This window comes from Capricornis sumatraensis, chromosome 1 (genome assembly GCF_032405125.1).
Source record: "Capricornis sumatraensis isolate serow.1 chromosome 1, serow.2, whole genome shotgun sequence".
Taxonomy (NCBI): Eukaryota; Metazoa; Chordata; class Mammalia; order Artiodactyla; family Bovidae; genus Capricornis; species Capricornis sumatraensis.
This window is the reverse complement of record NC_091069.1, coordinates 159691174-159947907: the sequence shown is the minus strand read 5'-3', so window position 1 is coordinate 159947907 and position 256734 is coordinate 159691174. Positions and strand designations below refer to the sequence as shown.

The following is a 256734-nucleotide window of genomic DNA, read 5'->3' as shown; positions in this document are numbered from 1 at the left end:
TCAGGTTACTTACAGGTAGCACTGCGAAAACCATGCTATTCAAAAATGCAGCTAGGACTGTTGGAAGGACCATTTGTTAAGCAAACTCTCCAAAAGTGGGACATTTGCAGTCATTTAAAAATATTACATTGTCATTACAGTTGTTAGACAATAATGGAAAAAAAAGATATGACAGACTGTTAAGACATGACACATATAGAGATGACGATCAAGCAGGGAATGGAGAATACAATATATACTTGACTCTCCCACCACCAACGAACCTACCCAAATCTAACTTTATCCTCCATCAAGGTTACAAATTTTGGAGAAGTCTCCAATTTTTCGGATCACATACTTCTAAAGAAGCAAATCTGAAAATACAATGAAAATATATGGCTAGCAACTCATTTATGCTATTAATGCTATTGTAAGTACTACTATAAAATAAAAAGAGTAAGACTAAAATAAGTAAAAACAAAAGTTCTAATATTTGTTCCCACACTGTAATAGTCAGTTTCACATATCTAAGGTGTGCATACTCTACTTTGAACTCCCGTTTCAGAAAATGACTTCACATTTTAATTCAGAAAACAAATATATACCCCTTTCATGATCTTGATAATTTCTAGTTCCTAAAAGACTAGAAAATTTTAAATGAGATATGCAGAAGACACTGCTCTGCACAGAGGCTTTCAACAAATACTAGTTATAATTAAAAATGATTACTGCAACTTAACTTAAAAGTGTGCCATTTCATGTTTACTTATCTATAAAATTTGATTCAGAAACAATGGATAGCACTTTTAAAAAAATCAAAAGTTTTGGGGATATGAAATTAGATGTGAAAATGCGGGACAAAACATTTACCCAAATTATCCATTCCTTGTATTCTTAACTTAGAGTTGAAGTCTGTGAAATGTACATTAAATAAAATCAGGAACTGTTTGAAAAGTGAGAAAGTTAATTTTATGGTTTGGTAAGTCATTTACAGATTAGCTTAATCATATATGGTTGGGAAAGAAACCAGGAAGAAAAATAATTGTAAATGGAGAATAATTTTGGTTTATTTAGGTTTCCTGGCTTTGTGATAGAAGGTAAAAATGAGAGTTGACATTAACTGTACAGACCGTTTTCTGGCTCTGTATAAAGGCTAAAATCAATTTAATATCAGTACATATTTGAATTGTTTCAATTGTACTGGGGACATAGTTTCCAAATGACCTCATGTCTAGACCTCTGCCAATTTTCTACCATTGATTTCTTTGTCTTGTATCTTTGGAACCTGGGCCAATAGGATTTTTTTCTACCCGCTGTTTATGCCTATTGAATAATCTCTCAGTTTTAGACTTGGCCTCATGCTCTATCATGGAAGTCCCACAGAGTCACAACTTTTTTTTTTTCTTTTTCTAAATCCCTTGCTACATCCCCAGTGCCTAGTACCTGGCATACTTCAAGCATTCAATACTGATATAAAGAATAAAGAAACCGATCCTTCCTCATACTTCAAGTCCTCTGAATGCAGAAATAAAGAGTGAAACCTGTATACAGATAAAGACTTCCTTCTCTGTTGACCTCGAGTCCACCTTCACAAGTTGCAAGCACCCCAAATGCTACAGGTAACAGGAATCCCTACAGACAACCACAGGGTAAACATAGGTCCCCTGTCCTCTGGCAACTACTTCTCAGTGTTTTTGTTTGTTTTTCCACATCTCTCCAACCTCTAAATATTTTAGTTCTTTGGGGTTCAGTCTTTTCTATCCTACTCACCCCATGCCATTTAGTCTTGAGGCTTTACATTTTTATCTCTGGCCTTGACCACTCCCTTGACTACAAATAATATATTGAACAGCCCACTCAACAGCTTCCAGATGTCTAGTAGATACCTCACCATAACTGAGCTGGAGTTCTGGATATCTCCCCTTCCCTAGAAAACAGATGAAGTACCCACTCAGCCAAGTCAGGCCTTGATCAGACTAACTGCAGTCAACCCACAGACCAAAAAAGAAACTTTCACGGTTTCAACCACTGAGTTTTGAGGTGATTTGGTGTGCAGCAAATACTGATCAATACTTCACCCTAATTAAAATTGCAATTCTCCATCCTGACTCATATTTCCTATCTTCCTTCTCTTTCTTTTCCTATATAGCACTTATTACTGCTGCTGCTAAGTCGCTTCAGTCGTGTCCGACTCCGTGCAAACCCATAGACAGCAGCCCACCAGGCTCTACCGTCCCTGGGATTCTCCAGCAAGAGTGCTGGAGTGGGTTACCATTGCCTTCTCCAATGTATGAAAGTGAAAAGTGGAAGCAAAGTCGCTCAGTCGTGTCCGACTCTTAGCAACCCCATGGACTGCAGCCTACCAGGCTCCTCCATCCATGGGATTTTCCAGGCAAGAGTACTGGAGTGGGTTACTTATTACTAACAATCATATATTTTACTTATATCTCTTTTTTCTTTGCTATATCTCCCATTAAAATAAAAGCTCTACTTGGACAGACATTTTTATTTGACTCACTCCTCTATCCCCAGAACCTAGAAATGTACCTGCTACTCAAGCACTCATTAAATATATGATTAAATGAATTAACCATTAGCTCTGTATTCACACCTCCGATATAATTCCTTTATTACAATATTCAGTACTCTGCATTTTTGCCAAAAAATACAGTTCATATCTCTGTTCAATATGATTCATCTAATACAACTTAAACCCTGGTCATGACATTAAAAATTTCCATTTTACTATTTAGCTTTGAAGATAGGCTCTTTAAGTTTTTCCAAAAGATATAAAGGAGTTTCACAGCCCTTGAGTTGCAAGCTTCTAGGCAAGTTTTAACTCCCTTAAATGTGTTTCCTGATCTATAAATTAGGGAAAATATCTACATCAAATACAAAGAACAAACAGCAATACAAATTTATGGAGAGATTTCATGCCAATCCCTGATAAAGGAATTGGATACTTGGTATTTTGCCTTTAAAAATATCCTGTGTTCCTACAGCTTTCTATGTCTCTTGAAAAGCACTTTGAATTTGTCTATTCCGCAAAAGACTCTAAGCTCTTTCCAAAATAACTAGCATTCAGTAAATATTTGATAAATGAATGAATATTAGCATTTTAAAAATATTTACCTGATTAAAATAAACATTTTTTAAGTACAATGCAGACACTCACTTTAGCTAATGACTTAAAAATTTTCTGGAATGAATAATCTTTAATAAAAAATACAGTATTGGAAATATACTAAGCCTTCAACTTTACAAAATTAAAAAAAGAACAAATAAAAGAAAAATACATGTATATGGATGGAATTTTTAAAGAGAAAAGTAAAATTACTGATTCTGAAGGAGAAAAAACCAAGATTAATAAAATCAAGGTTGGTTCTTGAAAAACTGAATAAAACAGACAACCGCCTGGAAAGCCTAAGAAAACAGATAACGTATAATGAAAATGGAAATTTAAATCTACAAAGAATAGATTAAGAGAATTATTGAATACTGATGCAACTTTACATCAATATATTTTCAAATTTAGAGAAATAGTCGGTATGTTAAAATTTTTTATTTCCAAAGTTAACTCAAGAAAAGGTAGAAAAAATTATCAGATCAATAACCATATTATAAATTCAAATGTCTTCTGAAATCTACCACTAAATGAGCTATCGCACTTGATTTTATAGGTTAGTTGTACATAATCTACAAGAATCAGATGATTCCTATGTGACTCTCATTAATCTATAGCAAAGAAAAAAAGATGGAAAATTTCCAATTCGTTTTTCAAAAGAAACAACCCAAATTCCAAAAGAGGGAATAAAGAAAAAGCTATCTTAAATTCTCCCAAAAATAAATATAAAACCCTGAATAAAATTTCTGCAGCACAACAAATACAAGGTTCGCTACTACTACTTGTGTGATCTTATGCAAATTATTTCACCTCTCTCAAATTTTTCCATCTGATCGTAACAGAGATCATAACAGTACGTAAAGCATGATATTATAAAGGTCAATTAGCTAAGTTCTTAAAACAGTGGTTGGCATATGATAAATGTTCAATATGTGTTAGCTGTTACAATCAACTGCACTACCATTTTAAAGGGAAAAATAAGATATAAAAATATTTGATAACTTTTTAGCAGACATTCTTTAAATAACACTGGTATTGCCTAAACATTTTAAAGAATACTTATCTCTTGGCAACTGTTGCACAAATTATACAAAGCGTTAAAATACTGGTCATTCTCATTCAATGAAGTAACAATGTTCAGTATCATTATGATTATTCCATATTTTAGAAATTACACTGATGAAATAAAGCAAGACAACAAATATTGGAAGGGATTCAATTATTATTTTCAGGTGATACATAGCTAGAAAATTTAAGAGAGGAAGCAAAACTGAATCAATAAGGATATTTCAGTCACTAAACTGAGTAAAAGATATACCACAAATCAGTTTCTCTTTTACCAGTAGCAAAAACAAACTAAAAATTTTTAGGGGAAAAAGAGAACCCACTCACAGTAACAAAAATTATATAATATCCAGGAATAAATTTAATGAGAATGGTACAAGACATGATAAGCTATACAATATTTCACCGAACATAAAATACGTGAATACTTAAAATATTGACTACCTCAGCAGTTTCTATATCTTCTCTATCAGCCAGACTAGAAACTTGGAATCCCTTCTAGTTTCATCCCTCTCATTCGTCCATTTGAAATCATTCAGTGTCCTATTTCACTTCATATATATTTCTTAAATTTGTCACCTTTTTGCTAACTCCACTTCAATTATCTCAGCCATCCCTTGGAAAGACTCCAGTCAAATAAATATTCTCCCTACTTCTGGGCTTATCTTCCTCAGAGTGTCAGAGTAATCAATCTAAAACACAAACCTAACTTTCAGGACCCAGTTTGAAACCAGAGATCATCACTTAATTCAAGATAGAGTCCCAGCTCAAAGGCTAGTACAGCCTTCAGTCATCTGGACCCAGCTCCATTTCCTCCTCCTCCTTTTCCCCTTTTCGGGTCTTAAAAATATGGCTGTTTCTCATATTGGGATACACAAGTATCTCTGACAAAAGATGTCAGACCTTTTTACAGCTCAATTTTTAGTGAAGATTTTCTTAGAAAGATGTTATTTTACATTAAAATAAATATGGAGATGCAAAATGTGTGTGACTCCTCAAGTTAAAATGCAAGCTTTCAAAGGATAGCACTTTGGGCAAACAGCTTTGACCCTTTGCCTCAGATCTAAATGGGGACAATGGTGAGGCACTTATCATTATGAATGAAAAGTCTAATGCTCTCCAACTGTTATCACTGTATTGCCAAGGACCTAAGATGTAACTGACACTTGCTGAGAACATAATTATGCCAGACAACTGTTCCTCATTGGTTAGCTCATTTTATAATAACCTGACATGACTTCATCTCTACTACTCTCTCTCACCCTCGCTTTCTACTCCAGCCATAGCAAGGTCCTTGCTTGGCTTGATAATATAAGCTTCCTTATATTATCAGGCTCCATTTCAAAGCTTTTCCCGTTGCTATTCTATCTAGAAATGTTTCCCCTTAGAAAGCACAGGTCTTTTTCAATTCTTCAAGTATTTTTCAAATGATCCTTTCTCTATCCTGACCTCCCATTTCTCTTTTTTAAACCATTAATCTAGAAGAGTAATTCTCTTTTCCTCCATCTCCCTTTCTTTACTGTGCTTATTGTTTACTGTTTTTCCCCCCATCAGAATGTAATGGTAGGATTTTTGTTTCATAACAATAGGATTTTTATTTACCGAATCTAATGCTTAGACCAATGCCTAGCAGAATGTAGGCTCCAGGTATTTGTTGAATGAGCAATCTTATGAAATAGGTGCTACTGTTAGTCAGATTTTACTTCAAGATGAGATCGCAACAGTGAGAATGTGCCTACGGTCACATCGTAAAAGGTAGACCTAGGATTTGTAAGCAAACAGCCTAGCTCCACTCGTTACCATAATCGGATGATGCCTCTAATTGGTAAAATTTTGTATGTACTATTATCCAGTACATTTAATTCCTTCCCAGCAGGGTCCCTAACTAGCAGGATTAGGGTACTTTATACACTCGATAATTGTTTACAGAATGAATAAATGCATAAACACATTAATTACCCAATGATTTATGCCTCAAATTTTTTTTAACCTTTCAGAATGAAATTGCTTTTTAATATAAAAATAATTAGTCTTTAAAAATGTAGTGACGCAAAATAGGCTTTCTTTGAATTGACAAAACACAATTTCTGACAAATGGTTTAATAAAAAGGATGTATACCCAGTTCTTAGTTTTCTCCAAACTGGCTTTTAAAGCTTCATTCAACAATAGCATACATTAAGCAAAAAAGTTCGAGAACCAGTCTGACTCATTTCATGATATTCACATGCATAATACTATTTCTGAACAAAAACCGCAAACAGTGCCATTTCCTGAGACACCAAGATTTATAAAGCAATCAATCACGTCATATAAAAGCAGATACCTTCACTTACAAAACTGACGCTAATAAGAACAGCCTTCGGAGCAACACCTGGCACAGGAGTCACCTGGGCCAGCTTTCTCAAATAAATTGACAACGACTATCATAAGCGCATGACTAACTTGCCACCGAATCCGAACGGCCACAGGTTTACTCTCAGAAACAAACATTCCTCAGTAGAAGCGGTGGACAAACAAGCGATTTCAAAAACAGGCCTCTCCCAGGCCGCCTCAAAATCTAGAACCCAAGAGTCTCCTCCTCAGAGCTCCTCACCGTGTCTAGACTAGGGGAAAGCGACCATTTCTCAGGTAGAGGATGACGCACAAAGAAAAAACTGGCTACCCACGGTGAAGGCCAAGAAAGTAAACGCAAACAGGGCCCACAGACGAATAGGGACCCCCTGCTACCCAACCGCCCCCTACGCCAGTGGAGCCGCAATTGACTTCTCGCGAGACTTCTCAGCTTCACGGGATCTCGAACTAAAACCTCGCGGCTTTTCAGATCGGGGGTCTGAAAGGACAACTACTATCCCGCCTCACGGACTGACACTGGGCCTCGACATCCCCCACCTCCATCACTCCGTCCCAGCCCTCCCTTTCCTTCGTAGGGTGCCTTCCTCAAGTTGCCAAGGGACTTCCGGAGCTCAACCGGAATCGGAAGCTTCTGGGAGCGAGGGGGTGGAGAAGAAAAATCCAAAAAAGCGCGGTAAAAGCTGGAGGACAGTGGTGGTACCCGCTCCAAGCGCCCTACGGCGGGTCCGGATGGACTCCACCGCCTGCTTGAAGTCTTTGCTTCTGACCATCAGTCAGTATAAAGCCGTTAAATCCGAGGCGAACACCGCTCAGCTTTTGCGGCACTTGGAGGTAAGTAAGGGACTACGGGGGTGGCGGACGAGACGGACTTCCCTTGTAGCCTTCGTTCACTTGGTATCCGAGATGGTAGCGGTCTTAGCTTCGAAAACAAAGGGCAGCTCCTCGCTCCCTCCGCTGTCTTTTTGTATTGCTATAGAAAGCGAGTGATTGTCACCTTTGAATTCCCACCCAGCCCGAAACCTCTCCGCGTTCAGCTGACTGCAGTGAGGAAGGAGTACTGAAAGCCCTAGGAAGAGGGAGGGTGAGACAAAAGGTGGGGGATTTCAGCGTGTTTGGAGTTGGTAGAGGAAAGAGCTCCGAGCTCTATCTTTTCCTTTGCTTGTTATTTTCGTTTTTCCATTGTAACAGGCCTTTTCAGAGGTACAGCAATTCTCGGAGGTGGAGATGCTAGAGAATAAGGATTAAAATTTGATTTATGTCTTGTCCCTTAGGCAGTTTGCAATCTGAACCTGTTGCTTATTGCTTTTATTTGAACTCATGTTGATCTCGAGCTTGAAAATTATTATTTCAATTTACTCTTGATTGAGGACCAATCTTCTTTACTAGTAATCATAATCCTTTTTTCTTTACCAGAATGTATTGCTCACAGTTTTTCAGTCCTAAAATGCCGAATTGTTGTCACTTTTTCCGTTACTTCCTCTAGAGTGTGCTTATTTTGTGTTAAAAGATAAAATCACAGCTTTCTGTGATCCTGTTTGTTTTTAGACTCTTAAACTCTGGCTGTCATTTGTTATACTTTAATGGAAATCCAGTTAATATTGACATCAGTTTAATAAAAAGTAATTAAGCTCAGTTACTCTTAATTCTGTGTTGCAACTTCTCAACATAGAATTGAACATAATTTTAAAATATATCTTATTTGTTATATTAACCCTATGATAAAAGGCTAAATTTGCAAAGATTAGAAACTGCTACCAAGAAGGCTATTGTGAATGGCCCAGCAACATCAGCCTTTGTTCTAACTGGTCTACAACTCTCAAGGTTCTCTGGTGCTCCTCTTCTTACTACTTGACCTGTCTGTCTCCTAAGAATGCTTGTTTTCTTTAAGAATTAAGTTAAGAATTTTAGATTGTAATCTGAAACATTATTTATTTTTGAGAATAAACAGTTATGTTATGAATCTGAACAGAGTGTTATCAACAATTGAAAGAGACTTCAAAGAAATTTGAGGCTTAGAGATTGACTTCTATGTACTGTGTTCCCAGGCTTTTCAAGAGGTTTACCAAAAACTCTTCTACCATTTAATTGAAAGATAATACATGTGCATTGCATGAAGTGCGTTAATGTTAAATGAAGAGCTTGGTAGTTTTATTTATTTATTTTTAAACTAAAGTGTACTCTCAAGTAACTGCGACCTGTTATCATGAGATAGAACATTTCTAGCACTACATAAGTTGTCCCTTACATGGATTGTTCCGATGTCCCTTGTCCAGATAAGTGGATTCATATGTACTTTTTATAATATCCTATAGGATAGTGAACAGGCAAACCTAACCTAGTTAGTGGAAGAGAATTAGAGAAAGCTTAGTAGAGGAAACAAAACTGAGACTGGAACAATTACATTAGTTAGTGAGTGAAGGGATAGGTGATCTTCCATGTAGAGAGAACAGCATGTATGAATTTTCTAAATTGGAAAAGAGTGTGGCAGTACCACTTTGGAAGAACTGAGTTTTTATGTAAAATGGAGAAGTGAAAATTGCCATTTCTTAACTAACACATTTTAATAACTGTTTTCTAGGTAATTTCTGGACAGAAGCTCACTCGATTGTTTACATCAAATCAGATACTACCAAGTGAATGCTTAAGTTGCCTTGTAGAACTACTTGAAGACCCAAACATAAGTGCCCCACTGATCTTAAGTATCATCAATTTGCTATCTCAACTAGGTAATGTATTTAGTTTCTCTTTTATTTTTTAGAAGATTCATGAATTTAGTATTTTCTTAAAGGACAGGTTCCATTACAGAATCTTTTGGAGGATAATTCACATTTGAAAGATTTCTTAAAAAAAAAGATTTCTTAGCTGCAGGATCTCTTGGAACTGTCTTGTTGTGGCTCTCTTGTAAAGGGAATATTATAGGCATCCTTTTTTAAGATTATTGGAACAGAGAATCTGAAGCATATCAAGGGTTCAGTGGTCTACAGAAAAGAATGTACCTTGGGAAATGTGGGCCTATTTTCAAATTTAAAAAATACATGCACAAGTGTCAGTATGAACAGTATTAGAAAATCATAACTAGTGATCAAAATATCATCCTTTTTTTGATAGACTGTACTAAACCTAGAGCTAAAGGCTAAAAATGCAAGTGTTGCTTTTTTTGTTTTTCCCTACCTTGTCTTAGTTTTTAGATTTTAATTCACTGGTTACTTTTTTTCCTGATTTGTGTTTGGGGGTACAAGGGAGATATTTCTGTGTGTGGTTATAAACTTAATACATGCTTATTAAAAAAAAAAAACTGATACAGAAGTGGTAACAGGTTATTTTAAATAGATGATAAAAATGTTCTATATCTGTGTTGTCCAGTATAGTAGCCACCATTGTTGAAATTCTGAATTAGGAGGTATTTGTAAATAAAATAGCCACATCATATTTTATAGTTTTTATATAATGATAAATTTAATATGAAATAAGTTTTAAATTATTTGTCTTTTATCCATGAAGGCCATATATAAAGATGATCTACTTCGTGTCATTTTATTTTAATTTACAGCTGTAGACGATGAAACCAGAGACTGTCTTCAGAATACATACAACCTAAATAGTGTGCTGGCAGGAGTGGTTTGTCGGAGCAGTACTTGCCACAATGATTCAGTGTTTTTGCAGGTATACGCACCTACTTTCCACTTCATGCTTATTCTTCCTTATTTTCAAATCAGAATTAATAGTATCTATTATGAAGTGCTGACATACAGTGTACTACATGCTGGCATTAATACGGCATAGTTAGGCACAGTTCTCACCGTCAATAAATTTAAAAACTTGTTAGTCACATGTACTACCACTTAAGAGATTCTAAAGAAGAAAATTTACATCTAGCACTATGATTGAAGGAAAATTCACATAACTATTTGGACAGATTTATAAATATAGATGTCAGCATTTTGAGGTGTAAGCTGTTTGTATTAAAATTATAATTTAAAGTTAGCATCTAGTCTCATACTGTTGAGGAAACATTCCATAAAACTTGAAGCTATAGATTTAGTCTTCTTTAATATAGGCTGAAAGCTCTTATACCCATATTTCTTTGAACCTAAAATGCCATCAGTTGTAAGAAAGAAAAACATTGCAAATTAAACTGACATGCAGTTTTAAAGATGGTAAAATATGAATAATATATATCTTAGAATTGATAGAATATATTCTCAACTTGCATGTAAGTTTAAGATGATTAAGTAAGCCAGGTTGATGACACAATGCTATGTTTGAGATAGAATGTATAGAAATGTGTGAATCAGGAGGTGAACTTTTAAAGTCTCGTTAATTGTGTATATTTAAGTAAAATCTCGTTACTTGCATGTGAAAATAGAACCTTTCTAAGATATGGAAAGATTTTTACTCTAAATGCCTCCTAAAATGGTTACATGCTCATAAAATGTGTAGGAGTTCATTTTTGTGATCATGCAAATATATTTTTATGTGTTTATATTCATTGCTATTTTCTTACTCTCAGTGCATTCAGCTTCTGCAGAGGTTAACATACAACATCAAAATTTTGCATTCTGGTGCCAATATAGATGAATTAATTACATTCCTGATAGATCATATGTGAGTATGCAACCACACATGTAATCAAATAATCTACTGGTTTATGGTTTGTTTGTTTTGTTTTTTTTTAATGTAGAAAAGTAGTTGATTGCATTATAAGCACTTACACAATTAGTCATTGAGAGTAACAGGCGTGCTGGTGAAACAAGTCACCTAAAATAGAGGTGGTGTCAAACTAGTGGTCAAGGACTAACTCCTTTAAAAAAACAATAACAACTCTTATCCAGGATTAATTTAACTTTAAAAACAAATGCAAGCTATCAATTTTACTAAACAGTCTACCTATGGAATAACAGTCAGGTAAAAACATACATCTGTACAACTTGTAGTCCCAAGTTTTCTTTTTAAAACCATTTCACAGACAGGAAAAAAATAATATGAAACCATTCAAGAAATACACTGACAAGCAAAAATGTATAGGGAAATAGGAACACATTGAACACATTGGACTTCCCTGATAGCTCAGTTGGTAAAGAATCCACCTCAATGCAGGAGACCCATGCAGGAGACTCAGTGTTCGTTTCCTGGGCTGGGAAGATCCGCTGGAGAAGGGATAAGCTACCCACTCCAGTATTCTTGGATTTCCCTTGTGGCTCAGCTGGTAAAGAATCCACCTGCAATGTGGGAGACCTGGGTTCAATCCCTGAGTTGGAAAGATCCCCTGGAGAAGGCCACCCACTCCAGTATTCCTGGGCTGGAGAATTCCATAAGCTGTATAGTCCATGGGGTCACAAAGAGTTGGACAAGACTGAGCAACTTTCACTTTCAGGAACACATTGTGTTGACTTACTGGTTTATTTTTAACTAAAATATATAATAATTCAATTTTTCTTAAATAATTTTTTCCCCTAATTTTTAAACTGAGATAATGATTCCTGTTTACTCATTGGATGATTTCAAGGATCAAATAGTGTAAAACAGCTTCAATTTTTATAACAAACTTATGAAATGAATTAATTGAGACAGAAAAACTTACTGAAACTGAAAATTATGTTTATATTTAATCTTCTTGAAGGAATATACTGATGAGATTGACAGGTTATTTCTGTATTTTTATGCTGAATTGAGCAGGATCATTTACTTTCAAAACATGAAATAAATGATCAATACTATTCAAAACTTGCCAGTCTTCACATGTTAATCAGATTCTTCTTTTTGCTTATAAAAAGGAAGGAATTTAAATGTGTAAATGACTGTTTTTGAGTAATTTAGAAGGAACTTAATATATTTATCTTTTATTATTTTTCTTGAAACAGTCAGTCTTCTGAAGATGAATTGACAATGCCTTGTCTAGGATTATTGGCAAATCTTTGCCGGCACAATCTTTCTGTTCAAACGCATATAAAGACTTTGGTAAGAAGTTTATAAAATGTTTCTTTTGTTTTGTGGTAGGCTCACCTTTTTCTTTAAAAAGAAATTCAACAAGAATTTGTGTTGTCTAGCTGACTCATCAAAGTTAACAAAGCATCAGATTGATGTAAATAACTTGAAGTACTCTAGCCTTCATATATGTTTAATTAAGAAGAATTAATACAAATGTTAATTTATATACTAGAAGTTTTTCTTCTGTGGCATCTCATTATTTGTCTTGAAATCTTTGTCTCATATCTTGTTGAATAATATAAGAAATGCTGAGTTTTGTGCTAATAGAGGAGAGACATGCCATTGGCAGTTGCATTTACCTCAGTCTTGTATTTCCTCACAATCAATTACAACTTTCCCAAAAAGATTTATAAGTACCTAGCATCATTACCAGTACTTGTGAGAAGTGAAGGAACTCAAATGAGGTTATCTGAACCACTGTTAGAAATATATTAAATCAGGAAAGTTCATTGATTCTTTAAGTTGCTTTATGAACAGTTCCCTTGCTGTACAGTATTCAGTATTACTTGTTTAGTTTTAAATTTAACAGTATCTCATTTGTTCATGTGCTGGATTTTTCTGGCCTTGTCCTGTTTTGTTGGTGGAGGTTATTTTGAGCCATGGAACTATTTGAGAAAGGTAAACATTTGCTCATAAACTCGAACTACACACTGCTGTTTACTCAGATTGTACCTGTTCATACTACTGTAAGCAATTTGTGAAAGTACCACTTACACCTTGAATGATCTCTAAGTTGATAATAATATTTGATAAAAATTTACCTATTCTGTGCAAGATAAACTTTCTAAAACAAAATGTAAGACTCATAATTTTTTCATTCTAATCTATTTTTAAATTTTTCTCTTCCTACAGAATAATGTGAAATCTTTTTATCGAACTCTTATAAGCTTCTTGGCCCATAGTAGTTTAACTGTGGTTGTGTTTGCACTTTCAATATTATCCAGTTTGACATTAAACGAAGAGGTTGGGGAAAAGGTAAAAATTTTTTTGCAATTTATGAAACTAATTCTAAAGTTTATATTCTCTGATAATTTAAAAGTTATTGAGACTCTCTCTCTGAGTTTTAGTGTGGTGTCAACTTAAACTTCTTTTTTGTATAATATCCTTTTCCTGATTTGTTTTTAAGCTGTTCCATGCACGAAATATTCATCAGACATTTCAGCTAATATTTAATATTCTCATAAATGGGGATGGCACACTGACCAGAAAGTATTCAGTTGATCTACTGGTGGATCTTCTTAAGAATCCTAAAATTGCTGATTATCTTACCAGGTATGGCTATCTGACACATTTAGGACTTTTATAAACCAAAATGTATTTGTAATAAATAAAACTGCCTTTTTACACTTAGTAAACTTGGACTCTACTTATTTACAATAGACTAAAATCATAATGTTTTCATGTGCTTTATGTTCCCATTCTTTTTGTTTTTCTGACTTGAAATGTGAAAGTATAACAAGGGTATGTGTGTATTTTTTACTTTGTCTTAGGTAAATAAGGTTGTGGCATTCTCCAGAATATACATATCTTGATTAATCTGTGCAAAACCAGTTTTATATCTGAACAGTATGATTATATATAAATCCTTTTAATGTATCAATTTCATACATGTCATTTCATGTATGTTTTTATTTTAAACCTAGGTATGAGCACTTCTCTTCATGTCTTAATCAAGTATTAGGTCTTCTTAATGGAAAGGATCCTGATTCTTCTTCAAAGGTATATATAGTTTTTTGTTTTTAACGTTTTTAAAAACTACAATATGCAGAAAAATATAAGTGCACTGATCTCTGAATCTTTGCAAAATGAACACAGCCATGTAGCCAAGATCTCAAGCAAGAAACCAGAAATTACCAATATTTAGAAGCCTCCTTGAGTCCTCATAAACTGGCATAATTATTTTGGGAAACTGTTTTCATGGTGCCTGTCGAACAATGTAAACCCTGTGACACAGATTACACTCCCATCTACATAGTTGAGAGATATGTCAGTAAGCTCACAAAAGACATAGAAAGTGTTAAATGGACAATGAAAGTTTAAAACTGGTACTATTTACTGATTTTTTTTAATGCAGATGCCTAGGGTATAAACCCAACAAAACATGTACAAGGCCTCTACTCTGAGATTACAAAACATTAATAGAAAAAACCTAAATAAACACAGATATAGCAAGTTCATAGATTGGACGAGTTTACCATATTAGAGGTCAGTCAGAATTATAGCAAGCTTTAGGTTTTTTTTGTTTTTGGTGTATATGGAAATTGGGAAGCTGATTATAAACTCTATATGGATATCAAGGGTCTAAAAATAGGCATTCTGAAAAAAGTGAACAAAACTAGAGGGCTTATAGTACCAGATGTTAAAGTGTAATGCAAAGCTCCAGTAATTAAAATAGTGCAGTATTGTCATAAGGATAAACAGCTAGCTCAGTGGAACAGAGTACAATACAGAACAAACCCACAGAATATAGCCTCCTGATTGATAACAGTACACTCTTAAAAATAAGATCATTGCAGTAAATGATACTGGTCAATTGGATATCCATATGGGGAAAAGCTGAATTTTAACCCTTACCTCACACCAGATGCAAAAATCAGCCTTATAAAGACTGTAGCTCTCAATGTGGAAGGAAAATGGTGAACTTTAAAAGATTAAAAGAAACACCTAGCAGAATATCGGCATAGCCTTGGGATGAAGATTTTCTTAAACAGAAAACAAAAACATGAACTATGTAGGAAAAAATGTTGGTAAGTTAGATTACATTATAATTAAGAGCTTTTCGGTTCATGAGAGGCCACTTCATTTAAAGAGTGAAAAAGATGCTCAACTTTATTAATCTTCAGGGAAATGCCAATTTAAATGGTAATACAATACCATTACACACCCACAAAATGGTTAAAATTTAAAATATGGATACTATCAAACATAGATGATGTAAAGAATGTTGAAATACTCATGGGCTAAAAATTGGTAAAACCTTTTATGAAAATGGTATTATCTACTAACATAGGATACATGTATTATCTATGACCCAGCAATTCCACTCTTTTATTTACCTCAGAGTTGATTACGTGTATTCCCCATGTACAAAACGCAGCAGTGTTGTTAACAATAGCCAGGAATTGTAAACAACCTAAATGCCAACAACAGTGGAATGGGCAAATAAACTGTGGTATGTTTATACACTGAAATACTATACAACAACGAGAATGTGTGAGGTGAAGCTGCATGTGAAAATATAAATGAATCTCACTAACAATGCTAAGCTAAAACAGATATAAAAGTGTACACTGTAAGATTGTATTTGTATATAAAGTTCCATGTGAGTTTTTTATATAAAAGCGCAAGGTGATTGAAAATTTTATATGGAAATGCAAAGATCCAAGATAATGTCTGGTATCAAAAATCTGATGTCAAAGTAGTGATTGAGGCATTGTCTGGAAGGGGACTCAAGGGAATTCAGGAGTTTTGATGGAATTCTCGTGATCTAGTTGCTAATTCAGGTAATTCACTTAGGGGAAAACATTTAGCTTTGCATTAACTATTGATGTTTTTATTTCCCTCTATGTTACACTTACAGAGAAATTGTAAATGAGAGTATTTGCTTCTATGTGCAGTACATAATCTCTGGTAAGGTAAATAAAAAACTGGTGATAGTGTCTGTTGCTTCCAGGGAATGTTAGGTAAAGGTCAAGTCAGTACCTTTGACTTTGGAACCAAGTGAATGTATTATCTATTCAAAAACAAGTACTACAATTTGTATTTAAAAGAAAATAAGTCAAAGAGTTTATCATTTGTAACATAGTAAATGCTAATGAGTTGAATTCTATTAAAATCACTGTCAGGTTGATTAAAACACAAATCCCAATTGTATGTCATTTACAAGGAACAGATAAAGGTGGAAATAAGTACACAAAGAGATACCAATACTTTTTTTTAAAATAATAAATTGGTAGTATGTTAAATAAGGTAGAATAGCTAATAAACAAGTTGATGTGGAATGTTATGTAATGGCATAAGGCTCAGTTATGAAGCAGAAGTGTGGTAGACCAGGGAAGCAGGCTGAGGGGCATATTGCCAGCATTATGTAAACTGTGGAAATAGCCATCCTTAAAGTTTTAAAGTTTTGGGATGCCATTTTTAAATATTATCCTAAAGTACACTTTATAGCAGTTCATAAATCTTAGCATGAGACAACATGTTTGCGCTGAAGAAAAATTAAGTACTATGGAAGGTATTTAACATTAGTTGAAGTTGCCCTTCTTCAATTCCCATAGTCCTCTTAACTGAAGTAACTATCATTAACCAGTTTATTTGTAACCTCTGGAACCTGATGACATGTTTTGAGAAACAGTACTCAGAAAAATGGGAAGCAACTTTTAATTTTTATTTTATTTAAAAATAAATATCATTTCCAACTTCATCTTTTGGTTGCTTTGTGCATAGAAGTATAATGAAATAGACCTTAATAAAGACTTTATATTGCACAGGTTTTAGAATTACTTCTTGCCTTCTGTTCAGTGACTCAGCTGCGCCACGTGCTCACACAGATGATATTTGAGCAAACTCCATCTGGCAGCACCATTCTGGGAACCCGTTCTAAGTGTTTAGAACCTACTGTAGCTCTGCTTCGTTGGTCAAGCCAACCTTTGGATGGATCAGAAAACTGTTCTATTTTAGTGCTGGAGTTGTTCAAGGAAATATTTGAGGTACTAGAGTGACTAACAAATTGACTATTCCATTCTTATGATTCTCAGTAGACAGTTTTCTAAAATGTTTATTATATGTTTATAAAAAATTCTAATTGTTCATACCCTTTAGGAAAACTTAGCAATTACTGCACTCCCTGCCTCTAGTAGTAACTCCCTAGTTACTGAATTTCGTTTTTCTGGCCAAGTCCCAAAAATTAGTGAGACTTCTGTGTTTTCAGTAAATAACTTACATATACTCCTTTCAGTGTAATAAGTAAAGGTATGACTAAGATTTGTATGGTTTGTTGGTGTATGACTGTACTTGGCAATAGTTATATTCTGTCTCTCCATCTCAGTAGATACTGTCTGCTGTTTTTATTGAGTGGATATATAGGAACATTGAATTAAGTCAGTCAAATGGAGTAGAACATGTCAGGTATTTAAGGATATAAACAAAATTCCTTTACTGGGAATTCCCATATAGTATAGTGGGTTAGGGCTCTGCTCTTCTTCTGCAGGGGGCATGGGTTGAATCTGGGATCCAGAAACTGATCCCTCATACCATGCAGTGCAGGCTGAAAAACAGTCCTTTTCATAAAGGCCATTAAATTCTGATAGATTCTGTTACCCAGGTCATTGTGTTTTCTCTGTACTGTTCCCTGTTTTTGTACCCATTCTGTCTATACCAGCGTTTTCCTAGGATGTTTACCCTCTCGTGACTGCCATGACTAGATCCTGTGCACAAACCAAAATGTGTATGAGTGATTACATAATTTATTAAGGATTATCCACTAATTATTCTTTCTGTTTCATGTTGATCTTGACTTAACAATCAGTTTAGCTTTGAAAAAGGCCTGTGAGATTCCTGATGGGAATTATTTGTGGTTGTAAAGTGTTGATACCAGTGTCTCTTTGTTATTGTAATTGCATTTAGCATCTTCACGATATTTGTTTTCAGTACATACTTAGAATAATTTTTAAGTCACAGAGCCCACTTTTAAAAGTCTTGTTTGAGACTGGTCCATTTGATAAAAAAGTCATCATAGCCCTCAAGACTGGATGAAAGGGTAGATTTTAAATAGGCGACACAGGCCAAGAATGTCTGAAGTAATTACAATTGACCCTTGAACAGCATAGGTTTGAACTACTTGGGTCCACTTATATGTAGATTTTTTTTTCCAGTAGTGAATACTACAGTACTACACAATCTGCAAGGTTGAATCCATAGATACAGAATCACAGATACAGGAGGCCAGGGCCAACTAGATAATACTCAGATTTCAGCTACATGGTGAGGTTGGCACCCCTAGCCTTCACACTGTTAAGGATCATCTGTATAAGAAATTTAAAGAGAGTTGCAGTTCAGTGATGACTGTGCCTTCTGTATTCTCTCTCTTTTTTTTTTTTTTAATCTTTGGTGGTGGTGAATTCTCCAGGATGTCATAGATACTGCTAACTGTTCCTCAGCTGATCGTTTTGTGACTCTTCTGCTGCCTACAATCCTTGATCAGCTTCAGTTCACAGAACAAAATCTAGATGAAGCCTTAATAAGGAAAAAATGTGCAAGAATGGTCAAGGCCGTTGAAGTTTTGTTAAATATCCTTCAGTTTAACCATGGAAACTAACTGCTTATATTTTTTAGAATTTATTTTCTGCATTTTTACTGTCTTTATGTCTTTATTTATAATTTTATACCTCTCATGCTTGAATCTGTACAGAATTACTGAACTCAAGTTTAAATTAAAGAACTGATACTCACGGAAGAATCTCTTAGAAAAAGTTACCTAGTCTTTTTTCCCATTTTTTTCTGTGTAAAACTTTCAGACATTTTCAGAAATGCTTTTTAAGTTTTGGTTTGTACATTTTTTTTATCATAATTGGAGGTTAGTAGATAAATAACTCTCCTGATATTCTCTTTTGATGCTGATTGCTGCCCCTGGATAATGCATGTTGTGATGGACTATATCAGAGAAGAAAAATATATTGGTAGTTATTATTTTAGCTTAGTTTTTTAGCTTGTCAATAAAGATGACATCACAGTTACTTATAAAAAAGATAACCTTGTATTTCAGAGCAGCAAGAATGCAGCCAATTTTGTCCTGCCCTATAGCAAACTCAGCATCTTTTTAATTTCTTCTCTGAGCTGCTCCTTCTTAATTTTCTTCTTTGTTGATGGCAGTGATTCTCAATTCTGGCTATGTATGAAAATCATCTGGAGAACATTTAAAAATACTGATGGCGTGACTCCTACTTCCAGAGACTGATTCAGTTAAAATATATGTGGAACCTTGGGATGTGAAGGCATGTTTGTGACTGTTTAAACTATGCAGATGCTTCTAACATGCAGCCAGAGTTGAAAACCACTGCTGTAAAGGCAGGATTATTTTGCTTGACCTTGAGATACTCTAAAATATTTAGGCCTCTTCTCATTGAATAGTACAAAACTTAGCCCCTTTTTAATGATAGATATTCAGATTAACTTACAGAGAAATCGAGAAAAAAACAAATGAGAAAATAACTTCCTTTATTTCAACAAGTATTTATTGACCCATTGTGAAACCTGTTAATAAAAAACTAACATCCAGTGAAAAGCAGATCCTTTCTCTGTTTTACTTTTGAGTCAGAAACTTTGGTGGCAGTCCCATCTCTTGACACTTGTCAGTCATTTAAATGGCTCTGAGCTCCTAAATTCCTAATCTGTCATTGAGCTAATGTATCATTAGTTACACCAAATTTCAGTGACGAGAATAATTTCTTTGAAATCATCCTAAATACTGTAAAGTGCTATATAAATATAAGGAGTTTTTTTGAGAATTTTTTGTTTTTCTTAACAAAACTTAACCTCTGTGTGGAGATGATACTCTAAAAATGCATGTTGCAAAAATTCTTACTACTATCAAGTGTACCACTCTGATAGAACAACAGTTTACATATGGCAAGATTGATATGGGCTTTGGAACAAAGGTAGCAGATTCTGAATTATGGTGAGTATATGAAATACAAATGGCAAAATGGTAAGTCCAAACTTAGTAAAAATCAAAAGATGTAGTGATTCTCATTCATTTTAGAGGATCATCCTTGGGTGTATTCTATTAACTCAAGATACAGAAGAAAATTTTAAATATATTCATAATGAATTTTTTAAAAAATTTGTTTAAGTCATAGATATGTGCTTCTGAACAGAGATATTAATATCTGTGATTTGTTTTTCATTGTTTATGTTTGTTTGTCTTGTTTTAATTTACTGTGATTATCTACAAGTCTTTTATGCTTCAGTGCATTTTTTTTCTAGAGTTCCTTCCTGACTTTGACTCAGTAATTATTTTATATTTAATTTTATATTTTGGAATGACAAAGCATGAAAAAAACAGATCATTTTTATTTCGAAGAAACCAATCACTGCTGAAAGTTTCTAGTAATAAAGACAACTCCTCTTTAGCATGTTAAGGCTTGCAGTTAAATGTGGATTTTTACTGATAGTAATGAGATTATTTTATCCCTGTCCGCCCCTATGAATTAAGTTCATCTAACAAGTGTTTGTTGAGGACCCACTGAATGCTAAACAGTATAATTTGTTCCAATTTTCATAAATGTCATAATTGTCAGTAATTATACTCAAGAATAACAATGATCTCTTTTTACTTTTTTGTACTCCTTTTCAATTAAAAGGCTGTGTAAAACAGCTTAGTATAATTTGTTCAGTAAATGTTAGATACTCTACATTGCTGAAGGTTGCCCTGTTAGGGTTCCCAGGTGGCGCTAGTGATAAAGAACCCGCTTGCCAGTGCAGGAGATGTTAGAGGTGTCGGTTCAATCCCTGGGTCTGGAAGATCATCTGGAGGAGATCATGGCAACCCATTCCAGTATTCTTGCCTGGAGAATCCCATGGACAGAAGAGCCTCATGGACTACAGTCACAGGGTCACAAAGAGTTGGACACACTGAAACGACAACACCCACACGTGCAGAATTGCCCTCTACTGTTAATATTCTAGCGACAAAACTAAGAATTAAATGAGTCCTGTTGCTAGTACTACTAGTAATTTCAAGCAAAAGTTGAAACATGTTGGTATTTGAGATTAGAAAAAGAAACACTGTCTAAACTTGAACTTAATACCAGTTCTTTTTGGATCTTGGGTTATAAGGATGTTGGTCTCTGATATTTTTACTTCTCATGACAAACAGTGGTTAATCTTGAGGTTTAAGAGCAAAGGTTTTGGGTTTTTATTTTCTTTAGATTTATGGACAGAAATAAGCTGTAAGCAATTTTTGAGTTATCCAAGTTAAATATGGCTTATTTTTAAAGCAAACTTGCTGCTGATGTGATTTTGAAAACTCTTGATTTGATGAACAAACTTAAACAATTGGTTCCTGGTATGGAAGTAAGCTTCTACAAAATCCTTCAGGTGAGTTTAAACTCTTAAAATATTGAAGTTGATTTATATATAAATGTTTCCTAATAGATGTTTCTGTTTTAATATTCTTATAATCTTTAGAAGATTAGTGTTTTTCTTAGAACTGGCCATTGGAAAAAATTTGAAAATTGTTAATTAATATGATATTCTCACTACAGTTATTTTATAGAGTTTCACAAGGATTAAACCTAAGTGCTTCTGGTTCTGAAGTATGGGATATTCATGATAGCCGTGCTTCCACAGCTTTTTCCTTTCTTGTGTCATATTTCTGGTTTCTTCATTTGTTTCTGTTGGCTTTATGGTAGGGGGGAGTGGTATTTATTTTGGAGTGTTTGGTTTTTGTAGAGTATTAAGGCAGGAAGAAGACATCTGGAAGAAAAGAACTTGATTGTGAGTGATAATTTGATAGGTGTGCAGAAAATAGCTAACTCATCAACTTTATTGACCATAGTAACTAAACACGAGTTCTAGATGTTTTCCTTGATAACCACAAAATTTGGCTTATAACAGATATTTAACAAACGTGTGAATTAAGTTACTATAATAACACAAATGTCTCTAGTGCCCGTATAGACAGGGTAGAAGCCAAAACTGGAACGTACTTGTATACTTTGAGAGCACGGGGCTTAAAAGATGGGGTTCAGATTTTGACCCCACCATTTCTTAGTACAGACTTACTTCACCTCTGTGAGCTCGTTTTCTTGACTACAAAGTAGAAATAATGGTCGCCCTTCAAGGAGGAGATATGAAGGGTTACCATGAGGGTTTTGGAGGTAAAAGCCATCTCCTATGGTTCTGTGGCATTAGATTATATTTGAGTACCTAGAAAACACTTAGCATTTTAAAATGTTGATAATTATAAAGGATTTATATTGTAATATTTTTCTCTGTTAGCAACTTACTCAAATTTTAAATTGAGTCACAGTGATTTTATGTCAATAAAAATTTTTTCACAATAGATGATTTGAGGCTTAAAGTACTAATGGAAATATTTACTGATATGAAGGACTTATACTTTAAAGTATAATTGTTTCATTCACTAAATTAAAATATTTTATGAAATTAATTTGAATTTTATTTTTTTACTTTAATTTGCAAATGATTTACCATTTTTCTTCTAGCCAGTTTTTCTTTTAAATGCTAGCTAGAAAAAGAAAACAGTAACTCAAAACATCAATCAGTTGTAGATGATATTTTAAATAAATCAAAATATTTAAGATATGATTTTCTCAGGCACAGTAAAAGGATTCAAAACTTGTGCCAGATTTTTTTAAACTAACATTAGGTAAAGACTAATAAATACATTCAGACATCAGACAGAAATACTTTAGAATTTGCCTAGAATTTTTTATGGTTTAGGTCTGTTTATTCACCTTACTCTGAAAGACCTGACTTTTTGTTTTCTGGTTTCTGATTTGCATAGGATCCTCGCCTGATTACTCCCTTGGCTTTTGCTTTAACATCAGATAATAGAGAACAAGTGCAGTCTGGATTGGGAATATTATTGGAAGCTTCTCCACTGCCAGATTTTCCTGCATTAGTGTGAGTTATAATCATTTGCAGTGTACCTCTTGTGGTGGTAGAATATCCTACCAATTTCTTTAATAGTCTTCAGTATGGACAAGTTGGAAAATTAGTGAATTGAAGACTTCATTGTAATAGTCATTCCTCAAATAAAAAAAACTTTCGATTAAAAATGTTTTGATTTCAACAAACCAGAAGACCAGATGTATACTCATTTAGAAAATAGCTAGATCCATTCAGGTGATTAAATTTATTATTCAGATGCTATACCTGTCTCAACACCTCTGTTTAATGCAGTAGCTTCTGTACTAAGCTTGCATCCTACCAGTTTAGTTTCTCCATAGAAAGAGCTTTTCCTTCCCAGCTGTTTGAGTGTTAAATCTGAGTATTGCTTTCATTGACTAGATCTGGGTCATTTACCATGGAAAGGATTCCTAAAAAAAACTTCTGTCATTAAAGAAAGTAGGATAATGGCCAGACAGAATTATCTACTGTACTCATCAGTTTGAACCATTGAGATGGTATTTTCAGAAGCAGGGGGCAGAATGGTGGGCAGGTTGGTAAGAATAATATTGAGTGAGAAAAGGGAAGAGTGAAGGAAAACTAAAGGCCAGGTGTTATTGCCCATGGTTAGAAGGATGTTCTTACCAATAACAATAACTTTAATTTTTACAAATAATCCATACTCACAAACTAGTTCTAGAGGCTCCAAACCAGAGGTGGAGTTGTCATTGTAAAGGGCTGCAAATAGAAAAGTTTTCCTCTGGCAAGTTTTGGGTATTTCCCCAAATTCTGCCTCATCATATAGTCCAAGATTATTTCAGAAATATTTGAAGACTTAATTCCCAAAGGACCCATTCTAAATGAGTCCCTGATTCTGTACTAACTCTGCCTTTTGCTCTATTTTCATATAATTATTTCTCTTTTTTTACTTTGATTCCCACTCAGACTTGGAGAAAGTATAGCAGCAAACAATGCCTATAGACAACAGGAAACAGAACATATGCCTAGAAGAGTGCCTTTGCAGTCATTAAATCACAGTTTTCCAACATCGGTAAAATGTTTAACTCCTCCACTTTTGAAAGATAGAGTTCCTGGATTGAACATTGAGGAATTAATAGAGAAACTTCAATCTGGAGTTGTGGTGAGTGATAAATAGCCATGAAAAGTGGGATTCTGCCTGGTACATACCAGCTAAGGTGAAAGTGAAAGTCGCTCAGTCGTGTCCAACTCTTTGCGACCCCATGGACTAAGCCAGAATACTGGAGTGGGTAGCTTTTCCCTTCTCCAAGGGATCTTCCCAACCTAGGGATCAAACCCAGGTCTCCTGCATTGCAGGCAGATTCTTGACCAGCTGAGCCACAACATACCAACTAAATATCAACTCTTATTAAAACATTTACTTAAACAGCTTTAGATACAGATTTGATCATTGAAACATTATTTAATATGAAAAGTAGCAATATTCTGGAAAGTTTGGAAAGAGGAAAAACTCAGTCATAAAATTCCAACGTTTTAATACAGCTATCAATTTTCCCTTAGTTTTCCCATACGAGCCTACGTTCCTACCCCCGCCCCATCACCCACCCCCAGTTTAAATATACTTTAAATTCCCACAAACAGATCACCAAGATATTCTGCAATAGTCAAGTTAATGAAATGTTTGTGACCTGCCTCATATGACATCCTTTTTTTCCCTTTGTTATTGAGTTTCAATTATTTGGTTTCAGTAGGGTTTTTTTTTTTTTCAGTTGAGTTCTAATGATTTCTGATTTATTTTTACTTTATTAAAACCAGGTAAAGGATCAGATTAATGATGTGAGACTATCTGACATAATGGATGTGTATGAGATGAAACTATCCACATTAGCTGTGAGTACAACCTTATTTTAATTATGTGTATCAGTTAAACCCTAAGAGATATTTTCCAGCAATTGAAGAAGATATATGGTATGTTTTCTTACAGTCCAAAGAAAGCAGGCTACAGGATCTCTTAGAAGCAAAAGCTCTAGCCCTTGCACAGGCTGATAGACTGATTGCTCAGTATCGCTGTCAAAGAACTCAAGCTGAGACTGAGGTGTGTACAATATAAAGACATCTGCTGCTGCTGCTGCTGCTAAGTCACTTCAGTCATGTCCGACTCTGTGCGACCCCATAGACAGCAGCCCAGCTGGCTCCCCCATCCCGGGGATTCTCCAGGCAAGAACACTGGAGTGGGTTGCCATTTCCTTCTCCAGTGCATGAAAGTGAAAAGTGAAAGGGAAGTCGCTCAGTTGTGTCCGATTCTTGGCAACCCCATGGACTGCAGCCCACCAGGCTCCTCCGTCCACGGGATTTTCCAGGCAAGAGTACTGGAGTGCGGCGCCATCGCCTTCTCCAATAAAGGCATCTGATTAGTAGAAAAATAAATGAATAGAACATGTACAAAATATTAGTTTTACCTTCATTACTCTGATTGAAGTAAGTTATCCTTATTAGCATTTGGCACAACTACTTCCTCTGTCTTAAGACTATCTCCCCTTTAATTTTGGTTACACAGTTATCTTTTTTCTACCTTAATGTATATTCTTTTCCTAAATCTTTTTTTATCTACTACTCACCCTTTAAATGTTGAGTGGGATTATATTCTAAGCCCTTTTCCTTTATTTAGGTGATTCATGGTTTCTACTCACTACCAGAATGTTTATTCACCAAATTTTGTATGCTGAACCAGATCTTTTTCCTTAAGCACTGAGTATCTTCTGTGTAGTTCCATTTAAATAAACAGCAAATACTTCAGACTGAATAGAACCAGTAATGAACTCTTCACCCTCCCTTTTTAAAAAATGTATTCTTTCTTATGTACTCCCTGTACTGTTCTTAGAGTTCTCCAAACAAGAAATCTGGAAATCACAGTTTACCTTCTACAGTTAGTCATTCATCACATTCAGTTGATTCTACTTTCTACATAATACTTTTGTCTTGTCTCTGTTCTTCTGGCCATTTGTTACAGGCCAGGTCCTTTTTATTTTTTCACATGAATGACAGCAGAGTCTCTAATTAGTCTTCCTGCTTCAGTCTAGGGCCCTCCTCTCATCCACCCTCTACATACAGTAGAGGGCTGTGTTTGGGTCTACCCATCCTCTTTCCTCTTCCTTCACGGTCATACCTGAGGCAGTACTCTGATCCTGTTGCTCCTTTGCCGAATATCCTTCAGTGTCTCACCTTTGAGCTCAAAAGAGAATTTAAATTCCTAAGAACTTACTGCACAAGGATTTTAACTACTTCTCATTCCCCATCTCCTTGCACTACTTTGCATTCTTTCCAGGTAAATATATTAGATTGCTTTGCAGTTTCTGAAACTTGACATACTTCTATGTTTTCGTGCCCTTGCGCTTGCTCTTCTGTATCTCGAATACCTTTTCTTCTCTTCTGTCTTTTAATAATCCTTTAGATTACTAAATTTATCAAGTAAATTAAATCTATTAAAAGCTTCCTCCATTTCCCAGGAAGCTTTTCTCTGGTCTTCTGTTTCCCACACTTTTGGTGACCCTTCCTCCCCGTGCTGCCTTCTTTACAGTACTTCTCACACCGTGTGAGAATTGTATGACCCCACTGTCACCCTTGATGTTCAAGAGGAAAATTTTCCCTCTGTCACTCTAGACTGGCCTAATAATTGACAATAAGCAGATTGATTTCATTAATTTTTTAAATTATAGAAACTGAGCATATTATACAAATGATAGTAGAAAAGTATTCCATTTTCTTTTAGGCTCGGACACTTGCTAATATGTTGAGAGAAGTTGAAAGAAAAAACGAAGAGCTTGGTGTGTTGCTGAAGTCACAGCAGGTTGAATCGGAAAGAGCCCAGAGTGATATTGAGCATCTCTTTCAACATAATAGGAAGTTAGAGTCTGTGGCTGAAGAACACGAAGTTCTGACAAAATCCTACATGGAACTTCTTCAGAGGTAAATTAATAAAGTAAAAATTTCTGTGTAAAGTTAGAATTTAGAATGAAAATACAGCATTTCTCTTCTCTGTTCCTAAAGTTCTTTTCTGAACATTCATATGTTCTAATTATACTATTAATATAAGTAGTTAGCAAGAAACTTATAGTGAAATGAAGTATTGTTTACTCAAATTCAGTACCACAGCTGGAAACAGAATATAAGTGTCTCTTTCCAGTTTCATTTATTCAGTCATCAGTCGTCTGGGATGTTAGCACCACAAGAACAAGTTTCACCTGTTTTATTCCCTGACAGATCTCTAGAGCCTAGAATAGTGCCGGATACATGGTTAGGCACAGCGTAAGTAACTGTTGCATGACCTTAGTTGTCACAGTTCATACTAGGTTGAACCATATGAATTGGCCATTTCTGCAGATCAGAAGTGGTTGAATGTTAACAGTTGTCCTATCATCAGCCTAATAGCATAGAAATTTGGGTGTTAGTGTTGTACTCACCTTGGAATTTGTAGTCAGTATTTCTCTTTAAAGTCCTTGAATGTAGTTTACTTATATGTATGACTATATCTGCAAGATAAATTCTTACAGGTGAATTGCTGGTTTAAAGGCTATATGCTTTTAAATTTTTGATTGATTGTCCAGTTTACCTTCAGAAAGGCTATACCAATGCCAATTTATACACTCACTAACAAAGTATGAGATTGATTATTACCCCCTTGTCACTTTTTATCTTTTAAGCCAGTTTTAACTTACTAATTATAAGGAAGATCAATAATAGTTATTTACTTCTGCAAAACAAAAATTATACTGTGGTTAACTTGTTTTTCTTTATATATACTTTAAGATAGGTTAAGACTGGAAAAAGTGTCCTCCTTTCTCTGGTATTAATATAGAGATACAGAAAAATTTAACTTTACAGGTCCGTGTGCTTATTTTTTTAACTTCTTTTTTTTTTTAAGCAAGATAATGTTTCTTTTTATTTTTTATTTTGCCTCACTGTGCAGCATACAGGATCTAATTCCCTGACCAGGAATTGCCCCCTGCATTGAAAGCACAGGTTCTTTACCACCGTGCCACCTGAGAAGCCCTTATTTTATTTGCCCATCAATAAAAATGAAGAGTGGAAAATGTATAGCATCTACAAAATTTGTGAGGACACGGTGATTTTTAAATAGGATAGTCTCCCCCGGCAACTTTAAGTCTGATTGTTTGAGGCAGCCCTGATAATGTGGACTATTAGTGTTCAGTGACTAACCTAGATAGCATATTCAAAAGCAGAGACATTACTTTGCCGACTAAGGTCTGTCTAGTCAAGGCTATGGTTTTTCCAGTAGTCACGTATGGATGTGAGAGTTGGACTGTGAAGAAGGCTGAGTGCCGAAGAATTGATGCTTTTGAACTGTAGTGCTGGAGAAGACTCTTGAGGGTCCCGTGGACTGGAAGGAGATCAGCCCTGGGATTTCTTTGGAAGCAATGATGCTAAAGCTGAAACTCCAGTACTTTGGCCACCTCATGTGAAGAGTTGACTCATTGGAAAAGACTCTGATGCTGGGAGGGATTGGGGGCAGGAGGAGAAGGGGACGATAGAGAATGAGATGGCTGGATGGCATCACTGACTCGATGGACGTGAATCTGAGTGAACTCCAGGAGTTGGTGATGGACAGGGAGGCCTGGCGTGCTGCAATTCATGGGGTCGCAAAGAGTCGGACACGACTGACCGACTGAACTGAACTGAACTGAGGATGTAAAAGAAAGTAGGCAGTGCTCCAAGAGAAAATAGACTTTCTAGGATTTGCTTATGTTCCAGATAGTAAGTGAGGAGTGGGCCAGAAAGTGAAACTCCAGCGTTGAGGGGCCTGGTGGATAACAAATGAAGCTGGCTGGGAAAGTTTATTTGTAATGGTAGGGATATCTCAAGGCATTCAAATTCAGAAGTTTACAAACTCTCTGTGGGATCAATAAAACTTCTGCTGGCCACATTTGGCCAGTGCCACCATTTTGTTTATCCTCTGAAAGGACGTTTTATGCTTAAGATAGTTGGGTGTCAAAGTATCACTTTGGAAAGGAATTTTTATATGTTTACCTTACAGGTAAAATAAGCACAGGACTATATATATGATGCAGAACTATAAAGAGGCAAGAGAAACTTAAAATCTTCAACCACTTAATTCATTAATTTGATGTTTTTCCTTGAACATGTATTATGCCCAACAGGCTAGTGATGATAGGTGTAAGTTTAATTTTTTTTGTTTTTAATACCTTATCCTTTAAGAGAAACTGTTTCAGTTTCTGGACTTGACTGTACAGAAAAAGACATGTATTTTAATAGCAAATTTTATAATGCAGCAAAAACTTTTTATCAATAAATCTGAAGTTAATGTCCCACATGTTTCCATTTCACAGTATTTTTTTACCTCTTCAGTCAGCCAAAACATACCTTTATTGTCTTTTAGAGTTAACCTATTTATGTCTTGCTTGTTCACATAGCATTCCAACTCTTCCTGTAGTATATGCAGTTTAGTCAGAAGAGGTAGGAAAGAAGACACTCAGTTTCTTTTTCTCTGTGTTTTCCTCTACTAAAAATATCTTGTCTTTTCAGGAATGAAACTGCTGAGAAGAAGAACAAAGATTTACAGGTCACTTGTGATTCTCTACATAAACAAATTGAGACTGTGAAAAAGCTGAATGAGTCACTCAAGCAACAAAATGAAAAGTAAAATTTACAGTTTTTTACTTTAATTATTTGGATTTTTCAAAAAGAAAATGATTCTCTATATATAGAACATTATGTTTTATATATAATATTAACAGAATTATTATAAAGTACATATTTGGCAGAATTTAAGAGTAATTACTAGTCTTAGAAATTTCCTCTTAAAATACTTGTTGGAGAGAAAAAGAAATTATATGGTTCACTAATGTTTTCTTCTGTATTGTCTTATAACTTCAGAACTATTGCCCAATTGATAGAGAAAGAAGAACAGAGAAAAGAAGTACAGAACCAACTAGTAGACAGAGAATGTAAGCTAGCAAGTAAGTAGCTTGTTTAATCAGTTGCCTATATTTTAATAAATCTTATGTTGGAAGAAAAAGCATGAGTGGTTTTTAGTTTGCTGTTTCATTTTCTACTGTCATTTTTTTTTAATCCTTAAATCATATCTTAAAAGTTCTCCTTTTCTTGCCACAAAGCAGTTTAGTTAAACTAAAAAAGCAATACATTTTTTCTGAAATCAGGAGTTATAGGAAATGATTGCCCTTTTTAAAATAAAAATATTTTTAAAGAAAATAACAGCAGGTGGCAGTGCTAGGTAACTTATAGTTGCTAGCTTCTTAATGGTAGTAACTCTAAAGTGATCTACAAAAATGTTTGCTCTGACTCACTTGCCTTAAAGCACAGACATCTACCTATATAATTGTTCATAATTTTCTTTTACCCTTTCTTTTCTAACCCTTAAACTCTATAAGGATTATCCTTCCCCTCATTACTATATCTTGTATTTAGAACAGAGGAAGAGGGAAAGACAGGGACAATTTAGCATTTTCTATAGAATCCTGGGCTTCCCTTTTAGCTCAGTTGGTAAATAATCTGCCTGCAACACAGGAGACCTGGGTTCATTTCCTCGGTTGGGAAGATCCCATAAAGAAGGAAATGAAAACCCACTCCAGTATTGCCTGGAGAATCTCATGGACCAGAGGAGTCTGGCAGGCTACTGTGGGGTCACAAGAGTTGGACACAACTTAGCGACTAAACCACCACTGTAGAATCCTGGCATGGGAGGAAAGTTTCGTGATTTTTTTAAATTCATCAAATGCTATATAACTTATATGTAGCAAGATGTTTCTTTTTTCTTTGCAGTTGTCTTTTATAACATAATAGGTTCTAAACCTTTTCAGGGTTTGTCAGTATAGGACCTTTGAGTATAAAGCTGACTGTTTTAAGACCTTTGAGTATAAAGCTGACTGTTTGCTTTAAGACCTAGAACAAAAAATAAAAGTACAGGAAGAAAAGATTAAAGTCTTACAAAGAGAAAAAGAAGACAAAGAGGAAACCATTGGTGTCCTTAGAAAAGAATTAAATAGAACAGATCAGATAAGAAAAGAATTGAGCATTAAGGTAAGAATCTATTGCATTCTCATTTGCAATGAAATGATAAAATCTTATTTTGTGAAAAAGGTAAATCTGTATAAATTAGTGTTCTGTTTCTTCAGTAATTTTGCTTAGAAGATACCAGAAGCTCAAATTGATTTGACAGCTGTTTGTTATGAGGGCTCTCACAGTGTGAAAACTTGTATTTTCTAAAATTGTTACACATTGATTAAATGTATACTGTGTTCCAGCACTTGCTGCTTTCAAGAGGGCAAAGAATACAGAAAGAGATTCTCAGTTCATGATGTCACGTACAGATAGCTACCTGTATATATGTATATAACCGCATCTTTTTGCTTACAAGGATGGTGATAATAGAAGTTTGCATATATGTAAAATTTCATAATTTACAAAGGACTCTGAAATATTTTTCTTAATCTTCCTCACTTTAATAACTATACTAATACATAAGTATTTATAAATATTTTCACCCTACAAATGAAACTGAGTCTTAGGTTACTAGCTCAAGTTTGTCACGTAGCTATGTGAAATAGTAGGCATATATTCTAAATTCATTGCTCTTTCTGCATTATCATGATTGCTTCAGTGTGGGCTATTTAGGTGTCTCAGACAGGAAAGAATCTGCTTGCAATGCAGGAGACACAGGTTCAATCCCTGGATCGGGAAAATTCCCTGGAGAAGGGAGTAGCTACCCATGCCAGTATTCTTGCCTGAAAAATCCCATGGACAGAGGAGCCTGGCAGGCTACAGTCCATGGAGTCACAAAGAGTGACACACAACTGAGCAACTAACAATTTCACTGAGTGTGGTAGCTATGAATAATGCTTTCTGGACCATCTACTTCAAGGAAGATGAGAACAGACCAAGATTAAAAAGACCGAACAACTACAGAATATAAGTGACAGGAGAAGCATACAATTAGCTTTAATATGTTTATCTTAATATAATTCTAAATAGTAATATGTAGTATTTTCTGCAGAAGTACAGACTTAAAAAGACAAATTGAATCATGTCTTCCCAATTTGTTTATTATTGTTTAACAGTTACAGATCTTAAACTTACCATATAATTGTTAAATAAAGTATATTACATTAGTGTGCCTTGATATGGTTGTCTTACAAATAAAACATAAGGACAGGTTTCTTAAACCAGGTTTCTGTGAAGAGAAAACATGCTAAGTTGTTTTCTTCAATTTCTCTCTACCGCCCCCTTTTTTCAGGCTTCCTCCCTGGAAGTTCAAAAGGCTCAATTAGAAGGTCGTTTGGAAGAGAAAGAGTCCCTGGTAAAACTTCAGCAAGAGGAGTTAAACAAACATTCTCATATGATAGCAATGATCCATAGTCTAAGTGGTGGGAAAATAAATCCAGAAACTGTGAATCTCAGTATATAGACACTATGTGTTTTATCTACTGGCAGGGTGGGGTAGGAAAGCTAATCTGTGACTCCAAAACAAGAGCAAATTATTATCTAATTATTAATTTAGTAAAGAACCTGATCTGACACGTGTTTTTATCTGGTGTTAAATTTTTTACTTCCTCTTTCTGTATTTTACTGCTTAAAACTTTCTTTAGTTCTTCAGAATATTCTTCTTAACCTTCATTATTTTTTCTAAGGTTTTTTTTTTCCTCTTCGTTAGTTGCTTTCCACTGTCTTCTGCTTGTTTATTCTCATTTGTGATTAGGTTTTTAACATCAGGCATCAGTGAACTTTTCTTTCTCCTTTTATTGAAATATAGTTGACACATTTATAAATTATATATAGTTGACACATTGTATAAATTTAAGATATACAACATAATAATTTGCCTTATGAACTGATGACCATAATAGGTTTAGTGAACATCCATTATCTTATATAAAAACAACATTAAAGAAACAAAAAAGTTGTTTTTCCTTGTGAAGAGAACTCTTAGGATTTACTCTCTTAACAACTTTAATATGTAAGTTAAAGAAAGCAGTGTAAATTCTCTTTATCATGCTGTATGTTACATCTTCAGTACTTACTTACCTACAACTGGAAATGTATATCCTTTGATCACCTTCATCTGAGTCTCCCTTCACCCCTATTCAGTGAATTTAAAATAACTTTATTACTGCATTTAAAATGTAGTAAGATACATGATGTAAGTTCTAAATTTTTTTTAAAAATACAGTAAATATTTGTAGAAATAATTATAAATATTAAAAAATAGCTGTTGTATTGTCTATATTGTCACATAAAAACCTGTAGTAACTTACAGAATTATTTATGGATACCTTTAGTTTTATTCTTTAAAATGTTACATGTTCGCCCACCAGTATCATTTTCAGTCAGTTATGAATTTCTTATTAACATACAGATAACCTGGATTCTACCTTTGCCACATATTCAGAAATTTATTGTTAATTCTGATTTAAATTTCATTTAATATATCATCTTTTATTGAAATAGTTTTACATTAGGCCATTTAATTTTAAAGCATAACTTTATCCTTATTCATGTATTTCTTTTATACAAGGGAATTTTTTAGTACTTTATTTTGAATTGAATGTTTTAAATAGTCTTTAAGAAGAATTTGTATATTTGTATTTTGGTTGATTTTATTACTATGCTACTACAACCATTGATTTTACTTGGTGTATTCCTCATTATTTGTATCTCTATTTGACTTAGGTAAACTTAGATTTACTTCTGTTTTTTAACCATAGTATATCTGAATTTTTATTTAGAAAATACATTTTTTGTAGTTCACTAGTTACACTAAACAATATCAAACTAATAAGTTTCATATATTTGTATGCATTTTGTATAGTTCTGAAAATTTTTCAAAAAGCATCGTGTCATATATTACATTTTAAATTGCTATGCATTCCTTAAGGGGTATAGTCTATTCAAGATACTGAGCCTAGCCCAGTGCTACCCAGTAGAATTTTTTGTGATGATGGAAATGTTCTTTGTCTGCACTATACAGTACCATAGCCTTTAGCCATGTGTGGTTAATGAGCACTTAAAATGTGTCTAGTGCAGTGGAAGAATTGAATTCTTAATTTTATTTAATTTTAATTGATTGTAACTTTAATTTCCATCCAACTGCACAGTTCAGATATAGACTATTTTTGCAAGTATTTGTTTATTTAAGCCACTCAATTTGCCTATTCTTAAAAACCTGTGTAGGCAGAGACTTCATGTAGTTTTCAGCCTTTTTTTTAATAAAATAGTTTTAATCTGTTAATCTCTTTCTAAAGAAAAAAACCCATATTTCAGATTTAACAGTGAGTACTAATTGTCATCCATCTTCATTTCTGTTTTTTCCTAGTTTTTCTGTCTCTTGTAGCATGTTTCATATTCCTGTTGTTTGTCTTAACCTTAGTATGTTGGATACTTTTTTTTTTTTTTGCTTTTTGGTTCTGTATACACCTCAATCAAAAACCAAGTGTGTGTGTTTATGTTCTTTTGTAAAAAAGATTAATATTAATCTATCTTAAGCAAATTTGAATCTCTGCTATAGTCAGAGTTTTACAAATGATTCCTATTGTGTATGTTCATTTTCTGATGAAGAATACAAGTAAGTGAATAAATATATCATATTGGAGTTGTTCATATTCTTTAAGAATTTTGCTATGAAGTTTGAATTCAAGTATACATTAACACAATTCCTTGTAACCATTTACATTTGTTACTTGAACAAATAGAGTTTTCTTAAAATTTGGCTGGTTGGAGTTTATACTATACTGTCACCCATTTAATGTCAGGGCAAAAAATAAGTCATGAAAACCTAATGCTCTGTTTTAGAGAAACGTTGTCAGATTGGTATCCTTTTAGTTTCATTTATTGTGTATTGCAAAAACTAGTTGCCTGTGTTAAAAATATATTGAGGTTCTGTCTTGAGCTAGGACTGTTCATTAAATGAAAATATAACTGAATTTCAGCTTCTGCTTGAGGCTTATTCTTATATTTTTGTTACCTCTAATCAAGGTATATTCCCTAAAATACATAACCTTATTTTACTTTGATTTTTTCTTTTCCTCGTTTCAAATATTATTAGTTATGAATTGTATTTACCACTTTACTTTTGACTTGCCTCCTGTTAGATAAAACACATGTCCTGTTTATGACTTAGCAAACGTTTTCTGTAAAGGGGCAGGTAGTATATTTTAGACATTCTGAGACATGCAGCCTGGTCTCTTACATCCACTCAAATCTGCAAATGCAGCATGAAAGCAGCCATCCACAGTATGTAAATAAATGTGTGTGGTTCTGTTCTGATAAAATTTTATTTACAAAAACAGTCAAAACTTTGCTATTGAATGTTTTATCTTCTTGAATAATTTGACCCTTTTAGGATTAAGAAATGTATCATTATCTTTGGTGATCTCTGTCTTGATATTAATATAGCCTTTTTATCTATAAAATGCATGACTTGTAGACAGTATATAGTTGGGTCTTGCTTTTTTTTTTTTTCCTACCTATTTTGACAAATAAGTCCTTAACTGTCAAAGTCCACTTGGAGTTAATGTTGTACTACTTAATAGAAAATGTAGAAACCTTACAACTGTATGGATTCTTTTACTCATTTTAGTTGACACGTATATGTACATTATTGACCCCCAAACTTGTATTTTTTTGCTTTAATCAAGTATGTATACATACCCTGGCTTTCAGCATCATAATATATTTACCTCTTTGCACACGGTAATATACACAAGATAGTATCTTCAATGTAGCATTACTATTTGTCCCTCTGAAAATAATTTATTAAGTAATTTATGGGAAGACACTGCAAATACCTGTTTCTTCTAACTTTCATCTACTCGTTTTAGTGTCCATTGGGATTCCCTGGTGGCTCAAATAAGAATGCACCTGCAGGAGACATGGGTTCAATCCTTGATCCAAGAAAATCCCACATGCCACAGAGCAATTAAAGCCTGTGTGCCACAACAGGCTCTACAGCCTGGGAGCTGCAACTACTGAGCCCATGTGCTGCAACTACTAAAGCGCACATGGCCCTAGAGCCCGTGCTTTGCAACAAGAGAAGCCACTGCAGTGAGAAGCTCAGGCACTACAGTGAGCTTGTCCCTACTTGCTGCAGCTAGAAGAAAAGCCTGCGCAATGATGAAGACTCAGTACTGCCCCCCAGAAAATACACTGAGTCTCACTTCAGTCAGTTGTTACTCTGATGGCTGCTAAGTGGTTATTTTCTTTACTATTCTGCTTTTTAAACAGGATAATGAACATTTTGTCTCAGCCATTTGCCTTGGCACTCGCAGTGATCTCCAATAAATAATTGCATATTACCCATAATGATTTTTTTTAAAGTGTTTTGGATTAAGAAACTGATTGTATATTTTCAGCATTCACTGGGTTTATACTTGATTTTTTTTTTAACTGCATTATGTCTTTGTTGTAGTATGTGGATTTTAGTTGAGCACAGGCTTCTCTTGTTGGAGGGCACATCTAAAGCACACAGGCTTAGTAGTTGTACACAGGTGGCGTGTGAGATCTTAGTTCCCAGAAGGATCAAGCCTGCGTCATCTCTGCTGGAAGGTGGATTTTTAACCGCTAGACCATTTGGGAGATCTCAAGACAATAGATTTTTAAAAAACAACTAAGATGAACAGAAAATATGACTTATGCCTTTAAAAGCTAGTTGTTTTTTAGAAAGGCAAGTCATAGAACCAAAGAAAAGCTAGTTAATTTTATTATTATAATACATTATTGATAATGAGCCTGATAAGTACTTGAGTTGTGAGTCTCTGTAATCCATAAGTTGGGAAGAAACATAAAAATTAAATCATGGATTCCGTTGAATCTGCAATTTACTTTGAAATCTTTCACAGTCTTCTGCTTAGCATTTTGTAGCTAATTGGCTCTCTTCCTGTCATACAGAAAGGCCTGTTTTGTTTATGCTTGTTTTTATTTAAGCATTTCAAAAATAACATAGAAAAAACAATGATCATGAGTGAAGGAGTACCTCAATTCATAGAACATTGCTCTTTTGTACATCGAGCTTCAAATAACCCTTCATAAAGATACTAAATGTGAAGAGAGAATGTGAGTATCTTTCCTCCCAACTAAATGCACATTTTTTTCCTTAACTTCCTGTCCCTCCCCCACACCTTTCTCCCGGTAACCGTAAGTTCATTCTCTCAAGTCTATGAGTCTGTTTCTGTTTGGTAAATATATTTATGCCTTATTACTTTATATTCTGAATATAACTGATAGCTTATACTTCTCTGACTTCACTTGTTATGACAATCTCTAGGTCCATCCATGTTCCTGCAAATGGCATTATTTCATTCTGTTAATGCCTGAGTCATTTGAAAAGACCGTGATGCTGGGAAAGATTGAGGGCAGGAGGAGAAGGGGACGACAGGGTGAGATGGTTGGATGACATCACCGACTCGATGGACATGGATTTGGGTGGACTCTGGGAGTTGCTGATGGACAGGGAGGCCTGGTGTGCTGCAGTTCATGGGGTCGCAAAGAGTCGGACACGACTGAGCAACTGAACTGAACTGAATGGCTGAGTAGTAGTCCATTATGTGTGTGGGTGGTATAGGTGTGTGTGTGGGTGTATACCGCATCTTTTTCCATTCATCTGTCAAAGGACACTTGGGTTGCTTCCATGTCTTGGCTGTTATAAGTAGTGCTGCTATGAACATTTGCAGTATGTTCCATAATGCTGCATGTAGTAATATGTAAGTTGTGTTTAATATGGAGTAATATGTAAATAGTGTTGCATTTATCTTTTGAAATTAGAGTTTTCTCTGGATATATGCCCAGGAGTGGGATTGTTAGATCATAGGGTAACTCTGTTTTTAGTTTTTTAAGAAACCTCCATACTGGTTTTCATAGTGGCTGCACCAATTTACATTTCCCACCAGTAGTGTAGAGATTTTTCTTTTCTACACACCCTCTCCAACACTTGTTTGTAGACTTTTTTGATGATGGCAGTTCTGACTGGTGTGAAGTGATATCTCATTGTAGTTTTGATTTTAATTTCTTTAATAATCGATGTTGAGCATCTTTTCATGTGCCTATTGGCCATCTTTATGTCTTCCTTGGAGAAATTTCTGTTTAGGTCTTCTGCCCTTTTTTGATTGGATTGTTTGGTTTCTTGTTATTCAGTTGTATGAGCTGTTTATATAGTTTGGAAATTAAGCCCTTGTTGGTCACATCATTTACAAATATTCTTTCCCATTCTTTGAGTTGTCTGTTCTTTTTGTTTATGGTTCCTTTTGGACTTCCCTTGTGGTTCAGCTAGTAAAGAATCCATCTGCAATGCAGAACTGGGTTCGATCCCTGGGTTGGGGTGATCCCCTGAAGAAGGGAAAGCCTACCTATGCCAGTATTATGGCCTGGAGAATTCCCTAGACTGTAGTCCGTGGGGTCTCACAGAGTCGGACACAACTGAACAACTTTCACTTTCATTGGGATTCCCTGGTTCAGATAGTAAAGAGTCTGCACTGCGGGAAACCTGGGTTCAATCCCTGGGTCGGGAAGATCCCCTAGAGAAGGAAATGGCAGCCCACTCCAGTACTTTTGCCTGGAAAATTCCAAGGATGGAGGAGCCTGGTGGGCTACAGTCCATGGGGTCACAAAGAGCTGGACATGACTGAGCGACTTCACTTTTCACTTTACTGTGCAAAAGCTTATGAGTTTGACTAGGTCCCATTTATTTGTTTTTACTTTTTTTTTTTTTTTTGCCTTAGGAGACTGACCTAAGAAAACATTGCTACATTTTTGTCAGAGAATGTTTGGCCTGTGTTCTCTTCTATGAGTCCTATAGTGTCCTATCTTACATTTAACCTATTTTGAGTTCATTTCTGTTCATAATGTGAAGGGTGTGTTCTGACTTCATTGATTTACATGCAGCTGTCCAACTTTCCCAATACAAGTTAGTATACAGATTCCTTTCCCTCTTGTATATTCTGGCTTCTTTTGTTGAAGATTAACTGACCATAGGTGTGTGGGTTTATTTCTAAGCTCTGTATTCTGTTGCATTGATTCCTATGTCTGCTTATGCCAGTACCACACTGTTTTGATGACTAACTTTGTACTGTTGTCTGAAGTCTTGGAGTTATGCCTCCAGCTATTCTTTTTCCTCAGGTTTGCTTCAACAATTGTGGGTCTTTTGTGACTCCATATAAATTTTAGGGTTATTTGTTCTAGTTCTGTGGAAAATGTAGTGGATATTTTGATAAGGATTGCATTAAATCTGTAGTTTGCTTTGGGCAGCATGGCCATTTTAACAATATTAATTCTTCCAATCCAAGAATTGGGGATATCTTTCCATTTGTTTAAATGGAAAATTTGCCTTTAATTTTCTTTCAGTTTTCATTTTCAGTTTCCTTTAATCAATGATTTATACTTCGCAGCATATAAGTCTTTCAGATCGTTGGCTCAGTTTATTCCTAAGGGTTTTTGGTGGGGGGAGCAGGCAGGCAGTGATTCTAAATGAATTTATTTCTTACTTTCTGATGTCTCATTGTTACTATAAAGAAAGGCAACATATTTCTGGATGTTAATCATGTATTCTATTACCTTGTGAATTTATCAGTTTCAGTTTTTGTGTGGGGTCTGTCTTTAAAAGAGTTTCCTATGTATACAAAGGAAACTATAAGCAAGGTGAAAAGATAGCCTTCTGAATGGGAGACAATAATAGCAAATGAAGCGACTGACAAACAACTAACCTCAAAAATATACAAGCAACTTATGCAACTCAATTCCAGAAAAATAAACGACCCAGTCAAAAAATGGGCCAAAGAACTAAATAGATATTTCTCCAAAGAAGACATATAGATGGCTAACAAACACATGAAAAGATGCTCAACATCACTCATTATCAGAGAAATGCAAATCAAAACCACAATGAGGTACCATTTCACACCAGTCAGAATGGCTGTGATCCAAAAGTCTGCAAGCAATAAATGCTGGAGAGGATGTGGAGAAAAGGGAACCCTCTTACACTTTTGGTGGGAATGCAAACTTGTACAGCCACTATGGAGAACAGTGGAGATTCCTTAAAAAGTTGCAAATAGAACTGCCATATGACACAGCAATCCCACTGCTGGGCATACACACCGAGGAAACCAGAATTGAAAGAGACACATGTATCCCATTGTTCATCGCAGCACTGTTTATAATAGCCAGGACATGGAAACAACCTAGATGTCCATCAGCAGATGAATGGATAAGAAATCAGTGGTACATATACACAATGGAGTATTACTCAGCCATTAAAAAGAATACATTTGAATCAGTGCTAATGAGATGGATGAAACTGGAGCCAACTATACAGAGTGAAGTAAGCCAGAAAGAAAAACACCAATACAGTATACTAACACATATATATGGAATTTAGAAAGATGGTAATGATAACCCTGTATGCGAGACAGCAAAAGAGATAGATGTATAGAATGGACTTTTGGACTCTGAGGGAGAGGAAGAGGGTGGGATGATTTGGGAGAATGGCACTGAAACATGTATACTATCATGTAAGAAACGAATCACCAGTCTATGTTCGATACAGGATACAGGATGCTTGGGGCTGGTGCACGGGGAAGATCCACAGAGATGATATGGGGAGGGAGGGGGGTTCAGGATTGGGAACTCATGTACACTCATGGTGGATTCATGTCAATGTATGGCAAAACCAATACAGCATTGTAAAGTAAAATAAATAAAAATTTTTTTAAAAGTTTCCTATGTATAGTGTCCTCATCTGCATATAATGGCAGTTTTACCTCATCCCTTCCAATGTGGATACCACAAAGGGCTTTTTATATATAAAGTCTGGACAGTGCTGCCTAAGAGAATGACACTTCACAGTCAGTAGAGTAGGTTGAGGTATAGTTTCATTATGTTATTAAAAACTAATTTTTCACTAAGCAGCTAAGCATTTGGCAGGGATTTAGTAGTGAATGTGATTCTGCCTCTGTTACATTGTCTACATTCTTATTCTAAGAGTTATGTTTCATCTCACTTATCTCAGAAAGCCAAAAGATAACAATGTATTAGAGTAGCCTTATTCTTTTCTCAAACTTCAAATAAAAAGACTTATGATTAGCCTTTAGAAAACACAGCACTGTTCATGTTCATTTAGGCGGGGTTTTCCTTTACCCACAAATAAAGACTAGTATTAACTACTACAAACTAATTAGCTCACAGTTAATCAGCATGTTAGATCTCTGGATTCTTAAAGAACAGTGAGCCCAAACGCTATGAGTTTTACAAAAATGTTTAAGCTTTATATTGCATTTTCAGATAAGAAACCCTATGATTCAAACGCAAACTGATACGTAATTTAAAAACACTTATGGGCACTTTCACTTCTGGGAATTTATCTTAAGGAAATATAGATGTACAATAAGATTTAGATAAAGTAATATTCATTACAGAACTGTTTATTGTGGTACAAAATTGGAAATAATGTATACAGTTAAAGTACTGTCATTCAATAGAATAATGTATAGTCTTTTTTAAAAGATGTAGAAATATATGAGTACATGGACAGAGATTACTGTTGTGTTAACTGGAAAACTTAAGTTTTTCCACTTAAGTAGGTTAAGTGGAAAACCTACTGTGGGCAGGAATCCCTTAGAAGAAATGGAGTAGCCATCAACATAAGAGTCAACAAGAGAGTCCAAAATGCAGTACTTGGATGCAATCTCAAAAGCGACAGAATGATCTCTTCATTTCCAAGGCAAACCATTCAGTATCACAGTTATCCAAGTCTATGCCCCAATTAATAATGCTGAAGAAGCTGAAGTTGAACAGTTTTATGAAGACCTACAAGACCTTTTAGCACTAACACCCAAAAAGATGTCCTTTTCATTATAGGGGACTGGAATGCAAAAGTAGGAAGTCAAGAAACACCTGGAGTAACAGGGAAATTTGGCCTTGGAGTACAGAATGAAGCAGGGCAAAGGCTAATAGAGTTCTGCCAAGAGAACGCACTGGTCATAGCAAACACCCTTTTCCAACACAAGAGAAGACTACACATGGACATCATCAGATGGTCGACGCCGAAATTAGATTGATTATATTCTTTGCAGCCAAAGATGAGGAAGCTCTATACAATCAGCAAAAACAAGACCAGGAGCTGACTGTGGCTTGGATCATGAACTCCTTATTGCCAAATTCAGGCTGAAATTGAAGAAAGTGGGGAAAACCACTAGACTATTCAGATATGACCTAAATCAATTCCCGTATGATTATACAGTGAAAGTGAGAAATAGATTTAAGGGACTAGATCTGATAGAGTCCCTGATGAACTATGGAATGAGGTTCGTGACATTGTACAGGAGACAGGAATCAAGACCATCCCCAAGAAAAATGCAAAAAAAGCAAAATGGCTGTCTTAGGAGGCCTTACAAATAGCTGTGAAAAGAAGGGAGAAAAAAAGGAAAGCTTTACCCGTTTGAATGCAGAGTTCCAAAGAATAGCAAGGAGAGATAAGAAAGCCTTCCTCAGTGATCAATGCAAAGAAATAGAGGAAACAATAGAATGGGAAAGACTAGATATCTCTTCAAGAAAATTAGAGATAGCAAGAGGACATTTCATGCAAAGATGGGCTCAATAAAGGACAGAAATGGTATGGACCTAAAAGAAGCAGAAGATATTAAGAGGTGGCAAGAATACACAGAAGAACTGTACAAGAAAGATCTTCACAACCCAGATAATCACGATGATGTGATCACTCACCTAGAGCCAGACATCCTGGAATGTAAAGTCAAGTGGGCCTTAGGAAGCATCACTATGAACAAAGCTAGTGGAGGTGATGGAATGCCAGTTGAGCTATTTCAAATCCTGAAAGATGATGCTGTGAAAGTGCTGCACTCACTAGATGAGCAAATTTGGAAAACTCAGCGGTGGCCACAGGACTGGAAAAGGTCAGTTTTCATTCCAATCCCAAAGAAAAGCAATGTCAAAGGACGCTCAAACTACTGCACAATTGCACTCATCTCACACACTAGTACGGAGAAGGCAATGGCACCCCATTCCAGTACTCTTGCCTGGAAAATCCCATGGACAGAGGACCCTGGAAGGCTGCAGTCCATGGGGTCACTGAGGGTCAGACATGACTGAGCGACTTCACTTCCACTTTTCACTTTCATGCATTGGAGAAGGAAATGCAACCCACTCCAGTGTTCTTGCCTGGAGAATCCCAGGGACGGGGGAGCCTGGTGGGCTGCCGTCTGTGGGGTCGCAGAGTCGAACACGACTGAAGTGACTTAGCAGTAGTACACACTAGTAAAGTAATGCTCAAAATTCTCCATGCCAGGCTTCAGCAATATGTGAACAGTGAACTTCCAGATGTTCAAGCTGGTTTTAGAAAAGGCAGAGGAACCAGAGATCAAATTGCCAACATCCGCTGGATCATGGAAAAAGCAAGAGAGTTCCAGAAAAACATCTACTTCTGCTCTAGTGACTATGCCAAAGCCTTTGACTGTGTGGATCACAATAAAGTGTGGAAAATTCTGGAAGAGATGGAAATAGCAGACCACCTGACCTACCTCTTGAGAAACCTATATGCAGGTCAGGAAACAACAGTTAGAACTGGACATGGAACAACAGACTGGTTCCAAATGGGAAAAGGAGTATGTGAAGGCTGTATTTTGTCACCCTGCTTATTTAACTTATATGCAGAGTACATCATGAGAAATGCTGGGCTGGAGGAAGCACAAGCTGGAATCAACATTTCTGGGAGAAATATCAATAACCTCAGATATGCAGATGACAACACCCTTATGGCAGAAAGTGAAGAAGAACTAAAGAGCCTGTTGATGAAAGTGAAAGATGAGAGTGAAAAAGTTGGCTTAAAGCCCAACATTTAGAAAACTAAGATCATGGCACCTGGTTCCACCACTTCATGGCAAATAGATGGGGAAACAGTGGCTGACTTTTTCTGGGCTCCAAAGTCACTGCGGATGGTGATTGCAGCCATGAAATTAAAAGACGCTTAATCCTTGGAAGGAAAATTATGACCAACCTAGACAGCATATTAAAAAGCAGAGACATTACTTTGCCAACAAAGGTCTGTCTAGTCAAGGCTATGTTTTTCCATTGGTCATGTATGGATGTGAGCATTGGACTATAAGGAAAACTGAGCACCAAAGAATTGATGCTTTTGAACTGTGGTGTTGGAGAAGACTTGAGAGTCCCTTGGACTGCAAGGAGATCCAACCAGTCCATCTTAAAGGAGATCAGTCCTGGGTGTTCATTGGAAGTACTGATGTTGAAGCTGAGACTCCAGTACTTTGGCCACCTGATGCAAAGAGCTGACTCATTTGAAAAGACCTTGATGCTGGGAAAGATTGAGGGCAGGAGGAGGAGGAGACGACAGAGGATGAGATGGTTGGATGGTATCACCGACTCAATGGACATGAGTTTGGGTGGACTCCGGAAGTTGGTGAGGGACAGGGAGGCCTGGTGTGCTGCAGTTAATGGGATCGCAAAGAGTCCGACACAATTCAGCGACTGAACTGAAGCCAAGTGACGGAAGGTGAGGAAGGAGCTCCTCTATCAAATCTTGAGTTATTTTTCATTTTTCATGTCTTCACCTTTATGGCATCTGTTAGTCTTTCTCTGTGATACAGGTTTTTTTGTTTCTTTGGCCACATCTCAAGTCCACATCTTTTGGGAAGGAATATAGAGAAGAGTCCATCCTAACCAGTCCATCCTAATGGAAATCAGTCCTGAATATTCATGGAAGGACTGATGCTGAATCTGAAACTCTAATACTTTGGCCACCTGATGTGAATAACTGACTCATTTGAAAAGACCCTGATGCTGGAAAAAATTGAAGACGGGAGGAGAAGGGGACTACAGAGGATGAGATAGTTGGATGGTGTCACCAACTCAATGGACATGAGTTTGAGTGAACTCCAGGAGTTGGTGATGGGCAGGGAGGCCTGGTGTGCTGCAGTCCATGGGATCTCAAAGAGTCAGACACGACTGACTGACTGAACTGAACTGATAGAGAAGAGTAGGGAAGTGAGATGAGGACTGGGAAGCAGAATATCTAAAGACAATTCTTGATGCCAGCTTGTTGATTTAGGTAAATGGCCTGACTTCTCTGGGCAGGAGACATGATACCAGCCTGAGGCAGATCAGGCCCTGTGGAGTGTTCCGCCACATGTTCTCCCCAGTAAATTGGGCATAATGGTTGCTTCCCTTAACATTCCTTCCAACTGCGACTCACTTAACTGTTTTTATAAATAAAATGTCCTGTAATTGAGAAAACTAATATTACTACTTTGGTTTTATATCATTTGATATTTTCCAAGTATTTTTGCATGTTTCTTTGCACTTGAGACATTAAGTATTTCAGGCAGAGGTACAAAGTATAAAGTGGAACCAAATTGCATATATTCTCATTCCCACTTTGTTCCACACACACGTTTATTATTACCTTGACCCTATTAAAATCATGAGCTTTATTCCACTTATTCCATCCTTTATTTGTACAAGCAATCACTTCCACAAAAATACTTGTTATGGGTTTCTGTTCTGTGCAGTGTATCTGACTGCATGCTGCGTTGAGATACCAAAAGCTACCTGGGTAAGGGGAGTCTCTTGCACTTAATAAATGCTTGAAAGGATTAGAGGTGGGAAAGAAGAATTGGAGAGGAGAGAAAGCCTGGCTGCCTGATGTTCATGGGCTCCATTGCTGAATACAAGAGCTACTTGGCAAGTGCAGCTATGAGCGCTTGAAATGTGACTTGTCTGAATTGAGATGTGTTATAAGGGTAAAAAACACACCAAATTAGTGTGTGTGTCATTGTATTAAATTGTGAAATTTCTCATTCGTCATTTTTAGATTGCCTCCACATTTTGGGGATATGGATTTAAATAAAACATATCACCTGCTTAATTAGTAAAATTAATTTCACCTATTTTTCTTTACCTCTCCTAATGTAGCAACTAGAAAATTTTACATTATTCACATGGCTTGAGTTCCATTGCCATTAGACAGCAGTCCTCCTAGGCATTAATTCACCACCTTCCATTTTCTAAGTTGCTTCTTTCCTTCTCTGTGTCTTTGCACATAACATTTCTCCTGCTTAAATCCATGTCTCCTCCTTCATAACTTTGCTTATCAGAGAGTTTGACCTCATTCTATTAACCAGCTTACACTTAAAACCAAGCACCATCACAATACTAACATTCACACACCATATGAATTCTTCTGTTCCTTATATCTAAAAAGACCCAGTCTTCATGAAGTTTCAAAGATAATGCCATTTATTTACGTTGTTCCAGGATACCTTGTATAGCTCTAATAGTTCATCCAATGGGCTTGAATGCTGTCCTATAGATTTATCAAGTCATCAGCCTAAGAGACAGCACCACTGATCCTTCCCTGCAAATAAACTGCCAGGCACACTAGGTACCCTTAGTAACAAAATGTAAACTGAAAAAACGAAACCATCCCCTACCTCTATTTCCACTGCTATTCTTTTAGGCCAAAAATCTCATTTCCCTGTTGTATTACTACAGTTATCTCTCAAATCTTTGCCCCTTATTTCTCCATCAGTTCCATCCTGAATCTCTAGCCATTCAGTCTTCCCAAAATACCACTATTTTCATGTCAAATTTTGTTGAGAAGTCTTCAATGCTCTGACAGCCCAGAGCAATAATTCTCAAACTGTGCTTCACTGAACCGTATGATTTTACTCATTACATTAATATTTCTTACCGGAGCAGCAATTTCTCTATTATCACATTCAATCTTTCTATTGGTTTCTTGAACATATGGAATACATTACAACAGTTAAATGTTCTTATCTACTCATTTCATCATCCATATCATATCTAGGTCAGTTTTGATTGACTGATTTTTCTTCTCATTTTAAGCTGTATTTTCCTGCTTCTTTGAATGCCTGGTAATTTTTAACTGGATGCCAGAAATTTTAGTTTACTGGTTGCTGGACATATTTATATTGCTATAAATATTTTTGAACTTTGTTCTGGTATACAGTTATTTGGAAACTAATTCATTCATTTCTGAGTTGAAGCTTTGTAGGAAGAGCTAGGCCTAATTTTGTCTACTATGAGGCAAAAATTTTTGAGTGCTCTTCCTTATCTTCCATGAAGTAAGATTTTCCACTCTTGACTTGGGAAAACAGGAACTGTTTTCCTGTGGGCACTGAGGATTCCCCTCTAGTCCTTTTGGGTGGTTCTTTCTTCACAGACATGTACTGATCACTACTCAGCTGAGGACTTGAGGAAGGTACCCTTTAGGTGCCCAGAACTCTCTCTGAGCAGCTCTTTCCTTTCCAGTGCTTCGTTCTATGAACACTAGCCACCTTGGTCACCTCAGACTCCCAGATCCATCTTCTTAACTCAAGGGTATTGCTAGACTTAGTCTGAGAACTCCCCATGTTCTGGCCTGGCAACACTCCAAGCAGTTGCCTGGGACCATCATGAGGCTCACCTTCTCTGTTTTGTGTTTCAAGGATCATTGCCCTTTCTTGCTTGTTGAATGATGACTAGAAAACCACTGAATCACATTTTCTGTGAATATTTTCAGTTGTTTTAGGTGAGAGGGCAAATCTACTCCATCTCTCCATATTGCTGAAGGCGTAAGTTTGAGTCAAGATGCTTGCATTGTACTTTGTTTGAAAAATGTATTTGTCCCTTAAAAGAATATTTTTAAAATCTAGAGTAAAATCTAAACTCCTTAGCCAGAGTGCCAAAACCTTCCACAGTCTGCCCTCAGTCTGAATTTCAAGTGTGTTGTCCTGTTGCAGGCAGAATGACTAAATACAGCTGTGGGTCTCCACCTCTTTATTCACAGGGCTCCCAGGCTGTCAACACATCTCTGTCTTCCTGGCTGTCTTCCTCATGTCTGATCCTCTATTTTGGTCTAGTAATTTTAGTTGCATTTACCTCATCTTACCAATAAGATCATATGCTCTTTTAATATGGGAACTATGTCTGATATTTTTAGATTTTTCCAAAAGCTTAGCACCAAGACTGGGCAGTGAGTGGACATTCAGCATATGTTTGTAATTTGTCTAACTAAATGTTGAATAGCCTGACAGCAGGAACCTAGTTTTGTTCTTGCTAGTCTTAATTTGCAGCACACAAATTACTATATGACAGAATAAAAATAGGCTATGATGTAATTTCTGAGTAATCACGAGATGACATTATAAATGTAATCAGCCTACTTTTAAAAAATCCAGACAGATGGTGAAACATTCCGTCTGATTTTATTCTGTGTGCTCTGTCCAATCTAGCAACAGACAACTTCTCACTTCCCTTTTCTTAGACACCAAGGGTCATGGTGCTGAAATTTTCCACTCTCCTAAGTCTATTCTCTGTACCTGGTAGGACAGGTATGTGATGTCACCTCTAATTTTCACTGACCCCAAATCTACATGAATCCTAATTATTTACTGAGAGTAGTTGTCACTGGGACCAACCCAGAGACAAGGGACCAGAGGGTAAAGAGCATGGTGACTGGTGTCATCCTGCCTGATGCTTGAGTACTGGTTCTGCTGGATGTTAGCACCATGACCTTGTGCAGTCATTCCCTCCCCCAGGCTCAATTCCGCCCCTATATATAAAACAGGAGATCATACCCAGAGTAGAGAGTCTTGTAGGAACATAGATCTTCCTACCACACTCAGTGGGAGTTTAGTGCTTTTGAAATGAATTGAGACATATGCTCAACATCCTAAACTGGGTCATTGCTCTTTAAGGACAAAATTCCATACCATGTTCAAAACCCATGGTACTGAGTGGAGAAAGTCACAGCCATTATCCCCAATTTTAGTTTGTCTGTGAACTCAACCTCTTTTACCACAAAAACTATTACAAGAAGTTGAAGATCCAAAGAAACTCATTTTATGCCTGCCTTTAGTCTTGCCAGGATATGACCACTCTTAATTAGTGAGAAACAATGAATTCTACTCCTATATGCCCCAATGTAGTTATAGTTCTTTTACTAATATAATGATAATTGCCGCTTATTGAATACCTTCTCTTTTCCATGTACTATTCTGAGGACTTTATAGATAAAATTTTATTTAAAATAAAAACCCTAAGATGTAGGCATAATATGGGTGAGAATACTCAGGCACAGGGAGAATAAAGAACCTGCTCAGTGTCCCCTGGTGAGATAAGAGTGGAGTTGGCATTCATACTCAGGCAGTCTGACTTCAGAGCCCATCACTTAACCTATAGACTCTTCTGATAAATCAAGACAAGATTTTATGTAAGGTGAGGTATTTGTCAAACCTCAAATTGGCCTGACTAGTGTAGATACTGGGGAGTTTTAAGACATGGTCAACACAATATAGGAATGGTGAAAAATGCATTCCAGACATTACTTGGAGATTGGATGGTGATGATTTAAAAATGAAAATTAAAAGCTACCTAGAATAGCATAAATTCTCTCATAGAACATAGGCTATGCGGCTGAGAGGCCTTTGCAATGGGAGGTCAAGAAGGATGCTTCCAGGTAGACCTGTGTGGGGGCAGGGCACCCTGGGAGGAAGACTTTCCTCTCGGAGTATGTAGAAGTACTAGTGTGTACCAGTGTCTTAAATCACCACAGAGAGGTTAAGTGAGCCTGGTCTTTACAGCTGGTTGAGTAGGCCCTGGTAGGCTAGCAAAATCTCCCCACTTGCTTACTTTTGTAGGAAATTCCTTTAGCACAGTTCTCAGAGTGAGGTACCCAGACCAGCAGCATCAGTATCAACTGGAAGCTTCTTTGAATACAAATCCTCAGGCTCCATCTCAGATCTACTGAAGGAGAAATGGGTGATGGCACACAGTAATCTGATTTCTAACAAACCCTCTAGATCATTTTGATAGATACTTCTAGCAGGATACCTTTTGAACTCCCCAATTAAAAATGAGTATTAAGGTGTAAAACCATAGTTGAGAGCTCTTCAGGATGAATTAGTTACAGATAATGTAAATGAAGTTTAACTCACTGCCTGTGATCTGTTTGACTGAGACAAATATATCAGATAAGTCTAATCCGTACCTCTCTCCTCAATCACATACATGACTAATGTTCCTAACATCAAGGCTTAGGGTTTGTAGCATAGATCAGATAGGCTGGGATTTATGACCAGTGTCAACTAGATGCTTCCATTGGAGAAACCATGTGAGTGATAGCAAGTAATATGTATTTTAAAACCTGTTCTAATTTATATATATATATATATATATTTGTAATATCAAACATTTATATATCACTGATTCTCTGCATATTCTAATTTATATTTTTAAAAGAAAAATCTCTGGAAAACATAAGCACTACAAGTACTATTGTTCTGTTTAAAATAACTTGTAATGAGCCTTACCATAGGGCTGTGCAGTCTTGCTCTGGGGCCTGGGCTCCTGGCCTATTTACCAGTATTCGCCTCGTGACTGGCACATAACCCTATGCCCAATAGCCCAATAATCAGGGCATGATCTGGATTGACTGGAAATGAGTATAAAGATCAGAGAACATTACCCTCATAAGTGAGCGGACAGAGATAGGAAGAGGAAGCAGAACAGGGAAAATTTCAGACTTGACAACTTTGCCATCTTCACTTTACTATGAGGATCAATAGAACTGTATGCCTTACAGCTGCAAAATCAGGTAACTCTGATCTGCTTGATTTATAACTTTAACATGTTTGTTGGTGGCATGAATTGATTAATAATAAAGTGCTACTGGAGAGTTTATCAAAGCATCAGTTGCCTATATTGGCCCATTTCGTGCATTTGAGTTCAGTTTCAATCACAAGGGAAAAAGTCATACTGTTGAATAACAGATCCAGAAGATTTTAGAGACAGTGGAATTGTAAATGAGCAGCTCAGCACCGGATATTTATTTCTCCTTTTTTCTTTTATTACTATTGGACAGGATCAAAGGATAAAATAGACATATGTCTGCCTGTCATGTGGCTCTAATTCTAATTCCTGACCATATATTTAATAACACATATCTTTTAAAATTAGGGACTTGGTTTGTTCAAAAAGTCTGCATTATTTTCAATATGTAGCAAATGGTGGTGAGATATATTTTGGAATTTATCTCTTAGATTCAAAAGGCAGCCAGATAACAGACCCACATCACAAACCATGGCATCTGTATTGCCTCTATTTCTATTTCTTAAAGATAAAATTTATTACATTCTTTTGCAGTCTTATTAAAAAATAAACTAGACATGAAAGCATCTAAGCAGAAGTTACTCTTTTGAATCGAGCCAGTAGCCACTCATTTTTAAAAACCTGTAGCATTAACCCCCTCTAACTGGAAAATGTTTTTCCTCGCAGTGAATTCTTTCTTTAATCCTTTTTACCAGAGATCAAATTGCTAACATCTGTTGGATCATAGAAAAAGCAAGAGAATTCCAGAAAAACATCTATTTCTGCTTCATTGACTATGCTAAAGCCTTTGAAGTGTGGATCACAACAAACTGGAAAATTCTTAAAGAGATGGGAGTATCAGACCACCTTACCTGCCTCCCTGGTGGCTCAGAGGTTAAAGAGTCTTCCTGGAATGTGGGAGACCTGGGTTATCAGACCACCTTACCTGCCTCCCTGGTGGCTCAGAGGTTAAAGAGTCTTCCTGGAATGTGGGAGACCTGAGTTCGATCCCTGGGTTGAGAAGTCCCCTGGAGAAGGAAATGTCAACCCACTCCAGTACACTTGCCTGGAGAATCCCATGGAGGGAGGAGCCTGGTAGGCTACAGTCCATGGGGTCGCAAAGAGTCGGACATGACTGAGTGACTTTGCTTTCACTTACCTGCCTCCTGAGAAACCTGTATGTAAGTCAAGAAGCAGCAGAACTGGACATTGAACAATGGACTGGTTCCAAATTGGGAAAGGAGTACATCAAGGCTACATATTGTCATCCTGCTTATTTAACTTACATGCAGAGTACATCATGCAAAATGCCAGGCTGGATGAAGCACAAGCTGGAATCAAGATTGCTAGGAGAAATATCAATAACCTCAGATATGCAGATGGATGACACAACCCTTAATGGCAGACGGCAAAGAGGAACTAAAGAACCTCTTGATGAAAGTGAAAGAGGAAAGTGAAAAAGCTGGCTTAAAACTCAACATTCAGAAAACGAAGATCAGGGCATCTGATTCATCACTGGTCCCATCCCATCTGGTCCCATCACGTCATGGAAAATAGATGGGGAAACAATGGAAACAGTGATAGACTTTATATTCTTGTGCTCCAGAATCACTGCAGATGGTGACTTCAGCCATGAAACTGCTCCTAGGAAGAAAAGGTACGACAAACCTAGATAGCATATTAAAAAGCAGAGATATCACTTTGCCAACAAAGGTCTGTCTAGTCAAAGCTATGGTTTTCCCAGTAGTTGTGTATGGATGGGAGAGTTGGACCATAGAGAAGGCTGAGCACTGAAGAATTGATGCTTTAGAACTGTGGTGTTGGAGAATCCTCTTGAGAGTCCCTTGAACTGCAAAGAGATCAAACCAGTCAATCCTGCATGTTCATTGGAAGGACTGATGCTGAAGCTGAATCTCCAATACTTTGGCCGTCTGATGTGAAGAGCTGACATTAGAAAAGACCCTGATGCTGGGAAAAATTGAAGGCAGAGGACAATGGGACAACAGAGGTTGAGATAGCTGGATGGCATCACCGACTCAATGGACATGAGTTGGAGGAAGCTCCAAGAGATGGTAATGGACAGGGAAGCCTGGCATGCTGCAGTAATGGGGTTGCAAAGAGTCAGACCTGACTGAGTGACTGAACAACAACAACCAGACTCATGAAAGAAGTTTCCAGATTCTTGACAGCATTAGGCAATTGATGAATCTGAGCAATAGGTGATAAAAAAGTCTTTTTTATGTAGTGGTGCCTGCTCACTTTTGGTTGATAGCAATTTTCCAAATAAGTAGGCATCATCTGCAATAAAATGTCTATTCCCACTTGGCTAGAGGATAAGATTATTGGAGAGTGGCTATGTTGGAAGAGAGAAGTTCTGCAAAGTAAATGAGCTCTGGAAAAATATTAGAAGTGAATTCATGAATGTATTTACTCATCATTTATGTATCTATTTAGAGTAGTATAAAGTCTTTATAAAAGATATATTTTCCCCCAAATCTCTTAACTAATTGTTTTGAAACTGTTGTGGTGAGCGTTCCCCCATCTTCCAAAGTACTGAGACACCTAGTTTTTGGCTGAGCACGAGGCCACGTGAAGTAAAGAGTGTTTCATTGTCTCTCTTCACTCTCCTCTCTTTTTCTGAGAAAAAATCCTTAAAGGGCTTGGCCCTTCTTTTTTCCTTCTGTCTTCTGAACTGGAAATGGACAAAATGACTGTATCTCCAACAGAATCTTGAGACATGAGCTGATGTGGGGAATGGAAGCCATGCACAAAATATCATCAGGGAAAAGAAACTTGACCCCTTGCATTGGGATATACATGCAAGCTCTGGATGAACTCCTTAACTTCACTTTATGACAGAAATAAACTTCTATCTTATTTGTCATTATTGTGGAGTTTTCTGTTCCCAACTTGTTCATTTGCAAAGGGCAATTTTGTTATTGTTGTCATTCCCCATGGCAACTAATACCGAGACTACCAAGAAATACTGGCTAAATATAACCATTTATAATCCCCCTAAGCTAGACAAAAATATTGTTAGTTATAAAAAGAAAAGATAGGTATATCTAACTGTATCAAAATATAATACAACTGTTACCACAAACAAATTCAGGAGACAAATGATATGATAAATTATACTGATAATACAGATGGCAGACAAAGGATTAGGATAAAAAATGTACAAAGAACAACTGCAAACTGACAAAAACCAAGTACCCCCAAAATAAGCAAAATAAACAGGCAGAATAAACAACTCAAACAGGCATCAATTCAAATGGCTGATAAGCTTTTGAAAACATGTTCAAGTTATTTAACAGGGGAATGAAATTAAAGTTAAAAATGAGATATTACTTTATACTTGTTGGATTATCAGAAATTAAAAAGAATCTGAGTACTGTCAAGAGTACTTTCATGCATGCCTTGTGAAATTGTGAAGCATTACTGCCTTTTCAGAAAGCAATCTGGCCATATCTATTACAACTTTAGATGTATTTTCTCTGACTTAATATTCCCACTCCAGGGACACTTTCCCAAAGTAATAAAACTATGCATAAGGACACATGTACAAAGATGCCAATTACAGTATTTTTTATGGTTGCAAAAAAATCTAGAAACTTCAGTAGGCTAACTGCTGAATGGCTCAGAACCCTGGTGGCTCAGATGGTAAAGAATCCACCTGCAATGCAGGAGACCTGGGTTCAATCCCTGGGTTGGGAAGATCCCCCGAAGAAGAGAATGGCTACCCACTCCAGTACTCTTGCCTGGAGAATTCCATGGACAGAGGAACCTGGTGGGCTACAGTCCATGGGGTCATAAAGAATTGGAAACAACTGAGCAACTAACACTTTCACTACTTTCACACCATGGAATAACACAACCATTAAAATGAGGAATTAGAGTTCCTTTGATTAGTTTAACAGGTTTTCAATGACATTATTAAGTGAAGAAAGCATGACCTAGATACCTGTATATAACTGATCCCATTTTGTTAAACAACCAGGAACAATGTGTGATGTGTTTCCTTATCTACATGAGCATATCAGCATGGAGAAAACTCAAATTTTGAACTGTAAATTGTGAACCTGGGTCATTGTATGGGGCGAGAGGGAAAAGCAGGAAAAATGATGTGAGTGAAGTATAAGAAAATGCATGATACAGATTATGGCAAGAGGCCAAAGGCAAGCCAGAAAAAAAAAAAGGTGTATAATATGTTTGACTCATTTATATATTAGTTATATGTGTACATGCATATAGTATACATTATATATATGAATATAAAGACATAACCTAGTAACAACCCTAATTTACACCCAGAAATACTGACCAGCATCTTATTCTAATTTTTTATTATATAAAAGTATATGTTTATTATAGAATATTAGAAAATATAGGGATGTAAAATACATTTTTTGAAGAATCCATAATCTGACCTCACTGTTTTTAGATCCATTGAGTAATTTTTTAATATACTATGATACTTTTATAACTCATTCTCATTTAAATGCCACTTCTTTAATAATTATCCTCATAAACTTACAATCTTATTTTCTAACAAACATGAACATATCACTCTATTTCCACACCAAGTCCTCTGATAAATGTGCTCATTGTCAAATCACAGCGACAGAGTAGGGAAGGGAAAAGATGGCCACCCTGAAAAGGAGAGGACTTGATAATTTTGGGGTTTTTTTTCCTTCTTTTAAATTGCAGCAAACTCCTCTCCATCCTCTCTCCCTAACATACTCTAACATCTTTTATGATATTGACCCTTCTATTTAAGTTAAAAACAGACCAATTTGTTATAAATTGTGATCTCAAATGGTTTAGTAACATCTGTGTAGTCAGTGTTGCAAACATTTTGTCTTCAGCAATTATTATAGTAAGATTTGATATGTGACTTTTGGGTCTGTATATTAGAGTACTATGTTTTTGTTTTTCAGTCACTAAGTCATGTCCAACACTCTGTGACCCCAAGAAATGCAGCACACCAAGCTTTCCTGGAGTTCGCTTGATCAAGCTACATTTAGAGTATTTGATTAGCTGCATTTTAAGTAGAATGACTTCTTATCATCAATATACAACAAATCTTCAAAGAGGTTTCTCTGTTGGGAGTACATGGTTACTTTAATGTGATTGTCCAGTCAATTATGTGTGGGGTTTTACCATTTGAATATAGCAGCTGTTGACAGAATTTAACTCTCATCTGCTTTATTTTTTTAAGATACAACTTACTTTACAAGAAGGCTCTTGTTTTGATCCCCACTCTCTATTTGAGCCAGAGAATCAGCAACCCTGCCTTACTCTCCTGGAATTATCATAATGATATCAGAGCCACGTTTGAATATCCAGGGCTGGCCTGCCTATCTAACCCTGTAGACCAGTCAATTACCAAATGCCAACTGAGCCAAATCAGCAGCATCCTGATCCTGCCTTTTCTTGGGATTTTTTTCCCAATAGACTGGATCAGAATACTCCCCTCCTCTCAGCATATCCACCTTTGCTCCCCACTACCTGCGCTCAGAGTCTAGAGGAACTTGCCTCTCCTCCTGACTATTCACTGTTTGTTACTTTCACGGCTGTCTCTTATTTATTCCAGATTAGACCCTCCTGCAAATCCAATCTGGTTAGCTTCTTCTGCATGTGGATATTTTGAAACCTCAGAGCTCCTTAAAATGCACATTAAACTGTTTTGTCCATTTTATCTGGATTGATTCTTCTTTAAATTTCTAAACACAAGAACACACCCTTTTTCCCAAGGCCCAAACACACATGGTAAAGGGCTCCCAGTCTGCCAAAAGCCAAGTAAATACCTTCAATGTCCATGTGCTACAGACTGAAAGCCAGCCAAGGTGATATTTCTCTTACTCATCTCATATTGCCTGGGATTCTGTGAGGTTACTGCTGTAGTTTACCCATTCTAATTAAATTGCATTCCTGTAAGAAGTAACAAGGATCATCTCAATTAGGCTGCCACACTGGCTCACTTTAGCATAACTGACTAGCTATAATTATGTAGTAGTTGCTTCCGCATTTATTAGTAGTCCATTTCTGCCTGCAACACTGTGTAATAGGCCTCAGCAAAGGTGTCTCTCTACTCTCTTCTCTTTTTTTCCTCAGTGGGAAATGGTGAATTAACTGGTTTGGGGTAAGAGTTATGCAGAACTGGCCCATCAGTGCTGAGAACTAATTGCATGAGCTGTTTCCTATAACCTCAGAGAATTCCACTTCTTTACATTACTTCCCAAATTATTTTAAACATAGTTCAGAAAGTCCTTTGCTCCAGGGAGACATTTTCAGGTTTTATAAATGGCTTTCAAGTCCTGGAAGAGTGATTCAAAGCCAAGAGTTTTGTCTAGCTGTTTCCCCTTTATAGCAATCAGCTAGCTGTCTGCTTCACCTAGAGACTGAGAGAAAATGTCCTGGCAGTTGGAAGAAGAAGATAGCAATATATCTCCTTGGATAGAAAGGACACCCTGTAGAATTATATTTTGGGGGGGAAGATATTAAAGAACTTTATCAGAATTAAGAATGAATAATTGTATACCGTAATGATTGCGAGAATTGACTTTTGAAGCCGAACATTCTAGGTTCAAATCTTGTCTCCAAAAATTACTAGCTTATCACCTCTGCCTCTGGAGAAGGCAATGACACCCCACTCCAGTACTCTTGCCTGGAAAATCCCATGGATGGAGGAGCCTGGTTAAGCTGCAGTCCATGGGGTCGCGAAGAGTCGGACACGACTGAGCGACTTCACTTTCACTTTTCACTTTCATGCATTGGAGAAGGAAATGGCAACCCATTCCAGAGTTCTTGCCTGGAGAATCCCAGGGACGGGGGAGCCTGGTGGGCTGCTGTCTCTGGGGTCGCACAGAGTCGGACACAACTGAAGCGACGCAGCAGCAGCAGCAGCACCTGGGAATAATGAAAGTCCTACTTTTTAGTGTTGATCTGAGACTTAAATGAATTCATATATGCAGAGTACTTAGAACAGTGCTTAGAATATAGAAACTCATTAATATGTGTTCTTAGTATTCTTAGAGTGGCCTAAATAAATAGTAGAAAACTATTGCTTAACTGTTAACTTGGAAATGTGAAAAATGTTGAGACCCATAGCTTGATTGTTCAAAGTCACTGGGAGAAATAGCACTAACCCCAAGACTCCAAAATTGATGTCACAAGGGAGGGATATTGCTGCTTCTCTTATTAATATTGTCTAATCCTATTATGCAGCAAGCATTTAAAGAATGAGTTAAATTAGCCTGCGGATTTTGGTTATAGAAATGGAATAGTTTTCTGACATCCTACACCCACACCTCAGAGACATTTTGGGTGCCAAATCCAGATCCATGGGTTCAACTTCTCAAAAACCAGCAGACAAATTTAGAAACAATGGCAAAATTGTCTGAAGTTGTCACTGTTGACCTTTACAAAAGTGTATAAAGTCTTGATTCAGCACTGGCCTGCTCATTTCCTTTGCTCTTTTCAAGGTAGGTTTTTCTCTTCTTCCTTTCCCACTGGTATGCTGAATGATGAGTATGAAGACAATTTGCTATCTTTACTGCTCTTTTTACCTTGGGCGTTATTCATTATATGAACTGAAATATTTTGAGAAAAAAAAAATGTGTTTATTGAATAGAATCCTTCTGGGATTAGAATTTTAACAATTATATTTTCATTATAATCTCTTAGCAAATGTATATTCCTTATTGCATTTATGCTGGAAACAATTTGTTGACAAGTCTTGTCTCCTAGTAGATTTAAATCTTGAGAACAAAAGCCACGTATTAACTGTTCAGGTATCCCAAGTATTTTGCCAATTTTTGTCATGTACCATGTATTCAAAAAGTATTTGTTGAATTTATTGAACTAGAATACATAATACTCCAGTTTTATTTTAGAGAAGTATATCTTTGAGTATCATGTGAAGATGTTGATTATAATTGGATTATAATTATACATAGTTGAAATTCATATAATTATCCTGGGTTAAGGTCATATCATTTAGAAAAATACAAAATCAATGAGAATAATACAAATAACACCTTTGATTTATATTATACATCAACCTTTAGAGTTACTAAAATGTTTAATGCATATCATTTGGGTAATAATATCACTGGAAATTCTAAACTAGGTGTTAAGCTATTATGCCAATTATTGGTCACTGACCCCAAGGAATATTTTACTAGACTATGACAATGTTCTATTCTATCCATATTTTACTCTCTGAGTGTGGTTTTAACTAGTGTTTTATGGGAGAATATATTTGCCTTCAACTCTGAAGCACAAAGATACAACCCTTAATTTTCTTCAGTTCCTCTTCATAGATCTATCATGATTATTTTTTCTAAACTCTGCTCAGAACTGTCCACACTTTCAGCCTAGCCCCACCATCACTGGCTGGTGAATTTAGGCCAATTGTTTATTTTATTGGTCCCTTTCATGCTCACCTCTAAATTATGGAGCACTGAGTGAACTGATAATAACTTTTAGTTCTAAAATTCCATTGATTCAAAAATCTTGGAATATAGTTTTGACTTCTTAACAATTATTAATATTTTTCTTTAAAAAATAAGCTATTTATTTAAACCTCTATGGGGTTGCACAGAGTCAGACACGACTGAAGCGACTTAGCAGCAGCAGTAGCTGCAAGTTCAGTTTTTTTAATACAATCAACCAGTTGATTTTTATTCCAATTATACTCCTTTTATACCATAGACCTAGATTTTCATTTCTCATCCAAAGTAGAGAATGGGGTGGTGATACTTTTCTAACCAAGAACATGATGCCTCCTAAGCTGAAGCTCAGCAAGAATGCTGTATGGCATCATGCTTAGGAGCATGAGCTCAGGAGTCAGACTGATGGGTCTTATTTGCTTGTTGGTTCATTTCCTAAGCATTTATGAAGGCCCTAGTCTGTGCAGATGTCTGGCATCCTCTCTGAATGGAGCAGACCTACTCCCTGCCCTAAGATCACTTATATTTGGTCAGGAAGCTAGAATTTCAACAGATAATACAGAATGAAGATTACCATGATACATGTAGTAAAGGGATCTAAGAACATATCTAAGAGAGGCACAGCCTGGAGAATGCTTCCTGGAGAAACACTGCTTAATGGAGACCCAAAGAGTAATGAGGAACTAGCCAGAGGCAGAGGGGAAGGATTGAGTGCTCCAGCCAAAGGTCACCTCCTGTGTGAATGCCCAGAGATCAGAGAGTACTCCTTGGTGCTTCCTAGGAATACACCAACCAGGGCTTATCTGTCATGAGAGGATGGGAGACAGTTTGGGGAAGTCAGGCAGGACAAATGCTGGAGAGCTCTGCAAACCCTGTTAATATTTTGGACTTTATCTTAAAAAAAAAAAAAAAAGAGTGGAAAGGTTTTAAATAAGATAGTAGTATGATTGTGCCCCTGTACATGTGACCTCACTCTGGATTGGCTGCTGTCAAGAGACCAAACCAGAGAGTAAAGCAATAAGCCAAGAGAGAAATGATTATGGCCTTGATTGGGTGCTGGTGGAGAATGGGAAAATATAGATGGTTCTGATTGATACTTAGATAAAGAGTCAACAGAGCTTGCAAATGATTGGATATGAAGGTGAAGGGAGAGATAGAAATCAAGGATGACCTCTGTGTATCCAGATTCCCAACCAGAGACATCACTTACTACCTCTCCAAGTCTGTGTCTTTATAAAATGTGGGTTATTATAAATGTCTTCATAGAACTGCTATGAGATTAAAAGAGTTAATATATGTAAAGCACATAAGCCAGGGCCTGGTGTCCAATCAGTTCAGTTCAGTCACTCAGTCGTGTCCGACTCCTTGTGACCCCATGAAGCACAGCACGCCAGGCCTTGCTGTCCATCACCAACTCCCGGAGTCCACCCAAACCCATGTCCATTGTGTTAGTGATCCCATCCAACCGTCTCATCCTTGTCGTCCCCTTCTCCTCCTGCCCTCAATCTTTCCCAGCATCAGGGTCTTTTCAAATGAGTCAGCTCTTCGTATCAGGTGGCCAAAGTATTGGAGTTTCAGCTTCAACATCAGGCCCTCCAATGAACACCCAGGACTGATCTCCTTCAGAATGGACTGGTTGGATCTCTTTGCAGTCCAAAGGCTCTCAAGAGTCTTCTCCAACACCACAGTTCAAAAGCACCAATTCTTCGGCGCTCAGCTTTCTTTATATTCCAACTCTCACATCCATACATGACAGAATGTCATCCATTGGAGAAGGAATGGCAAACTACTTCAGTATTCTTGGCTTGAGAACCCCATGAACAGTATGAAAAAAAAATGGTGTCCAATAAATCCTCAGAAATGGTAGCTATTATTTGCTCTTATAAAATAGTGTTGCTACTGACTCCATGGGTACCATTTTAAGGCCATTTGAGATTCTTGCCTTTGGAAACTTTCATTTTTTAAATACAGTTAGAAGTGAGGGGCATGCTTCCATGGTCTGCATCACCCTGTGTACAGCTCTATCCTAGCATTTTTCATGGGGGATTATAAGAACTGGTACACAGCTCTGTAGCCCAGCCCTCAGTTGGGTGGGACCTTCTTAAGGTCTTATTACTCTTTTAACACATAGTGCCTAAGAGGGCATACTTGACAATGAATACATAACAGAATTTATTTAGAATTTTTTCCTTTGGGTAAATAGCAAATAGCTGAGTACAGAAAATCAGAATTTTGATCCAAGGTGGGGAGACAGGAAGAAATGAGACAAGGTGGCAAGGTGGTGTTGGACAGGATAGAAGGGGCCCCCAGAAGCTGGGAGGGGGCACCAGTGGAAGGGGGGTGCTCAAGAGGAATGTCACTGATAAAAAGCACCATGTTTGTTGGGGATGGGTCTTTGATTAGTTAATTAGCACAGGGGAAGAGAACAGAAAGAGGAAGGTATCCCAGAACCAGGGAGTAGGATTAGAGACCAAAAAGTACCATTAGGATCTGTTCTTTGAAAGAAGATCATTAGAAAGAACAGTTTCTGTGGCGTGATGGGAGGTGGTAGGCTGGAGAGAGACTCGGAGGAGGGAGAGCAGAATGGCAAGTGAGCTCTGGACCACCCAGAGATGTAGAGCTGGAATCGTTATCACTTCTTGGAGTGCTCCAAGTAGTAATTTGCACAACATGCTTGATTTATAATTCAATTCACCTCAATACTTTAACATTTCTCTCCTAAGACCCAGCTTTTTTAGAAAGCTAATCTGCATGTAAATAAATAAAATGTAGGTATTATAACTGGTTAAGGGGTGGTGGATTTATGCATAAAGACGAAGTCATCAGCAGTTTTGTACCAAGTAAACCTTGCTGAGTTGAGGCATGTAACAGGTTATCCCAGCAGCATGAATATTAGGAGATAGCGGCATCTTTGTTTGTCTCTCCAGTCATGCCCCTAATTAAGAGCATCTTGTAGCATTTACCCAGATTTGTGGTGTTCAGTGGGCCTTGTAAGTAAATGTATTTCACTTACTGCCTTGAGACACATGTTCCAGCTTGTTGGGAATCATTTAAGTGCTTGATAATTCTCCCCTTCCTCTGTTGACATCCGGATAAATCCATTCTCGTTTGCAGGCACTTTGTCTCCAATTTTAATAACGGAAGAGGCTTTGTTGAGAGATTCTTAGTGTTTGTTTACTCAGAGGAATATTAATATTTCTTCTTATTACTTGCATCACGGTTTCCCAGCAGTCGAAGCCTTTGAAAGTAAACACACATAATAACCTAACTTCATGAAGAACTCAAGTGAATTAATCAATTATGATGAAACCAACTTGAAAACTGTTGGGGTTGCTAACACTTTACCTCTTTTAACAAATTACTTAGTAGACATTGAGTTTCTGCTTACAGTGAGGGCAATAAAATGCCAAGGTGGTGAGGATTTCAAAGGAGACAATCTCTGTGTTCCCTCCCTCCAGACATGTATCATCTAATCCTGACTGAAAGAGGAAAGACTGCTGGAAAGACGACCTTCTGAGAGGACCTACTGAAAGTCCTCCATGAGAGGATTAGAGTCAGTGTGACCTAGTCAGTGTGACCAGACCACCACCCAAGTAAATGATCCCCTTGTCTCACCTGCATCCACCCAAATACAACTGCCACTTTGTGAATTTCTGTCCCCCCTCTCTCCTTCCCAAAGGTATTGTCCTTTATTATGGTTTCACACCTCTCAGATTCTCTAATCAATTTAGCATTGAAACCCAGAACAAATGCTTGTGAATAGTAATAAGAGGAGTTAACATACATTGAAATTTTACAATGCACCAGACACTGCGCTGACTTTTATTTGTATATAATCTTCACATCATTTTAGGAGATTAAGTAAGAATCTGTATTAGGACAAAGACTGGAACATCATGTCTTCATTAAGAATTTTTGATGGCAAAGCCAGAAACACACTTAAGATCATTTAAGGTTGAGTTTAAAGGAAAGAATTAGGGATTTTCTGGAAGGTTATTGAAAGACTTTTTGAAAACCAAAGACAGGGACTGAATCTAGGTCTCAAAATGTCTGTAACTGTGAAAGTTATTTGGCATATAAGCAAGCAGGCTCTCTTTCCCTTTTCTCAGTCCCTTATTGCTGCTTCTCCTCCTGTTTATGATCCCCTCTCTGTTGAAGCTTCTGCTGATTAGCATGCATGTGGCACCACATGCCCGCACCACAATGCCCACCTCAACCCCAGAGTCTGTACCACTCAGTTCAAACAAAGGACCCAGGATGAGAGTGGCATCTAGGTCCTGAATCTGTCTTCCAGGAACAGGCACTCTGCTTGGATCCGGTACTCAGACTTAGTGTATTTGCTGGGCCAGGACAACAGTGTCACCTGACAGACACAACAGCTTGTGTTTTTTTTGCCTGTGGATGATGGCAGGAGCTCCTCAGAGCAGTGTGTGGGCTCAGTGGGTATGCAAAATCATGTCTGCTAAAAGTAGCTCAAAGCTGAATAACTATAGAATCAATAGGACTTGAGGATCAATTGAATGTGGGCCCAAGAGAGAAGAGAAATTGTAAATGACTCACAGGGTTCATTTTGAAAGATGGGAACCCTTCTATTGAAGCAGCAGGCAGGGGATAACTGGGGAGGGATGGGACCTGTCCGAGAACAGTGTCAAGAACAGCATAACCCAGCCTGAGGTTTTAGCTGAGTGGGAGGCATGGCCACACAAACACCTCTTCCCCTGGCTTCCGCCATCTCCTGGGCTTCTGCTGCATAGCCAGCACTACTCCTTCCTGGGATGTGAAGATTTCCTCAGCAAATTTGACTAAGTGTAACCATAATTCAAGATGGAAGGAATACCCTCACCCAACCCTGCCTGACCTAGTTCCAATCTCTGACTCTAAGAGAGCTAAGAGTGTATTTATCCTGCTCAACCCTGCAGCGCCCAAACCTAGTGTGGGCAGTTACTGATGGGCAATATGAATACATTGAGTGGAGAATAAATGAATGTTTTCAAAAAGCTATTGACAAAATACCTAGAGAGAGACAGAACCACAGAAAATACCACGAGCAATCATAAAAATAGCTGATTTCCAAACTAGTGGTTTTATTCTTAAAATTACTGGATTACTCTAGACTTAAAAGGAGGGTAACCAACTTTTTCCAGCTTACATGGGACTTTCCTGGTTTGAGCACTAAAAGTCCCAAATCCTGGGAGATGCTTCAATCCCCAGCCACTCTGGAATGGCTGGTCACTCAAGCTGGTGTCACTTCTCACACAGCTGTTAACTTACCCTCCCTCTGCCAAGGGCAGCTAGGTTTTGACCAGCATGATCCTTTCCAGGCTAAGGTGAAAAGCTCACATGTCAACTCTCCCTTTCACTTAAGGCCTTCCCACTCCTTGTCTTCACTTGGTAACCAAGATGTTTAACTCAGGAAATTGTATCATGTGAATGTAAATGGGATCATGGTAGTTTGTATACTTATTTACTCTGTCCCTGAAAAAGTGAAGGCTAGAACAGAGCCGGAATAGTTGTTTGGCTGTACAACAAACATGTATGAGTATCTAAGGCCTCTCTCTGAGTCCAGCTTTCTGAGAGAAACATTGTCTACTGCTACTACTGCTGCTAAGTCGCTTCAGTCATGTCCAACTCTGTGCGACCCCATTGACGGCAGCCCACCAGGCTCCCCTGTCCCTGGGATTCTCCAGGCAAGAACTCTGGAATGGGTTGCCATTTCCTTCTCCAATGCATGAAAGTCAAAAGTGAAAGTGAAATTGCTCAGTCATGTCCGACTCTTCACGACCCCATGGGCTGCAGCCTACCAGGCTCCTCCGTCCATGGGATTTTCCAGGCAAGACTGCTGGAGTGGGGTGCAATTGCCTTCTCCCTTCTCTAAGTACTCTGTAAATGGGCTTCCCTGGTAGCTAAAACAGTAAAGAATCTGCCTGCAATGCAGGAGACTTGGGTTTGATCCCCAGGTCAGGAAGATCCCCTAGAGAAGGGAAAGCCAACCCACTCCAGTATTCTTTCCTAAAGAATTCCATAGACAGAGGGGACTGGCAGGCTACAGTCCATGGGGTCACAAAGAGTTGGATATGACTGAGTGACTAACACCCCCTGTAAATAATGGATATATATAATGTGGACTTTGTACTCACTTCAAAGGCACTCAGGTGGGTCATCCTCTTGGCCTTAGTTACTTACCTCCAAACAGTTATACTCCTAGCAATGCAGTTTCCTCCTGGATAGGGCTCCTTTCTACATCTTTAATTATGCTAAGTGGTCCAGACTAGGAAAACGATTTACACAGCTATGTGATCTGTATCTTGATGTGAGCTCTTTATCCTTGGTGTTATAATAAGAACTACTTTAAAAAATCTGTTAAATATGAAAGTACATGCACATTCCACAAATTGAAATAGACCAGAATGGTATGAAGTGTGGAGTAACTGTCTCCTCCTCCCACCTATATCCTGTCCCCACTCCCCAGATATCCGTTTCTTAGGTATCTTTCCAGGAAATACGTACATACACACACAAACACACACTCACACTCCAGGAAATTTATGGATTTCTTCCATTTAAAAGTATACTTCCTGAGCTCTACTGTCTATTGCATACAAGTCACCAGGAAATCACACATAAGTGAGAGGAGGATACGGTTCAGTTCTCTCACAGATACAGACTCACAACTCGTCTCCCTGACTACAGCTTCTCTCTTTTTCAATCCACCCTGAATGGGCTGCCAGAACCATTTTCCTAAAATACTGCTTCCCCTCATGCCCTTGCCCAGAGTTTATGATGTTTCCTAGAGTCTATTCCAAAACTTCTCTGCCTAACTTTCAGAGCTCTCCTTTATCTATTTTATCTATTCTATTTTATCTATTCAAGTGCTTAATATGTATTATTGTTACAAATCCTGAATCTGAACGCTTACCTGCAGAAAAGTCAATTTTGTCTTTTCCTCCTGGAAAATATCACCCCTGATCCTATCTCTGGGCTTTGGCTCATGGACTTCTGATGAGTACTTCTATCTTGGGAAATGTCCCTACAGATTATGACTAGTCCTTGCATTGTGTAGGGAAGGAAAGTAAACATAGAGAAATTGTGACTTTCTGTTACAGCATAAACTGTATGCTTATATTCTAGCAGAAATAAAACTAACTCTTGGGCTGGACCAGTAGACTTTGCTCTAAACCACATGCCAGAAATGCTGTCATGGATGCACCCAAGTCACCACAAAGCAGAAAATAGATTAAGTGCCATAAAATAAATGATTCAGTTCAGTTCAGTCACTCAGTCATGTCTGACTCTTTGCGACCCCATGAATTGCAGCACACCAGGCCTCCCTGTCCATCACCAACTCCTGGAGTTCACTCAAATTCATGTCCATCGAGTCGGTGATGCCATCCAGCCATCTCATCCTCTGTTGTCCCCTTCTCCTCCCACCTTCAATCTTTCCCAGCATCAGGGTCTTTTCCAATGAGTCAACTCTTCGCATGAGGTGGTCAAAGTATTGGAGTTTCAGCTTTAGCATCAGTCCTTCCAAAGAACACCCAGGATTGATCTCCTTTAGGATGGACTGGTTGGATCTCCTTGCAGTCCAGGGAACTCTCAAGAGTCTTCTCCAACACCACAGTTCAAAAGCATCAATTCTTTGGCGCTCAGCTTTCTTCACAGTCCAACTCTCACATCCATACATGACCACTGGAAAAACCATAGCCTTGACTAGACAGACCTTTGTTGGCAAAGTAATGTCTCTGCTTTTGAATATGCTGTCTAGGTTGGTCATAACTTTCCTTCCAAGGAGCAAGCGTCTTTTAATTTCGTGGCTGCAATCACCATCTGCAGTGATTTTGGAGCCCCCCAAAATAAAGTCTGACACTGTTTCCACTATTTCCCCATCTATTTCCCATGAAGTGATGGGACCAGATGCCATGATCTTCATTTTCTGAATGTTGAGCTTTAAGCCAACTTTTTCACTCTCCTCTTTCACTTTCATCAAGAGGCTTTTTAGTTCCTCTTCACTTTCTGCCATAAGAGTGGTGTCATCTGCATATCTGAGGTTATTGATACTTCTCTCGGCAATCTTGATTCCAGCTTGTGCTTCTTCCAGCCCAGCGTTTATCATGATGTACTCTGCATGTAAGTTAAATAAGCAGGGTGACAATATATGATTAGGTTTGTTAATCTTCATGCATGTGTGAAGTAGCAAGTGATTGCAGTTCATTCAGGAGGGAATAGACCATGGAGCTCTTCAGTCATGAGGTAAATCAGAGCTAAGCCACCTTGGAAAGTCCTCTACCTTCTCATCTATAAAACGGGGCTACTAAGACTTGCTCGTGCAAATGAGTGGAGAGGAAAAAACCTAAGAACTTTTTTGTCCAATTAGAATGACCTCTCATTTGGGACTGTGACAGCCTAGATTTTTTTCTTCTCATTTTCAAATGTGAAGTGTGCAGATTAAAGATAAAATAAGTAAAGTGTAGGGTATAGCGTGAACATGCAATGAATTTAGTCCTGATAATTTGCCCAGCAACCCAGTCCATCCAAGACTGGACACTGCCTTGCTCGAGCTGATGTACTCCTTACTCTGTTCACTCTGTTCACCACAAAGCCTGCTTCCCTCCTCTGGCATGTGCTGTCCTATCTGCTGCTGCTGCTGCTGCTAAGTCGCTTCAGTCATGTCCAACTCTGTGTGACCCCCATAGATGGCAGCCCACCAGGCTCCCCCATCCCTGGGATTCTCCAGGCAAGAACACTGGAGTGGGTTGCCATTTCCTTCTCCAATGCATGAAAGTGAAAAGTGAAAGTGAAGTCGCTCAGTCGTGTTCGACTCTTAGCGACCCCATGGACTGCAGCCCACCAGCTCCCTAAATGTCTACCAGCAGTTTCATGTACTGCCTGCTCCCAGACACTCACCTCTGCTGCAGTACTCACCTTTTTATTCCTTTATTCACTAATGCTGAGCTTGGTCTGAAAAACGTCCCTCTTTGCTGCCATGATCTGGCTACAATGCACTATCTTCCTGGGTGTACCTGGATACCTGCAAGCCTTTCCTCTACTCCTACAAGGGCCCTAGTGTCCATAACCCTCTGTTTCTCAGTCTCCTCCATCCCACCACCCACCAGGGTCAGAGCTCTGGGCTTCAGGGTTGCATGATGACTCTTATAGGCTGTGGGCATTTTTGTCTTTGTGGGTTCCTTCCTTCACAAAAAGTGCTAAAAATTGGATTTTACAACCGTGTTGGTTGATACAAAGACTGATTAATATAATCCAGGCTGGTTTCATCATTATATGTCATTAATATTATTTTCACATATTTCTTCTGCTGTTTTTTTTTAAACCATTTTAAAGTTTTTAATTTGTTATAATATTGTTTCCATTTTATGTTTCGGTTTTTTGGCCACAAAGCATGTGGGATCTTAGCTCCCTGACCAGAGGTCAAACCCACACCCCCTGCATTAGAAGGCAAAGTCTTAACCACTAGATCACCAGGGAAGTCCCTTTTTCTTCTGCTTTTAGAAGAAATTAAAATATTTTTGTGGCCCTCTAAAAGTATTGTGGACTCTAGGCATTGAACTTGCTGTGCCACCTGCATAAATGGATCCTGCTAGAGTAAGACTCTTTGTGTACAGCTTCATCATATACTTGAGACATGGCAGAAAGGTAGTTAAAAAGAAAACTCAACCCTTGATTGTCTGTCTATGGTGAATAATTTATCCCCTCAGTTCCTGATGCCTCCTTTCCCCTGGTTCCTTCCTTCTTCTGCAGAGTGAATCTTTTCGGCTCACTTTAAGGTCTCGGCCTGACTGGGAGGATCACTTTAAGAAGGATGGACCTGTCGGAGCTTGGCGAGGCCGCGGCCTTCCTCAGGATAAGCAAGGATGAGCTGCTTCTGCTTAAGGCCATGGCCTTCGATGGTAAGTCTTGCGGCAGCTGCTAGCTTCACTTTATTTTACTGCTTCTGGGTGGCAACTGAGATATCAGAGTGGAGGAGCTGTCATTTCTGGAGCCTAACTTATTTGCTTGGAGTGCAGTCTGTCTCTGTGAACCTCTGAGCAATTGAGGAGTTCAGGGTGTGGAGGGTAAAGATGGGGGTTTGTGAGGAAGAGCAGGAGGCCTGTGAGGCAGCCGAGACCCTGGTTCTGGTTGCTATGACAGGTTTTCTCTCTAAGGAAGCACTGTTACAACACAGTAGTAGATATAACAGTTACCTGAGTTAAATTCACCCATTCCAGTCCATTTTAGTTCACTGATTCCTAACATGTCGATGTTCACTCTTGCCATCCGTTTTACCACTTCAAATTTTGCCTTGATTCATGGACCTGAGATTCCAGGTTCCTATGCAATATTGCTCTTTATAGCATCTGGCTTTACTTCCATCACCAGTCACATCCACAACTGGGTGGTGTTTTTGCTTTGGCTCCTTCTCTTTGTTCTTTCTGGAGTTATTTATCCACTGATCTCCAGTAGCATGTTGGCCTCCTACCAACCTGGGGAGTTCATCTTTCAGTGTCCTATCTTTTTGCCTTTTCACGCTGTTCATGGGGTGCTCAAGGCAAGAATACTGAAGTGGTTTGCCATTCCCTTCTCCAGGGGACCATGTTTTGTCAGAACTCTCCACCATGACCCATCCATCTTGGGTGGCCCTTGGGCATGGCTCAGTTTCATTGAGTCAGACAAGTCTGTGGTCCATGTGATGAGTTTGGTTAGTTTTCTGTGACTGTGGTTTTCATTCTGTCTGCCCTCTGATGGCTAAGGATAAGAGGCTTATGGAAGTTTCCTGAAGGGAGAGACTGACTGTGGGGGAAACTGAATCTTGTTCTGATGGGAGGGGCTATGCTCAGTAAAACTTTAATCCAATTTTCTGTTGATGGCCAGGGCTGTGTTCCCTCATGTTGTTTGACCTAAGGCCAAAGTATGGTGGAGGTAATGGAGATAATAGAGACGGCCTTCAAAAGTTCCCATGCGTGCACTGCTGCACTCAGTGCCCCGACAGTGAAGCAGGCCACTGCCGACCCACACCTCTCTCCCAGAGACTCCTGGACACTCACGGGCAAGTCTGGGTCAGTCTCTTGTAGGGTCACTCCTCCTTTCTCCTGGATACTGGTGCACACACACAAAGTTTTGTTTGTGTCCTCCAAGAATCTGTTTCCCAAGTTGTGTGTAAGTTCTAAGCTCTATGGTGGGATTAATGGCAACCTCCTCCAAAAGGGCTTATGCCATACCCAGGTCTGCTACATCCAGAGCCCTTGCCACTGTGGCAGGCCACTGCTGATGCATACCTCTGCAGGAGACACTCAAAAACAGTGCTGGCTCAGTCTCTGTGGGGTCTCTGGGTCCTGTTGCACACAAGGTTTGTTTGATCCCTCTGAGCATCTCTGGCGGTTATGAGGTTTGATTCTAAATGTGATTTCCTCCCTCCTACCATCTTGCAGGGGCTTCTCATTTGCCCTTGGATGTAGGGTATCTTTTTTTTGGTAGGATCCAAAATTCTCCTGCCGATGGCTCTTCAGCAGCGAATTGTAATTTTGGAGTTCTCTCGGGAGAAGATGAGCGCACATCCTTCTACTCCACCATCTTATAGATGGGATGACAATTATATCTACTACTGTGGCAAGAATCCCTTAGAAGAAATGGAGTAGCCATCATAGTCAACAAGAGTCCAAAATGCAGTACTTGGATACAGTCTCAAAAACAACAAAATGATCTCTGTTCATTTCCAAGGCCAACTATTCAATATCACAGCAATCCAAGTCTATGGCCCAACCAGTAATGCTGAAGAAACTGAAGTTGAATGGTTCTATGAAGACCTACAAGACCTTCTAGAACTAACACCTGAAAAACATGTCCTTTTTATTATAGGGGACTGGCATGCAAAAGTAGAAAGTCAAGAGATACCTGGAGTAATAGGCAAATTTGGCTTTGGACTACAAAATGAAGCAGGTCAAAGGCTAATGGAGTTTTGCCAAAAGAACGCACTGGTCATAGCAAACACTCTCTTCCAACAACACAAAAGACTCTACACATGGACATCACCAGGTGATCAATACCGAAATCAGATTGATTATATTCTTTTCGGCCAAAGATGGAGAAGCTCTATACAGTCAGCAAAAACAAGACTGGGAACTGACTGTGGCTCAGATCATGAACTCCTTATTGCCAAATTCAGACTTAAATTGAACAAAGAATGGAAAACCACTAGACCATTCCGGCATGACCTAAATCAAATCCTTTATGATTATACAGTGAGAGTGACAAATAGATTCAAGGGGTAGTTTGATAGAGAGAGTGCCTGAAGAACTATGGACAGAGGTTCATGACATTGTACAGGAGGCAGTGATCAAGACCATCCTCAAAAAAAGAAATGTGAAAAGGCAAATTGTTCATCTGAAGAGGTCTTACAAATAGCTGAGAAAAGAAGAGAAGCTAAAGGCAAAGAAGAAAAGGAAAGATATACCCATTTGAATTCAAAGTTCCATAGAATAGCAAGGACAGATAAGAAAGCCATCCTCAGTGATCAGTGCAAAGAAACAGAGGAAAACAATAGAATGGGAAAGACTAGAGGTCTCTTCAAGAAAATTTGAAATATAAGGGAACATTTCATGCAATGATGGGCACAATAAAGGACAGAAATGGTATGGACCTAACAGAAGCAGAAGATATTAAGAAGAGGTGACAAGAATATACAGAAGAACTATACAAAAAAGATCTTCATGACCCAGATAACCACGATGGTGTGATCACTCACCTAGAGCCAGACATCCTGGAATGCAAAGTCAAGTGGGCCTTAGGAAACATCACTACGAACAAAGCTAGTGAAGGTGATGGCATTCCAGTTGAGCTATTTCAAATCCTAAAAGATGATGCTGTAAAAGTGCTGCACTCAATATGCCAGCAGATTTGGAAAACTCAGCAGAGGGCACAGGACTGGAAAAGGTCAGTTCTCATTCCAATCCCAAAAAAAGGCATTGCCAAAGAATGTTGAAACTACCACACAATTGTATTTATGTCAAACACTAGCAAAGCACTGCTCAAAATTCTCCAAGCCAGCTTCAACAGAACATGAACCATGAACTTCCAGATAGTCAAGTGGGATTTAGAAAAGGCAGAGGAACCAGAGATCAAATTGCCAACATCTGCTGAATCATCAAAAAAGCAAGAGAGTTCTAGAAAAACATCTACTTCTGCTTTATTGACTACACCAAAGCCTTTGACTGTATGGATGGATCACAACAAACTGTGGAAAATTCTGAAACAGATGGGAATACCAGACCACTTGACCTGCCTCCTGAGAAATCTATATGCAGGTCAATAAGCCAAAGTTAGAACTGGACATAGAACAACAGACTAGTTCCAAATTAGGAAAGGAGTACGTCAAGGCTATATATTGTAACCCTGCTTATTGAACTTATATGCAGAGTAAATTATGTGAAATACCAGGCTGGATGAAGACAAGCTGCAATCAAGCTTTGAAGGGAGAAATATCAGTAACCTCAGATATGCAGATGACACCACCCTTATGGCAGAAAGCAAAGAACTAAAAAGCCTCTTGATGAAAGTGAAAGAGGAGAGTTAAAAATTTGGCTTAAAACTCAACATTCAGAAAACTAAGATCATGGCATCTGGTCCCATCACTTCATGGCAAATAGATGGGGAAACAGTGGAAACAGTGTCAGACTTTATTTTGTGGGGCTCCAAAATCACTGCAGATGGTGATTGCAGCCATGAAATTAAAAGACGCTTACTCCTTGGAAAAAAAGCTATGACCAACCTAGACAGCATATTCAAAAGCAGAGACATTACTTTGCCAACAAAGGTCGGTCTAGTCAAAGCTAAGGTTTTTCCAGCGGTCATGTATGGATGTGAGAGTTGGACTATAAAGAAAGCTGAGCACCAAAGAATTGATGTTTTTGAACTGTGGTGTTGGAGGAGACACTTGAGAGTGCCTTGGACTAAGTAGAAATCAAACCAGTCGATCCTAAAGGAAATCAGACCTGGTTATTCATAGGAAGGACTGATGCTAAAGCTGAAGCTCCAATACTTTGACCACCTGATGTGAAGGACTGACTCATTGGAGAAGACCCTGATTCTGGGAAAGATTGAGGGTGGGAGGAGGAGGGGATGACAGAGGATGAGATGGTTGGATGGCATTACCGACTCGGCATGGACAGGGAAGCCTGGCATGCTGCAGTCCATGGGGTCACAAAGAATCAGACACGGCTAAGCTACTGAACTGAACTGATTACAACACAGATATGCCCAGGTGGGCCCTAGATAAAGCCTTTCTCAGAAGCCTCTTTGTGTGGTTAAATAGCAGGGTAAAGAGAGGGGCTGAGGTTAGACCTTAGGGGTTGGTGCACTGGGAAGAAGGATAAAGGAAGAGGCTCCAGGAAGGTGGGTGAGGCAGAAGTTGTCCTGGGCCCTCCTCAGGTTTTGCTGATGCTGGAACTTTGCCCCCTGGCTGTCTTCTAGATCAGGAGGGTCACTCAGCCAACACTAAACAGAAGATAATTGGGACACTTGCTCTCCCTGATGAATAATTTCTTGGTAGTTACAGCAAGAACAAAGGTTAATGAGGATTTGTCCATAAGATAAAGGCTGAGTACTACATTAAAATCTCTAAATGTTACATCCCCACCCCCCGCCGCCTTTCTTGACATGTCTGGGTTACATGGTCGTCTTCTGAATTTTGGTTATTTGGAGATTTAGAGTCAGATTCAGAGTGTGATCCAGCATCAAGACACTTATATATCTCAATTCAAAAAAAAAAGTGTTCATCAGTGCAGCATAAACCCTGACTGAGAGTCATTCTAGTACTCTGAATTAGTCAACATTAGAGTTTAATATAACCAATTATAATTCAAGCCAGTTAGGCAGGATATTCTATTTCCATCATAGACCAGTCCTGGATCAGTTCCCAGTTTCCAGTCATTGGGTTTCATTTCTGTGATTGGATTTACAGGAGCTAATTATAATCCATCAAATCATATACAATAACAGAACTACCCCTGAGGTCAGAAGTGGTCATGCAGAAGCTCATCACAGGTAGTTAGATAATGAGGGACAAGATCCTAGTAGTGCCAGGAGAAAATCAAAATGCCAAAGCATCTGAGATAACTGGATGATACAATTTAGAATCAGCACAGTAAAAATTACTTAAAATATCACAGTCCACACAATTTCTAACTAATTTTTTTTGGGGGGCAGGGGGGTCAAACAATCCTTTCTCATAGAAATGCACTGGAAGCACAAAGAGAGTCAGCAGAAGTTTTCCATCCCCTTGGACCAGTAGACAATGGAGTATGCTTTTTGAACTCAGGCCAAATGGAAGCAGTATGATAAGAGTATTTGCCAAGTAGGGCTTACCTGGTGACTCAGACAGTAAAGAATCTTCCTGCAATGCAGGAGACCTGGTACTCCACCCCTGGGTCAGGAAGATCCCTGGAGAAGGAAATGGCAACCCAGTCCAATATACTTGCCTGGAGAATTCTATGGACAGAGGAGCCTGGCAGGCTACAGTCTATGGGATCACAAAGAGTCAGACACAACTGAGCAACTAACACTTTCAATTTGCTTTCAATTCCCTGTCCTTGATTCTTTCTGGCAGTCTAATTAGAGCAAATCACTTTACCTTACTGAGCCTCAGTTTCCTCATCTTTAAAATGGGACCATCTGCTTTCTCTGCCTACCTTCCTCCATGAGGATCAAATAAAGACAATAATGTGAAAAACAAACACAACACATTATTATAATACCTGGGAAAGAAAGCCGGAATCACTGGCTATCAGGGAGGAAGTGTGCTTTCAGAAATAGAAACAAAACACCATTTCAAGGTAAAGGCAAGTGATTTTTATAGAAAAAATAAACTATTTAAATAACTTCAAAACTAAATATAGTGCTACTCCAATTTTAATCAGTATCATAGAAAACAGACTTGAAAAGAATGCTTCAGGTAGATAACAGTTGTTATCTCTGAGTTCCATTATGGATGATTCTTTAATTTCTTTTTCTTGATACAGTTCTCTACTTTTAAAGCTTTTTTGCAATACACATATGTTCCCTTTATCTTGGAAAAGGTATTTAATCATCTAAAAATATGAAATCATAGAGATAAAACTCCTGAGTGTTCAGATGAGAAAACTAACGCTCAAAGAGTTGAGACCATTGTCTTACATATTTTTAAGCCAGGCCTAAAATCCAGGCAGCCTGAATCAAAGCCATTGCCCTCTGTTTCCATCCTTGCAATTATTCATGAGAATGCAAAGAAAAGTTGACTGAGTTCATTTACTTCATCTTCAAAACCATCCCGCCCTGAGACTGGGTCTTGGGTAGTTAAGTGCTTCTGAAAATTCTTCTCTTCCACAGTTTCCAGGGCTGATAAAAGAAAGAACTAATCAAGAGGCTGATAAAAGAAAGAACTAATCATGAACCTTATTTTTGAGGGAAAAATTGGAGGGAAAAAAGCCCAGCATATAAGACAGAGGAAGAACGTTTTAGTGGAAAAGCTCTGACTTGGGAGGTAAATGATCTAATTTCTACAGTCGTTATTTTAATGACTGCCACTAATTATCTATGTGACTGTGGACAACTTCCTTAATCTCTTTTCCTAGGTTCTTTTTCTAATAAATAACAAAAGGAAAATCTGTGCCAGATGGTACCCCTGTTTCTTTCAAGTAATAACACTTGGTTTATAAACACAGGCGGGGCAGGCAGCTCAGGAGCACGGAGTGTGCATACTCTTGTGTTGCGAGCGCTCAAGCGAACGTGGCTCCTGGGAGCCCTGGCTCTGTGTCCTCTTCATTGCGCTTGCCCAATGTGAGTGGCACTAAGCTGGACATGGAGCCGCAGCAGAGGTCCCCATTGGTGGAAGTGAAGGGGAGCGTAGAGCTGAAGAGACCCCCGCCCAAGGCCACTTCCTGGCTGTCTCTCTTGGGAGGCAGGCTGAAGAGGAGGCCTGACCAGATGGAGGCGGCCTTGAAGCCTGAGAAGAAAATAATAGGAGGCCTGGGCACTGGAGTGGCCACAACCCACCCCAGAGCAGCAGCCCTCACCTCTGTGCCACAGACATAAGGCCAGACCGCAGTGCCCAAAGCTCCCAAGAAGCCAGGACCCTGATGTTCCACAGCTGTTGCCACAGTGCTGAAGACTCAGAAGCCAGGTCCTGTTGTTCTTGCCCAGAAGCCTAGAACAACAGCTGCCCCTCCCATGGTGGAAGGGAAGAAACCCAAATGTCTGGTCTGGGACTCAAATGGACAGTTATGTGACCTCAACACAGAGCTGAAATGCTATGGTGAGAGGAAGCAGATGTTGGACCAGGAGAACCAACAGCTGTGGGACCAGGTCAGAGAGGCCCAGCAACAGGCCTTGGCCCTGGAGGCAGAGTCCAGGACACTGGAGTTGACCGGGTGTGGGCCCAGGCTGAGCAGGCCAATGGGAGTTGGGGAACCTGAGTGCCTGGGTCCTGGAGCTGGAAAGGTGGCTGGGCACAAAGGAGGACTTAGTGCAAGGGCTCCAGAAGGAACATCTCAGATGGTCGGAGGAGTGGAGGTGACTGGCTGCCTGGCTGGAAGAGCGGAAGAGGAGCCTGCAGACCTCAGAAGCTTCCCTGTTGGACAGCCAAGTGGAGGTGGCATCTCTGTGCCGGAAGGCTGCAGTCTGGGAGGCCCCACTGGCTGAGCGGGAAAAATGTCTCCACGGGCTCAAGCCGGCGGTTACATAACCAACTGCAGGAACTCAAAGGCAACATCTGTGTGTTCTGCCGGGTCCGCCCCATCCTTCCAGGGGAGTCCACCCCAACCCCTGGCTTTCTCCAGTTTCCCTCTGGCCCCTGTGGGCCCTCTGACCCTCCAACCCGCCTCAGCCTCTCCTGGTCTGACGAGCAGTGTGGGACCCTGAATGGGGCACCAGCTGCCCCTACCCACCATGACTTCTCCTTTGACCAGGTTTTCCCACCAGGGAGTGGACAGGATGAAGTGTTTAAGGAAATTTCTATGCTTGTCCAGTCAGCCCTGGATGGCTTTCCAGTGTGCATCTTTGCCTATGGACAGACAGGCAGTGGTAAGACCTTCACCATGGGGGGTGGGCCTAGGGGAGACCCGCAGATGGAGGGGCTGATCCCTTGGGCCCTGTGGCACCTCTTTTCTGTGGCCCAGGAACTAAGTGGCCAGGGCTGGACCTACAGTTTTGTGGCAAGTTACTTAGATCTACAACGAGACTGTCTGAGACCTACTGGCCACTGGGACCCGGAAGGGCCAAGGAGGTGAATGTGTGATTCACCAGGCAGGGCCAGGCAGCGAGGAGCTTAATGTCACTGACATGTGCTATGTTCTGGTCTCCTGTGAGAGAGAGACTAGCCCACCAGAACTGGGCTGTTGCCCGTACAGTCCAGAAGGAGTGCTCCTCATGTATCACAGCGTGTTCCAGCTGCAGATCTCTGGGAAACATGCTGGCTGAGGCCTGCAGTGTGCAGCCCCCCTCAGCCTTGTGGACTTGGCTGGGAGTGAGCAGCTAGACCCTGGCTTATCCCTCAGCCCTGCGGAGCAGGAACACCTTTGGGAAATGCATGCCATTAACAGCAGCCTGTCCACGCTGGGGCTGGTCACCATGGCCTTGAGCAACAAGGAGTCCCATGGGCCTTACTGAAACAGCAAGCTCACCTACCTGCTTTAGAACTCTCTGGGCGGCAGTGCTAAGATGCTCATGTTTGTGAACATCTCTCCCCTAGAAGATAATGTCTCCAAGTCCCTCAACTCCCTACACTTTGCCTCCTAGGTGAACCAGTGTGTTATTGGTACTGCCCAGGTCAATAAGAAATGAAGATGGATCTAGATTTTGTGTGTGTGTGTGTGTATGTGTGAGACACATAGGGGGTGGGGTGGAGGGTGTTTTATTGGGAGAGAGCACTGAGACCTGGGTCTATCAAATAAAGAAGAGAATTTTAAAATACAGTACCTTTCCCTTAAATGCACACAATATATGCAAATGGTGCTTTTCAAAAACAAGCCTATTTTCATTAACACAGTTCAGTTCAGTTGCTCAGTCGTGTCCAACTCTTTGCGACCCCATGGACTGCAACATGCAAGGCCCCGTGTCCATCACCAATTCCCAGAGTTTACCCAAAATCATGTCCATTGAGTCGGTGATGCCATCTAACCATAAACACAACACAAAGCAAAATTAGTTTTTGCAAGAAGATCCAATGATAGATACAATTAAAGGCAGTATTTAAAATGCAAGCAAGTAGAAGCAAATCCAAAATCAACCAGGAAAACAAAAATTCTCTTGCCCAGCAGTTTGAGGGGTGAATTGGTTGTAATCAGGGAAATGAAAAGAGAGTACAGTGGAGGTTGTGACAGCAAGGAAGTAGGAAGCAGAGATTCTTTTCAGAGACAAACGTGATGGCAGAGGGGTGCATGCTGCCCAGTTTCAACTCTTTCTCACACACTCTATCCTCAGGTCCTACCGTTTATCTCTGGGGGGTTGTCTGGTGAAGCTGCCTGTCCTGCAGGAGTGAGGCTTCCCAGCTTTTGTGGTTCCTGGGTTGGGGAGTTGGGATGGAGTTGACACTACCCTCCAATGCCAAGGCTGCAGTGGTGCCTTCTCTATGCCTCCCACCACCATGGACTTGGATTTTCCTTCTTCCAGCCAAATGCTCTCCTTCCTCCCTCTCCCCGTCTACCTGAGCTTCTGATAAGACTCACTGGCATACATACACTATCATGTGTAAGATAGCTGGTGGGAAGGTGCTGTATAACACAGGCAGCTCAGTGCTCTGTGTTGACCTAGAGGGGTGTGATGGAGGGAGGGAGGGGATATATGTATACGTATAACTGATTCATGGTGTTGTATGGCAAAAACTAACACTACATTGTAAAGCAATTCTCCAATTAAAAATATAAAAACAAAAAATAAATAAAAAATAAAATCCATGAGTTAAAAAAGACTCACTTTCTTTTCAAAGTGCGTTTCTTATTCATCTTCCCTGGCTATCTGCCTCAGGTGGAAGAGGAGTTGAGAAGCATCTCAGTGAGGCCAAGAGAAGCTGCCTCAGCTGCTTGTAAGAATTCTGGCTTGTTTCACCCAGCGCCTCTTGTTGGTTAATCCCTTTATAGGGCTGCTTTGCTAACGTGTGAGACATGGAGTAGAGGAGGCAGAGAGAGAGAAAAATAATAATATATGGGGAAAATATGAATCAGTTAAGATGTATGACAGAAATAACTCATTCTCTCTCTTCAATCATCCCCTGCCTCCAATTCTACCATATAATAGTCTTTATTATTAATGCTTTCATTCCAAAATAAGGTCTAAAAAAACCCTGACAGACAGACATGCACAGTAACCTAAATTTTCACTTAGTAGTAACCAGACTTTTCTTGAGTGATGTTTTTTGGAGAGGAGCTAGAAAGGGTAAGAGCACCAGGCCAATCGCTCAGCACCTGGAGCTGTTAGTGGGAGGTAAATGCTGGGGATGGAGGGGTGGGCAATGGTTGGCACTTAACTGTCACGTAGCAAAATGTTTCCATTCTCCATTGGCTAACATATTTCTTTTCCTATACAGTCCTTAGGTGGGTTTATCTTCAGGATGGGCTTTCATGATTTTATCTAACTTTGCAATTTCCTATGTTGGTCAATAAGCACACCCCGGAAATGAGACCATGTCTGTCAGTATGAAACTGTCCAGTGTACATTTCCTATAAGAACTGTAGTTAGGAATCCATCTTTTTCCTCCATAGGGAAGAAAAAGTGCTGGATTCATGATGCGAAGAATGCTTATATTGAGGCTGAGATTAAAGGGAGTGGAGGTGATGGCAGACTACTTGTTGAGACAACAGACGGAAAGGTAAAGAAATCTTTATTTCATCCCTGGGGTGACTAAGTTAGCTGTTCAATAATTAAGTTTTGTTAATAACCTGGGGTAGGAGACACCACTGACCCACTTTAGAAAACTCATTCATCTTTAAGAAACTCCTCCACTTATTCTCAAAGATTTAATGGTAAACATTGAAGAATCAGAGTAAACCAATTGCTAGTGGTAAATCTCACTGATGCTAGCTAGCATGCGCAGCTTTCCCACTTTTTTCATCATATTTCAAGCTCTTTTTAAAAGTACCTCTTAGAATAAGTAATAACCTTAGGAAATATTTACTTTGAGTAAATACTGTCCTTCTTAGGAAATATGAAGCAAGCTATGTTAGTAGGATCAGGAAAGAGTGGGATAATTTGAATAAGAATAGAACAGTGTCAGAGGAGCCAAGAAATGGGCAAGGGTCAGTAATGTTAAATGCTAGAGAAAGAGATTTAGGGCTTGTGAAAAGCCTTGGACTTCAGAATCAGGAGGTCACCCATGACCTTTGAAAGAGGAACTTAGGTCAAATGTTGGGGCATAAGTTAGATGGTGATGCATCTTAGAGAGAATGTGTAGTGAGGCTGTAACAGTCCCCAGCCCCTTCGCCCTGTCACTTAGGCACTCAGAACCGCAGGCAATAGACAGCCCATTGAACAGACAGCCCATTCTCAGCACCTTTGTCAATATCATTGACCTCAGGTGCCTGCCAGCTCCATGGTGGAGAATTGGGCCTATTTCTGCTCTGACTCAATAAACATATCCTTTTGGATTTTACAGGTGATTTCCTGCCCATATGTAATTCTCCAGTCTCCTTCCAATTCTGCCCATTCCAACTCCATAACAGGCCACATCCTATAACAGACAGTTACAATCATTATCAAGAAAGTTTATCTTTTTCATACCCTTATCTTTGTATTTGGACAGTTTATGATTCAAAGTATCATCATTTGAAATGAAAAATTCTGGAGGCCACTCAAAAACTACCATTATGGTGTCTTAATATGCCTTCCTTGCAGTATCTGTACACTTAAAAAAATCACAAATTAGGTAGATTTTATATAACTAATTAATGGAATTAAGGGGAGAGCTTGGTCCTTATCAATAGGAACATACACATGTAGGCAAGGTTAAATTTAGAATGTCTTAAATAAGGAAACAGGAGGATTCAATTATTACCTCCGAATCTGTGTGTTGTCTTTGCACTTTCTTGTGTCTGGTTCAATTTTATTAGGCCTCCAGATGAGAAGTTTGTTCTTCGGAGTACATTTTTTAAAACTGCTATCTTTTAAAACAGTAGTTAAGGTGATTTATGCATATAATGGGGTTACAACTATGATAGAAATCATAGGAAGATCAGCATGAAAGCAGTAAATTAATAATGTAGAAAGAGGAGTCTAAAGGTAGGTGGTTTGGTTCACCATACAGTGGAAGTCTCATTCCCCCAGCCCCACTCTGCATCCCCCTGGCTCCAGGCTTCCTCCTCCTGATATTAGAAGTAACTACACTTCCAGTCACCTTTGGTCTTTGAAACATTCAGTTCAGTTCAGTCACTCAGTCGTGTCCAACTCTTTGTGAGCCCATGGACTGCAGCACACCAGGCCTCCCTGTCCATCACCAACTCCTGGGGTCTACTCAAACTCATGTCCATTGAGTTGATGGTGCCATCCAACCATCTCATCTTTGAAACATTAACAAAGGCAATAAAGCCAGTGGGTGGGCAGTAATACTTAAAGTTGGCATTGAAAGAAGAGAGAAAAATTGAATCAGAGGAGGAGGGGAGGTTTTTTATGTAAGAGACCTGATGATGTTCTACAGGAGAGAAGTTCATGAAATATGGAAATTGAAAGGGACTCAAAAGAAAAGGGGTTATTGTTTGAACAGTGCCAAAAAAGACTTAATAGGAATGAGATTTAAAAAAATATGAAAAGTGTGGGAGCCTTAGAAGAAGTATTACCAACTGGGATTAAATGGAGCAATTAGCTGATACCAATATGTATTAATCAAGGAAAAGGGGCTACAGGAAATAGGGTTAGAAAACTTATCAGAGTAACTCTAAGCAACAATTTGATAGTTGCAATGCATCACAATGCAATGTTAATCAAGGTATCAACACTTCTGAGTACCTTCTATGTCCTTAGCATTGTGATAAGAAGAAGAAACCATCAAGATCCCTTCTTCAGATGCTTATAATCTAGCTGAAAAGCATCTGAAGAAGGGATCTTGATGGTTTCTTCTTCTATAGTTATCAAAACCCTTATCACAATGCTAAGGACATTGAAGGTACTCAAGAAGTACCGATGGTATCGCTGGTGGTAAAGAATCTGTCTGCCAATGCAGGAGACATAAGAGACCTGGGTTCTATCCCTGGGTCAGGAAGATCCCCTGGAGAAGGGAATGGTAACCCACTCCATTATTTTTGCCTGGAGAATCCCATGGACAGAGGAGACTGGCAGGTTACAGTTCATAGGGTTGCAAAGAATTGGACATGACTGAAGCAACTTAGCATGCACACACAGCCAATTATTAAAACACAGACAAGAGTTAATAATATCAAGATAGTACAGGTTGTATATATGGTAAAAAGACTTAAGGATGGAAAAATAATGAGCTGGGGAAGTTGGGGAGGGCTTGAGGAAGAGAGTAGGTCTAAAGTAAGTCTGAAAGGCTGAGTCTGTCTGCTTGATCCATTACCCTAAATTCCTCCTTTTAGACATTCAGGATATGCTGAGACATCCAGGGAGGGGCTAGATCATGTGCAATATAATGTGAGTTATCTCAGGCGCCGTCAGTCAGTGGGGAGCCGCAGAATCAGGGCGATGCAATTTAGAACATTTTGATTCAACCAAAGCCCTTTTAAAGACTTTGTCTTTGGGCAAAGAGAGAACATGAGTAGGAGGAACACCTGTTTCTTGGAAGAAACAGGTTGGCTTAACTTCCTTGGGCTCCATCCTCTGATGAGGCATCTTTTTCTTAACTCTTTGAATATTCTTCCCAATGCCTGGTAAAAATGAATGCGCACAGAAGCAGTAGGGGAATATATCTTATATTTTTCTCCTCTGTGCAGCATCTGAGTGTCAAGGAGGATGAAATTCAGCAGATGAATCCTCCAGAGTTTGAAATGATTGAAGACATGGCAACACTGACTCACCTCAATGAAGCATCTGTGCTGCATGCCCTGAGGAGGCGCTATGACCATTGGATGATCTATGTACGTGTATGTACCTCTCTGCTGACAGCATGCTGGCATCATATTGGTGATGTCCCAGCCCTCTCTTAGGTGAAAAAAGATACTGAGTTTAAGCATACTCATATAAGGATAATCTTTGCAAAATGCCCACTGGGGAGGGACCTTACCTTTTTCCAGTTTTATTTTGTCAGTATACATGTATCCCTTTCCACAGATATTTATCCTAAAGTAAAGGCCCAAGGCTTAGAGAGTGATAGACCAGTAACTTTTAAATTCCAACTTGGTCTCTTACTAGTTATTATTATTTTTAAAGTATTTATTTATTTAGGTTGTGCTGGGTCTCAGTTGCAGCACGTAAACAATTAGTTGCGGCATGCAAACTTTTAGCTGCCACATGTGGGATCTAGTTCCCTGACCAAGAATCTAACCTGGGCCCCCAGCATTGGGAGTGCAGAGTTGTAGCCACTGGACCATCAGGGAAGTCCCTAGTTATTTCTTCTTGGAGTGACCTTATCAGTAGTGTGGGACAGTAAAGCCTGTCTCTTCATGGTAGCTTGAAGGATAAAACAAAGAATGTAGGTAAAACATGTAGTTCAGTGCCTGTTATCTAGTTAGTGCTCAATAAATGGAATGATTTTTTCCCCCATCATCATTGAATTGGGGAGGATTCATTGCTCAGCTCCTTTAATTCACTCAGGACGCATCCAGCCAAAGCAACACTGAGTGGATTAGGCAAAGATAAAGGCTTTTGGGACCCATTACTGTGGAAGCCTAGCCATGCGACTGGCTTACTCCCGGGCACTCTGATTTGCTGCATGACTGTCTTCGTTTCCCTGAGATGCTGTAACAAAATCACCGCCAACAGAGTGGCTTAAAACAAAGGAAATTTATTCTGTCCTAATGCTAGAGGCCAGAGTCCAAGATCAGATAAACAGATCTGAGGCTCTCGCACTCCCGCCAGACCCTCAAGGGGAGAACCAGTCCTCACCTGTACTGGTTTTGGGTAGCAAGTGGCTGCATCACTCCAGTCTCTGCCCCCCGTCTCCACGTTGCCTTCTCCTCTGTGTGTCTCTTATGAGGTCTTTAGCTGTTGGATCAACCAGATATCATCTTGAGATCTTGCCTCAATTATACCTGCAAAGATCCTTTTTCCAAATAAGATCAAATTTTCTGGTGATTAGGATGTGGACATACCCTTTGGGGAGCCACAATGCAACCACTGCTGTGAGTGACCCACCTGAGCTATTCCCCTCAGGGCCTAAAGCGTCACGTTCCTAACCCTGCTGAGACACAGATTCCCTTCAGGCCTCAAGGCCTGAGAGTGGGTTCCTCAAATCAGCAGTCCTGCTGTCAGCATCCTCCTTGTCTTTGAAAGGCCTGTGTGTGTGTCAGACAAGTTCGTGGTTGACAGCTCTCCCAGGGAAGAGGTAATCCCAGGTCCCCTGTTACTCTAACCTGGTTCTGTCTCTTTCTGTTCGAAGTCCCTTCTCTGTAAGAATCCAAAAGCCCTTTTCCTCTTCGTTCCTTTGTAAGTAAATATTCAAGTGAATGTTACCCGACAGTGAAAGAGCTGACAAGCCTGCAAGTATCCCTAACCTATCTTCAGAAATCTCTTCTGATCTTCCATCAGACATATTCAGGGCTCTCCTGTGTGAGCATCAACCCTCACAAGCAGCTTCCAGTGTATCACAAAGCAGTGGCGGCAGCCTATAAAGGCAGGAGGCGATCAGACGCTCCCCCTCACATCTTCGCTGTGGCCAGTAATGCCTTTCAGGATATGCTTCACAGTAAGTGTCTGCCCTACAAAATGAAGGGTAAAAATATCTGATCTAGTTTTTGTCCACGTCGCTAAGAGGCAGGTAGGCATTGTGAACGGAGCATGGCCTTTACAGCTGCCTCGTCACTTGAAGCCCTGTTTCCTTCCAGATGAAACATGGGCAAAATAGGGCCTACCTCCTAGGGTTATGGGGACGATTAGCTCACATGTCAAATTAAGGGAGATAATGCCTTGAAAGTGCTCAGCCCAGTGGCAGGCCCAGAGTGAGCCCCCTGTAGCTGTCAGCTTTTATTACAAAAAGCACCTGCTAGAATGTTTGGCACAAAGAAGTTATTCTGTAGTTATTTTTATACCAGGCTTAATAAAAGCCTTAAAATAGTGATATGTCAACCGTTTGCCATTTATCATTTATATTTGGAGCAAGGAAATGGTGATGGAATTTGTATGTTCTTATGACTGGCCTACATAGGGTCAAGAGAAAAATCTATTTTACTTTGTACCATTTGAATAGTATCTTTTTTCTAACTGTATACTGAGCAAATCCTTCTCCTGTTCTCAAACTGTAACCAAGGAAATTTTGAATAAATTCATACCATACATAGAAATTCTAGCAGAAGAATGTTCTGACATTTTCCTTTCTTTTGTAGGTCGAGAGAATCAGTCTATACTCTTCACGTAAGTGCTTGCTTTTACTTTTTGGCCAGCAGTGAGACTTTCCATCAAAACAGACACCTACATTTCACTGGATATGAAACATAAATTCACTGCCTTTGAATTGTTCTTCAGATACCAGATACAGGCTAGGCAATAGTAAGACACTCAGGAAATTGTCATAACACGTAAGTGAGTGCTTAGCCACATATGGTACCCACTAGGCTGCCTCCCATTTCAGAAGATCCTGTAGAACCTGCAGTGCACACGCTGGTCTTAATCATCTTCCTGATGAAGAGAGCTCCCTATCCCAGTGATCATTTTCAGAGTTCCCTGGTTGGCTAATTGGGTTGAAAGACTGAAAGTCCAGTGGGTATGACCACTGAACAGATGACATGCTATTGCGAGCAGCCAGACTACAGCAGGCCAAGGTGTTTCATGCCTGCATGCTCAGTCTGTCAGTTGTGTCCTACTCTTTGCAACCGCATAGACTGGGGCCTGCCAGGTTCCTCTTTCCATGGAATTTTCCAGGCAAGAATACTGGAGCAGGTTGCCATTTCCCCTTCCAGGAGATTTTCCGACCCAGGGATCAAACCCCACCTCTTGTGTTTCCTGCACTGGCAGGTGGACTCTTTACTACTGTGCCACCTGGGAAGCCCCGTACATTAGGTAGTGGGAATTGAAGATGGTGCTTGGAGGGGCAAGAAAAGGGAGTGAAGAGGAAGGAAGGAAAGGATTTCACTGAGAACATGTTGTGTGTTAATCTGCAGGGAGGAGCACTGGCTGGCCAGGTGAACTGTCAGCACAGTGACTGAGGCAGAGGCTAGGACTCGAGAGGCAGGGAAATGCTCAAGTTCTTGCTCTTCTGAAGCAATGATGATGCCAGCTCATGTATCTGTTGGCTTTAGTCATCCCCAGAAAAATAATAGGGTCTCAGAAACTTAGAGCCAGAAGAGGGGTCAGAGTTCAATCCTTTGCAGAGAGGACAGACTTATTTTTTAGAGTTTCAGACAGATAAAAGCAGAGCTTAAACCTATGATGCTTTGGGCAATGAGGCTATAAATTCACCACGGTGTTCTCCCCATATTACAAAGCTAGCTGACTGTAAAGGTAAAAGGGGAGTGTAAAGCTCAACACCCTGGTGGAGTGACTGACTGGTTCTCTTCTGAGGGAGAGGGTTGGACCTGGCCATGTGGTCATAGCCTTCATATGTGACAGTCTCTTGAACAGTTGGTAATGAGGAGACCTATCTAATTAGCAAAGATACCCTTAACCTTTTGGTTAACGGGACCAAGAAGGGCAGGCTTCTTATTTTCATAAAAGTCTTTGATCTTTCTCTACTCCAGATTTTTTTTGCTAATGCTGCATTTCTAGCCTAAGATATACCCCCCCTCCCAACCAATTAAATGTCTGCCTCTCCTTCAAGTTCCCTCTAAAGTTCCACATTTCCTTAAAACTCTCCCTCTTAGTTAATGTGGCTAAAATTATTTGTTTTTCATTGCATTTATAATCTGAACCAGTTAACTTTCATTGAATTTCTGATCATAGAGGAGAATCTGGTGCTGGAAAGACAGTGAACACCAAACATATTATCCAGTATTTTGCCACTGTAGCAACCACGGGTGAATCCAAGGAAAAGCTGGTAAGCATTTATGCATATTGGCAGAAAAGGTGAGATGGCCCTATCCACTAATGATGGAGGCTCTGCCCTGATCACTTATGGGGAGAAAGGAGGGAACAATGCCACAGAACAATTAAAAAATTATGAAAAGTCTTTTTTTCCCCATATTTTCCTCTCAGGAAAATCATCAAGTGCTCTGAACCAATCATCCAAAACCATGAAATTACGTAATCTGCTTCAGATTGCTTCAAGGGGCCCTTATTGGCCTGATCTTTCTTGGTTGGACTCTTTGAGAATTAGGTACTTAAGATCCACAGGATCTTCTGTTCAAACTATGGTCACCAATGCCTTGAATGGCCACTTTTGGTATTACTATTTCTTAATCCCTTTAGCTACTGTGAGATGTCAGACTTCCTCAAATATGCACTGAGAACTCTGCTTCCTTTTCCCCTACCTTCTGGTTCAAATTCCAAACGCTCAGTGGATGTACCCTCAACTTTAACCACATTCTAGGTTCTGAAAAACTTTACCTTCTATTTAAATGTTTTTATACTTGGTAATGTTTGCTTTAGCTTACTGGTAATAATCTAAGGATACCTAGACATGAGAGGTGGTCTGTAAAATAAGGTTAGATAATGCTGCTGCTGCTGCTAAGTCGCTTCAGTCATGTCTGACTCTGTATGACCCCATAGACGGCAGCCCACCAGGCTTCCCCGTCCCTGGGATTCTCCAGGCAAGAACACTGAGTGGGTTGCCATTTCTTTCTCCAATGCATGAAAGTGAAAAGTGAAACTGAAGTCGCTCAGTCATGTCCGACTCTTAGCAACCCCATGGTCTGTAGCCTACCAGGCTCCTCCATCCATAGGGTTTTCCAAGCAAGAGTACTGGATTGGGGTGCCAATGCTGAGCAGTGCTCAGAATCAGTGAGCTATTGAGCTGTTGGAGCCTCTCGTCTTTCTATGCCTGAATTTGCTATCTTGCTTTTCATTTTGATACTGGATGTTTCCTGCTGTTTTTCCAAAGTAAAAGTATGTCAAAATAGCAATCTAGTCCAATTTTCAAACCTTAGAAAGTTTCTTTTCCAGCTACCATATTCCTGAATTTGATTAATTTCTTTAGTTATCACTGAATTCTATTATCCACTATGTGATACTTTATTTTTGTGTACATTTTAGGTTATTTGGTGTGCATTTGTTTGGTCTAACCATTGAGCCCTGTGATAATACATAACACAATACATAATACAAAAACTTTTATGAAAAATTTTGCTCTTATAGTCCAATTACTTAAAGTAAACCCACAATACATAGAAAGAACATAGTATTTATAAGTCTATAGATTCTAAAATACTATGTACTGTGAAATTCTCCTCATACAAAGAGTATTTGGGACTCAGTGGAAAGTTTAGGCAGTGGCAGTTTAGGTGCTAAGTGGTAATTAAGACTCATTCAATGAGGGGAAAAAAGACTTGCCCAAAGTAGATAACCTGCTTTGCCCCATCAGCCTGAGCACGTAGGATTTAAACTTAAGACTAATAAATACTGTTTCAAGTCACTTCTTGGTATGAACCTCTAGATTACTTAGGAATAATAGCAAGCAAAAATATAACTGATAATGCCAGAGTCTGTTGTATTATCTTAGAATAAATTTCTAGGTGTAAGGATTGAATGGGAAGGGTGGCAAATTAGCAATGAGGAGAAGTATATGGAATGAAGTTTGGAAATAGACTATGGTATTTGTTATTATTTACTTTGGTAAAATATCAACTTTCTTTTCCTACTCATACCAATGCCAACCAAAAAATAAACATGGCAAGTAAATGACCTCCAACCTATACTCTTAGGGGCATCATATACTGTCAGTCTTTCCTCCATCTATTTTTCTAAGTTCCCATTCCAAAGTAATATTTTATCACCAAATTCAGAAGTGGTTTTTGGCCACTTATTATCAGAACAAGAATGAGATTTGACCTTGGTATGGAGGGCTTGCCACATTACAGAATTCTGCTAAACACTTCATCAGTTGTATTTCTCTTACCTGTATCCAAGGAAACTCTACAAGATCAAATCAAACAAGTGAATCCTGTCTTGGAAGCATTTGGAAATGCCAAAACCCTGAGAAATGACAACTCTTCTCGTTTTGTAAGTAACTGAATTGAGCAGTATATTGGAATCTTTAATTTTTAGCAAATGGTTAACTTCATGCCTGAGCACACAGATCTGAAAAAAATTTTTTGTAGAACATCAGAGAAGGTTTTTGATGACTGTACACAATATTGTTAGATTCCTCAAAAAATTTTACTAGCTTCATCATTAATACAATTAAGATGAGTACCTGAGAAGCTTCTACTAGGTGGTCAATTTCAGGAAGAAAATATGTTAATACTTTAAAATTCCTTACCACTCCCAGTAGGAAAGCTCACTCAGCAAACTCTAATGATGTTTTATATTTTACTACATTTTACAGATTTGAAAGTAATTTCTTCTTTGTAATTTCCTATACTCCTTGTAAAAGTCATTTTGGTAAGCACTTCCGAATTCACTTACTACAATTATTGTTTCTACTTTTGCCTATGAACTCCCTGCCCCTGGATATATTTCACTGGAGATTTTTTTGACAGGGAAAAAAAAACACTTTTTAAAGTATTTTTTGATAACTAACAGTCCCAAGATAAAACGATCTGGGTTAAGGTCACTAACCCATTTTATGCCAAGAATGAGTGTCAGGGAGCCATTATATAATTTACAAGGAAATTTGTAAAAGGCTTCCTTTTGAGTCTCTGCTGCTGCTTCTGCTGAGTCTCTAGGCATGATTAAATAATAGCCTCCTGCTTATTTGACTGCTTTCCCTCCAAAAACCTTAGAGCTGCCCTGACCACACTTACCTCTGCTTGTGGTATCTGGCTGTGTAGCAGGTACTAATACTGGTCCAGAAAACAAAGGATAGATTTTGGATTTGTCAGAATGTGGTGAGAATTTCTGCTTAAATACTAAAGAATAAAACTGGGGGGAGAAAAGGCCAAGAGAGGGACAAGGGAAGGATGGAAAAGAGGGAGGAGCAAAAGAAGATAAAGAAAAGAGTAGAATAAAAGGAAGAAAGAAGAGAATAGGGAGTGGAAAGAAAAATAAATAAGGAAAGAAAGCAATTGAAAAAGACCAAGAACAAGAAAAACCTTGGAAGGATGGAAGGGAAGAAGTAGCAAAGCAAATTAAACAAAGATGGATGACTGGAAAGAAGGAAGGAAAGACAAGAGAAAGAAAGGGGAGATAGAAAAATCAAGAAATCCAGGTTAAATTCTTTAGATTAATACTCCATACATGAAGTTGGAGACAAGCAGGATACTGGCCCTAGATAGTTAAGGAGCATATCAAAGGAGTAATTTCAGTGAGCCAGACTCTTGCATCTTCCCATAAATAGATAAGCACTAAACTCATTAACTCGAGATGGTCTATTTTCTTTGATTAGCAGCATCTTTTGATGTTCTGATTACCTGGTTTTTGTTGCAAAGACTCCTGTATACCCAGGCACCTCCCTTACCTCTGTGGAGCAGTCCCTCAGAGATATCTGAGAGGCTGTCTTCCGGGCTTAAGTCCTCAGTAAGTCCACTGAATAAACATAATTCCCAACTTTTAGGTTGTGAGTTTTTTTCAGTTGACAGTACATAAATGTGTATGTGTGTAAATGCACATACACATGCAGGGACACCTATGTACATGTTTGTGAGTATATAGGTACAAATGTGTGTTTGTGTGTATGGATCCTGTTAGACTGCATTTTTTAACTTAACGGCTTACTCACCCTGCATGTATGTGGCTGCTCTCCCCTTGCCAGTCTGCATCCTGCTGTGATTCTTTCCTTGCCTGGATTCACCTCCTCCAGGTGGCCTTCCCTTCTGCATTGACTTCCTCATCCTGGGGGCCGTAGCCCACTGGACTGCCTCCTTGACTGTGTCTTGATGCACCTGGGCTCTGTAACCTCTGGGCAGACTTTCTGTCCCATCAGACACTGTCTTATGGCTTTTCATTGACAAGGAAGGAAGGGAGCCTCATGTATAATCGTGCCAAGGTGATGTTTTGAAACTTAAGTCCCATCACGTTGCTCTTCTGCTTAAAACCTCCCAGTACCTTCTGAGCACACACAAAGTAAAACCCCACTCCTTCCTGTGGCCACATGGCTGACTTAATACGGTGCCTGCTGCCTGCCGACTCTCAGACTCTGCTTTCTTCTCTGCTTTCTCTTACTTGCTGCACTCCTTCACATCTGGCTTTTCTTTTGATTTCAAAACACATCAAATATTCCTCAGTCAGAGCTGTTGCATTTGCTTCTTACACCTAGAATTTAGATTTGGGGCACACCTACTTTTCCAATGTGGTATCTCCAGTGTCTAGCAGGTTTTCTGGATCATAGTAGATGTTCAACAAATGTTTGCTGGTAAATGAAAGAATATACCAAGCAGATATTATTTTTCTCATTTTTAGATAAGAACACTGAGGCCTGGAGAGATTCTATAATGCACATAAGAATGTACAGCCAAAAGGAGAAGGGAGGGATAAATTACAGGTTTGGGATTAACATGTACACACTAGTATATACAAAATAGATAGCCAATGGGGACCTGTTGTACAGTGCAGGGAATTATACTCAATGTCTTATAGTGACCTGTAATGGAAAAAAATCTGAAAAAAAATGTGTGTATATATATATATATATATATATATATATATATATGTAAATTATATATAGATAAATTGTTTATATATGAAATTATATATGTTATATAAATAACAATTATACATTTATATATATGAAAATTATACATTTATATATATAAAACTGAATCTCTTTGTACACCTGAAACTAGCACAACATTGTAAATCAGCTACTCTTCAATAATAAAAAAATTAAAAAACAAAAGAATACACAGCCAGTGATAAGCAGATCTGAGGCTAGACTCTGGGCCCACTGCCAGTCCTGATGACACTCTGGCTGCTTCTTGACATTAACTGGCGCCATCACACCCCATGTGGAATTTTTTTTTTTTTAACTTTGGAGGAAGTAGTTACTTTGGGAGTGATGTGTATAATGAAACCATTGCAGCTGTTTGACATGTTAAATAGGAGACTATGTTCTGTGTTCACTCAGGGCAAGTTCATCAGGATGCACTTTTGTGCCAGAGGCAAGCTGTCATCTGCAGATATTGACATCTGTAAGTAGGCACTGCACTGTCTGATCACTTTTCTTCTAAGTTTTGCAAGAACACCTACATTTGAATCTTTACTCATGCCTTATTATGCAGATTTGCTTGAAAAATCCCGGGTGATTTTCCAGCAGCCCGGAGAGAGGAACTACCACATATTCTATCAAATTCTGTCTGGAAAAAAAGAACTTCGTGGTAAGTGTATTATTCTGGGGCTGAGTGTCATTCTAAAACAAGACAGTTGTCAGATTATCAGACCTGGAAAAGTACTGTTTAATGTCTACTAGCCTGTTTAGAGGGACCTCAGTTTATTTATCCTAAAATGTAAGAAATTGAACCAAATATAGACCCAATGTTCTATAATTTTATATAGGTAGAGAGTAAATGGTAACACTTTTCTTTTGTCAAACACTTTTGGAGGTGGGTAGGATTCCCAGCAGAGGTAAATGAATGTGTATGTGTGTGCACATGTGCACACATGTATGTGTGTGTGTGTATAAAAGGCATTAGATAATTTAAGGCCTTAAATGATTAAAATCACTTATCACTTAAGTGGGTAGTAGAGATGAGGCCAGAGGTGGGAGACATTACTATGGTGTGTAGTGGTCAATGTGAGTTCTATATGGAAGGGAGGATTTGTATTGTGATATGAAGAATGGGAATGGGGTTTAACCAGAGTGATGAGTGGAGGGCATTTCTGGTAGCAGGAATAGTGTACACAATGTCAGGAAAAGTCAAAGCAAAATCAGGGAACAGAGAGAGCAGGTGACCTATAGGAAAGTGTTTTCATAGAAGACTAGTAGAGGTCTTATTTGGATGGTTTCTAAACTCAGGAAGTTGAGGGGTGTTGTATGCATGTGTGTGAGTAAGTGTGTGGGGTGTGGTGTTTTGTGGAGGGGGATGGGGTAATGGGAGGTCATGATCTGTTGATGGCAGTGGCAGTTAAGCTGGTGTGATAGGCAGGATGCTCTGGAGGCAGAAATACTGAGGAAAGTGATTCAACAGTCCTAGGATAAGACGATGAGACAACAGTCTAAGGGAGGGGTCCCCAACCTCCAGGCCTCAGATCGTCTCTCCTGTCAGATCAGCAGCAGCATTAGATTAAAAATAAAATGCACAATAAATGTAATGCACCAGAATCATACTGAAACCAACCCCCCAACCTAGTCTGTAGAAAAAATGTCTTCCATGATGCAGGTCACTGGTGCTGAAAAGGTTGGAGACCACTGATCTAAGACACTATGGGCATAGAGGGAAAAGGGGGTGGGCGCATGAAAGAGTAGAAAAGTCTTGGCAGTGATTGAACACAAAAATGAGAATGATGAGTCAAAAATACTCCCAAATTCAGTAATTTGACCAGGATAAAAGAAGTGCCATGAATGGAAATAGAAAAGTAACTTATAGGGTAAGAGAATGAATTTCATGTATTCATTCAACAAATATTTATTGTGGGGTCACTAAGTATACACTGCTTCTTAAAGGATAGGTGATAAGGAAGTAAACAGGGCCCACAGGTCCTGGCCCTCATGAGCTTACATTCTAGTATGAAAGACAATAACAAATAAGTAAACGAAAAATATATAATTTCAGACAATGGTAGGTCTATAGAGAAGAATAAGGTGGATGAGGGGATGGAGTGAATTAGGAATTGGTAGCGCAATGAAAGTTCATATCTTATTTAATTTTGTTTCTTGCGGGGGCACACCATGTGGCTTGCAGTTCTCCAACCAGGGTCTGAAACGGGGCCACATGGCAGTGAAAGCCTGGAATCTCCACAGGTGGTTATATTTTAGATATTAAGAGTCAGGTGAGATCTCTGTAAGGAGGCAATGTTTTGGGAATTCCCTGGCAGTCCAAAGGTTAGGACTTGACACTCTCACTGCTGTGGCCTGGATTTGGTTCCTAGTCGGGGAACTAAGATCTGGCCAGCTGTGCAGTGAAGCCAGAGGGTGGGGGCGGGGTGTGGGGAAGAAGGCTATGCTTTTCCAGTCACCTGAATGAGGGAACAAGTAGGCAAAGACTTCCAGGAAGAAACTTCCTGAGGGAAGAAACAGTGAGTGCAAAGGCCCTGAGGCAGGAGTGTATTTGGTTTATTCTTGGAATAGCATAACAGCCATTGTTGGGGGCAGAGTGGGGGAATAGAGGGGGTAATGTAGGGGCAGACAGGTAGGGCCAGGCCAAGCAGCACCTCGCGTGGCATGGCAGAGAGTTTATGTCTCCAGTGCTCCGGAAAGTCACTGGAAGGGAAGAATGACAAGCTGATTGGGTTTCAAAGGTATTACATCTGCCATTGAGGACAACAGTGCTCCCACAGGAGTGACTGTGGGGTGATTGGAGATCCAGATGAACAAATTGATGGGAAACAATCCCCTCAGACTGTCCTGCTTAGATGAAGTATGGTATGCATCCAGCAGGGTTTTAACTACCTGGTCTCTAACTCCTAAGTGCCCTCAGCAAATAGAGAAAGCTCTACAAACTGGACAGTTATATTTTGCCATAGGTGCAGTTGGTGGTATGAAAGCAGCAGCTGTTCTCCTTACTATCTTCCCTCTATCTCAACCTGGAACAGAATTTTTTTTTTAGTTTTCCTTTGAGTAGCTCTGCCAGATGACACTCATTTCTATACAATATAGAGCAGCTAACATGTAGGGTCCAGTGTGGGTACAGCAGTGACTGCAAGATTTTTTGGAGCATCTCTGTTTGCTAATAGAACAGTCTGAAGACCCTGGGCTGCTATGGAAACTTCCTATCATGAATTCACGAGCTCATGTACTTTGTTGAGTCTGTGGCCTGTTGAGATTGATTAGTGAATAAAGCCTGACATCTGGTGGTTCAGGCTGAGTATTGTTGGTTCACTTGTTTATGACACCAATGATCATTCTTTGGAATATTTAAAAATGTTAAACTGTTTGTATTCATCGCTGCCAAAGAAGAGCTTCTGAGTATCCTGAGGAGTGACACAAGAGGGTAGAGCTTAGCCTGTGAAGATTGTGTCCAAATTTCCTAAAATAGGAGCATTTGTGTATGACAAGCAAATCAGGTGTGGAAGATGACAGCAGAGGGTGGAGGCTCTGTGGGAGCAGTGGCTCCTCCCACAGAAGGAGCCAAAGAAATGGAGTGATGTGTCATCCAAAGAGCCAGCCCCATTTTAGCCTCTACTTGGCCTGGAAGATTCCTGCTCCTCTTTTTTTTTCTTCGGTTAGTGCTGATTCTTGTTCCAGGCACAGCTAAAACTCACTCCCCCACTTCCCTTAGACATGGCTCCTTAAAATTCTTCAGTTTTTTTTTTTAATGTGAACCATTTTCAAAGACTTTATTGTATTTGCTACAGTCTGCTTCCGTTTTATGTTTTGGTTTTTGGTCTACAGGCATGTAGGTTTTTAGCTCCCCGACCAGGGATCGAATCCCCACCCCCTGCATTGGAAGGGGAGGTCTTAACCACCGACCACTAGAGAAGTCCCAAAATCCTTTAGTTCTGAACGCCATCTATATAGCTTGGTCTACCACTTATCTTCCTTTTTCTCTTCTTTGATTTTTTTCTTTATATTCATTTATTGTGCCCACTCTTGCTATTCAACTGGTGTGTAAACTCCAGAAGAAGAGGTCAGGAAACAAATCTTTGCCTCTTGGAATCCTTGACACTTTGCCTCATGCCCTGAGAACTCCATAAAGTGTGAGACAGTACTACACCGTGGTGGCAGCCAAGAGCTGCCCTTGATCTGTCTACTGGGACCCTGAGTGCCCCTGGAGAAGGGAATGGTCAGCATCTGGGCCTGTTTTGGAGCTTATTCAGCTTACCCTCTTTACCCATTAGCTCTCTCTTGAACTAGCCTCATATCTTCAGTCCCTTTCCCCGCATTGGTTATTAGGGGGTGCAAGGTATCTGAATGCTTCCCAAATCCAGAGCATGTTATTCAAATCGTAAGCTATGTGAATGACTCTCTCTGGAGCTGGGCAGTGCACGACCTCTTCAGCTGCACATCGCAGCACTGAGGAACCGCTAACGATGGGTGATGGGGCATAGAGGCCTAGCCACAGAACTCGGTTCCTAAGATGATAAACTTCTTTCGGCCCACTGTCAGTTTCACTGTTTTTCATAGTAAACACAATCTTGGAGAACATTCAGCCATTCTGAAAGTAAAGTGCAATGTTAGGATGACATGTGAAACAATGCCTTGAATGATAAAACACTCACTCTTAACGGGTTCTAGGCATCTCCAACTGGACACTGGGCTCTAGAAATGAACTGTCGACACCTATACTTTTTGAAAGTGTAAAGCAATTAACTTTTACAGTTAGCATCCTCTCATCCATTCTCTCTCTGCTCCCCCACCTCACCTCCCTCCCATCCCTATCCTCCACATGCCCACAGCCTGGTTAACAATCTTCTATATGGGACCTTTCTGGCCTAGACAGTCTCTCTGACTCAGTATCTCATGAAATGCATATACTTTTTTTCATTCTCTCAAGGCCATTTCTCATGGTAGAAATGAAATTAATTAAATAAAAGAATCCCTGTTTACATGATACTCTTCTGAGAAAACCTCAATCCTCAACCCAATTAAAATTTATTGCTCCTTGAAAAGAAGTTTTGATAAGGCCCAGTGGGGAAGATGTTTGAGCTGAAGGCCTTTTTGGCTTCCTCAAACACTCTTGCTTCTCTAGAGCGGCCACCTCCTGCCAAGGGGGCAGCTGCCCCAGGGAATGGTTACTCCAGTGCAGCAGCCATAGTTCTGGTTGTAAGGAGATAGAAAAAAAGTCCATTGGGTGTGCTAAATGACTTCTAGAAATGATGCTTCTGGAAGAGGGGAGATTGAGGGAGAATTCACACGTAGCACTTGGGCCCAACATTCTGGCTTATTACCAGCCCCCTCCTGAATCTTGGCTCTTTCCTCCACCTGGTCTTCCAGTCCTCAGGCACACAGTGTTCTTGCTCTCTGCTCCATCTCCCTCTGTGCTTGTCCAGTGTTGAGCTTGCACAGAAGAAAGACCCTCCTTCTGTCTATGACAAAGGAGGAAATGGGAGTCCTGTCATAGTCACTCACACAGGTTGGAGCAGTGGGTGGCATAGTCTAGCAGAAGCATTAGAGACTATGTTCTAAATTCAGTTTATCATTAATTTGCCTCTGGGCAATTAGGATGCCTTTCTAGCCTTTTATTTTCCTTATATTTAACATGGAGAAAATAATGTCAGATATAGCACATTTGATCATCATGACTAGGATGAAATGATAAAAAATGATATAATAAACACGAGTAAAATAAAAATTCTGTAAAAGGTGGATCTAGAATGATCTAAAAGGTAATCTTGGCAGACCAATCTTGGAAAGTAGATTTCGTTTTTAATGTCAGCCAACTAAAACATGCCTCCACCCTAAAGTACAGCATTTTCTTTTTTTTTTTAATTTTAATTGGAGGTTAATTACTTTACAATATTGTATTGGTTTTGCCATACATCAACATGAATCTGCCACAGGTATACCCGTGTTCCCCGTTTTTGTATGGTTTAGGTATATGATTCCTCCAGCCTCCTTGAGGGAAAGGACTATTTCAGTTTTGTATCCTTTCCTCCTCCCATAGCATATGTCTACAGTAGAGAAAATAGGTTAAATAAATGCTTTGCTTTGAAAGACATGGAGATGATGTCTGCATTTGAGCTGAGTGAAGGGACAAGGCATTGTGGCACCCAGGTGTCTGGCCTGGGTCTGTTGGTGATATTCACTTGCATAAGAAATCACAAAAGAATAGCTTCAGGGCAGACACAGTAAACATCATTGATTCAATTGTGGTAATGCTGGGTTTGAGCTACTTGTGGCCATTCACCTTGAAATGTCTAACAAGAAGTTGGAGATCTAGGTCTGGAGCTCAGAAAATATAGATTTGAGGGTCATCAGTAAAGTCATGAATGAATCTTGCATAAGATACAGAGAGAGTCTTGATAGCGTATAGTCAGGACAGTATTTGATACCCTTGATGACTCTCTCTTCCTGAAAATCTTGCCCCTTGGCCTCTCCCCTAAACCTCTGGGCATTGCGTAGCAGGTTGCTCTCTTTCATCCAGCACATGAACTTAGAGGGCCCTGGGGCTCAGTCCTTGGCTTTGTCTTGTGGTGACAGATCATCTAGACTGACAGCTTTAAGGATCATTTCTATCTGATGACTTGCAAAGTTTGATCCTAAGTCTAGACTTTTCTTTAGCATTCCAGACTCACAGATAACAGACTTTTTTATGTCTCCACTTGGATGTTTAATAGGCGTCTCAAACTTCACATGCCTACAACCTTGTTCCTAAACTCCACCCCACCAGACTTATTCCCACCACAGTGTTTAGTGGCTCATCTGAAGGCATCTCCATCCTTCTGCTTGCCTGGGCACAAACCCTTGGAGTTATGCTTGATCAGAATTTTCTCCCACATTATTCTCATTTGTTTCATCAGCAAATCCTGTTGACTCTACTCCATTCAAAATCCAAGCCCTGGCTACTTCTTACCATGTCTGCTATTACCCCCAAGTCAAGTACCATTAACTTTCTTGTTATCCCTGATTCCACCCTCTCCCTCTATCTTTAACCACAGCCACAGTAAATTAAAAAAAAAAAAAATCAGATGATGTCACTCTTCTGTTCAAAAACCTCTTGTGACCCTATCTCACACAGAGCAGAAATGCCCATATCCTCACCATGGCCTGTGAGGCACTATAATCTGGCCTCTGGATGCTTCTTAGACCTCATGGCCTACTCTTTCTTTTACCAACCTTAGCCACTCAAAATTCCAGGCAAGCACCCCACCTCAAGGCCTTTTCATTTGCTTTTTTTCTTCTTAGAAATTTCTTCCTGTACTTATGACTCTCTCCTGTAACTCTCTTTACGCAAATGTCACCTTATGGAGGCCTTCTCTGATCACTGGGTTAAAAATGGAAACTCTGCATATCCAAGACATTTTCTTCCTTTTCCCTTTTATTTTTCTCCTTAGCACTTACTACTGTTTTACATGTCATATTTTTACTAATTTACTTTTAATTCTGTCTTCTGTTGGAATATAAGCTTTGTGAGGGCAGGAATGACTTTTTTTTCACTGATGTATCCATAAAACTTACAATAATTCCTGGCATATTACTGGATCTCTAATAGATATTGATATAAAGTGAGGCATGAGGAATAATATAGGAGATTCCTGAGAAGTATTAACATGTAAAGGACATTTAAATCTCCATTGAAATAAATACTTTAAAAATTATTATGAATTATATTTCTATTTAAAATATATATTATACTTGAATTCAGCCTGATTTCTTTTGGGTTAGCCCAATTACTTTTATCAAATAGCTTTATTGAAGTATTATTGACCTAAGTGTGAACATTGACGTGTGTATCTATAAGGTGAAACCATCATCACAATTGAGATAATGCATATATCCATTCAGAAGTTTTCTGATCTCTTGAAATCCCTCCCTGCTGCTCCTTCTGACTCCTTCAAGCCCTCCTCTCCCAACCCAGTACCTAGGCAACCACTAATGTGCTTTGTCACGACAAATTAGTTAATGTTTCTAGAATTTTATAAGATGGAATCTTGCAGTGGATACTCTTTTGTCTGGCTTATTTCACTCAGCAAATTATTTTGAGATGCTCCCATGCTGTAGCACGTGTTCATAGTGCATGCTTTTGTTTGCTGAGGAATAATTAATGATGGACGCTTGGATTGTTTCCAAATAGAGCATTTGGAACATTCACATAGTCCAATTTCTTAGTTTCTAACTTCAGGATAATAGAACTTCACTTCATTGAGTGCTAAACAGAAAACTCAGATGGGCTCTATAAAACTTCACTGGGAGTGAGTGTCAGGCTTTAAGAGGTTAATGTGATTTGGCCAAGTTGCCTGCAGACATGCTGCTGATGGCCTGCCTTGGCTTCAGCCTTCATTATGTTTCCTGACTAGGTGAATCATGTCAGGAGTCTTAGACATATCAGAGGTGCAGCAGTGAACACACTAGCTGATTTATGGATCCCTTGAAAGACAGACTCAGCCTCCTAATAGGGAGGACATGATGTGACAGGGTTATACTGCTAATGTTCCCTGGGTTTTGACCCCAGTTTCTGTCTGCTGCCTAGCTTTTGAAGCTCAGGCCTGTTATACTTAAAATTTTACAAACCATGTTTTGTTGTTGTTGTTGTTGTTGTTCTCTGGCCCTCAACCGCATATCTAGGCCAAATTCCTGTTTTCAAGTTTTGCCAACATGCATTATCTGTTTTCTTTTTCACACCAATTCAAGTGGCTGCAATTGAATCTGCTTTCCGATTTGGCCTGTCTGATCTTCTCTTGGGAGGCATTAGAACATGACTGACAAGTTAATAGAGGGCAGAAATTGATTGCAGAGGTTTGGGTGTAGCATATGGATTTTATTTTGGCTTGTTTACAAGTATGCTGTAAGCCGTAAGAGTAAACTGTGAATATTGGTCAATTATTTTCTGAACCCTTGTGGATTTCTGTAAGCTGTTTAACTGATGGTTTTCCCACTGCAGATATGTGCCTGGTGTCTGAAAATCCCTCTGACTTTCACTTTTGCTCTCATGGAACAGTTGCTGTGGAGAGCTTGGATGATGCTGAAGAACTGCTGGCCACGGATGTAAGGCTTGTTAGTTATCAGAGCAAAGTCTGATAATGACAGTGAGACATGGAAGAAAGCATCTTAGATCTCCTCTCTTCCGAAGGGTCCTGGAGAAGTGACCTTCCTTCCCTAGGAGTGGAGAGTGGAAGGTGCCCCTATAGGACTGCTTCTGTCCAGAGTTTTATACTTATTTATTTCATCAGTATAGTAACTTTGATACATATAGAAAAGTAGGCAGATGCTTCAATGCAATGATAACCACTGTTTTCATTCTTTTATTTTTTTTCTCTTTGGGATTGCTGTTATGTAGTTGTTTTGGTGTTTTTTAAAATCAAGGATCATAATCATTCTACAAATGCTATTTGATATATTGTTTGCTTTTTGATTAATGTTTAGCATTTTCAGTGTTATTACATACTCTTCATAAACATTTAATGGATACTTAATACTTTATCAGACATTTGTTCTATAGTTTATTTAACCATTCTCCTATTGTTAGACTCAAGGTTGAGGGGTTTTTTTTTTCTACTGTGGTGAATATCTTTGTAGGTGAGTACATTCCTGTATATCAGATTCATCTTATGCTAGATTTCTAAAAGGTAGGATTATGAAATTTTTATAGTCTCTCGATACATATTCTAAATTAACTACTAGAAGGATTACCAATTTCCACCCTCCTGGAGTGTGTGAGATCACACTTCTTACCATGTGCAGTGGCTTCTTAGGATGCTGTTCTTTGGTGACATAGTTCTTCTTTTCTTAAATACTTCCTTTTGCCAGTTGTTAAAATGAATCTGGAATAAATATGGGAGAACATATGGGATCCCAGAAATAAGCAACCCATCAGATATGGTGCTACTTTATCCCATAACCATGAAGGCAAAATAATTGAGCTCATATAGCCAGTTAATGATAGATTATTGGAAGGGAGAAGAGAGGAACAGGAGAGGAGAAGGCATCTGAGGAGAGTTCTAAAACTACTGAGTTAAACAAGTCAAGTCATATGCCTTCCTAATTCTCTTTTAAAGGGATGAGCAGGCTACAGGTGGCCAAGAGCCAACAGGGCACTTTCAAACCAATTTGCATTAGTTTGAACAGAACTGTCATACTTCAGGGCTGTGGTAATCCATCTCCTTCCCTCCGGCAGGCAGCCCACGGCCCGCAAGTGGAGGGAGGTGTGATACACAGCGGAGGTGAGGTGCTTACTACAGCTATTAAGCAAATGAATACTTGGCCATCTGCTTCTCTTTTTACAGCAAGCCATGGACATCTTAGGCTTTCTTTCTGATGAGAAGTATGGATCTTATAAACTCACTGGAGCCATCCTGCACTTTGGAAACATGAAATTTAAGCAGAAACCCAGAGAAGACCAAGTGGAAGCAGATGGCACAGAAAGTAAGGATTACTTCTGTAAACAGGGCATACAGGAGCTTCAAATCTCTGACCCTAGGTAGACCTACTCCCTTTCCTTGCAGTTAGCCTCACCTCTTAGTTTTTAGGAAATGTTGAAATTAATCAGTGATCTCCCTCAATTGATGCCCTCCCATATATTATATTTTCAGTCATCATTTCTTTGTAGAGTCCTTGTATCTCAGAATAAGACACATTCCTTAATTAATTATTGATGATGCCAGTAAATTTGCTAAACTTGGGTGAAAACAGGATTGACTAAGATTCAGTGTGCCTTCAGCATATAGACTCTGGAGAAAAACAGAAAAAGGAACCAATCACTATGAGATGTATGAAGTGACATAATGAAGGTGTGAACAAAGATTTTTAGAATTCTAAAGCTGGAGTGTTCACTAAGTTGAAAACAAAATGGCTTCTTTTCCCTTTGCTTTTTATTCACATTATAAAAATTTATAGTCATGCCTACTTACCAAAAAGATCTATAGTGAGTGATCTGTCTAGAATGATCATTAAAATAGAAAATTACAATTATGAAAAGGAGGAATAATAGTCATAATGACTTCATTTAATAAAATTCCTGGCATCTGAAACAAAAATAGAAAAGAATATTCACTCAAATCTTTCAACAAATATTTTTTTAAATTTTGTATTTTCAATTGTGGTAAAATATACACAACATCAAATCTTACCCATTTTTACATGTTCATATCAGTGGCATTAAGTACTTTCACATTGCTGTGCAACCACCATTGCTGTTAATCACCAGAACTTTTTTGTCATCCCAAACTGAAACTCTGTATAAAGCAATAACTCCCTATTACTCCCTGCCCCTAACCCCTAGAAAACATCATTTTACTTTCTGCCTCTATGAATTTGACTATTATGCATACTTTATATAAATGAAATCATACAATGTTTGTCCTTTTGTGTCTGGTCTATTTCACTTAGCGTAATGTTTTCAGAACATGTTGCAGTAAGTGTCAGAATTTCATTCCTTTTTAAAGGCGAAATAATATTCCATCACATGTATATTCCACTTTTTGTTTACCTGTTCATTTGCAGACACGTGAGTTGCTTCTACTTTTCACTGCTGAATAATGCTGCTGTTAACATTAGTGTTCACATATCTGTTTGAGCCTGTGCATTTATTCTTTTTTGTGTATACCCAGAAGTAGAATTGCTGGATTAAATGATAATTCTATGTTTAATCTTTTGAGGAACCACCATACTGTTTCTCTGTGGTGGCAGCACCATTTCACATTCCCACCAGTGATGCACAAAGGTTCCAATTTTTCTACATCCTCACCAACGCTTGTTGTTTTCTGTTTTGTTTTGTATTTGATAAGAGCCATCTGTATGGGTACACGGTGGTATCTCGGTGGTGCTTTTATTTTCATTTCCCTAATGATTAGTGATGTTGAGTATCTTTCATGGACCTACGAGACATTTGTATATCTTCTTTGGAGAACTATCTATTCAATTCCTTTGCCTGTTTTTGCATTGGGTTGTTTGTTTTTCTATTGTTTCACAAATAGTTTTGAGGCCAGTCTGTGCAGGGATTATACCTGATGCTAGAGATATACCTGTGAACAACATATCATCTCTGTCTTGACTGTCTAGTGTGGGAGATAGACAATATACACATAAACGGACAAATACATGCATGAAATCAGAATGAAAAGGCAGAATAAAAGAATAAAGAATAATAGGAATTGAAGGTTTTTGTTGATAGGGTGGGCAAAAGGTCCCCTTAGAGAAGAGGAGCCTGGGGCTCAGAGGAGAATACAGTGAGAGAATGTACTCTGTCACTCTCGTTGCTCAGTCACTCAGTTGTGTCAATTGTTAGTGCAATATATACATGGTATCAACATATTAATATATACTTCCATGGTCTCTTGTTGCCTTTTTTTGTTATTTTTGTCATTGTTGTTGTTTTTTTGCTTTTTCCATGCTTTGAAACAAAGTTTTAAAAATTATTTTTATTACAAAAGCAGGATATAATTATTAAGCAGAAAATAAAGATAAGCAAATGAAGCAAGTCATCTCATCCTATCTCCCCGGTGGTTGCTTCTCAGCTTTTTTGCTGGTGTATCCTCATCTTCCTTACTTCTAACTGCTCCGGAATTGCTGGTCTCAACTCTTGACACTTTTCTCTGCTCATTTTTTAGCTGATTATCTCAAACTCAACTTGTATAGAACCGAATTCTCCACCTCTTCCTGCCCCTGCTACCAGCTCTTCATTTCTCAGTCTTCATACTAAATGTCACCTGGACTCTCGCAGTTGCCCTGACTCAAATCATGGGTAGCTTAGAGTCATCCTGAACTCCTCTCTTTTTCATTGTCTCTACCTTTAAACGTGCGTAAAACTCGCGGCCATCCACGGCTATCATGTTCACTCCCACCACCTAGCCTAAGCCTCCGTTTCTTACCAGACAATCCAGAGAGCCTCCTTCCTGATCTCCCTGCCTCCACCCTCACCCCATTACTGCACACAGAGCAGCCAGCAATGACCCTTTCACAGTATAAGCCATCCCATATCCCCTCCTCTCACAAATGGCTCCCATCTCACTCAAATAAGCTCCGAATCCTCAGTTTAGCCTCCTTGTCTTCTCTGATATCTCTCCAAATCTCTCTCTAATCCCATCTCCCTATTGTGACCGATAATATGAAATTTATCTTTGGTCTTTGTCCTAGTTTATGGCACAGAGCTCTTAATTTGGAATTTTCTGAGTTATGAGATCAATAAAGGTGCATTTTATGTTAACAAGGTGACTTTTGGACTGTGCCTATTGGGGTCTGGTCACCACAAGAACTAACCATGTGATTAGAGAGTTGGAACTTTCAGTCCCATCTCTGTCAGGACAGAGGAGAGGGGCTAGAGATGAGGTTCAATCACCAGTGGTCAATGCCTATGTAATGAAGCCTCCATGAAATCTTAAAAGCATAGTGTTCAGAGAGCTTTTGGGTGGCTGAACTTGGGGAAATTTGGCAAGATTGGCATCCTTGGAGAGGGTGTGGAGGCTCTGCACCCTTTCCCCATAACTTTCTCTAGGCATCTCCCCTATTTAGCTATTATTCAATTATATTCTTTTATAATAAATAATTGATTTAGTATATAAAGTGTTTTTCTGAGTTCTGTGAGCCTCTAGCAAATTCAGTTCAGTTCAGTCATGTCCGATTCTTTGCAACCCCATGGACCACAACACGCCAAGCCTCCGTATCCATCACCAAGTTCCAGAGGTTACTCAAACTCATGTCCATTGAGTCGGTGATGCCATCCAAAAATTTCATCCTCTGTTGTCCCCTTCTCCTCCTGCCTTCCATCTTTCTCAGCATCAGGGTCTTTTCAAATGAGTCGTTCTTCTCATCAGGTGGCCAAAGTATTGGAGTTTCAGCTTCAGCATGAGTCCTTCCAATGAACACCTAGGACTGATCTCCTTTAGGATGGACTGGTTGGATCTCCTTACAGTCCAGGGGACTCTGAAGAGTCTTCTCCAACACCACAGTTCAAAAGCATCAATTCTTTGGCACTCAGCTTTCTTTATAGTCCAACTCTCACAACCATACACGATTACTGCAAAAACCGTAGCTTGACCAGGTGGGCCTTTGTTGGCAAAGTAATATCTCTGCTTTTTAATATGCTCTCTAGGTTGGTCATAACTTTTCTTCCAAGGAGTAAGCCTCGTTTACTTTCATGGCTGTAGTCACCATCTGCAATGATTTTGGAAATTCTGTCACTGTTTCCACTGTTTCCCCATCTATTTGCCATGAAGTGATGCCGTGATCTTAATTTTCTGAATGTTGAGTTTTAAGCAAACTTTTTCACTCTCCTCTTTCACTTTCATCAAGAGGCTCTTTAGTTCTTCTACTTTCTGCCAGAAGGGTGGTGTTATTTGCATATCTGAGGTTGTTGTTATTTCTCCCGGCAATCTTGACTCCAGCTTGTGCTTCATCCAGTCCAGCATTTCTCATAATGCATGCTACATATGTTAAATAAGCAAGGTGACAATATACAGTCTTGACATACTCCTTTCCCTATTTGGAACCAGTCTGTTTTTCCATGTCCAGTTCTAACTATGGCTTCTTGACTTGCATACAGATTTCTCAGGAGGCAGGTCAGGTGGTCTGGTATTCCCATCTCTTTAAGAATTTTCCACAGTTTGTTGTGATACACACAGTCAAAGGCTTTGGCATAGTCAATAAAGCAGAAGTAGATGTTTTTCTGGAACTCTCTTGCTTTTTCGATGGTCCAACGGATGTTGGCAATTTGATTTCTGGTTCCTCTGCCTTTTCTAAAACCAGCTTGAACATCTGGAATTTCACTGTTCACATACTGTTGAAGCCTGGCTTGGAGAATTTTGAGCATTACTTTACTAGTGTGTGAGATGAGTGCAACTGCACAGTAGTTTGAGCATTCTTTGGCATTGCCTTCTTTTGGGATTGGAATAAAGACTGACCTTTTCCAGTCCTGTGGCCACTGCTGAGTTTTCCAAATTTGCTGGCATACTAAGTGCAGCACTTTCACAGCATTATCTTTTAGGATTGAAATAGCTCAACTGGAATGCCATCGCCTCCACTGGTTTTGTTCATAGTGATGCTTTCTAAGGCCCACTTGACTTCACATTCCAGGATGTCTGGCTCTAGGTGAGTGATCACACCATCGTGATTATGTGGGTTGTGAAGATCTTTTTAGTATAGTTCTTCTGTGTATTCTTGCCACCTCTTCCTAATATCTTCTGCTTCTGTTAGATCCCTACCATTTCTGTCCTTTATTGTGCCCATCTTTGCATGAAATGTTCCCCTGATATCTCTAATTTTCTTGAAGAGATCTCTAGTCTTTCCCATTCTGTTGTCTTCCTTCATTTCTTTGCGCTGATCCCTGAGGAAGGCTTTCTTATCTCTCCTTGCTATTCTCTGGAACTCTGCATTCAAATGGGTATATCTTTCCTTTCCTTCTCTGGCTTTCGCTTCTCTTCTTTTCATAGCTATTCTTAAGGCCTCCTCACACAATCATTTTGCCTTTTTGCATTTCTTCTTTTGGGGATGGTCTTGATCCCTGCCTCCTATACAACGCCACAAACCTCTGTCCATAGTTCTTCAGGCACTCTGTCTATCAGATCTAATCCCTTGAAAATTAAATCTAGCAAATTAACTGAACCCAAATAGGGTGTCGTTGGAACCTCCAAACTATAGCTGGTTGGTCAACAGCCTAAGCAACAACCTGGACTTTCATTTGGCTTTTGAAGTGGAGGAAGCAGTCTTGTATTAATAGGACTGCACTCAACCTGTGGACTCTGATGCTGTCTCGGGTAGTTGGTGTCAGAATTGTGCTGAACTGTAGGACTTCCATCTGGTGTCACAGAACTGCTTGGTGTGGACGCACCCACCTCCGTGGAATCAGGGGCAGAGCCGTCACCTACCCTTTCCCCAGTCTCTCACTCCTCTCACTCAGTCCACTGATCTCTTGGCTCTTCCGGGAGTATTCGAGCAATCCTGTTGCAGGACTTTTTCACCAACTCCTCCTTCTCTCTGGAACTCTTCCTAGGTATCCTCATGGCTCACTCCCTCACTTTGTCAAGGTGCCATCTTGGCTGTCACCTTATCAGAAAGCTCTTCCCTGACGACCCTTACCTCCTTCTTATCATTCTCTATCTCCTTACTCTGAATATTTTTGTTTGTGTCACTCATAATAGCTGCTCTTTATTGGCTGTCTTACTCCCCAATCTCCATCAGACGGGAGCTCCAAAAGAGCAGGGGTCTAATTTGGTGTGCGCTGCTGTATTTCCAGGCATTAAGACAGTGTCTGGCTCTGTATTATAGTAGCATTTACCATAGTAGTAATTAATTATTTGTTAAATGAATCCTACCTACTCAGGAACAGTCAGTTAATATCATAGGACATATCCTTTGTGTTTTTTTTTTTTAGTTGAGTGACTTTCTCACTATACTCATCAATATCAGCAGTTGTTTTCCACTTGTCAATTAGCCAGGTTTTATTTTATTTTTATGTATTAATAAAGCTAACATTTGTATAGGTTATCAACTATTTATATTGTTTCTTTTTAAAATTTTTGTTTCCATCATTAGCCCATTTTTAAAATTGAGGCACAGATTTTTTTCTTATTGATTTCTAAGGGCTCTTAATATATTAAGCCTTGGTAATTTTCTTCCAGTTAATCATTTACAAAATAGTTGAAGGAGTTGGACAGATGGAGAAGAGAGTGAAAAGAGGAAGGGCCCCAAACCAAAGGGGACATTCTTAGCTTTACCTCTTTCTTGAGTTCAAGTCCCACATTTCTAACTTTCTACTGCATGTTCTCCTGCTACTCTAAACTCTGCATGGCGAAAACGCAGTGTATCATCTTCTTCAAGTGATGTCTCGCTGTTGACTCTTCTATTCATATCCTCAGTACTGTCCTTCTCTCTACTTCTCAGACTAGAAACATCTTCATCGTGTTTCTCAGTCTTTTGCTCTTTCTTGTTACTAGTTTAGACTTTTCAGCCCCTTGCACTCCCCTGTCCCACAGTAGGTTCACTTTCTGTAATTGCCTCCCTCTGGTCTGCTTTGCACACTTCCACAAAATTAATCTTTCTGATTAGTTTGCCATTAATTCGCCATGCTGATTAATTTGCTGTTCTAATTTGCCATTTCTCTGCCAAACGCCCCTTTAATATAGCCCCATTATTTAAATAATACCTTCCAGAAGTATCAGATGTCTCCTGTGGCCACAAGTGACCTGCTCTTCTGTTTATCTCGCTTTCTAACTTCTTGGTCCAGTCTGCCATCTTTGACCATCACTGCACTGCCCGCCTCTGGGCCTTTAAGTCATGTTGTTCTCTGTCTCAGAAATGCTTGTTCTCCCATATTTGCCCATCAAAACCCTCCTCATCCTTCAAGGCTCAGACCAAATGTTGTTTCTTTCTTGAAATCTTCCCTGTTCATGCAGTCCAAAAGAGATCTTTCTCTCTCTTTCAAACTTTGATGATACTCATAATTTGTCTCTTTATAACAGTTGTTTTATTGACTTGCTATTTTTGTCTGTTTTATTTACTGTCGTGAATTATAAACTCCTTGCTGTCAAGGATTTTTGTCTTGTTTATCTGTCCTCTCACCCTAGCATTTGGTACCAGGCCTTGCACATAGCAAGTGCTCAGAAACTGTTCAATAAATTAAGAAAGGGTGAACAGCTCAGAAACCACATTATAACCTTATATATAAGATGAATTGAAGGTCATTTTCAAAACCCTTTTTCACATTAGCCAGATTGCAATCTGACAAAACTGAATTTTGTTTCTCTCTTTATATCTTGTTATTTATACATCAGACTGTACTGGGATAGAATTGTCCCTTTGTTTTTCTCTACTTACTTATCTGTTTTCAGGTGCCATCAGAATTCTCTCCATCTTCTAATTATACTTACCAAATCTGGATACCATTCTCTAGAGAGTAGTTCTCAGACTTGGCTGCACATTAGAATCACCGGGGGAGCTTTTCTATTCCTGAAGCTCAGGTCTTACCCAGACCAAAAGAAATCAATCTCTGAGGGTGGATGCAGGCATCAGGGTTTGTGGTTATGACTTGCCAGGTGACCCCAATGTGCAGCCAAGGTTGAGGACTGTTCTCCAACCCTCATACCCTCATGTGTATCAGAATCGCCTGGTGAAATGCTAAAAATAAACCCTAACCTCCTCTAGTGAGCAAGTACTTTGTTCTTTTATGAACTCTCCAGGCTATCCTGATCCATACCAGTGACAAGAACCCTTCTAGCTAAACCTCTCCCAGGTACGATGATACAACCTGGTTAAAATTCATGGTTTTATCCACCAGGTCCTAGAAAATGATGTTTATTTTGGTGGGATTTTTATAAAGCTTCTTCTGGGAATACATCAGGTCACACAATCAACATATGTTTATAGGCAGTGCTGTCTTCATGATGGCATCTCCTGAATGTTAGAAGGATGTTTTTTCACCAATTTAAACTATTTCCATCTAGGTTGTAACACTATAAACTTTTAATGCAAAGGAAGTAATTTTGAGGAGGGGAACATGACAACTGTTATTTTCTGTTAAAAAAAGAAGATGAATAAATGTGATGTTTAATGTACGCCTTTGGGATAAATCCAAGGCACACTACTCCTCTTTCTGCAGATCATTGAATGTCTCTGGAGTGGGAAAGAAATAATTCTGCAATGTTGAAGGCTATTTCTGTTAGAGCTTAAGGTGGGATACTACCTTAAGAGAATTTGGGTTTCCTTTGTTCATGGATAAAAATAGACTCAAAGAACTGTCATTAACAGTGGAAAAAGATTGTGTGAAATTGAGACTATTATTACCTACATTGTCCATCTGAATGCTTCCAAAGCATAGAGAGCTGAAGTCCTGTCTATTTTTCCTGAACGGATATTGTGGAATTGTTCATTTTTCACATCATTGGTTACTGTTCAGCTCCACTCGGATTCATCAGGCACACTGCATTTCTCCCTTCCTTTGAAATATTTTCATTTTGGGTTAGATGCTCTTTAAATTCTCCTTTGGCTCAAAAAGTCTTTGATTCCTACCCCTTGGCTTTTCAACTTGAAATAATCAGGCTTTTGTCTCCAAACTTGGTGCTCTTAACAAGAATAACTCAGTATAGGATCAGAATGTCTGCTCTACTTTTGGTTTTTCCACTTATTTTCCCAGTCTTTGCATTTTGAAAGATTTCATAGCAATGGAGTTCCTAGGCCATTATCACTGATTAGGAGTAGATGTAGAATTTGTAGATACATTTCTAGAATGTATAATATATATTGACTTTGCATACTAAGTCACTTCAGTTGTGTCTGACTCTTTGTGACCCTATGGACTGTAGCTGACCAGGCTCCTCTGTCCATGGGATTCTCTAGACAAGAATACTGGAGTGGGTTGCTATTTCCTTTAGTTAACAAATAAATCAAACATTTCAAGCTTTTCTAGTCTTTGTGAAAACTTTAAAGGCCCCACAAAAAGGAAATGGATATTGTTAATATAGATGACATATAGCTATTTAATTGTGTTTTGTTTTTAATTTATTTTCTATTTGTGGCCATTGCTCAGGAAATTTTGTACTTCTTAATGAAGTAAGGAAAGACTCCATTTCCTTCTATTCTAAGACATTAACTTTATGGAGTGACTACATCAGATATATATCTCGGGATTCATTTAAAATGGGAGACAGCAGAGAGGTTTCAACTGAGCAAAATATTCCTTTTGTTTGATAACCGAAAAAAAACACGCAGTTTAAAATGTGTTTATAGCTTTTCGCCTGTGGCATTCTTTCGTGTTATTGTCATTTTTTTAACACCTGACGTGATACATGCTTATTTACTTTTCCTTCTGATAGCACTCATTCTTCATTTCTTTCCTAAGAAAATGAAAATACCATTCTATATAAGAATAATTATGCGGGTTGTAAGTCTTCTTGTTAGGCAGCAGAGGGCACTGTGGGGCAGAGACTCACAGGAGAGGAAAGGTGAGAGATACTGGGCAAGTGTCCTGGCTTCTGTTGATAGGTCTTGAATTACCCAAATATATGGTCCAAGTTCTGGTTCCATTGAAAGGAGCTACAAATATATATGTAGAAGGGGAAAATAGGCAAATAATGAAAATATGATTTTCATCCTCTTCAGATGAACAATTCTTTTCAGAAGAGGGGCAATATCAAGAAATGGATTTTTTTTTTAATTGGGCTATAATTCTCATATTATAAAATTATTCTTTAAAAATATACAGTTCAGTGAGTTTAAGCATATTCAGAAGGTGGTTTGACTAACATGTCATTACTCCCAAAAAGACATCTTGTATACAAAAGTAGTTACTCTCCATTCCTTTTTCCCCTAGCCCCTGGCAACTACAAATCTACTTTCTGTCTCTCTAGATTTACCTATTCTGGACAGTTCATATAAATAAAATCATATAATATATGGCCTTTGTGTCAGGCTTCTTCACTTACTATGATGTTTTCAACCCTCAATCATGTTGCAGCATACATCAATACTTTATTCTTTTTTGTAGTTAAAAAAATGTTCTGTGGAATTAATATCCTGCATTTTGTTTATCCATTTATCAGTTGATGAACATTTGTGTTTTTTCCTTTCTTTGACCATTGTGAGTAATGCTGCTAGGAACATTTGTGTACAACTATTTTGTGTGAACATATGTTTTTATTTCTCTTGGATGTATACCTCGGGGTGGAATTGTTGGATCCTGCAGTAACTATGTTCAATTTCTGAGTGGCTGCCAAACAGTTTCCTACAGTGGCTATACCATTTTACATTCTAGGAGTGTATGAAGTTTTCAGTTTTTCCACTTCTTCACCAAAACACTCATGTCTTTTTGATTATAGCCATTCTAGTGAGTGTGTAGTGGCATTTCACTGTGATTTTGATTTGCATTTACAAGAAATAGAGTCTTTTAGGATCATTTAGGGTCCATGCATTTATTTCAGAACTACAATTTACCCTGCTACATCATTCTAACCACACCATCTTTCCGTCTTCTGGGCTGTCTATTGGGTTCACGTGGAGATTGAAGTTTGACAATGTTTTCCTTCTTCTCTCCTCCTCCCTCTTTTCTCTTACTATTTTCTCTCTCCTTCTCTCCCTCCCCCCTTCTCTTCTTCTTTTCCTTCCTTTCTTCTGACCAGATGCTGGCAAGGCTGCTTTCCTCATGGGCATTAACTCCTCTGAGCTGGTGAAGGGCTTGATCCATCCTAGAATCAAAGTTGGTAATGAATATGTTACTAGAAGTCAAAATGTAGAACAGGTAAGTCACTTCCAGAGTATTATGATTCTATCCTCTTGTACTAATTGTACACAGGTTTTATTTGTGTATTTTTCAACTTCTGATGTCTGTAACAAGGCCTTCTGTAAAAAAGTGAAAGAGAATTACTGTGAGCAGTATTCTGTTTCCATCTGTGATGCACACCACAGTAAATGCTCTTGTGTTAAGAGTCTTTCTAGTCTGAAAGATACCATTTTGACAGTTTCCCCTTAAGCAACAAGTCTCTTCAGATTCAGGGAAGTCCTTTACATTTTATAATAAATATCTTTGTGGTCTAGCTAAGAGGCTCTTAAAAATATAGTTTCTGACATGAATAAAATTGATAAATTGAAATCTATCACCTATTTGGAATATTGACTTTTTAGGCTATCAGATGCATTCATTAAGAAAGGGTTTCAGCACATATGCTGAAGTTAGCATTCAAAGAGGGGGAAAAATGAGAACCAAAGTGAGAGATGGAAGGTCATATAGGTTTTGTTCAGTATCCAGGAGAATATTTTAATGTTAGAATAATGAGTGCTCTGAGAAGTGTTGATCCTGAGGCTGTGCAGTAAATAGTCACAGGACAGTCAACTAGTAAGACCATCTAAATATGATAGTGTATTTCAAAATAATAATTGACATCTGGAATGTGCTAGTATGAGACAAGCCCTGCTACAGTAACATGCACACTAAAATCCTAGTGACAATAAAATAGGCATTTATGTCTTACTCACACCAGGCCCGATACAGATGAGACCACCTTCTTCAATTTTGTCCTCAGGCCATCTGAAATGCATGGCCTCCAGTGTTGCTGCACAGGGGAAAAAATTATTTGTGAAGAAAGTACACACACTTTAACTGCCTGGGGCTAGGAGTGATATCACTTTTAGTAAGATTCTATTGGTGAAAACTAGTCAAATTCTCTCCATAGCTACTGTGGGGCTGAGAAGTGTAGTCTTTCTGGAAAGAGAAAGTGGTTTGATCACATATAACATGTAAAAGCATTCATATTATCTCCTTCCATTCCTACAACAAAACTCAGAGGTAGGTAAGGTAAGAATACTTATGTTTTTTCCAGTTGAGGAAACCAAGGGTTAGGGTACAGCAGTAACATTCCAAAGGATACCCAGCTAGTATTCAGGTGACACCTAGACTGTCTTGCTCTGTAGACATCCTAAATCTGAAAATGAGATAGACAAACATGCAACTTTGTGACAGAAGACAGTTATTTTGACAACAATAAACTCTCTTTCTTTTGATATGTTGGTAGACAGGCATTTGGTGTGACTGTCATTTAAAACATTTCAACAACTAATCAAAATCAATTTCCTAGTTCAGCTTACTCTATAACTAAATAAGTTTATCTCTACCATAATATCAACTCTATGGGAACAATTTGCCTGCATTTTTGTCCTCCCTGGTGACCTGAGCTCTTGTGGCCATGGACTGTGTCTAATTCATCTTAGTACCCCAGCATCTAGCACAGTGCCCTGCAAGCAGCAGGTGCTCCATAAATGTTAAAATAAATGAAATATTGGCTGACGTTAAGCCATGCTCAGTGGGACAAGTAGTTGAGCTATTTCTTCATAGTGAGGCTGGAGATGTCTGGCAGCTTCTTGCCTTTTAAGACATTCACCACCACATGCATGCATGACATGCTATGATTATAGAACAAGGACTTGCTCAGTGTAAAACTAATGAGCCCATAGGAGGACTGAAATCAAACCTTCGTCTCTTTAATATTGTGTTCTCGGGGACTGAGTTACCACACCAGCCTCTACTATAATGGAATCAGTGAAGCAAGCTAATATATTATTATTCAACATTAAAAGAAAGAAAACCCTCATCCTCCATGCCCCCCTCCCCTCCCCACCTTCTTGCTTGAGCACTCTCTTTTCCTCCATCTCCTGAAAACAGAGTAAGAAAGCACACTGTAAGGCTTTTCTTTTCTTAGGAATTTTACTGACTTTATAGAGACAATTGTCACTGCTAAGAATAGAGATGTATATGCTCTGTTGATGACAATTGCAAAAGATGGCAAAAATTCTTGCAGTGTTAACACTTTATACAAAACTTAGTTCTAGCTCTTATGTTATCTAACTCTGGGACTTTGGTCAAATATTCCATCTCTCTGAGCACCCCATGAAGAGGTTAAATTCTTCTGTGGGTCTCAGTGGAACAATGATTGGCATCTAAAGGAGATAATTCTTCATGTATGAGAGTGTCCCACACATTGAAGGAGGTTTTGCATTCCTGTTCCCAGGTGCTAAGTGCCAGCAACAGTCTCAGTCACTGATGATGTGGAAATGCCCATCCTGTTCCAAAGTGCCCCCTTCCCTTGGGTGGGGGGTGTGCCATCTTGAATTGGGAGCCACTATACACGATTATCCAGAGAAGGCAATGGCACCCCACTCCGGTACTCTTGCCTGGAAAATCCCATGGACAGACGAGCCTGGTGGGCTGCAGTCCATGGGGTCGCCAAGAGTCGGAGACGACTGAGTGACTTGACTTTCACTTTTCACTTTCATGCATTGGAGAAGGAAATGGTCACCCACTCCAGTGTTCTTGCCTGGAGAATCCCAGGGACAGGGGAGCCTGGTGGGCTGCCGTCTGTGGGGTCGCACAGAGTTGGACACGACTGAAGTGACTTAGCAGCAGCAGCATACGTGATTATCAGGAACCAAGGCTCTTCAGGTCTAGTATTTTAAGATTCTAGGAGAATTCTAACTATGCTTATTAGAAATAGGTTATTTTACTTTGAAAAGATTAATAATGATCAAACAATAATAGTAATCAGTAGCCACTGAATGCTCACTGTGGATGCTGTGCTGTGTGCTTTGTATGCACGGTTCATTCAATCGAACAGCAAGTCTGCAAAGTTGATCTTATTTATGCTTCCATTGTATTAAAAACAGTCAGCTTAGAACGATTAACTGCTAAAAGCAACATGGATAGTAAATACTGGATCAAGGATGAGGAAGTGATAAAAGTGGAGAAGGAATAGGAAAGGGGGAACTAGCATTTATTGGATTGACTCTAAGTGCCAAATACTGTGCTATGTCTATTTACATCTTCCGTCTCATTAAATCTCTTCCAACAACCATGAGACAAGCATATTTTAATATTATTTTGCAGATGAGGAAGGCAGGGATCAAGGTGGTTAAAAATACAGCTATTTGACTGCACTCCTTTTCAGTTTTGTTTTTTCTATCCTATATTATTGACCCCCAAGTAATCAAAGTCTTTGGGGTTATTTTTAAAAGAGCTCAGTCATGAGTCTGTTTAACCTCTGCTACAATTTCAGGCTTTCTTCCTGTTTTTCACTACTCCCCAGCTGCAGCCAGTTTCTCTCTCACTCCCACTTCTCAAGTATCTAGGGAATTAATAGGGGGGGAAGCAAGTTAGTCACGTTCTTTTTAAACTTTCAAAGTGACTGCTGTAGACATAGAGTGATTTCCTCGATGCTCTGAAGAATAAAAATCATTCTCGGTGCTGTACTTGTGCGTGTCTGCTCTTGATGCCAATAATAAAAAACTGTGATGCCATCCGGCTTATGGATTACTGTGGAAATGACTCAAGGTAACTGATCAGGGAGTGGATGACTCATAACTAAATCACCGCCAGACACCAACTGGCTCCTGCTGTGCGCACTGTCCTGGGCAGCCGAAGGATGGGTGTGATAGGCCTGTTTTAAATGTTAAGTCGTTGAAGCGCATTCCCCTGCCAGGCTTGGAGACGGTCCAGCTGAAATTCACTCCTCCTTGGAGTCTGTCAGAAAGCTGCAGCGACAGCGGCGCCTGCGCGTCACGGCAGCAGGCTCTACATCCGCAAAGCAGCAGCATCACACGCAGAGGTTGGAGCTCTCCCCAGTAGGTTAGGAGAGCGCCTTTGACCCACACCTCCAGGGAGGTGAAATGTGGCCTCAGTTTTACAGTAGAGGACTCTGAGTCAGAACGATGCACTAAATTGCCCTTCTCCCTATGCAGAGTTGAGGGCAGCCCTGGGAACTAATAAAATAGGTGGAAGCTGAGGCTGGAAAGAATCTTCAAGAGCATAACTCAGGGGAAGACACTGCACCCTAGAGAGATTGGGTCACTTGCCAAAAGTTATGCAATTTATTAGCAGCAGCAGGAAAGAGCTAGAGATTCTATATTCCTAACCTACTCTACCATCATTTTTGAAACTTTATGGTGCGTGGGAGTCAGAGGGGATTGTGCCAGAGTGCAAATTCTGATTCATAGGTCTGGGATAAGATGCTGGGCATTGGCATCTTTAAAAAGCTCTCACGTGATTCTGATGCTGCAGGTCTTAGGACCACACTCTGAACAGCAAGGTTTTAGAACATGTTGCCACCCTACCCCAGGAGGTTTGGTCCTTTAGTGGTAGGAACATGAATCTCTCACAGGAGTGTTGGGTGGGGAGGCGCCAGGCAGCTCGCCTCCTTTCCCGTAACTCTCCCCCCTTCTCCTCCTCTCTCCCTTCCTTCTCGCTTTACTCTTGCCCTTGTTTCTTTCTTCCTTTCCCCTTATCTTCAGCATAAAGCTATAACCACAGAAAGCAGATAAATATATGCTGGTTTTACTAGAAGGTGGTTACTGATAGAGAATGCCCAGGGTCAAAATGAACACTGTTGTCAGGCGAAGGACTACTTTTGATGTGATTTTCAGGTGACCTATGCTGTTGGTGCCTTGTCTAAGTCAATCTATGAGAGAATGTTTAAGTGGCTGGTGGCACGTATCAACAGGGTCCTGGACGCCAAGCAGTCAAGACAATTCTTCATTGGCATTCTTGACATCACTGGTTTTGAGATGCTTGATGTAAGTATATCTGGTAAGAGTGAAGTTGATGTATATTTACAAGAGGATTAGACTATGTGAATTGAATGCCAGAAGATGTAGTCAGAGCATGATGAGAATCATTCTGTGCAAACTTAAACGCTACTTTGGTTGGAAAAAGCTGTTATTAATATTAACAAATAACAATAAAAATCATTATGATTAATAGTGCTAGGAAATTAATTCAACCTTAAATAAAGGTAAATTAAGACATCTTTTATGATTTTGAATTGTAATATCATTAAATGTTAATTTCCTATCATAATCTTAATTTTCAGATATATATGAAGGAGGTTAAGAATATAATTGAGCAATTTTTACTTATTGGGTTTATTTGCCAACATATGATAGTGGTTGTGGTTTTCTCTTTATATTTTCCAAGTGAACCTCTATTTTGTTTTTTTTATTGAAGTATGTTTGACAATTAAAAATATATATTTAAGCAGAACAACTTGATTCAGTGCACATATACATTGTGAAATAATCTCTACAATTAAGTTAATTAACATATCCATTGCCTCCAATAATTACTATTTTCTCAATTTTATTTCTGATCACAACCGTGAAGTATAACAGTCTTGAACAACTTTGCATTAATTTTACCAATGAAAAGTTACAACAGTTCTTCAATCAGCATACGTTGATTTTGGAGCAAGAGGAATATAGGAGAGAAGGCATTGACTGGGTGTCCATCGACTCTGGCCTGGATTTGCAAGCCTGTGTGGATCTTGTTGAGAAGGTGAGGCATGTTTCTCCCCCGTCCATTTTTGTTTAAGGAGAATTGGCCCTGCTTGCTGTGTTGATCCGTGTCAGGACCCTGGCTCTGTCAAGGGGATGGGAAATAGGGTAAAGAGCTCTGCACATATTCTCTTAGTGGTTTTTCTGTGCAGCCCTGTGGCATCCTAACTAAAGTCGCACATCAGTTACCTACTCCATCATCTCTAACTCACACTGTCGCTACATATTTACTGCTTATGCATGGCCTCCGCTGTTAATGCGTGAGGAAGCTTGTTGAGATTAAAAATGGTCACGGTCTTGACTGGAAAAACACAGAGCTGAAAATATGACCACTGTAGGGCTTGGCTGATTAACATAAGGTGAATGAGTAGACCCAGAGCAGCTTAACGAAATTTGGCAAATTAGCATGCAAACAAACAACCGCCATAAATTCTCAAGGCCACTACCTTGCAGGATGTAGTTTGTTCATTTAATTGGACAAGTACCAGTTAGTTTAAGTAATTTATGACAATACTTCATGGCTTATTAGTAAATTAGCTGCAGTGTATGGTTTCCAAATTCAGTGATGTTCCCATACACTGAAATCTTTCCATGTGCTCTAGAAAAGATTAACCAGATTTGCCAGGGGAATTCAATATGGTTTTTCTGTGGCTTTGTCCAAGGGAGCAAGCATGATGAGGTGTGAGCAGCTATGTGGCCTTATCTTTTGCAATAGTTGTGGATTGCAGTGAATTCTGCACTTGTCTGGACAACTATGCTTTGCTCTCACATTTGATTCTCAGCAACCTTGTTTAGAAAGGGGTGAGGATGACTAACCTCTCACTCATTGTCTTTTGTGGGGCCCAGATTTTATCAATCACTGTCCCATCCATTTTACATGTTAGATCTTTAGATGAAACTAAATCTTCTTTGAAAATAGCCATTATTCTTAACAGGAGTGGACATCACATTGATTTTATTTATTTTATAACCACTTTCTGGGGAGGGGACCGGCTGATTCAAAAAATGGTGATAATGAACCAACTCTTGAGTTGACTAAAAATAATGATAATAATGACCTGCCCATGATCTGGGAAATGTTTGATGGCATTATTAGAGTTACAGTTTTCTAATTAGAAACGAAACAAGAGAACTGGAGCTCCTTCAAGGGACAGCTTTAAATTTGGGCAGTTGTCACCTGTAAAATCTACTTACTCTAAATATGATAAAATACTGTATTCAGGCAGGAAGGTGGGATGCAGACAGTATTCAACTCCTGATACGTCTGTGAGTGTTACAGATTTGTAGTTGATCTGAAGCCTATTATCTTATTTATGACAATCAAACTTATTCTAAGACACCAGCAACATTGATATAATTTCCTGTTGTACTTTCTAGTGATATGATAAAACAAGGGGAAAAATGAGTAAATCATAAAAGGAAAAGATAAGTGTTTGGTTTCCTGTGAGTTATTTCAAAGGTTCAGGTCAGGCAAATGTGGAATACTAAAACCTTTCTTGAAATGATTCTATATTTTGAAAAGATCATTGTGTTTGTTCAGTCTACATGAAGGAAATTTTTAGTAAATATTAATGATCAAACTCTCTCCTTGAAACAGACTGCACCATGGGAACTTTTCAAAGTTTGAAGGAACTAAAATACATCACTACATATAAAATATAGAATGCATCTGTGTGTTTATAAGGAAAAAGTTTTTATACATATAAGTTTTGAGTTTTTATATTTATAAAAAAGTTTATATCAAGCTAAAAAATACATTTTCATGCCAACTTTGTTAATTTGGTCTTCAAGCATACAGTAACCTCCTTATATAAATGCAGTGAACAGATCTATTATAGGATTAACTTACACTTACCTCATTACTTGAATTATTCTAGTTTGTTTAGAACTTGAACATCAGTAATCAACATATTAAATATTAACATATGATTACATATTTATGATTTTACATAGGTATTGGTAAAGAGATTATTTTTATTTTTTTAAACAAATACATCCAAAATTATACATTTAGAAACTGTTGCCCCTGCAGTGGAGTCACCTTGAGAAGCTACATCCTTCTTTCAATAATTCAGCCATCTTGGAAAAAGTCCCTCACAGGATGGGGATTAGGAGAAATTGTTAGATTTTTGCTGTCTTCAGGAGAAAATTGACTTCAATACCAATCATCTTAACTGTTTTTGAATCCTAACTGTATTACCTATTTTTCACATAATTTGTCTAACTTAGCTAAATAACTCATAATTGTTTCTATGCAATAATCCATAGTCAGACTACAGGTCATTTCCATGTGCCAATAGTCAAAGGTGTCAGATATCCCATAGTAGGTTCTAAAATAATTTTGAATTCTGGTAGCATCTTGGCAATGAGTATTGCCACTTCCCAAATAGAGTTCTTTAGATAAGCTAATTCTAGTATTTTTGTTATAAAATTAATCACATTAATATCTCATTAGTTATCCCTTGAATGCATATAACTATTTTCTTTAAACATATTGCATTGTGTCTTTTTGCTCACAACTTTTACTTTCTGCCTAACCATTGCCCACAGTAAAGCACCCCATCCCAAAGCGCAAACCTGTAAGTCTTAGTGTTCACTTATCAATTAATTCCTTTGTTGAGGACTTAGATTTTAGTCACCTTAGGACCTACTCTACTAAGTGTTGGGAGAAATACAAACCAGAGGTATCATCCTGGCACTCAAGGTACTGAGGATATAATTAGCAAGAGGTCTGAAGACCAAAACTTTTACTAGTTTTCAGCTTTTAACAAGTAAGTGTATTTAGCACCTACTTGTTTTGATCACTTTCTTGTTACCCCAGTGGTGAGGGAGGGATTCCTCTTCTAGGGTTATGGGGATGGCTGACCACAAGACACCTGTCAGTGGACAGATGAGATCGACAGCGGCTTAATAGTCACATATACTCACAGACTGGGGAGGAGGACACTGCATGCCATATGGGGCTGCACAGCAGTTGCACTTAGGAGCAGAATGAATAATTGAGAGCTATGGGAAGCAGGCTTTGTAGTAATAATAGGGTGAGGCAACCAGTGATTCCCACTGGAGGATGTGATTGGCTTGTTTAAATAACTCCATGGGCTGGTAGGGAACTGAAGTCCCTTACTCAAGAATCAGTGGGCTCTGTGCCTATTCCCATGAGAAAGTATGTTGCAAGCCTGGAGGACATAACCCACAGGAGCATGTGGGGAGGAGAACCTGTGATTAGTTTCTCCTGGTGTTCCCCAGATGTCAAAGCCCACAAAATGTTGGACCTTAATTTTAGGCCTAATAACTCATTACTATTATAAAACTTTGAATTAAATGCTGTGTAAAACTTAAGTATTTGTTATAAATAGCACTTGCCCTTAGGACGTATGCAGTCAAACAGGAGATTTGTAAGTCTAATAAATGTAAAAATACGTTAGGATAAATGTGGTAAAGGCACAAAGACTCACAGAACTCAAAAGAGCAGAGGTCACCTCTGCCTGCAGGAATATAGGAAGGCCTGGTGGGAAAGGGGTAAAATTTCAGCTGAGTCTGAAGGAATGGACATGATTTCAACAGGTGAAAAGAAGAAGACAGTGAACATGCGGAGGGATGGGCAAGAGCAAAGGCTTAGAGACAGGAAAGTAATGGATGCATTTAAAAATCTGATGAGAGTTAAAAATAATCAGAGGGAAGGATTTGGAAGTTTAAAAAAAGGGAGTCAGGCTGTGAAGGGATTTTAATGAATTTATAACTTATTTTTAGGTGATGGTGAGCCAGAGAGGATTCCACACTGGGTAATGGGGTAGTCAGAGATGCTTGGGTTTACTCTGGTGGGTTTGTGTATGGGGTCAGGAATGGGAGAAAAGGCTACGTCAGGGTGATTAAAAAGCTGTTACAGCAAGTGAGAAACAGAAGCCTTGAATCAGGATAGCGGAAATGGAAATAGCAAGAAAGTGACAGATGTGAAAGAGAGGAGGGCTGAATTGATAATATTTGAAGAGGGAGAGGTTATAGCATTAATGTTCAGAGTCAGGGCAACTGACTCAGACCATTTACTGTGCAATAGAGGACAATTGATGCTATGATGCAGAACATAATTACTTCTTTCCCTGACCTATTTGGAGATTAATTTGCTAGAGGGCCTCATGTTTATTAGAAGTTTTATACTTCCTAAGCATTGGAGAAATGGAGAAGACCCTGAAGAAATAGAGCTTTTCCCTCCTCAGTGGTTTAATTGTTACATTTTGAGCTGTGATATCTACTTGCTTTGCATAAAGCATCCGTTCATCCCCAAACGGAAGATGGCTTCATTTGAGTCCCAGGGACATGGCAGTCCTCATATATGGGAGGTGGATCTGCTGGAGATGGGCTGCTGCTTGCTGTGAGGCTTTGGCATGTCCTTCTTGTTAACATGAACTACCCCAGGAGATGCTTACAGTTTTTAAACGATTCATTCTAGTTTTTATGAAAGGTTGACTATTTCTGTGGCAGGAAAATATGCAATACGAAATGAAGTCCACACCTCCAAGACTTGGTGACTCGACTATTTAGTGTTATCAGATTTTCCCTCCTTCTTGTTCCCCTCCACATTCATCATTTTGTCAAGAACCCACCAGGTCAATGCTGCCAGGAGCAATCCTTTGCATATTTGCTTACTGCATCATTCCCGACTTGGATACTTGGGAGGGAAGAAGACATCTTCCCTGCTGGAGTACAAGAGTTGTACAGTATGTGCCAGATGTCCAAGAGTTGTTGATGGAATGTCGTTGAATGCATTTGCTGTAAAATGCAGGTTCTAAGTCTATGAGATTAGACAAAAGAGGTAGAAGACCATAATCCATGCATTAGAACAATAGACTCAGGTGGATCAAAAACATGTTCTTCAAGTATCTAATCATCCAAATTAGACCCATTCGTATGGCTCCAGTGGCATAATTTCAAACAAAGGATTTTAAAATACAAACAAATTTTCTTCTTGTATATCACCCAGCCAGAGCCTTAACTTAATGTTGATGTGTTCTCTTTCCATGAAAATATTAAAGCCTAAGCTAGCCTACTTTTTAGAGGGAAATTGTAAAAGGAATTCAATGAGCTTTTAGGTGGGTTGGGCGAGAACTGTAAGGTCTCTCCCACATCTGAGAGTTTGTGGTTCTTGGGTAGAATGGGTTGGTAGAGAATCACGAAATTTATGTTGTTGGGCCAAGGGATCATTGTTTTATCTTGGAACTCTCATGACATTTTCTGTTGCTTTAGAGTCTGCTTATTTATTATTATCTGCATGTCTTGTCTGCCCAGTTAGATGCTCTACAGCCAGAGCCCACGTCTGATTTTCCTGTTTTAACCAGAAGTGTTTAGTACAGTGATTTGCTCATAGAAGGCATTTCAAAAATATGTGTGGAGATAAACGAACATATAAACACACAAGTAGATTTGCAAATATAAGAATCCTTGATCTTTCCCTTTCCAAAGCTGTTTTTTCCCTATATGTACCCTACGTTAGTGAATGGCAACATCCACTACCCATTTGCTCAAACCAAAACCGCAGTCAGCCTTCCTCTTTCTACTACACCCCACATTCTGTCCATCAGCAAGTTGTGACCCAGCTCCACTAACACCCACGTCACGTTTCAGTAACCGTTCACAGTCTCCAACACTATCACTTGTTTAGATGAGCGGTCAGCAAACTGCAGCCCTGCAGGCCAAATCCAGCCTGTAGCCTGTTTTTGGAAACAAAGTTTGAATGCAACATCATCACACTCATTTTATTTACATATTGTCAGTTGCTGCTTTCAGGACTGAAATGGCTGAGTTGATGGCAGGGAGCAGCAGAGACCCTATGGCCCACAAAGTCTAAGAGCTTTACTGTAAGGCCCTTAAAAGACAAAGGTTGCTGACTGGGTCCTCGATTTCCTATCACATATCCTTTCTTGTCTGCTTTTTTAAATCAGTTCAGTTCAGTTCCGTCGCTCAGTCATGTCTGACTCTTTGCGACCCCATGAACTGCAGCACGCCAGGCCTCCCTGTCCATCACCAGCTCCCAGAGTTCACTCAGACTGACGTCCATCGAGTCGGTGATGCCATCCAGCCATCTCATCCTCTGTCGTCCCCTTCTCCTCCTGCCCCCAATCCCTCCCAGCATCAGAGTCTTTTCCAATGAGTCAGTTCTTCGCATGAGGTGGCCAAAGTACTAGAGTTTCAGCTTTAGCATCATTCCTTCCAAATAACACCCAGGACTGATCTCCTTTCGGATGGACTGGTTGGATCTCAAACCATTTTTAGCTCACTGGCTTTCCAATAGAGACCACAGTCAGTATTGGCCAATAGGCTTTTATTTGCCAATCAAAACAAATAATCCTTTTTAAGCATTAATTAAATCATAATCACTTTATTGTAAAACATCTCCAAAGGCCTCTCATTTTAAAATAAAATCCAAATGTCTTACCATGGCCTGGAAAGCCTCTAGGCTCCAGTACTGTATCCCTCTCTTTCCACACGCTATCTCCGACTAGTTCTGCTCAGTCCACATTTGTCTTTGGCAGGACCTCAAACTTGCTAAGAGTGTTCCTGCTTCAGGGCCTCTGCACTCTTCATTTTTCTGCCCAGAATACTTGTATACATGTCTTCTCAGGATTTGCTCTTCTCATTCAGAAGGTTTTACTGAACTCTCCTACTAAAAGAGTTCTCACATAGCCTCTGTCATTCTCTCTCTCTTTACTTTGCATGATTTCTTCAGGGTGCTTATAGCAAACTAAATTATTTATTTAGTGTTTATCTGTCTATTGCCGGTCAGCTCCACTAAAAGGTAAACACCTCGAGGACAGATACTTTGTGTATGTGGCTCATGACTACATTGACAGCTCCTGCTGGTGTCTAGTACCTAGTAGATATTTAATAAGTATTTGTTGAATGGATGAAGGTCTAGTTATATGTAGTGAAGATCCCTTGTCAACTAATTAGGTTTGTGGGGAAGGATTTACACTCATCCCTTAGTGAAAATCCTGTTTATTAGTATTTTTGTTTTGTTTTGTTTTTTCATCTACTGTTCATCTGTATCTCCAAGCAGCCAATGGGCATCTTTTCCATCCTCGAAGAAGAATGTATGTTTCATCAGGCTACAGATGTGACTTTCAAGACCAAACTTTTCGACAACCATTTTGGAAAGTCGGTTCATTTCCAGAAGCCCAAGGCTGACCATAACGAGAAATATGAAGCTCACTTTGAACTTGTCCATTATGCAGGAGTGGTAAGTTACTTCTAGACCCTCAGCCCTGAATTATCTTGCCTCTATTTCAAATGTACTCAGCCCAAATCTTTAGATAATATATAAGTAAATATATCTGTAAAGTTTAGATTAAATGAAGAGATGAACAAAATAAATCTCAGTTCCCCAAAAAAGTTGGTGTAGACTTTTAGTACTTAGGAAATGAAATACCATACTATAATAACAGAGGTCAAAATTTTCAAAAGTAGACTCTCTCACCCAATTCAAAGTAAGACAGTTTCAGAAAGTCTCAGAGACCATCAAAGGCATGGGCTTTTCCTTATTCATCCTTTCTTTCAACTGCACATTGTGTGAATGAGTGATTTCAACTGATCTTTTCACTGAAGTTTTTTTTTTTTCATTCTTTCATAAAGAGTCACTATGAGGTAATAGTCTCTAAACTATGACCAACAAAGATTCCTAATGCCCCTCACTCCCTCTCCTCATTTCCCCACTGGGGGTATATGTGTGTGTATGTGTTCACATACGTGTGTGTGCTGTGCTCTTTCATTCTGCTTTTATGATTCTGGTCAGTGATTCTGGGTGGAACAAAGAGAACTGATAAAGGATAAAATAATACTAGACCTAAAAACGACCTGCCAATTATACCTAGATATGTTTGTAACTCTCTGATATCCTTGAATATTAATTACAATAGTATTTACAGTGAAATGCTATAGCATTTATGGAGTGCTCACCTTGTGTCAGAGGCAGTTGTTTTATTCCATCTACTTTTGCCTATATGAAGGAGGGCTGATGTGAATTTTTTGTCCTGGAAACACCATCTATTTCTTCCACCCACTCTGGTTTAGTGTTCCTCTCCCTCCCTGCTTCTTCCCTCTCGCTCCCTCCCTCTCTCTTCCTTTTTTTCCACAATGTAAATGGTAAAGCCTGAGAAGCTCTTTGGGTTGCACACAGGTTTCTGGAGTATTTATTCAGTACTGTTACATTAAACTGATTTAAATTCAAATGACGTACACAATGTATGATTTTTTAAAAAGAATTACATAATTTGCTAAGGAACTTATGCATTCTCCTTTTTTGTTACCTGAACTACATGCCTTTCCAAAGGTGCCTTATAACATCAGTGGCTGGCTTGAAAAGAACAAAGACTTTCTTAATGAAACAGTGGTGGCTATATTTCAGAAGTCATCCAACAGACTCCTGGCAAATCTTTTTGAAAATTACATCAGTACCAACACTGGTGAGTCAGACATTCTTCCTCAATTTTTCAGCCTTAGAATGGAGCCCACGTCTGCCTCAGCGCTTATAAAAATCCTGGCTTCTTTCCTGAGAGATGTGTGTCTGCTCCCCGTGGCCTGAGTCATCCCCTCTTATTAGCCTTTCCATCCTCAGGCTGGTGGTTCTTCGGGGAAACGGTGCTCTAAGGTAGATAGATTTCAAGGAGACTGCTCCAGCCTGCTTTTATCTTCTACTCAACCAAGTTGCAAAGAGAGAGCAGCAAACCATGTTTTGATGAATGATTTTGGGGAAATAACAAGCTCCTTTAATACATATCCCCCAAATATCTTGGAATTCTCCTTCACAGTGCTTTTATATTGCAGTAATGGAATTTTTATGAGCTTCTTGAGGGCAGAGATTATGTCTCACTTGTTCAAGTCTGGCCTCAAGCATGTAACAGATGCCTGTTTAGCAGGCACTCCATAAATACTTGTTGACCAACTAATAACTAATCTTGTTTAGTAGTTTGTAATTTACAAAGCAGGGCCCCCCAGGTAGCTTAGTGGTAAAGAATGTGCCTGCCAACGCAGGAGACATGGGTTCAATCCCTGGGCTGAGAAGATCCCTTGGAGAAGGAAATGGCAACCCACTCTAGTATTCTTGCCTGGAAAATCCTATGGATGGAGGAGCCTGGCAGATTGCTGTTCATGGTGTTGCAAAAGAATTTGACATGACTTAGTGACTAAACAACAAACAACAGCAGTTTCCAAACACTTCTAGATACGTTATCTTACTCAATCCTTGTCATGACTCTTTCAGGGAAATCTCTCCCTATCTTACAGGAACAAGTACAGAAGAATTAAATAGCACCCCCAGATCTCACAAATCTACTTTGAAAGATAAACCCAGGCATATTAAAATTTTTAAGAGTTTATTTGAGCAAAAAGCTATTTGAATTGGGCAGCACCAAACCAGAATGGGTTAAGGGCATTCCATTCACAGGAGCTCAAGGAGAGACTTTTATAGAGAAAAGGTGGAAGCAAAGTGAGGAAACTAGTGATTAGCTATATCTAAAGCCCACGTGGCTGTTTGTGATTGGTTGTCCTTAATTTCAATTTTGTAACATGGAGACTTTCAGAGGCATAGAGTTTGGTTGGCTTACACAGGCTGCCACAGCATTGGAGCCACCTCAGTCTGACAGCCTGCTTGCTTCATTGATTTAACACTGTTAAATGGCAAAGCTGAGGTCAGAGACAGAACTTGTGCTTACTAGCCTCATGCTTATTTCACTCTCACTGTCTTCTGGAAACAAAGAAAACAGAGAGATGGACAGACTCCCTGGACTCAGGATCTGATTCAGACCTCTGCAGTGTAACACGAAGCTTTTGAGGACACAAAGCCCAGGTTGCTGCCATCAGCCTCACATCTGGACTGCTGCCTGCTGCAGGCGAAAGTGCACCATGGTTCATAGCAAAGGTCCAAATTGGCAGTCCCTGAGCAGAACCTAGAATTCAAACATGGTTGGTCTACACTGGTTTAAAAAAATCAGATGTACACATTTGTATTTCCTTTTTCCTTTGAAAAATGGAAATTATGGGAAAACAAAAAATCTGGCCAACCTCGTTTTAGATGCTCTTGTGAAAAAAGAATTGATGCTTTTGAGCTGTGATGTTGAAGACTCTTGAGAGTCGCTTGGGCTGCAAGGAGATCGAACCAGTCAATCCTAAAGGAAATCAACCCTGAATATTCATTAGAAGGACTGATGCTGAAGCTGAAGCTCTGATACTTTGGCCACCTGATGTGAAGAGTCAACCAATTAGAAAAGACCCTGATGCTGGGAAAGACTAAAGGCAGGAGGAGAAGAGAACAACAGAGGACAAGATGGTTGGATGGCATCACCGACTCGATGGACATGAGTTTGTGCAAGCGCCGGGAGATGGTGAAGGACAGGGAAGCCTGGTGTGGTACAGTCCATGGGGTTGCAGAGAGTCAGACACAACTGCATGACTGAACAGCAACAACAACAAAATCTAGCCAACCTGATTTCAAATGCCCTGTGGCAGTGGGGCAAAGTGTTCTTTAAGTGTGGTGTGTCCTCTCACTTTCTGACATTCTCACCCTCCTGTTGTCTTACTCCGAGCTTCAATAGGTGTCTCCTGTCACCTGTTTTGGGACTCCTGATCAACTTAGTCAGCGAATGGAGAAATTTAGCACTTCCCGACTCTGAAAGCACATGATGACGTAATTTAGGAGCATGTCTGAAGTCCCATGGGCCCACCTCAAGAGGAGACTGAGAAATGGCAGCGATTGTATTTGGACCCTGAAAATCTTCAGGCAGTGCATTTGCCTGATTCTAATAGCTTCTGAAGTACCCCTGAGAAGTTTGATACATAGTGACCATGTAAATATATGGCTCCCAGATGAGTAATTCTCTGATTATAAGAAATCAGAGAGTGGTTTGAGAGAGGAAATTATCTTCTGACTCTTCAGGGTGTGCTGTGTTCTTTTGAACTAGAAGAGAAGACTTGTCCAGAATATTCTTTTTCATAATTCTTTTAGGACCCTGGAAAACACTTGCCTCCAAGTTTCTGATTCATCCAAACACTGAATTACTCATGATAACCATACTTTCTTCTGGAGAATCCGAGTACTGTAAACCAGCTACAATTCTTTAAAACAATAAATGGGAGGGAGTAGTGTTCCCTTTCCCTGGATAAAAAGTGGAAGTACGAAGAAGTCGAGTGATTCCCTTAGAGGGCATGGAGCATGTCAAGAGGACGTCAGTGATTAGATTCTGATCCTTGCCTCGGCAATTTCATCAGTTTTTTTATGTTGTTAGCTGGCCCATTTTTTCCAGATTGCCTATGGGTTTTGTACCTCTTAATGAATTAGCACTACATAAATGTTTGTAAAGCAATTTGGCTTAGCATAGATTTGTTTGCTTCAAGAAAATGGGGATGGATTGTTTTTTATAAATTACAAAAATAATGCATGAGTGTTGCCCCAAAGACAATATGGAGAAACTAAAAAGAGGAAAATAAAGATTACCTATAATGTCACAGAGAGAGATAACAATGGCTAACATTTTAGTATACACTGTACCCAACATTTTTTATGTATATAGTCAGCCATAATACAGCTACACTTATATATACATATATATATATACACTTAGGATCATAATATACAGATATTTTGTAACCTAATTTTTCCTCTCAAAATAAACCCTAGAAATCTTCCCAGATCAGTAATATGGATCTGCATCATCATTTTAAAAGATCACAGTGTTTCATTGTATGCATACTCTTTTTTTATACTTTAACTAGCCAATCTCTTATTGTTGACATTTAAATTTTTGCTTAATATTTTTGTAATGACTAAACAATGCTTCAGTGAGTATCTTTGCACAGTTGCCTGATATTTCTTTGAGAAAAAGCACGAGAAATAGACTTTTATGTTGAGACATAAATATTTTTAAAGCTTTTGTAGACATTGCCTTATTGCTTCTAGAACTTTGACACATTTATGCTTTCATCACCAGGGTTTGATAATGTGACAAAAAGGAGCCTTTTTAGTACTTTTTTCTTCTTTTTTTAGCTCTACAGTTTGGGGAGAAGAAACGCAAGAAAGGAGCTTCGTTTCAAATGGTTGCATCTCTGCATAAAGTAATTTTTAATTGTATCTATTCATATATTAGCTACTTCACAATCTGCATATATTACTTATTTGTAATTTTACATCTTCATATGAGGATAAAGTATCTGAAGTTAACCAAGTTGGAAAAGTTGAATATTATCTTGGTATTTATGGATTTTAGTGGACAATGTTTATCTCCTACTTAGATCCCATTTATCAACCTGCCACTCATCTTACCACTGATGAAAGTATAGGCTCATAACAACTCACAGTTGCCAGAATGGAAAGCTAAGTAATCTCCTTTCCTGCCCCTCCAGACTTTGGTCCCTCCATTGCCTCAGGGAGATACCAACTGTAGTATAATTGGTGCATTTATGCTCAGAGCTTTTGTAGGACTTAGACTAAACTGAGTCCATGCCATTGCTTTCTTCTTCCCCAGCCCTGCTTGGCTTCCTTCCTTCTCCAGATAAATCTATTGAACCAGAAGCTCCATCTCAGATTCTGCTTCCAGATGAAGATAAAATTTTTACAGATAGAATACTTGAGAAGCAATTTCTTTCTTCAAGTTATTTTACTGCCCTTCCATAAATTATTGCTACCAAATTGCTACCAAACAGGTAGATACAATTCACAACAGAACAGTTAGATAAATATTGACTTCTCATAGGAAGGAAATAATATACTTTGGTAAGCAGGGAAAAATGTTGAATTCATTATTTCTTTGTTGGTTTGTATCTGGTTTTAAGATTAAGTTGATCACCATGGAGACCCTTGAGGTAGATTGGTCTTTTTAGTGATTTCTAAGTGATTTTGTGTTGATTATGTTCTCCATTTTAGGAAAACCTAAATAAATTAATGACTAACCTGAAATCAACTGCACCTCATTTTGTGAGATGCATAAATCCCAATGTGAACAAAACACCAGGTAAGTAGATTTCTTGTAATCTACACTAGGAAATTCTTTTGATTTAAGCTATGTTGAACGTCTTTCAAAGAAGCATTCACCAGTCTCTTTTATATAAGGGTAGATTTTAATAAAGAAAACTAAAATAAGTTAAAAGTGAGTTTTTCAAAACTTCCTCAAGATTGCCTTTGAATTAAGATTCAGGTGGATATGCAGAAGGATTTCACAAAGCAGACTCAGTTGGGTAACATTAGAATACTTGATATTATCATTTAAATTCCTCCTGGAATTTCATGCTAAAATGTGGATGAGCTTCAATGCCATTGTCTACAAGGGCAAAGTATAAAAAAAAAGGGATTGAATAATCAGTTGGGGGATTAAGGTGGATATTTCAGCAAAAAGGAAATCATTTGGTCTAAATTATCTTAATTGACCATAAAGAGAGATTCTAAATCCATTTCTAATTGTTAAGAACTCCCTCTAGTCTTGCTTTATCATATTGCTATCTTCCCTCTCCTTAATAGTACCCATCTCTTTAGTTATGTACTCCGGGGCAGTAGATACTTTTTTTAAAATGTTCTAATTTTTTTCTTCTATTTTATTGAGATATAATTAACATGCAGCGCCTACAAATTTAAGGTATACAGCATAATGGTTTGCCTTGTATACATTATGAAATGATAACATCCATCATCTCTTATACATTCAAAACAAAGAGAAAAATATTTCTTGTGATGAGAACTCTTAGGATTTACTCTCTTAATAATTTTTGGTATACCGTACTGCAATATTAACTATAGTCATCATGGTGCACATTACACCCCTAAGACTTATTTATCTTAAAAATGGAAGCTCACACCTTTTGATGACCTTTCATCCAATTTCCCCTCCTCTACCCCACTTCCAGTAACCACAAAACTGAATCTCTTTTTTTATACATTTGTTTGTTTGTATTTTTAAGATTTCATGTATAAGTGAGTGATATTTTCACCATAAGCTTCTTTGCTATTAAAATCTTTGCACAAGCATTTTTGCAGCAAACTTTCACCTACAGAACCAATTAGCCATCAAGCAATTTTGTCATAAAAGATAAAACAACAACAAAAAAAAGAGGGACATTAAAAGAATATAATTAAACATGAAAAATGACTAACAAAATTAAAAACACTTTATTGTGAAATATGGATTCTTTGAATGTACTTAAAATGTGTACAGACCCATGGTGACACTGTGCACATGACTGATTTTACTTTGCGGGTTGACCCTAACCATTTGTCTTCCAAGTCTTTGTTCATAGCTCATTAGACATTTTTTTGGCTTATTGATTCACCTTTTTGTTCTGCACTACACTTTTTATTTTTTGCAAAAATTTCTTGCCTCAGTGAGAGAGCTGTCACTAAATACAAGTACTAAAACAGATGTTTGTAACTGAGCTTTGTATCATGTTGTGAAAGCTTTCCACACTACTATTTGTTCTTGGCATATGGTCACATGTCTGTTGGTAGATGTTCCAAGTTCTATGGAAAATGTGGGTCCAACTCTGCACTGGAGGCCCTCGGCCTCTTTCAGATTCATGTAATATGAGAATGAGAGTACTGTGTCAATGGAGAAATGAAACCAAACTGTCAGTCAGTTGAAACCAGTTATTTTATCTTTTATGGCAAAATTGCTGCATGGCCAATTAGTTGTGCAATGAAAACACTAGTGGCAAGAATGCTTTCAGGAAAGACATTTAGGATGAAAATATCTAGAATCATAAATGAGATCGTATGGTATTTGTCTTTCTCTGTCTTATTTTGTTTAGCATAATGACCTCAAGGTCCTTTTATGTTTTCATACATGGGAGGATATCTTCCTTTTATATGGCTGAATAACATTCCATGATACCTATATACCACATCTCTTTTAGTTGTTCATCCATCAGTGGGCACTTAGATTTTTCCATTTCTTGGCTTTTGTAGTGGACACTTTTTAATGAATGGATAGTGCTGGGGTGGGGGTGATGAGAAAGATAGGTGGTGGTGAATTATTTATGTTTTAATTAACAAAGCAAAGTTTCTACAGATATTAATTACAGGGATTGCTTTCCTTACTTCTTGGATTTGAAGATTCCCAGCCTTCTCTTGAATTACTGGCTTTTATGGAGCTTGGTCGGAGGCTGTCAGCCTTGAAGCTGTGTATGTGACAAGCAGTTACTGTCTTCAGAGCACTAATCATCCTTGGATTAGGTAGCCAAATGTTGCTGATCCTGATTTCTGAGGTTCTGTAAAACCTTGCAGTTTTATTAACATCCTATAATTAAGACCCCAATCTTGACAGTCTGTGACCTGTTTGGGGAAAGTGTAATGCTAAACGGTGATGCTGCAGTTTGAGTTTTTGCAATGCAAATACTTCATGTTCATTCACGCTGTATGTTTTTTGCCTTATTGTTTCTCATCAGCTGGGTTTCTGAATGCATCTAGGGACACTGCTTCCATCCAGCAAGGAATCTAATTAGCTGCCTCTATTTTGAAGCAAATCTGTTACCTATTAGAGTTGCCTCCCATCGAGCCAGCTCTGATATCAGCAGGGTTTTTTTTTTTTTTTAATTCTGAAGGCAAAGTCATAAGAAAAGCTTCATGATCTCATCAGAACAGTTCTTCATATGTCCTTAAAGGGAATAAGCATGCTTGATGCTATTGTGTCACAGAACTCGGCTTTCGCTCCTTCTCACAGATGATCTGTTTCTGTCTGTGACAGGGATGGGAGTACAGGACTATGGATATATGTCCTACCGTTTATTTCTGTGACCCTGGGCAGAAGCAAAAAATCATCTCTTTCCCATTTTCCTTATAACATTCTAGCAGGTCTTTGTTAGGAGAGTGCCATTTGGCTTCTTCCAGATGCCTTACTGAGAGCCAGATACAATGGCTTATTGGTTGGCTTTTCAAAGGCTTCTATCAGAGACTGCAGCTGCATCTCTAGTGGGCTTCATCTCAGGAACAAAGGGGTACTAGGAGAAGGCTTATACTTCAGAACACAACTTAAGTTTTCTCAAGATCACCAGAAGAGAATGTAGACTGGGTGTGGCCAGTTCTTCCCAATGCGAAACAGTGAACAGAATTCTGTGGCTGTGCTTACCTTCCCCTTTATTTGCATTCTCCCTTTTTGTAATCCCTTCCCCTTCCTACTTGGAGGTGCCAGTTCTCTTTTGTATTTTATCCCCACTATAGTGGACTTTTGACTGGCAAATGGATATCATACCAGCCAGTTACATTAGGACAAAAATGTATTTTTTCACCTTCTAGGAGTATTTGCTTGTATAATCTTGACTAAATGTGAACTAAAGGATTCATCCCAGGTAAATCCTACTTAGAGACTCCTACATTATAGGTGGGGACTTTGAGAGCCATCAGGCTGACAGTGAATGAATCCTTTGAACTATCGTGTAGAGAACAGCAGATTCAGACTCTTTTAACTCAAGATGCAGCAGCTAGGACAGAATCTAGGGTAACCATCATTTTAGACATGGACTCACAGTGAACCTCCTTTTTCAGGTGTAATGGACCCTTATTTGGTTCTACAGCAGCTGCGCTGTAATGGTGTCGTAGAAGGGATCAGGATATGCCGTGAAGGTTTTCCACACCGACTGCTGTATGCTGATTTTAAGCAAAGGTAAACATACATCCTGGGATTCAAGAAGCCTGGAGCATTTCTCTTTCCCCCCTCTCTTTCTGAGTACTTAGGCATGCATTGTTTGTTGGTGGATATCCTCCAGACGACAGATCGATGTGTTTTGGTGGTGGTGAGATATATGATGACAGAGTTCCATTATTATTTCCCCTTAAATCCAACATCCATGTAGCTGTAATATCCTTAAATCTCTATTACTGGATAATAGACCCACATATAGAAAAAATATATAGAGAAGAACGATACAGAGGCTGAATTGAATCTCTGCAATGTTGTTGGTACTTAATCGTAGCTGCCATCCAAGCGGGCTGTTTCTTTCCTAGCAGAGCCTGTGAAAGGCAGAAAGCCAGCAGGGTATGCGGCAGGAGGCAAGACAGGCATTTTTACTTTCTATTTCCTGAATTCTGAAAGTGTCAATTATAAGTCATCAAGCTAATTTGAGCAAAGTAGAGTAGAGTAGAAAGAGTACCTGTGTCAGTATTAAGAAGCATATTTCTAGCTCTCCAGCAACTCACCATTAGGATGAGGGAATCCTGGAAAAGTTCTTTAATGTCTCTGCTTCTCAGTGTCCTTATCTGTACTTAGAGACACTTAAGCCTGTCTCTTTGTCTTTCCTCTGATCCCTACTCCACTCTCTCCCTCCTTCCTCTTGAGCATAAAATCAAGTGAGGTGGTCTTGACAGCACAATGAAAAGTATAAACTATTATACCAAAGGAAAGAATTATTGCTTGTATCCTATTATTATTGCCAAGAGTTTTGTGAAAATTGAACATATTGATAGGAGAGGTGGAAGTTTATATATATATATATATATATATATATATATATATATATACACACTTTCCTTTGCCTTACTTGTCCAAATTATTCTTTATTTGCACCCCTGACCTGGATTTGTTTTTTACTTAAATTAGGTACTACATTCTGAACCCAAGGGTGTTTCCAAAGAGCAAATTTGCAAGCAACAGAAAAGCAGCTGAAGAATTACTTGACTCCTTAGAGACAGACCATACCCAGTACCGCTTTGGAATCACTAAGGTAACCAGAGAACCACAAAGAATGCATTTGGAAAAGAGTGGGAGGAAAGTCTGTATATCTTAAAATACCCATGAAAATGCAATTATAAGGCTTTTACAGCTCTTGTGACCACAAATAATACAAACAGAACTCTGTTGAGAGTGAAAACTTTGGCTTTGTTGAGAGAGAAAATTTGAAAGTCAGTGCTCTTTGAAACTTAGCCTTGATTACATTTTTTGCTCTATCATGTGTATATATATATATATATATATTTTAATTGGAGGATAATTGCTTTACAATATTGTGTTGGTTTCTGCCATATATCAACATGAATTGGCCATCGGTATATGCATGAGATGGTTAGATAGTATCACTCAATGGACATGAATTTGAGCAAACTCTGGGAGATAGTAAAGGACAGGGGAGCCTGGTGTGCTACAAGTCCATGGGGTTGCAAAGAGTCAGACACGACTTAGTGACTGAACACACACATATATACGTCCCCTCCTTCTTGAACCTCTCTCCTGCCTCCTACTCCATCCCACCCTTCTAGACTGTCGTAGAGAAATATTCCCTTGTGTACAACTTCTTTATTCACCTCTCTGTCAATGGACATCTAGGTTGGTTCCATGTTCTAGCTATTGTAAATAGTACTGCAATGAACATTGGGATACATGTGTCTTTTTCAATTATGGTTTTCTTAGGGAATATGCCCAGTAGTAGGATTGCTGGGCTATATGATAATTTTATTTCTAGTTTTTTAAGGAATCTGCATACTGTTCTCCATAGTGGCTGTATCAATTTGCATTCCTACCCCAAAAGAGGACTCCCTTTTCTCCATACCCTTTCCAGCATTTATTGTTTGTAGATTCTTAATGATGGCCTTGATTATATTTATTAATACATCTTTATAATTACTTATCTAAGCAAGTTTGTGCCAAGATATAAAATAATAAATCACCTTTAGGGTGATAAAAATTGTTTATACACATCAGAGCTAGACAAAATTGAATCCGCTTACTGGAGATAACTGCCTGTCTGCATGTGAACGGATTCATCCATAAGAATGCTTTCAGGAAATTAATTCTGAAAGACTGTCTGAGTAACTAAAAACAGTAAGATCAACCCTACTATCCAAAAAGTTAGTCCAAAGCTAACTTCCTTAGATGTGATTCGCTAAATTCTGCTCCATCTTGGCAATTTTGGCACGATCCTCATGTTTTGGGAAACCTCTATCACATTTGGTTTCCACCTGACAGTATCAGGTTGTCTCTAATGATATCCATGTGTCAAGTTGCTTTAATCACGTTTGACTCTTGCGACCCCATGGACTGTAGGCCACCAGCCTTCTCTGTCCGTGGAATTCTCCAGGCAAGAACACTGGAGTGGGTTGCCATTTCCTTCTGGGGATCTTTCTGACCCAGGGATCAAACCCGAGTCTCCTGTGTCTCCTGCATTCCAGGCAGATTCTTTACTGCTGAGCCTCTGGGGAAGCCATATAAGGGCCAGATTACTTAAAGGAGAATTGCAGGATGTATGATAGAGAGCTTACAGAAAGAGAACTCTGTTGGACATGCTTATAAAATGTTACTCAACTCCTACCTTTTGAGTACCTGTTTCTGCTGATTTTCACTCCTGGTACCTTGCTTCCTTGTATGTTTAGTTATTTTTGTTGTGTACCACTTACCTAGGCTAGGACTATTACGAGTTGAGGGGCTTCCCGGGTAGCACTAGTGATAACGAATCCAGCTGCCAATGCAGAAGACTTGAGTTTGGTCCCTGGGTTGGGAAGATCCCCTGGGGAAGGGCATGGCTACCCACTCCAATATTTTTGCCTAGAGAATCCTATGGACAGAGAAGCGTGGTGGTCCATAGGGTCACAAAGAATCACACAACATGAATTGAGAGAGCCTCCTAAAGCACAAAATCTGAGGCAGCACTCACTCGTAGGGTGGTATAAGTACTGACTTGTACAACCCTGAAAGTGAGTGCTTCCTTGAAATTTGTGCTTTAAGTACCTCACTCACCTCATCTTGACCCTTACTAATGATTCTTTAAAAAAAAATTGTGTGTATATTTTTTTATTGTCTAAGATGAAGGTGACTTTCTCTAGAGCAGTGGTCAGCAAACTATGGCCTAAGGGCCATATCAAAGGCCTATTTTTTATATGGCCCCCTTGCTAAAAATGATTTGACATTTTTAAAGAGGAAAAAAAATAAACGAGGAGGAGGAGGCACAGGTAGAGGAGGCGGGGAGGAGGGAGGGAGTGGTGTGGGAGCAGAGGTTCTACAGAGACTGAGTGTGGCCTGCGAAGCCTAAAAATTTTCACTATCTGGCACTTTACCTGCCTGGGCCTAGCTTAAAATTAAAATCAAGTTCCTTAAACAACCTAGACATAGCTAATAGATCAGGAGGAAGAGAGTCTAAGTTCTTAAGGAACTAATACAGCCACAGGGTTAAATGAAGTTTTTTGCTTTGGCAAGCTTTAGGTTTATAAAACCAAACTTTCTAGAATTTACATTTTGCACATTATGAAAAATTAACAAGAAATAGAACTGATCATCAAATACATCAGTTGCTCATATGGCCATTCAGTAGACATTTACCGAATGCCCACTAGGACTGGAACTGACATTTGACATTTCTTTTAGGTGCTTTTAAAAGCTGGTTTTCTGGGCAAACTGGAAGCCATGAGAGACGAGAGATTATCAGAAGTCTTCACATTGTTCCAAGCCAGAGTACGGGGAAAACTGATGCAAATGAAATTCCAAAGGATCCTGGAAGAGAGGTATGATATCCAACCCTGCACCCCCACTGCTAGAGCAACAGTGTGCCTCAGTCTAGGCGACTTCTCACTGCCTTATAATGAGTCAGGGTAAAGAGCTCTGCCACCTTTGCTTAGTCTGGGACTTAATGTGAAATTTTTAAAATTATAGAACACCAAACAGAGCACAAACAGCTTTTATTTCCCTAACTAAGAATAAGCATAATTCAGATATTTCTTGCATTGCTTCCAGTCTTCCCTTTGGAGGGATTCTTTATAGTTGGCAAAGTGTGGCTCTCTGAGAGTGGTGTGACTCATAATTCAAAACAGAAGCAGACCTAGAAGGGCTGGCAGGCATCTCACAGCCAACTCTGTGGGGAAATCTGCTGTAAAGTAGGTAGGTTTTCTGACCACTTTACAGCATCCTCTGGGTCAGAAACTGACTCTTGGTGACATGTAACCATAACTCTCTTACTTCAATTCGGGCAGGTTCATTAGGGACATTTATCACCACCTCTGGACACTGAGTGTATGTTTTGTTAATCCTTTAATAGAATTATGGAAAAGCAAGCTCTAAACAAAGGGATTTTGAGCAAGGGGTTCTGTGGTTGTCATATTCACTTTTTACTGTAGATAGGTCCACAGGTCTTGGTATGATTTGCATACTTGAAAGTTGTTAATTCCTTCTGTTTCCCCAAAGAAGAGAGAAACCGTTACATTATCACAGATATCAGAGAGACATCTCCTAAGAGTTTTCCATGACTCCCATATAGTATCCAACATGGTATGGGAGTTTATGAGAGTTCAGGGATCAGGAGATATGACTTCTGTGACAGGTTTTGTAAACGTGTATGAGACTCTTAATTTTCTCAGTTCACCTCCTTCATCTCTAAAATGAGGTATTTACTATCTATCCTGTCTAATTGACTTTAGACATTTAAAGAATGACTTTAAAAGAATTATTATGAAATATTTCAAACACTTAAAATAGAGAAAATACTATAATGTGTACTCATGGAGCTGTCATCAAAGTATATCAATTCCTAACATTTTCTCTGCAATTCCTCACAACTTAAAAATAAATAATTAAATTAATAGACAAAGTAGAAGCCTTTCATGTATTTCTTCCTTGATCCAGGTCCTATTCCTAGCTCCCCAGATCCTGAATTTGTGTTTGTCACTCTGTTTCATTCATGTTTCACATATAAAACAGAAAAACATATAACATTTTTCTGTAGTTACTCACAATATATTCTGAAAAATAAATAAACAGACACAGTTGAAGTCCCTTGTGTATTTCTCCCTTGATCCAAGTTCTGCAGAGATATGCAGATATCCTTAAAAGGTTACATGATTCTGCAAGTTTTTAGTCTCCATGGAAACATTGTGTGTGTGTTATCTTAAAATTTGTTCTTTACACTCAGTACTAGTTTTGAAATTAGTTGATATTGATAAATCTATGATAGATTATTGATCTTAACTGTTGGACAGTATTCTGTTGCATGAATATACTACAATTTATTTATTCACTTGCCAGCTCAAGTAAACTTATTTATTATGTTTTATATTACAAAAAATTCTGCAGTGATATTTTTATAAATGTCTCCCCTTGCACATATGCAAGAGTTTCTTGAGGGTGGTGGTGATGGTGGTAGTGGTGGTGGTTTAGTCACTAAGTTGTGTCCGACTCTTGTGACCCCATGGATAGTAACTCACCAGGCTCCTCTGTCCATGAGGTTCTCCAGGTAAGAATACTGGAGTGGGTTGCCATTTCCTTCTACAGGGGATCTTCCCAACCCAGGAATCAAACCTGGATCCCCTGCATTGCAGGCAGATTCTTTCCCTTATAAGGGAAGCCCTTCTTGAGGGTAGTGTGACTCAAAATGCTGGTGCAATGGCTGATAGTATGTAGGTAGCAGTTGGCCAGGGCTCACACTTTGAGTGGCATTTCTCTAGGTATGAATTATAATATTAGGTTTTAGGCTATACACAGTTCCAGCTTTATGAGATGTTGCCAAAATGCTTTTCATTTTACTCTTTACCAGAAGTTTATGGAAGTCCCATGACTCTATATCCTCACCAACTTGTGGCATTTCAATTTCAAAGACTTTTGCCAGACTGAGTCATATTTCTGACTTTGGGGGAAGATATTATTTTCCTCAATATCATGTTTTCCATATTTTTTTTTGTAGATATGAAATGTTATATAGAGGACATTTGTGCCATCTTCTGTTGTTAATCATGTTTACCAAGAAATGATTAAATTCTTTTTTTGCATCTATGAAATAATTACATGGTTGGGCTTCTCAGGAGGCACTAGTGGTAAAGAACCAGCTTGCCAGCGCAGGAGACACCAGAGACATGGGTTTGATCCCCGAGTCAGGAAGATCCCATGGAGGGTGGAATGGCAATCCCCTCCAGTTTTCATGCCTGGAGAATCTCAAGGAGAGAGGAGCCTGGTGTACTGCAGTCCATGGGGTTGCAAAGAGTCAGACACGACTGAGCAACTAACACTTTCATTTCACTCTTTCTCCATTAACTCATAAATGTGTTAAGTTAAATTAATAGATTAAAAAGTGTTAAACCTACTTTGTTTATGAAATATGATCTTTTTCATACATTGTAGGATTGGTTATAACATTATAGTATTTCTGCATCAATGTTCATGAATAAGTTTGGCCTGTAATTGTTTCCCTTGCTTTTATCTGACTTTTAATCAAAGTTACCTTAATCTCATAAAAGAATTAGGCAGTGTTTCCTCTTTTCAAACCATGAAATGATTTATTTTGATTATTTATTTTTGAGTTTTTTTGTAAAATTTGCCTATAAAACCGTCCAGATCTGGTATTTCTTTCATGATAGATTTTACAGATTTGATTTAATTTATTTAATAGTTATAAGCCTATTGAGATTTTGTTTTAGATCAGTTTAGATCAATTTCTCTAGAAAAAGAAATTTTACATTTTTAAAAAATCTTCCAATTTGCTAGATTATAATTTTTAATCTCTGTCATATCTACAATTATGTTTCTAGAACATAATCATAGATTATTATATTCTTAGGATTCTTAGGTATTACCATTCCTAATACTATTTGTGCTCTTTATTTTTCTTGATTATTCATGTCTGATGTTTATTTAATTAGATTATTTAAATTTAAGTGAAAGTCTCTCAGTCATGTCCAACTCTTTGCAACCCCATGGATTATACAGTCCATGGAATTCTCCAGGCTAGAATACTGGAGTGGGTAGCCTTTCCCTTCTCCAGAGGATCTTCCCAACCCAGGGAATGAACCAAGGTCTCCCAGATTGCAGGCAGATTTTTTACCAGCTAAACCACAAGGGAAGATAATAAAAATTTTCGTTCAGTTAAAAATTTAAATACTTTAAAGCATTTAGATTATTTATCTAAAGAATTAAAATTTTTGTTTGTTTGTTTTCTAGTTCATTAGTTTCTGATCTCAGCTTCATTCTATCCTTCCTTCCACTTGCTTGGGTTTATTTTAATTCACAATTTTTTTTTCAGTGTGTTTAATCAGCTGCTTAATTCTTCCATTGAGTATTTTATTTCAACAACTATACTTTTCAGTGCTAGACATTTTATGTGGACCTCTTTCAAATCTGTCTACCTTTTTTTTTCATAGTGGCTCATTCTTTTCTTGTTTTGTTTTTTTCAATTCTTTCTTTTATGTCTTTAAGAACTTTTAGTATTACTGTATGGTCTCCGCTAGATGGTTCCATTTTCTGAAATTCTTGGGGACTTAATTAAATTCCTTATTGTGGGTGTCCACATCAATAACCCCAGATATGCAGATGACACCACCCTTATGGCAGAAAGTGAAGAAGATCTAAAGAGCCTCTTGATGAAGGTGAAAGAGGAGAGTGAAAAAGTTGGCTTAAAGCTCAACATGAAGAAAACTAAGATCATGGCATCCGGTGCCATCACTTCATGGCAAATAGATGGGGAAACAGTGGAAACAGTGGCTGACTATTTTTCGGGGCTCCAGAATCACTGCAGATGGTGATTGCAGCCATGAAATTAAAAGACACTCCTTGGAAGGAAAGTTATGACCAACCTAGACAGCATATTGAAAAGCAGAGACATTACTTTGTCAACAAAGGTCCATCTAGTTAAGGCTATGGTTTTTCCAGTGGTCGTGTATGGATGTGAGACTTGGACTATAAAGAAAGCTGAGCACCGAAGAATTGATGCTTTTGAACTGTGGTGTTGGAGAAGACTCTTGAGAGACCCTTGGACTGCAAGGAGATCCAGCCAGTTCTTCCTGGCTGGATATTCATTGGAATATTCATTGGAAGGATTGATGCTGAAGCTGAAACTCCAATACTTTGACCACCTGATGCAAAGAGCTGACTCATTTGAAAAGACCCTGATGCTGGCAAAGATTGAGGGGAGGAGAAGAAGATGATGACAGAGGATGAGATGGCTGGATGGCATCACCGACTCGATGAACATAGGTTTGGGTGGACTCTGGGAGTTGGTGACGGACAGAGAGGCCTGGTGTGCTGTGGTTCATGGGGTCGCCAAGAGTCAGACACGACTGAGCAACTGAACTGAACCCTCACTTATGGTTGAATTTTTTTCTATATGTGTTTTGTAATTTTGAATTGTAAGCTAATCTTCAAGGGGACTTTAAGAAAATCTCTAGTGCTTGATTTTAGAGTATTTTCTTCAGTGCACTTTTGCATTTTCCCCCCAGGGACCCAAAGGGTATTTATTACCAGTGTAAAAAATGATTATGCTAATTTCTTGTGTATTTCTGCACCAATCAGATTTAAACTTCAAACACTTGAGTGGTGCTGGCTCATAGTTTTCAAAAAAAAATTCCTAGTGTAAAAAAAATTTTTTTCACCCTGAGCCCAGACCAAATCAGATGTACTTCTCTTTGACTTCTCTCTGTGCCAGTGGGTGAATTTTTAAATCCTCCTTTTCATTAAGAGTGAAATTCTTTGAAAATCTCAACCTGTCTCTTTATCCACAAGGATATAAAAATACAAACTCTACAATACCAAGCCTGGCTTCCTCCTTCCGTGAGGATGGTCAGGCTGCACAAGCATTCACTTTTTGCTCCTTTTTTTTAAGCTCCCTTTATACTTCTTACCCTCTTTAAGGGTCACCTCTCATTATAGAATGTTTGTAGTGGAAGCATTTTCAGGACACCTAGTCTACAACATTGTTAGCCCCAAAAGTCCCTCAAAGAGTTTTTGCTAGAATCAAACGAGAGCTTGGATGTAGAAGTGCTTTGAAGACTAATGAGAGTTTATGACTCCTAAAAAGATGTGCTTATTAAGGATCTTAATTTGAAAAATAACTCTCTTATAGTCTAGGTTAACTTGCTTTTCTTTTTTTCCCCCAAACCCTCGATTTAGGGATGCACTTCTTTTGATCCAGTGGAACATAAGAGCTTTCATGGCTGTGAAGAGCTGGCCTTGGATGAGGCTCTTCTTCGAGATCAAGCCTCTTGTTAGATCTGCTGGAATGGGAAAGGAGGGAGCTGGACTGAAGGAAGAGTGTATGCAGCTGCAAAAAGCCTTGGAGAAGTCAGAATTTCAGAGGGAGGAGCTGAAATCAAAGCAAGTCTCCCTCCTCCAGGAAAAGAATGACCTGCTTCTTCAGCTGCAGGCTGTGAGTGGCCCCACCATTTCTTCTTCAAATCAAGTTTCTAATTAGATTCCCTTGTTTTGCAGGCAGTGTTGACTTGAAAAAATAGAGACATGTGCTTTTCTAGTACTATAGGATTTCATCCAACACAGACAATGGGAACACTTAACGAGACACCCTGTTTTATAGTGAAGTGATTTCACTGGGAAGATGCCTTTGAAAAGGGGATGGATTTTATTAGTTAGATTTTTAACTGTGTAAACATATAAATCTATCTTGGGAGCCAGGAAGCTCTTGATCTTAATTTAAATTCTGTAGGTAGCAGGAAACCCATTAGCAAATCAAAAGGTAGGATTTTAGTAGGTCCTGAGAAAAGCTTTACTGAGATCTTCAGGATTATTGCAGTATGCCTCTAACTGGTTTTCCTGATTTTGATCCCCCTATTTGCCCTTCCCCAGTACAAATCAGCATTATAATCAGTTGAGTTCTTAAAACAGCAGTGTTCAACCTTGACTTTGCCTCAAACTCATTTGTGAAACACTAGCAGATGGCAAACCACTCCAGTGTTCTTGCCTGGAGAATCCCAGGGATGGGGGAGCCTGGTGGGCTGCCATCTATGGGGGAGTTGGACACGACTGAAGCGACCTAGCAGCAGCAGCAGCAATTAAAAGAAAGATTCCTAGACTTGAATCTCAGATATTTGGGTTAAACAGGCCCTGTGTGGGTCTAAATCATCTGTATGGGGGATTCTGATATCCAGTCAGGATTAAGAACCTCTGCCTTGAACAAATATCGTGTTGTTTCCCTGATGAACAAACTTCAGCTCAAAGAATATCTGAACTCAGCCTTGGCATCTGAGCCTCCTTCTCCAATCTGATGCTGAAGTGCCATTCAGTTCAGTCGCTCAGTCATCTCCAACTCTTTGCAACCCCATAAACTGCAGCACACCAGGCTTCCCTGTCCATCACCAACTCCTGGAGCCTACTCAAACTCATGTTCATTGAGTCGGTGATGCCATCCAACCATCTCACCCTCTGTCATCCCCTTCTCCTCCTACCTTCGCTTTTTCCCAGCATCAAGGTCTTTTCAAGTGAGTCAGCTCTTCGCATCAGGTGGCCAAAGTATTGGAGTTTCAGCTTCAGCATTAGTCCTTCCAATGAATATTCAGGACTGATTGCTTTAGGATTGACTGGTTGGATCTCCTTGCAATCCAAGGGCCTCTCAAGAGTCTTCTCCAACACCACAGGTCAAAAACATCAATTGTCCAGCACTCAGCTTTTCTTTATAGTCCAGCTCTCACATTCATACATGACTACTGGAAAAACCATAGCTTTGACGAGATGCAACTTTGTTGGTAAAGTGATGTCTGTGCTTTTTAATATGCTGTCTAGGTTTGTCATAGCTTTTCTTCCAAGGAGAAGCATCTTTTAATTTCATGGCTGCAATAACCATCTGCAGTGATTTTGGAGCTCCCTAAAATAAAGTCTGTCACTGTTTCCACTCTTTCCCCATCTATTTGCCATGAAGTGATGGGACCAGATGGCATAATCTTCGTTTTCTTCATGTTGAGCTTTAAGCCAACTTCTTCACTCTCCTCTTTCACCTTCATCAAGAGGCTCTTTAGATCTTCTTCACTTTCTGCCATAAGGGTGGTGTCATCTGCATATCTGAGGTTATTGATATTTCTCCTGGCAGTCTTGATTACAGCTGGTGCTTCATCTAGCCAGGCATTTCACATGATATACTCTGCATGTAAGTTAAATAAGCACAATGACAATATACAGCCTTGACATACTCCTTTCCTGATTTGGAACTAGTCTGTTATTCCATGTCAAGTTCTAACTGTTGCTTCCTGACCTGCATACAGATTTCTCAGGAGGCAGGTCAGGTGGTCTGGTGTTCCCATCTCTTTCAGAATTTTCCACAGTTTGTTGTGATCCACACAGTCAAAGGCTTTGGTGTAGTCAATAATGCAAAAATACATGTTTTTCTGGAACTCTTTTGCTTTTTCGATGATCCAGTGGATGTTGGCAATTTGACCTCTGGTTCCTCTACCTTTTCTAAATCCAGCTTGAACATCTGGAAGTTCACAGTACACATACTATTGAAGCCTGGCTTAGAGAATTTTGAGCATTACTATACTAGCATGTGAGATGAGTGCAATTGTGTGGTAGTTTGAACATTCTTTGGCATTACCTTTCCTTGGGATTGGAATGAAAACTGACCTTTTCCAGTCCTGTGGTCACTGCTGAGTTTTCCAAATTTGCTGGCATATTGAGTGCAGCACTTTCACAGCATCATCTTTTAGGATTTGAAATAGCTCAACTGGAATGCCATCACCTCCACTAGCTTTGTTTGTAGTGATGCTTTCTAAGGCCCACTTGACTTCACATTCCAGGATGTCTGGCTCTAGGTGAGTGATCACACCATTGTGGTTATCTGGGTAGTGAAGATCTTTTTTGTACAGTTCTTCTGTGTATTCTTGCCACCTCTTCTTAATATCTTCTGCTTCTGTTAGGTCCATACCATTTCTGTCCTTTACTGAGCCCATCTTTGCATGAAATATTCTGTTGGTATCTCTCATTTTCTTGAAGAGATCTTTATCTTTCCCTTTCTGTTGTTTTCCTCTATTTCTTTGCATTGATCCCTGAGGAAGGCTTTCTTATCTCTGCCTTGGTATTCTCTGGAACTCTGCGTTCAGTTGGGTATATCTTTCCTTTTCTCCTTTGCCTTGCCCTTGTCCTCTTTTCACAGCTATTTGTAAGGCCTCATCAGACAATCATTTTGCCTTTTTGCATTTGTTTTTCTTGGGGATGGTCTTGATTACTGCCTCTTGTACAGTGTCACAAACCTCCATCCATAGTTCTTCAGGCACTGTGTCTATTGGATATAATCCTTTGAATCTATTGATCACTTCTGCTGTATAGTCGTAAGAGATTTGATTTGGGTCATACCCAGATGGTCTAATGGTTTTCCCTACTGTCTTCTATTTAAGCCTGAATTTAAGTCTGAGACAGATCTGTGTTGGGTGTCTCCTGAGGAGATCCAGGTCAGCAGTGGCCTGCTGCAGGGGCAGGGGCTCTGGGTGCAGTAGACCTGGGTATGGCACAAGCCCTCTTGGAGGAGGTCACCATTAACCTACCATAGAGCCTCCAGAACTTACACAGGACTGGGGAAACAGACTCTTGGAGGGCACAAGCAGAACCTTGTGTGCGCCAGGACCCAAGAGAAAGGAGCAGTGACCCCACAAGAGACTGACTGAGTCTGACCCATGAGTGTCCAGGAGTCTCTGGCAGAGGCATGGGTCAGTGGTAGCCTGCTGCAGGGTTGGGGGCATTGAGTGTAGCAGTGCATGCATGGGACCTTTTGAAGGAGGTGGACATTATCTTCATTACCTCCACCATAGTTTGGCCTCAGGTCAAATAACAGGGAGGGAACACAGCCCTGCCCTTTAACAGAAAATTGGATTAAAGATTTACTGAGCATGGCTCAATAAAGTAAAATAATGCTCAAAATTCTCCAAGTCAGGCTTCAACAGTACATGAATCCTGAAATTCCAGATGTTCAAGCTGTATTTAGAAAAGGCAGAGGAACCAGAGATAAAATTGCCAACATCCACTGGATCATCAAAAAAGCAAGAGAGTTCCAGAAAAACACCTACTTCTGCTTTATTGACTGTGCCAAAGCCTTTGACTGTGTGGATCACAACAAACTGTGGAAAATTCTTCAAGAGATGGGAATACTAGACCATCTGACCTGCCTCCTGAGAAATCTCCTTGCAGGTCAGGAAGCAACAGTTAGAACTGGACATGGAACAACACACTGGTTACAAATAGGGAAAGGAGTATAACAAGGCTATATATCGTCACCCTGTTTGACTTATATGCAGAGTGCATCATGAGAAATGCTGGGCTGGAGGAAGTACAAGATGGAATCAAGATTGCCGGGAGAAATATCAATAACCTCAGATATGCAGATGATACCACCTTATGGCAGGAAGCAGAAGAACTAAAGAGCCTCTTGATGAAAGTGAAAGAGGAGAGTGAAGAAGTTGGCTTAAAGCTCAACATTCAGAAAACTAAGATCATGGTATCTGGTCTTATCACTTCATGGCACATAGATGCAGAAAGAGTGGAAACAGTGACAGACTTTATTTTGGGGGGCTCCTGGTGGCTCAGAGGTTAAAGCATCTGCCTGCAATGCAGGAGACCTGGGTTCGATCCCTGGGTCGGGAAGATCCCCTGGAGAAGGAAATGGCAACCCACTCCAGTATTCTTGCCTGGAGAATCCCATGGACAGTGGAGCCTGGTGAGCTACAGTCCACGGGGTCGCAAAGAGTCGGACACGACTGAGCGACCTCACTTTCAAGATCACTGCAGATGGTGGCTGCAGCCATGAAATTAAAAGACCCTTTCTCCGTGGAAGAAAAGTTATGACCCACCTAGACAGCATATTAAAAAGCAGAAACAAAAGTCTGTCTAGTCAAAGCTATGGTTTTTCCAGTGGTCATGTATGTATGTGAGAGTTGGAGTATTAAGAAAGCTGAGTGCCAAAGAATTGATGCTTTTGAACTGTGGTGCTGGAGAAGACTCTTGAGAGGCCTTTGGACTGCAAGGAGATCCAACCAGTCCATTCTAAAGGAGATCAATCCTGAGTATTCATTGAAAGGACTGATGCTGAAGCTGAAACTCCAATATTTTGGCCACGTGATGTGAAGAACTGACTCATCTGAAAAGACCCTGATGCTGGCAAAGATTGAAGGCAGGAGGAGAAGGGGACGACAGAGGGTGAGATGGTTAAATGACATCACTGACTCAATGGACATGAGTTTGAGTAAACACCAGGAGTTGGTGATAGACAGGGAGGCCTGGTATGCTGCAATCCATGGGGTCACAAAGAATTGGAGATGACTGAGTGACTGAACCGAAAGAACTGAGCATGGCTCTGCCCATCAGAATAAAGCCCAGTTTCCCCCTCAGTCAGTCTCTCCCACCAGGAAGCTTCCACATGTTTCTTATCCTTCTCCATCAGAGGCAGACAGACTGAAAGCCACAATCACAGAAAACTAACCAATCTGATCCCATGGACCAGCCTTGGCTAACTCAGTGGAATTATGAGTGGCCGTGTAGGGCCACCCAAGATGGACGGGTCATGGTGGAGAGTTCTGACAAAATGTGGTCTGCTGGAGAAGGGAATGGCAAACCACTTCAGTATTCTTGCCTTGAGAACCCCATAAACAGTATGAAAAGGCAAAAAGAGGACACTGAAAGATGAACTCCTCAGGTTGGTAGGTGCCTAATATGCTACTGGAGGTCAATGGAGAACTAACTCCACAAAGAATGAAGAGACGATGCCAAAGCAAAAACAGCATCCAGTTGTGGATGTGACTGGTGATGGAAGTAAAGTCTGATGGTGTAAAGAGCAGTATTGCATAGGAATCTGGAATGTTAGGTCCATGAATCAAGGCAAATTGCAAGTGGTCAAATAGGTGATGGCAAGAGTGAACATCGACATTTTAGGAATCAGCGAACTAAAATGGACTGGAATGGGTGAATTTAACTCAGATGACCATTGTATCTACTGCTGTGGACAAGAATCCCTAGAAGAAATGGAGTAGCCACCATGGTCAACAGAAGAGTCTGAAATGCAATACTTGGATGCAGTCTCATAAATGACAGAATGATCTCTGTTTGTTTCCAAGGCAAACCATTCAGGATCACAGTAATCCAAGTTTATGCCTCGACCAGTAATGCTGATGAAGCTTAAGACGAATGGTTCTATGAAGACCTACAAGACCTTCGAGAACTAACACCCAAAAAAGATATCCTCTTCGTTATAGGGGACCGGAATGGAAAAGTAGGAAGTCAAGAAATACCTAGAGTAACAGGCAAATTTGTCCTTGGAGTACAGAATGAGGCATGGCAAAGGCTAACAGAGTTTTGCCAAGAGAACGCACTGGTCTTAGCAAACACCCTCTGCCCACAACACAAGAGAAGACTCTACACATGGACATCACCAGATGGTCAATACTGAAGTCAGATTGATTATATTCTTTGTAGCCAAAGATGGAGAAGCTCTATACTGTCAGCAAAAAGAAGACCAGGAGCTGACTGTGGCTCAGATCATGAACTCCTTGTTGCCAAATTCAGACTTAAATTGAAGTGCCATTACTCATCCCCTTTTATTAATATTCCCGTTCTCTAGCTACCCAGACCACTGTTATCCCCAAACATTCCCAAGGCAGGTATGAAATTGTATCCATCTTTACTGTATTCTCCACCCCACTTAGAACAGTACTAAGTTAAAAAAAAATACTGGGTTCAAATACAACTATATAAATAGAAGTTTTTCTTGCTGTTTGGACTTATTGAAAACAGAAAATTTAGTAATTTTAGACTAAAAATCATTCTTTTCTTTTGGGGCTGTGCTACCCATTGATGTTTCAATAGGCCATGTTTTATATGAGAATTTACACTCAGACTCACACTGCTGATGCATATTTATCATAACAGTGGTTCTAGAACTTCTGTGTTTATCAGCCTTACCTAGGATTCTTGTTAGAACTACAAATTCCTGGGCCCCACTCAAACCTACATTAAGATCCATACTATGAGAATCAAACCTTGTAATGTCATATTTTGTCTGGCTTATGAGAAAGGCAGGTTTGAATAAGAGAAATACAGTTTTGAGTAAGAGTAAGGTAAGTTTGAATAGGAGAAAGGCAGGTTTGAATAAGAGAAAGGTAGGTTTGAATAAGACCCAGCCTCCTAGTTTTCATCATTCTTCCTCTCAACAAAGAGAGTGGCCAGTGCTACTTGGGCTGATGTAGGGATAGAAAAGGACTCGACTTTTGAAGGGAGTGGAGGGTAAAAGTCTGGGATATATGATCAAAATGCATAGGAAATACATGAAGCCAATTCCAGGGCAAATCCAGGAAGGCTTAAATTGTAATTAATTTAAAAAGCTGAATTGGCTATGAAATATTTTATTATTGTTAATTTTTAAGAAACACAGCTCAATAGAGTACAAATCAAGGAAATAAAGATTCTTTTAAAATCATTCACTAACTCAAAACTGAGTGAACCCATTTCAATTAGCACTGCAAGTACGTGAGAAAATTACTACAGGGGAAAGGATGTCCCTGCTGTTAAACTGTTACACCACTGCTTGGCTGGCTTCAGACACGCTGTCATGTTTAATGAGGGATCGATGATGGTCGATTGGATTGTCCTCTTCATTTGGTGATGGTGACAGGTCCTATACACATGCTGAATGGAAGAGAGCAAACAGCTGTTCTACTTGTCAGCTGGGGTGAACTGAGATCAAATGTCCCCCTTGTTGCTCAAGCATTGGAACTTCTCTGATTTGCATGAATCCTTTTGCTTCCATATTTTTGTTTTTACTTAGCCCTTCTCTTGGTCTTCAGTGATGTTGGAGATTCACTATACTATATGTCTCCCATCTGTGCCTCCTTGAGCCCCACCTGTTGGACAGATAGGATGAGAGATAGTCAGAAAACAGTAGCCTGGATTTTTGTTTTTTTTCTGCTCTTGGTCTAAGTAGATGCAACAATTTATGCCAAGTAACTAGTTAGGTTGGAGAAGGAAATGGCAACCCACTCCAGTGTTCCTGCCTGGAGAATCCCAGGGACGGGGGAGCCTGGTGGGCTGCCGTCTATGGGGTCACACAGAATCGGACACGACTGAAGTGACTTAGCAGCAACTGGTTAGGTGATAGGTTATCAAAACTGTAGAGGATGGATGAGGTCTAGAGATGGAAGATAAGAGATATGAGTGAAGTTATATCTCAACAAGACCTACAGTAATTAAGAACTTGCTCACAGAGAAGAGATTTCATTTAGCCTCTAAATGGAGACAAATGAGAGGCGTTCAAAGTTACAAAAGGTGCTTTTGTAGCAAAAGGACTCAGCCCCTTCGTTTTTGACTTAGTCCATAATACTGAAACAGTGGGCCACTCAGCAAGGGTTGGAGGCAGTATGTTTGAAAAGATGAAAGGAAGGAGGATTTTGCACTCTCTGTGTATAACTTGTGGAATTTACTGCTGGCAGAACCATTGAGAAAAAGATTTTAGTTGGAAATAATAGTGAAATCTAGTTAGTGATGTGCAAGGAACGTCATGAATTCTAAATTCAACCTATGAATAATATGCAGCCCAGCTCTATTTATTAGAAGATGTTTATATACTAAACAAGTGCATCCGGACCCTTATAATAATATGATAAATATTCTATTGTCTGAGGGGACAGAGCTTTCCTCAAAAAGACTGTATTCTGAGCAGGTACCACCCTCAAACTATATGCCCACAGGGATGCTTCCAGTAGCTGTGATTTAATCAGCACACTGCTGATTTTTGGAGGCATGTTAGCTCCTTTAGGCCACTAGGATTCTATTAAGTGCTTTAGAAGAGGTAATCTAATCTACTGAATGGCCTGAAAGATTGAAAGCACCTCCAAACACAAGCAACTCCTCCACTTGTCAACAATAGGATTGGGGAACTGGGAATATTATTTCAACTGCTTAGGAAAGATAGGTGAAAGTGCTGGACAGAGAGCAGGCAATTATCTCTTTGCTATGTGTTAAGCAGCATTTCTCCTGGCTGATAAATTACTTCCAGCTGTTGGCAACAATTTTCTCCTCATCATGGCAGGAGCGAGAGACCCTGGCAAATGTTGAAGAGCAGTGCGAGCTGCTGATTAAATCCAAGATCCAGCTGGAGGCCAGCGTCAAGGCGCTGTCTGCGCGGGTGGAGGAAGAAGAGGAGATAAATTCCAGGCTGACTGCCAGGGGGCAGAAACTTGAAGATGAATGTTCTGAGTTGAAGAAAGAAATCGATGACCTGGAAACGCTATTGGCGAAGTCACAGAAGGAGAAGCACGCTACAGAGCTCAAGGTACTTTTCCTATATTGTCAGGAAGGTCTAGCTGCCTCAATTCCAGACTCCCAACTGGGCTCTGGAAGCAGGCTTGCTTTGTTTAAATTAATGAACATAGTGGTCTGCAATTTATGGCCCTTGAAGTCAGAACTGGCATCGAATGAGGACCTAATTCAAATTTCCAGCTTGAATTTATGGAACCCTGCTTAATCTCCCAAATGAAACATTTTCATTTGTTCTGATCTTATTGCATCTGAAATCTGATAGAAAGAGTAAAACAGTTTCACTGGGCCTCTAAGAATTATTTTTTGGAAGGAGAGGGAGCAGGATGCAGCTTACTGAAAGGTGGTTTGGTATGTATCTTAGTCCCCACCTCAGTTGTTGACTTGGAGTTTGACCTTCAGATGTCATTTTAATTCCAGCTAAAACTTTTTTCGTTTTCTTTGAGGTTTTTAACTTGTGTATCTGTATATAGATTGAAGTTAGCTAAGGAATCTGTATCAAACATTTGATTGAAAAAAGCATCCAGAATAATAGCGTAATTTTGGCAGATGATTAAATAGCAACTCTTCTACATGGGTCCCTTTCATAAAAAGCCAATGGGCCTGATATAAATGGCTTCATTTTTGCCTATTTTATCCGCTGGACCTCTTCTCTAACTGCCACTTTCTTAGGATCCTGAGGCATAACAAGATTAATGTGTGCCCTGAATACTTAAAAGAAAGCAAAATTAGTAGTGTTCTTGTTATACAATGGCATGACACTGAAAACTCGCTGTCCATGGACCTACACTGATATTTGATTAACCAGAACACCCCATTCCCTGGCTATGAGAGATAACAGATCATTCGTGTCTGTGTGTAAAAGAAAATGCGAATTTAGAGTTTTAAAACATCCAACAGAAATTTGGCTACATGTGATTCCTTATGACAGTGGATATGTCATGAGATTTTTGGTCCTAGAAAAGAGAGAAGATGGCCCTTCTGCTTCCAGGAGCGGTTCTCATGGAGCTGTTGTTTTCTCCCGGCAGGTCAAGAACCTGACTGAGGAGGTGGAGTCTCTCAATGAGGATGTGAGCAAACTGCATCGAGCAGCCAGGGCTGCACAGGAGACCCACCAGCAGACCCTGGAGGACTTGCAAAATGAGGAGGAGAAACTCCACACCCTGAGCAAGGCCAAGTTGACACTGGAGCAGCGAGTGAATGAGGTCAGGAGTAATATGTCTGCCTAGTTAGCTGCCTGTCTACATCTATAGACACTTTCACTTTTTACTTAGTTAATTTATCTTGACATTTTCATGAAAACTTAGTAGCATGGTTCATTTCCCTCATTTAGAAACAGAGGTGAACCCCTACAGTGGAAGAGAGGCCCTGGTATGTGTTCTGTCTGTTGTTAAATGAAACTTTCATAACAACCCTGGGCAGTGGGAGAATACTGAGATGAATTGTGAGGCGGGAGCACTCTACATGACTGACTTCCCCACAGAACCTGGTGTTTTGCCCCGCAAATGTGCTGGTGCTCTATCTGACGCTAGCACTGAAGGATTGCTTAAAGGCCCCATGTCTCCAGCAGTGCACTGAGGTTTGTTATAGAAGAAAGATATGTAAGTCGCAAGCTGTGTTCTACCAACGCTATCGGAATATACTTGTAAGATTCTGGAGATGGTGCTTCTGTTCTGCTTCCAAAACCCTGTGAAATAAAGATGTTTCAGACCAGTCTCAGTGGGTAGGTTCATCACTCTTCCTGTCTCCTCCCCAGCTGACAAAGAGTGTATGCATTCACTGTTTTATTAGTCCTCAAAGCTTAGCTTTTATAAAATTGCTGGCAAGTGTGGTTAGCTTTTTTTTTAATCTGCTTCTTTTTCCTCGTGCCTCTCTATCATTTTTCCTCTGTTACCTATTAGTTGTCTCACTTCTCTTCCTATTTCCATGGATATATATCTTCAGTTCAGTTCAGTTCAGTCGCTCAGTTGTGTCCGACTCTTTGCGACTCCATGAATCGCAGCATGCCAGGCCTCCCTGTCCATCACCAGCTCCCGGAGTTCACTCAGATTCACGTCTATGGAGTCAGTGATGCCATCCAGCCATCTCATCCTCTGTCATCCCCTTCTCCTCCTGCCCCGAATCCCTCCCAGCATCAGAGTCTTTTCCAATGAGTCAACTCTTCGCATGAGGTGGCCAAAGTACTGAGACAAAGCCTCAATATGGGAATTTGTTGGTGTGTGTACACAACACACACACACTCTCACACATGTATTTTCACACACTTGTTCTCTCCTAGAGTTCATTTATTTTTTTGGTTTTGCATACACCTTCCAGAAATTCTCCCTTCTCCCCTATTTGAATTTTATATCTTTCGCTGCTTACAGGAAATAGCTTCTATTGTGGCAAAATTAATATATCAGGGAAAAATAGCCATATTGTAACTATTATTTTGCCTCCTGCTAAACTGACCTCAATATAATTGTTGGCAACACTAATCTGGACAGAACTGTAGTATTCTGGCCACCTTGCTGGAGGTACCAGAAGATGACATAATGCTATGGACCAGAGAGGGTACCAGAGTGGTGAAGGAGAGTATGGAAATTATGTTGTATGAGGTGCATTTGAAATGGTCAGTGATGCTGAGTTGGGAGACTCAGGACAGCTGCCTAATATTCATGAATGGTCACGTGGAGACAGATTTGCTTGGTGTTGCTCCAGGGAGCAGAGCCTAGATTTGTGGGATGGATTTACAGGGACTATTTTGGCCTCTTACAAAGAAGCACTCCTGAGTAAATGGACTTATCCACCCATGAAATGAGCTGCCATGTGAAGAAGTGAGCTTCTCATCAGTGGAAAGCTATCAAACAGGGTCTCACTAGGCATTTATTATTTGTTTTTTTCTGTATTCTAGAGCACGTATTCCTTAATCTCTAAAGATTTCCTTTGTCACTGACTTCTAGATTGTTTTGTAATCCCATTGATGTGTGCAACATTTATTTTAAAATATCTATATGACTGGGCATCGTTTACAGACTCTGCTTATATTTTTCTTTCTTTTTCCAGAAGGTAAGTGGTTAATGAACACATCTGTAAAGTATAAACTTAACCTATATATTGGGCTTAATAACATCTCCTTTTGTCAGCTTGAGGGTGCCCTTGAGCAGGAGAGCAAAGCGAGAATGAACTGTGAGAAGGAAAAGTGCAAAGTGGAGGGCGAGTTAAAGCTGAACCAGGAGAGCATGGAGGACCTGGAGAGCAGGCAACTGCAACTAGCAGAAAAGCTGAGGAGGTGAGCCACCTTTCTGTGGACACAAGATTCTGGGAGACCTTATATTGAAGGAGACAGTTCTCTCATGGTGCTTATCCTGGTGACCCTAGGGCCAGATATCTCAAGACCTGCAGGGGAGGATAAAAAGGATAACAAGCCTAGGAAGTTGAGGGTTTTTTATTTTTTGCTAGACTTTATGAGATTACTCTTCATTTTATAATTATATAATAGCCTACAAGAAAGTGATTGAGAAGTCTGACTAGCAGATGTGAATGAAAGGTGTAAGACATAGCAGATGCAAATTATTAAAATTTGAAGTTACAAGTCAAAAAATAAAAGAGGCTCACTTCTTTTACTCATGAGATCAATGGCCTAAAGTAAAAAAATAAATCAAAAGTAAATTCTAATGTGAAGTCCCATATACCCTCTGATCATTTTTAAAAACAAAACAAAACTTATATGCCAGATGTAACTTCATTAGACATTTATACAACTTTTTTGGTCTAGTAATTTACTTTTTAAGTATTAAACTTTAAAATTGAAAGCATGATCAAAATGAATAGACCTTCAGTTCACGCAGATTCCCAAGGAGCTCAGGGCAAGATGGCCCCCTCAGTTGAACTTCATTATTCATTGAAACAGATTTTCTTACCTTGTCCCTTTTGTCTCCCTCTGTTTAGCTAGACTTTCTTCTAACAACTAGGGATTTTCAAGTTATTTTAAATAAATCAAATAAGAAAGGGAAACAGTGAAATCTAAGAGTAAGATAAAGCTTGTATGAAGTGGAGAGCATACTGGTGAAGAGAATCAATGAGCAGCTATGAGCTTCTGGTTTTCCCATCTGTGTATACAAGTTTCCATGATACATGCTTGTGGTCAGACTGGATTAATAGCCTATCAATAAGTTACTAAACTTGATAGGTGTTTGTAGACTTGATTAATAGCTTATTAATAACTTATTGAACTTGGTAGGTGTTTGGAAAAGATGAAATAAGTAACCCTATGAAAGTAGTGGAACAGTGAAAGGCAAAATGATGATACAGTTCCTTCGGCATTTAATTTTGAAGATTGTGTTTCAGTTTGGCAAAGTGAAATGATACTCCATGTCCTTGTAGGCCACAGGTCAAAGAGCTCTGGCATTTTAGAAACCTGTGTTTTGAGGAAATCATGAATTTATTATACAACCTTTTCTTTAAATGGACCTGTGTATATATTAAAACTTAATATATGAAAATGTGGCATTTTAAAATGGTGATGAGAGGATAGAATACTTAATAAATAGTGCCAAGATTATTAGCTATTCATCTTATGAGATAAAAGTTAAATTTCTTCATCATGCTATTCGCACACACACACAATCCAGTTGCATTAAAGAATTAAATGCAAAAATAAAGCTATAAAATCATTAGAAGATGCAGCATTATTCACAATAGCCAAGATGTAGAAACAACCTAAATGCCCATTGATTGAATGAATGAATAAAGAAAATGTGATGTATACATTTAATGGATTATTATTTGGCCACTTTTTAAAGGAATTCCTGCCCTATGTGACAACAGGGATAAACCTGAAGGACTTTATGCTAAATTAAATGTCAGCCACAGAAGGACAAATCCTGCATGATTCCATTTATAGGAAACATCTAAAAACAGTCAAACTCCTAGAAGCAGAGAATAGAATGGTGGTTGCCAGGGCCTGGGAGGCAGGGGAAATGCAGAGTTGCTGTTCAGTGGTTATAAAGCTTCCATTAGGCAAGATGACGGAGTCCTAGAGATCTGTGTGATGTTCCGCCTATAGTTAATATTGCGCTGCACACTTAAATATTTGTCGAGAGGGTAGATCTCATGTTAAATGTTCTTCAGTTAAAAAAAAAACAAGACAACATGGGTGGTAAGTCTTAGGAAATTGGCAGGCCAGACTTCCTGAATAAGTCACAAACCCCATCCAAAGGCATAAAAGGACTGTATTGATAAACATGATATTAATACATCAGCATTTAAAACATTTAGTGGCAAAAGCCAACATAAATGAAACTGGAACAAATTTGAAGCAGATAACAAAAAAATAAATATCAAGAATATTAAAGGAAAATGTGTAATTCAGTAATTAGATGAACAACCTAACAGAAAAATGGACAAAGGACAAAGTGAGGTCATTTGTTTTATTGCCCATTTTAAAATCCTCATAGTTGATAACATGCTAGTTACTAGTAAACAAGGACACTTATTTAAGGACATTCATAATAAAACAAGGACACACTAGAAGTGTGCTAATATTAAATGTGAATGTAGAGAAATAACCTCACACTGCTATTGGAGGCCAAAGTTAACAGTTTTTAGATACATACCTATAACTGATGCAGCAATTCCCTGCTCAGTACCCACTCTAGAAACACTCACATGTACACAAGGGTGCACACAGATGAACAGCATTATTTGTAAAACTAAAATTTAGGGGGAAAACTCAGTGCTTATTAATAGGGAAGTGGATAAGAAAACCACATAATATTTAAGTCATAGACAAGTATTTCACAGGTAATGTCTAAGTGAAGTAATCTACGTGTGGGCTTCTGTGGTGGCTCAGTGGTAAAGAATCTTAACTGTCAAGCAGGAGACGCAGGCTCGATCCCTGGATCAGGAAGATCCGCTGGAGAAGGAAATGGCAACCTACCCCAGTTTTCTTGCCTAGGAAAGCCCACATAGAGAAATAACCTCAGGAGGAGGGGCCTGGCTAGCTGTAGTCTTTGGGGTTATAAAAGAGTCAGACATGACTTGGTGACAAAACAATAACAAATCCATGTGTAGGCCCAAGTGGAAAAATCTCCGTGTGTTATTGGGTTAAAAATGTTGTACAGGGACTTCCCGGGTGGTTTAGTGGTTAAGAATCTGCCTTGCGATGCAAGAGATGTGGATTCGATCCCTCGTTGGGGAACTGAGACCCAAATGCCACAGAGCAACTAAGCCTGGCACCACAACTGCTGATCCCTGTGCTCTGGAGCCTGTGAGCCACAGCTAGGAAGCTGCACTGCAACAAAAGATTCCTAGTGCCACAACCAAGATTCAACACAGTCAAATAAATACAATAAATATTAAAAATGTGAAATTATAAATCTAAATGTATATAATATTATACCATTCACAGTAAAGAAAATGAAACTATTCCTACTGATACATAAGCACAAACATATGTCAATACTTAGAAAAATGTCCAGAAGGAGCCGCATCAAATTAATTATGGTGGTTACCTCTAGGGAAGGAACAGAGGCTGGGTATAATAGCCAAGGAGACTTCAGCTCTAGATGTAATAGTTGAATTTTTACAATGCATGACTTCATATATTATTACAATAATTTGAAGACTATTTAAACAAAATGTTATTACTCTGAGCAATTTCATTTGACTCTTTCCCTAACAGGAAAGAATTAGAAATGAATCAGATGAGGTCAAAGGTGGAGAATGAGAAAAACCTGGTGGCTCAGCTTCAGAAGATGGTTAAAGAGTTCCAGGTGATCATTTATCAAATACCTGTGTGCATCTGTAGTTCAATCCCTGGTTGATGACTGGTGCTTCGGTGACAAATGTTCTGCCAAGGTAGCCATAACCCTAGCCAACTATCGACAGAAGCAGGAAAGAACGCTGGTTGAGAAGGTAACCTGGCATTCTACAGATAGGTGACTCTGGGGAATATTACTTAAGCTTAGATTTCCTTATCATGAAGATAATAAAAACAAATAGCTAAGACGTTGAATGTTTGACATAAACTAGGCATTGTACTAAAACACAGGACATCTATATTTTTACTCATTAATCTTCCTGACAACGTTTGAACGAAAATGAAACTACATTTAAGTGGTAAGCTCAGTGCCTGACCCATGGTAAGCATTCAGTATTAACAATTTAATTTTTCATGATGATTAGCCTTTGTAATTGTAAGACAGTTACACTGAAAATCTGTTTTGTAGCTACTTGTAGCCTCAAAACGTTATTTGATAATGAGCAGCTATTTATAAGTTTAGACTATGTGACTGTTTTATACACAGTCACATAGTGTATATTATATATTACCATATTATGTTGTTCAGTTGCTAAGTCATGTCCAACTGTTTGCGACCCCATGGACTACAGCACACCAGACCTCCCTGTCCTTCACTCTCTCCTGGAGTTTGCTCAAACTCATAGGAAGTTGGCGCTGCTATCCAACCATCTCATCCTCTGTTGCCCTCTTCTCCTCCTGCCCTCAACTGAGTCAGCTCCTTGCTTCAGTACTTTGGCCAAAGTATTTGAGCTTTAGCTTCAGCATCAGTCCTACCAATGAATATTCAGGGTTGATTTCCTTTAGGATTGACTGGTTTGATCTCCTTGCAATCCGAGGGATCCTCAAGAGTCTTTTCCACATTATAAAATAATTTAAACCGTATAACTCCTCACATATACATGGAGATGGGTTCTTTTCCTCTGGAGCTAGATAGTTATCTCATTAATGTAACCATTACTCAAAATAATTTTGGAATTTTTTCCTGATTATTACTTTCTGAGACATTTGAGTCAGATACAGCCAGTCTCCCTGCTTTATGGATGTGCTTTCAGAAATTATCCCCATCTTCAGGCAGTTGTCTATCATATTTACCAGACTTCTCTTCAAATGATAGTTGATCCAAAAAAATGTTCAATTAATCCAAAATACAAACTTTCTTACCCTGATGATTTAAAATAATGTTCCAAAGATTATTTCTAAGGAAATGTTTCAGAAATGTTTGACCTGGTTAGAGTATTGTTTGGAATGAAGGTATTGTATCTCAAGATAACTAATTGTAAGGGGATCATGATTAGTTGGGTGTGGAAATCATAAATTTTTTAGCACCTCTGTCACAACTCATCCAGATTAGATAGCCTTATTTATTTGGTTCGGTCTAAAAATTACCTTCCTCTTAGCAATCATACTCTTACTTAATGGAAAGAAAAGTATATTCTAAAATATGTCATTCTTTTTTCCTTCTGCCCTAACCTATGCCCAGTTGTTTAAGGTGATATTAATGACCATCATCAGTTTTACTGTGCTGTCCCACAATGATGCTACCAAGATTTGTAAAGCTCTTTGCCCTTACACCAAAAGACTTTTGCGCTCTTGAGAATTCCTATCACTGCTTTTCTTTGTCTTGTAATTCTGCTTCTAATAATATCAGGTTACTACCCCAATTAATAATCCCATTTCTCCACCAATTTTAATTTGTTACTTCAACTTTCCTGCTACTTGAAATCACCTTCAGACTAAGAGACAAGTAACCAAGTTTGTCAGAATTTGTATAAAATTAAATTGATGCTGTTTCTTACGAGTTAGCTGCTTGAACTCAGGGGTATTTAATCTGTTGATGAGATTTTTGCCCAAGTTGGCAATAGTTAAGATTTTCAGATAAATAAATTTCAGATAAATGAGGTAGTGTATATAAAATTCATCGTTATTTTTTATAAGCTTTCCTTAAAGTGTTTCCTTGTTATATGAAAGATGTTTTCTAGTCCTTTGCAAAGTGCTTTTTATTAAAATGTCCTCTTCATGTATATAATCTAATGAGGTTGCTCATCACCATGGTCTGGGAAATTGGGAGGAATTACAAATTTTAATTCTGGTCTCGCTACTGCTTTGGAGCAAATTACTTAATTTCTCTGTATTCTATCTTCTCTAGCTATAAACGAGAACCGAAAGTGTTATGTTGTTTTGCTTAGTTGTGATAAAAAAAAATACAGTAGAGCTCTTGAATATAAAATATGCTACAAGTGCTTAGTGAAAGTTAAAGTTATTTACTGCTATAGACTCAGATACAACTTTTGAAAGAAGAATTGGAAGCTGAAAGGACCACTCGAGCCAAGGTAGAGAGGGAGAGAGCTAACCTCATCCGAGAGCTGGAAGACATGAATGAGAGGCTGGAGGAGGCAGGAGGTGTCAGTTCAGCTCAGCTGGAGATAACTAAGAAACAAGAAACAAAATTCCAGAGGCTCCGCCGAGACCTGGAAGAGGCCACACTGCACTTTGAGGCAACCTCTGCCTCTTTGAAAAAGAGACACGCAGATAGCCTGGCTGAGCTGGAGAGCCAGGTAGAAAATTTACAACAGGTCAAGCAGACACTGGAAAAAGACAAGAGTGACCTGGAGCTGGAAGTGAACGATCTCCTGACCCAAGTTGAACAGATGACCAGAGCTAAGGTAAAGAATATTTACAAGCCCTCCTTGAGGATTTAGGACATGGAAGTAAGCAGAGGACAGGAGGGGAGAGAAAGTTAAAGTAAACTGGTGACTCAAAGTACCTGCTAAAGGAAGCTAGACATCTTCAGATAGGCTCAGTTCAGTTTAGTCGCTCAGTCGTGTCTGACTCTTTGCGACCCATGAATCACAGCACGCCAGGCCTCCCTGTCCATCACCAACTCCCAGAGTTTACTCAAACTCATCTCCATCGAGTTGGTGATGCCATCCAGCCATCTCATCCTCTGTCGTCCCCTTCTCCTCCTGCCCCCAATCCCTCCCAGCATCAGGGTCTTTCCCAATGAGTCAACTCTTCACATGAGGTGGCCAAAGTACTGGAGTTTCAGCTTCAGCATCAGTCCTTCCAAAGAACACCCAGGACTGATCTCCTTTAGGATGGACTGGTTGGATCTCCTTGCAGTCCAAGGGATTCTCAAGAGTCTTCTACAACACCACATTTCAAAAGCATCAATTCTTCGGCACTCAGCTTTCTTCACAGTCCAACTCTCACATCCATGCATGACCACTGGAAAAATCATAGCCTTCGCTAGACGGACCTTTGTTGGCAAAGTGATCTCTCTGCTTTTGAATATGCCGTGTAGGTTGGTCATAACTTTCCTTCTAAGGAGTAAGCGTCTTTTAATTTCATGGCTGCAATCACCATCTGCAGTGATTTTGGAGCCCAGAAAAATAAAGTCTGACACTGTTTCCACTGTTTCCCCATCTATTTCCCATGAAGTGATGGGACCAGATGCCATGATCTTCGTTTTCTGAATGTTGAGCTTTAAGCCAGCTTTTTCACTCTCCTCTTTCACTTTCATCAAAGGGTTTTTAGTTCTTCTTCGCTTTCTGCCATAAGGGTGGTGTCATCTGCATATCTGAGGTTATTGGTATTTCTCCCAGCAGTCTTGCTTCCATCTTGTGCTTCTTCCAGCCCAGCATTTCTCATGATGTACTCTGCATATAAGTTAAATAAGCAGGGTGACAATATATAGCCTTGATGTACTCCTTTTCCTAATTGGTACCAATCTGTTGTTCCATGTCCAGTTCTAACTGTTGCTTCCTGACCTGCATATAGGTTTCCCAAGAGGCAGGTCAGATGGTCTGGTATTCCCATCTCTTTCAGAATTTTCCACAGTTTGTTGTGATCCACACAATTAAAGGCTTCGGCATAGTCAATAAAGCAGAAATAGATGTTTTTCTGGAACTCCCTTGCTTTTTCCATGATCCAGAGAATGTTGGCAATTTGATCTCTGGTTCCTCTGCCCTTTCTAAAACCAGCTTGACCATCTGGAAGTTCACGGTTCACGTATTGCTGAAGCCTGGCTTAGAGAATTTTGAGCATTATTTTACTAGGGTGTGTGATGAGTGCAATTGTGTGGTAGTTTGAGCATTCTTTGGCATTGCCTTTCCTTGGGATTGGAATGAAAACTGACCTTTTCCAGTCCTGTGGCCACTGCTGCATTTTCCAAATTTGGGGGCATATTGAGTAGAGCACTTACACAGCATCATATTTCAGGATTTGAAATAGCTCCACTGGAATTCCATCTCCTCCACTAGCTTTGTTCACAGTGATGCTTTCTGGGCCCACTTGACTTCACATTCCAGGATGTCTGAGTGATCACACCATCATGATTATCTGGGTCATGAAGCTCTTTTTTGTACAGTTCTTCTGTGTATTCTTGCCACCTCTTCTTAATATTTTCTGCTTCTGTTAGGTCCATACCATTTCTGTCCTTTCTCGAGCCCATCTTTGCATGAAATGTTCCCTTGGTATCTTTAATTTTCTTGAAGTGATCTCTAGTCTTTCCCATTCTGTTGATTTCCTCTATTTCTTTGCATTGATCGCTGAGGAAGGCTTTCTTATCTTTCTTTGCTATTCTTTGGAACTCTGCATTCAAATGGGTATATCTTTCCTTTTCTCCTTTGCTTTTCACTTCTCTTCTTCTCACAGCTATTTGTAAGGCCTCCTCAGGCAGCCATTTTGCTTTTTTACATTTCTTTTCCATGGGGATGGTCTTGATCCCTGTCTCCTGTACAATGTCACGAACCTCCATCCATAGTTCATTAGGTACTCTGTCTATCAAATCTAGTCCCTTAAATCTATTTCTCACTTCCACTGTATAATCATAAGGGATTTGATTTAGGTCATACCTGAATGGTCTAGTGGTTTTCCCCACTTTTTACAATTTAAGTCTGAATCTGGCAATAAGGAGTTCATGATCTGAGCCACAGTAAGCCCCCAGTCTTGTTTTTGTTGACTGTATAGAGCTTCTCCATCTTTGGCTGCAAAGAATATAATCAATCTGATTTTGGTGTTGACCATCTGGTGATGTCCATGTGTAGAGTCTTCTCTTGTGTTGTTGGAAGAGGGTGTTTGCTATAACCAGTGCGTTCCTTGGCAAAACTCTATTAGCATTTGCCCTACTTCATTCTGTACTCCAAGGCCAAATTTGCCTGTTACTCCAGGTGTTTCTTGACTTTCTACTTTTGCATTCCAGTCCCCCTAATGAAAAGGACATCTTTTTTGGGTGTTAGTTCTAAAAGGTCTTGTAGGTCTTCAACTTCAGCTTCTTCAGTGTTACTGGTTTGGGCATAGACTTGGATTACCATGATATTGAATGATTTGCCTTGGAAATGAACAGAGATCATTCTGTCATTTTTGAGATTGCATCCAAGTACTGCATTTTGGACTCTTTTCTTGACCGTGATGGCTACTCCATTTCTTCTAATGGATTCCTGCCCACAGTAGTAGATATAATGATCATCTGAGTTAAATCACCCATTCCAGTCCATTTTAGTTCACTGATTCCTAGAATGTCAACTTTCACTCTTGCCATCTCCTGTTTGACCACTTCCAATTTACCTTGATTCAGGGACCTAACATTCCAGCTTCCTATGCAATATTGTTCTTTACAGCATCGGAACTTGCTTCTATCACCCATCACATCCACAACTGGGTATTGTTTTTATTTAGCTCCATCCCTTCATTCTTTCTGGAGGTATTTCTCCACTGATCTCCAGTAGCATAATGGGCACCTACTGACCCAGGGAGTTCCCCTCTCAGTATCCTATCATTTTGTCTCTTCATACTGTTCATGGTGTTCTCAAGGCAAGAATACTGAAGTGGTTTGCCATTCCCTTCTCCAGTGGACCACATTGTGTCAGACCTCTCCACCATGACCCACCCATCTTGGGTGGCTCCACAGGGCATGGCTTAGTTTCATTGAGTTAGACAAGGCTGTGGTCCATGTGATCAGATTGGCTAGTTTTCTGTGATTATGGTTTCAGTGTGTCTGCCCTCTGATGCCCTCTTGCAACACCTACCATCTTACTTGGATTTCTCTTACCTTGGACGTGGGGTATCTCTTCAAGGCTGCTCCAGCAAAGCACAGCTGCTGCTCCTTACCTTGGACGAGGGGTATCTCCTCACGGCCACCTCTCCTGACCTTGAACGTGGAGTAGCTCCTCTCGGCCCTCCTTTGCCCGCACAGCCGCCGCTCCTTGGATGTGGGGTTGCTCCTTTCGACTGCCTCCCCTGACCTCGGGTGTGTGGTAGCTCCTCTCGGCTGCAGCCCTGACCTCAGGCATGGAGTAGCTCCTCTAGGCCGCCACCTCTGACCTCGGGCGTGGGGCAGCTCCTCTCTAGATCAGGTCTAATCTCAGGCATTGCTAAAGTCCCATGACCATCCCCTGAAGGTAGCCTGACAATGGCTTCTGACCTTATTGGAATTCCAGTCTGTGTTCCTTGTGGGTCTTTCTGGTGATGACACAGTAAGTAGGCTGGACAAGGGATGCCACTAACTTGTGTGTGGTGTGTGTGTCTCTCTTTTTTCGATTGGAGGATAATTGCTTGACAATGTTGTGTTAGCCTTTGCTGTACAATAACCAGAATCAGCTATAAGTACACATATGTCCCCTGCCTCTTGTGCCTCCCCCTCCCACCCCATCTCACTCCTCCTGGTCATCACAGAGCACTGAGCTAAACTCCCTGTGCCATACAGCAGCTTCCCACTAGCTGCCTGTTTTACACACTGTAGTGTATTTATGTCAGTGCTACTCTTTCAGTTCATCCCACCCTCTCCTTTCCCTCCCTGTGACTGTCTACAAGTCTGTTCTCTATGTCTTCATCTCTATTCCTGCTTTGCAAATAGATTCATCAGTGATGTTTCTCTCTTGAGGGATGGCTTTGAGTTGGGAGCACTCCAAGCGGGGCTCAGGAACTTTAAATCCATCCGAACAAATGGTGGTACAAACAGCTTTGGGGGAAGTTAAGAACTTTTTCTCCTTTGTGTCCTCTGGCATCTCTTTAATAAGCCAACACTAGGAGAATTTTCACATGTTCTTTCTTCACCGAGCCCATTAATCTCTACTCTGCCAGCTCTCATCTCAAATGACTAGTATCAGATCACAGGTAAGAACCTCCTTACCTGCTGGCAGCTGAGAGGAGCCTTGATTGAGGCCATGCAGAGCAAATAACTGGTGCCAGATTCTTCCTGTGAGCAGAATCTGTAGTCATCTGGGAAGACAAACCAACAATAAAGCTTGATCTTTCAGGACTGCAACCATAAAAATGTACAATTTCTTCAGAGATACTGAGTGACTCCTGAAATGTTTAGTATTAATTTCCTTTAAATAGCACATCAATTAGAAAGAAACACAACTACCCTGCTTTTCCTTCTCTTTTTTCCTCTCCACTGTCCCTGCCATCACACCTTCAATTATCATAAAATATAAATCTAGTGAGGACTTCGGACCTCTCTTCCTCTGTCTCTCCTGTATGCTGCATTTTGTTTGGATTCTGTCTTCAACTCAGCAATGAAAACATTCTCACTCCTTGCCCTTGTAGGCTTTATCTTCCTTTATCAGTCCAAGTGAGTACTAGAAGACCTTACTCTTTGCCTCTCATTCATCCTCAGGAACTCTTCTGTTGCTATACATTTGAGTAGCAGTCATAAAATCATAAGAGCATTGATAGATTCACCATAAATCCATACTAATTATGTATTAATTTTATACTTACCAGCTTCCTCTGGAATTTCATTGCTGCTCAGTTCTTTATTCTTCTAACTTGTTTTATTTTAAAGGAGAAACAAAAATGTTTCTTCAAACTCCAACCCTGCCTTCCTGAATCCATCCTTTTACTAATTGTTAACACTTAACTGATAAGATTAAGACCGTTTATTATAACTTCTCTCTTCACCTTATAAGATATTCACTCAGCCACTTCTTTCATTCTTGCTCCAAAGAATAAAATATTCTTCCACATAACCATCATTCTCATATTAAAAAAAAACAACAACAACAGACTTTTCCATATTAGGGGTAGTATTTTGAGAGAAAAGCAAAACCTGTCCATGTCTGTCTTAATCTGACTCCTTGACCAAAGAGTAATGTTCTATTTATCTATTGATATGTAGCAAATCACCCTCAAAACCTTGAAGTTAAAACAATAATTTATCATTTTCTCTCTTGGTTCTGGGGCTTGACAGGCTTAGCACAGATGGTGGTTGAGACTCAAATCATCTGAAGGTTTATTCACTCACCTGTCTGGCTCTTGGGCTGGGATTGCTAGACCGTTGAGGGCTGTTTGGAAATGTCTCTTTCCTTGTGACCTCTTCATGTAAGCTAGCTTGGCTTTCCTCACAGCATGGTAGTCATAGGGGAGTTAGACTTCTTACATGGTAATTCAGGGCATTAAAAGCAAGTATTCCAAGAGACCAGAAACTGCAAAGACTTTGGTGAGGTTGGCTTGCAATATGGTGGAGTGATTCTGTGTGACTCCCAACAGTGATGAGTCATAGGATAGGTTGTACACATGGGTGTGGATACTAGAGAGTGTGGCTCATTGGTGTGCCTTGTTTGGAAACTAGCTCCCACAAGTCAGTGTATATCTCACTACCTCCTCACTCCTTTAACTCCTGCAATGTCTTTTATTTCCCCTGATTGGGCTTCCCTGGTAGCTCAGACAGTAAAGAACTGCCTGCAATGCAGGAGACCTGGATTCCATCCCTGGGTCAGGAAGATCCTCTGGTGAAGGGCATGGCAACCCACTCCAGTATTCTTGCCTGGAGAATCCCCTGGATAGAGGAGCCTGGTGGGCTACAGTCCATGAGGCTGCGAAGAGTCGGACATGACAGAGTGACTAAGCACACATCTCAAAAGTAGTTTCTTTATTGGTTCTTGCAAAGATCAGTAATGTCTCCCTTTCCTCAAATTAGCATGTCTAAAGCCAGACTTGCCTCTCCTGAAGCTGACATATAATTCCTGTGGATATTTTTGCCACCAGCACCCTGTTCCTTCCATCACCCAGACTCTCAGCCTAGAACTGTTTGTTTGTTTCCTCTCTGTTCTTGGCTTTCCAATCAATTCTTACAGAAGGTCAATTTTGTACTCTCTTGTAATTTTTCATTCCATTCCCACTCATATGTAAAATTTTCATTATCTGTTAACTGGATTATTGCAGTGTTTTCTAAATTATCTTCTTTTCCCCAATCTTTTAAAAATAGTGCCCATATGAATATTTTGAGAGATGCATGGCTCTGTGGGATCATGTCCCTGCTTCAGAGTGAAATCCACACTTCTGCCCTTTAAGGTACCCTGCAGCCCATGATCTGACTCTACTCCTCCCGCCAGTTTTAGATTCTAGAACTTTGTTTCCTAGACTCTCTATTCCCTCTACTTCAGCCATGCTAGAATGCCTGCCTTCCATCAAATATCCATTTTCCCACCAATATGCCTTTTCCAAACTAAACTGTCTCTCTGGAGTGTTCAAGTTCAACTTCCCTTATTGAAATTTTTACCTGAATTCGTTTCTGAATTCTTGTAGCCCTTTTGGCATCCCCTTTGTATTGCTGCATTGTAATCTTTTCAGTTTGCTTCAGTAGAAGACATCTCTAAGGCAGAAACTAGATCTTCTTTTACTCATGTTTACTAAGTGCTTTCCATAATCTGTACACTCAGTTACTAGCATCAGTTTCCTACATATGCCTCTTGGGATTTCTGTGGCTCATAGATTTAATCATTTGTCCAGGGTCACAAAAATTATATGGCGGAGATGAGCCTCAACCCCTAATCCTGTGTATTTCTGTGGGTGATGGCATTCTGTTGCTGCCTTACATATTTCTTGGTGGGATAAATTGATTCTGTTCACTCTCATAGGCATATACATTTTGTTGAACTTTATCTTGAATTGTTTACTTCATCTTTTCCTGATTTATAATGCCAGAAATGCCAATACTCAGTGGTACAGTGGAAACCGAAGCATTTTCGAAAGCATATTAGGCTGACAGAGAGGCCCAGGGCAATTTAGAAGTTATAGGCAATCTCACAATTATCTTGATTATTTTGAATTCCCATTGGCTCCTGAATTTCTAGGAGGCAGCATTTTTATGTGTCATTTTAAGAACCAGCTTCAGAATAAATATGCATTATTCCATTAACCCCTTCCTTCTTGGTATCAAATTTAGTGTCTATTTTAGGCTGAAACTTGAAGTACTTTTGAGAGTACCACCCTTTGAATGGCATGCCCCTGTCCAGGCCACCTTTAGATAAACAATCACATTGCCTTTGCAGATCCTGCTTATGAAAACACTTTTTCAACTGAAAACACAATACCAATGTTAGTGCCCATGGGTAACTACCATGGCTGTGCCTGAGGGCGAATGTCTTATGCCTGCCCAGTAGCTGCCTACTCTGCAGCTGTGCAGGGCCATGCAGGGCTTAATCACACAGGCTTCTCTTGAAACCAGGGGATTCTCTGGCTCCTTTGCTTGCCATTCCCCCAACACTGACTAAGCTGTCTTATGGAGATCTGTGTTCTTTCACCCTCAGCAAGCAGGTGTGCCGTAGAGCACACTCCTGGTCATAAGCAGAAGTGGCATTTCTCACATCTGGCTGTCTTCTTCCTGATCCAATTCACGGGTCATTTATTATTGGAGAGAACATAAAACAAAAATGGCTCACAGTCATATTTTTATTCAGTTTCTTCCAGAATCCATCAGTTGGATCTGGAGTCCAATTTCACACAGGATTCATGACAATTTCAATCAACTAGAATGTTAAGTCAATTAATCCTTAACATTTTCTTTGTTATTACTTCATATAACAGATGCTTAGGAATCTAGTGTCTGACTTTTTCTTTTCTTGCACCAGTTCAAATCCTAAACCCAACACATGCTAGCTGTGTGAATTTGGGCAAGGTATTTAGCCTCTCTGACCATTTCCTCATTTATAAAACAGAGGCAATCTGAGTTCCTGAGGAATACTGAGGAAAATGAGTGTGCCAACTGTGACTGTCAGATTACTTTCAGAAGTAGTAAAGCAAACATATTCAACAATTAAAATATTCGAAATTACAGACTATTTAGAAATTGTTGCCTGTGTTGTCTCTATAGCTTCTAGTGATGAGTGGAGATTGTGGGTAGTTGAGGGTGCCTGGCATTGAGCATCATTGTTCTAACCTTTGTGATGTACAGAAAGCTGATTGAGTCTCTGCCAGGTCTAGTTTCATATCCACCACCTGGCATGGGTGTGCAATATCTGTGAGTAAAATTACTGATATTTCTTGTCAGCCTCCAAATGGCCTCTTCCCTTGTTTGCTAATCAGTGGATAATATACCAACCCAGTTTAAAAAAAACAATTTGGGGGTTGAGGTTTATAGGGAAAGCTTGAATGTGACCTCTAAGTAAACTTTAGTGGGTCTGTTTGCCAACATCTCACTAAAGTTTGTAGTAATTTGAGTTTCCTATTTTGTGTCAAGCACTGTATTTGGCCTTGGGGATATAAGATGTAATTTAGGAGTCTTCCATAAAAAAAGTTAGAATAGTCATTTCTAACTATAAAATAGAGTAAGTTTACAGAGAACAATCTTCATCACAGCACAGGCTCCAGCTGGAGAGCTCCAAAGTCTTTGCTGACTCAGAAGTTTCCCAAAGGACCAAACCTGGCATCATCCTGGAGATGTTTCTCTTCCTTGGCCATTGCTATATCATAAAAATTAGTTTAACGTTGAAAACTATCAGACTTACCACCAGATTTCACAGTTTTCACCATTTTCTTGAAATGCCACTGATGTGATCCTTTCTTTGTCAAAGTAATCTCCTCATCTCTCCTTCTTCTCTCTTGCTATCCCTTCCCCTCCATCTCCCCTCCTTTTTCGATAGCACTATTTCTTTATAGAGACGAAAGTCTCATATGGACTGAGAGTTAATACACATAAAGAACAAAACACAAAAACAGTAATGTAAAATCCATAGAACTGTGAAGCACCACCAGTGTCATTTTATGATTTCCTACCATATTAATGATAAGAATGAAAATTACAGCCATGTAAAGGGGCCAGCACCATCTTACATTTGGAAGCTCTTGGTCCTGAAAATATTGAATTTCAAAGTCATTGGCATTAGTTTTTGGTGTGGCAAAAATTTGATGATTAGATTGGTTACTTAAACCAGGTAAAAGTGGATAGGTCACTTAGCATATCATTTTCTTTAAACATGAACAACCAATTCTGAGAAGTTGGAGTTTGGGATTGAAATGATAACCCAACAGGGTAATCAGGAGCCTACAACCTTAGTGATTGGGAGGGTCCAGTTTTCTCAGTTCAAACTTCTGTTATTATGCTACTGTATCTCAGATTCATCTGCTTTCTCCTATAATTCTTGGTCAACCCTCTGGACTTCCTTCCTTCCTCCTCCATCCTTCCCATCCTTTCTTTCTCATCCCTCTGAACTACCCCCTTGTTTATTGATCTCCTAATATGTGTTAGTTACTATTCTAGACATAGGGGGTATAATCTGTGATCAGATGGAATCTCTATCCTCATGAAGCTTATAGTCTAGAAGAAAGATGGTTAAATATATAATGTCAGGAAGTAATTATGTACTTCATCAGTGTTTGACACATTTCCTTCTTCTGAAAATCAAAGAATTCTAAGAGACATTCCCCAATACCAGAGACTTGTTTTTCCATTAATACCTATAATTTGAAAAGTTTGGGCCCCTTAGGGGCCCAGACTCTGAGTGTATTGTGCTGTTTAAAATTAGAAGATATGGTTTTCCAATGCTAGCTGTGACTTTCAGGGCAGAGGAGAGCACAAGGATCCTAGGAACCACCCCTCCCTTCCTTCCTTATGCAGCTAATTCAGCATGTTCTCTATAAACCATGTCCAACCTTCCCTTCTCAACTTGTAGGCTAATGCTGAGAAGCTCTGTAGTCTGTATGAGGAACGCTTGAAAGAAGCAAATGCAAAACTGGATGAAGTGACTCAGTTAGCAAATGACGTGACAGCGCAGAAGACAAAGCTACGGAGTGAGAATGGTAAGTAAACTTCCAGTGTTGCTTCACTCACAAGTCTCAAGCCCAGAAGAATGGTGGAGAAACCACTGAAATGATGAACCAATCACTGAGTCTGGGTGGGAATTTAAAAATTCGAGGGGCGTGGGGAGGCCCTTGATGTTATATTTTCCAAACCATGCTCTTGTCTGGGAAGGATCACCTCTGCGCCACCTTGAAAGGCCTTGCCCAACTCTCTTCCATGAAGGGGAAAAGCAATATGCAGTTGACTGGAATAGCTTTCATGATCCAAGAATGGTAGAGACTATCCACACAGTCTATAAGACATGCTGCTTTATCATGTCTACCTCATTGAAATAGGCATTTCCCCTAATTTTCAATGATGAGCCCACACCTATTTTTTATATTGATATTTTTTAACAATTGAAAAATAGTTAATTTATAATGTATTGATTTCAAGTGTACAGCAAAGTGATTCAATTACATATATGTGTATGTGTATATATTCCTTTTTCAGATTCTTTTGCATGAAAGGTTATTACAAGATATTAAGTATAGTTCCCGATGCTATATAGCAGGTCTTTGATTACCTATTTTATATGCAGTAGTGTATCTATATTAATCCCAAACTCTGAATTTATGTCCTTCTTTGATCCCTGCTCTCCCCTTTGGTAACCACAAGTTTGTTTTCTGTCTGTGAGTCTATTTCTGGTTTGTAAATAACTTCATTTGTATCATTTTTCTTTTTAGATTCCACATATAAGTGGTATCATATGATTGATCAGTCCTGGGTGTTCTTTGCAAGGATTGATGCTAAACCTGAAACTCCAATACTTTGGCCACCTCATGTGAAGAGTTGACTCATTAGAAAAGACCCTGATGCTGGGAGGGACTGGGGGCAGGAGGAGAAGGGACGACAGAGGATGAGATGGCTGAATGGCATCACCAACTCGATGGACATGAGTTTGAGTAAACTCTGGGAGTTGGTGATGGACAGGGAGGCCTGGCGTGCTGTGATTCATGGGGTCGCAAAGAGTCGGACACGACTGAGCGACTGAACTGAAATGAACTGAACTGATATGATGTTTGTCTTTTTCTGTCTGACTTACTTCACTTAATATGATAATCTCTATATCCATCCTTGTTGCTTTTGTTGTTGTTGTTGTTCAGTTGCTCAGTTGTGTCCAACTCTTTGTGACTCCATGGACTGCTGCATGCCAGGCTTCCCTGTCCTTCACCATCTCCTGGAGCTTGCTCAAACTCATGTCCATTGAGTTGGTGATGCCATCCAACCATCTCATCCTCTGTCATCCCCTTCTCCTCCTGCCTTCACCTTTCCCAGTATCAGGGTCTTTTCTAATGAGTCACCTCTTCACAGCAGGTGGCCAAAATATTGGAGATTCAGCTTCAGCATCAGTCCTTCCAATGAATATTCCAGACTGATTTCCTTTAGGATTGACTGGTTTGATCTTCTTGCAGTCCAAGGGACTCTCAAGTGTCTTCTCCAACACCACAGTTCAAAAGCATCAATTCTTTGGTACTCAGCCTTCTTTATGGTTCAACTCTCACATCCATACATGAGTATCTCTATATCCATCCATGTTGCTTAAAGTGGCATTATTTCATTCTTTTTTTATGGCCAAGTAATATATATATGCGGAGAAGGTGATGGCATCCCACTCCAGTACTCTTGCCTGGAAAATCGCATGGACAGAGGAGCCTGGTAGGCTGCAGCCCATGGGGTCGGACACAACTGAGAGACTTCACTTTCACTTTCAGTTTCATGCATTGGAGAAGGAAATGGCAACCCACTCCAGTGTTCTTGACTGGAGAATCCCAGGGACGGAGGAGCCTGGTGGGCTGCCGTCTATGGGGTCACACAGAGTCGGACACAACTGATGTGACTCAGCAAAATATATATATGGGGCTTCCCTTGTGGCTCAGACAATAAAGAATCTCCCTACAATTTGGGAAATCTGGGTTTGATGCCTGGGTTGGGAAGATTCCCTGGAGGAGGAAATGGCAATGCACTCCAGTATTCTTGCCTGGACAATTCCATGGGCAGAGGAGCCTGGCGGGCTATAGTCCATGGGGTCGCAAAGAGTCAGACACAACTTATATAGTATAGCCTTAAGTCAAAGAGCATGATCCCTCCAGCCCTCTTCTTCTTTCTCAAGATTCTTTTGGCTACTCAGAGTCTTTGGTGTTTCCATACAAATCTTAAAATTTTTTGTTCTGGTTCTGAGGAAAATGCCATTGGTAATTTGATAGGGATTGCATTGAATCTGTAGATGCCTTGGATAGTGTGAACCTACTCTCTTTTGACCTCTTTGCTATGTTTTGAAAATTTCAGGCATACTCCAACCCTAGAGTCTTGCCCTGACTATTTTTTCTGCCTAGAGTACCCTACTCATCAAGAAAAAACTTAAAGATGAGAGTTAATCAAATAGATCTGGGGGAAATCAGGATAGGCCTTGTTGAGAAGGTAACATTTGAGTACTCCCAACCAGTTTTCTCCATGTGCTTCTTTTTTCATAGAATTTAATACCCTCAAAGAAACTACATGCTTGACATAATAAATAAGTTTGTCTTGTCTCCATCTGCCACAGTGTAAGCTACCTGAGGGCAGGGGCCTTTATTGTGTTCACTGATATGTTAGTCATCTAGAGCAATGCCTGCCATTTATTGAGGATCCACAAACATTTGACCAGTTAAAATTAGAACAATGTTCCGTGGCTTATTCTTAACCATCAACCACTATTAATGAGGTTTTCCCCCTCTATTTTTTACATGATGGCAATCTATTTGAGGTTTTTCTTTTTCAATTCATCATGAGCTTTTTTGTATCTTGTATAGTCATTATGAGTGTCTCTCATTCATCAATTAGATGGACAATGGTTACTTCATCTTGCCCTGTAACTGGCTTGTCTGCTGTGAACAGCATGTGGCTAGCTGTTTGTCTGTAATTAGAATTATTTTTAGTAATATATTCCCAGAGATAGACTTCCTAGGCCAGTGAAAATAAACAATGTGTTCTTGATACCCAGAGGCACTCACTTTAAAAGGACAGTGAAGGCCATCTATCCTTCCAAATGAAGACCATTTATCATTCTGCCTGTGGACACCTCTGTTACTAGATGCTAAATCTGGTTGTTGTTGTTAAGTTGCTCAATCATGTCAGACTCTTTGCGACCCCATGGACTGCAGCATGCCAGGCGTCCCTGTCCTTCACTATCTCCTGGAGTTTGCTCAAACTCATGCCCATTGAGTTGATGATGCCATCCAAACTACCGATTTGGAACTCCAAAAGAGGAAAGTGTTTTATGTTCTAGCAGGGACACTAAGTAGAACTCTTCTCATGCTGATGACAGGGTGTGTGACACCTGGCCTCAATACAAAACCCCTAATTTGATCCTTGGTGCCATTTAGGATATAGTCTGTGTGGGGACTGTGCAGTCTGGAGGCTAAGCTGCAGAATGACTATATGTCTGCTCTGAAGGAAGTGCTATGTACAATTTGTTTGATAGGCATTGCCTACCTCCCTCTACTTATTGGTATTAATTTTCTATTCAATTTTTTGATGAGGAAATTGGTGGGTAAGTGAAATGAAATTGGATCTGAGATGATAATTCTGCTTAGGATGCAGGGCATTTTATGTCCTCCTTTATTCTCGGCTTTACCTTTTGGCTCATGTACGGATTAAATTTTAAGTATATACCTATCCAAACCTCCCCTCCTCTCACTAGGACAATGGTCCAGATTTTTGCTGCTTTTTTTCTTTTTAGCTACTATTACCAAAGTTTCTTTCTCATGCCCTGTCCTGTCCACTGATTATAGTCTGCTTTCAAAGGAGACCAATAGTAGATGTGATCAGTTAAGCCATGTTAAGTGGATCCTAGTTCTGTAAAATATGTGTTATGTTAGTCTCAATCCCTTAATGGATTGCCATTTCCTCAGAATACTTTTAAATATGGTGTGTGACCTCGAGTTTCTTAAAGTTTGGTCCATGGAACCCCAGCAATCATCAAGGCTCTTTCAGGGGAACTAAGTGAGAGGTTAGAGCTCTTTCATTCAATACTAAGATGCTGTTTGCTCTTTCAGTTCTTTTGCTGCTGTTCTAGATGGTGCAAAAGCAATGATGATTAAAACTGCTGGAGCCTTATCACAAACCAAGGCAGTAGCACCATGCTGTAGTATTAGTCATTGTATTTGCTGGCATATACTCAAAAGTTTAAAAACAGTCAGTTTTACTTAAGAATGTCCTTAATGAAACAGTAAAAATTAATTATATATAAACCCCAAGTATATATCTTTTTAATATTCTGTGTAACAAAACAGAAAGTGTGCATAAAGCACTTCTGTTTCATACTAAAGTAGGATGTGTGATTGTTTAAGTTCTGAGCTAAACTAGCAATTTTTCAGGAAGAATCGTATTTACTTGAAAGAATATTTGACAAACTATGCTTATTCAGTCTTAGATATTTGGCAGATATTTTTGCAAAAATGAACAAAGTGAGCCTGTCACTCTAAGGAAAACAACTGACAATATTTGTTGCCAATAATAAAAGTGGAGCTTTTAGGTAAAAATTAGATTTTGGAAAACATGTATATGCTATAATGAGCTTGATGGCTCTCAATTCTTGAAGACTCCCCTCCCCCCCCTTTTTTTAATTGTGTATAGTATTAGTTTCAGGTATATAATATAGTGATTCAGCATTTCTCTGTATTACAAATTGATCAACACAATAAGCCTAATAACCATCTGTTAACATACAAGATTATTTCAATACTATTGACTGTAACCCTTATGTTATACATCATAGCCCCATATGTTATAACTAAAATAAGAAGTTCATACCTCTTAATCCCCTTAACCTATTTCACTTAACTCCTCCATCCCCTCCCCCTCTGGCAGCTACCAGTTTGTTCTCTGTGTCTGTGAGTCTATTTCTATATTGTTTTGTTTGTTCTTTCTTTTTTTTTAAGATTCCACATATAAGTGAAATAATATGTTATTTGTCTTTGTGTTTCCATGTCTGATAACATTATACCCTCTAGGTTCATCCATGTTAATGCTAATGACATAATTTCATTTTTCATGGCTGAGTAGTATTCCATTCCATTCCATTGATCTATGTGTCTATTTTTTATGCCAATATCATAGTTTTCATTGCTATAACTTTGTAGTATAGTTTGAAATCAGGTTGTGTGATACCTCCATCTTTGTTCTTCTTTCTCATGATTGCTTTGGCTTTTCTGGGACTTCTGTGGTTCTATACAAATTTTAGGGTTATCTGTTCTAGTTTTGAGAACATTTTTGATAAGGGTTACATTGAATCTGTAGATTTCTTTCAGTAGTAATATTTTTTAATGATATTAATTCTTCCAGTCTATGAACATAGAGTATCTTTCCATTTACTTGTATCTTTAATTTCTTTCCTCAATTTCTTATAGTCTTCCAAGAACAGGTCTTTTAACCTCCTGGTTACATTTAATCCTAGGTATTTTATACTTTTTGATGTAATTGTAAATGAAATTGTTTTCTTCATTTCTTTTCCTGATAGTTTGTTATTAGTGTACAGAAATGTATCTGATTCTGTATATTGATTTTGCATTTTGCAACTTTATTGAATTCATTTATTAGATCTGATAGTTTTTTGATGGAGGCTTTAGGGTTTTCTATGTATAGTATCATATCATCTGCAAATAGTGAGTTTTTTCCGCCCTTTCCTATTTAAATGTCTTTAAACCCTTTTTCTTTGTAATTGCTGTGGCTAGGACTTCTAGTACTGTGTTGACTAAAAGTGGCAAAAACAGACCTCCTTGTCTTGATTCTGATCTTTGAGAGGTCTGACCATTGAGTATCAGGTTAGCTGTAGTTTTGTCATAGATGATATTTATGATGTTCTCTGTCTCTCCTCCTTCTGCTGCTACTGCTGCTAAGTCGCTTCAGTCGTGTCCGACTCTGTGTGACCCCATAGAAGGCAGCCCACCAGGCTCCCCCATCCCTCGGATTCTCCAGGCAAGAACACTGGAGTGGGTTGCCATTTCCTTCTCCAATGCATGAAAGTGAAAAGTGAAAGTGAAGTCACTCAGTCGTGTCAGACTCGTAGTGACCCCATGGACTGCAGCCCACCAGGCTCCTCCATCCATGGGATTTTCCAGGCAAGAGTACTGGAGTGGGGTGCCATTGCCTTCTCCACTTCTCCTTCTGGGACCTCTCTAATGCTAATGGTAGTATGCCTGATGTCCCAGAGGTCCCTTAAACTAATCTCTGTTAAAAATTCTTATTTCTTTTTTCCTGTTCTCATTGGATGATTTCCAGTTCCTCATCTTCCAGACTGCTGATCTGTTCTGCATCTTTTAATCTGTTGTTGATTCTCTTAGTGTGTACTTTCATATCAGTTATTATAATCTTTGGTTCTGATTGGTTCTTTTTTATATTTTTGTTGAAGTTCTCACGCTGAGTTCATTCAGTCTTCTCCTGAGTTTAGTAAGTATCTTTATGAGTATTACTTTGAATTATTTTCTTATATATTGCTTAGCTCCATTTTATTTAGTTCTTTTTCTAGAGTTTTGTTTTGTTCTTTCATTTAGAAAGTATTCCTTTTTTTCCTCATTTTGCCTAACTCTGTGTGTTTGCTTCTATGTATTAGGTAGATCAGCTCCATATCCCAGTCTTGAAAGAGTGACCTTATGTGGAAGGTTTCTGTGGGGCTTAGTGGCACAATTCCCATGGTCACCAGAGTCACTTGTTACTGAGGTTTTCCCTCTTTGGGCTGTGTTCACTCTCTCACTGTGGTTGGGCCACAACTGCTGTGGGCACACTAGTTGGGGGAGCTGGTACCAGGCCTGGCTGGCTGCATCACTTGGTTGTGACTGCTGTAGATGTGCTGTGGATGGAGCTAACCCCCAAGTGGGAGCTCCTTTGAAAGGAGTGCTGATGCTGGCCAAGATGTCCCACCAGGTTATTTGGTTTAAGAGCCACTTTGGAAAGGCATTGGTGCAGCTCATGCCACCTGTTTGGTGGGGCAGTCATGGAGTGGCTTTTGAGGGGTGTGCTGATCCTCAGGGAAATGTTGGGGTGGAAGTATACCCTGTTAGCTAGGTTGATTGAAAGTAACAGAAATGGTGCCCACCAGCTCTGGGCCAGCTAGGTGGCAGAAGAGTTAATAAATAAATGAATAAAAATGTGACCACAAGTGCTTCTGCCCCTGGGGAAAGTTCTGCCAGATCCTGCCCTCCTACATCCTAATAGTAGTCAATACTGGCCATCTCCTTCTTTATGACTCAGGTGTTTTTCAGGCTGTTGCCTCTGCATTGAGACCTGGAGCGAGTCTGTACATGAGCCGTGTTTCAGTTTCCCACTGCCTTTTGGCTTTCCCCGCCCTAAGCCCTGCTGATTTGCACAGCCAGAAATTATGGAAGTTTGTCTTCCCCATGCAAGTACACTGGGCTGGGGAGCCTGATGAGGGGCTTGGACCCCTCACTCCCTAGTGGGGACCTCAATAGTTGTGATATCCCTCTCACTTATTGGTGGCCTTAGTGGGGGTGCATGTTCTGACTAGACCATGTCTCTGCCCTCTTCCCCTTCCCCATATGACCTTTTCTTTATATTCTTAGTTATAGAAAATCTGTCCTGCTAGTCTTTAGGTCATTCTCAGAGATAGTTGTTCTATATTTAGTTGTAGTTTGGTGTATCTGTGGGAGGAGGTGAGCTCAGGATTTTCCTTCTCCTCCATCTTGATCTGAACCTTAAAGGCTTTTTTTAATAAGATAAGTAGTGATGTTAACAAGTATGATTTTTTTTTTATTGTGTGATGAAATGTGTTAACATTTGAAAAATCTGCATAATTGAGTAAGCATATATTTTTCAAATCACCACTACTTGGTGCTGAAAAATGATATATGGGTAAAAGATCCATTCAAAGTTTTTTAAGACCAGTCCATGAATTTTAATGGAACAGAATAAAAAATTTCATTTGTTTGGTTTATACCATTAACCCTTAGGAAACTTCTATTTGTTGAGTTTTGGTATAGCATCAAATAAGCATCACAATTATCTGAAAAAAACTATCAAAATATCTAGCTACTTATGTCTGAGAGGCTGGATTTCTTCATATGCTTCAACCAGAACAGTTGGATTCCTCAACCAACTCACTTTTATTAAGCCAGAGAGTTTTTTAAAATGTAAAATAAGCTGATTTTTCTCACTGATTTTTTGTTTGTTTTGGAATATATAGCTTTGCCTCTAAAAACTGTTACTTCTGTTAACATGTCTTTAAGATTTTTATTATTTTAAAATGAGTAAATACGTATCTTAAATTTCTCTTTTAATTTCAAATACACTGTTAATATAAAACCCATCTACACAATACCTCTGTGGGGTCCTCAGTGAGTTTTAAGTGTATAAAGTGTTCCTAAGACTAAAAAGTTTGGCAATTGCAGTTTTAACCCAAACAGAGGCTTTCTTATAATGCTGAGAGTTTTAGAACTTCTTTGTATCAAGAGGAGTGGGAGTCATAAATATTTGGAGCTTTTATTGTTGGACTAATTACATAATAGAATTATCATTTTTTGTTGAGGATTGGCTCTGTTTTAGTGCCATTTCTAATAACCAAGTCATTTCTCACCGATTATGAAAGAAATAAGCTAAGCTGGGAAGGTAGACTAGAGTGAAATAAAATCTACCCATCTCTTGATCACATTCTCTACTCTTTAATGAAAATTTCTAGTCTTTATTTAGCAATTCAGTCTACAAAGTACATTCACACTCAATTAATTTTCACTAACAATCTTTTATTGTTATCCTCAATTTACAAATGAGGCAAAGAAGTTGTAATTATCTAAAAATTATATGGCCAGACATATGTAGACTCACGCATAATAAACAAGAGAGCATGCCACAGAAGAAAGAATGTGTTCTTCAGGATTAAAAGCTTAATTTGACTCTACATCCATTGGTTACTAGCTGTGCAGATTTGTGTCTCAATCACATTTAAGTAGGCGGCTGTTTTTTCCCTTCTGAAAAATGGGGTAATAGTTATGAGAATTAAACTGGATAATATACATAAAATACTTACTCTGTGGAAGATTCTCAATAAATGATACCTACTCATCTCACACGCTAGTAAAGCAATGCTTAAAATTCTCCAAGCCAGGCTTCAGCAATACATGAACCGTGAACTTCCAGATGTTCAGGCTGGTTTTAGAAAAGGCAGAGGAACCAGAGATCAAATTGCCAGCATCTGCTGGATCATCAAAAAAGCAAGAGAATTCCAGAAAAAAAACATCTATTTCTGCTTTATTGACTATGCCAAAGCCTTTGACTGCATGGATCACAATAAACTGTGGATAATTCTGAAAAAGATGGGAATACCAGACAACCTGAACTGCCTCCTGAGAAACCTGTATGCAGGTCAGGAAGCAACAATTAGAACTGGACATGGAACAACATACTGGTTCCAAATAGGAAAAGAAGTACATCAAGGCTGTATATTGTCACCCTGCTTATTTAACTTATATGCAGAGTACATCATAAGAAATGCTGGGTTGGAGGAAGCTCAAGCTGGAATCAAGATTGCCGGGAGAAATATCAATAACCTCAGAAATGCAGATAACACTACCCTTATGGAAGAAAGTGAAGAAGCATGAAAGAGCCTCTTGATGAAAGAGGAGAGTGAAAAAGTTGGCTTAAAACTCAACATTCAGAAAAGTAAGATCATGGCATCTGGTCCCATCACTTCATGGGAAATAGATGGGGAAACAGTGGAAACAGTGTCGGACTTTATTTTTCTGGGCTCCAAAATCATTGCAGATGGTGATTCCAGCCATGAAATTAAAAGATGCTTACTCCTTGGAGATCAGCCCTGGGATTTCTTTGGAGGGAATGATGCTGAAGCTGAAACTCCAATACTTTGGCCACCTCATGTGAAGAGTTGACTCATTGGAAAAGACTCTGATGCTGGGAGGGATTGGGGGCAGGAGGAGAAGGGGATGACAGAGGATGAGATGGCTGGATGGCATCACTGACTCAATGGACATGAGTCTGAGTGAACTCCGGGAGTTGGTGATGGACAGGGAGGCCTGGCATGCTACGATTCATGGGGTCGCAAAGAGTCGGACATGACTGTGTGTCTGAACTGAACTGAACTGGAAGGAAAGTTTTGACCAACCTAGACAGCATATTAAAAAGCAGACACATCACTTTACCAACAAAGGTGCATCTAGTCAAGGCCATGGTTTTTCCAGTGGTCATGTATGGATGTAAGAGTTGGACTGTGAAGAAGGCTGAGTGCTGAAGAATTGATGCTTTTGAACTGTGGTGTTGGAGAAGACTCTTGAGAGTCCCTTGGACTGCAAGGAGATCCAACCAGTCTATCCTAAAGGAGATCAGTCCTGGGTGTTCAATGGTGTTAGTGATGTTGAAGCTGAAACTCCAATACTTTGGCCACCTGATGTGAAGAGCAGACTCATTTGAAAAGACCCTGATGCTGGCAGAGATTGAGGGCAGGAGGAGAAGGGGACGACAGAGGATGAGATGGCTGGATGGCATCACCAACTCGATGGACATGGGTTTGGGTAGACTCTGGGAGTTGGTGATGGACAGGAAGGCCTGGTGTGCTGCAGTTCATGGAGTCGCAAAGAGTCGGACATGACTGAGCAACTGAACTGAACTGAATATTGGGTTGGTCGAAAAGTTCATTCGAGTTTTTTTAGAACATCTTACAGAAAAACGCGCACAAGCTTTTTGCCCAACTGAATATTATGTTATCTAGTCATGCTTATTACCAAAAATTAGTTCTTTTTTAGGGCTCTCTTGTGAGTTCTGGAAAGGATCATTGTCATGATTTGCTGGTAAGGACTCTTGTACTCTTTTAAATATAAAATATATATAGATCATATTAGTTGCTTTTAAACTCAGTAAGTTAAGTAGGAAAGGGAGTAGGTGAGAAAAAAGACCATGATTAACTTATTTTGTGAAATCTTTTTGTAGGTGAGTTCCGAAAAAGGCTGGAAGAAAAGGAAGCTCTGATAAACCAACTTTCCAGGGAAAAGAGTATCTTCACTCTGCAGATTCAAGACCTGAAAGGGCAACTGGCAGAAGAAACCAAAGTAAGGCATCTATTATTTCTCACCAGGCATTTCACTGTATTTTTTTTTTTAATAGGGCTTGCTAGGTTGGCTTGAATATCTTCTTATATAAAAGAAGAAGAGTAAGTGCTCTAGAAGTTAAGGGGAAAAAGACCTGTTGGATCTTGGATATGCTGAAAAGGACTCTGATCACTGAAGGATCATCCTCAGTAATTCAAATTGCTTTTCTAGTTTGTCAGATTTAGAGCAAGGAAAGTATGTGTTTCCATTTTGCATTATTACTTGAACAGAACAGTCAGCAAAGTTCTTTATGGATTTTTGATTCTGAATTGCACAAAGAAGTGGAATTAATTAAAAGACCAGAATAAAATGAATGGGACTGGATTCATTCAATATTACTTTTAAATTGTCAAATGAATTATAGATATTAGTTATTTCTTCCCAAGAGAATATATAATGTTGCTAGTAGGTGACCTCGGTGAATGTGATTCTTTAATGTTAAAGCATAGTGACTAAAATGAGAGATGGATTTTTTGAGCCCTGGTATTCAAGTCTATTCTTATTTCATATTCAAGGCATCTTCTAAGACCCCAAAGGACTTCATTTGTATATAATCTCACTTCAAAGGCATCTACTCCAAGGGTAAAAGTCATTGACTCTGCAGACTTCTCTTTTTAAATGTTTTCTTTTATCCCCCACACTCTCCTTATTTTCTATATTATATGTCCATTTAAAAATTACTACCATGATTCATGCTTCACACATCATGCTGGATGCTTCTTTCATGCCATCTGAACCTTCAGATGTTAAGTCATATGAAACTGGTAGAATTAGTTTTGGTTTTTTTTACATGAAGTAACCAAGGCTGTGAGAAGACAAATAACTCATCCAAGGTCATGTAGCTAATAGTAGACTGTAGGAAGTTTAGCAGGTTCTGAAATGACTAGATTTACGGTTTAGAAGATCTCTCTGGCTGACTTCTCTGGTATGCCAGGCTTCCAACTGGCATACCAGCCCCCCTTTCTCAGTCCAAGCCTCCTTCTGTGACCCGACCTCCTATAGCTGCGTCTTGCATTTACTCACTTCTAATCACCCTGGCTGCCTCACTGCCTCTTAAATAAGCCGGCATCATTAGGACTATTCCTACTGTTTGAAGGCCGTTGGAGGCCTTTGCGGGATGAGGAGAAGAATCCAAACATGTGTCCTCATGTCAGTCTGTTTTATGATCTCAGTGCTGTCAGCAATTTTATTTATTAATTTTTGTACATACTTGTTTTCATATATCCTCCTCCATTTAGGTTCTTTGGACAAAGGGTTTGTCTCCATTTTATTTACTTTGGTTAACACTATTGCTTAGAACAGGTGTTCACTAAATATATATTAAATGAGAGGAAGGATCACAATTTGAAGCCAAGTTTCCAAGATTCCAATCCCTGTGTCCTTCTCAGTGTTAGTTGCTCAGTTGTGTCTGACTCTTTGTGACCCCAAGGACTATAGCCTGCCAGGCTTCTCTGTCCATGGGATTTCCCAGACAAAAACACTACAGTGGGTTGCCATTCCCTTCTCCAGGGAATCTTCCTGATCCAGGGATTGAACCCGGCTCTCCCACATTGCAGGCAGATTCTTTACTGTCTGAGCCACCAAGGAACTATATATTAATATTATTGCTCCTCATTCATAGCCCCTAGGTGTCTGCCTGAGGCTGCCATTAATCAAGCCTTGTGCTTTCAGAGCTGCATCTATCTGAGAAGAGGTTTTTTCCTAATTTGCATTAAGGACCCATGCAGACTGGCAGAGACCCTGCTTCTTCCCACTAGACTAGGTTATCTCGTGGGAATGATGTTGCTAGGTTAATCAAACCATGCTTAAGTGACAAATAATTATTAGCTCTACAGTCCAATAAATACAGAAGCCACTACTATGCTACAGGTGGCTACCTGAATTTAAATTGACATTAATTAGCAATAAATAAAATTGAAATTCAGTTGGGCACATTTTGAATGTTTAGCAGCCACATGCCTAGTGGTTACCATATTAGACTATATATATATATATATATATATAGAATATTTTCATCACTGTGGAAACTTCTATTGGATAGCACTGTTTTAAAGTAATAAATATTTTAGAGATTTGCATGTTAAATTAAAGATTTTGTTTTCTTTATCAATGGAATGAAAAGTCTAGACTAAACTCAGTGGTCCTTTCTAGTCCAAACAAGACCAGTGTCTTGTATATTGCTAAATATAAATCTTACTACCTAAGTGATAGTGAGTGTTCTTACTACCTTTGCATGCTGCACTATTTCTAGAACTCCAGGCCTGTCTATTATTGAAGCCCACATTGTCAGGCTGGCATTTCCCTAAATAGAACTCTCTTCCTTGTTTTAATGGCAGCAATTAGATACTCTCTCCTTTCTCTTCTTGTCCCAAATTCTCTCCCGAGTATTAACTAACTAGGTTCAGGTTCAGCTTGCATTTGTGGCAGGTGGTTATTAACCTTATCTAAAAAAGATGATGTCACCTCTAAAGCTTTCATCATTAATGGTGGTGGTGACTTTTTATACCTGTGTGTGTCCCCTGAAGTCACAGAGTGCCCTGGCCCAGGCTGTGAAGTCGGCCAAGCGTGATTGTGACCTTCTACGAGAGCAGTACGAGGAAGAGCAAGCGGCCAAGGCTGAGCTGCTGCAGGCCCTGCTCAAAGGCAATGCTGAAATGGTGAAGTGGAGGACCAAGTACGAGGATGACACCATCCAGCATGCTGAGGACTTGGAGGATGCCAAGTGAGTGGGACAGGGCTACCCTGACCCTGGAATTAGTTATGCAGAGGACTCTGAGAATAGTGACTTTGTCTTCAAGGATTCACATGTGCACTTAGCAAGTCCTTACCAACTGTGTGAATAAGCCTAAGACCAAAGCTGAAACAGCCACCACTGGCAAGAAGCACATACTCTAGAAAGGTTCAAAAATTAATATTATAATACAGAGTGACAAACATTAGAGAGAAATCCTGGGGGGAAAGGAGGTTCTTTCTAGAGATAGAAGTCTTCACAGATGTGACTGAGCTATGGTCTGAAAGCAGGCTAACATGTAAAATCCTGGGTTACATTTGGAACACCAGAATAATGGAGTCCATGTCTGTAAACATCTCCATACATTAAAGTTATCGAAAAATGTCTCTGATCTACAACTTGTAGACTACAAAGTCGTCTGTGAAGATGGACAGGGGCAGCTGGAAATGTGTTAGGATCTGTCATCCTGTCTATGGGACAAAGTGTCCTTTGAAAAGAAATCGCCTTTGGGCCACCTCTAAGGTTAGGACATGGGTTTTATAGCCAACACTACACAAAGGCTTTAGAAGTTCGTCCGGGAGCTACAGAAGTTTGGGGCCTACATGAATTAAGACTTAGTCCCAGGATGTAGTTCTAAAGCTTTTTGCTCAGAGGTCAAAGAACTGTCTGTCTTTGAGAAACAGTGTCAAACCAGCATTAAAAGTTGACTCAAAATAGTATGTCCCTGGCTTGGTAGCTTGGCAAAAATCCAGAGCAGATCAATACGTTTCTCTTTAGTATCAACCAAATATATTATTTTTCAGCTCTTCACCTAAATCTTTGAAAGACATTGTTGTACATGTGCTGAACAGCTGCTGTGTTCTCTCCCTAAAGGGGGGATACCAAGAGATCTGTCTCTGTAGCCACAATAACTTTAAAAGGGCTTTGTGATGACAGATACTAAAAATACCCATGGAAAATGTGTTAAAAACTCAGGACCACAGAAAAGTGGGGCCTTGAACTGAAACAGCTCCTCATATCCAAAATATGGCATTTACTTCTAAAGTTTTTTTTTTTTTCCTAATTGAAGAATTCCAGTGAAAGTGTCTACCAGTCACTTTGTTTGAAGGTTTCTGAGAGAGAGACAGAAAAGAGAGAAAGTATGTGGGTTGCTTATGACCACATAGATTTGTTTGAACTAACAAATCATGGTCTTATAGTCGATGACAACTAGAGAGAAATGGCAAATGTGATTATATCTGAAGACTTTTTTTTTTTTGCTTTAAACTTAAACATCAAGTAAATAAAGCATTGTCTCTATTATGCTTTGCCTCTAAATCCCCTCAGGGAGGTGGAATTACAAAAAAATTTAGGATTGTATTTTTTTGTTTTAACTTGGAAAGTTGAAGATCTGTCTGCTTAGATTTCCAGGCTTGGGTTCACACGATGAGTTAGTTTAGTGGAATCAAGCTCCCCCATGAGCCCGTTTAGTGCCTCTGAGCTCTGAGTTTCCCCGAGGAGAGGGATTTGATTTCTTCTTCTCGCACATCTTCTTGCATATTCTAGGCAACCATGTAGGTGCTTATGGTTGGCAAGTTAAAGACCAAAATGGCAGTTGGCAGTAAATGTAGAAAAACATTATCAGTCAAATGAAGGTGATCAGTTGTCCAGTTTGCCCTGGATTTGCCTGATTTGAGCCCTGATAGCCCTGTGTCCTGGTATAACCCCTCAGTCCCTCAGCAGTTGGTCACCCAAAGTAAAATTCCTATTTTCTGGTTCCAGTTAAGCATTTCCAAAGTAGTTAACATATGTGTAATTATTTTACAAGATTCTTGTTTTAGGCAGGATAGAACATCAGAATCTCCTATTTTTTATCCAGCTTTATAGAAATATGATTAACATATGCCATGGTGTAGGGTGTACACTTAAGGTGTACAATATAATAATTTGAAATATGCACATATTGTGAAATCTTTACCACAGTATGGTTGGTTAATACCTCCTTTACCCCCACAGAATTACCATTTTGTTGTTGTTGTTACAGTGAGAAAATTAAAGCTCTCTTCTCATAGCAACTCTCACATATATAACACAATATTATCAACAATAGTCACCATGCAGTACATCAGAGTCTTTTCTTAACAGTTAAGAAGAATGAAGCAAAGACATGAAGTGACTACGGCTAGAAAGCCAGTGAGCAAGGAGTAGTTGTTGGAGCCCAGGTCCTTCCTGGACACTGAGCACAGATTGGTTTTTACAGGATTCTGCCTAAAGGGGGCTTTATGACCATATTGCTCTGTTGGGTTGGTTATGTGGCACATATTACTTCCTGAGGACCATTTTCTGTTTAATAACAGTAGATTGGAAAAAGCTTTGGTACATACAGTACCTTTCATGTAAGAGGTGTGACGAATGAATAAGAATGGAACTACCAGTGTCCCTGCAGGAGACGTGAACAAAACACATTGCATCCATTAGGGAGCATAAGAGCACTGCATTGTAAGTGTGGTGGAAGGGAAGCATTTTAATAAGCTGCTCCATCTCAGCGTATGCTGAAGGGAGGATAGACAGGCTAAAGTACCCCTAATAGCAGCGGGGCCTGAGAAGTGAGCATACCGCTGGGATGGATGTGGGTATACACAGTGGGGAAGAGGAGCCCAGTTGGAGAAGAAATTCAGAGAAGAGAGAATCTGGGCATGTTTAAAAGTCACATGATGAGAGGGGGAGGCAGTGAGCAGGAGCGAGCTGAAGAAGGCTCTTTGCAAGCAAGGTAGCGAAGGAACTCTTTAGAGACTAGATGTGCACGAAACTTTTAACAATTGCTTACGTCTGGGCGTTCAGTACCATCTTCCTCTTATTCCCGTTTCCTGTTCTGGATAATGTCTGTATTGCTTATTTAAGGTTCAGGGGAAGCAGATACAGGGATTCAGAGATTCTGAGTCTCAAGTCCAGGTTGCCAAAGGGTGGGGGAACATAAAGGACCTGTGGACACAGGAGCCAGAGGGCGGTGGTCAGCAGACATCTGGGTTCTACAGCACAAGGAGGTCTTTTTCAGACACAAGTTACTTCCCTTCATACTATGAAACCACCCTTGGGGGCTCCCCTATTTGGACCGCAGCGCTGTGTTTAATAAGGACACACTAGATGAGAGTTGTGGCTTCACTTGCCCTTTGGGTCTCCTCTTCTCAGGAAGAAGCTGGCAATTCGGTTGCAGGAGGCTGCCGAAGCCATGGGGGTGGCCAATGCCAGAAACGCCTCCCTGGAGAGGGCCAGGCTCCGACTGCAGCTGGAGCTCGGGGACACCCTGTCTGATCTCGGGCAGGCGCGGTCTGCGGCTGCCGCGCTCAACCAGAAGCAGCAGCATTTTGACAAGCGCCTGGACGACTGGAGGCGGAAGCACGAGGAGTCCCAGGCAATGCTGGATGCCTCAAAAAAGGAGGCCCGCGGCCTCAGCATCCAGCTCCTGGAGCTCAGGCACAGCTACGAGGAGAGCACCATGAGCCAGGAGGCCCTGCGGAGGGAGAATAAGCACCTGAAAGGTACATTGTGCTGAGAAGCCAGCGGGGCACCGGAAGTGCACTCGCTGAGGAATTGGAGGCCGCCTCCGGCATAGACGGCTCAGCATTTTCACAGCCCTGCTCGGGTCTTAACTTTGCCATTTGTAATACTTCCTTTGGATTTTTTTTTTTTAATGACAGATACTATTTTCATTAAATCAGTTCTAAAAATAAGACTACATTCCTACCTTCAGCCCCAATTCCCCACAGTAAAGTAAGCCTATTAAGAATTTCTTCATATCTCTAGCCTTACCAAGATTTTCCATGGACATATGCAGGCAAGTTTTTTTTTTTTTTTTAACTTAAATTGCAGATTATTCTGTACCTTTTAAAAATTTATTAATATATTTTATCATTTAACAAATACTTCAAAAGCCCATCCTGTGTGCCAGGCACTGTTCTTTATACAAGTATTCATTAAGTCTCAGAACAATCTTATGAGTTAGTTTCTCTGTCTGTAAAATGCAGATTAGATTGAGTCATTTAAGGTTAAGAACTTGGCCAAATTCACATTTGCTAAGTAGCTGATATGAGATTTGAGCCCAGCCAGCTTGATTCTGGCACATACATACTTAACTATGGGCTTTGCTACTGGGCCTGTACCTGGAGGCCTACCACGTGATTGTTATTAGCAACAGAGTGTTTATGATCAGGATAATTAACACATTTCAATAGACCTTAGTCATTTTAGATACAGTTTTCCACAATTATAAATAATCCTATATTGTACATCCCTGTACAAAAATTTGTGGACATGTACAAACATTTCAGTAGGATAAAGTCCTAGAAATGAAATTGCTGGGTTAAAGGAATGAATTTTTAAATTTTGAAATACTTCCCAGCAGCCCTTCAAAGAGGGCTGCCAATTTATAGCAGCACCAACAGTGACATGTGTTACAGTCCTGAGGTGCCCTGGGAATAAGTTCATTACTATTGGAGACATAAATAAAACCTGCTTTCTCTGTTGATCTGTACAGTCCGTGATCAGCTCACTGACTGGGCCTGTGAGGGGTGCTGGAACAGTTAGAAAACTTTGATGGTGTCAGAAGCACCCAGAGGGCTTGTTAAAACCCCATTGGCTGGGCCCCTCCCTCAGAGTTTCTGATCCAGTAAGTCTAGGAGGGGGTCTGAGAATTTGTATTTCTAGTCAGTTCCCAGAAATACAAATGGAGACCTCACTTGGTCTAGAGTGGAGCTTGGGCAGAAGTGTTTTTCAGAAGCTCTGCAAGTAATTCTAAGGTGTGGTCAGAGTAGAGAATCACTGCCTTGAGTTTTCTCTTGGGAGCCTGTCTTCTGGACAGGCTATATCAGACAAGAATCTGTTATTCACATGAGAATCATTGTCTATTGGGTTTGTTTTTGTAACTTAAAACTTGTTGTCCCATCCCGTCTTAAGCTAGGTATCCTCAGAGCCAGAGAAGCAGTCAGGCTCTTGAACGCCTTCCACTGCCTCTGGGCTGTGGGTAATTTCCCCAGAGCCCTTGGCCCTGCTCTGCTCCTCTTAGGTTCCAGAGGCTTCCTTAATGAAAAGGCAGAACTGACAGTAACAGTGTCTGGTGGTGGAGGTTTTATCACTTCTGGATGCCTTGCTCTGTCAAAGGCTTGTTTTCATGAGAGGGTTCATGCGCTGGCTCCTGGCAGACAATGACACGCTGTAAGTTCCCAGCCTGGTGTTGCAACCGCTCTCACAACAGCCACCATTATTGGTGTTGATAGCTAAGCTCTTCCACTGAAATAATGACTCCAGGTCTATATCCTAGAGTCCCACCAGGCAATATCTGGTGTGACTCTGACAAGTGGGTTGGCATGTACAGTTGCACAGATTGTTTGATGCAAATATTCTAAGAAGCACCATTCTCACCAGTGGTTGTCGACAACTTTCTGGCAGATTCTAAAAGAATATATTGAAAAGGTATTCATTTTTTTCAAATTCAAACAAAGATCCCATAGTGCCAGCAGTGGCCTTGTCATCAAGTTACCAAGAATGGCATGACCAGGGTCCCAGCTGGCCTTCCAGAATAGTCTGTTGTGCCTGATAGCATGAGTCTGAGACTGGTTCCTTTCACTAATTTTGTCTTTATTTCCTCCCCAGAGGAGGTTTCTAATCTGACAAATCAGGTGAGAGAAGGAAAGAAGAACTTAAGTAAAATGGAAAAGGTCAAGAAACAGATTGAACAAGAAAAGACTGAAGTTCAGATGGCATTGGAAGAGGCTGAGGTATTACCTCTGGGGAGCAAAGAAGACTTTTATCATTGTGACAGTGTGGAAGATCTGCATGCTAATAACACTACCACCACAGTGACACTTAAGGCTTAACTGCATGCTTGGAACTATGCTAAGTGCTTTGTATGCACTATTTTACGTAATCACCCTAGCAGACTGTTGTTCTCATTGTGCAAATGAGGAAATTGAGGCTCAGAGAACAAGATAAACAATTGTGATGAAGACTCTTGACTGTAAGGAAAACAGGAACTGCGTGTATCTTGTTCCCTGACTTTTCCCCAGTACCTAGGCCCTTGCTGCTCTAAATGTGGCCTGGGGACCAGTTGCATGGGCATCACTGGGGAGCTTGTTAGAAATTCAGACTCTCAGCCCTCTCTCCAGCTCTGTTGAATCAGAATCTGCATTTAAACAAGATTCCTGAGTGGTTCATATTTACCCTCACATTTGAGAGGCACTGGACTAGAACATTGTCTGGTGTATAAGAGAAGTTCAGTAAATATTGTTAGATGTTTCATATCTAAATATCCTCATACCTGACTCTCTCTTTAAATGAAATCAGTCAAAACCTTTTTTTTCCCCAAAAAACTTTTGAGTAGTTTTAAAAATGAACTCAAAGCAATGTTCTCATTTGCTTTGTTCTCATTTGTTGCTGAAAACTCATCTTTGTGAAGGTTGTTTGATAGTGTTTTCAGTGTTATGGATTAAATGTTCAGGAAGAATATCTGGCTTTATCCCTAGGCATGTGCTAGCTAGTAATTGAAGGGACCTCCGAGAAAACCTTTTTGCCAAAGAGGCTGAATTAGAAGGAAGTTATCCTGTCATGGTCATTAAGTAGTTAACAAGGCCTACAAAGCTTCTGTTCTCACAGTTGAATTGCATTTTCTTGACCCACCCTTTGACCAAGCACCAGGTAGCATTCAAAGTGCACGTCTCTTCCAGTTACCTTCCAACAGAGACAATCAGTTTTAAAAAGGCATAGCAGTCAGTTTCAGGCACAGGCCTTTTGAAAGGTGCTGTAAGGAAAAAATGAGACCCCAAAGGATTGCTCTATGTCAAGCAGTGTCAGTTTATCTCACCATCACATTTCTGTAAGAAATCTGCCAGGCAGATGTGTCAACTGGATGGCTCTTGACAGAGCACTTGCCTTTTTATGCAAATTGTTTTCTGAGATCTACATTGTATATAGAATCCTTTCAGTTGGCAGTGTGGTGTCCCCTAAAGCGGTTGAACTTTGTTTCCTTTACTTGTTTCCTTTGGTTCTCCAGCCACCTTGGCTAGGAACTTTCTAAAGCCACTACCTTAACCTCCAAAAGTAAATTTTGCAGTAGAAATTTCAAGCAACATGAGAAGCCAATGAGAGCTATGATTGGGCAAGGTTAATTTTAGTCTTACATAACATGTAGAAGTCTTTTTAATTAAATTGACTGGCACAATGAAGGGAGATGGTTAAGGCCACAGCATTCATACCGTTCAGTAGCACTGCTGCTGCTATGTCACTTCAGTCACGTCCGACTCTGCGACCCCATAGACCGCAGCCCACCAGGCTCCCCGGTCCCTGGGATTCTCCAGGCAAGAACACTGGAGTGGGTTGCCATTTCCTTCCCCAGTGCATGAAAGTGAAAAGTGAAAGTGAAGTTGCTCAGTCATGTCAGACTCTTAGCGGCCCCATGGACTGCAGCCTTCCAGGCTTCTCCATCCATGGGATTTTCCAGGCAAGAGTACTAGAGTGGGGTGCCATTGCCTTCTCCGTTAGTAGCACTAGATGGCGTTCTATTCTGTTCACATTTTCTCAAGTTTTGTCTTCACCTGCATCCATGAATACTTCATCAACTTGGACATGTATTTGTAACACTGGGTTATTTATTTTTCTGGGTGAGCCTTAATGAAAAACATTATCAGATTATTTTTGAAGTCACAAAGCTCAAACTATTGCAGGTCACCTTCAAAGATTCACTTTCTCAGTGCATTCAAAAGGGTTAGAGGTGACAGTTTCCCTTGGAAGGAAAGGCACCATTCCCGCAGCGGAAATTGCTGTCCAAGCATTTTAAAAATTTTTTTCTATATTGAAGTTAGTAGTATGAGAACAGCAGCAAGGCTTTAAGCCATATTAAATTCCCAACATCTTTCTTATTTTTATTTTGAAACTGCTACTTGGTTTTACTTTCCACTTTTGATATTATGTGCTAAGCACTCCTCAGAAGAGGCTACAAAAGTGACTTCTGCCCTCAGGACTGTCTGCCAGTGGTTAACTGACCAATAGATTGTTGTCACCTCTAGTCCCCTTTATAAACATCCTCCTCTGTCACCTCCAAGTGTTCTGTTTGTTTCTTCTTCTATATGAAATTTTATCTATGGAACAGACTTTCACATTTAATCAGACCTACCCTTTTCAACTTGAAACACCTTTATAACCTTTCTGGAAGTAATTGCCTTGCCTGTATTTAACATTCAAAGGAGCAGGAGCCCTCCCTGCCTGTCAGAGCAATCCATTTGAAGTAACAGTAATAGTTATGATAATAATGGCTCACACCAAGCATTATGTGTCAGGTATACCCCAGTTTCCTTTATTTGAGCACTCTCCTGTTTCTTGCTCCCCAAATGCTTTCAACTTTTTCTCTATCCCTCTTTGATGCTCAAAATTGAAGTTTCCAAGTAGGAGTTATCACCTTCCTTGTTTTAGCTTTCATACTTTTATTGATTCATCCTAAAGATGGAACCACTAAAAAAAGTCTAGAATAATAAATTTAAAAATTGAGATGTAGTCACAGACAAGATTGAAAATTTTAAAAAAATGCTTGAGATTCTAGTTCTTGAACTACAGCTGAAAGCTCTCCGGATGTCAGAGCTGTAAGTAACATGACAAAGAAAGGTAATCACTTGCCTCTCATCCTGTTCCAGTCTTCAGGGACCTGATTTGAACTTTGACTTTTCCTAGCAATTCTAAAGAGAGCTCCATTAGTGACATATGTTTAGAGAAAAAAATACTTTTGTCCAAAAGTGGGCTTCATTTAATGCTTTTTATTTGTGTATTTCAGGGAGCTCTGGAGCGTAATGAAAGCAAGGTTCTTCGTTTGCAGCTTGAACTCTCGGAAACTAAAGCAGAACTTGAAAGGAAGCTTTCAGAGAAAGATGAAGAAATAGAAAATTTTAGGTATGTACAATTATTTTGATGAGCAACAATTACATATTTCAGGATCCTTAACTGAACAGGGATTCGTTGTGTTTGGCTACTTTTATAATCTTTGTTGGAATATTAGCACAGAGATAGCTGGTCTGACCCAACACTAGACTCTTCCTAGTCAGCACAGCACTGTTAGTATAAAGGAATACCTCTAACATGATTACTATTAATGTTTATGATTTTCTTATTCAAGCACCTTCTGCTTGCGTACAAAACTCAAGATAATACACCAAAAAAAGCCAAAGTATGTGGACAAGAACTGTGTATACTGCCTGGGTCTCCCTACAACAAGCTTCTTTCTTGAGTATTCAAGACACTGACTGATGATGCCGAACAGTGAAGGAAAAGAACCAAAAAAAAAAAAAAAAAAGTGATGCTAGACATTAAAATTAATGTCAGATCAGAGAGAAGTTTCCACCTCCCCCATGACTGTACCTGTAGCCATTTGTTTGGAGAGGGGCTGAAGCTAAGAGCTAAGCTGCTTATTGAATCCCTGTTGAAGCAGCTGAGTCTTAATAGTCAGGAAACTGAATTAAATAGGAATCCTGGGTTGCAGGATCTTTTCTTAGCTTCATCATAACAAGCTGATGATTTTAAACATCTCACTTCTTAGCTTCTCAGTGAAGTGAGGGGATGAAAGCAGCCCCATCCGTGTCACAGAAGGTGGCAAGGAAGATCAGTAAGCCGATGTTGGCAAAGCACTTCACACTCTATAGATCAAAGGCACCATTATAAACACATGGAATTAGCTATGATTGTATTATCCATCTGATCTGTTCCCTTAAGTCAGTGCCATATGTCAGCAAGGAAAAGCATTTTTGAGTCTGAGGTTCAACTGACAATTTGCTTTCAACATGTTTGTTAAACCATTAAGAGAAAAGGTTACCATGTTCAGTTAAACTGGCCTGTTCCCCATAGCCCATCTTCAGACAAAACTCCCATGGGGGTCATCTTTTTAATGAGGGTATCAAGCCAAATTTGGTCTTCTGTATGCTTTGAGTTATCTTTGCTCTCACTCACCGGCACTTTCCTCTATAGGACTGACGGTGGGGATGAAATCTGGTCTACTTAAGAGGCTGTGCCTAAAAGACTTTTTTTTGATAAAGGGCAAAAACATTGGACCTTGATATTTGCCCTACTTCCTTCCACGAGGAACAAAAACGAATGTCTCCTTGTACCATTAAAAAAAAAAAAAACTTGTTTCAGGTAACGTCAAACCTGTGCCTATTAATAAACCCAGCTAAGAAAAAATGAGTCCTCAGAGAGTCTGCGTCTTGTCAGGTACCTCTGAATGTCGTAGAGAGAGCTGTTCACCAATTATAATAATTTAAGTGCAAAGGAAGCTGGAGATCCAAACAGCTAGGGCTGGGAGAAGAAGGAATTGAAGCTGAGGCAGGAGCTGTCAAGGGGCTGAAAAAAGAAGGGCGGGCTGGAAGGAGGAGTGAGCTCTTCATGAGTTTTAGTTAATGATTCATAATAACTGTAATAGGTACATCCATAAAGGAAAGATGAGTATATCTTAACAAAATATCACAAGTATCTTGTAGACCCTTTCTGTCTGAGTGCCCCATGCCAGTGGAGATTGGATCAGAAACCCTTAGTTTAATCAGAGGGTCTAATCTGACTTCAGGGCTAGGAGAGGAAGGGATCTTAAGGAAGAGAACACCAGGGGGAAATACTAGCAAAACATGGGATTTTAAGCAATCAGAGATAAGCCAGGTAAAATCTAGAACTCAAGGGAAATATTGCCTGAGGAAAAGATGAGGCTCAAGGTCCTATTTCACATAATCCTTGGATAACTCCATAGAAACTGAGGGAGGCATAGGACACAGGACTCAGGATGCTGAAGGGACCAGGAGTACAGGAGAGAGACTCGGAGGCAAAGGTAAAAACCTTGGTAGGGCTGCAAACTCTGGTAATTCATTCACTTCACTGACTCTCTGCCTCCCAGCCAACTGTTCTTCCATTAGGTGAGGGCTGATCCTGCATGAGCCGGGCTGGAAGCCTGTTGGGGTGAAAGAATGAGTGGCTCATATGTGCGTTGTATGTTTCACTTGTTCCATAGTATTGAGCACTTCATGTTGGCAACATGCTATGCCTGCTATTCTAGATAGGGCTTCCCAAACTTTTATGAATCGATACAGCTTTTTTGTTTCCTTACAAATGTTGTAATTAGCAGAGCTAGAGTTAGAGAGGTGATAATGCAGTCACTGATGGATGGAGGGGCTTTGATCCTCGCCCTCCTCTACCAGGAAAGCAAGAGTGATGTCCACGGCCAGCTTGAAGGCCAGCTGGTGGCTGTGACTGCCATCTAAGTCAGGCTCTGCTGCAAGGCCCCAGCCGGAGTTGAAAATAAGTTAGGTGTGTGTCCTGAATTTTCCAGGGCCACTGGCTAAGTACATCACCCTCCCAACTCGGTATTCATGAACATGCTGAAATGTGTGGGGGCTTCTCAGTGGACCAAAACTGGGGTGTCCCAGCATGCATTCTGCTCTCTCCAGACACACCCAGAGAGGTGCTGGGGAAGGAGTTTTGGGGAGTGAGGCACCAAAATTCCCTACGCTATCAAAATGCATTTGTTTGCTTTGCTTTGATCACCTATGGAAGGGTTAGGCAAGCTTCTTATTTATGGCATCAGATGGTAAATATTTTTGGCTTTGTGGACCATAGAGTCTCAGTTGCAGCTACTCAAGTCTGCAACCATGGCTTGAAAGCAGCCATAATAAGAGATCAAATGACATGGCCGAATTTGGCCCAGAGCCCATAGTTAGCTCACCCCTGGCCTGTGACCTCAGGTTCCTAGTAATGATCCATCATCTTTTCCTTCCATATGGTTCACTCCTCTGAACTTAGTGATACTGAACTTTGCCACATGGTCTTCATCTACATGCACTATCCAACTTAATCTCTTTTATTGTCTGAGTCTCTTCCAGAAGAATATGTTTAAATTCTTTCTCATGTCTAAGTAAAATATTTTAGCACAACTTCAAGATGTAGGATCTCAAACTCAGTCATGGCACTTAGTGAAAAATCTTGTTAATCATTTTAAAACTGAATCATATGTATTAGAATTAAGGAAAATCTTTCATTTCTGTGATATAGATGAGCAACATTGCAAGAGAAAAATATTACTGATTGAATTGGCAGTTTAAAATCCTTAGCTTTTTCAAAATTTAAGCTTTTATTCTGATTCTGTTTGCATTTGTTTTCTTTCCTCAAATTATATTTCACAGTTTGGGAAAAATAGAAAAGGAACTTTTACCATATTGCCTTGGTCTTGACTGCTTCATTTTTCTTTAAAAATAAATGTGCTTGAGGAGTTTTCATTTGGAAGATTTCTTGACTCTGCGTGGAATGTGCTGATCGTTTAGTGGCAATTCTCCAAGCCTGTATTATATGGAAGCCTCTTAAACCATAGCACTTTCTACTTGTCTGTAGGTACTCATGAAATTGCATAAACAACTGTGGAAAAAGTACAGTTGAAACATCCATTTTGTCTGCTTAAGTAGATTATATCTCTGTACAGAGGATTTTGACACCAGCCTAGTGATGCTTTAGTGTTCCTGTATAAGTAGAGTCAGTTCAGCAAAAATGAGTTTCCTTACGTAAGACAGAGCTCTCAGTGATGTTGAGTGTGTGTCCCTGTAGTACTTGTGGGCTAGGGCTGCCATAACAAAACAGACTGGGTGGCTTAAATAGCAGAAATTTATTTTCTCACATTTCTGGGGGTTGGAGGTTCAAGATCGAGACGTTCCCCGAGACCTCTCTCCTGGGTTTGCTGGACCCTCACGTTTTCTTTGCTCTGCGCACACGCATCCCTAAAGTTTCTGTGTCCACGTTTCCCGTCCTTCTAAAGACATCAGTCAGATTGGATTAGGATCACCTAAGGGTCTCATTTAACTTAATCACCTCTTTAAAGGCCCTGTCTTCAAATACACTCACATTCTGAGGTACCGGGGTTTACGGCTTCAAGATATGAGTTTGGTTGGGGTGGGGAGAGAGACACAATTCAGTCATAATAGTCTCTAGTGACTTTATATGCTGGCATCCCTGTGGGATCCTCTTCTGGCAGCCAGACAAAAGCCCAGGACCTAAGGGCAGGCAGGAGAGGCTGACCACAGCATGTGGAGGCCCAAGAGATGTGCTAATTCTGGCCTCTGGGGCCAGGAAGTTTTTTCTCATACATTTGCATAATTACTTCTGAATGCCCCTTCCATCAATGGGGTGAAGTGTGGTCATGAAAAGTGGCACCTCCACCTGTCACCTAGTTGAAAACTCTGACCACAGTCTTACTCCTCTGCAGGCTGTGTGTCTTCCTGATTGGCCTCGGAGCTCGGAACACAGGCTCAGCAATAACTCAGTGTGGAACCTAATTCTGACTCAAAATGAGTATGTGTCTGCTATTTGGGCTGATAGACTCTATGAGTATGTCTTGTCTTATCTGTCCAGTATTAGGCCCTGCTTCATAGGGTGAGCTTAACAGGGCCTGTGTTAGTTATAACAGTTACATTGTCCTAACTCACAACCACCCAGTCTCAATGGCTTAAAAGTGTATTTTTACTTTGTGTCAGAGTCTAGTGTTGGGTAGGATGGAGAGTGGGCCACTATTCTTCCAAGTCATTCAAAAACTCAGGTTCCTCCCATCTTTTGATGCCAGATGGTTCATGTGTGGCCATCAGGTTTGCCATTGATGGGGAAGAGAGCACAGAATCATGAGTAAAAAGTTGTATGTATGAGGCTTGGAAACACTTTTGCCTATATCCATTGGTCAGAATTCAGTGATACAGTCCCAGACTTTCTGCAAGAAGGTTGGGAAATGATTTCTCTGGGTTCCCCATATTTTTTCTTTGTCTCCCTGAACTCATATCTATTGTGTAAGCTTCTGGCACTTAGCAAAAATGGTTTCAGCATGGATGTTATAAAGGCATGTTGAAGAAATTCAATATCACACAGCAGTTAGTTTTCTCAGCCTATCCTTGGTTTTACTCCCAAACTCCTGGAGAAAGATAACCATGCTATTCTAGGAGAATTAGGTGTCACAGGCCATTAGAGCAGGATTGCTGGTGCAGGACTTGTTTCAACCCGGATGACTGTTTCTTGCTGTCTTCAAACATGTTTCACCATTGAAAGTGTTTAAATATTATGCCCATCTGAAATAGCATCCTCCCTTCACTCTTAGCCACTATAGAGAATCCAGATATTTGCCTTAGACTGTCTTTGAGGAGGTATTAGACAAGGCAAAGTCTGTCCCACAAGAATCTCAAAAATATTCTAGTGCTTTTCTCTTTTAAATTTTATTTATTTTTATTTTTGGCTATGCTGGGTCTTCATTGCTGTGCAGGCTTTTGTCTAGTTGCAGTGAGTGGGGGCTACTCTCTACTTGTGGTGTGCAGGCTTCACATTGTGGTGGCTTCTCTTGTTGTGGAGCATGGGCTCCAGGACACATGGGCTTCAGTAGAAGCGGCAAGTGGGCTATCGAGCACAGGCTCAATTGTGGTGCACAGGCTTAGTTGCTCTGCAGCATGTGGGATCCTACCAGACCAGGGATCAAACCCGTGTCTCCTGCATTGGCAGGCAATTTCTTTACCACTGAGCCACCAGTGAAGCCCACTAGTGATTTTCTTGATTTTTCTGGGGAGTTGACGTGGAAAACAGTTGATCTGATACGATGTACAAATGCTCACTGATCTAATCAACTCTTCAACCTCCATGGTTCCCAAATGAAGACCCTTTAGACTTATTTTGTTAATTACACAGAATCTGTATTGAATTTTAAGTTTTTCCCTGATTCCTAAACTGCTGTGTGTACACAGAAGGTACCCTTTCTCAACCTGGGTGCATGATTTCCCCCCTGAATGTTATTCTAAAATTAGGAGGAAGCAGCAGTGTGCTATTGACTCCCTGCAGTCGAGTCTGGATTCCGAAGCTCGTTGCAGAATTGAGGCCACCCGGCTGAAAAGGAGCATGGAAGGAGACCTCACTGAGATGGAGCTCCAGCTTAGCTGTGCCAGCCGGCAGGCATCAGAGGCCACCAAGTCCCTGGGCCAGCTCCAGACCCAGATCAAGGTATTTTCAATTGTCACATGGGGATGAAGCAGGGACACCTCTGCTTATGGGAGCAAACCAAGTAACAGGTTGTGTTCAATAATAAAAGTGAGGACACCAAATCTAGGCCTTCAGGAGACCTTACATTCAATTGGCTTACATTAATATGTGCTTATGTTTAAGTGGTTTATGTTATGTTTAACTTTGTTGAGTGTGCACACACAAACTCAGGTCCCATTGAACTCCCAGGGACCCATGCCCAGGCTGGAGTTTTCTCTCCTAGGGCCTGCAGGTGCAGGTGGATGACAGCAGATGCCTGAACAGCGAGCTGAAGGAGCAGGTGGCAGTGGCCGAGCGGCGCAATGCTCTTCTCCAGGCTGAAGTCGAGGAGCTAAGGTCCTTGCAGGAGCAGACAGAGCGTAGTCGCAGGCTGGCAGAAGAGGAGCTCCTGGAAGCTACAGAAAAAATCAATCTTTTCCATGCCCAGGTGGGACCCATAAACTCCCCATTAGCCACATCAGCTGGTTGGAGGCAGCAGTTTCCCCATAGTCAGCCTTGGTCTTGAACCATACGCACTTGCCACATGGAGCCTTGGGGGTGTCCGGTGAGACAGGGAGAGCCTTTGGCAGCAAAGTGGTGGCCGCATCCTTCATTTGTCCCCAAATGCATGGGCTCCCTAGGGCTGCAGCAACACAGTCCACAAACTGAGGAGCTTAAAACCACAGAAATGTAACCTCTCACAGTTCTAAAGGCTGGAAGTCTGAAATCAAGGCATTGGCAGGGAGCACTCCCTGCAAACCTCATAGGGGAATCCTTCCTTGCCTTTTCCCAGCTTCTGGAGGTTTACTGGCTATCTTTGGCGTTCCTTAGCTTGTAGATGCATCACGCCAATTCTCTGCCTTCACATGGCATTTTCTCTGTTTTAACATCATTTTCTCTCTGTATCTGTCATTGTCCAAATTTCCAAATTTTTATGAGGACATCAGTCAGATCTCCTGGAGGAGGGTGTAGCAACCCACTCCAGTATTCTTGCCTGGAAAGTCCCATGAAGAGGGTCCTAGTAGGCTACAGTCCATGGGGTCACAAAGAGTTGGACATGACTGACCTCATTTTAACTTGATTGCCTCTGTAAGGAACCTGTTTCCAAGGTCACATTCTGAGAACTGGTGGTTAGGACTTCAACCTATGTTTCTTGTGGGGAGGGACACAATTGGACCCATAACATCAAGCCCTATCAGAAGAATGAACTGTCAGGACACTCACAGCTAGGATGCCGGGGAGAGAGAGCGGGGGCTGGGGGGGAGCCATTCACTAGTGTTCCAGAGTCGTTTGCCTGTTTATCCTGTTCCCTCTATGCCGTGTGTTCCCTGAGAATCCCAGGATTCAGAAAAAAAAAAAAAGAGCTGCCTAAGAGCCAAGAGGTTTCAAACAATTCTAAGTGGCTCCTGACAGTTATAATGAATTGTCAGGAGTCTGGCTTCTCATGGAAGGTTATGTAAGTGACACAAAACAAGAATTTTTAGAGTTTTTACTATTCTTGTGGAATCAGGAGAAACCATAATGGTTAGACAAATGCATATAGTAAATGGGTCATTCAATAAACATTTTTAGTGCATCTACCATAACCTAGACAGGTGTACATGGTATTGTTGTTTAGTCGCTCAGTCATGTCTGACTGTCTTGCGACCCCATGGACTGTAGCCCACCAGGCTCCGCTCTGTCCATGAGATTTTCCCAGTAAGAATACTGGAGTGGGTAGCCATTCTCTTCTCCAGGGGATCTTCCTGACCCGGGATCAAATCCGGGTCTCCTGCATTGTCAGGTGGATTCTTAACCACTGAGCCACTGGGGAAGATAGATGCAGATAGATGCAGAATATCTCCATCATCCTAAAGACGTGACGATCTCAGTAAACAAGCTGCAGCACACTGCCAGGAGTACAGTGACAGAGCAAGGACAGCCCTATAGAAAGCCTTCCCTGACGGTCCTACCCTGCAGGTGCACAGTCTGCTTGATCTGAGCTGTGAAGGACACGTAAGAAGTCAGCCAAGTAGAGAGAAGAGTCAAGGGCAGAGGCATGAGGAGAGGAGGGGATTTAGGATGTTAAGAAAAATTGATATATTTACTACAGCATACGGTGGGGGCGGGGTGGGAGAAATCAGCAGAATTGATGCTAAGGGAGAGGCAGACAGACCCAGGTCCCCAGGGACTTGATTTTGAAACTGATGAAGTTTGAAGTCTGCTGAAGAATTGTGAGTAACTGGGAGCAAAGTTATTAGGTTTGCATATTCAGAAGTTTACTCTGATGATTGTTGGGAAGGATGGATTCATGCAGCTAGGGGCAGATGTGCCATGCTCGGGGCTATTTAGAAGTAGGATCATTGTGGTTGCCATAGTGACTGGGCAGTGCCAGTGACATTTAGTAGGCACGTTCCAAAGATACTAATGCTCCTGCAAAATACAGGTAATTCGCTATCACAAAGAATTACCCCTCCCGGGATGCCAACTGTAACTGAGAAACACTGGATAAAAGGAAGTATAAGCCAAAGATGCACCAGCTGGAAGGCACTGCATTTAGTTTGTGCCTACAGTCTGACTTTGTGTCCATGTGCATGACACGATCCTATTAGGATACCACATGTATAAAACAGGCTATAGGCTCTGCATAATTCCCGACAGGCTAACTCACTTCAGTATTTTCTTTCTCTCTCAGGAAAGCTTAAATAAATAAAATGAGTAGAAGTGTTATAAAGTAGAATATTGAATTTTTAAAAAGTAAATCTGTAGTACTTAATAGCTATTGGTAACAAATCATTTGCATGCATGGTTATAACTGATGATACACCAGTGGGTCTCCATATGATGATAAAGCACTAGCCTAGAGAGAGATGAGGACATCAGCCAGAGCAAAAGCAGACAGAGAGAGGAGGAGATAGATCTGAAAAACAACAAAAAGAAAATTAGGCCACAGAGACTCGATCTCCAGAGCAGAGTTTCTGAAACTTTATGTGTAAAAGAGCAAATAACACAAAAATGTACATTCTCAGGCCTCACCCCAGACCCACTGCAGAATCTCTGCTATAAGAGGAATCAAGCGAGTTTTCAGGATCAAGCGAGTTTTCAGGTGACGCTGCCAGTTCAGAAACTACCCTTGGTGCAGTTCTGATCTAGGTGATCTGTGGCTAACAAGGACTCCTCTCCCTTGTGAGGTCCTACCTTGGGCAAGTAGGACCCCTTGCAATTCCGGGAACACCAGCTATCTTCTGATTGATGTATAGTGAGCATTATATAGACCTCTAACCTAGACCAGACATATGAGGCCAAAGTTATCCCTGTCTGATTACGTGTCCTTTTCCAAACCTGAGCCGTGACCATCTAGCTTGCCCTTCACGGTACTCCCTCACCCTCTGCTTCCCAAAGAGAACCAATCATTTAGCTTGAAAATACTTTAACCATCAACTCCCTAGTGGATTTTAAGTGATTCTGTGTGTAAATGAATGAAGATTTACACTTGTACCTTTCTTTACAAAGAGTTTCTATGGAGTTTTGTGCTGTGAGCATCCCAACAAACTCCAGGAAATGCCCTCACCCCCACCACCCCCCAGGCTACACCCCTGGCAGTAGGAGTCCCTGGGCACACAGAGCCTGTCTCTTGATGAGGACTGAGGATAGCAACCTTGACAAAGATGCTTCCTGCCGTTGAGGAAGCAGGACAGAACCTGTGAGGCTGGAATATCTCTCTTCCTGTTCCCAAGGTTTAATCTTGTCACTGAGAGAGGCACTAGCCAGAGGAAAAGTGAACAAACAGAAGAGAAATTAAAAATAGGAAGGCGATGCCTTTTAAATACATTCTCTCTGCTAAGCTTTCACACCCTCAGAAAAGCTGTGCTACAAACACAGACCAAAAAGGAGTTTCAGTTTCTAATGTCACAACCCAGGAAGGAAAGAATTAGGGCAGCACCAGCCAAAGAACACATGTAACCCTCCCGTGTGATGGAGCTTTCTAAGGGCTGGGGGGTGAGGCTCATCAGAATTGCTTTTCCCACCACCTCTTATCAGTGCAGAATTGATAGAAATGGAGGTCGATGATGAGAAAGATTTTTCCCCCTGGAGCAGCATGCAGGAAGCTCATTTTTATTTCCCAGACCCCTGCTTTTCAGATGTCTGCTTTTGACCCTGACTTCTACTCTGGGACACTTGCTGCTTTCCACATCAAAGAGCAAAAGGCAGAAGAACATACTCCTCAACAAGGGGAAAACCAAACACGTGTTTGGGACTCGTAGGTTGTCTGGATCCACTGCTCCTTTCGGATTCAGGCTGCCGTCTCCCCAGTCGTGGACCACTCATAGATGAAATCCCATGCATTCAGTCTAATGTGGTCTCCTGGCCCTGGAAGTGCTGCTTCACTGAGTATGGCTGCCTAGAGGAAAGTGACCTCCTGGCCAGAGCCCCTCCCATTGCATGTCCTGAACAGACCAGCTTGCGTTTCACCACTGATCTCAACTTGCCTAATGAGGATGCTGCTTTTCCTTAGAACACGAGTCTCCTCGGCCAGAAGAAGAAACTGGAGGTGGATGTAGCCAGGATGCAGAAGGAAACTGAGGAGGCGATGCAGGGGTGTCAAAATGCAGAAGAGAAGGCCAAGAAGGCAGCCACCGAGGTGGGTCCATAACTGCATGCTCACTCCTGTCTTCCAGAGCTGACAGGAGCAGTAGCCAAGGGGCAGGGGCAAAGCTGCAGCCAGAAAGGATTCCATTGATTCTCCATACAGCCAGAGGGGAGGTTAACTGACCCCTCTGCCTCTCTGCCCCCATGTTGGAAATTAGGCCAGTCCGCTCCTCCCTTCCACCCAAACCACACAATGAAAAGAAGCAGCTGAATCACCATAAGCAAAATCTTCTGAAAGCAAGAGACTTTTTAAGATAGTCAAACCACTTTCCACTTGTGAATCAATATATCTAGTGTCTAGAAACAATTCTTCTTATGTTTCCTTACCCATAGCTATTTTTCCTGGGGCCTCTAATGGCTTCATGACGATGATCTGGCAAGAATGCTTATTTCACTTACTTTTTTACAGCCCATACTGCTGCTTCAGTAACAGAATCAGGTTGGTTAGGAAGACCTTCAGGATTGGTGTACCTTCCTTATCTGCAAGTTTAAAGTTGTTGATGGGTGTACTTTTCCTGAATGAGACCAAGCTCAGGGTTGACTGCCAGCCTTGACTATACGTTTGTGGGCACTGAAAAGGGATACCCTCTGGACACACACTGTGGATAGATGCAGATTTCTCTCAAAAGGCATGACAAACAGATGACAGTACTCAAAAAAAAAAAGGCCATGGAAGGAGGGAGGTGGGAGAAAAGTCTGTGTGTCAAGGCCCCAGCCTTGCAGGACCCAGCATCTGCTGAGCAGAGCTTGGACTTGATTTCACCCTCCACTCACCGCTCCCCCATCAGGTGCTTCTGCACAGTACGTTGGATGCACAAACACATGGAGCAGCCCAGAGCTTGCCCTGAGAATGAAAGCTGATCCTCTTGCTAACTAGTATATGGGAGCCGAAGAGATAAGATATTCAGTTAGGTTTTACATTAGTCATTTTAAAATTCAAAAGAAGGGGAAAACTTATGTCTGTATCTGTCTGAATCATCAAGCACTTGGGTAGTTAAAACTCTTGCACCAAATCCTAGCTCTAGGTCACTGTAGAATCCAGAAGAAAGGGGAAAGCATGCCTAGCATTCAGCCATTTTGTATCAACGCAGACACTCCGCTTTCTGATGGAAAAGAGATGTGAGAAAGCTTGAAAGTGTTTGGCCAAGAAAAAATAATATGCTCATTTCAAACATTTATGAAAATCTACATTAGAAGTGGGGGAAAAAGAGCTTTTTGCTCCTGCTTGGTAAATTTATGCAGTCACACGTTAGGAAGATTCTATCTGCATAACTTCACCTTTAAAAGATCTTCTTGACAATGTTGAAAAATGAACTCACTACCTCTTCCCCTGCCTTAATTCTCCAGTAGTTCAGCTCTGAGCTCCAGCCCCACATAGCAAAACCTAGAGTTACCTTCATAATTTATTCTTTGCCCTCACCATCTGCACAGACGTCTCACACTTGAATTATGCAGATGGTTGGTAACCTGATAGACAGAGAAACTTTGGCTGAGAGGGCAGTTTTCTTACATTAAAGGCATTGAGAGATTCATGAAACAGTTCTTAATAATGGCAGCAAGACACCAAGCCCCTGTATACATGATCAAAGCTGAGAGCGGGCTTTGCAAGAATTAACCATTTTTGTGCCAGATTATTGGCACCGAGAGCATCAGTTGCTGCCAGATTCCTAGAGCCTAAACTCGTTTGCAGTTGCAAGTCATAGAATTACAGAAGTGAGATGTGAAAAAGATTCTCCTAGGCAAACCACACTTTTCCTGGTGCATGCTGCCACAGGACATGTCCTGTTGCTTTCCTGAGTTAAAAACTCTGCCCTCAGCTGGTCATCTTTCTTTGAATAGAGATATTGTGTAGTAATGTTCACATGGCGTTTCATCTCTGGTCTGTTTCCACCACCCATCACCCTGATCTCCAGTAGCTGCTGCTATCTTGATTGCCTTATGGTCACCAAACTCGAGGACCACAGAGGTTAGGGAGAGCATGGTGGGAAGAGATGAAGTACAGAGGTGAGGCATGGCCTTTAGTCACATCAGGAACTGAAGACTAGGGACAAAAATATTCAGCTCTGTTGGCTGCCAGATTACCTCGGTCCCTTTACTTCTCTTCTAGGTAGCAGACATGTCAGAAGCACTGAAGAAGGAGCAGGATACTAATGCCCACTTGGAAAGGATGAGAAAGAATATGGAGCAGACCATTAAAGACTTACAAGAGAGGTTGAATGATGCTGAGCAGACGGCCATAATGGGGAACAGAAAGCAAATCCAGAAACTAGAATCCAGGGTAGGAGTTTGCCTGTGGAATCGTGGGGTCTTGACAACTCCCAGTTCAAAGCCTTATGTCTTGGGATATCACATCAGATAGTCCTGCCTCCCTCTTCACTTGGGCTTGTAGCACTTGCAGTCATCTGAGAGTGTCAGATCTCAGTATATTCATTCATTCTTCTTGACTTTGGGCCACTAAACAGGACTCTTCTTGGAGTGGGTGAAACCTGCCTTCCTGCTTAGTAGAATGTATCTCCCCGAGCTTCACCCGCCCTGGCACTAGGCTCCCTATGGCTCGGGGACCCACTGTTTCCAAACATTCTTTCACAGTCTTGATTCCCTGCCTTTGCTCCCACTATCTGCTCTATGGAGAATGCCCATATCCTAACAGCCAGAGAAAGCAGAGGGAAACAAGTAAATCAAGGACCAAAAAGACTTTAGTGCAGATATAGGGAGGACTGACAGAATTGATGTAGTACCTGCCTTCAGGGAGCTTCAAGATAGGAAGACTAGAAAGACCTATCTTGAAAATAGGATTTTTTAAATTATTGAATCAATTTCAGTGACAATTTACAGGTCATGTGACAGATGCTATAAGGATAGAAAGAATATTTGACTGGGATTTTCATGCCTCAGAAGGGCCTCTGAGAAAGTATTGCTATTGCACATTTATGATATATCTATATAATGGAATACCAATACACATTGACAGTATAATCATACTGATTAAAAAGGAGTGAGGAAGAGCGTTGTAGTGTCCTGGAGTTCATGCCTAGTAGTATAATGATAATAAAGGCAGAGGCAATGTGGAGAGTATATAACCTTCTGTGCAAGAAAGAGGGAAAATATGAAGACATGTACACATCTGCCTATATTTTCAAAAAGAATTGGTGGCAGGATAAAATGAAGACTAATAAAAGCCACTAGTCCCTTGGACTGCAAGGAGGTCCAGCCAGTTCATCCTAAAGGAAATCAGTCTTAAATATTCATTGGAAGGACTGATGCTGAAGCTGAAACTCCAATACTTTGGCCACCTGATGTGAATAACTGACTCATCTGAAAAGACCCTGATGCTGGGAAAGATTGAAGGTGGGAGGAGAAGGGGATGACAGTGAATGCGCTAGTTAGATGGCATCACCAACTCAATGTACATGAGTTTGAGTAAACTCTGGGAGTTGGTGATGGACAGGGAGGCCTGGCGTGCTGCAGTCTATGGGGTTGCAAAGAGTTGGACATGACTGAATGACTGAATAAAAGCCACTATGCATAGGAGGAAAACACAGAGATGAAAGTTAGGCCTTCTGAATGGACCTTGTTTAGTTGGTTTGACTGCAAAATTGTGTGAAAGACACCCTTCCTTATCAACCGCCTACTCCGTGTCCTGCTTTATTTCTCTCCATTCCACTTATCACCATCTAACATAATCTATATTTTACTTTGCTTTGTGTTTCATGCATTAGAATGGATGCTTATAGAGGGGAGAGGTTTTTGTGTTTTGTTCCCTGCTGTATCCCTGGTGCATAGGAGGCATCATATTCATTGAATGAATGCTATGTTAAACTTGATCGTGTAATTCTATAAGGCTACAGGCCAGCTGCTCATCTGTACTACAGCTCTCCCACCTAGCAGGGCTGTGGGTGACATATGTGTGACACAGACTCAGGGTCTGGTTTATTTAGAGAAACAGCTGAACATGGAGAATGATGAGGCAGTATATTGGCTGAATCCTTAAAGAGAGCTATATATAGCTTATTCTCTATATATACTTATGTACCTTCTAATACGCACATGTGTATGTACTGTTGTAATCCAAGAGGACATACTTATCTTCTCTGCATGGATTAGCCTTTCACATCCTTCAGAGTCTAAACAGTCCTTTTATGAGCTCACCTAGTTCGACCAGCTCACTTGGCCAGGCAGTTTTCCCAGACAGCTTGTTCTGTTCCACCACTACGGGAACCAGAGTAAAGACATCTTCCCTTGATGGTGTCACTCTGTTCCAAGTGATGGTGTCAGCTGGCCACTGCAATGCCCTCCTGGCTTGCTGGCTGTCCACCTGTCATCGGAGACCATGGTTTGCTTGCAGGTTCGTGAACTGGAGGCTGAACTGGAGAGTGAAGTCCGACGTAACTTGGAGGCCCAGAGGGGAGCCCACAGGCTTGAGCGGTGCATCAAGGAGCTGACCCGTCAGGTACTCTGAGAAGCCGCTCCCTGCTTGCCTGGCTGCACCCTACCTCAGGCGGATGTGCTCCTTCAAGCCTGAAACCACCCCCTAGGACTCCTCTAGTTCTCTCTCCATCCTTCCTCTCCCTCAGCAGGAGACACCCACTTGCCCTTCCAGAGCTCCTCTGCTATTACTGATTTGGGTCGGTCCCTCTTTAGAGCTCTCAGGAAGCACAATGTGAGTGACAAGTTGCAATTAGAAGCGAAGAGCTATTTATACCATCCTTGTTTTTTCTCACGTAATGTCTGCAGCCCTTTTGGAAAGATGCCTTCCTGTGAGAGGCTGAGTGAGAACAATGTGTAAATGAAGTGACTGGCGGAGACTGGGGTGGCGACTCAGCCAGCAGGTTGCATGAGACGCTAGCTAAATTGGAGCAGGGGACGTTTCCACTCTTGTTTTCTGGTCTCACACACTCCAAGCCACCGAAGACTCTATCTGGTGTTGGTGCCAGGTGGAAATACAGCAAATGCTGAGAGGCCCCCTGCAGCTTTCTGACTGTTTTCATGTCTAAGCAAATAATTGAAAAGAAGTGGGCAAACTTGTTACCAGTAACTAATGCATTGCCAGCAATCTACTCCTTCACTTGTGTTTTCATTTTCCAGCTTGTCTTACCTTTTCTTCAAACAGAGAAAACCAGATATCTCACGATAGCACATGTCTTGCTCATTCCTCTGGGCCCAGCACCTTCCTGGCACAGAGCAGATGCGTGTGTTTCAGTTAAAATACAGATGCCAATGGTTACTCTCTAGCTCTCTCTGCCACACAATATAGCTTGCTCCAGTGAAAAGGCAAACTCACCCTAGGTGCCCACTTTACAGCAACTTAGCACTCAAGCGAGATCTGCCAGTCCTGATAGTGGCCCCCCCGAGGCTGAGTTGGTGTCAGAGACCTCAAAGTGTTCCTTCGTTGCAGTAGGAAGGATGGTGTTGTTAAGACAGCAGAGTGCTTCAGAAGCACCATCTTGGGCTAATTAAGATGCAGTGAGCTATTTGTACAGTTCTTTGCTGAATAAGTAGTTCTTTCCTAAGGCGAATTAGTCTGACACTTCTTTAGACCATGCTAGGTATTATAATGAAAACCACTGGGGACTGCACTCATGGTATGTGTGGCGGAGGAAGTAAACACCTGGGAAACGTGAACGATGTGCTATTCTGTGCTTCTTTTGAGCAAGGATAAGAACACATGAGGAAGCAAAATGCTGCTTGTTAATTATGTCTGCTTTTTTTCTTTTTATTTTCCTATGGGTTATTCTTACAGTTTTCTTCTGTAAACAGGTTCATTATACAACAATCCACTAAAGCTATACTTTCTTCATTGTCCCAAGGAATACAGTCTCATTCTATTGTGCTTTTATCTTTGTTTCTTTATAGCAATAATCTGTCTTCCCCTTGTACTAGCATGGAAGTGTATTTTTTAATTTCTTCCAAGTGTCTGCACAATGCTTAGAGTATATCTATTCAATTATGCAACGATTTTCTGCCATCAACTCAGGTAACACCTATTGAGTACCTTTTATTACAAGATAACAGGCTAGACCCTGTCACTTTAAAGAGACATTAGAGAGCCCTCCATATTCCTTGATATCAGTACCTGGTTTTGAAATATTCAAGGTAGATGTTGAGTCAATTCAATCTGTTCTCCTTTAACATCAAAATAACCATCAGGACCATGGGGCAGGGTGTTTTGTGATAGTACATCATAGGTGCCATTATAAAATGTCATTTTGAAAAGGATATAAATAGGGTTTTTCTTTCCTAGGAAAAATTCCTCTTGGAAAATCATACTGCATTGGAAAAGGGAACCAAGTGTCACTTCATCCACCAGAGTTTTAAGGCCAGTCCCTCACTGAGAATTTATCTCCCCTCATATGTCCCTCTAGCATTCAGAAATTCATCCCGTTTTCCTCTCTCCAGTGTCTAGAAATGTATGCTATAAAGCAGGACATAGGATTAGGAACCTATGTTATTTACAGGAGGTAAAGACAGTTTTCCTCCCCACCACCCCCCTCTATCGACCTGCTCTACTTTACATGTGTCTACCTCCTATATTCAGGGACCTGTGTGTAGGTGTTATTTAATCCTTAGTAATCTAAATATGGATAAAGTATCTTCATTTCAAGGGATAAGAAAAAAAAAAGTTGGTCCCAGGTGGGCTCTCCAGGAACCAGATGACAGGGTGGAGTCAGAAGTATAAGAGATTTATGGGAGGCAACACCTGGGAAAGATAAAGGGGAGAGCAAGCAGCCTGAGGCAGAGAAAGCCTCACGGATTTATTTTTACTTCTACTGCCTTTGCTTTCGGTGTCAAAAAAATTCATCAAGACCAATGTTACGGTACTTACCTTCTGTGTTGTCTGCTAGGAGTTTTATGATTTCAGGTCTTAGATTCAAGTTTTGATCCCCATTTTGAGTTCACGTTTACATATGGTATAAGATAGTGGTCAAATTTCCTTTTTGCTTGTGGTTGCCCAGTTTTCCCAACACACCTTATTGAAGAACTCGCTGTCTTTTTCCCATTATATATCTAGCTCCTTTGCATTAATTGGCCATGTATATATATCTGGGCTCTTTATTCTGTTCAGTTGATCTGCATGTCCGTTTTTATTCCAATATATACTGTTTCAGTGACTGTACCTTTGTAATATGTTTGAAATCAGAAAGCAAGATGGCTTCAGCTTTGTTCTTCTTCCTCAAGATTACTCTGACTGCTCAGGGCCTTTTGTGGTTCCATTCTATTTTTGTGAAAAATGATAGTGAGTGCATTGACTTTGTAGATTGTTTAGGGTAGTATGGACATTTTAACATTAATTCTTCCAAACCACAAGCACAAAACAGCTTTCCACCGATTTGTGTCTTCTTCAGTTTCTCTCATCCGTGCTGTACTGTCGTGTTCTGGGCACAGGTTGGAAAAGAATTTCCAGACATAAGACAAAATGAGAGGGAAATAAATTTATTAGAGTGGGAGACACTGTTGGAACAGCTGGCCAGCTCAAGGGAAAACTGACGTTGAACAGGGGTCCTTAGTCCACTTTTATACCCAGGCTACAAGGAGTGGGACTGGGGTCTTGCGGCTCATTTGCTGATTGGATGGGGCACAAATACTGGGTGGGGGTAAGAGGAAGGCAAATACCTCCTCCCTGTGGGAGGGCTAGCCTCCCTTTGAGGGGCTTCCTTGATAGCTCAGTTGGTAAAGAATCTGCCTGCAATGCAGGAGACCGTGGTTTGATTCCTGGGTCAGGAAGATCCCCTGGAGAAGGGAAAGGCTACCCACTCCAGTATTCTGGCCTGGAGATTTCCATAGACAGAACAGTCCATGGGGTCGCAAAGAGTCGTACACAACTGAGTGACTTTCACTTTCACTTACATTGGGGCCCTTGAAACACCGACTTGATGGACATGAGTTTGAATGAACTCTGGGAGTTGGTGATGGACAGGGTGACCTGGCGTGCTGCGATTCATGGGGTCACAAAGAGTCGGACACGACTGAGCGACTTCACTTTCACTTTCATGCATTGGAGAAGGAAATGGCAACCCACTGCAGTATTCTTGCCTGGAGAATCCCAGGGATGGGGGAGCCAGGCGGGCTGCCATCTATGGGGTCCCACAGAGTTGGACACGACTGGAGCGACTTAGCAGCAGCAGCATGGGGTAGGAGGGGAGACAAGTTATACTGTTTCCATTAATAGTTACAACACAGGGGAGGGAAGGACCATAAGGGTCTGGTTTTTCCATTCCTGCATTCCAAGACTCTCCTTGGTTCTCTCTCTTTCACCCCTGGGCCACCACACACATATAGCTTTCAGTGTGCAAGTTTTCCACCTTCCCTCCTTGGTTAAATTTATTCCTAAGTATTTTATTCTTTTCGATGCAATTATAAATGGGATTGTTTTCTTAATTTCTGATAGTTTATATTAGTATACAGAAACACAACTTATTTTTGTATAATGATTTTGTATCCTAAAAATTTACTTTTCTGCCTCTTTCTCTCTTCTCCTTCTGAGACCCTTGTAATCCAAATGCTGGTCCACTTGATGTTATTCCGTAAGTCTTTTAAGCTGTATTTACTCATTTCCCACCCGCCCCTCCCCCGCCCCCCCCACCCCCCCCCCCTTTTTATGGGATGAATTCCGCTGCCTTGTCTTGAAGTTCACTGAGCCTTTCTTCTACTTCATCTAGTCTACTGTTGAATGCCTATATTGGAATTTTTGTTCAGATATTTATCTCTGTGATTTCTGCTTGGTACTTTTTTATATTTTCTTTTTGTTGAAATTTTCACTTTGTTCATGCATCGTTCTCCTGAGCTTGGTGAGCAGATTCATGACCATTATTTTGAACCTTTTATCAGGTCAATCATCTACCTTTATCCTTTTCTGGGGTTTTATCTTATTCCTTCATTTGGAGCATCTTACTTTGTTTCTTCAACTTTTGATCTCTGTGTTGTTGTTTATCCATTAGATAAAACAACTCTCCCAATCTTAAATGAATAGTCTCATGTAAGAGAAGATGTTTATTGTTCAATCTACCCTAGCTGTTAGTTGTCTCTGAAATCTTTGTGACTGTCCAAGCAGCCGCCCTTGTTCTTAGGGCTCTTAGTTCAAAAACTGTCTATAATATTGCAAAGGGGAAGATCTCAGTCAGTACTTAGATGCAGGGCTGACTGGAGGCCAGACCCTTAGGCAGGGGCTTTTAAAGTATGCAAATACACCTCTTTCAGGGAATGACGTGCTATGCAGTTAAGAACTCTTTCTCTGTTTGCTATCATCTCATTGAACTTGTGAACACAAGCCCTTGCTTGAACACAAGCCCAGAGACAGCGTAAGAAATTTATCATCTGGACATCAGCTACAAAAGTCAGTACACCAGACCTGTGCTGAAGCTCCTTTCTCAGAGATACTGGTAGCCTATGTGGGGCATGTGAAGATGGCACCCACTGGCTTTCCCAGGCACTTGTCTTCTGCCAAAGCTGAGCGGAGGAGGTGGTTAAAAACTGTTGCAGTCCTGTAGGACCCATGAATGTAAGTTCTGCTGACCACCAGAGCCAAGCTTGCAAGGGATGTACCCTGCGTGGCAGCCATGAAAGCTGGGCCACCAAACATGTGCTCCTTTCCAAGAGATACCAGAAACCTAGAGTGAGGCAGAGAGTGTATGAAGATGGTGCCACCAGCCTCGCTGGTCTCCAGAGACGTGTGTTAAATTAGAAGACTGCCCCCTTGGGCCGCAGCTACTAAGATAAGCAAATAGGTCTCTTTCAAGGAAACTGAGCATTTCTGTCTGCTGCCTCTGTGCTGTGTCTGGGGGCTAAACATTAAACCTAGCAAGGAGGGAACAAGCAGGAGAACTATAGGGGCATAGGAGATGAGCCTGGTTGGAGAGAAGGTTGTTTTTGGGGGGCTGAGGGAGCTAAGTGGAGAAACTATGAAAGCCACCAAAAGGGCTGATACTTGATGGAATAAGTAAGATGGAGCTAGGAAAAATGTCTGAGCAGTAGGTGTTTGTCTTGGTTAAATCATTCATCTCAACCATCAGTCTAAATACTCTCCTTCAGGGCAGTTCAACAGCTCCAAAGTGGAAGTACTCTAGTTACAAGGGTGTGGTAAAGGGCTGGTATGCAGAGCCTTCCTGCATGTCTGTCTCTTCCCTCCTTCCTCCTCAGAATACCCAGGACATCACAGAGCATGGCTGAAAAACACTATCTCACTGGATTTCCTTTTTCCAGCCCAAGCCTGGATTTCAACGGAAGCAGTAAGAACACACAAAACAGGGTCCCCATAGCTTATGGAATTTTTCTATCTCTGCTAATGCCCACTCCACAATTCCAGTAAACTTAGTCTTTCTTATAGTTCTGTTGCAAGAAGGGGGACCCCTTCCAGGGCCTGAAACTGGGTTCTTGTCTAACAATCAGAAATGAATTGTCTGAGGAGACACATGTGCTGACAAAGCAAGAGATTTTATTGGGAAAGGGCACCCGGGTAAGGGAACCCAGAACTGCTCTGCCGCGTGGCTTGCAGTCTTGGGTTTTATGGTGATGGGATTAGTTTCTGTGTGGTCTTTGGCCAATCATTCTGAGTCTTTCCTGGTGGCGCACGCATCGCTCAGCCAAGATGGATGTTAGCAAGAGGGATTCTGGCAAGTAGACGGACATGCGGTGTCTCCTTTCGACCTTTCCCAAACTCTTCCGGTTGGTGGTGGCTTATTATTTCCGTATTCCTTATCAGGATCTCTTGTCATAAAACAACTCATGTAAATAGTTACTATGGTGCCTGGCCAGGGTGGGCGGTTTCAATCAGTGTGCTTCCCCTAACAGTTCCATTACCTAAAGCCAAGGGTCAGTTAGAAGGTTCAAGGAAAGAATTGGTTTGATGGGGGGCTGCAGGTGGGCACTGAGAAACCACAGGCAGGTGTGGCTTGGCTGGGCTGGGCAGGCTGAAGACCAAATTGAAACTAGTGGCTTTAACTTCCATTTTAACAGAGGCTGGGAGTTCTGTGTCATTGCTCTGAGCTGTGTTTATTAATTTGTTGGAACTTGGGATGAATAGAGTTAAACTCATTTTTCAAATCATGGCTCAACATACGGTCTTTCATAAATTTTCCTTACTCTCATTTCCTCATGTGAGGCTACACCCAGTGCAAACTGCTGGATCCTTCAAATCACCTTCACATACAAACCTGTACTTTGCAGGTAGAGGAAGATAAGAAAAATACGAGCAGGATGCAGACTCTGATGGATAATCTTCAGCTAAAAGTACAAAGTTACAAGCAGCAAATCGAGGCAGTGGTAAGTACCTGAGGCAGTTGCAGCCTCATGGATTTCCTAGCCATTTACATTTGATTAATGGAGATATGTGGCCCTGAGCTAAACAAGCAGCTTGTCAGAGAGGACCAGCTCAGCTTACAGTCTGCTCATTCTTTTTTTTTTTAATGTGTATGCTAGAATTATCACCTATAGTTAAAATTTGTGCAACTTTTCCCTTCAGGGAGCCAAAGCTCTCTCCCCTTGACCTTTGCTTACACCCAAACATATGCATTGCACGGTATGAGCCAAATAGGAGCATGGTGTCATGTAGAGATAGAAAATTTTGGTTGGGTAATCATCCTGTGGGGCTTCTCATGTGGCTCAGTGGTAAAGAATCCAGGAAACATCAATGCAGGAGACGTGGGTTCTAACTCTGAGTGGGGAAGATCCCCTGGAGCAGGAAATGGCAATCCACTCCAGTGTTCTTGCCTGGGAAATCCCGTGGACAGAGGAGCCTGTTATAAGAGGAGCCTTATAACAGTAAAGACAAACACCCTCTACCCTGAATAGGATGTTAAATTGATTACAAAACAAATTATGGTTAATCTATCACATACCAAATCTGTGAAAGCTGGACTACATCCTGTTGGTGGAAAGTGCTGACTATGTTCTCAATTTCTAGGGGAAAAAAATGTTATAAAATGGATCTGGTGCCTGCTAGGAAGTCTGAATCCATATACATCATACAAAACTATGATATTTCATTCAATACTCAGAAGTTTAGATTCCTTTCTCACATTTTTCAACTTTCTCACATCAGGGCAGAAAAAAAATATGATTATATAGGCTCAGGGATTTGTTTCATTTTTTATTTTTATAGGAAGCAGAAGCTAGTCAATACCTTTCCAAGTATAAGAAGCAGCAACACGAGTTGAATGAAGCTAAGGAAAGAGCAGAGATAGCCGAATCTCAAGTTACTAAACTCAAGATGAAAGCAAAAGAGTTTGGGAAAAAGGTGCGTCAGGTATTCAGTTCTGCTGTAACTTTTAAAGCATTGGTGTTTCAGGCTTATGTCATCACATGGAAAATTGTTTCTTCAGAGGCTTTTAAAAACATTGAAAAACAGCTTCTGATAAAATCTCCCCATGTTTATCAATTCTACTTGTCTGGGTAGTATGAGACAAGGAAGCATGTGAGTGGGGTGCGCACTGCATGACGCTCCTCAAGTGCTTAATTCTAGGATAATGTGCAGGTTCTGAGCTCCTGGGTCTAGATTCATGTGGGCAGGACAGTCAGACGTCCAAGGGGAAAAGATGGATCTGCTTGAAATTCTAGGCAAACCCTTCTGTGGTGGGCAAGTATCACATTGATATGGAGATCCCAGGGGGACAGGTTTAAAGTGGAGGCCATGAAGAACAAATGCAAGAGTCTTGCTTTCTGGTTTTCTTCCCTAAAACAGAGAAAGGAACTGTCTACATCTGTGTCCACGAAAATTCTGTTCCAATAGTAGGGGCCACTGCCCTAATTTTCCTGGAAAGTGACAGAGAACATGGAGCTGTAGGCTTGGCAGGGCCAGTATCTTAGTCTGTTCAGAGATGTCACACCAGAGATGGAGTAGCTTACAAACTGCAAACACTTCTCACAGGCCTGAAGGCTGTGAAGTCCAGGGTCATGGAGCTGGCAGATTTGGAATCAGGTGAGGGCTACTTCCTTATAGACAACCCTCTTCCCACTGTAACCTCATATGGTAGAAAGAAGGGAAGAAGCTCTCTGGAGTCTTTTTTCCTTAAGGACATTACTCCCAGGCATGAGGACTCAATCTCATGACCTAATCCCTTCACAAAGGCCTCAGCTCCTAATAGCATCACGGTTGGGGTTAGGAATTCAACATGTGAATTTTGTGGGGGGACAGAAACATTCATACTATGTCAGTGAGCTCAGCTTCCTCACTGAGACTGTTACCAGAAACAGTTGTTAAATGAGATCTGGCTTTAGGAGAAGCAAATTAAAAGAGGTTGTATACACTGCATAGAATGCCTACAGAGCACTTAGCACAGGCACCACCATTTCAGTTTTTAAAATGAATTACTGGTAAACTTTTTTTAGTAAAGTTTTTAAAATGAATTACAGGCGGTCAAAGGATCTCTTGAAGAAGAGACTAAAAGTTGGTCATATTGAATATATTTGGATCCCAGTATGAAAAATATGAGACTTTTGCAGGCTCTATACATTTCTTATTGATGAGCAAATAGTCTCAGGGAGAAGGCCTATATTGAGAGGTCCAGCTAAGTGGTTTGAACTCTGGCCTCAGTCTGCAGAGTGTTACAGCCTGGGATCAGGATCTTCTGTGTGGAAGCTGCCCAGCAACCCCCTGTGATGGATTTGTTTAGGGAAATGCTTCGCACATGCTACAATTGCACTCAGCTGCATGAGGTCGGAGGGCCTCGGAAACAGATGTTATGCTTTCGACTTTGTCACAGTTATTTCCAACAAAGAATAAAATGAGTGAAGCAGAAATTGCTTCTGAGAGGCCAGAGATGAATAGGAAAATCATCCTTGGCAATGCAATGACTAATTGTTTTCCATTCACAGAAGGAGAGCCTGAACATCTCTCCACTGTCATAAACCAAAGGAAAAAGGTTTTCTGATAGAATTGTGCATCAGGTCTGGGGAGCGAATTGGTGATGCATGTCATCTCTCCCTTCTGGGGTCTTCTCCAGAGGGTGCTTCCTTTACTGGCAATGCAAGGCGGGCAGAAAATTGAGTGACTAAGCACGCCCTTGCGGTGAATTACTGGGGTCTGCTTTCTCTCATGCAGATAATTGCCTCAATTCCCTGCCTCCCTTTGAAGCTAATGAAGAGTTGGCTAAGGCCTGCTTATGACTGGAAAGGCCTGGGCTTCGTTCTGGGTGTATGTCCCACTGATGAAAGTCACAGGAATCTCATAGAACATGCTGATACTCTATTTTTCAGGTCCGTGAAGAATGAGCAGTCCTCGTTTCTAAAGGACAGAGGCTGGAAAAGTACAAGGAGGTACTATTTTCTGACCAGAAACTTAAGTTGCATTTGAAATATACACCTTTAGATTAATGTATAGTTGCTTTACAATGTTACATTAGTTTCAAGTGTAATAACATAGTGCTTCAATATTTGTTGATTATACTCGTTAAAATGACTATAAAATACTGGTTATATTCTCTATGGTGCACACTGCATTCTTGTGTCATTTATTTTGTACCTGGTGGTTTGTACCTTTTAATCCGCTTTCCCTCCCTGGTACCCCTCTCCCTACTGGTAACCACTAGTTTGTTCTTGTATTTAAAAATCTGTTTTGATGTATCCACTCATTTGGGAAACATTTTAAAAAACATGCTACATCAAAAGTAGTTTAAACAAGGTGATCAGGAAACGTAATAATAAAAGGAAGTATTGTTGCTTTCAAGTGTAATGGGGAATTTGTTGATCCTCAGATGTAAGTAAACATTTCACAGGAAAGATTAAATAGATGCAAGAATCTTTTAAATTTTGATGTTAAAAAAAATACTTTGTCCATATTGCATCTTAATGAGTAATATTTATAGAAGACATGAGCTATGTCATGGTCCCTGGGGAGTTCTGGTTGACTCATTTCTACATCCATGAGTCTATTTTTAGCCACTGATGGTGGGAGACAACAGGCTAGTCTTACTGTTCTACAGCGATTTACCTATAGTCATAGTTAGGCACTTTATGCAGGAAAACCCTCCTACCTGACATCCATGTAGGCTACATGCTGGTGCAACACTGAAGCACCCTCCCACGCGAGACGCTCAGTTTAGTGATAACTGGTATGCTGTCTGTATTGTACCAATGTGGCTAAGCTGGAGGTACGTTTCCTAGAATTCCCTTCTCTGTGTGGTTCTGGATTACAGTTGGTCACAAAAGAAAAATGCACCCGATTTGAGAGGCAGAAGTGAAGGAGAAGCTGCTTTGTTTTATGCTCATATGTATGGTCAATGTATGGTCCCAGGTGCAGTGATAGCTGGCAGATATTACTCAAGGCTGAAAGGGTGAGCTAGCTGGGATGGGCCCAGCTCCTGTCAGAGTCCTTGCCAGGCAGGCCTGTGGCTCCTTGGCAGTAGGCGCTGGCCTGTCTTACAGGTCACTCCCAGCATAGACTCTAGAGGCTCCAAGGGACAGCACGGGATCCAGTTTGTTCTTATAAATTCCAGTTCATCCTCACTCCATGTCCAGCTCTGCTTCCTGACGCTGGCACATCTGCCCAACAGCGGCCTCAGGGACAGCACCAGATGTGGAGGGGGCAGCCTGGCGCAGACTTCTTCACCACTGCCCACAGTGGTACAATGTTGAACGTCTATAACAAATCCTTGATCTGTCATTCTCAGCAGTCTGCCTCTGCGATCCAACCTGACTCTAAGATTAAGCTCAGCAGTGCTGAAAGACACAGGGTCCTTCTTATCTGCCAGCCGCAATGTGTTGGCTTTGGTATTTAAATTTGTGACCCTCATCACAGTAAGATTAGAACAGTTCTGAGCATGTTCTCCTCACCAAGTGCCCTATGTCCTTTTCTAAAGATTTTCTTTATGTGTCCTTCAGTCAGTTCAGTTCAGTCGCTCAGTTGTGTCCGACTCTTTGCAACTCCATGAACTGCAGCACGCCAGGCCTCCCTGTCCATCACCATCTCCCGGAGTTCACTCAGACTCATGTCCATCGAGTCAGCGATGCCATCCAGCCATCTTATCCTCTGTCGTCCCCTTCTCCTCCTGCTCCCAGTCCCTCCCAGCATCAGGGTCTTTGCCAGTGAGTCAGCTCTTCGCATGTGTGTCCTTAGTACTCTACAATTTGTGATGAACACTGGTCACAACACTGTAGCAAATACCTGAGGTCAACAAAACTCTGTGCAAAACAGACTGTGAAATAAGTCCAGCTGATACAGAAAACTGGACTAGGTGGCATTAATACACAATTGGGGTTGGTTTTCTCCCATAAACTATAGGCTTAAAAATTTGACTGTCATAAGAGCCCTAGTTAGGCTTCCTTTTTCACACATTGATAATAAAATTAAGGAGAACAGATTATCCAGTCAACTGAGTTATCCATTCTCTCCTTGCATAAAAAGATATATGAAAATTTAAATTTATTAGAAATCTGATTAACAAAAGGACAACTGAGCCAAAGAGTAAATTATCTGAATAACCGGGGTCATTCAGCTATGAAACCCTGGTGTTGGATAGTACAACCCAACCCCAGGGATGTCAATTCTTGAGTTGACCTTTTGCACCTTGGCCTTTTGCACCTTGGGTTGTCTTAGAGACACTGACATTCTTACTCTTTGGGGTCCCTAAGATCCACCATACTAAATCTAGTAGATTAGGCTGATATTAACCATTCGTGTAAAACTAGAGTACAATACTTTAGCACATCAATTGCTTTGTTTTCTTGGCCCTGGTTTTTCACCTTTTCACTCAGATGATTTTTGCTTCTACTGCTCACCCATCATTAGTTGATCAGATTTTGAATCATCTCTTAGTGATTTGTTTCTTCTGAGTTCTTGGCAGAAACTTCACTGTAGCCTCCTGGGCTGGTTGCAGCAGGAATGTAAATAAATGAGAGAGTTCTTTTATCCAAGCTGAATTGGAATCCTTGGTATCCAGGCATTTATAATCTTGATGCAGGTGGGGGGCCTGAGAATGATTCTTAGTTTTTGAAGAGACAAGGTGACTATTCTCTTTACAGTATCACAGCTTTTTGAAATGGTAGAATTGTCAGGTCATGACAAACCATTGCTGGAATCACAGTGAAGAAAGGGGAGGTGAGGTCATAGGATATTACAGATGTTTGTGTTGTGTTATAAACTTCTGTCTTCATTTTCTGTATTGGGTAGATAGTCTGAAAGAGCCTAGAACCAAGAAACAGGGACTCAAAATAGTTGTTGTTTATGTCAGAATAACCATTTTAGTATTAATGGTGGTACTGTTTTGTTTTTTTGGAGGGGGGCAATTGTAAGCTACTGTTTGCATCTGTAATCAGAGATCCATGAGACAGTTATAAGTAGTTATGAAGTTAGATCTTACCAATTTTAATTTCCCTGCTAGATGTTCCTGAGATTTTAACAAGTAGAAAAACAAGTTTATCCCACTCTTTGCTGTTATGTATCCTGATTAGTGGAAGTCATAAATAATAAAAGGTGTGCAGCAAAAAAGTATACAAGCAAGCTATAATTTGTAAGTGAATTATCAGTTCAGAAGGAACCTAGAAGTGGCTGGAAAAGTGTAGAAGGTCAATAGTCTGAGTCTGGGCAGAAACTGTAGTTTGCTTTTCTCTACTTTATCTGTCTTTCCTTCCACTTCTGTGGAACCCTGTGTTTCCAGCAGAAGAGTAAGCACATTGGTGCATAGTGCCATTTGAGATCTTTACAAGTAACAGTTGGAAATGAGATGAGCAAGCACTTATTTAAGTGACTAGAACCAGTTTAATTACAGACAGTGGAAGAGCCTAAGTGTATTTTTTCCTGTTCTATTATCCTGTAACCCCTCCTGCCTTTTTTCTGTGTAAAAGTCCTGCAAGATAATGTGTGAATCAGTCCAAGGTTCAATTAGCTTTTTACCATAGCATTCTTATAAATAGTTTGATAAAGGAAATGCCTTACCACATTTTCTTCTGCAGTACCAGCACTGCTAGAGTTCTGATTAGTAGGTGGATGCCTTTCTACAAGAAAAAAACAGAACTTAAAAAGACATCTCTTTGCCAAACCCCAATTCTCCCTTATTCCCACCTCAGTAACAACAAATAGTTGCTCAGTCATGTCCACCTCTTTGTGACCCCATGGGCTGTAGCCTGCCAGGCTCCTCTGTCCATGGAATTCTCCAGGTAAGCATACTGGAGTGGGTTGCCATTCCCTTTTCCAGGGGATCTTACCAAGCCAGGGATCAAACCCAGGTCTCCTTCATTGCAGGCAGATTCTTTACCATGTGATTCACCCGGGATGCCCCAGCTGAGTATGATTATGTTATTAGAATCACATTAGTTACTCCCCTCTTCATATCTTTTTCCAACAAACAGCATTAAAAATGTCCTTAATATAGAAATACTTCATCACACAATACTTCACACAGCAGTAAATTCAGGTGCTCCAAAGCAGGGATAAAGGCAGTTCAAGCAAGCCAGCAGCTCCTGGCTCTCTAAGATGGTTGGCCTGATGCTTACTAACTATAAACAATGGGAAAGAGCCAAGGTGGTGATGGACAGGAAAAGGAGGCAGAATGTCATTTCTCGCCGAAGGCTTCAGACCACAAACTATGGAACACTCTGTTTTATTTTTTTAAGTGGCCCACACCCCAATGTGGTTTTTGCTGACATCTGACTGCTCCTCCAGAATCAGAATCCGTCCTGCTCTCTGCCATGGGATGCTGACCTGGGTGGGTTCTACCTGCAGGGCTTCCCTTCCCTCTGCTTTCATCTGGGGTGGAGGTCAGAGGGCAGGAGGGGCAAAATCAGGTGTTTCTTCTCGTAGCTCCTTCCGTGTCAGGCCACCTTAATCTGGCTGTGTGCTCTATGTGAAGGCCACCTTCCTTACAACACAGCTGGTCCTGTGACTCTCTCCTTTCAGGTTTTGGGCACTATTCCTCCTCCTTGTCCCTTTAGATTGAGGGCTTCCGGCAAAGCTCGGAGGGGTGCAGTCTCTTCTATGCTCCCCTTTCTCCAGTTTTGAGTGTGCCAGGTGCTTTGTGTTGGAACTTCACTTGTGCACACTTCCACTATAGAAACTAAACCATCATTCTTGAGTAGTGCCCCCTCTCCTAGAACTTGAACCTAATCTCAAGCACCATGATATTAGGGTTTGCATGTGGAAGACAAACTAGACTACCTGAAACCGCCCATTCTTCCCTACTTCTGGCAGCTAAGGGACAGGAACATCAAGGGCACTGGCCTGCTTATTCACATAGACAATCACAGGGCTGCAACAGATGAAATCCTTGCTCACTATCACCCTTAAAGTACTACCTTCAATAATGGTGTCCACGATGACCAAATAACCCTGACTTCAGCAGGGGCAATAGGCAAATATCAATCAGAAGAAGGGACACTGAATCTGTCTCAACCTCCCAGGACACTCAGAGCTTTCTTAGAGAGATGATGACATCAGTGAGAGCTCCATGGGGCCGAGATCTACCTCCGCCACTAGTTAGCTGGGTCGTCTTAGGTGGTGCCTGTAAGTCTGTTTCAGATGCCTATTAGCATTTGCATTAACTTTTTTGATTCTAATTTTCTGACCTGTAAAATGTAGAAATAAAATCTAAGTTTTTCACAGATCTAAACTTGTTGATAAAAGCAAAGTCTTTTAAGAAGTCCTGTGACCATGGAATCTTAGTATCATGTTGAATTACTACAAGTAACTAAATTACTGTAAGTTTTCTAGCAGAAAATTTAGAAAAAGTTTTTTAAAAACTTCACATGATTAAAATAGAATGGCCCTTCAAGGACAGTGCTGTTTTGAGCAGTAGCAACTATTAACAAGGGTTTCCCTGATGGCTCAGCTGGTAAAGAATCCGCCGGCAATGTGGGAGATCTGGGTTCAATCCCTGGGTTGGGAAGACCTCCTGGAGACAGGAACGGCTACCCACTCCAGTATTCTGGCCTGGAGAATTCTGTGGACTCACTTGTCATCTTGGATACACCTCCACCTGAACCCCTGGGCATGAGACCAAAGCCTACATGAGATGATACCTTTGTGGAAATCGATGCATCTTTGTGATCTAACAGCTCGAGGGGCCACCGACAACAACAAAACTGCCAATACGATGGCCACCAAAACTAGAACAATTATCCCAGCAGGTGCTCTTGGGCTTGCTTCTAAATAAGACAAACAGAGAGTTTATGAGCTGGAAGAAAAGTTACCAGACAACAAAAGAAAATGTATAGCTGGGTGAGCATGTTTATTCAAAGTAGCTATTTCTGCTTTCTGCACGGGAAGCAGATATATTAGTGAAAATACTTTTCGTAATGAAAAGACCCATTAAAGATACAAACAACAGCCCTGTCTGGATCAGTGTTTTTCATGAGCGTAAATAATACTTCCCAGTTCCCAGGTGGTGCTGCTGCTGCTAAGTCGCTTTAGTCGTGTCCAACTTTGTGCGACCCCATAGATGGCAGCCCACCAGGCTCCCCCGTCCCTGGGATTCTCCAGGCAAGAACACTGGAGTGGGTTGCCATTTCCTTCTCCAATGCAAGAAAGTGAAAAGTGAAAGTGAAGTCGCTCAGTTGTGTCCGACTCTTCGCGACCCCATGGACTGCAGCCTACCAGGCTCCTCCGCCCATGGGATTTTCCAGGCAAGAGTACTGGAGTGGGGTGTCATTGCCTTCTCTGCCAGGTGGTGCTAGTAGTAAAGAATTCTTCTGCCAGTGCAGGAGACATAAGAGATGAATGTTTAATCCTTGGGTCAAGAAGATCCCCCTGGAGGAGGGCATGGCAACCCACTCCGGTATTTTTGCCTGGAGAATCTCATTGACAGAGGAGCCTGGCAGGCTACAGTCCATAGGGTCGAAAAGAGCTGGACATGACTTAGCACATCACCCCATCTAATATATATCTATTGGGGGAATCTGTCAAAGCTGATATTAAACAATTTGGGGCATAGTGGGGATGGGAGTCAAGAGAGGAAAAAGTCTGAAAACTTGAGAGGCAATGAGTTTTTCATGCATTTTAAGTCTTTGTTTTATATTGTAATAAGGGAATTAAACATACTTTTGTGTGTGTGTGCTCAGTCACATCAGTAGTGTCTGACTCAATTTTGTGACCCCATGGACTGTAGCCCACTAGGCTCCTCTGTCCATGGGATTCTCCAGGCAAGAATACTAGAAGGGTTGCCATGCCCTTTTACAAAGGAGTAATTATGACTACAAACTAACCGCAGCCTAGTGTTTTCCTTGGGGGATGAAGGTAGGGCACAGTGTACCCTTGGCTTGGAAAAGGCAGGATCCTAGAGAAATAGAGATAAGGGGTGCAGAGATTATGAGAAAAGCTGATTAGGAGTCATGATCTTGAGTAAAAAGTGACAGATGACCACCAAGATAACCAATGGTGCTTGGAGTTCCTCAGGAATAACTGGAGCCTGAACTCTTTTCAGTCTCTTGATTGGAACTAGAATTGTTATAATTTGTATTAAAGGAAGTAACATTCAAAACTAGAATACCAAGAACATTTATAAAACATATGTTCCACTGACTCATTTTAATAAATACAGAGAGGTGCCATGGTCTCCCATGATGTCACCTGCTGAAGGATAAGGGTGATCAGCCCCCCTAGACAGTCATCTTCATGAGTACACATTCCTTGACTCTATGGATACTGAACTAGAAATATTTTAAACAATGAGCTGTGGCAGTTAGCTACCACTAGAGGTAAAAACGGAGAAGGCGATGGCACCCTCCTCCAGTACTCTTGCCTGGAAAATCCCATGGGCGGAGGAGCCTGGTAGGCTGCAGTCCATGGGGTCGCGAAGAGTTGGACATGACTGAGCGACTTCACTTTTACTTTTCACTTTCATGCACTGGAGAAGGAAATGGCAACCCACTCCAGTGTTCTTGCTTGGAGAATCCCAGGGACGGGGGAGCCTGGTGGGCTGCCGTCTATGGGGTCACACAGAGTCGGACACGACTGAAGTGACTTAGCAGCAGCAGCAGAGGTAAAAAATGAGCCGAATCAGGCACAACCTTAATGTTTCAAATGTCCTCTGATGACTGTTTTCACCAGGTTTACAGACCATGCTTCAATAGCCTGCAGCAGAAGCTTCAATTCTAACTTCCCACCATGTCTGCACAGCCTTCTCTCCCCAAACCCAGACCCTAAGGCACATATCAGCACAATGGTAAGCAGGAATTGAAGATGCTCAGCCCACAGAGTAATAAAACATAGAGGTTCCGTCTTCATTTCTGAAGCTCTGAAACCCTAAAAGGGAAATCTTCTGGGAGTAATTTCCTTTTATATTTCAGTGCAAGGCTTTCATGTGGTTGAAGGAAGGAAACTGTCTACCATTTTGACTGGAAGTATCCCTGTAAACAGTATTTTCAGAAATTCTATTCAAAGGTATTCTTGAAATGCCAACCTAATTTCCTATTTGATGTTCACAATTTCTACTGCTGTACCTGAAACCCATGTCCAGCCCTACTTGTAACTTACCTACATGCAGTGTTTGGGTGGTGAGTAAGGTACTTTTGTTTGATGAAATATTGCACAAATACTCCCCACTGTCTGAAAGACGAAGATCCTTCACAGTTAAAGAGAAGTCACATGAGTTTATCAGCTCTTCTTTCCATGAAAGTCGAGGCTGACTGATTAGTGTTTCTTGTGAGGAGTTCTTAAAGTAAGCCAGGAGCGAGGAACTCCCACTTTCCACTCTGGACCAAGTGACTGTGAAGTCTTGATTTGCTGGGAAAAGACTGTTTTCAGGTTTACACAAGAGTAAAACGTTTTCACTTTGCATTTTATGAAGGACATCTAACAACAGGATAGAAAAGTAAAGATAAATGAAAACATTTTCAAATGAATTTTCGAAGTTATACTTAGAAATATCTTTGAAAACACTTTTTGGAAAGCAGTGAGATATTTGCGCTGTGGAGTTTCTTAAAAGCTTTACACCACTATTTTAAAGTCGCCCACCAAGGTGAAGTTTAGGCTTCAAGGAGGCCCAAGCCTGGGCCAGCTAGGGAGATGACACACCTGGTTTTCAGCTCCTACAACCTGAGCATGATCGCTCGAGTGCTGCTACCAGTTAGCAGCGGTTTTAACTCCGCAATCTTCTGCTGACCTCTGGAATGCTGGTGTTCCCCAGGCTGCCTTCTTGTCACGACGCACTACCTAGTAGTCTCTGCTGCGTCCGCGGTCTCAACCACTTCTTAATCTCTCTTCTGGACAAAGTCTTTTTTCTAGCACATGAGTATATTTCTAACCATGGGCAGGAATTCCCCACCGGACCGATCTTTTAGAGCACGGAGTCTGCTGGGTATTCTCGGCTTCCCTTCCAGAGTTAGCACCACGTTGTCCTTCCTGTTCTGCCAGCTGACTTCTATGGCCCGCCATGAATTATCCTCCCTGGTTTTAGACTCACCTACTCTGCAGTCCACCTGCGAGAGAGTGATGCCAAAGCAAGCTATCTAAAATACAACAGTCCACCTGTGAAAGAGTGATACCAGAGAAGCCATCTAAAATACAACTTCCAGTCTCTCCAATGCTTCATATCCTTCTTTGGCACCGTACTACCTCCAGGCCAGCTCAAGCTCCTTAGCAAGATGAAGGCATTTCATCTGGTTTTTGCCTTCCTCTCTAGGCTTAACTCTTGATACTTCAGTTTCACTCTCAACCACTTATACTTCCACAAATTCAGGCAATATTTACCTCCATCTCTGCTTTTGCATATAGTGTGTTTTTTACCTGGAATGCCTATGTTCTCCTGAAATTTCCTGCTACTCCTTTAAAATTTGGCCTGTATGCAACTCCTTAAGCATATATTCTATAACAACCTGATCCATACCCAACTGTAGTGAACAGATTTAATCACTCTCTTTGTATGCTACTTTCCTGGTTTAGTTTTATTTTTATATGTTTGTACTGGATACTGTGGATCCATAAGTGAGTAAGAGTCCACAGCATCTAATAAACACCAAGTTCTGAGGTTCACAGGCTGAGTGACAAAGTTTGGCACATAACAGATCCTCAATAAGACAAAACAGCACTAAGCATAAGGAACCATTGGAACTTCAGGATACTCAGTTCTGAAATAAACAACAGAAATTATGATTCTCCATATAAAATATTTACAGTTTAATATTTTCAACCCTTTCCCACATTTCCATTGCTGCTTGGCTGATGAACAGTGAATATTAGCTGCCCATACTATTGACATCATATAAGAAGAATGAATAATTTTCCCAAATAAGACATACATATGACCAGTAGGTATCTGAAAAGTTCAACATCACTAATCATCAGGGAAATGCAAATCAATGCAACTACAATGAGCTATCATCTCACGCCTGTCAGAATCACTATTATCAAACAAGGTGAAGGTGAAGTCGCTCAGTCGTGTCCAACTCTTTGCGACCCCGTGGACTGTAACCTACTAGGCTTCTCCGTCCATGGGATTCTCCAGGCAAGAATACTGGAGTGGATTGCCAAACAAACAAATAAATAACAACTGTTGGTTAGATGTGGAGAAAAGGGAACCCTTGTGCATGGTTTGGCCCCAGGTAAATAGCAAGGAGGGAACACAGCTCTACCCATCAACAAAAAATTAAACATTTACTGAGCATGGCCCCACCCATCAGAACAAAACCCAGTTTCCCCCTCAGTCAGTCTCTCCCATCAGGAAGCTTCCATAAGCCTCTTATCCTTCTCCATCAGAGGGCAGACAGACTGAAGAACACAATCACAGAAAACTAACCAATCTAATCACATGGACCACAGCCTTGTCTAACTCAGTGGAACTATGAGCCACATCATGTGGGGCCACCCAAGATGGATAGGTCATGGTGGAGAGGTCTGACAAAATGTGGTCCACTGGAGAAGGGAATGGCAAACCACTTCAGTATTCTTGCCTTGAGAACCTCATGAACAGTATGAAAAGGCAAAAAGATAGGATACTGAAAGAGGAACTCCCCGGGTCGGTAGGTGCCCAATAAGCTACTGGAGATCAGTGGAGAAACAACTCCAGAAAGAATGAAGGGATGGAGCCAGAGCAAAAACAACACCCAGTTGTGGATGGGACTGGTGATGGAAGCAAGGTCCAATGCTGTAAAGAGCAATATTGCACAGGAATCTGGAATGTTAGGTCCATGAATCAAGGTAAATTGGAAGTGGTCAAACAGGAGATGGCAAGAGTGAACATCGACATTCTAGGAATCAGCAAACTAAGATGGACTGGAATGGGTGAATTTAACTCAGATGACCATTATATCTACTACTGTGGGCAGGAATCCCTTATAAGAAATGGAGTAGCCATCATGGTCAAGAAAAGAGTCCGAAATGCAGTACTTGGATGCAGTCTCAAAAATGACAGAATGATCTCTGTTTGTCTCCAAGGCAAACCATTCAATATCACAGTAATCCAAGTCTATGCCCCGACCAGTAATGCTGAAGAAGCTGAAGTTGAACAGTTCTATAAAGACCTACAAGACCTTTTAGATGTCCAAAAAAGATGTCCTTTCCATTATAGGGGACTGGAATGCAAGAAACACCTGGAGTAACAGTCAAATTTGGCCTTGGAGTACAGAATGAAGCAGGGCAAAGGCTAATAGAGTTTTGCCAAGAGAACGCACTGGTCATAGCAAACACCCTCTTCCAACAACACAAGAGAAGACTCTACACATGGACATCACCAGATGGTCAACACTGAAATCAGATTGATTATATTCTTTGCAGCCAAAGATGGAGAAGCTCTATACAGTCAGCAAAAACAAGACCAGGAGCTGTGGCTCAGATCATGAACTTCTTACTGCCAAATTCAGACTGAAATTGAAGAACATGGAGAAAACCACTAGACCATTCAGGTATGACCTAAATCAAATACCTTATGACTATACAGTGGAAGTGAGAAATAGATTTAAGGGACTAAATCTGATAGAGTGCCTGATGAACTATGGATGGAGGTTTGTGACATTGTACAGGAGACAGGAATTAAGACCATCCCCAAGAAAAAGAAATGCAAAAAAGCAAAGTGGCTGTCTGAGGAGGCCTTACAAATAGCTGTGAAAAGAAGGGAAGTGAAAAGCAAAGGAGAAAAGGAAAGATATACCCATTTGAATGCAGAGTTCCAAAGAATAGCAAGGAGAGATAAGAAAGCCTTCTTCAGTGATCAGTGCAAAGAAATAGAAGAAAACAATAGAATGGGAAAGACTAGAGATCTCTTCAAGAAAATTAAAGATACCAAGGGAACATTTCATGCAAAGATGGGCTCGAGAAAGGACAGAAATGGTATGGACCTAACAGAAGCAGCAGATATTAAGAAGAGGTGGCAAGAATACACAGAAGAACTGTACAAAAAAGATCTTCACGACCTGGATAATCACAATGGTATGATCACTCACCCACAGCCGGACATCCTGGAATGTGAAGTCAAGTGGGCCTTAGAAAGCATCACTATGAACAAAGCTAGTGGAGGAGATGGAATTCCAGTTGAGCTAATTCAAATCATGAAAGATGACACTGTGAAAGTGCTGCACTCAATATGCCAGCAAATTTGGAAAATGCAGCAGTAGCCACAAGACTGGAAAAGGTCAGTTTTCATTCCAATCCCAAAGAAAGGCAATGCCAAAGAATACTCAAATTACCACACAATTGCACTCATCTCACATGCTAGTAAAGAAATGCTCAAAATTCTCCAAGCCAGGCTTCAGCAATACGTGAACTGTGAACTTCCAGATGTTCAAACCGGTTTTAGAAAAGGCAGAGAAACCAGAGATCAAATTGCCAACATCTGCTGGATCATTGAAAAAGCAAGAGAGTTTCAGAAAAACTCTACACAATAAACTGTGGAAAATTCTGAAGGAGATGAGACCACCTGACCTGCCTCTTGAGAAACCTGCATGTAGGTCAGGAAGCAACAGTTAGAACTGGACATGGAATAACAGACTGGTTCCAAATAAGAAAAGGAGTACGTCAAGACTATATATTGTCACCCTGCTTATTTAACTTATATGTATAGTACATCAGGAGAAATGCTGCGCTGGAGGAAGCATAAGCTGGAATCAAGATTGCCGGGAGAAATATCAATAACCTCAGATATGCAGATGATACCACCCTTATGGCAGAAAGAGAAGAAGAACTAAAGAGCCTCTTGATGAAAGTGAAAGAGGAGAGTGAAAAAGTTGGCTTAAAGCTCAACATTCAGAAAATGAAGATCATGGTCCCATCACTTCATGGGAAATAGATGGGGAAACAGTGGAAACAGTGACAGACTTTATTTTTCTGGGCTCCAAAATCACTGCAGATGGTGACTGCAGCCATGAAATTAAAAGACGCTTATTCCTTGGAAGGCAAGTTATGACCAATCTAGATAGCATATTAAAAAGCAGAGACATTACTTTTTCAACAAAAGTCCGTCTAGTCAAGGCTATGGTTTTTCCAGTGGTCATGTATGGATGTGAGAGTTGGACTATGAAGAAAGGTGAGCACCGAAGTACTGATGCTTTTGAACTGTGGTGTTGGAGAAGACTCTTGAAGAGTCCTTTGGACTGCAAGGAGATCCAAGCAGTCCATCCTAAAGGAGATCAGTCCTGGGTGTTCATTGGAAGGACTGATGTTGAAGCTGAAACTCCAATACTTTGGCCACCTGATGTGAAGAGCTGACTCATTTGAAAGGACCCTGATGTTGGGAAAGATTAAGGGCAGGAGGAGAAGAGAACGACAGAGGATGAGATGGCTCAATGGCATCGCTGACTCGATGGACGTGAGTCTGAGTGAACTCCGGGAGATGGTGATGGACAGGGAGGCCTGGCGTGCTGTGATTCATAGGGTGGCAAAGAGTCGGACACGACTGAGAGACTGAACTGAACTGATGGTGTGTAATCTATAAATATATCTAATTACTATATTTTATACCTGAAATAATATTGTAAGTCCACTGTACTTCAATATATTTGAAAGTTAAAAAAAATTCAGGGGAAGGCCAAAAAAAGATAGCTAACCTCTGCACTCCATATATAATGGAGATTTACAGAAAAAATTTGCTTTACTTATAGTGAACTATAAAACAAATAATTTTCCTCAGTAATAGATAAATGGTGTTAAATTAATTTTTCTTCTCTTTAAACTCTTCTTAAACCGTGTGCTATAGAGAGATTGGTCAGAGTTTGGGTTTGTTCACATATAGAGAGGAAGGTGTAGGATTGTTGATAAAGATTAATGGGCTAATGCTACTAAGGAGACTAAACAGAAGCAATGCTAATTTCTGTTGGTTGAAAAACTGGCAAGAATCAGTTTGTGACCTGCTAGTAGATAAGCATCCTTTCCTTCTCCTCTGATCTTTTAAAGTGCAATGCAGGGAGAAAATTCTGTATAGAAGAACCATAGAGAAATACAGTAATACACACAAATATCTTTGCTACTTTTCATTTCACACATGTTTTCCTTTAACTCATAAACACCTTGCAAGGTAAGGATTACTTCCGTTTTACCAACAAGGAACCAGTACTCACAAATAAAAATGACTGCTTGAGGCAATAGAGCCACTAATATTAGGCCTGGGACTCTGGTCTGGACTTCTGACTGCTGCAAATGCATTTCCTTCCTTTTTGTATTCCTTTCTTTATCTGTAAATCAATCCCCATTCCCTCCCTACCCCCGACAGCATGTTCACACAGAAAGCCGACCTTTCATTGTCCATCTCCCTGTCCATGTCTGCTTCAGCAGTGGATTTTCAACTGCGCATTGAGAAGATGAATTTGATCCTGTGATATGTACTCTGCTGTTTATATGAAAAGGACCCAAAGATCCAACTTCTTTCCCATTGTTTTCAGAGATAAATGTATTATTATCCACTTTCCATGTGATAATTGGGTAAGGAAAAACACTTAACACACTGCATATTAAGAAGCTGTTGGTGGTGTTCTTGTCATACTTCATCACAGGTGTGACAAAAGCTATGAGGGAAAAAGAGGCATGTGAGGAACTCTCATTTGTTTCTTTTTAGGCCACCTGTGCAGAACACTTATTATTTTAATACCTATGAACTGAAAAGCCAGGCTTTGTGAGTAAAGCTTGGCAGTTTTTGAAAGGAAAAACAACAAAAACTCTGTAGAATCTTAGGATATAGTCTGGTGATCGACAAGAAAAAAAAAGTATGCATGGCTACACAGCAACTAGCAAGCTCAACTCTCTAGAAAGAATTCTAGAAAAAAAATGGCCTCAGTGAGCAGTTAAAATGTGAGTGTCAGAAGTTGATAAACTGAAGCTCATGCAGCACTCTGTACTCCTCAGGTACTGACTCAGAGGCTTTTTGGTTCTTCATTTACCCATAATTCTTAGATTTCTGAGTCAAGGTTTGAAGCAGCTAAATGGAAGAGGGAGAAAGAACAAAGCCTATTAGAAAACGCCCCTCCCCCCAACAAATAAATGATTCGATAAGCAAAGTGAATAAAGATAGGGGAAAGCATAGAATATTAAAAATAACAATTTAGAAAATAGGAAATGTAATTTAAATCAATAATTCAATATTTTTAAGCTATCATATTGGCAGAATTTCTTAAAATTGGTAATATTAGGTGCTGATATAAGACTTAAGAGGAAATGGATACTCTTATGCTGCTGCTATATGTGCCATATTATAATTTTACTCCTGACCCTTTTGTTTCAGACCATTTCCTAGTATTAAATATAAGGATGTTCATCACAACATTTTTTTGTAATGTAAAACACTATGAATACCTGAATACCTATTAATGGAATAATGGGTGTATCAATTTTATACTCTAAAATACTACGCATTAAAAATAATGACGTAGTTTGTATACATTGTCTTAGAAGAAGTCCACAGCTTATTAAATTAACAAGAAGGCATTCCAGGCAACATAGGATGGTACCACTGTCATGTTTTGTTAGAGCTTACGTGTACACTCACCTCCCACTTTTAGTACTACTTTCTTTGTGATTTTTTCCAAGTGGTGTTCCCACATAGCATACGTAAATTCCTTCATCCTGAAGGGTTAATCTTCTGAAAGACAGGGAGGCATTCCCATTGTGAATCTCACCACGGAAGAGGGATATCCTGTTTACATATCTGGGATCTTGGTTTTCCAACTGGTCGCTGTCTTTGTAGTATGAGTAAACATTGGTATCTTGATTCTTCCAGTGAATTACAACATTGGGTCCACTATCAAATGAGCAAGGGAGAATGACATCTTCACCTAGTCTTCCAGTGACGATTTGCTCATTCATACTAACGTGACTGAAGGAAGCTAAAAAGGATCCATATAAAAACAAGAGCAGTTATGAAGTGAATCAGGGCTACCTAGAACTATCCTAGGTCAGCAGCCTGATCATTAACATCTATCATCTATCTATCTATCAAGAACCTTTGCTAGTCTAATTCTCAGAAACAAGCCATGAAGCTCTGTATTTGAGCTGTATTTGAGTGCCTGCAATTTTAATTGAGTATCTGTTGGATTCAATGTAACAATTAGAATTGACAACAGTGTAAAGCATAGAAACCTTGCTTGATGCTTGATCAACAGTCTCATTTCTCCTCTGATCTTGGCCTACACAGTTGCTGGAAATTATATTACATACATTAAAGATTCCTGTTGATTTTTATCCCTGAACATATACCTTTAATACTTACTATACAATAACAAATTATTAAATAGTTTATTCAGCTTCTGGAGCCAGCAGACTCTTACAGAATAGAAAAATCTTAACTTGGTTGGGTTAGGAAATATTTGGGACATGTAAAGACAATGCTGCATTCAGGGATCTGTTGGGAATATATAGACATTAGTTTCAAGAAATGGCACACAGAGGAGGAGTCCAAAAGGGGACATGAAGTGACTCATTTGTTTTGGCTTTAGGACAACTCACAGGGTATCCTATGAGTCAGTTAAAACACAGTTAAGAAATATTATTCTAGATATAAATGTAGAAGTCCAATCCTCCTAATACATGTAAGTTTATATATGTGTTTGAAGGAAAGTTAAAGTGTTAGTCACTCACTCATGTCTGACTCTGACATGTCTGTGACTGTAGCCTGCCAGGATCCTCTGTCCATGGAATTCTCCAGGCAAGAATACTGGATGGGTAACCATTCCCTTCTCCAGGGGATCTTCCTAACCCAGGGATCGAACCCGGGTCTCCTGCACTGCAGGCAGATTCTTTACCAGGGAAGTCCATATATAGTCAACTTCAGAAGGTGATCTTAAAAAGCAAATGGACTCATCACAATCAGGTTTTTGCAAAGAAAATATACTTATTATCTCATAATCACTGCAGGTAGTATCCAGTTTTCCCTGAACCAAAAGAAAAGTAGATCATGTGCCCTATCTATGAATTTTGTGATATTTTCACTGGAAAGGACATTATTTTACTTATAATGAAGTAAACTCCATTGACCTTGGCCAAAGCCACCTGAGATGGGAGAATTGGGTGTTCATGTGGCCAGGTCACAAAGTCTTTTTCCTCAGCCCTCTGAGGCTCTTTCCATTCTGCCATGTCTCTCTTTGTCTCAGAGAAACAGTCTATCCAAAGGCTAGAGGAATGTGGCATTAAGCTGAAAGATGTGGAAAGGTGGGAAAGAAAAGGAGTGGTTTTGTTGACTTCCCTAATTGTTCTACTAAACATCTCTAATATTTTATTGGGTAATTAAAAATGCCTGTCATAGGACCTAGCAAAGCTGTAGCACCTTTTGTTGTGTCAAGTACCAAGCTAACACTTAAAAACCAATCAACCAACCAATCAAATTTGCCTTTATAGTGATTTTATATCTGGTAGCAGATAACAGATTAGAAAGAGCCTTAATCAGAGTAGACAGAAGAAAACATTTTTAATTTTCATGCAGACTTCCATCTGCTTCTTGTTTATTATTAATTAATTTTTTAGAAAAGTTGACAATGCTATGGCTACAGAAGAAACAGCCCCCTTGTATTGTGGCTCATGTTCTTATCTAATGATACCAACAACTAACACTTGGATATAGTATAAGGGCTCTTACCTTGAGATCCACATAGAGATGGTGTAAGAGTGAAGAAGAAAGACAGCACTGCCTGTGTCTTCATGTCTTGTGGAGACCATATTACTGATACTATTAAAGAGAAGCAAAATATGCAAGTTACAGATTTTAAGTGCAGACAGGAATTGGAAAATAGAGAATTAATGTCTCTGCCTATAGGAGAATCATTAAATTAACTCTGGTGCATTCACACAAGTGATTCTTCTACAACCATTAAATCTTTAAAATTAAATACTGTAAAAGACAGTTCACTGGTATGGAAAGAAGCTCTTAATGTTATAGGAGAAAAATCAGATTACAAGGCAACTTTTAAGTAGCACAATCCCCTTTTAAAAGTGCACACATTTCTGCACATAGGAGGCCAACAGGACATATCTCTAAATGTATAGCAGGATGTTAATTCTGAAGAAGAGATTTCACATCTAAGGCAGTACCTGCTATATAACAGATTCTGAAAAATGGCTGTTGAATGAATAAAGATTTGGTATACATTAAATGGTGGTTCTTTGGATATTTGAAGAATAAAAACTGTATGATCATCTCAATAAATGCAGAAACAGCTTTTGACAAAATTCAGAATCCATTTATGATAAAAACTCTCCGGAAACTGGGCATTAAGGGAATATACCACAACATAATAAAGTACATAGATGGCAAACTCACAGTTAGCATCATACTCAATGGTGAAAAGCTGGAAGCCTTTCCTTTGAGATCATGATGCCCACTCTGGCCACTTTTATTCAAGATAGTATTGGAATTCTAGTCACATCAATCAGACAAGACAAAGAAATAGAATTGAGACCAGAAAGGAAGAAGTAAAACTGTCACTATTTGCTGATGACTTGATATATACATAGAAATCCTAAAGAAGCAACCGGAAAACTACTAGAGCTTGTTACAAAATCAATATTCAGAAGTCTGTTGCATTCCTATACACAAATAATGACCTATCAGAAATTAAGGAAACAATCCAATTTACCACTGCATCAAAAAGAATAAAATATTTAGGAACGAACCTACCCAAGGAGGTAAAATACCTGTACATGGCAAACTATAAGACACTAGTGAAAGGAACCGAAGCTGACACAAACAGATGGAAAGATATACAATGTTCATGGGTGGGAAGAACACTGTTAAAATGACCAAATGCAACCCAGAGTCACTGCAAGCCCTGTCAAAATGCTGAGGGCATTTTCTCAGAACTAGAACACCTAATTTTAAAATGTGTATGGAAATGTAGAAGACCGTGAGTAGCCAGGATAATCTTGAGAAAGAAGAAAAGGGCTAGAGATATCATGCTCTCTGACTTCAGACCATACAGCCATCAAAGTAGTATGATACTAGGCACTAATTCAGACATGTAGGTCAGTGGGACAGATAGAGAGCCCAGAAACAAAACTACACACATATGGTCAATTAAACTATGACAAAGGAAGGAAGAATACACAGTGGAGAAAAGACACACTCTTTAATAAGTGGTGTTGGGAAAACTAGACAGCTACATGTAAAAGAATGAAATCAGAACATTCTCTAATGTCATACATAAAAATAAACTCAAAATGGATTAAAGACTTAAATATAAGACCAAGAATCATAAAACTGACCAAAGAAAACATAGGTAGAACACTCTGACATAAATCATAGCAGTAATTTTTAGATGTCTCCTAAAGCAAAGGAAATAAATGCAAAAATGAACAAATGGGACCTAATTAAACTTAGAAACTTTTGCACAGCAAAGGAAACTATTGACAAAATGAAAAAACCTATCAAATGGGAGAAAACATTTGCAAGTGATATGACCAATAAGTATTGATGGGACACTTCTGTACAGGACATTCTCAGGACTTACGCTTTCTCTATACTCACTCCCTTGGTAAGCCTGTTACCCACCAGATCCAGCTGCTCACTGTTTGAAAATCAATACCTGAGAGACAAGTGTTGGTGGAAAAGAAATCTGCTTTTAATTAGAAAGCCATCAATTTGGGAAGAAGGCAGACTCATATCCCCCCAAAACCAACTCCGAAGATTCTGCTTGGGCCTGAAAATTTTTAAAGGGAAAATGGAAAGTAACAATCTCAGTTAATTATTGAGGTGGGGCAGAGTCATCACCATCCCCCACTGTGAGCACTGTGACCTTTATTTAGATGCTATCTTCCTCACACGTTTTGTTTATAAGATTACTGAAGGGGAAGCTAGGAAAGAGATCTGGTCATCTGTTACTTATTCTTCATTTCTACTCCTTTGATCTCCGGAAAGAAACACCAGGTTAGGCAAGGTGACAAGACCAAGGGGTTTCCTGCTGAGTGTGGTTTCCTGCAAAGAGCTGCTTACAAGTCCTTCTGTTTCATGGCTCTGAATGACATTTGTACACCAAGGATTCTTAGATTTATCTACTGAGTCAAGGTCATATCTGCCCGTTTGACCTGTTCATTTAGATGCCTTATAGGCATCACAGAACAAACATGAGCCTTTGGTTTATGCCTCATTCCCTTTACAGTTGTTCTCTGGTCCAACCTGAACAAAACAACAAAAATTATCTCATTTCTCCTTCAGTTTTTATCTCAATATCCTCCATGCTGGTTAGTCTAGAAACTTAGAAATCAACTTTGATTCTTCCCTTCCCTCATGGTCCCATATCTAATCTACTAATCAGTCTTTTGTTAATGAAATAAAACTCCATTATTTGTGCACTTCTCTCCAACTCTACCATCACCTTCTACCCCAAGGCTATTATCATCTCTTACCTGGATATCAAAAACAGTTCTCTGGATGGTTACCACTCTTCTACCCCTGCCTTCTTATAATCTACTGTCAATGCAGCATTCAAGGTCCTATCTTAAAAATATAAATAAGTTTACAATGGCCTTCTAATTAAATCACTTCAGTGACTTCCCATCACACTCAGATCAAATTCTTAACCCTAGCCTATCAAGCCTTGGATGGATTCTCTGGCTCCTGGTCCTGCCTGCCTCTCCAGCCTCTCATATAACAGCCCACAAAATCCATTCCAAAAGACTTGTGAGCACAAATGCTCCAATTCAAGGGTCAGCATGAGCTGAAAATTAGGCCCTTGAAAACTGGTTAATTCATGTCTTTTGGATAAAATGACAAATTGCCATAACTCATTTATCATCTAAGATGAAGTACTATGAATAAAAAAACATACTCAACCTCTTCTACACAAATGCTTGATTTAGCGCTTTTGAAATAAATTCAGCATTCAGCTAAGTGAGGCAGTTAATGAGTATTTGGCCCTATTTTTATGCCTAAGTTTTATTTTTAGACATTTATTTTCTTCCCCCAAAGCAGCCGAAATCTTCCACCTTGGATTAAACTGAAGCTACCCAAGTTGCAATCAGCACCCTTACAAAAGGGCTCAAATGTTAGAAGCGCCTTGTTCTGATACATTGTGGCTGATTTCCAGATGTGGGGGAAGAAGGCAAAGAAGCAGACTCCGTAATGAAACATGGCAAAAAGAAATCCAGATGCTGAGACTAATCAAGACAGAGGAAAAAGCTGAAGCCATTCTACAAGCATAAAATAAAGAGAACAGAATGGCTAATTTCTGTGCTCATCTTAACAGCTACAGACCACACTGACTGAGGGTTTTCCTGGTGGCTCAGATGGTAGAGAATCTGCCTGCAATATGAGAGACCTAGGTTCGATCCCTGGGTTGGGAAGCTCCCCTGGAGAAGGGCATGGCAACCCACTCCAGTATTCTTGCCTGGAGAATCCCATGGACAGAGGAGTCTGGCAGGCTAAGTCCATGGGGTTACAAAGAGTCAGACACGATTGAGCAACTAAGCACAGCACAGCGCACTGACTGAGGCCTTCAGCACTAATTGTGACAGCAACAGACTCTACTTGTGTTCAGGTCAGGTTCTCCAGCCCACACATCAGTAACATTAAAGACTGGTCTTGGCTCACAACTGCTGGCCTAGATATGACCAGACGCACACAGAAGGTCAGTTGTCTTGTTCAATAAACAAGAACGTTTCACATCATTTGCATCATGCTATTCACATTATGAATTCCTCCAGGAAAAACGGATTCCAGGGAGCTCCACTCTCCTCTGCATTGTTTTAAATTCAGTGCCTCTCACAATGCTCAGGGCACTGTGCCAATTTGGGAAAGAAGTCATAATAAGGGGAAACTCTCTGTAGCATCGTAGGGATTTCTCCTTAGCATCCACTTAGATTTTAATAGGATTGACTTTGTTTAGATAGAAAAAAGAACAAAAGAACAATTTTAGGATTACCCACTCTTTACTCAAAAGAAATCTCCCTTGCTGTTTTATAGTAAAAATCCACTTGAGGATTTACATATTGGGTTGAAATTTTGAATCTCTACATGTACTGTCTTTGCTTCACGCTCCTTTTTTGAGTACGGGGTGCAGGTAGGTGTAGGGAGTAGCTCTTGGTTTGTTTGGAAACCAGGTTAAAAGTGTGTTCAACACATCTGGGAGGGAGGTGAAGAGGTGCAGCTGCAGAGCAGCAAGAGTGAAGGCAAAGGCGAAGCGAAACAAGAAAGGAAGAAAAGCAGGCGTTAGGTGGGGGTTGCCCTACTGGCCTCAGCTTTAGAACAGAACACAAGGCCACCCGCTCACTCATAACGGACACTCTCCAGGCCTCCTCTGCAGACCCACAGCACCTCAGAACAGTCCATCAGAGGAAGAGAGCAAAAGGGATTCATCGATAGATTTTCTCCATAGGCAAATTTTCCCCATGGGGCTTTAACCCCCATGCTCTTCCTGGTCCCCTTGGGCTACCACTCAGGAAGCCAGACCTCATGCCTCCCAGTATCATACCTTGAATATGGAAATATGGGGCAAAGGAGACCACCATCTCTGGGAGTCTCCTTAGGTCATGTCTGTACCCTGTAATGGTGGCAGCTCTCACTGTGGAGGCATCAGTGGGGCACGTGCTGAAGCTGGCCTCCCCAGGGGAGGCTGCTGATGTTTTGGAGGCAGTGGCATTGGGGATGGGGCTCTCTTTGTCCAACCAGTTGAAGGCTCAGGAAGTAAGCAAGGCCGAGAAAATCTAGGGAGGCTCATAAATCAGGCCCAATAAAAGTAGCTATATCAAAAATGCCACATATTTAATATCTGATATTTTGTATGTTAGCACCGCTTCCCTGATGGCTTCATGGTAAAGAACCTGTCTGCCAATGCAGGAGACAGAAGTATAATGGGTCGGGAAGATTCCCTGGAGAGGAAAGTAACAATCCACTCCGGTATTCTTGCCTGGGAAATCCCACGGACAGAGCAGCAGGGCAGCCTGCAGTCCACGGGGTCACAGAGAATCAGACACAACTTAGCAACTAAACAACAACAGCAACAAGACCATTTGGCATTTGCTCAGATCCCCTGGGATCACTTTTAACCACTCAGTTTTCATGCACACGTTGCTCAGTTGGTGCTACCTGTTCACATCAACACTGCAGCCTTTTCAGAGGCTCGCCCTGAGATAATGGAAGCTGTGGTCTGGCAGTCACACTCCTTCCCTACTCTGTGCCCTAGTGGCGGCCTCAGTTCAGTTCAGTCGCTCAGCCCTGTGTGGTCCAGAGCCCCACTGTGGGAACATGGCTGAGACTCCACCTAAAGCTCTATCCTTGCTTAGCGTCTTCTGTCCCATCCTGCTTCCCACACTTCCTCACAGGTTTCTTTTGAAAACACCACCTCATTACTTGTCCACAAACCCCCATCTCCAAAGGGTTTGCTCTCCCAGAAGCGGAGCCCTAGACAAAGCACGTGTAAGGGAAACACACTACATCAGAGGGGCCAGGGCACTCACTGACCTTCAAGGGCCATTTTCCAGGTCAGAATTCTGTCAGGAATGTTTCTTCCTGCCAAAAGTGCAGATTATAAATCCCCCTAGATTGTGCTCTACACAAAAAAGAATACAGCTGGACTGAGTGCAGTCTTTTGTTTTTAGCAAGAAGGCTGCAAACCCATGACAACAGGCAAAAAAAAAAAAAGCAGGGTTAACAAGGCAGATAGCAGCTGTTTTGTCAGTCACATAAAGACAGTAAGCAATTGAACAAGACTCCCTTAAGTAAAATGAGTTTTGAACATGCGCAGACGTAAATCCAAGGACTTCTTGGAAATAGTCACCTCTCCCTCTTTAACAGACCCTGAATAGATGTCCATGACACATCAAAGGCCTCGGGGAGCCAGTTGGCTGTGCCAGTCCACTTCTTTTCCCTTCAGTTCAGAAGGTATGTTGTCATCATTAAACAATCTAACTAAATATTATGTTAATTGACTACATGGGAGGACAAGGCATACTTGGTGTTTCTCCAACAACTAAGGTAAATAAGATGAATGCTTCGGAGAGCTAAATAAAGCTCAAAAAAGGAGGCACGAAAATTCAGCTGTTTGGATTAGGTGTGGGAGAGTCAATAGAGAAAGACTGAAAACACACTGTAAAGCTCTAGAAGGAGTTGGATTCTTTTTAATAATTTGAATACAAAGTTCTCCAGTCACTTTCAAGAAACAAAAACTGGAAATATCAGATGCTGAGTTATTGATTAGTTTGCATAAAAAAGATAATATAGAAGATCAGATAGTGGCCCCATACTCAGAGTAAGGCCTTGGTGCCCGCCACTCAAAAAATCTAGAAAATGAATGGACAGCAATGTATTTTAACTTAAAAAAAATTAAATGTGTAATATGGGTATCTCACTTCTTTTTTAACTATACTAACTGCTGGGGTTGATTATGTCCGATGTAAGGATTTCAACTAAATAATGAAAGCTCTAATATGATACTGTGACTTCTCACCTCAGACTATGCGAGATGACATTTTTATATCAGAGGGCAGTGACAGCACCTGGAGGTCAAAGAGTCTGGGCTAATCAGTAGAAGGCTTCCTTCCTAATGTTGGTTTAGGTTGATCACCTAAGTCTGATATCAGAATCCCATGACAGTCATGGTTGCCATATTTAAATATCCTACTGTGTGGGAAATGATATATTCAGTATTCCTTAGAATGAAATTAACTATTCTAACTCAGTCCCTGTGTCACTCTTTCAAACACAGAAGGAAAGAACTCCTCTTTGTATCTCCCTGTTAGGGTGTTAGGGCTGAGTAACCTGTAATGAACACAGAGTGACCTGTAATGAGTATCAGAATCCAGGATTTAGTGTGAAGAGGCAAAACCCAGTCCGGACAAGACTCTTAGCTGCCATGTTACTAACACCGTTGCCCCAGAACCATACCCTGGCTCCTCCCTCCAGTAAACCCACAGAAAACCACACCTAACCGCACTCTCTGGCTGTGTTCACAGCGCAGGAATAAGACTAACTTGTGTCAGCTGAGTCAGCTTTGAAAGTGGGACGAAGGGCCCTCTGTGTCTCGTTACCATCTCACTGTAACAGTAAGAATGTCTGTGTGCACCAAGATGGTTCAAGCTGCTTCCCAACCAGATGCTAAAGGACCGTACAAGGGTTGAAAAGAGGTGGCATCCCAGTTCCAGGAAGAACCCCGCCTATGCCCAGAAATCCAGTGCATACGCCTCCCTCTCATTAGTCCTGCCCTTAAAATCTTACCTTAATTGTCCCCCAGGCAAGAAGTTATTTGTGAACAAAATTTCTGTTTCTGCATTCTCTGGCCACTGAATAAAGCTTGTGCTGCTTTAATCTCAGATTAGATTTTGTTTTTTGACTGTGTGAACCTGAATGGGAAAGAACTCTTTTGAATGAGGGAGGGGCCTTGGCTGGGCTAGGGTCCAAGCAGGGGTCCATATGACCTAATTTGGCAAGACTTATTGTTTGTTAAGGGATGATTTACAATGCACTGCCTTCTGGCAGATACTTGTGCCCCTATATACCTGAATTGGTGGCTTTCAGTCCTTAGAATTTAAAGCTGTAGCTCACCTGACTAGCTGGTGCAGAAGGAAAGAAAAGACTGCTGGCCCAGTTCTGTGTGCACAGCTCAATGGGTCATTTCGAAAGTACAGTGGTTATCAGTTTGGCTTTGTATCTGTAAGCTCTCTGTACAGCTCAGAGTCAATCCTGCCAAACAACTTTTGTTTGTAAAGCTCTATTGCTTCAGCCCTATCTTTTCCTCACAAACCATTTCTAAATTAAAGTCAGAAACATTAAAATTCTGAGGAGCAAGAGAAAGTGAAATATCTCAAATTTATCCCTACCTTCTAGGTAACAGGACTAGATCTTTCTTTGTAAGGAAACCCAGTCATCCAGCAAGCCTACCATCTTTTTGGCCATTAAAATACACAATTTGAACATCTCTCCTACATATCACAGGACCTTAAGTCAGACAGTCCCTAATCTCAAAAAGCTTAGTTTGGAACCAAAAAATAAATGGATTATATAAACAAATAAATCCAAATACACAGATACAGGCAGCACTAAGGAATCCCCTGCCCAGGTGCTATGGAAGGACAGAAGGAAAATACTGGAGCTTAAGAGGGAGCAGGGGTTTAAGAAAAGCTTCTTGAAGCATCAGTTTTGAAAGACAAGGAGAAACTGACTTGTAAGGAAGAGTAAAGGGAAGTGGAAGAGGGATGATATTCTAGGCAGACAATAGAACAAAGATGCAGCTGCAAGAGAACATAGAAACCAAACAGGCCACATGGAAGAGAAAATGCTGGAAAGGCATGCAAGGGCTCAATCATGACCATTCTTGTAATCCACATTAAGGAAATGGAAAGTTAATGATGAAGTCAAATTTGTGTTTTAGAAGATAAAGAAGCCAGCTTGTAAACATCAAATAAGTAGATATGACAGAAAACAATTTAAAAGCAAACAGTGTGAAATGGATAAAGTGAAAAGGACACTGTGACAGTTACTAGTACCATTTCTCTTTCTTGCTAACTGAACCCCTTCTCTGCCCAGCCCTGTGCAGGATATGACCACTTCTAGTGAAAAGGAGAACTGAAAAAGGGTTCAGAAAAGATAAATAAAATGACCATCACAACTCAGCATGGGTTAGGAGTCCTTTATATTTGGAAAAGGAGAAACTAGGGGTGACCACTGTGAAGAGCTGGGCCTATGTCAGGGGTGGAAGCCAGTCAGAACTTTCCAACTTTCTTGCAAACTGAGAGTCCAACAGCGAACCATGCTTACCTCACTCTTGAATACTGAATTCCAAATATATGTTTGTATGTCCACCTTTTCCTCCTCCTAGCTCTGAGGCTAAAAGATGATGACAAAAGGGTTCTTTGTATCCAAAATTAACTACTAAAATCAAACTGAAAAAAACAAATATTGATACTTTTTTGGACAATGGAACATAAACAAAAGTCTGTTGGGAGAATTTCCATGGAATCCTTGTAACAGGGATAGATGCAAGAGCAGAACTTCATAGAAAACCCCCCTCCCCCTTTTCTTTATTTTCTGAACATTGATTTGATGCCTGGAGCTGCAGCAGCCACCTTATAGATGTGAGGAAACACATAGGAGGACTAAAAAATCAACAAAATAAGAATAATAGAGCAGGAGGATGGAAAGAATCTAATAGTATTTTTAAGTCCTTATACTTGGCAACCCACTCCAGTGTTCTTGCCTGGAGAATCCCAGGGACGGCGGAGCCTGGTGGGCTGCCGTCTATGAGGTCGCACAGAGTTGGACATGACTGAAGTGACTTAGCAGCACTTGCTTGTTATGGATTTTCTATCTTTACAGTTTCTTTTAATTAAGTTTAAGTTGCTGTTAGTTAGGTCCTTCAAATGTCTCTGAACATTCCAAAGTGACACAAAATAAAAATAACTTTTTTTACCTGACACAGGAAGCAGGCTCCATTTTTGTCTACATAAAGAAAAAAGTCTGTTCTCCCTACATCAAAATACTAAAAGAACTTGTATTAAGTCTTAACAAAGTATAGTTAGAAATATGCATTTTCTTGCTAATGGTAACAAAACTACTTTTAATCTTGAAGCTAAAACAAACATTAGTTATGAGCCATTGGAACTTTGTAGTAAGTTTAATGTGCCTTCAGTTTTTTTTTTAAATAGGAATAGATTTCTATTAGCAGAACCACATTAACCTTAAAATTCCTGTTTCTTTTTAGTGTCAACATTAAAAGGGAAATACTGATTCTCAGCTGAAGCTTTATCTTGCAAATAATGGAAGTTTTCTGTTATACAACTAGAAAGAGTTTGCCTGGCTAATTTCACTCTCTAGGGTTCCTGTTTCTCCTTATTTCTTTCAAACGAAAGGAGTAGATACTTATTTTCAAGAAACCTTGAAAAATAAGTTTATAAAACAGTAAAGTAACTTCACAGTGTATGATACAACAAGGACATGAATATTTATAAAAAGAATACATTGGACACATCATGACATAATTATATGTACTTCTATATCATAAGTTTATTGTTAAATTTGTAGAGTTAAGAGTAACGAGGGGACAATATAGAAGCTTTAAGTAGGTCTTTAGACTTTTTAAATGCAGAGTACATGCATTCGACTCATCTGGGCACATGAGTATATTGGTCCCTTACAGACCAAGCTGACTAGGTAATGTGATGACTGAGACAGATCTGGATATTAAATGATGCCTGTGGCAATTCCTAGTAAGAGAATTGCAATAAAAGCTCCTAGATTTTGAAGAAAGGCTTTGCTTCCTTTAGCAAGGGATTTTTCTTTCAGAAATTGTGTCTAAGAGGATCAGATAACACAGATTTTCTGAAGAAGGTACTTGAGTTTTAGACTCTACAGATCAGAGATCCAGTATCTACCACAATATAAAAACAAAGCTGAGTACACCTTCCAGCATTCCATCAAGCTCTGAAAGACGAAATAAATTGTACAAGCAGATTGTTTACATGCCCACAGAGCCTACCACACTGCTGTTTCATCCTCAACCAGAGCTTATGGCCTCAAAGAGGGTTCCCTTAACAAGCTGTTGAGTACTAAGGATGGTTGGCTTCCTAGGTGGCCCTAGCAATAAAGAACCTGTCTGCCAATGCTGGAGACATAAGAGATGTGGGTTCGCGCGATCCCTGAGTTGGGAAGATCCCCTGGAGCAGAGCATGGCAACCCACTCCAGTATTCTTGCCTAGCGAATCCCATGGACAGAGGAGCCTGGTGGGCTATAGTCCAGAGGGTTGCAAAGAATCAATTACAACTGAAGTGGCCAAGTATGCGCACACACATGCCAAGGATGGTTTTGCAGGAGAAGAGCTGTTGTCCCCTGTGAGTAGGCTCTATAGGTTTAGAGCCCCTGACAGGTAAGCCTGAAGGGCAAGGGAGTAGGGGACAATGTCGCTAGGACATTGAATAGTGCCTAATGTAGCTTTGGCTGAACGAAGAGGAGGCTTTAGGCCAGGCTCTGTACCATGTTTTGGACTTGTTTGTTAAGGCGATGGAAGAAGGCTGATTGGAAGACTGAGGAAATGATGAGAATACAGAACATTAGGAATGGATCCAGAGCATGAGGCTGATCAGGAGTCTACTGAGCAAGCGTGAAAAAAAGAGGCCAACCTAACCTGATTCCATCGTTACTTATTCATGTAACTGAGAGCCTCTTCTGTGGTGAACCCTTTCTGGTGAGCATTCGCATGGAACCTGAACAAGGCAGCTGTGGCTTCAGGGAGAGAGGTTCCCTCTCTCTGTTCCTTTCCTGCATCAAAGCAAACCAGGCTATGCTATAGCTGACTGCCACTGCAGATTGCCACTGAGGACTTCCGGAACACTCCATGTGCCATTTTTTTATCCCACCTAAATTGGCTGTGATGGGAGTTCCTTGATCAGAAACAAAGGCCAGGGACTAATTCAAATGTAACTCCTTCTTTTATGTTCCCTATCAATGAAGTTGTTAACCTTTTAACACGTTGGAGTGGTCTCTAAGAACCTAGCTCAGCAATCTCACAGGGCGTCTTCTTCCACCTTGGAAGTTACTTGACAGAGCTACTTGGCAGAGTACTGGTTAGGCTCTGAACCGTGTGCTAAATAAGGCACTGTCTCCTCACAGTGACAAGATATAGATCTAAGAACCACAGAGTATCTAAAAACGATACCTGATTAACCCACTCTCCCATTTGTAACTCACTGTCCCTTTAATGTCCATCCATCCTTTCTTTTAATACTTAAGGGAAGACTTTTACCATGGGACACAGTTTGGTTCTTCTGAATTGGAAGCTAAAACTGGTCATTTGAGCTCTTCGTGCCAAGGAAGAAATAGCAGAAAAGTGGGATACTGTCTTGGCTGGGCTGACTGACCATGACTAATAAGATGATTTGCAATTACTGCTGTACAACTGGGAGGAATATGGTAGGAACTTAGTGGATCCCTTTCTTTTTTGATATGCTGTGGGTGAGGTTAATGGGGGACTATCTATAGGGAAGAGCACCAAGAACTGAAACAGCTCAAGAGTCAAGGCTCGGGCTACCCTGCTGGGGAAATAGCAGAGGGGTGGGCCCAAGGTAAGATCACAGAATGAGTAATAGCAAAAAGAAGGCATGGGTATCAGCTCTGGCTTAGGGATAAGCGGCAGAAAGAATGACCATAGTCTGTGCTGTCACTTAGACTAAAACGTCTTCTCTTCTATCCATACTTTATGCGGTGTGTGCTGCTGGTAGTAAAGCATTTCTTCTGGACCACAGACTGAAACAGAATTTGAAGGGGAATATCATCTAAAGCAGAGCTACTCAAAGTAGGGGGGTCTGCAGGCTGGTGCCAGTCAGTGAGCTGTTTATTACTGGTTCATAACACCAAAAGTATAGGAATACAGAATAAGCATTTAAAATTACTCTGTCAAATTGGTATCAAAATCTTTATGCCTATTGTATGTAATAATAAAAAATCAGGGCTTACATTTTATGTTCTTTCGAATTTCATTTTTCTAGAAATTCATTTTTATTACATCTTCCCAATGAATTTGTCCATGACAGATTAGAAACAAAACTTTACTGTTCCTTTAACTACAGAGCTGAGAAGCACTGATTTTAATGAGCGCTGGCTTTGTCAAATCTACTACTGCTCCTGGATGCAGCGCCTGTTTAGGGGGAGAAGTCTGGTTCACAGAACTTTAGTCAGTATGCAGAGAGAAGGGGCAGCAAACAGATACGGTTCCAGAAACAACTTGGAAGGTAAAGGTAGCTGGGAACTAGGATCATAAGTGAAGAGAACAATGGGGTCAAGGAATGTTGTTCAGTGTGTTTATAGCCCCGGGAAAAGAGGGAAGGAAGGGTGGCGGTGCATCCATGGAAGGGTTGGGGTCTAGATCTCTCAAGGTGAGACAAGGAGGAATTACCAGAAGACAGGCTTGCTCAAGATGTGGACAGATGAGAAAATTTCTATTTCTCAAAGACAGTGGTAGCTAATCTTTGAAGAGTAGGGACTGGAGGCCCATATGAGGAGAAGCAGAACCATCATCCCATAGGGAATCATGCTGGGCCTGGAACTCACCACCTGCACAGATGAGAACATGGGCAAGGATGCCTCGCTTTGAAAAACCCTCTTAGTAGTGTTGGTTGGTTGGAGAAGGTGATGGCACCGCACTCCAGTACTCTTGCCTGGAAAATCCCATGGATGGAGGAGCCTGGTAGGCTGTAGTCCATGGGGTCATGAAGAGTCAGACACGACTAAGTGACTTCACTTTCACTTTTTACTTTCATGCATTGGAGAAGGAAATGACAACCCACTCCAGTGTTCTTGCCTGGAGAATCCCAGGGACGGGGAAGCCTGGTGGGCTGCCGTCTATGGTGTTGCACAGAGTCAGACACGACTGAAATGACTTAGCAGCAGCAGCAGCAGCAGCGTTGGTTGGTATATCCCTCTCTCTGCCTGAATTTGCCAGTGTCTATTGAACCCAGAAGCCTCCACAGAAGAAGGAGGTGTTTCATAGACTTAAGTTCTGTGAACCAGACTTCTCCCCCTAAACAGGTGCTGTTTGTTTCTAGCTACAGAAACACAGAAATGAGTAGAGGCTCATCTGCCAGTAAACAACATTTGAACAGCATATGAGAATCACCACCTGAGCAAAGAATGATGTGCTGGGCCGCTTTTCTGGCACCAGCTCCATCCTTTCCATAGGTCATGATCCCATCAGGCAGACCTGTCAAGGTTCCAGCTTCCACAAGGTGACCTCATTCTTGGGATCCCATAGCATCAATTCCTTTCATCATAGAGGTAGCACCCTCCTGTTTCCTAAGTTCCTCACTCTCTTCTATTTGATTTCTCTACTTTTCTACCACCTGGTTTCTGGGATTAAATACTCTCTGTTGTAAATACTTGAAATGGATGCTATTTTCCCAGAAAGACTGTCTGTGGATCAGATAAGTTCACTCACACTAGTCCCTGGGGTATCTATAATTATCACATTTTCCTCTGAGTATATACCAGAAATGTCTATCTTTGACAACTTTTGGACTCCGAACATCAGCTCTTTGACCTCTTACTTGTAAAGGCCACCTAGAGAAGGAAAGCCAAATGGTAACCATCTGCATACCCTGTACCTTCAAAACAGTTGATCAAAAGTAATATCACATCCTATTTTCAAAGGCTTGAAAGATGTGCCTGTGGATGGTTGTCGTTTAGTCGCTAAGTTGTCTCTAACTCTGGGACCCCATGGACTGTATTGTAGCCTGCCAGGCTCCTTTGTCCATGGGATTTCCCAGGCAAGAATACTGGAATGGGTTGCCATTTCCTTCTCCAGGGAATCTTCCTGACCCAGGAATTGAAACTGTGTCTCCTGCATTGACAGGCAGATTACTTACTGCTGAGCCACCAGGGAAGCCCATACATGTAGATAGTCACACTTTATTCTCATCTAGTTCCCTAGTTTAGTCATTGCAAACATTGATAACAATTGAATGTTTAAAAAATAACCAAAAAAAAAAGTTAAAAAACAAACAAAAAACTCCAAAAGACAAAAACTAGACTCTAAGGGCTGGATCATCAATTTAATTCCTAAAAACTCCATGTTTGATTTGAGCCAATGATTTCTGCTTGTCTGATATTTCCTGAGCCCTGATACTGCACTGCCTTTGGATCTCTGACCACACCCACCTGGACTGCAAACACTTGCCTTCAGCGTGATTCTTAACTCTGCTGAGTTTAGGGATCTCATTTTCATTGCAGCTTCCCCGCAGTCTGAGCCTACAAACACAGTTGCCAATGTGCATTTTTAAAGGAGTCTGCAGCCTGGCTCAGCATTCTGTTTCTTAGGAAAGAAGATTTTTCTGAGCTCCAACAGCAGAACAAAATGAGAGGTAGGTAGGCCAGACACATACATATTCAAACTAATGTTTTTTCTTTTTAGTTTTTGTAGACTCTGACAGCAAAGAAAACCCGAGAATGATAAAGAGGAAGGCATTCAGTGTTACCTAGTGTAGGACAGTACTCGGCAATGGTTTGCACTCACCAGGCCATCAAACTTGAAATTAAAGCTGGCTGCGTAGGATAGCCCATTGAATACAGACTACCTGGTGAGGACTGCTGCAATGATTTCAGCAGATCTGAATTTCTTAAATTTCCTCTGAAAATGTTTTCTTCACTGTATCCTCTAAGGCATGTATGTGCTGAATTTAAATTACTTTGTGTTACTCAGAGAACAATGGTGAAAAGAGAGATAAGGTGTTGGGCTGTGTAGGGTTGCCAGATAAAACATAGGACACCCAGTTAAACTTGAATTCAGATAAACAACTAATAATATTTTAGTACAAGTGTGTCTGAGGCAATATTTGGGACATACTCATACTCATGCTTAGTCACTCAGTCATATCCAACTCTTTGTGACCCCACGGACTCTAGCCCACCAGGCTCTGCTGTCCACAGGATTCTCTAGGCAAGAATACTGCAGTGGGTTGCCATATTTTCCTCCAGGGGAGCTTACTAACCCAGGGATCAAACTTGTGTCTCCTACCTCTCCAGCATTGGCAGGTGGATTCTTTACCACTAGCGCCACCTGGGAAGCCTCACTAATACTAAAACAAGTCATTTATTGATTACCTGCAATTCAGATTGAACTGGGAGTCTTGTGTTTCTGTTTGTCAATTCTGGCAACTGTACCGTGGGGGCCAGCTAGCGTTAGCTTCTTCTCATATGAAGACAACTTGGCTGCTTTGGCAGGGGCACACACACACATACAGAAGTGGTTAAGAACTAAGGCTAAAGAGTGAGATTGCCTACATTTGAATCGTATCACTTCCACCTAATGCCTCTGATCTTGGACCAGAGCCAGGAACACAATTTAAGTGGTCAGCATGCCTCATCAGCCTCCACTCTCTTAATTTTGGCAACAGCTACCCACACACTCAGCAGTGCTCCCAAGGAGATGCCCAGTTGCCTGACGGGGAAAGGTTAGTGAGACATTTGGCAACCTCTTATCATGAGGTTTCACATTTCTGTCCCAGATCATAGAAGGGAGCTTCCCTGCCTTTTATCCCAGTAAGGGCCCATGGCTAATTCGAAATACTACCTTTCTCTAGGTGTCTGTTGTATGCAACCCACCATCAGGATCAGTTGGGGGGTTTGTTTTTTTTATGGAGACATAAAATACAGTATATAAAGGTACCTTATTTATCAGATGATTTTAAATGCTGGATTGATATTTCATCTTATAGGAAGCTCTCCTACGAAATGTATAATGCAAGTCAGGATTTTACCATGATTTCGTTTCTATTTTCAGATTTGAAAAATCTTCCCAAGAAAAAAACTCTGTGAAAAGTAAAAACAATGCATAACCGTAAGCTGGATGCCTCCCCCGACCCATCCCAGAGGCTGTCTCACTGTATCTGGAGTGAGGGCTACATTTTCACAAACACTCCAGAGAGTTCCACCTCAGGTTGCACAGATCACATTTGAGAACAATGTTTTAGATGTTAGTGGAGGATATTGTTTGAAGGATATCCTTCAAATGACTAGGGTCTCCAGGCTTGAAATATTCTAATAAACTCTGAGAGTTAATTTGTTCTGCTAGCAGTCCCTGCCATTGTGTCATTTCTCTAATAGCATCTTTCCCTCCTTGGGGATCTTCTTCCTAATTCACAATATGAGGAGAGATTGAGAGAGGTGACACCCATCTGGCCCTTGCCTTTCACAGATAGGCACCTGTGTTAGGTCCTAGGCTGCATAACAAACACCACACATTTAATAGCTTAGGACAACACACTTGTATTATCTCACAATCACAACAGCTTAACAGAATTTTGTGCTCAGGGTATCACCCAGCTGCAGTCCAGGTTGTCAGCAGGGGCTGCTATCTCATCTGAGGCCTGTAGTTGTTTTCCAGGATCACTGACTGTCAGTGGAATCTGGTTCCTTGCAGCTGTAGTGCCGAGGCCCCCCCACCATCCTCTGGCACATAGTCCTCTCCACCACAGGGTGGTCTGCTGCTTCAAGGCCAGCAGGAACGTAGCTTCCTGTTTCAAGGTTCTGAGCCTCTGCTAAAGGACTCACTGCTTAGGGTCAGGCCCACTCAGAATTCTGTCTCTTGGTTACCTCAAAATCAACTGCAAATCAAGAAAAATCAACTTTGTCAGGGAGTATATTCTAATCAAGGCTGTGACTACCAAATCATGTTCACAGACCCAGTCCACATTCAAAGGGAATCCTGCAGAGTGCGTATACCAGCAAGCAAAAATCCTGGGGTCATCAGAGAGTTTGACCACTGTGAGAGCCAGCCTTTGAATGACCCTCAGTGATCAGACTCTAGTATCCTACATTGGACTGGCACACAGGTCTGTCTTACCAATAGAATACTGCAGAAATGATATGTTCCTAATT

The 256734-nt window shown here is 40.1% G+C and overlaps 3 protein-coding genes and 1 pseudogene across 3 annotated transcripts; 3 read left to right on the top strand and 1 right to left on the bottom strand.

Annotated features, from left to right (window-relative positions):
- The first annotated feature begins 7250 nt into the window (after positions 1-7250).
- Positions 7251-32580, top strand: CIP2A (cellular inhibitor of PP2A). The gene is made up of 21 exons (XM_068977555.1): positions 7251-7352; positions 9100-9247; positions 10072-10184; positions 11032-11126; positions 12383-12479; positions 13362-13484; positions 13636-13781; positions 14153-14228; positions 17000-17218; positions 18637-18796; positions 20043-20184; positions 21506-21605; positions 23038-23156; positions 24087-24282; positions 24936-25010; positions 25105-25215; positions 26890-27086; positions 29682-29795; positions 30033-30115; positions 31057-31196; positions 32410-32580. The coding sequence occupies exons 1-21, from the start codon at positions 7251-7253 to the stop codon at positions 32578-32580; spliced, it is 2727 nt and encodes a 908-aa protein (XP_068833656.1).
- A 36464-nt stretch (positions 32581-69044) lies between these two features.
- On the top strand, positions 69045-226101 carry MYH15 (myosin heavy chain 15). The gene is made up of 41 exons (XM_068968346.1): positions 69045-69132; positions 79948-80054; positions 83125-83268; positions 84878-85034; positions 85672-85699; positions 87224-87317; positions 89345-89437; positions 92439-92502; positions 92593-92688; positions 101011-101114; positions 102353-102491; positions 113171-113289; positions 117957-118106; positions 118693-118863; positions 125914-126093; positions 127183-127315; positions 130891-130958; positions 131767-131854; positions 135370-135487; positions 136421-136544; positions 139175-139311; positions 144674-144929; positions 153573-153815; positions 154828-155004; positions 156925-157070; positions 160464-160554; positions 162857-163246; positions 173477-173603; positions 184576-184694; positions 187259-187455; positions 190633-190982; positions 193093-193217; positions 196259-196374; positions 202278-202470; positions 202733-202936; positions 206984-207109; positions 209225-209395; positions 211463-211567; positions 218278-218373; positions 219212-219355; positions 225976-226101. The coding sequence occupies exons 1-41, from the start codon at positions 69045-69047 to the stop codon at positions 226099-226101; spliced, it is 5904 nt and encodes a 1967-aa protein (XP_068824447.1).
- Positions 76043-78031, top strand: LOC138091532 (kinesin-like protein KIFC1 pseudogene; annotated as a pseudogene).
- Positions 226102-226231: 130 nt separating the features above from the next.
- HHLA2 (HHLA2 member of B7 family) lies at positions 226232-243734 on the bottom strand. Its single transcript, XM_068968333.1, is given in 8 exon segments — positions 226232-226373; positions 226992-227184; positions 229511-229828; positions 235696-235965; positions 236943-236982; positions 236984-237035; positions 239025-239114; positions 243649-243734. Coding segments are annotated over 8 exon segments (1191 nt in total).
- Between the last annotated feature and the right edge of the window lie 13000 nt (positions 243735-256734).

Excerpts from the sequence above, each read along its gene's own strand:
- CIP2A (XM_068977555.1), top strand. The coding sequence starts at position 7,251 with ATGGACTCCACCGCCTGCTTGAAGTCTTTGCTTCTGACCATCAGTCAG. Across the intron at positions 18,797-20,042 it reads GGCCGTTGAAGTTTTGTTAA|CTCTGTGTGGAGATGATACT; the intron begins ATATCCTTCAGT and ends ACAAAACTTAAC. Across the intron at positions 25,216-26,889 it reads GAACTCAAGCTGAGACTGAG|GCTCGGACACTTGCTAATAT; the intron begins GTGTGTACAATA and ends ATTTTCTTTTAG.
- MYH15 (XM_068968346.1), top strand. The coding sequence starts at position 69,045 with ATGGACCTGTCGGAGCTTGGCGAGGCCGCGGCCTTCCTCAGGATAAGC. Across the intron at positions 87,318-89,344 it reads GTGAATCCAAGGAAAAGCTG|GAAACTCTACAAGATCAAAT; the intron begins GTAAGCATTTAT and ends CCTGTATCCAAG. Across the intron at positions 155,005-156,924 it reads TGGAGCAGCGAGTGAATGAG|CTTGAGGGTGCCCTTGAGCA; the intron begins GTCAGGAGTAAT and ends TCCTTTTGTCAG.